We start from the raw sequence: 288,358 nt of genomic DNA, 5'->3' as shown, positions 1-288,358 counted from the left end.
AAATTGTCATTGAATAAACGTAGGTAACTTCAGTTTCATAAAATGTTATTAAAATGCTTAAAATACTTGTTTAATAATTGTGAAAAATTCTAAACTAAACTAAATTTTTAAATTTAAAAAGATTTGCTCCTCATCTTTCTTCGGAGCGTATCTCAAATAATCTCACAAATTTTAACTTAAATTTTTGTTATTAATGAAATTAAAAATTAATAACTTATTTTGTTAACAATTTACTTAAAGGATTTTATACTTTTTGTCGTAATTAGCTAAAAACATACCAAAACAATTTTATTTCTGGTTTGGAATTTTTTAAGAAATGGTCTGGAAAACCTGGAAAAGTCATGGAATTTTAAAATCGATGTCTTGTGGCAACCCTGAAATAAATAAGTAAATACACAAGTAAATAAATAAGTTCCATTACAACACAGACAGCGCAGCATCAGCGAGTGAGGTATTTACGTATATTTAAGAAAATTTCAACAGACACTACGTGCATCAACGAACCTTAAAAAATTCAACAATTTATATTATCAATCGTTTATTAAATCTATACATATATGTGATTTGTGTATATGTAGGAGTTTATATCTGCATATGAGCAGTATACATGTGTATGTAATTTATGTACATGTGTGAGTATACATGTACATGTGATTAGTGTATATGTGTGAGTATACATGTGTGGGTGTTATGCGCGCATGCTTGATATTCACAGAACACTACTCCGCATGCCTGATATTCATAGAACACTACTGCGCATTCCTCACATTGATAGAACACTACTGCGCATGCCTGATATTCATAGAACACTACTGCGCATGCCTGATATTTATAGAACACTACTGCGCATGCGTAATATTGACAGAACACTACTGCGCATGCCTGATATTCATAGAACACTACTGCGCATTCCTCACATTGATAGAACACTACTGCGCATGCCTGATATTCATAGAACACTACTGCGCATGCCTGATATTTATAGAACACTACTGCGCATGTGTAATATTGACAGAACACTACTGCGCATGCCTGATATTCATAGAACACTACTGTGCATTCCTCACATTGATAGAACACTACTGCGCATGCGTAATATTGATAGAACACTATTGCGCATGCGTAATATTGACAGAACACTACTGCGCATGCCTAATATTGACAGAACACTACTGCGCATGTGTAATATTGACAGAACACTACTGCGCATGTGTAATATTGACAGAACGCTACTGCGCATGTGTAACATTGACAGAACACTACTGCGCATGCGTAACATTGACAGAACACTACTGCGCATGCGTAACAGTGATAGAACACTACTGCGCATGCGTAACATTGACAGAACACTGCTGCGCATGCCTAATATTGATAGAACACTACTGCGCATGTGTAACATTGACAGAACACTACTGCGCATGCGTAACATTGACAGAACACTACTGCGCATGCCTGACATTGACAGAACACTACTGCGCATGCCTGACATTGATATAACACTACTGCGCATGCGTGATTTGTGAATATGTATACATTTGTGTTAATATTATTTTTAAAAGATATACATATATATACGACTAGGGTCGGTCGGTCGGTCGGTCGGTCGGTCGGTCGGTCGGTCGGTCGGTCGTTCTTCAACTTAATATAATAAGAGATAAATGATACTGTTTTTCACATGGGATTCGGTTTAGGATTTGACTGGGAAAAACATGTGGGATTTGATATGGTTTTATGCATAGATGAACTGTTCAAATTCCCCATGTCTATTCCTAACTAAAATCCTGTCTCAATTTCCCATATGGTTTGACATGGGAAACCACATGGTAAACCACGTGGTTTCCTTCATGGAAGTAGGGTTTTACATGGTTTTTGACATAGGATCCCATGTGGTTTCCCATGTGGTTTCCTATATGGGGATTTTCAATAGGGTGGAGTTTCAGTGTACCTCTGTAATAAGTAGTAATAAGCATAAATATTTGGTAATTATTGTAATAATAGTGTAATAACAATAGTCAATGGTACACTATTTAAACCAGTAAATACCCCCCCGAAACAATTTAAACAATATACAAAAAGTATTTATATTTTTAAAAAGCATTTATTATACATATTTGGCAATAAATATGTGTTTAAAATAATTAATTATTTGAAGTTTAATTTAATTAATAATAAAATGATTAATAATTAAGTATAAATAAGTTGAAAAAAACTAACACCTTAGGCAACTCAAGAAAGTTTTACCGAACTATTCCTGAAACATTATACCTATAGTGCCCATCAAGGAGGTATTCCAAATAAGCGTTAAAATTTTATTTTATTTATATTAAACGTTCAGTTTAATTTTTTTTAACTTTTACAGTACTAGCTTGTAAGGAATAAAGATATCACATTAAATTTTAAATATTATTACTGAAAAAATAATTTAAAAATTATTAAAAATTACGATTATACCACTATATCCCAACTTTATTGAAAAATTCGGTACAATATAAGGAACAAATTGTCTCCGTGTAGCCGATCTCGCTATAAGCGAATGCTTTGTATATAAACCAAACAAACATTTAATTTCTGTTAGTAATACCCGATCACTCGTTAAAAGAGATCTCGTATTGTAAGCGGTTTCTACTGTATTTAAAAAAATTAAACGAATATTATTTCTAAGAATTTTAAGATAAATGAGAAAATGTGTACAAATATATTGGAACCTAGAAACAGAAAGATCAAAGCACAGTCTACGGAGAAATATTTGCACATGCAGTATTCCACATTCGAGAACACACCTGTCACTGTTTTTGGCGAGCCGGAAGTTTTGTCAATGGTCGAGAACGACGACATGACTCCCTCGGGTGTAAAAGTCATCACTTGAGGCCGAAAAACATGGTAGAATACCGTTTGACAATGCGGCCTTTTGATTCTCATACGCATATAATTTAGACTTCACGACGAGGAGAATGAGTCAAAGGTAGAGAGAATCAAAGCGTCATGAGATCCTCTCATCTCCTTTCTTCCTCTTTTGTTTATTTTCCTTCATGCTTCTCTAATGTAGAAACTTTCACTCGCTCTTTCTCTCTTTCCCCTATTTCCTTGCGGATGAGCTTGAACGCGACTGACAAATAGCCGCAGATTCCACGGATCCACAAGGCGCGCAAAGTCAGGGGCTAATTAGTGGTTCATGGCACTGCGAAAAAAACACGTTTTAAGATAGTCCGATACGATGGGCGAAGGGAGGGCCGTATTTGAATATATAGGCGGAGGACAGTGAGCGATGTTGCACCTGTCGCAAAGAGTCATTCTATAATGGTTACTCTAAGAGAGAGAAGTTTGCGTCTGTAAAAATGTAATAATAAAATTTGTTTTCCAATTTTTTTTTCACTCATGTCCTTTACTTGGGTTCGTGTGAATTAGAGAATCACACCTCCTCTTATATTCCTTATTTACCTAATCTGGATGTTTCATACAGATTTTTGTGTCCTCTTTTAGAATATAGAAGAAAATTTCAACTTAAAAAAACTTAACATTATTTAAATGAAAAAAGACAAGAATAATTCTTGTCTTTTTCCACTAACAATTATTGTTAGTGTCGTTTTAGTAAAAAATCAGATTTTTTAATTAAAATGGATTTTAGATACCCAGCCCTGGTCAAATATTGGGATTACTGAATCCGAATCGAAAATTAAAATTTAAAAATTCCAAATGGTGCCCAAAAAATTTGTATTCAGTCAAATTAGTTAAATTTCAAATTTTTTCAGTCGCCGTTTTGAGTTTTGAAATTTTGACTACAGATTCGAATTTAGCGAACCCAAAAACTCCCAGGTAAACATTTATAGCTCGACGAGCTTAAGCTTTCAAATTTAATTATCGAGCGGAAGCAACATTTTTAAAAATCAATATAGGATGAAATTTCATATTCTTCATACCCCGAGTCGAATCATAATAGAATTAAAAGAGAATGTTGTTGTATGTAATTTTGTTTCTCTTTTGATTCTCATTTTAGTCGGAAATTTCACTCTTCTGCAGTTTAGAGAATCAAAAGAGAAACCAATTGATTCTCGATTGCTCCTCGAATGATTCTCTATTATTCTTAAGGGGACACCCAAGTCACCTAAAAACAATGCAAAAAGCGTCAACTTTCGGTACACTTTTCTCGAAAACTATTATTCCAATTGCGTTCGCCCTTTTTTCATTCGATTACAAATTTAATTAATTATATGAATAAGAAGTAATACGACGTTATCTCCAATAGAAACTTTTTTATGAATATTTATACCCAAAGCAAAATAAAAATCCCATTTTCTCTGATTCATTGACTCATATCTCCGTTTGAACAACTCAAAATGATGTTAAACTTCTTATTCGTATTCTTGGAACCATACTGAACAAAGTAAAAAAAAATTACAAATAGGTTTAGTAGATTCGGAGAAAAGTGTACCGAAAGTTAAAAAATTGGAAAAAAACATTTTTACAGGAGACACGAAAAAAGAAAAAATACTAAAAACTCATGGTATTCAGAATCATGTAATCAGATTTTTTCTACTTTTCAGAAAAGGTTTTAAAAAGTCTTGTTCTATTCCTAATTGAGTCTACTTTTAGAGAACCAAATTTTAAAAAATCGATTTTTTGTCATTTTTCCACTTTGGTGTCCCCTAACAATGCAACGGTTACGTATAGATTCACAATTTATTACAAGATACAGTCAGGTCTCCAAACAGTAACATTTGAAACTGCGACAAACTTGAAACTGTATGTCTGCGTACACGGAAAAAGTTTCGGCACGTCAGATGTACAGGTTGTGTCAAATTTTCTTCTACATTTATTTTGCACGCCATCTGTGCCAGTTTGGCGTATCTGACGTGCATTATGTACGTCTGATATCTCGAAATGGCAATAGAAGCGAATATTGAACAACTAGTACTCAGTCCAGTTCTTTCGAAAAATAAACCCCGTGCACATAAAGTAGATACCTACTCGAAAACCACAAGTTATTTTCTCTCTCTCACACTAATGGTCGTTCACTTATCTTACCGTTTCACTTACTCTTACTACTTTCAACTATTATGCAGTGCAGTTAAGTTAATTAAATTATTAAATATTGCTTTGAGAATAATTAATTATACATTTCATTTAAGGTCAATTCACTATTTTGTACACGGAAAAAAAAGAATAATCAAATTTACCATGAGGAGTGTCAAACTTGAAAAGGTTAAGAAAAAATTAATGTTTTTTATTTATTTATTATTAAATTCTAATAACCGTATCAAATTTAAACTAGTTGACAATATTATTTATTCAATATTATGAATATTGTTGACATCCATACTTACATCCCGTGCAGAAATTTTAATCCGGGCATTATTATAAGGTTCGGATAAGGTTGCCTTTTTATTGCTAGGGACCCTGTAGGGCAATCCTATCCCGCAGTAGCCTATCCGGGCCCTATTAGTAAACCTATTTTCACCCTAAATATATTTATAACCTAAAACAAATTATTAAAAAATACAATAATATTGTTATTAATTATTTAATGTTACATTTTATTTATCATTACTAATATTAAACACAGAACGCTTTAAATTAAGATAGAAAAATTTCGCACACACGTAGGACCGAACCCTAGACCTCGAGGACGTAAACCGAATACGCATACCGCATAGCCAGGCAAGCTGGGAAGAAACTTCTTGTATATTCCCTTTTGAATGAAGGGACGGTAACCGATTTTATTTTTTAAACCGGTTTTTCAAGAAATACCGGTTTTTTAAACGCAATACCAAATCTAACCGACTTGCGCATTATGCCTGCGCAAAAGTGACATAATGCCAGAACAGAAACAGATGATTGAGAAAGATTAATCTTTTTTGTTTTTATTAGACATACAGTGATTTTTTTTTACTTAACAGGTCTATTAAAAAATTTTGTTTTTGAATAACAACCTGATTTTTGTAATAAACCAAATTTTCTTAAACCAGTTTTCTTTTTCAACAAAATGGTTTTTGAAAAATCGTTTCTTAAATGCTCGAATTCAAAAAACGGTTTTTTTTAAAATACCGGTATTTTTAAAAAATCCAGTTTTTTGAATTCGAGCCGGTATTTAAAAAAACCGGTTTAAAAAAAATACCGGGTTAAAAAAAACCGGTTTAAAAAAAAATACCGGTATTTTTTTTAATACCAAAAACCGACTGAAGAACCGGTTTTTTCAAAAACCGAAAACCGGTTATTGATTTTTAATACCGCACAGGCCTAGTCACGTCCATGTGACTATATAATAACTAATGATTATTAACAATAAATTATTATATATTTATTTTAAATTTAATATATTTTTCTTAAATAATAATAAATATTTATAATAATTTATTGTTTAATAAATTATTTTATAATAGATACACGGAGAGAGGTTTTGTATTAACCCTCCTGCGTACCGTGACGAGTATACTCGTCCAAATTAAGTTGTTACCAAATGCGCGAGGACGAGTATACTCGTCCAAATATTTTTTCTCATAACTTTTAAACAAATTAACTTTAACACACGAGACAAAGTGCAAATTACAGTGTAAGGTTCATAGTTAATGATACATACATAATAAAGTCTGCAATTAATTGTAAAACTTGAAAAAAAATTGCATGTTTCTAGATGTTTTTGTAAAAAGTTAGTAAATAACAACATTATTTGTTTAAACAATTAAAGAATCGTTAAATTTATGAAAAATCTAAATGTAATATTACTCAGCTTAGTTAATTGCAAAATTAGAAAGAAGCTGCATGTTTCTAGATATTTTTTGTAAAAAGTTAGTACATAACAACAATTATTTGTTTAAACAATTAAAGAATTGTTAAATTTATGAAATATTCTTATATTGCCATTTTTAGATTTGAAAATCTGACCTGAGATTTGTAATCAGCGACCACGAAAACCTCTAGATACCAAGTTTTATTAAAATCAAACAATTTTTTTAAAATTCATCCACCATATTGGATCCACCATTTTTAATTTTTTTAATCTGACCTTAGATTTGTAATCAGCGACCTCAAAAACCCCCGATTATAAATTTTCAAGAAATTTGGATAAATTTTTGAAAAACTCATCTGCCATATTGGATTTTTTAAATATGACCTTAGATTCGTAATCAGCGACCTCAAAAACCCCTGATTATAAATTTTCAAGAAATTTGGATAAATTTTTGAAAAACTCATCCGCCATATTGGATCCGCCATTTTGGATTTTTTAAATATGACCTTAGATTCGTAATTAGCGACCTCAAAAACCCACGATTATAAATTTTTAAGAAATTTAGATGAATTTTTGAAAAACTCATCCGCCATATTGGATCCGCGATTTTGGATTTTATTAATCTGGCTTCAGATTCTTAATCAGCGACCCCAAAAACCCCTAGATACCAAGTTTCATTAAAATCAAACAATTTTTTTAAAATTCATCCGCCATATTGGATCCTCCATTATGAAAATTTTTAAATATGACCTTAGATTCGTAATCAGCGACCTCAAAAACTCCCGATTATAAATTTTCAAGAAATTTGGATAAATTTTTGAAAATTTCATCCGCCATATTGGATCAGCCATTTTGAATTTTTCTAATTTGACCTTATATTCGTAATCAGCGACCTCAAAAACCCCCGATTATAAATTTTCAAGAAATTTGGATGAATTTTTTAAAAACTTATCCGCCATATTGGATCCGCCATTTTGGATTTTTTTAATCTGGCTTCAGATTCTTAATCAGCAACTCCAAATACCCTTGAGATACCAAGTTTCATTAAAATTAAACAATTTTTTTAAGAGAAGTATGTATTTGCAACTTTTATTTTGTGACCTATCCTCTACTGTTTATAACAAATATTTAATACTTTGTTTATTAACAAATACTTTAATATTTGTTAAAATTGGCAATAGAATTTAATATATTCTTTTTCAATTCAGGGATATCGTGTTTTATATTAAAAATTAATATTTTGCAAATTAGTAGGCAGCCCTTAATATATTTTACAAAAATTAATAAAATTGTAATACAATGTAATAAAAGAATTATAATTTTTAAAAATGACTATATTAAAATCGCAGTCCGTGAAAGTATCGAAAGAATAAGAAAAATTGAAATTATTCTTTTAAATTTTAGAATAAAATACATATTTCAATCTTTAATATAGTCAATACTAAAAATTATGAGTGAGTCGAAAATGACAGAAAATAAAAAGACGTAAGAAGGAGGAGAATAGAATTATCGTTTCGAAAGTATTTCACACACACCAATGAGCTAACGCAAGCATCATACTATACATCATACTATACAAACACAAACAATATACAATTTCGGAGATCTATGTTAAAACCTATAAACGCATAGGGGAGACTGGGGTAAACCCGCGCTCAGGGTAAACCCGCTCACTAGCGATTTGACGCTATGAACTCAACTTAAGATGGAAATATTGGTACTGTGAATAGTACTTAACATTCAACTTATAGAAGGAGTTTACACCGTAAGCCTTAAATATAAGCCTCCGCGCGCATAAACGGATATACCTCCAGGAGCATATATTTGCGCCTGCGCGAACACGTGGTCAAGGCAAACTCTTTCACAACACAGCTGCAGGTAAACACTTTGCGCAGACGCAAGTATATCCTCATGGAGGCATATCCGTTTATGCTCGCGGAGGCTTATATTTAAGGCTTACGGTGTAAACTCCTTCATATTAACGAACTTTCGTTTAGTTTCATGAATTCAACATAGAATCAGAGACGATCAAATGTTTTTAGAGGTGTCAAAAAAAAACGTATTTTGGATTTTTAAGTTTTTCGATCATTATTTTTAAGTATTAATTTATCTGGCAAATTTTTTTTGTTGCCATTGGATGTCCTTCTTCGAAGTACATATATAGTTTTGTCTTATTTTAAAAAGATTTAATTAAATTTATTCTGAAATGTGAGGAATACACTCGGGGTAAAGCCGCTCACTTAGTTTTAAATTTAAAATTTAGAATAAAATAATTTCACGTATTATATTTCAGCAATAACACAATTTATGACTTATTAAAACCAAAATTGTAACTACATTTCACTTTCTCTTAATAAAATATAACACTATTTAAATCCATAGTTGTAATTCATGAAATCTATGTTCATTATTTATTAAACCAATTTGTTGTTTATAGAATTGTTTATATAACTCATAAATTATCAATAATAAATCATACTTAAGACGGGAATAAGACGAACTTTAATATTTAAAAAATAAAACTGTTCCGTCTTGAAAAGATAAAGTGAGCGGGTTTACCCTGGAAAATTGTGATTTTAAAATTTGGTATATGTTTATTAAAAAGTTTCTCTAAGTAAAACTAAAAAAGATAAATCAAAAACTCTTTTTTATTTTTTTTAGTAGAAATCATAAGCTTTCAAATGATATAAATTAACTTGGATTTAGAGAATAATTTCCTAGATTTTAGCCGATCTGAAAAAAAGTGAGCGGGTTTACCCCAGTCTCCCCTACATATAAACTTAACTGAAATACAAATAAACGCACGCACGCCGTACATTGCGAAATACAGTTCTGAACTTTCTTATATGTATACTAAACTCGAGAAATTTTCTGAACTTGTGAGAAAGTGATATTTTCTCAATATTTGGTTTAAAAAAGTTCTTAATTTATTTTACATTATAAAGTCCTAATTGTTTATAATAATTAATTAACAACATTTGAAAACATTAATTGATTGACTCATTAGTTAATTAAGGTTTTCAACTGTTAATTAATTATTATAAACAATTAGGTATTAATCCATTAATTCATTGTGGCAATTATATGATAATTTATTAAACAATAAATTATTATATTATCACACGGACGTGATTTAATTTATAATTCCAACATTTTTTAAAAGTAAATTTTGTTTTACTTTAAACAATAATTTAAAATAATTAATATAGTTAATAGTAATTAATAATAATTAATGACTGACAATGTAATATTTATTTATTATTTATTCAAGTCTTTTTAAATTTTATTTCGTAGAATAGATTTAGGGTACATGTAGGAACCCAATCAGGACAGTAAAAAGGGACCGTATTTTTTTGCCTGATTGTTAAAGTAGGATTTAGAAATTTAATTTTAAAAGATTAATTTTTAATACTTTAACTCACGTGTCCTTCGGACAAAAGAAATTGTAAAGGTAGTGGATTCCCCCTCTACTTAGTTATTGATTCAACTAAGTGTTGGTTTTTGTAAAATAATTATTTATCAAAAATCAATCTTACTTAGAAATTTAATATAAGATCGTATAAGATTTCTTTTTAAACTGTTTATATCATGAGGCGACAGGATGGCGGACGGCTATCAAATTTTGTAAACCATTTTTGAACAAAGACTATATTGCATTAGTATTAGGCATATATGAGTCAGTTTTGTCTGGTCCTTTGATTTTCATATTAGTCTTAACCGATCAAGCGTAGAGTAAATATTACATGCATCTTCCAAGTGCGAATTCAATAAAAGCAGAAATTAAGATATAATATTGTTTCTTATTTTATTTTATACCCATAATCCTAATACTAAGAGGTTGAGAACCCTACTCTTGAATAAAATGAGAAGATAGGAAAATTATTAGGATGTTTAAATTAAAATGCAATATTAAGATGAAATCAATTAATTGTATATTTTGCCCAAAAGTCCCTAATACAAATAATCTAATTTTTATGTGTATAAAAGAGAGTATTTTGTATATGTGTGGATTAAATTGTAGTGTGTGTTATGTGGTGTAAGATTTTTATACTCACTACTCAGTTATTCGATTTCCTTGAAATAATAATCCAAATGACACTTTCTAACTTTGTATATTTTAAGTTGCTTTTCCGAATAACTAAAGAAATACCCCATCTAGGTTCACTAGATTGATATTTCGTTTTGAACTTTAATATCCCTTTTATTGCACAAATTCAAGACTTAAACCCCGTAAATAAAGGCTGTCTTTAAAAAATATATTTAAATTGATACTCTTTTAATAAAATTACTTTTATTTTATTCTATCTGATACTAGGCTTTTTAATATTTTCTTTTAATTCCTTCACTTTATATTTTTTTCACAAATTCTTATATTTCTTTTTATTCACTTTGTTATTTTTTCAATTATTTCTTTTATTATTTTTCACTTATCACTTTTATTAATTATTTATATTCAATATAACTTTTAAATTCAACCTTTCTTTACTTTTTTAAATTATTTTATATTATTCTCAATTATAATTCACTTTACTGAATAAACTTTTATCAAACCCTTACAACTTTCTGAGAAAATACCTTGCTCAGGGATTCCAAATTTAACTTTGATCTTCACGATCAACACGGCCAATTGCCGGACTTAGAATTGCTTGGCCAAAACTGCCGGCTACAACTACAGGTGACTACGACCTGTACTAAACTGCCGGCCTAAACTGCCCGGGCTAACTGCCGGCTACAACGGCCTGGCTTAAACTGCCCAGATTTCCCAGTGTCAATTAATTTTATTGAAAGACGATTTAGTGGGGAAATCGTATGTTAAGTTTATTGCACTTGACTGTTGTCAAGCCAATTCTGCAAGCTTGCAGATTTAGGCAGTGGCACGATCCGAGTTCAGTGACTTAGATGCACCACTCCTTATATTGAGCAATTTACTTTTCATATTTTCTAACTATTCCTCAAAAGGGTCAATAAACTGTTTGTCCAAGAAAAGGAATTTGTTAAGAAATACCGTGTTTTATTCTTAGGTTTTTCACTTCAAATTGTAAAACTTAAAGGAATGTTAAATTCCATTAAATCTATTATTTATATAAAATTAGATTTTTATCCGATTAAAATACTTTAGATTAAAATATTCAAAAAGAAGAATGTCCCTTTCGTGAAATTACAAAGGGTTGTTTTTTGTGTAAATGTTTTTGTGATGTTTAACAAAATCTCATGTTGCGTGTAATTGTTTCATGTAATTTTAGTTTAAATATAATTAAAAAAGGTATTAACAATATAAAAAGTTACAAAGTTCGGCCTTAACACTGATAAATAAATAAGGCAACCTGAAAGGAAAATTATAGGGTCCTTATAAGGCTAGATTGGGAAATTCGTTAGTAAGGCAACCTTATAGGGACCTTATAGAAGCCGTAATATTAATAAGGAAATTTACGGCAGTTTCTACACGGAATTAATTACAAAGTAAAATCCAGGCATGATCTAATTGTCTAGTTGTTAATTGTAAGTATGAAGATGTGGGAAGAATAAAACTTGTGAATTAATGAATATGAATATATAAAAAGTGCATTTAACATATTTTTCTCTTTTTTAATGATTGGTTATTGTTTTTTTTATATAAAATTGACGAAGTGAATAAAAGGAAACACTCGTTTCGCGTCGCGTCGGCCATTTATTTTGACAGGTTCCGCGCCTGCGTTCCTTTATTGTGATAATTTCAAAGTAGAGGACTGAGTCCAGTTTCTCTACTATGCACACTGCAGCGCGCCTTATAATCTTCGCCTGTCTTTCAATGCTCTTTACAGTGACATTTGGAACTAAGGCCCTCTATACACTATACGCAATACCCTAAGATACTTGATGGATATGAATAAATGTACTTTTACTGGACTGAGTCCTGTTTTTTCAATATTGACTCCCAGTTTTTCAAACTCCATTTTTCTCCGTGTACCAATAATATTTATGGACATTTTTCATAGTTTATTATTTGTTTATGATAGAAACAAATAAAATTACCTTAAAATGAACTCTTTATTTGATTATAGGAAAAATGGCTATAAAATATGTCTATGAAAATATTATTGATAACATAATTTTAAAACGTTTAGAAAAGAATACCATTTCAATTATAAACAAATAAGCAATTCATTTGTTAACTTTATATTTGTTTATATCATAAACAAATAATAGACTATAAAAAATGTCCATAAATATTATTGGTAATATAATTTTAGAACGATTAGAAAAAATCCGGGCAAGTGCGAGTTGAACTCGTACTAAAACCGAGGGTTCCGTACCCTCGTTTAAAACTTCTACTTTTTTGCTGAAAAAAATATAAGGATCAACTCCAATATTTTTCGCTGTATTTTTTCTGTAATCTACAGATGAAAATAAATAAAAAATGCCCAACGCCAGTCCACCAGACAATAAGAATTGAGAGAACTAGCATAGGTATAATTATTATCAAAAATTGAAAAAAAATTTTAGGTTTTCGCTCAAAACGCAATGAAAATCAATTCTAATCATTTCCACTATATTTTTCCTGTAATCTACACGTGAAAATACAAAAGTGTACCAATTTTCATCTCTTTAGATAAAAAACTGTGAGCGCTAGAGTGAAATATACGCTTTTTTGACGAAATTTTTAAAAACTTTGAATTTTTCGCTGAAAAAAATATGAAGATCAAATCCAATCATGTTCGCTATATTTTTCCTGAAATATACACACGAAAATACATAAAATAAGCAAAACTGCAGTCCAATAGGCCAAGAATTGTAAAAACCAAGGGGGGGGGTACACACTTTTTTTAAAACGAAATTTTTTTTTAGTTTTTCACAAAAAAAAATATGAAGATGAACTCCAATAATTTTTTATGTATGTTTGTTGAAATCTGCACGAAAAAATGTATAACGCCATTCCTTTAGGTTAAGAATTGTGAGAACCAGCAAGGGTTAAAGAATTTTCGAGCTTGCAAAAAGAGATTTTTGTTTTTCGATGAAAACACCATGAAGATCAATTCTAATCACTTCCGCTATATTTTTCCTGTAATCTACGCGAAAAAATACATAAATATGCCCATTTTCAGATCTCTAGGTAAAAAACTGTGAGTGCCAGGGGGGAGGTACATGCATTTTTTTCGAATTTTTCAAAATTTGATGTTTTTTGCGGAAAACTCTATGAAGGTCAACTCCAATCACGTTCGCTATATTTTTTGTGTAATCTACGCGTGAAAATACATACGTGTACCAATTTTTATAGCTCTCTAGATGAAAAACTGTAAGCGCTAGGGGGGGGGGGTACATGATCATTTTCCGTAACCATTTTAATAGGGTTTCTACCGGGTACCGAACCCTAAGAAAGATACCATTTCGACTATAAACAAATGAACAATTTATTTGTTAAGTTAATTTGTTTATATCATTAATAAATAATATTTTTTGAACAATATTTATGTACAACTGTTAATAGTGACTAGACGCATCTGGACAATCTAACTGTATTCTATATGGGATTTATCTGGACGGTCTAATCTAGACTGTCTAACTGTATGCTATATGGGACTTCATTGGCATCACTAGAATTCAAAATTTTTTAAGTATACAATCAAAACTTTAGTGCCCGATTTGTCGGTCTTCTTTGAATTTATACATGCGCAATGGCTTGTCACTTCAAAATTGAATGGAATAATTTAGTCAATCTAAAGAATCGTTAAAAAATAAATATTGTAGGTTTATTTGAATTAGTATAAATAAAAATAAAATTTAAGTCTATACATTATAAATTATTTATGCAACACAGCACTGTAATACGCACTTTACGCCACCTGTTTTGCAGGTTGTAAGTTACTTATTATAGCCCGGTGCGAATAATGCTGGAGGGGAGTACACTTTATTTCGTGTTAGTTACATTATAGACCCTAGTTACATTATAGACCCAATAACCGGGTTATAATGTTACTATTTCTGTACAACAGTTGGATATAATGTAACTAATCTCCGCACAAAAAGTCTTTGCCCCTCAGAATTTGTTAACTTTGCAAGCTTATACCTCTTTTAAAAAATTTTTTTTAATTTTGGAATAAACAGTTAATAAAGCGTAGTTTATCTGTGCAAATAAATATATGCTATTCCTAAATGGAAAAAATTTTGTTCCTAATTTGTAATCAAATATGTATAAAAATGTCCCTTAAAAATGATACTTTATAAAATGTATGTACTTTCACTAGTCCTTGTGATGTTATTAACAATGGAAAAAATTTACAAAACGTATACCAGATTTGTTAATAATTAACCTTTATATAGAAGTTTCAAAAATCCTAAAATTATGTTAATTATCGTTGTAATGAGCCTTTTTATGCTAATGTCCTATCTGGCTTTAGAATGAAGATACAGCTTTGCGACAAATTGTAAAATATCCTGTACAACATTCAAAAATATTTAAGCTAAAAAGTTGTTAATTAATAATTTAAATTTTTAAGAAAAACGGCATTTTTTGGATTGAATATTAAATTGAAAAAAAATGTCAGAAAAAATTTAGTGCCACTTGCTGCTCGAAAACATGGCTCACCAGTAAACTACACCTGGGCTTTGGGAGTCAGGGATGTATAATGGAATATTGCAGTAGGTGAAGCCAATTTAACATAAAAATATTTACGACTATTCTGATTCTCCATGACACATCCCTGAGTTTAAAAACCTACAAAGGTTTGGTCTTGAAATTGACCGTAAGAAACTCTCCGGTCGGCAAGTTGCACTTGTCTATGCGACCCTTTTTTCTACGTTTTCTTTACTAAAAGTGAAATCGACACCTCATTAAAAACTTAAAATTTTCTAAAGGGATAAAGAGCACAATTTAAATTGCATTCAGATACAAGTCTTCAAATTTTGTTTAATTTTCCAAAATATACATTTTACAATTTATCGCAAAGCTGTATCTTTATTCTGAAGCCAGATAGCACATTAGCATAAAAATGCTTATTACAACGTTAATTAACATAATTTTAGGACTTTTTAACCTTCTTTATAAAGGTTAATTATTAACACATCTGCTATACGTTTTATAAATTTTTTTTCTATTGTTAATAACATCACAGGGACTAGTAAAAGTACATACATTTTATAAAGTATCATTTTTAAGGGACATTTTTATACATATTTGATTACAAATTAGGAACAAAATTTTTTCCATTTATGAATAGCATATATTTATTTGCACAGATAAACTACGCTTTATTAACTGTTTATTCCAAAATTAAAAAAAAAATTTTTTTAAAAGAGTTATAAGCTTGCAAAGTTAACAAATTCTGAGGGGCAAACATTTTTTGTGCGGACATTAGATGCTGTCAGACGCACAGTTCCCAGGGACTCTCACCAAATGCATGCGCATTCGCGCCCCTTTTCGGGGGGGCAATACACCCGGGCATTTTTATGATACAAACATTTTTTTAGTTGTCGCTATTGGTTCAATAACACCATAATATTGTTAATCTAATCCTTTTATTGGGTTAAAAATATACAAACGATAAATTGAAAAAAGAAAATTAGGTTTACATATTTTTTATATATTAAAATTAATTTTCATAGCCACAAATACTTCTATATAAATCTTTCTTTTTAACTTGACACACACTCACATACACATCTTTATAATTTTTTTATTTTTTTCAATCGAACAAATTTTCCCTAAACGGCTAAAACACACACACACACACAAACTTATTTTTTTTCGTCAGAAAAACACGGTAATACGCCATATCCCCGAGCGGTCACCCATCCAAGTAGAAACCGCGACCAAAGTTGCTTAACTTCCGTGATCCGCTTACTCTATAGTTATAAATACCGTGCTTGAGATTTTTCTCTTATATTAAGTAATAAGAGAATTTATATTTCAGGGAATTTATATTTAATCAGTAATTAAATAAATATGTTTTAATAATAAATAAATAATAATAATTATAATAATAATAAATAATTATTATTAATTATTATTTATTTATTATTATTTTTTTTAGCTTTCTGCTGGGTAGTTAACATAAACTTTACAACCGAATAAATTCAATTGGAAAGGTTATGAAGACATTAAAATCTTTTATAGAGAAACAATTTGTTACAAATTGAATCATACAGGACTCTGTCGATTGCCTTCTGATTTTAGACATCAAGGACTCACATCGACCATACCATGTTAAAAACCCAATAATATTAGACCTATTATTCACCTACGGAACTACCTATTGGCTTCAAACTTCGTAGATGGATGGTCCCGTTTAGTCGCTGATGCGACTCTTCCGTGCCGCTTTTGTTCTGGCCTTATTTCCTTCTTGTCCTTGACAAAGTCTTCTTGGCTTCCTCTAGGGGAGTTCTGAAGACCTTTCATCCTCCTGATCCGGCGACATGTTGGATACTCTCCTCCTCGCCGAACTTCGCCTTGCATAAGAAGCAGCATGGGCTCTTCTTACAATCTGCTGCCTTATGGCCAGCTTCTCCGCACTTGAAGCACGCAGCCGACCTATCTACTGCTTGGCAATCTCTGCCTATATGGCCATAGTCAAGGCACCTATGGCACCTTGTGACCGTAGTTCTTCTTCTGACCTGGCAGGACACGAACCCAATTTTAATGTGTCCTATTTTCTCCAGCTTATCTGCATCCTCTTGGCTGGTGACAACGACAGCGAGCTTTACTCCTCGCTTGTTTGGGCCAAGGACCGCCACCCTTCTGCTCCCTGCTGGCACCGTAGAGATTTGCTCCAGGGCATTCAAGACGTCTTCCTTTTCAGTAAGGGTATCCATATCGCGGATTTCCAACGTAGTTTGCCGGACCGCAATCTGCACCTTACCCAAATCGCCGATTACCTTTGTCACCTCCTCGGTGAACAGCTTCTTGTTTGAAGACCCTCCAATTTTAATAAGAAGGTCTCCCTTTTTAGTGGGTAAAGCTCCCACAACCCTTGTCTGGCTGGCCTCCAGGTCAGCCTCCCTTGGAACCTTCGCCAGCACTTCAGCGAAAGTTTTTCCTTCGGCCACTTTAACGATCACTGTGGCTCTTCCCTTCTTGACCTGGTCTGGCTTTGGAACCGTTTTGTTCCCCTTGCCTCCAGTCTTTTTTGGTTTCTCCTCCTTTTTCCTTTTTGGATCCTTCGCAGGCTCAGGATCACTTCTCTTCCGCTTCTGAGCATCTAAGACGACGTTTCTCAACACGATTACGTTACAACGACCTCTTCTAGCTCTGCGATCTTGTCTAGCTTCTTCAGACCAGGTCAAACCCTGGTAGAAACTCTCGTCCTTTTTCGCAGCTGCTGCGTGCTTCTCCTTTACATCCCTTATGAGCGATGTTAAGCTTCTGAGTCCATCCTTGATTGTCCTATTGACATTCTTCTGGACTTCACAGGACTTCAGCATCTTGCTGACCTCCTCCTCCATTTCTAGAATGCTCGCTGCGTCTTCCTCCCGCAGCTTAACGCATTCATCTCGATCTTGGTTGCAGCTTGCAATGTCCTTTGCCGAGACATTACTGAAGACAGAAATGCAGCTGGCTTGACTCGTCACGCTGCTCGTACTCCCTTGTCTCTCCGACCTGTCCACGATGATCTGTGGCACTACCAACGCGTTGTTGCCCTCCTGCATCCTTGGGCCACTGGCCACCGCCCTCACGCTCAAAAGCGCTTGACGATCGGAACCAGTGAGGGATTTAGCCGTAGCATTACCCCGCAGGTACTCTTCCTCGTTTTTACAATCGCTCATGATGGATGTTTCTTGTTTGCTGGTTTTGGTCCGCGTCGAGTATTTGATTTCCTCGATACCACCTATTTCTAGGAAGCTTACCTATCCGCCACCTGGCACGCGTCCGATAGAGGACCAGCAACCCCGCGCAAAAGAACAGCTCTAATGCGCCCCAGGTAGAACAAAAGTTCCAATTAGAACAAAAGTTCCAACCGGGCACGGATTATTTATTATTATTATTATTATTATTATTATTATTATTATTATTATTATTATTATTTTTTTTTTTGCTTAGGGAATTTTGGGAAATCTGCCTACAGATACCTTGGATTCCGCACTCCAAGGTTATGTGGGGTTGGTGTGATAAAACAAAAGGAAATATAAAAAAGAAAAATAAATATATAAAATAGTAAATTTAATAAACTGGCGACCTACTGCCAGCCCGACCCACTAAAACCCGTAACCCTTCTTCTGGAGCCCTTTACCCTCCCTCGGAACTGTCGTAAGACTTTAGCCTTCGAGGGTGGCGCTCCAACTCTGTCGCTAATGCGACTTTCTGCTTTTCTCTGCGGTTATCCTGCGTTAATAGTTAAAAATTTAAAACTATTTCAATATAAAGCGGAATTAACAGCACAACAATAATTAGAAATAACAAATGTGTAATTAAGTGTAAAAAGTCAGAAGATAAAATTATAAACGGATATATAAAAAAAAAGAAAAAATAAACGCGTATAAAATATTGAAAACACAAAACTGTACAAAGATGAATAAAAAAAACACAAACAATTAAAAAATGTATAAGGACAAATAAATCACAAAATAAATTAATAAAAAACAAACAAAACAAATTAAAAGCTGTTTAAATTACGCTTTTTTGGCGGCGGCCGTCGAGATCTTTTCTCGACATAACCGAGATTATGAAGTTCTCGACTTGCCGCCAATTCTCTTCTGACTGGGTCATCAGCGATACCATGTTCTCCGGTGTAACTTGACTGTTTACACCTTCGAACATGGCCCGCCTCTCCAAATCCCATTTCTTGCATGAGAAGAGGGTGTGCTCCGCGTTGTCCTCAGGGAACTGGCAATATGCACACACCTCGTTCTCGCGTAATTTAAAGCGACACAGGTACGAGTTAAAACACCCGTGACCTGTGAACGCCTGAGTCAAGTAATAGGAAACCTGACCGTGTTTCCTATTTATCCAGGTGGAGAGTGCCGGGATAAGGCGATAAGTCCATCGAACTTTTTCCTCACCATCCCATCTTTCCTGCCATCTTTCTATGAGCCTGTGCCTCGCTTCTTTGCGAATCAGGCCAATGCTTGGTCTTAACTCCTCATCCAAGGAACTTCTTTCTTTAGAAAAGAAAGTTCTTTAGAACAACGCGTCGTCCGCAAAGCCGATGATCATCGCACCTTCGGGCAGATCCATTCGCAGAAAATCATCGTAAGATACATTCCATACAAATGGACCCACCCTCGAGCCTTGAGGAGCCCCACGCTGCATCTCTTCCCTAAGAGTGCAGGTGTCTCCCTCATATATAACCCACCTGTCGCTAAGATAATTATCCATTATCCGCAACAAGTAGGGCGGCATGTTTTTCTTTTTCATCGACTCGATGAGATCTTTCCATCTTGCGGAATTAAACGCGTTGCGTATGTCAATTGCTACTAACGCGCAGAAGCTATTCTTTTTCCCAGGTCCCAATTTGTTTTTTCCTGCTTTGGCTATGTCCACAACTGCCTGGATGGCATCAACTGTGGACTTGCCTTTACGGAAACCAAATTGGTGATCGGATAGACTATTCTCTCCGGTCAAGTGGCTTTGCATTCTCTGCAGAACCATATCCTCTAGAAGTTTACCCATCGTATCCAACAGGCATATAGGCCTGTACGATGAAACCTTATCTAGAGGTTTTTCACCTTTCCTTAGGAGGACTAACCTCTGTCGCTTCCAGTCGCGGAAGAACTCTCCTCTCTCAAGGCAAAGATTGAAGCATCGAAGCAGAATCTGGGGTGAAGTGTCGATTACCAACTTTAGGATCTCGTTACTTATCCCATCGATTCCAGGCGCCTTGCCTGTTTTCAATCTTTTGCCTGCTTTTTGCAGTTCACTAAGTGTGAAGAGTTCTTCCTCTTCGACTTTGCAAAAACTCCAGTCCCTTCTAAGGTATTGTTCCGCAGGAGGAAACAAAGAACTTATTATCTTTCTGACCCAATCGGGATTGTCCAGGCCGGGGGTCTTTTGCCTCGTCACTATTTTCTTAGTCACGATTTTAAAAGCCAGACCCCATGGGTCCTTATCGACTTCCTCGATTAGGTCCTTCCAGCTACGGCGTCGCGACTTGCGGATCTCTTTCTTGAGGTCCTTTTTCGCCTCCTTGAAAGCCTCTTTCAGCAAGGGATCTCCCTTAGATCGGGTATATGTCCTTCTTGCTTTGAGGCATTCCTTTCTCAAGGAGGCCAGTTTTTCTGACCACCAGTGCAAGGATTTTTTCCTTGGAAAGGCGCCTTTGCGACGTGGCATCGACGCATTGCAAGCGGTGACGATTATATTTCGCACCGCTCGCACCTCTCCATTTAGACTTTTCGGCCTCCTCACCCAACCAGAATCCTCAATTAAAATAGATTCTTTTAGAGACCGGCCGAACTTCTCCTTGTTGATTTTCTTAATGTTCCACGAGAAGGTTTTGCGACTAGGAGCTTCCTGTCTTTTTCCTCCGCGTGTGTCTCCCATTGAGACTGAGAACTCAATGTACTGGTGGTCACTTGCTGTATATTCCTCAGAGACCCGCCAGTCGCTTATTCGGCTAAATATATTAGACGATGCGATCGTTAGATCTATAATCGATCCGATCGCACCTCGTCTAAACGTCCATGTTTTTCCCCGGTTTACAACTAATAAATCGTTCTTGGAGATCATTTCTATAATCAGAATTCCTCTCTTGTCGAGCCTCGTCTCACCCCACTCTGGCGACTTTGCATTAAAATCGCCAGTGATGATGACATCCAGCTTGGATTCTATGAGGCTCGATTCTAGGTCTACTATATTGGCTTCGAAGGTGGTCAGCGGGTCGTTGGGTGAGAAGTAGCAGCTATACATACGTATGTTAGCCACCTCTATCCACACAAACCCGCTGCTTGTCTCCAAGAACTTGTCAACCCGCAATTCTGGGTTGCACAGCTTGATGGCGGCTCTCTTCGCCTTATCCTGATACCAAGGTGCGAGGTCGCTTCCTTGATACTGCTCACTGCAGAACAGGATATCGACCTCATTTTCCTTAGCTGTTTGCATCAGGAGCACCTGTGCATCCTTACTTGTATGCAGGTTGACTTGAAGGAGCTTTAGGGATTATAATTATTATTACTATTATTATTATTATTATTTTTTTTTGCTTAGGGACTTTTGGGAAATCTGCCTACAGATACCTTGGATTCCGCACTCCAAGTTTATGTGGGGTTGGTATAATAAAAAAACAAAAGGAAATATAAAAAAAAAAGAAAAATAAATAAATGTTCTAATAAATTTAACATACTGGCGACCTACTACCAGCCCGACCCACTAAAACCCGTAACCCTTCTTTTGGAGCCCTTTACCCTCCCTCGGAACTGTCGTAAGACTTTAGCCTTCGAGGGTGGCGCTCCAACTCTGTCGCTAATGCGACTTTCTGCTTTTCTCTGCGGTCATCCTGCGTTAATAGTTAAAAATTCAAAACTATTTCAATATAAAAGCGGAATTAACAGAACAACAATAAAAAAGCAAATTCTAAAAAGTGTAAAAAGTCAAAAGATAAAATTACAAACGGATATATAAAAAAAATAAAAAATAAATGCGTATAAAATATTGAAAACATAAAACTGTACAAAGATGAATAAAAAACACAAACAATTAAAAAATGTATAAGGACAAATAAATCACAAAATAAATTAATAAAAAACAAACGTACAAAATTAAAAGCTGTTTAAATTACGCTTTTTGGCGGCCGTCGAGATCCTTCCTCGACATAACCGAGATTATGAAGTTCTCGACTTGCCGCCAATTCTCTTCCGACTGGGTCATCAGCGATACCATGTTCTCCGGTGTAACTTGACTATTTACACCTTCGAACATGGCCCGCCTCTCCAAGTCCCATTTCTTGCATGAGAAGAGGGTGTGCTCCGCGTTGTCCTCAGGGAACTGGCAATATGCACACACCTCGTCCTCGCGTAATTTAAAGCGACACAGGTACAAGTTAAAACACCCGTGACCTGTGAGCGCCTGAGTCATATAATAGGTAACCTGACCGTGTTTCCTATTTATCCAGGTGGCGAGTGTCGGGATAAGGCGATAAGTCCATCGACCTTTTTCCTCACCATCCCATCTTTCTTGCCATCTTTCTATGAGCCTGTGCCTTGCTTCTTTGCGGATCAGGCCCTTGCTTGGTCTTATTTCCTCATCTAAGGAACTTCTTTCTTTAGAAAAGAGAAACATTTCTTCCCTTTCCCTCGCCAAAAGATCTGCTGGCGGGACACTTGCAAGTGTCCCGCCTACGCTGGTGCTGCATAGATCATTTTAGCATGGGCGACTCTCGCCACCAGTCTCCGTTTTTGCTCACGGGGTCCGCCTACGTTTGGCATTAACCGTGAAAGATTAGCCGCACACTCGATCGCCTTATTTGACGCCGTAGCCATGTGGTGGTGGAAGTTTAACCTTCCATCCAACTCCACACCAAGGTATTTAATTTGATTACTCCACTTGACCTCGAATCCTTCTATCACGATTCGTGGCAGCTCATAACCACGTCTGTCTGTGACCAGCAGTGCCTCGGTCTTTTCCAGGGCCATTTCAAGACCTCTGGTATCCAGCCAGCTTTTTGCTAATCGCAGACATTCGTTCACCAATGTCCCAAGAGCCTCCTCACTCTCGGCAGTGCATACGAACAACGCGTTGTCCGCAAAGCCGATGATCATCGCACCTTCGGGCAGATCCATTCGCAGAAAATCATCGTAAGATACATTCCATACAAATGGACCCACCCTCGAGCCTTGAGGAGCCCCACGCTGCATCTCTTCCCTGAGAGTGCAGGTGTCTCCCTCATATATAACCCACCTGTCGCTAAGATAATTATCCATTATCCGCAACAAGTAGGGCGTCATGTTTTTCTTCTTCATCGACTCGATGAGATCTTTCCATCTTGCGGAATTAAACGCGTTGCGTATGTCAATTGCTACCAACGCGCAGAAACTCTTCTTTTTTCCAGGTCCCAACTTGTTTTTTCCTGCTTTAGCTATGTCCACAACTGCCTGGATGGCATCAACTGTGGACTTGCCTTTACGGAAACCAAATTGGTGATCGGATAGACTATTCTCTCCGGTCAAGTGGCTTTGCATTCTCTGCAGAACCATATCCTCTAGAAGTTTACCCATCGTATCTAGCAGGCATATAGGCCTGTATGATGAGACTTTATCTAGAGGTTTTTCGCCTTTCCTCAGGAGGACTAACCTCTGTCGCTTTCAGTCGCGGAAGAACTCTCCTCTCTCAAGGCAAAGATTGAAGCATCGAAGCAGAATCTGGGGTGAAGTGTCGATTACCAACTTTAGGATCTTGTTACTTATCCCATCGATTCCAGGCGCCTTGCCTGTTTTCAATCTTTTGCCTGCTTTGTGCAATTCGCTAAGTGTGAAGAGTTCTTCCTCTCCGGCTTTGCAAGAACTCCAGTCCCTTCTAAGGTATGGTTCTGCAGGAGGAAACAAAGAACTTATTATCTTTCTGACCCAATCGGGATTGTCCAGGCCGGGGGTCTTTTGCCTCGTCACTAATTTCTTAGTCACGATTTTAAAAGCCAGACCCCATGGGTCCTTATCGACTTCCTCGATTAGGTCCTTCCAGCAACGGCGTCGCGACTTGCGGATCTCTTTCTTGAGGTTCTTTTTCGCCTCCTTGAAAGCCTCTTTCAGCAAGGGATCTCCCTTAGATCGGGTATATGTCCGTCTTGCTTTGAGGCATTCCTTCCTCAAGGAGACTAGCTCCTCTGACCACCAGTGCAAGGATTTTCTTACGGGAATAGCGCCTTTGCGTGGCATTGACGCATTGCAAGCGGTGACTATCATGTTTCTCACCGCTCGCACCTTCCCATCCAGACTGCTCGGCCTCTTCACCCAGCCCAAGTATTATTATTATTATTATTATTATTATTATTATTATTATTATTATTATTATTATTATTATTTTTTTTTTTTTTTTTTTTTTGCTTAGGGAATTTTGGGAAATCTGTTTACAGATACCTTGGATTCCGCACTCCAAGGTTATGTGGGGTTGGTAAAATAAAAAAAAGGGAATTTAAAAAAAAGGATAAATAAATAAATGTTATAATAAATTTAATAAACTGGCGACCTACTACCAGCCCGACCCACTAAAACCCGTAACCCTTCTTTTGGAGCCCTTTACCCTCCCTCGGAACTGTCGTAAGACTTTAGCCTTCGAGGGAGGCGCTCCAACTCTATCGCTGCTGCGACTTTGTTCTGTGTCTGCGGTTCTCCTGCGTCAATAGTTAAAAAATTTAAAACTATTTCAATATAAAAGCGGAATTAACAGCACAACAACAATAAAAAACAAAAATTTTAAGAAGTTTAAAAAGTCAAAAGATAAAATTATAAACGGATATATAAAAAAAAATAAAAATAAACGCGTATAAAATATTGAAAACATAAAATTGTACAAAGATGAATAAAAAAAACAAAACAAATTAAAAAAAATGTATAGGGACAAATAAATCACAAAATAAATTAATAAAAAACAAACAAACAAATTAAAAGCTGTTTAAATTACGCTTTTTGGCGGCCGTCGAGATCCTTCCTCGACATAACCGAGATTATGAAGTTCTCGACTTGCCGCCAATTCTCTTCCGACTGGGTCATCAGCGATACCATATTCTCCGGTGTAACTTGACTGTTTACACCTTCGAACATGGCCCGCCTCTCCAAGTCCCATTTTTTGCATGAGAAGAGGGTGTGCTCCGCGTTGTCCTCAGGGAACTGGCAATATGCACACACCTCGTTCTCGCGTAATTTAAAGCGACACAGGTACGAGTTAAAACACCCGTGACCTGTGAGCGCCTGAGTCAAATAATAGGAAACCTGACCGTGTTTCCTATTTATCCAGGTGGCGAGTGCCGGGATAAGGCGATAGGTCCATCGACCTTTTCCCTCACCATCCCATCTTTCCTGCCATCTTTCTATGAGCCTGTGCCTCGCTTCTTTGCGGATCAGGCCCTTGCTTGGTCTTAATTCCTCATCCCAGGATTATTATTATTATTATTATTATTATTATTATTATTATTATTATTATTATTATTATTATTATTATTATTATTATTATTATTATTATTATTATTATTATTATTATTATTATTATTATTATTATTATTATTATTATTATTATTATTATTATTATTTTTTTTTTTTTTTTTTTTTTTTTTTTTTTTTTTTGCTTAGGGAATTTTGGGAAATCTGTTTACAGATACCTTGGATTCCGCACTCCAAGGTTATGTGGGGTTGGTAAAATAAAAAAAAAGGGAATTTAAAAAAAAGGATAAATAAATAAATGTTATAATAAATTTAATAAACTGGCGACCTACTACCAGCCCGACCCACTAAAACCCGTAACCCTTCTTTTGGAGCCCTTTACCCTCCCTCGGAACTGTCGTAAGACTTTAGCCTTCGAGGGAGGCGCTCCAACTCTATCGCTGCTGCGACTTTGTTCTGTGTCTGCGGTTCTCCTGCGTCAATAGTTAAAAAAATTTAAAACTATTTCAATATAAAAGCGGAATTAACAGCACAACAACAATAAAAAACAAAAATTTTAAGAAGTTTAAAAAGTCAAAAGATAAAATTATAAACGGATATATAAAAAAAAATAAAAATAAACGCGTATAAAATATTGAAAACATAAAATTGTACAAAGATGAATAAAAAAAACAAAACAAATTAAAAAAAATGTATAGGGACAAATAAATCACAAAATAAATTAATAAAAAACAAACAAACAAATTAAAAGCTGTTTAAATTACGCTTTTTGGCGGCCGTCGAGATCCTTCCTCGACATAACCGAGATTATGAAGTTCTCGACTTGCCGCCAATTCTCTTCCGACTGGGTCATCAGCGATACCATATTCTCCGGTGTAACTTGACTGTTTACACCTTCGAACATGGCCCGCCTCTCCAAGTCCCATTTTTTGCATGAGAAGAGGGTGTGCTCCGCGTTGTCCTCAGGGAACTGGCAATATGCACACACCTCGTTCTCGCGTAATTTAAAGCGACACAGGTACGAGTTAAAACACCCGTGACCTGTGAGCGCCTGAGTCAAATAATAGGAAACCTGACCGTGTTTCCTATTTATCCAGGTGGCGAGTGCCGGGATAAGGCGATAGGTCCATCGACCTTTTCCCTCACCATCCCATCTTTCCTGCCATCTTTCTATGAGCCTGTGCCTCGCTTCTTTGCGGATCAGGCCCTTGCTTGGTCTTAATTCCTCATCCCAGGAACTGCTTTCTTTAGAAAAGAGAAACATTTCTTCCCTTTCCCTCGCCAAGAGATCTGCTGGCGGGACACTTGCAAGGACCTGCACAGCACTCGTAGATACCGTCTTATATGCAGAGATGATACGCGTTGTTATCGATCTCTGCGCCGACAGTATCTTTTCACAGATGGTAACACATCTTTTACTCCTCAGGGATGGGGCCCACGCTGGTGCTGCATAGAGCATTTTAGCGTGGGCGACACTCGGCACCAGTCTTCTTTTTTGTTCACGGGGTCCGCCAACATTTGGCATTAACCGTGAAAGATTAGCCGCACACTCGATCGCCTTATTCGACGCCGTAGCCATGTGGTGGTGGAAGTTTAACCTTCCATCCAACTCCACACCAAGGTATTTAATTTGTTTACTCCACTTGACCTCGAATCCGTCTATCACGATTCGTGGGAGCTCATAACCACGTCTGTCTGTGACTAGCAGTGCCTCGGTCTTTTCCAGGGCCATTTCAAGACCTCTGGTATCCAGCCAGCTTTTTGCTAGTCGCAGACATTCGTTCACCAATGTCCCAAGAGCCTCCTCACTCTCGGCAGTGCACACGAACAACGCGTCGTCCGCAAAGCCGATGATCATCGCACCTTCGGGCAGATCCATTCGCAGAAAATCATCGTAAGATACATTCCATACAAATGGACCCACCCTCGAGCCTTGAGGAGCCCCACGCTGCATCTCTTCCCTGAGAGTGCAGGTGTCTCCCTCATATATAACCCACCTGTCGCTAAGATAATTATCCATTATCCGCAACAAGTAGGGCGGCATGTTTTTCTTTTCCATCGACTCGATGAGATCTTTCCATCTTGCGGAATTAAACGCGTTGCGTATGTCAATTGCTACCAACGCGCAGAAGCTCTTCTTTTTCCCAGGTCCCAATTTGTTTTTTCCTGCTTTGGCTATGTCCACAACTGCCTGGATGGCATCAACTGTGGACTTGCCTTTACGGAAACCAAATTGGTAATCGGATAGACGATTCTCTTCGGTCAAGTGGCCCTGCATTCTCTGGAGAACCATATCCTCTAGAAGTTTACCCATCGTATCTAGCAGGCATATAGGCCTGTACGATGAAACCTTATCTAGAGGTTTTTCACCTTTCCTTAGGAGGACTAACCTCTGTCGCTTCCAGTCGCGGAAGAACTCTCCTCTCTCAAGGCAAAGATTGAAGCATCGAAGCAGAATCTGGGGTGAAGTGTCGATTACCAACTTTAGGATCTCGTTACTTATCCCATCGATTCCAGGCGCCTTGCCTGTTTTTAATCTTTTGCCTGCTTTTTTCAGTTCACTAAGTGTGAAGAGTTCTTCCTCTTCGACTTTGCAAAAACTCCAGTCCCTTCTAAGGTATGGTTCTGCAGGAGGAAACAAAGAACTTATTATCTTTCTGACCCAATCGGGATTGTCCAGGCCGGGGGTCTTTTGCCTCGTCACTAATTTCTTAGTTACGATTTTAAAAGCCAGACCCCATGGGTCCTTATCGACCTCCTCGATTAGGTCCTTCCAGCTACGGCGTCGCGACTTGCGGATCTCTTTCTTGAGGTCCTTTTTCGCCTCCTTGAAAGCCTCTTTCATATAATTAATATATATATAATTAATTGGATTTCCTAGCCCAACGTTTGCGCATTGAGATATCGACTCGATATCTCTGTCCAGAATTTATCAGGGGCCTTACCAGTTTTTTCCAGTATGAATTTCCTCTCTAGAATCCAAGCAGGATCTAGGGAGATATTTCTAATCCGGATTTCCTCACAAGAATCTTGCCAGTTCTAGTCAGGCTTTCCTAGGCTAGATTCTCTGGCGTGGTTCTAGCTAGGGAAATTTCTACACGGGTTGTATGTTTTTTATTTTGATAATGTGATCCGCGATGAACAAAAATAAGCCTAACTTGATTAAAAAATATTAATATTTAAAAAAGTTACAAAAAGGGTTTTCTAAGTTAAACTTTAACTGCTGTTTATCTCGAAAACTTATTTTCGCACGTGAGGTCCCTTTTCATAGACCAGGTCACATATAAATATTTGCATCTAAGCGGATTATATTGTCTAAAAAAATCATTTGTGCAAAATTTAACTTTTTGCCCCAGTCTCCCCTATTTATGGCAGTACCATAAATATGTTTTTTCCATTGTATATGAATTTTCTCTAGAATTCGAATTCACTGGAGTACTCGAAATTATTCAAGCTTTTACACAGCTCGGCTCGAACTCGGCCCGAGCTTTTTGCACACCTCTAATTGTTGGTAAAACCGGCCTTTAGACTCTACTTTGACTCCAAAAATTGGTGGAAATTTAGGATTAATTTTTAATAACCCAGGTGAAACAGTTCCCGGGAATTAGACCGAGAAATTCCCGGGAGTCACTCTCGAGAAATTCTCGGGACTCTCCTGGGAATGTCTCGGGAATTTTTCGGGAGTGAAAAAAACAAAAGAAAAATTTTTTTTATTCATTTGTTTTTTTCACTTTCGGGAAATTTCCGAGAAATTCCTAGGAATTTTCCGGGAGAGAAAAAAAAACTTCCGGGAATTTCTCGGTCTAATTCCCGGGAACTTTTTCACGTTGGAATTGAATTACTACAAACGCGTAAAGTACTAGAAATCGACAAATACTGTTCGCTGAATATGAATTAGTTAAAAATAACTACCCAGGCGCGAAGTGACGCCGAGTTTAGGCTTTATAAAGATTGGCCGAGCATTGGTCAACATTGATTGAGCATTTGAGCATGAGTGAATCAGCGAGAGCAGGAATGATTGAAGCTTTAATGTAACACCGATTCCAGACTGCAGCGCGAGCCTTGATTCAGCATTGGACATCAATGCTCAATCAATGCTGCGGACGCCTAATGCAGGACTGAAACAAGACTGCTTCCACTGTTCCCAAATTTACTCGTTTCTCACGTTTATTCAATATAATGTGAATATATGAATTATTAATATAGGTAATAATAATAAATATTATTGTTATTATTTTAATTCATGTATATATATATATATATATATTTAATGGCAATAAGTTACTATTATAATAATTATATTACTTTCATATAAATAATATATTACTAACAATAAATGTCATTTGAAATAGTAATACTAAAAAAATAATTTTAGTAAAAAAATACAATTTTTCTGTTAATCGATACATTTTTTTCTTGATTTTTTAACAGACTTTTAAAATTATTTAGTATTTACAAACCATGTTCACATTTTTTATTCACAACACAACACACAATTTTATTATTTTATATGACGCTTAAAACAAAGCGATTCGGTCAATCTTGATACAATATTCAGTTTCTTTATTACGTGTGCAATGTACAATATTATCTATAAATATTTATAAATTATTAATTATTAAAATATTTTTTATGATAATTTTATAAGTTAAATTATATATATTATTTTTTTTCTTGTATAGTGTGAAATTATTATTTTCAAAGTTCAAGAGTTTCGTTTATCTGAAAAATTTTTAGTGAAAAAAATGTTCATTAGGTAGTAATAAATATTTATGCTTAGTAGTTTTACACTAGGATTAACTGTTTAGTAAATATTATCAAAAAACTATTTTTTGTCAAACGCGCGCGACTAAACACAAATAACCTTGAAACTCCAGCATTACCAACTCAACACATACGTTAAACTCTTGAGTTGGCAATGCTAATGTCTCCAGATTATTTGTATTTAGTCGCACGCGTTTGACAAAAAATAGTTTTTTGATAATATTTACTAAACAGTTGATCCTAGTGTACAACTACTAGGCATAAATATTTATTACACCCTAATAAACATTTTTTTCATTGAAAATTTTTCAGAAAAACGAAACTCTTGAACTTTGAAAACAATAATTTGACACTGTGCAAGAAAAAAATAATAATATATAATTATTAATAATAATTTTTAAATAGTATACAAAATTATCATAAAAAATATTTTAATATTAAATAATAATTTATAAATATTTATATCTAATATTGTTAAGTGCACACGGTAGTAAATAAACTATCAAGATTTATTCAAGCTTGAATAAAGATGGGATGTTCAAGCTTCACTCACAAAGATTGACCGAGTCTTGAATCGAGCATGGGACGAACATTGGTGTCCCATGCTGAACCAATATTGAGTGACAATGATATAAAGACTGCTTTAACTCTGGGTTACCCACGCTGGGCGTTCAAGACTCAGTCAAGTTTCAACCCATCGTCAGCACTGGTCTTTCGCGCCTGGGTAATTATTTTATAGTAAAATTTCAGTTACTCCACTGAAAAAAAAGTTCTGGTAGGATTTACTAGAAAACGTTTTTTTAACTAGAATTTCGTGTTAAATATTCCCTAACTAGAATTTTTCTTTTTAGGTTAACCCGAATTCTGGTTGTTTTAACTAGAATATCGTGTTAAATATATACCCTAACCAGAACTTTTTTTCAGTGTGATTAAAATAATAATATTTTCCTAATAAAGCAGTTAATGGTAGCTAATTTTTCCCAGCCAAATAAAATTTACGGCTATTTCTCGGTTGTTAGACACCCTGTTTTATTTATTTATTGGTTTATACACCCGTCTTAAGCCTAATCTTGGCTATACAACTGTTATTACAACCAAGAATTTTTAAACAAAATCTCTTTTTCGAGTTTTGACATTTCGACACAAACTGTCACTGAAAAACACGTATCTACGCGGAGAAAAATGGATATTTAAGGTAAATATTTAGATGTTAAAGTTTAATATTTTTATTCTTTAACATAGGGACAGCTATCTAGATATTAAAAGTGAATATCTGGATATTAAGCGTTAATATCTAGCATGTGATTTGAATATCTAGATATTAAAGTTTAATATTTTTGATGTTAAGAGTTAATAGGGTATGTCCGGGGGAGATGGCCATAGTTTTTTTAAAGTACTGTAAAAATTATAAAGCGATTTATGACTAAACTTTGATTGATAAATAAACATTGAACCCATAACTTTAAAAAAAGAAAATAAATAAAACAATTTTATTCCATAAAAAAGGATTTATAAATAATAAGTTATAGACTAATTCGAAAGAGAATTAGATAAACTTTCCATTAATTTTTTTATTTTTCAAAATTTCTCTTCATTTCGTTAATAAATTCCCGTTTGAAATGTAAAACTCACAATATCTCACAACATACCACCTTCAATTTTATAAAAACTTATGTGAAATGAAAGCTTACCTTTTCTAGTTCCCAGTCCCTTTATTTATTTTATTATGGACATTTTAGAGGTATTACACATAAAAATAAAATGTGTATTTTTGAAAAATTTGACACAAAGTATGAAGTGAAGTTCTACGATACATTTGATGTTCACATTTTTCTAAATGTGTAAAATTTTTCAAGAAAAAATATTTCATTTTTATGTGTAAACTAGAACTGAAAATTAGAAAGGGTAAGCTTTTTTTATACATAAGTTTAAATAAAATTAAAAGGGGGGTGTTTTGAGATACTAAGAGTTTTACATTTCAAACAATATTTTCTCTACGAAATTGAAATTTTACTTCTCAAAAAATATTATTCCTTAATGTATAGATACTTCAATACTATATACACTAATATATGAGGCATTCCATGTCAAGTGATCCAGGTGTCTTACGGTGTAATGCTTATTTCGATAATTTTTTACTCTTAAACTATTAAACATAAAAATTTGGCAAGGTACATTTTAGAAAGGTTTTTTCATGCTCTTTCGATTAAAAATAAGCATTTAAAAAAAAATTTTTTTTTGACCCAAAAAAATCAAAATTAAAAATAAATTTTAATTTTTTGGAAAAAAGGTCCCATTTTTTTTTTTTTTTTTTAAACGAAAGCTGAGGTTTTTTCCTAAAAGGACATATAAATGAAAAAGTGGGACAAGAATGTTTAAACATTGAAAAACAGTGGTTTCTACTCTCTAAACCCGGTTTTTAGCTCTGTTTACGAGAAAATTTATTTTTTCAATGTTTAAACATTCTTGTCCCACTTTTTCATTTATATGTCCTTTTAGGAAAAAACCTCAGCTTTCGTTTAAAAAAAAAAAAAAAAAAATGGGACCTTTTTTCCAAAAAATTTATTTTTAATTTTGATTTTTTTGGGTCAAAAAAAAATTTTTTTTTAAATGCTTATTTTCAATCGAAAGAGCATGAAAAAACCTTTCCAAAATGTACCTTGCCAAATTTTTATGTTTAATAGTTTAAGAGTAAAAAATTATCGAAATAAGCATTGAACTGAAAAACCCAAAAATTTAACCCCCTCCCCCTCGGAAAATATTGGACTAGGTAAAAAAATATTTTCACGAAAAATTACTATCTATTAGTACTACAAAAGCCCCAAGTTTTGCTACGATTGGAGAAAAATTTTTCTCCACCTGGATCACTTGACATGGAATGCCTCATATATGTCAAACGAAACAGAGCTGTAGCCAAAAATTGGCGCAATGAGAAAAATCGGTTAAGGGCTTAAAAAATTCGTACACTCGTCTACTTTCGAAAGCATGTGGGCGATCTTGAAAATCCAATATAGCGGCTTAATTATAAGCGAGCAAAGTCAACAAAATCATGAACCCACAAATAATATCATAAATAAAAATGACAAAATCCATGAAAAAAAATTGACCGAAACTTTTTTTACCTTTTTTGGGGTCGCTTAATACAAATCTTCAAGCAGATTTTGATTAGAGTCTGAAAATTCAAAATGGCGGAACCAAAATGGTGGCCAATTTTTAAAACTCTTTAAAATAGCTCAAAACTTGTTACTCGGGGGTTTTCGGGGTCGCTGATTACGAATATGACATCAGATTTCGAAAATTCAAAATGGCGGATCCAACATGGCCGACATTTTTTTTAATTCATGGTATTTGCTCAAAACTTGTTACTCGGAGGTTTTCGGGGTCGCTGATTACGAATATGACATCAGATTTCAAAAATTCAAAATGGCGGATCCAATATGGCCGACATTTTTTTGAAAAATTCATCGTATTCGATCAAAACTTGCTACTCGAGAATTTTCGGGGTCGCTGATTACGAATATGACATCATATTTCGAAAGTTCAAAATGGCGGATCCAATATGGCCAACATTTTTTTTTAAAAATTCATCGCATTCGATCAAAACTTGCTACTAGAGAGTTTTTGGGGTCGCCGAATACAAAAATGAAGTTTCTTTTATGTAATTAACGTCAATTTCTTAAATAATTGTACCGTCGGCATTGGCGTTACCCGATGTACACCGCGGGGAGGTTGCACGATCGGGTTTTGTATCAAGCAATGCACTCTGCCGGGATCAGAGGAAAAAAACACTATCGTCAATAACGAAAACAATTTTTGACATAACCAGAACAAAAAACTATCTCATATTACAATTAGTTATATACTGATGTATTTTTGCTCTAGATCTGTCAAATATTTTTGTTTGTTATATATGATAGTATTTTTTCGATTTTCTTTAGCACGGATTTATAATTGAACCAAATAAAACGATTAAAATATTACGATACTTAAACGCTACTAGAATTTGCTTCAGCTACTAGAAAGGACAGAACTTTAACTCTCTACAAACAGCATTTTTTTCATCTAAAAAAATATTAAATTAGAATACTGATTATATTGGTTCCGCTATTTTGAATTTTCGAAATATGATGTCATATTCGTAATCAGCGACCCCGAAAATTCTCGAGTAGCAAGTTTTGATCGAATACGATGAATTTTAAAAAAAAATGTCGGCCATATTGGATCCGCCATTTTGAATTTTCGAAATCTGATGTCATATTCGTAATCAGCGACCCCGAAAACCCCCGAGTAACAAGTTTTGAGCGAATACGGTGAATTAAAAAAAATTTCGGCCATGTTGGATCCGCCATTTTGAATTTTTAAAATCTGATGTCATATTCGTAATCAGCGACCCCGAAAACCCCCGAGTAACAAGTTTTGAGCTATTTTAAAGAGTTTTAAAAATTGGCCACTATTTTGGTTCCGCCATTTTGAATTTTCAGACTCTAATCAAAATCTGCTTGAAGATTTGTATTAAGCGACCCCAAAAACGTTAAAAAAAATTTCGGTCAATTTTTTTTCATGGATTTTGTCATTTTTATTTATGATATTATTTGTGGGTTCATGATTTTGTTGACTTTGCTCGCTTATAATTAAGCCGCCATATTGGATTTTCAAGATCGCCCACATGCTTTCGAAAGTAGACGAGTGTACGAATTTTTTAAGCCTTTAACTGATTTTTTTCATTGAGCCAATTTTTGGCTACAGCTCTGTTTCGTTTGACGTGGAACGTCCCATATATATATATATATATATATATATATATTATAAGATTTTAATTAAAAAGGAAGCAGTTCGGTTTAAATAAAGAGAATCAAATATAGTGTTAAGTCAAAATGTATTTTAGAAATACGTCTTTACAAAACGAGAGCCGGTAAGGGACTAAAAAAGATAGTGTCAAATTCACTATGGTCCACACGACTACATGAGCTGGGTCATATCGATATCATATAAACAAAGTTAAGAAGGTGCACGTGGCACATATATGAACATCTACATTACTATATATAGGGGAGAGTCTCCAGTTGTGAGACACCTCCAGTTGTGAGACAGTCAATTTTTTTTAACATGCAATATTAAAAAGCCGATTGGTTTATATAAAAACATTTCTTTTTATATAAGCCAACTTTTTCGTGTACACCGAAGCGGATATATAAACTGTTTTTGTTAAATACCAACACTGTGTGTGATAATCTACTAAAAAGCGTTTTTTCAAAAAATGCAAAGTACTTTTTTTCCAAGTTAATTAATTGGAAAAGGTAAATGTAATGCATTTTCTTTTAGTGTTTTCCTTATATTTTGTGATGCAATATTGCATTGTTCCAATCTACGGTTGAAAATAATTTAATTTTCCTTTTTCAAAATAGCGCCAATTTCTGGGTGTGAGACACAGAATATCTCCAGTTGTGAGACGGTGTTAACACCCATCTGGGCAACATAAAAAATACGACTTTGCAGGCATACTATTTAAATGTTGTTTTGATTTTTTTTTCTAGTATTTTTAGGCATGTCAAGTGGAAAAAAGTCAATTGATTCAGAAGAAATCAATTTTAATGCTCTTGTTGAAGCTATTAAATTGTGTTTATTTGATAGTCATATTTTGGCGAATAAATATTATTATTTAGTATATAATAATATATATTATTAATATATTTAATTATTTCTACTTAACATAACGTTTCATATCAAACTTATTAAATTTTAGCAATTTTTAATGAGTGTCTCACAACTGGAGACATTTTTTTTTTGACAAAAGCGATGTGCTCGGAAAATGTATCGTAAAATTTGTTGAGTTCATCGAAACACTATACTTTCTTTTAATAAAAGTTGCGTATTTCTGTTACCTTTCGAACGGTGTATTTTATTTACAATTTCGTTTACCCGTTTACAATTTACGGGTCAAAAATAAAACCCGTCTCACAACTGGAGACTCTCCCCTATATACTTAAATAATATTGAAATTATTTGGTATATTTCAATACTCCCACTCAAAATAATTGTAAAATATTTGCGATGTTTTACATTTAGACACTGAGGTACAAGACTGGTCCAGCATTTGCTGCGATGAATTAGGAAAACCTCAGATAAAACCTAATTAGACCAGAAAGAATCTTATTGATTTACAACATGATATTATTTTCTCAATGTGTACATATTGGTAGAGTAGTTTCTTTGGTGAAGATGATTCTCAGAATTCCAGGCTGAAGTTGATTTTAGTATTACGCTCACATCTTAAGCATCTTTCAGTCCTATTTTCTCACGGATTGATTGGAACTGTACAGCAGGCAAAGATTTCGTAAACGTGTCAGCCAATTGGTTACCTGTTGGAATATATTTCAAAATTACATCTTTTTGTTCTATTTTTTTCTCTAGAAAAATGGTATTTAACATCAATGTGTTTTGACCTTTTATGATCAGTGGGATTGTTGGCTAATGCAATGCAACCATTATTATCTTCAAAAATAATGATTGGTTTTAAAATTTGCAGTTTTGCACTTAATAAAAGTGTTTTTAGCCAACAAGCCTCTTTTATGCCCTCATAAAGAGCCATGTACTCAGCTTCCGTCGATGACGTAGCTACTGAGTTTTGTCTTTTACTATTCCAGCAAATAGTATTTTGGTCAAACAATTTGAATATATAACCTGTTGTACTTTTTCGGTCATTTTCATTGCTTGCCCGATCAGAGTCAACATAACCAATCAATACTTCTTTGTAATCGCTTTTCTTGTAAGTTAATTTGAGATTTAATGTCCCCTTAACATATCTAAGAACCCTTTTTAAACATTACCAAAGCTCTTTATTATTTTTATTCTGATACCGACTAAGTAAATTGATAGCTACGCATAAATCGGGACGTGTACACAACATTGCGTACATTAAACAACCGATAACATTTCTACATGGTGCCTCATGATAATCGTCTGAATTTAAATCTTTGTAATTTAATTTTGGTGGTAACGGAGTACTAATAGTATTACAATCTTTCATGTTAAATTTTTGCAAAACATTTTGCAAATATGCACTTTGATCTAAACTAATTGTATTTTCTTTCCGTTCAATTTGAATACCCAAGAAAAATTTAACTTCATTCAGGTCAACCATGGAAAAATGCTTCATTAAATATTGTTTAAAATTAATTATGGTCTTTTTGTCAAAAGTGCTAATTATGAGATCTTCAACATATAAGACTACATAAATATCTTTAGTAATGTGTCCTTTGTCAAGAATATACAAACAACGATCTACTGAGGAATTTTTAAAACCGTGTTCTTTTAAAACTTGGTCAAAGCGTTCAAACCAGCATCTCGCTGATTGTTTTAAGCCGTAAATTGCTTTATTTAATTTACATACGTTATTGTTATTATTTTTAACCCCTTCCGGAACACGCATATAAATTTTCTCTTTTAATGAACCATTAAGAAAAGCTGTTTTTACATCCATTTGGTGGATTAACAAATTGTATTGATTAGCGATAGCAATTAATACTCTGAAAGTTGTTATTCGTGCAACTGGTGCAAAAGTTTCATCGTAATCTTATAAATATTGTTGACTGAAACCTTTTGCAACTACCCTCGCTTTATATTTTGATGGGTTTCCATGACCATCATGTTTTAAAACAAATGTCCATCTACAATCAACTATATTTTTGTCGCTTGGACAGGGTACTAGGGTCCAAGTATTATTATGTAAAAGAGAATCAATTTCTTCCCTTATTGCCATCTCCCACTTAAGCCTGTCATCACGGTCTTTTATTTCATTATAGGAATTTGGAATGTCACAAGCAACTGACTGAGCGCACATGTAAATGCTTTCGGTAACATTATCGTTTTCTTGGTATGAAATAGGAGGCAAGTCCCTAATTCGTGCGCTTCGTCGCGGTTTGTTTGGGTTAGAGTCATTTTGAGAGTTTACATTAGAGTCTTGAGACTCATTAACTTTATCTGTTTCTATAACAGATTTGTTAATTTCACTCTCTTGTTTATTACTGATTTCAAATACATTATCAGTTTTCGTTCTTTTTGCGTCGAGATTTTCTGACTCAACCTCTTTATTATATAAGGGTGGTCGTGAAGATTTATAATTAATTTCATCGAAAATTACATCACGAGCAGTGATAAATTTATTTGTTTCCACATTTAGAACTTTATAGCCGCTTTGTTCATTACCCACGAGAATTCCTTTGAATGATTTTTATCAAACTTGGTTTTCATCGTTTTATTATGAACATAGACAGTACAACCAAACACTTTTAAATGTTTTAATTTTGGCAATTTATTGTGCCAAAGTTCATATGGTGTTTTGTTGTCTATTATGGCTTTTGTAGGGGTTAAGTTTAGAAGATACGTTGCAGTTAGTATTGCTTCTCCCCAGAGTTCTTTACCTAAATTTGCTCCGTGTATCATTGCACGGGCTTTTTCAGTCAATGACCTATTTAGGCGCTCCGCAACAGAATTCTGTTTTAGAGTATGTGGTACAGTTAAATGATATTGTATTCCCTTATTAACGCAAAATGATTTGAACTCGTTAGATAAATATTCCCTTCCATTATCGCAATATAAATGAGCGATTTTGAGATTAAAATGTGCTTCACATTTAGCTACAAAATCTTGAAATGCATTAAAAACTTCCGATTTATAAGAAAGTAAATAAACGACCGTGTAATGAGTAAATTCATCGAGAAATGTCACGAAATAATTTTTGTCATTTATAGTTTGGGGGGACCGCAAACATCTGTGTGAATCACAAATAATGGTCTTTTGACATGAGTCCTATCTCTACTTTTTGAAAAAGGGAGACGTGCTTGTTTTCCGTACACACAAGCTTCGCATATTTCTTCTGTGGGATTTATAGAATTTAATTGATGGCAATCGGAAAGTAAATTGTTCTTTTTAATCTCTAAAAATTTGGACTTATTTATATGGCCTAAACGTGCATGCCATAATTTGTATGTGTTTAATTGTGTATTTTTATCGATATTTACTTGATTGCACATATTTTTATTTATAATAAAATCGACACATATTAAATGATTTTTGGACTCACCCTTTAGAATCGTCTTACCATCTCTTTCAATAGTTACTTTTCCGTTTTCACAAAAAGTAACACGCATTCCAGCTTCCTGGATTTTACGTACAGAGAGTAAATTGTACGGAACTTCAGGTGCATACAAGACGTCCTTGAGTTGTCCTTTAAATCCCAGAGATGTTAAAATGTCAATTGTCCCTCGTTTTGAAGCTGTGATTGATGCCTCCTTTTTGGCGATTGAGATTTTTAACGGTTCAGCCAAGTCCATGATGTTAGAAAACACGTCCAATTGGTTTACAATGTGATCAGTAGCACCTGAATCTAACAAAAATGTCATTTTGTTTGAGTCACTTGTAGCTGCATTCAAAATGTTTTCGGTATCACTCATAAACGCGAAACTTCTATCACTATCATTTATGTGCACAGTTTGTATTGTTCGCGGACGTTCTTCTTCTTGTTGATAATTCTTCTTGTAATAAAAACAATCCTTTTTCTCATGGTTTCTTCTCCCACAATGGTCGCATTTTTTGTTATTTTTATTATAACTGTTTTGTTTTCCGTTTGAATGGTTTTGATTGTGTTCCCGATGATAATTTGGTTTGCCCTTGAAATTTGATTTGGAGTTTTTCCATTTTCTTTGGTTTCCAGTCGATGGTTTACGGTTTTTATCTTCCTGTTGAGTTACTGCTTGTAGGACCTTTCCACTTGTTTCACCACTTTCATTTTTTAATTTTATTTCATAGTCAAGGAGTCGAGTTTTCACAAATGCCAGAGATAAATTTTCATATGAGAGAGTTTGAATTGCGGTAACAACAGAATCGTATGAGTTTGGTAGTGTGAGTAACAATCTCGCGATTTTGCTTGTCTCATTTAAAATTGCTTCTGCTGCTAACAATTCAACGATCATTTCATCGAATTCAACGAAATGTTTTGCTAATGATGAGTCCCCTTTGTGTTTGAAACTTAAAAGTTTCTTTTCGACTGCCAATTGAGTGGCCAAACTTTTTCTTTCGTAGATCTCGTCAAGTTTCTTAAAAATTTGACGAGCGGTATCTTGTTCCGTAGCGAAACCAATCATTGAGTCGCTAAGGTGTTGAATAATCGAACCTTTAGCGATACGCTCTCGTTTTTGCCATTCATCAGATGTTTCAATAGGTTTGTTGTCATCGAGGACCTGCAAGGCATCCTCTTCATCTATCAAAGCCCGCAGACGAAATTTCCATATACTGTATTTTTCACCATTGAAAAGTTTAATATTTCGTTTAGTTTTTATCGTTTCTGCACTCATTGTTCTTTGAGTAACTTTACACTAAAATACACTAACACTATGATTGTCTTTAAAAATAAAATTGTCACTTAAAACACTAAAATACCCAAAAGCACTTATCGTCACTAATTATGTGCCTGGGCCCATAACCTATTAGATTTTAATTAAAAAGGAAGCAGTTCGGTTTAAATAAAGAGAATCAAATATAGTGCTAAGTCAAAATGTATTTTAGAAATACGTCTTTACAAAACGAGAGCCGGTAAGGGACTAAAAAAGATAGTGTCAAATTCACTATGGTCCACACGACTACATGAGCTGGGTCATATCGATATCATATAAACAAAGTTAAGAAGGTGCACGTGGCACATATATGAACATCTACATTACTATATATATAGTTAAATAATATTGAAATTATTTTGTATATTTCAATATATATATATATATATATATATATATATATTAATTAAAATATTAATATAATTAATAAATAATATTAATAATATAATATAAAAATAATTAATTAATTAATAATTATTATTATTATATTATTTTATTATTTTATTATATTAATATAATTAATATTATTATTAATTATATTTATTATATATATATATATATATATATATATATTGAAATATACAAAATAATTATATATATACTATAAATGAACCCTATGCTTTTTCTTTTTTTTATGCTTATTCTTTTTCTTTTTTTCTTTTTCTTATTTTATAATCGTGTGCATAAATGTGTTCTCTACATTATTCAATAGTTAAAACCTTTAAATAAAATTTTTTTCAGTTTTGGCCAGGTTTTTTGCCTTGATATGATACAACGATTGCTTTACGCGTCGTGGCTATGTGACGGTCCTTGATAAAAATGAATGAATCAGAAGAGTCTTGACACAATTTAAAATTTTGAAATACATAAACTAAAACAAATACGTATAATTTCACCCATATTAAAGTAAAATAATATCATTTGATTCTTTCCTTTTGAAGTGAAATTAACATTTAGAGAAATTTAGAAATGGAAAAAGAAATGGGTGTGAAAAATGAATAGGCTGCGTCGCGATTAAAGTGAGACAGATTTGTATCGTTTTGCGTTGTGCCACGTGGGAGATAATTTTGACAAATATACAAGGGAGTGAAACAACCAAGCATGCGTGTCTCCTGTGAGCTCCGCCTATCGTGTTTGTCTCGCAATGGTGCGTAAGGTCACATTTCAAGTACTCAAACATTGGTACACCATCAGGCAAAAATCTTTTTCATGTTTCATACTCATAACGAATAATAAATGTGATACACCCACCTAATCTTTTCATTACATTACAAACTAAAATTTTTTATCAATAAAACTTTTCGGGAAATATTTTCAAGTTTCTTTTATATTTATTACGTCTTATAGAAATAACATTTTTATCAATAGTGAATAAAATATTTTGAAATTCATTCACCCAAAAATAAGAATGATGAATCAAAAGAAAAAAAGAGGTAAAATAAATTGTAAAACTGTCATTTAAAAGATTAAGGTGAAAAGGAAACTAAAAACTGATTCCGATCGAAGAATGTGTTTTTTAAATCTGAATCCTCACTTTTTTTATATTTATAGTAGTGCGACACTCCTTGTGACAAAGTAAACGGAGACATTTTTTCTGAATGTTTGGTTGTCGCCAAGCATTCGCAGGGCATCGATCATCTTTGTTATCGAAATCTCGATCCCAGAACGACAACGACGACATCAATGGAGATGATCATGAGAACCCTCAGTAAATTTTTGATCACGCCTGATTGGTTATAAAAATAAGTGGTCGATGTATTAAATCAGAATACTCTATAAGTACGCACATCTTGCCTTCTTTAACGTTCCACAAAAAATGGTCATACATCAAACGAATTAATCTGTCGATCGTCACCAAAAATGTATGTATAGATACATTTCCCCTCTTAAATTATGGGCCTCCTAAGCACCATGTAATACAATATTTTTATATTACAATTGTAATATTATAAGGTAATACTTATTACATGTTGAACTTAGTATCTAAGTTAGTAAGTTGGTTAGTAACTAAGTTAATTAGTTAGTTAGTAATCCGTTGACTTGGTTTTGATTTGAAATTTAATTTCATTTATATTATAGTAAAAAAAACACAAAAAGTGATTATTTTAATCTTTTTCGGTGTTACTTTAATCTGTAACGCTTTTTAATACCTCACAATTTACTGTGTTATTATCGTAGCAAAGTAAATATTATATTATTAATTATTATATATAGCCATTTAAATATTTGCATGTATACAATAGTAAAAATAGTTATTTATGATACAAGTGCGTAAAGTGAGTGATTATACGAGAGTGACATTTGTAGCACGAGCCTAAAGGCGAGTACAACATTTTTTGCAACACTCACTTCCCCCTCACCTAATTTTGCAACAGAATGATAAATATTTGTGCAATATTTCTATATAAATGTAGTAGCTATGGGGGGAATTGTAGTTGTTCATTTGTATATCCATATATATATATTTTATTTATATATTCTTCGTATATAAATAAATAAAAATAAAAAGCATATAGGGTAAACTAGACAGTAGTCGGCCACCTCTAAGTTTTGAATAACTACAAATCCATATTATGAGATAAACAAATTTTTCTTTTGCTAAACCTTGGTAGTATTATTGTTAATAACCCTATACATTTGCAATCGAAAAAAATATTGTTTTTAAAGGTTTTTGAGCCGGTAGGCGACTACTGTCTGGTTTACCCTATGTGACCCTATGTCACTTATTTAAACTTATTGTTGCTATTTAGAAAACTTAGATTATTTTTTCTATGTTTAGGGAGTTTATTATTAATTTTTATAAACAGTTATTAAAAATTTTTTTCATTACTTGTATGTTTTTTATTTTGATACTGTGATCCATGGTGAAGAAAATAAGCCTAACTTTATTAAAAAATATTAATATTTAAAAAAGTTACAAGGGTTTTTCTAAGTTAAACTTTAACTGCTGTTTTTTCGAAAACTTGTTTTCGCACGTAAGGTCCCTTGTCACTGTCCAGGTCACATATATATTCATTTATAAATACATAATCATTAAAAAGACACAACAGTGCGTAAAGTAAATTTCAGTAAAAGTATACTACTGGCGGTAATTGTGCGACCCCTACATTTTTATGACTATTCAATATCTTTTAACTTGGAAAATATAATAACTAAACATTTTTTATTTTTATTTTCAATAAACGCGTACCTATAAAATTCTGAAAAAACTGACACCTTAACAACAACAAAATTTTAATTTTTCAATAAGATATTTAACAGAAACTACATTTTCAGTGTTTTGACTACTTTTTTATATCTTCCGAAGAAAATAAATTTTCACTTCGCAGTGAACACGTACTATAAATGTTCTAGAATATAAAAAGAACACAGTTCTAGAACACACAGAAAAAATTGGACTCATTTTTGTTGCAACTCAAAATGAGTTTATGTTAAATGGCATAGAACGTAGCGCCACCTAGGAGATTCATTTTTCTTGCAGCTCATAATGAGTCACTTTTCTGACTCATTTTGAGTTCAGTTTTTCTCTGTGTTCTCTACGATTTTTTATAAAACTCACTGTTTATACTTATCCAAAATCTTCAACTCCCTCCCCCTACATTTTTTTATAAAATTTCATAATTACTTGGTGGTTTTAAGTACTGATTCATAGTTCTAAATACTGTGAAAATATTAGCCCGATCTAACAACTTGCAATTTTGACATTATGGTACACTTGAGAAAATTTGCCCCTTATATATTACATACACATTTTGAGATTCAAATTTGTTTAAAAACAAATTTGTAATTGCAAAACTTGATTTTTAAACCTTCCTTTTTTACTAAAAAATTAACAAAAAAATATAAGAATGCGAAAATTCACGCTTAAGAACGTTTGGTGCACATCTCAGGCGTGTTTACGCGAGATCGAAATCTGTGCACCTCGAGACAAAAAATTCGATATTTCGGTTAGTTTTAAAGTCTCCAGGGATTTTTTTTTGCAAAAAATTCTGGAGAAGATAACGAATCCAAATATTATAGTTACAAAAAAATCTAAGGGGTGCTTATGCCCGAAAAAATGAAATCAAAATTTTTTTTGACTTTTTTTCCGGGCAAATTTTGGATTTTTTTTCTTTAATATTGCACTTTAAATTGTTAGATAATCAACTATTATTACCTAAAATATAAACAAAATCTAAGTAAATGGATAAAAGTTATTCGTTTTTCAAAAAAATGTGCTTTAATGTTTCATGCCCGGTAAAATCCACAATTTTGAAAATTTTGAAAAATCTTTTTTTCCTAAAATCTTCTGTCATAAAACACTACCTTTATACCAAGTTTCACAAAAATTGAAAGACCCATGACCAACTTTGATTTTTTTGAGAAAATTTGACCCATCTATCTAAACTTTCTGCCAAGGAAAGTGACAGCCGCAAACTCCATTAAATGCGATGAATATAGTCGTTCAGTGCATTAGAAGTGCGTTATGGTTTGCGTACTAGCTACTTCACATGCAAGCATTATGCTTTTGTTAGCGATGAGCATAGTGTAAAAACGTGTCATCATTTTTGTTCTTTATCCCGGCAAAGTCTCTTAAAATAAAGAAACTTTCATTTCTTCTTTATTTGTGTTAATTTCTTTTAATATTTTTCCATTTTTAGCGGATTTTTCAAGGGTGCCCACAACCGGGTGCAAAAATTTTTTTGTCAAAAAATTTCCATTTCACTAAATTTTTAATAAAACTTTTTTATTTAAAGGAATAAATTTAATTCCTTCACTCACAGTCACCTTAGACCTCTAGCTTTAAATTCGTACACATATATTTGTATAATATGCACATGGACAAATGTTATGAGGCAAAAACAAAAGGGTGCCAACAACCGGAACACCTCCCTTACTAGTATCTAGTAATATTTTCACGGAGTATTTCAAAAATATTTAAATTATTTATATTTTTTATTTTTAATTAAAGATTTTTGAACCCTTTTAATAAAATAATTTTAATTAATTGAGTTTTTGCATAAATTGAACAAAAATTTATGGTTATATCAGTGAGTATATGTACTTTCGAATGAAAAAATTAAATTTTAAAAAATTATTTTTTTTTATTGTTTAATAATTTTTTTATAAACAAATGCAGTTTCAAGTGCTTTCTACACGCGATTAAAAAAAATTTTTTTTTGCTAAATGTTCTTTAGAATGTAGGTAAACAAGAACTGAAAAGAAATCTTAGTGCAAATGAAAAGCTTTTTCATAATTTGACTATTTGTCGAGCGCTGCATACTGCGCGCAAGCACCGCACAGTAGAATTCGTTTACAACTTACTGTTAAAAAATGTCTACAGCCTACAATTTTTAACCGATTTGAGTGTTCTTTGTTTTACGTTAAAGGAGAGTAAATCCTTAAGACATCCCTCGAGGCCGATGCTTCAGATGTTAATTGTTTATAATTTTTTGTTTTTAACAAATTAATACAATTTTTTAATAAAGGACGTTTATTTTCTTATTCCGTTATTGCACATGATCTAAATCAGCTCTTTACTTTCTGTACTTTCTGTTTAAAAGTAACTTATTTAAATTGTTATAAACAATATTAACCCCTTGGCTGTCAACGAGATTTCCACTGTTTGGGCCAAAAGTGTGTTGAAAAATTTTTTAATGGATTTTTATGAAACTTGGTACCCTAAGGTTTCTGGGGTAAATTAAAGGTAAATTAAAGGTAAATTAGGGAATTTAGATTTCAAAGAATACAATACTAAATTTAATTCATCTAAAAAATTTTCTAAAATCATAGAAGGTGGAATATAAATTAGACCAAGGATAAAAGAACGCAGTGCTAAAGATAATTTAACAAAAATATAATTAGGATTTGTTAATAAATGAACTGGTTTATATAAAAGGTTGTTACATGCCAAAATAAGGCCTCCTTTAGCTCTTCCATACAAAGCCGATTTTGTAGCTGGTGAAACAATTGATTTCAATCCCAAATTAGCACCGAACTCCAACTGGTGATTGACGGACCAAGTCTCCATAATGCAAACTATATCGGAAGCTGACACATACTTTGAGATGTCTGTAAAGTTCCTAGCACCATTGCAATTCCAAAATATTATTTTTGGAGACGGAGACGTAGCTCCTACATAATTTTTTAAACATTAGCATAACCAACAAAAAATGTTTAAAAACCCACATAACATTAACCTCGACAAAACGTGATAAAAAAACCTAACACTATCTACAGTAAAAACCTAAAAAAATCCCTGGTAGTAACCTACGTTTTAAGTACCTTAGCTTTAACCATGGATTCTGTCCTTAAAAAATTGTCGGAAATTTTCTCCTGGCACATATGAGGCATTTTACGTGAAATGTCCTAAGTTGAAATTTCAACTTCTTGAAAAAAATTGAAACTCGAGGAATTTGTTGTTCTATCAAGTAGAAATGTGACCCAAAAAATATTTTTGATTTTTTCGAAAAATTGGAGGGGGTAGAGGGGGGTCAATTTGACCAATTTTGACAACACCGGCTACTTTGTGAATTTTTTCTGAACATACTTGTAATGGGAAAATTTTTTTAGAATATGTTTCTGAAAGGTTTTTTCGTCCTCTTTCCAATGGTGTATTTTATTTTTTAATATTTTCAAAATTTACCCTAATTTTTGATAATTAATATTTAATTTTCAATTTCCAAAAAATCGGTCCGTTTTTTTTAAAAATAAATTATTGCAAACGAAAGCTGAGGTTTTTTCCTATCGGCATGTAAATTTTCAGAATGCCCTTTTTTTGTTTTTGAGTTATTAAATTTCAAAGCATAAATTGCGTCCCGGGCGCCTCGTCTCACGCCGATTGCCACGCGGCTCAGTGCAACCGCGACGCAGCGCGTCGCAATTTATTCTTTGCAATTTAATAACTCAAAAACAAAAAAGGGCATTCTGAAAATTTACATGCCGATAGGAAAAAACCTCAGCTTTCGTTTGCAATAATTTATTTGAAAAAAAAACGGACCGATTTTTGGGAAATTGAAAATTAAATATTAATTATCAAAAATTAGGGTAAATTTTAAAATATTAAAAAATAAAATACACCATTGGAAAGAGGACGAAAAAACCTTTCAGAAGCATATTCTAAAAAATTTTTCCCATTACAAGTATGTTCAGAAAAAATTCACAAAGTAGCCGGTGTTAGCAAAATTGGTCAAATTGACCCCCCTCTACCCCCTCCAAATTTTCGAAAAAATCAAAAATATTTTTTGGGGCACATTTCTACTTAATAGAACAACAAATTCCCTAAGTTTCAATTTTTTTCAAGAAGTTGAAATTTCAACTTAGGACATTTCACGTAAAATGCCTCATATGGGTGATGCTTCTGAGAGGAACCAGTTTACGTGTCTCCAACATGAGGTTTATTATTTATTAATTTTTTATTAATATTCTATCAAGTTTGAATTTTTTGAAAAATTTATTTATAAACCACAAAGATTATCATTACATTACATTATCTTCTAATGCTTATATTTAAAGTTCTTTCTTGTTAAAAAACATAATTAATTTTGTCTTCGAGTTTTGGTTAAATGGCATGTACACTACCGTCGGGAATTATCGGTACGACTGCACACGCACGGCCCAAAAACATACCAATCTTTAAGGCACGATTTTTTTGTAAATACAAATGTCAGAAAATTAACAAATATACCATTCAAAAGATTATTAAATTCTACGATTAATGGTACATAACTGAAAATTTTAATAGTTTATACAAAGATTGCAGCAATCGACACAAAACAATTTAAAAAATAAAATTTTTTGGAAATTTTTTCAACCCCTGCACATTTTTTAAAAATTGTAGAAAAATTTTGAAACTTATATAAGTGTGATCATTCAAATTTCATCTTTAGTTTAAGACCAAAAGAGTTTAAAAATCTTTTTCGGTTCGTAAGATATCATTATAAACGTCCGAACATGTTTTTTGACAAATGCATTGAATTAGTCGATTTTGAACGGTTTTTGGCTGAAAATGCTCGTCCATTTATAATGATATCTCGCTAACCGATTAAGATTTTTGAATTCTTTTGGTCTTAAATTAAAGATGGGACTTGAATGATCACACCTATACAAGTTTCAATTTTTTTCTGCAATTTTTGAAAAATGTGCAGGGGTTGAAAAAATTTCCAAAAAAATTTTATTTTTAAAATTATTTTGTCAAATTTGCCAATTGCTGCAATCTTTGTATAAATTATTAAAATTTTCAGTTATGTACCATTAATCGTAGAATTTAATAATCTTTCGAGTGGTATATTTGTTAATTTTCTGACATTTGTATTTACAAAAAAATCGTGCCTTAAAGATTGGTATGTTTTTGGGCCGAGCGCGTACAGCCGTACCGATAATTCCCGACGGTAGTGTATATATATTTTATAATTATATTTTAACGTAATTATATGATTTCCACATATTTATAATATGAAATTAGAGTTCAGAATCTAACGTTTATTTTCCACTTATATTTGTTTAAAACATAGTAAGATAAAAGAGTTATTGAAATTATTAATTAAAATAGTATGATCATTTAAAATTCTAATTAATTTTCGAAGCCTCGTTTTCTAAATAATAGCTTCATATTTTTTAACGTTTTAAACATAATATGTATAGCTATGTAAAAATATTTGAATACTAAAACTAGAAATATTGTTTACAAAAATTGTAATATTTTTAAAATTAGAAAAAAAGAGAATTTTATCATTAAATTATTAATTTATCTTTGAAACCTTTTTTATATTTAACAGGCGTTTTGTTTTGTTTTTAATTTTCTCATCATTGTTTTTAAATATTTAACCGTCAGATTAAATTATTTATTTAATAAAAATAAAACATACAAGCAAGAAGTGTAATAAATTAAAACATCAATTTATTATTTAATATAAAATATTCCTACAGAGTTTCTTTAACAAAATCATTAATTTAAAAGTTTTAATTAATTATACTTAACATCTTATCTTATATTATATTAAAATGTTTCCTTCGTCCACAAAATTATTCGTTCAACGTTTTCAGCAATATGTACACTAAAAAAAATATATATATATATATATATATATATATATATATATAATAATGTAATATATATATAATAATATAATATATATATAAAATTTATACCCCTCCAAGCTTCCATTAATTAATATATAAATATAATATATTTTTGTCCTAAAAAATCGAAAAATTAGGTATAAATAGAGAAAAAAAATGGCAAAATTAGAGTTATCAATTGACCAAGGATTTTATTTTTGGCAATGGCTCCTAGTGAGTCTCCTAACATTCCTACACAATTTCAAAAGAATCGCTGCCCGGAAACTCTCAGTTTTTTGCCCTAAAAAATCGAAAATGGTTTCTTTTTTGTTATGAAATCACCACGAATTCTAACACAAAACTTTCAAATTTTTCTATTTCCGACAGTAATAATTGTTTTTAAATAACTTCATTCTTAAAAAACAATCATGCAATTATTGTTATTTATAAATTATTTATTGAATAATTTTATTTAAATATTTAAATATTAATTGCCATTTAACCCTTTAACGCCCAAATGGACAAAATTTTGACATGAAGTTTGAGGACTTATTTCGGTACTTAAAAATTAATAGAAAAATTCACGAATCATCATTTCTTATGTTGTCATATGCGCTCTATCGAATGGCGTTAAAAAGAAAGTCAAAAATTTATAAACAAAAAAGTTATTAATGTTTTTTATAAAAGAAGTCCGATTTTTTTCCAATTTTTGTTTAATTTTCAATTTTTTCTACTATGAAATAGCAGAAAAATAATTCCAAATGTTACAAATAACGTGACATAGATATATAACCTAGAATATAGGACTATAGAGAAAATTAAAAATTAAAATGGCGGCTCAAAAATGGAGTTTGAAGTTCAATTTTTTTTCAAAATTTGATTCGAAAGTACGAAATTGTTAAAAGTGTTTAGATCAGCTTGAAATTTGTTACTCGGGGGTTTTAGGGGTCGCTGATTATGAATCTGAAGTCTAATTTTAAAAATTCAAAATGGCGGATCCAATATGGCGGACAATTTTTTGAAAAACTTATTAAATTTGCTTGAAACTTGTTACTCGGGGGTTTTAGGGGTCGCTGATCATGAATCTGAAATCCAATTTTCAGAATTCAAAATGGCGGATCCAATATGGCCGCCAAATTTTTAAAAACTCATTAGATTAGCTTAAAATTTGTTACCCGGGGGTTTTAGGGGTCGCTGATCACGAATCTGGAGTCCAATTTTTAAAATCTAAAATGGCGGATCCAATATGGCCGCTAAATTTTTAACAACTGATTAGATTAACTTGAAATTTGTTACCAGGGGGTTTTAGGGGTCGCTGATTACGAATCTGGAGTCAAATTTTCAAAATTTAAAATGGTGGATCCAACATGGCGGACAATTTTTCTAAAAAATCATTAGATTCGCTTGAAACTTGTTACTCGAGGGTTTTTGGTTTCGCTGATTACGAATGTAATGTCCAATTTTTAAAATTGAACATGGCCGCTCCTATATGACAGACGAATTTTCAGTTGAAATTCGATAATCACGTTCTTTAGCTATTAAAATACTTAAAATATTTTTAATGTTTTCCAACTTTCACCACGTGGAGGTAAACGTGAACTGGAAAGTCTTTTTTTTAATTTTTAATTTTTTTTTACTTTTTATGTTTTTTTTCTTTTTTTATTTTTTATGTATTTTTTTTCTTTTTATTTGTTATTAAAATTTTTAAATTTAAAGGTCAAAAAATGGAAATGTATATGTTTTATATTAATCATTACTTATTTCAAGGTCAAATTGAAAAAAACAATTTTTTTATCTCCAGCTTGCAGCTCTTGTAAAACCTTTCAAAAATCATTATTCACAGTTTTAATTTGATTAGTTTTACTTATCAATATGTTAAATCAAAAAAAATATATTTTAAAAGAAGACATAATTTATTTTAAAAATAAAAAAAAGACTTTTAAGTTCACGTTTACCTCCACGTGGTCAAAGTTGGAAAACATTAAAAATATTTTAACTATTTTAATGCCTAAAGAACGTGATTATCGAATTTCAACTAAAAATTTGTCTGTCATATTGGAGCAGCCATGATTAATTTTAAAAATTGGACATTATAATTGTAATCAGCGACCCCAAAAACCCTCGAGTAATAAGTTTCAAGCAAATCTAATGATTTTTTAGAAAAATTGTCCGCCATATTGGATCCGCCATTTCGAATTTTGAAAATTGGACTCCAGATTCGTAATCAGCGACCCCTAAAACCTCCGAGTAACAAATTTCAAGTTAATCTAATCAGTTGTTGAAAATTTGGCGGCCATATTGGATCCGCCATTTTGAATTTTGAAAATTGGATTTCAGATTCATGATCAGCGACCCCTAAAACCCCCGAGTTACAAGTTTTAAGCAAATTTAATAAGTTTTTTAAAAAATTGTCAGCCATATTAGATCCGCCATTTTGAATTTTTAAAATTAGACTTCAGATTCGTGATCAGCGACCCCTAAAACCCCCGAGTAACAAATTTCAAGCTGATCTAAACACTTTTAACAATTTCGTACTTTCGAATCAAATTTTGAAAAAAAATTGAACTTCAAACTCCATTTTTGAGCCGCCATTTTAATTTTTAATTTTCTCTATTATTTTTCTTATGTTAACGAGTTTAAAGTCATGTAAAGCTCTACTTGATTATTGATAACTAGATTATTGTTCATGTAATTGTTAATAACAATGGTAATTGTTAAATTCAAAATAATTTTTACCAAAATCGACATATATTACTTAAATAAACATAAATTTGTGTGAAAAAAAAAATTTTGGCATCTTTCTGCACCCAACCGACGAAATATTGATAATTTTAACTAATTTTAAGAAGAATTTGAACTATTAACATTTTGAAAAAATCTAAGTTTTCTAAAGTTTCCAATTACATTCATTTAAAATTGAAAGTTTATGAAATTTCAAATTAAAGCCTTTTGAAGTTCATCTATTTTTGAAAATTGTAAACCCAATTCTTTTAAATGGCAATTAATATTTAAATATTTAAATAAAATTATTCAATAAATAATTTATAAATAACAATAATTGCATGATTGTTTTTTAAGAATGAAGTTATTTAAAAACAATTATTACTGTCGGAAATAGAAAAATTTGAAAGTTTTGTGTTAGAATTCGTGGTGATTTCATAACAAAAAAGAAACCATTTTCGATTTTTTAGGGCAAAAAACTGAGAGTTTCCGGGCAGCGATTCTTTTGAAATTGTGTAGGAATGTTAGGAGACTCACTAGGAGCACAATTACCGCCGGTAGTGTAACTTTTACGCACTGTTAGAAAAAGTGACACTTTACGCACAGTTTTCCGTGCGTAAAATTCAACTTTAGAGGTCAGTATTGCAAAAAATCCCTTTTTGCAACACTAACCTGTAAAATTGAATTTTACACACAGAAAACTGTGTGTAAAGTACTTCTTTTTATAGCGGTGTGTAAAGTGTTACTTTACACACCGCTAGCAGTGTGTAAAGTGAATTTCAGTGTGTAAAGTGATTTTCAGTGCGTAAAAAGGTTACTTTACGCATTCTTGTGACTGTTTGATGAGAAACAATGGAATAATGCTTTTAATTAACAATTTACAATCACATTTTTTTATTTTAGCTTCTAGAAAAATTCATTTAACAGTTCCCCACTACACCTAAAGTTACAGTAATATTGGCAATATTGCTGCAAGTTTAGTTGTTGTAGTGTTGCAAAAAATTTCGTATGGCACTCGTGCGTAAATCAGATTATACTTGTGTGACTTGCAGCACTCGCCTTCGGCTCGAGCTGCAAACGTCACACTCGTATAATCAACGATTTTACGCACTTGTATCATAAATAACTATTTTCATCCGTCGAATTGAGAAACGAGTGAAAAATCGATTTTTGATGTAATGGAAAGATTATAAATGCTTTGAAGTAAAAGTAATCGTGTTACAGCCAAATGTATATATAACTGCGGAGACTGGAATGATGCACACACGTGGCTGTGGATTTCTTGGGGTGGGTTATGTCATTAAGCCGCCATGGTTCGCCGAACCCTTCGGATACGTTCGATCAGTTCAAGTGACATATCGCATATGACGATGCACCTGTACTAATGGGGTACCATAAACGTGAACGACACGCGAAAATACACCAGAAACACATGTACAAGTAGGATACTCTGGTTGCTAACGAGGGTCGTTTCTATATGTGTGTGTGTGTGTGTGTATGTATTAAAGTTACCAATTATCAAGCTATGAATCTTTTTGCAGAATCTACTGGCAATTAATTTGAATTCGCCTTCTCGCGAACCAAACCTGCCCCTAGAAATATTTAAACCGTTCATTCACATCAACGATGCGGAAATAGTTATCACATCACAGAATATCCCCTGTGGACTATGATTTTACAGGTGGTTAATGTGAAGGGTGACAACCCCTGTGTATGAGTCTCTAAATCTGAATTAGTAGGAAAATGTTATATAATTTTTCTACTTATAAAATTAGGGGAGCAAATGGACAGTTGATATAATTTGTACAACGAAAGTAAACATTTTTTTGTAGAGTAAAGAGGCAGTTGTAATCAGAGAAGTTTTTTAATTTATGAACTTTATATCAGCAGTAAATGTCCATAGATGTCAGACTATTGTTTTAATTTATACCTATGGAGAAAACTGGAGGGTCAAGATAATGATGTTCAACCTAACTCTCACACTGAGAGAAATGGATAGTCAGATTTTGATGTTAAAAAGATGATGTTACACGATACTATCATTATGCTACTGCCAACCATCACAGATGCTAAAAAAAATATAGTTATGCTACCCCTTACTACCAAGATGTTACTCCTGATGATATTGATGGTAACGGTGACTATCTAGATAGCTGTCTGTATACGTAGCATTAAAGATGGTCACCCTAACCACAATTATGTTACCCACTACTATAAATTTCTCTCTGTGCATGTTAGTTTAGTAGTCCCTCCTCTGAATTTATTTTGTTAGTCAAGAGAACTCTCCTTGTATGTTTTGTTCAACTATCTTAGATGGATAAAACTTGCTCGAGAAAAGTGAACGTATGTTTCAATTGAATTGTTTCATTTAGAATTGAGGTTAGGTTATCAAGTATATTTCTCCCTCCAAGTTAGTGAAATTATCCCTCGAGATGAACTTTTTCCCCTCATGATTGTTTGGTTATCCCTCCAAGGAGGGAAAAGTTAATTAACTTGAGGGATAACTAACCTCAATTCTAGATACATTATAAATGTAGTAACGTATAGCTTCTTTCATGCGTTCTGTTGAAACGTGAATAGTATGTCGTATTATTTAGAGTGTTGTCCTATAGTTTACCCTCAATTATTTTTAATTTGACACTAGATAATATGTGTTTCACGTATTCAGAGTGTGAATACATATTCACAGACAGAAGTGTGATTTTATTTATAAGGATATATAATATTTTTATAATAAACAAGGGGGCTTCGCGCGCCAACCCCCTATCTCTTTTTTATATTTATTTTAATTTTTATAAATTACAAATCTAGTTTTCTCATTTTGAATGCATCATAATAAGTTGCAATAAATGATAAAAGGAAATATTGAAAGAGGAATTTTAAATTTTTAATTGGGTTAGTACCGTAAACTGGGGCTAAATATTGCCTTAATTTTTTGTTTCTTTTCTTGATCTTGGCGAGCCTATTGAAAGGTTAAATAATTGTCTTTATCAAAGCTGAAATTTTAAGCAAAAAAGACAAAAAAGACGCATTTTTTCAAAATTACAAAATGGGGCTATTAGGAACAAGACAGTAAAACCATTGGAAAACGTATTTAAAGTTAAAGAAGTTATTTTTTATTGCTCGAAAGTAAACACAGAGTATAAAACAAATGTAAAAACAAAACTAAAAGAGCGAATATGTGTTTTAAACGTTGCTGGTATCATCAGTTGATATCGATGATGGAATCACTGGTCGTTTTTTGCAACTTGTCGGTCCCAACACTCTTTTACAATTTCGAACCATCTTTGAACACTAAAAACCAAATTAGGTGATAAGAAACAAAAGAAATTACGAAAAACTTACGTTTTGACAACACACTTTAACAATTCGGAAAAAATAATTGTGTTCCTTATATACCCGCCGTTTGTGAATTTTGGTTTTTGTTTCTAAAATCTTACTGTAAATACAAGATAAACATATTTATTATACTTAGGAACTCAATAAATTTTCCCATAAGAAAGAGAGAGACCAAATTTTTTGAAACTACTTTATTTTCCCTGTCAGTAGTAGAACTAAATTTTAGACAGTCGAAATTTTTTAATGAAAAACGAGCTATTAAATCGAATCTAGCAAGTTTACTGAATGGCATTTTCTAAAACCGGAAATCGTAGATCTAGTTTTAAACTCTTAGAAAAAGCCTTTCCTCCCATTTCCCTCTCTCCATGCGAAATTCTACATTTAAAGTAGGTTTACTTACACTGATCATAATTGGACTCCGACTTTACACTAAAGAGATTAAAACGATGTTGCTTTAATCTCTCAAAGTGTGAATGATTGGATTTCATTGATTTAAAGTTTTTAATCCAATAAAATGAGAGTATTCACTCTTCATAAGATTAAAAACTGTATAGTTTTCAGTAACCATTCAAATTAACAGCATGTGATTGTTTTCACTGAAAAAGGAGGTATGCCTTAGTTTGAGACGTTTTTGGTGTCTAAGGCACTAAAAACGTCTCAAACCAAGACATACCTCCTTTTGCAGTGTTCTCAATGATAATTTTTTCGACCATTTTTCTCTTTAAATATTTAATAAATTGAGCTGAAATTTTGTACACGTAGAAAAATAAATAGTAATAATTATACTATTTTCGTTGAAAAATTACTACTTTCAACTTTCAAGTAGTAATTTTTACTCAAAAAAATAGTAATCCGTACCCACACAATGACGCGCCTCACACCGACCGACGGGTGAAACGAATGCCAGCGCGCCTGCGCGTCTGTCCACGTCGTGACAAAAAAATGCTGGTGTAGAGAGCTATATTGTCTCGTTTTATTTTAATAAATTAAAATAAAATAATCAGTGCGTTCAAAAATATTTTTTCAAGTAATTAAATTAAAAATTAATTTTCGACACTTTTTTCACAGATACGCAATTAACTCAACGGCAAATTAGAGAAATCGATGATTGAAAATTCTGCTTCGCACGGTCCGACTCTTTTTGTAATATCAGCCGTGTCATGCAAAACAGAGGTAAGTTTCTCTGCGAACTTCGAAGTTTCTCCCCCTTTCTTCACCATAGTTTCGTAGTTGTCCTTTGACAACAGTTCAATTCGCATCGAACTATGGAAGCTTGTTTGAGATTTAGCCATTTTTATCGATTATATTTTCACATAAAGAAAATGGCGTCGTTCACGTTGTTAAGAAAACAAAGTTTTTTGATAGTCAGGCTATTTTAATTCAATAAGGAACGAATGAGTATAATTATCCAAAGTTCACAATAATTTCACTTGATCATAACAGTCAATCACGAGTACGCGAAAGAAAAAGAATCGAGTGAACATGAAAAGAAAGTGATAGCGTCCGTTTCGAACAAAGATGTCGGTTTTCGTTAATTAAGATTATTCTCTATTTATACCTCATGGGGCCATAACCTGTTAGAGTTAGCGACTTGGGTAATACGAGTAACGACAATTTAATTTAGAAACGAAACGAGTCAACTTTTATTTAAATCGAATTAATTAATACATCAAAAACATGATCTTTACTGACGAAAGGATATTCGTCAACTGAACAATACAGAAGTTACATTAGAATGTTTGTGTTTGTCTGTGTGTGAATGAAGTGTGCCATCTGTACTAATGAAATAGAAATCATTGTAAAAGGCACGAATTGTCAATTTCTAACAGTAGGTCTCAGGATTCTGAGCCAAAATTCTGACTGCCTCTGTGGTTCTGAGTTTGGAGGGCGCTCTATAATTGAGCCACAATAAAGACTTGAGCCACATGATCAAGCTATAATCAAGTCTTGAGCCATAATCATGTTCAAAATTGAAAAAAATAAACTTTGTGAAAAAATTAATAGATTCTTTTTAAATTAAAAAAAATTGTTGAACAAATTCAATTATTTTCCGAAATTTGTACAGTAGAGCCCGGTTAAGGGCATCCGGGAAAAATTGACCCCAAAAGTGTTTCCCTGCGTGTCGTCTCATTCCTAAATAATTAGAGATATTTAGTTCCGATTTATCATGATAATTATGGGAATTCATGATGATAAAGAATATTCTCGAAAATTGCAAGTAGTTTTTGATATAAATATTGAAAAACGATATTACAAAAGTTGTATTTTTGGCATTTTTGGCGAAAGTGAGAGACAATATGGCGGCGAGCACACACACAAGTGGATCTATGTATCAGTGGTCAAGGAGGTGGCGCCAATTCTCGGAAGTGGTCGCGACTTGAACTAAGGAAATGTATTAATCTCAAATTACTCCACTTTCAATCATTAATAAAATAATTTCCTCGCAAAATTATTGCAAAAACGGAGAGGACCGCTCCTCAGAGACTCTTCCTCTATCACTCTTCCAAATATGAACCTGAAATATTTTATCCTTTCAAAATAAGACGTCTATACCAAACCGTCTATAACCCCTTCTTTTCGTATATTTAAACAATTTTTTTCAATAATTATTTATCAAAATTTTTCTAAATTCCAAGAGCAGCGCGGATCCCAGAGCATTTCTCTATATTTACCAAAAAATTCCGACTCAAAATATTCTTTTCTTTTTAAATGAGACGTCTATCACGAAACCATTATTTTTTCCCGGGTGCCCTTAATACGATTCTGTAGGGACCGCACTAAAAATGCGTCTTATGCGAGAAAACGTATTAGGCGCCCAGTGGGCAAAAAACCATCATTGTTTTAAAAACGTTCTAAAAAAGTTTTTGGAACGTTTTTAAAACAATGATGGTTTTTTGCCCACTGGACGGGATATAAAATATATGTCTGTAATTGCAGGGACTACCATAAATGAGCGTCTTAAGCGGGAAATCGCATTAAACGGGATCGTATTAACCGGGTTCTACTGTATTTATATAGAAACTAAATTAATCTTATAAAAATTTTAATTTATTGATTAAAATTATTATTTACTTATTATTTCTTAAAATCAAAATAATTTATTTCTAGTACTTCGTGAGGCAGCAATGAATTCGCAATTAGTTTCGTGAAAATATTCTGTAAGAAGAAAAATTTTATGAAAATCATGGGAGTAATTCAACTATCGTGACTTGAAGAAAGAATGAATTATTATTCAGGAATTTGAATTAACATCAAAATAATGTGAACATTATTTGTATAATACAAGAATACAAAATTTTAAGAATGTATTTCAAGCAATACCATCCACAAGAAAGGAAGTTGATATGAGAAAAGACATTCAAGAAGCAATTATATAATCAATACAAATGCAAAATATTATATAAAGAAAATATTGGAACGAATAAGAAAGGTGACATTCTTAAAAAACTTAAGCAGGAGTATGTTCCAAAATTCAACAATTTAATAGGTGGAAATTTTGAAAAATTGAATAATGCTGCTTTAAAACTTGTCTATCTTGACAAGAAAGTATTTGAGGCATTTCACATCATAAATATCACGATTTGCAAAGGGTGTGTCGATTTTCACAAAACTTCGTTAGATTATAGTTCTATATAAGAGACTTCTTTCCCCCAAATTTAAAACAAAAGTATTCAAAATTGTTAAAGATACGCCATTTTGAATTTTAATATTAATTTTATAAAATTTTGAATATCTCGGAATATTATTTATGGATTTTTATTAAATTTACACATTTTTCAGGTAAAAGTATGTACTTTAAAATGCAAATAAAGTTAATAAAAAAAATTGAAAATTTTTTTTGTTTATTCACTCCTCTCTGAGAAAAATGTTATTAACATATTTGGATTCCTTTGAATTCACCTTTAATTTCATAAAAAAAATTGATGGAGACTCAACTGGTTCTAGAGATATTAAAGTTTTTGTAAAAAAAAGCGTCGCCGCGCCATAGCACCATACTGCACAAGTCGCGTAGTACGTTACCGCATAGCCGTGCATTGCTGCTGCAACTATGACTATTTTTTACAAAAACTTTAATATCTCCGGACCCAGTTGAGTCTCCATCAATTCTTTTTATGAAATTAAAGGTGAATTCATAAGGAATCCAAATATGTTAATAACATTTTTCTCAGAGAGAAGTAAATAAACAAAAAATTGTTTTAAAAAAAATATTTAATTTTTTTATTTAAAAATTATTTTTTTTTATTTACTTTATTTGCATTTTAAAGTACATACACTGAGAGAAGTCCGAGGCGTAATAGTTCCCGCTAGACGTCGCTATGCGCTACTCTGCTTGTCGCGTTTGAGTTGTTTCGAATCTGGTGCTGAGACGCCCCGAATCCAGTCAAACATTGTTCTCGCATGTGAGAGAACAACTGGTGGCAAAAACTGAAAGTTCTGCGTAATCTCGCTTCGGGATGTTCCACGTTTCGCATCGGGGCTTGAGACGTTACGATTCAAGGGTTCACATAAAAAAATTCAAATGTACCACTCAAGGCTCGCATGGGACGTATTAGTTCCCGGACTTCTCTCAGTGTACTTTTACCTGAAAAATGTGTAAATGTCATAAAAATCCATAAATAATATTCCGAGATATTCAAAATTTTATTAAATTAATATTAAAATTCAAAATGGCGTATCTTCAACAATTTTGAATTTTTTTGAAAAAATTTGGGGGAAAGAAGTCTCTTATAATTATAGAACTATAATCCCACGAAGTTTTGCGAAAATCGGCATACCCTTTGCAAATCGTGATGTTTCTTACGTGAAATGCCTATTTGATAAATTCTTAAATAATAAGGAACGAAAGAAAAAAGAAGCTTTCAACATTTTACAACGTAAAGTTGTTTATAATGTATCAAAACAAAACAGCTGAAATAGGGGGAAAAAGGACTGCAAACTATCAGCTAGAAAAATAGTACTGCAAGATTTATGTAAATCAATAGACTCAACTAAAATTAAAAGAAAAGAATCAACGTAGTAACGTCAATGACGACGATGATGATGAAAAAGAATAAAAGAAAGAAACTATTATTCGAAGACTACTTGACAATCTTTTTATTGACAAGGCTGCGATAACGAAATTTTGAATGGTATGAACACCGAAAAAGAACAAACATTTCACAATAGATGCGGAGAGATGTGCATATGTCGCTAAAAAGTGGTTAAAAGACTTATCGAAAAGCAATCTAAATATTCAAATTTATGAATTGTTTATATTTTTGTAGATGAGCACAGAACCACCAAACTATGCGGCACATGCAATTATTCATAAAGACAAGCTTTTTCATTGGTATATAAATGGGCAATTGGTAAAATGAGGGATTGGTCGCCTTCCGCTGATAATTAAGAACTTAACTCTCATGTTTAAGCGTTAATGGCTTGAAAATGATATAGGAGATGTATCTATCTCTACAATAGATCATCTCACTAGACGGAGGGTTAATGCCCATTTACATGGGCCCATGCTGCTATAAGAGCAGCTAACTCTCTTAAAAATCACCGAAAGATTGAAAATTATATAGTTTCAATCTTATAAAATGTGAATACACTCATTTGCTTGGCTTGATTAAAAACTTTAAACTAATGAAATTCAATCATTCATGGTTTATGAGATTGAAACAACATCGTTTCAATCTATTTGGTGTAAAACGTTGGAGTCCGATTTTTAACAGTTTATACGGTAAACTAATAAGATCGCTTTGTACAAAGTCTTTCGTGGGAAAACGGATAATGTGCACCAGGAGAGCAAGGAGCAAATTGTACAACATAAATATCGCATGTACAAGAAAATAGTAAGGAATATTCTTGTGAAACATTACTTGAGAATCTCCGTGAAACATTCTTTAGAAGATACGTACACACAAACACAATCCTCGTTACAGACGTTTGCGATTCAGCGTCAATGGAATCTGCTGTAGAATGCAATGAATGATTTTATACACAACTTGAATAGCTTGTTTGGCATACCACCCGCTCGACAAAAAAATCAATTTTTTTCTCATTTTTAGCATAGAATTTTTCACCCTTATTTATGTAATGTTTAATCGCTGCTGTCCTCTTTATGTATAAAATAAAGTTTAGAGAAAAAATTACCAAGTTAGATATTTTGTTGCATTGTAATTTTTAAAAAAATTAAAAAATTTTCTTCTAGTAAGGTTCTAGTGACGAGCTAGAAAGACCGTCTACTCGCTAACGGGGCGCTGAAAGAACTGTCTGATCATGGCGCTAATCAGATCACTGACGGTCGATCCACGAGTTTGGTCCAGACTGGGCGAGCTAATGAGGTCTTATTAGCAGTGCCAAAACATAGAACATTTTTAGGACATTTTTGCCAAGCTCCAGAGGACATTCGCAAAAAGACAAATTATTATCTTAAATGCCGTCTTTCGAACAAGTGTGCCCACTGGGATGTTTGGGATACAATTCACTTTATTAGAAAAAAGTGATATATATAATTTTCTCAAAAGAATATTTAAATACTCAATTGATATTTTTAGTATTTTTTTTTTATTTATTCAGTACACTTGTTTATGACCTATAGTGGTTGTTACAAGCGAGGATTCGCAATGAAAAACAAAATAAACGTATATAAAGAAAAAAAAACGAAAATTGCAGCATAGTCAATCCTACACCAAAGTAAATACAGGAATAAAACGAGCTAAAAATGCATTCAGGGAGCTGAGAACGGAACGCTACAATCTTGAAGTTCTTTTCTCTCAGACACATGTTTCAAAATTCGTCGCAACATATAAACGAAAGAGTTAATAATTTTGACGTTAGGCGAAGACAGAACCCTAAACCATTCTTCCATTCTATCCACGGAACAAGAAATCTGGGGAAAGTACTCATCACATAAATTCTCACAAGCCGGACAATACATTAAATAATGAAATAGACTCTCTCTCTCTCGCGACTACACAAAAGACAAAAATTTTCTTCCTGAAAGGAGTAAGAGAAAAATCTACTGTGAATTTTTGTAATATACTTATTTAATAAACGCGTCTGCGCAAAAATTCTTTTTTGCTCTAATGATAATTGAGTAAGAAGATAAAATTGAGTGCCCTCCTGTAGAGGAATATTAGTGTAAAGTAACAAACTTTTGGATTTAGCAAGGCAACTGCGGTCCGCGGTATTGCAAGCTTCTCTGCACTTCACCAGGATAGGAGTCCTAAGACGCTCTACCGTCTCCAGGGACAGGGCTCACCACTCTTCCAGTAACCCATATGGGGCAAACAGATAGTCTCTCAATTGCGTCATCCAATTAAAACGGTAATCCGGAGATGTTCTCGCCATAGCCCTCAGTCTCTCAAAACATAATCTAGGATATCTAGAATCGTCCATGTGAGCGATTCTCGAGATCCAGTTCAATATGAGTTTTAAAACCTTGTGGGCAAGACTCATTGATCCCGTCTCCAGTCTTACCGCCCAATTGGGCGTGTTATTTGGTAACGTTAAGAGTCTTTTTAGAAACGAGGTTTGCACCCTATCGACATTATTGATGTGGGCGAGACCCCATACCTGTATCCCGTAAAAAAGCGTGCTCACCGCCAGACTTTCAAAAAGTTTGGAGTAAGATCTCCAAGATCCCTTCCCTAGAGAGTACGCAATTTGGAGAATACTTCCAACACCAGAGTTAGCAGAACTAATAGCCCTTGTCGCAGCGGGGGCAAAGGAGCACGAACTTGTAAAGGGGATCCCCAAGTACTCGTACTCATCTTCGCTGTAAAACAGATATCTTAATATTTTTTATCTCGCAATAATTATTTTTTATAATTGCAGAACAAAAAAACGGTAAAAATTTTAATAAAATTGAAAAAAATTTGTTTGGAAAAGAATTTTTCTTGCTATTATTATATAAAATTTTTATTGAATTGACAATTTATAATAATTATTTTTGTAGTGTAAATACATTTTTTACATCACAGTTTTTTAAGGATATCAAATTAATAACTAACATACAGAAAAAATGATTGGAGTTGATCCTCATATTTTTTTTGAGGAAAACTAGAAATTTTTTTTTATTTAGAAAAAAGTGTGTACCTTTCCCTTGTTTTTCACAATTCTTGACCAAGTGGACTGCAGTTTTTCTTTTTTGATGTATTTCCATGTGTAGATTTCAGGAAAAATATAGCGAACGTGATTGGATTTGATTTTTATATTTTTTTCAGCGGAAAACTAAAATTTTTTTCAAATTTTTGATAATAATTATACTTATGCTACTTCTTACAATATTCTTAATCTAGTGTACTGGCGTTGGGCATTTTTATTTATTTTCACATGTAAATTATAGAAAATATACGGTCAAAAGGATTGGATTTGATCTTTAAATTTTTTCCGCGAAAAACTAGAAATTTTTTACAATTTAGTAAACAAAAAGATTTTCATATTTCTCTCCAATGATTTTGAAGAAACATCTTCGAGGAAATGTTGAAGATGTTGTTGCGTACATTATTAATCCAGGACGGTATTAATTCAATATTTAGTAAATTCTTATCCGCAATTATTTAATAAATTAATTTTATCGATTTTTGGAAGACATATAAGGGGGCGTTCAAAACGTATACGTAACGCTTTTTTTGGAAATTTGGACATCCTCCCCCATGTAACGCAATGTTGTATACATTAGCGCCATTCTTTCTGTTGACTGTAACAAATAGCTTTGACCCCCCTCCCCCAAAAAGGGGGGAGTCTAAGTCAAACTCTTAGTCAAACTCTTAGACTTGACTTAGACTTGACTTACACTTGACTTAGACTTGACTAAGACTTGACATGCGACAAAGACTTTACTAAGACTTGACTATGACCTGACTAAGAGTTGACTAAGACTCGCTTTGACTTTCTTTGAAAAATCGTTGACTTGCTTTGATATGATGTCAAATTTCATTTGTATTAAAAACTAATACTAAAATGGATTATTTTATATTTTTTGGTGTGAATTTTTAATTAAATTATGACATCCTTTGACGTTTTACAATTACCTACAAACCGTTAATAAAAATCACCTGAAAAATTGCAATTAAATATTTATTTTGGGCCTTCATGTTTTATTGTTTTTACAAGGATTTTCAAGAATAAATTATGGGAAATATTTTTTTAATTATTGTGTGGAATTGGTGCTTTGACTCCAAAACGAAATTTTGCATCAAATTAAAATGAATAAATAATGCAAAGCTTTTTATAAAATCAGGCATTTGGGGAATTGTGGGCCACTTTTTTTAGGGAAGTACTTATTGCTTGTTTTTGGCGATTTAATTGCACAATGCAAGTACATATTATTAAAATCACTCATAGCTATAATACGAACTATATCTTTAACAAGGCTGGACAAAGAAAACCGTAAATCACAACCCAAAAAGTCCGCTAAACCGGCGTTGGAGTGTAATTTCGAAGTTATTTTATTTGAAAAAATTAAAATCTGCAAAAGGTGTCCAAGAGCTCATCGAGTGCTTTTAGCGCTATCAATTTTTTTTTATCGTAGCAGCTTAACCCGTCGACTGCTGGAGTTATGAGTTCACAAGAGAAGATGGCGGTGTGGTGATAGTGTTGTGCAAATAATGTTTTAAATTACATGTACGTAAACGTCATTTTTGCATATAATTCGGCCTATATATATGTACAACAGGCGAGATTGTTTTGCCTTTAAATGAAAGAAAATTGAATCGTAATATATTCTAAAAAGCAGTATTATACTTCTCATTCTATAATGTTTAAAGTTCTAACTTTATAAAAGTTAAAATTTTATTTTATAAACGTTTGAATGTTTCATTGTTTTATTTAATCATATGATAAATCTTAAGTAAAAGACTTGTTTCTGTCATCATGAATAAATAAATATTTAAGGAAATACATTTTATTACATGCTTTTTTGAAATATAGTACCAAAAAAAAACATTTTTGCAGACTAGACAAATACTGAAAAACATAATGTATTTTTTAAAAAATTATTGAAACATCTGCTATTTTTTTATTTTAGTCAATTTTTCATTACTGGTGGTGGATTTCTATGCAAGACACCTTCCTTTTTAAAAAGCAGTTTAGATTTTTTGTTTCCGATTTGTCAATCTTGAGATAAACTGTCCGCAATTGGACAACTAACTTTTTGGAGTTTCGATCTGGATGCTGTCTGCAGATTATGATATTACATAAAAATTAAAAACAAACCATTATTTTTATTCTCCAAATATGTACTAATATAGGCAAAAAAGTTTTTTTCATATTTATAATAAAAGACCTAAGAAAAAAATTTTTTAAATTTGGTCTTTTAAGAGCCTTCTAAAGTGTAGTAGTACCTTAATTTAAAAATTAACCTTAAGTAGGGTGTTGTGGGGTGATGTGCAACACCGGCGATTTCTGATTTACAGTTCGATATTGAACAGAACCAAGTATTGCCATTTGTTTGTGTCCTCAGTAACTTATTCTTTTTGATATATAACTCACGAGACAGCTAGCAGCCAGGTTTGCTGTACGTAAGTTGAGTTAGATTTCTCGAGCAGGAAATATTTTTCCCGCTTTACATTTCTAGTCGTTTCGAGAAGGGTTTTAATTTATTTTACAAATAAAAATGTGTTTATTGTTGGTTTTTTAAGTGTTTTTAAATATCTGTTTATATTTTGTGTTTCCATTGCATTGTATTGCGTACAAATCATTTTTCGCAAAATATAATATTTCGGGTGATGTGCAACACTTTTTTATTTTTTATACTTTACGTGCAATAACTGCGATTCATAAGATAAATACAAAATTCTGAGTTATTTCCCTTTAATTATAGTCCTTATTCAATTATGAATAAATAAAAAAATAAACAAAAAAATTATTTTTTTCTTTGGTGAAATCTCCACTTTTCAGAGGTCAACTATACCTTAGTAAATTTTTTTTTAAATACAATTTTTTAAATAATTAAAGAGATTATCATCGATATTTATATGCATTACATACCTGAATATATCCGCTTATTTTTACACTTATGGGTTGCAGCTAGTTTTACTAACTAGTTCCCGACTAGATATTTTAGACTTTGTCGGTATATTACAAAAGTTGTTTCTGTTTAAAAATGGAGGGGGCTGAACTGTTATTCTGTAACTCATCGAATTGTCCCAAAAATTTTTTTTTTTTCAAAGTGGCTTGCAGTGTGCACGATAAAACGGGAACAAGTAAACTGAAATCAAAATCAATGAAAATTTTGTTAGTGTACTATGTCACCTCGTTTGTGAAGGAAGGAATTTTAATTTTGATTTCAGTTGAGTTGTTTCCGTCTTATCGTGCACACCGCAAGCCGCTTTTAAAAAAGCTACACGGAGAAACTTTTAATACCACTAATTCTTAAAACTGGTGAGACATTTTAGTATGTTAGGTTAGATTCAAGGGAAAAACGACATAGGTTATAGAAATTGCTATTGAGACTATCAAAAACACTCATTCAGTATATATTTTACAGTTCTTCATAAGGAAACTAACGAAAATTAGTATGTTGTTTTAGAAAGAAAATAATAATTTTTGCAAAGTTGGGAAGCCATGAATTAAAAAGAAACACAACAAATTAATTGTCTATAGATACTCATAGAGACGATAGTGATACTTAGATCTGATGGTAGATGGCATTAGTGTATGTCACTGTAACTGTAGGTAAATATATTTAACACGACGTAAGAACCTAACCTATATTATTAACGCACACACGCACACGCAAGTAAAGACACGACGATTGGTCACGGAAACCGAAAGATCGCACGATTCGTTAGAAGTACACAGCTGAATCGTCCTTATATATTAAACGAGTGGAAAAATATGTGCCTTCGAGAGAGAGCATTTTTTAAAATAACTTACTAATCAAATTATGTAAATAAGTAAAAGTCGTGAAAAAAATTATGTTATATTGAGGAACAGTTCTTGAATTTAATTTGGCATGAGGAGACATTCACGTTTATTAATAAAAGGTTTTTTCTTTCATACACGTGTGAATTTCAACTTCTTCTTCTTTAGAATTTCAACTTCGAAAACATTAGGGTTAGTTCGCGACGTCAGGTGATGGACTCGGTGATGCTCGGGTGAAATCGGTTAAGTCCGCCCGCAGTCCTTCCAAAATTGGTATGTTACGTTAGAATGTCTCTTATATATTCTATCTATATGTGTAAAAAAGGTTAGAATTACCGTATTATTTCACAAACAAAAACTAGCATTTTATTCTTTTCTAAAGAAAAATAAGACTATTTCTAATGCAGATAGTAATTTTTGTACACCGAAGGTTGCTTAATATATAACGAACTTATCATATTTTCGTATTAATGTTGAAATTATTAGCACAACGCACGAAAAATCCTCACATTCTAACGTACTTTTAGAATAAACATAACCAAATATATTTAATATTATAAGAAAAAGTTTCTCCGTGTACAGTTTGCAGAAATATTAATATTTTTTGAGTTTCTAAAAGTGCACGGGTAAACGGTCGCAACGATAACTTTCTTCAGTATTGTCTGAATTAAAAAAATCAAACGTAGTTTTACTCAGTAGGCTTACTGTTATCGTGTGAACCTCAATAAACAATTTATCTTAATAAATAACAAAATGGCGGACTGTTAAAAAAAATTTCAGAAATCGCTTGTTTTTTCGTAAGTAATTGTTTAAAAAAAATAGGAAAATGTTTATGTAAAATCATGACCGAGGTTCGCACGATAGCCACTCATGTGTAGAATAATGCCTCCAAATTGCAGACCGATCGGTTAAAAAGATTTTGAGTAATCCTTGTCACCAGTTAGAAAAAAGTGGTTTTGAGAAAGACGCGTTTAAAGATTTGGTAGCTGTAGCTCGCGCCCGTGCACTGTTTAATTCTACGCGCTGTAACTTTGTTAGTTTTTCCAATATCTGTCTAAAACTTTTACACGATATTTCTACGATATTGTACTTTCGAAACATACAAAAAAAAGTCGATTTTTTCAAACCGTCACATAGGAAAAGTGCCTTAATGAAAAGTCTAATAATTATGAAAATCACTCATTTTTTGCTGTCAAAAAGGTATATAACCTCTTCACTGTCACTGACCTCTGTAGAGGCACAAAAATGTCGTGCCCTGTATTTCCATGACCCCTATAGGGGCATCGACAAGAAACATTTAAAAGTTATAACGAATCTGTCTGAAAATGCCTACTCGGGGGTTTTCGGGGTCGTTGAATCCAAATCCGTGGTCAAAAATCCAAAATGTCAACCAAAAAAAATTTTGAATTCGTTAAGTTTAAAATTTTTTGGTCACCATTTTAAAGCCGCCATTTCGAATTTTCAATTTTCGACAACGGATGTGGATTTAGACCACGGAAATTTTTTTGAACATTTATGACACAAAAACTTCATTTTCTCTGGACTGTGAAGGGGTTAATATTAGATACTTAAAAAATATTAAAGAAAAGCAAATTAAGAATGTCTGAGAACAAAATAATTTATCTATATGACACCAGAGATAAAGATCTATTTGTAAGTTGAGGCGAAAGTTGCAATCAAACGACATTGATTGAAGATTTGAAATTTTTAGGTACATGAAAACTACATTGAATCCCATGATAAATGTTCAAAATACAACTAGAAAAAGAGAATTCCATTCCGGGAGAGATGGCCAAATATCTAAATAGCGTTTGGCTAGCGTTTGTCTAGACCGTCCGTATTCGGACAGGCTATTGCCTGTCTATCCAGCGGCTGACAGTTGACAGTTTCCAGCATTACATTCTTGGGCAGCCGCTGACCAGTGTTTCAGGCCAGCCACTAGACTGGAAAATAGATGGTCTGGTCTGAATCAGGCCAGCTCCAGAAGATTTTTATGCACGGATTATGTTGACTTTGGAATGATTGGCAATACTTGTTTGACAACTTGAACATGTGAATTTTTTAATTTCTCATTTTTTTGGAAAATTAAACATAATTTTTCAGCCATCAATTTGATTGCAAATCTACTAATCCGTTTCTATTATTGTATTTACAGTGTTTATTATTAAGTTGAAAATAAATTTTGTTTTTTTATTCATAGAAAAAGTGAACAAAAATGGAAACAAAAACTATGAAGAAAAATTCTTAAACAAAAAAGAGCGATAAAATGGAAAGGAATTAAATAAAAGCTGAGAGAATTTTCAAGAAAAAAACTGGGTTTCTTTATTTCTTCAAGTGCCTCCTTCGACAACATATTTCCATAATAGATATATTATACTATACTGTACAACATACTTCAGTCAGAGAGCTTAGAAATTTTTTACATCGCAATATGGTTGACAATTGTAAACAGTTTATTATTTAATCACACGACGAAAATATAATTTATATTTCACTTTTTTCAAAAATTTATTCGCACTATGTATTTATATATGTATATATATATATATAATATTAAAATAGTTTCCAAGCTATTGACGAGCCTTTAATTGCGCTTTTTCCCCAAAATTATTCACTCCTCTGAAGCAACCATACACCCGAGCCAATAAATATTTATCCTCAATCTTACAAATTTCTCTAATTATACGTTTTTCTCTTCAATCGAAGGATTCACTTCAATGAATTAAGAAAAAAATTTTGCGATAAAACGACGATTCTACAATAAATACACTGGAAGATTTTTCCTTTTTTGTCACTCGTTAATTTTCTTTTTTACAGTACAAGACAAGAAAAAAAGAAATCGCCGTAAAATTACAATTATCTCGATTTCTTATATTCTACTATCAAGTAACTTAAAATTGAAAATCGCATTTAAACTTTTTACATAACGCGCTCAAAAAAAGAGGAGAGCGCAATAAATATTCACAAAAAAAAATGCTCACGTTCTTCAGTCTTCTAGCCCTTAAAACCTCGAAACCACCGCTTTTTTCATATATATATATATTTATTTATATATTTATATTTATAGGTATTATATATCCATTTCATTCTACTAACATTAATTTATAAATAATTTAGACCGGTGAACAATTTTTTTCGAAAAAACATTATAGTAATAACTATAGAATTATTAGCACTAATAATCAATCACAATTTTCCTATTATATTCTCATTAAAAAGAGCTACTTGTATATTTAATTTTTCTTTTGTAAAAATCTAAAAGATGTTCATCTCATAAATATTCGCTACTTTTTGACTTTTTTTATTTCAAAGACTTTCTAATTTAGATATCATTATAGAAAGTATTTTGAAATTGGACAGGGGGAAACTTTTTTCTTTATTCATGAAACGCGCAGTGATTTCAAGGACTGATCTAGGATATTCGCCCGGATAATACATGTTCGTCACGACGACATTTAAACCAAAGAGGAAGAGAGAAAGAAAGAAATGGAACGTCACTTTACGAGACGAGAGACGTCCAATTACTGCCTACTACCTCGTGATATTCACTTTCACTCCTTCCGTTTCTTGCAGGCGCTCTATAAAATTTGTACAAGAATCTCTCTCTCTTTCTCCGTTAGCGATGAGGTTGATAAAGTGGATGGGGGGAGTGAGGAGAAAGGGGTGAGACTTTATCGTTGGCTTGTATTGAATTTCCGGGATCACGCACAGTCCAGTGAGGCTAGTGACGCTGGACTATGTGGTCCGCCTAGAATAAATGGAGGACTCATTGGAGGACCACCACTTCCTGTACTATTGCCGTAGAGTTCTAAATCACCAAGGGAACCGCCATCAACACCGCTTCCACACTTGTCCGATTTGCCCTCCTGTTTCAACACCATGCGTCGCCATTTCGCACGCGCATTCTGGAACCACACCTGCAAAACAAAAGACGGGAAATCATCGATTAGATAGAATATTATTGTAATATGATGGATTTCCGGTTATATTTTTTGTCTCTATTCACAGCGTTTTAAAAAATTATTGACACTTGAAAATTAGGGGTTGATTTTCACTTCCTTCTTATGTATATGTGCTTATTGATGACGAGGCGGAAAATTGTTTTCTCTAAGGGTCAAACTTGTTCCTAAACTAATAGAAACAAATGTCACGGGATAATAATGGGTGATTAGCTTATTTAAGTGGAACGAAATTTTGGTTTAATTTATGTTCTTTGAGGAAAGAGAAATTCTATATTGAGAAAATTGAAAGCCTTGATTTGGTGCGTTCGAAATAGTAAAAATGGACTTATCCACTTTTGTCCGCTTACTCCTCATATACATATATACTTTCGAGTCAGTTATTTCGTGCATATATTTCGAGAAATTTAAACAAATGCAATTTGACACATAACCAAAGTTAATTTTAAAATAGAAAAAATATATACTGAATTACTTACATCCGAATACTTTTTTGGACTGAGAAGTCTCATTATTAATTAAAGTAAATTATAAATAAAGAATTTAATTATTTTGGGCATTTCTTTAATTAAACTAAAATTTTAAATTTTATTGGTTAAGTACAGATATTTTTAAATTAATATAATTCTTTATTAACAATTTTTTTTCTTAATGTAACAGTGATTATGTGGAAATTTATTGATTTATCATTCTCGGAAAATGCAAAGTAAAATACCCTACAAAATAGTTATAATAGTTTAATAGTTAAAGAAAAGTTTTTAACCAAAAAAGTTGAGAAAATGTCATTTTATAGAATTTTTGGTTACCTATAATATCAAAATTTATGATGGAATTAGGTTTAAAAATAGGTCAATCGAAGCGTTTTTTAATGCTCTACTAGTTGGTAATGATACTTTTAAAGTTACTTTACATTTTTCTACCAAATTTTCAAAAAAGTCTTATTTTAAAAATTTTTAGATTTTTAAAAGTTTAATATGTCTGGTTTATATGGGCAAAAAATGTTCAGTAAGGGCTCAAAAGATGCGTCTAAAAACCCCTACAGAATTAGAGAAAAACATTTATACGTGTTCTAACATTTTCTTTAAGTTATGGGCAAAAAACGATTTTTTGAAAGATTAAAAATCAAAAAAAATATAGTTAAACTTTATGAATCAGGATAAAAATACTCTTATATTATTTCCACACGTGAAATCTACAATTTAAAAAAAAATCCATTCCTAAAGCTCTTCATAATCTCGAGATATTTTTGAAAATGTAATGTTAACATACACACACACATACGGAATGACATTTTTAAAAAATGTAATTTTTGAACTCCTGAGGTTAAATAGTATAAAGATATGTCAAAAAATTGAACTGGAAAACTTTTGGTATTACAATATTTCTTTTATAAGGAAGCAATATTTTAAAAAATGGATTTATCAACTTTTGTCCGCTTGCTCCTCATATTACATCGACAACTATTGAATTAGTAGCATCCTAAATGAGTATACGTATATGTGACCTGGACAGTGAAAAGGAACCTTACGTGCGAAAACAAGTTTTCGAGAAAACAGCAGTTAAAGTTTAACTTAGAAAAACCCTTGTAACTTTTTTAAATATTAATATTTTTTAATTAATTTATGCTTATTTTCTTCACCGTGAATCACAGTATCTAAATAAATAACATATCACGGAGAAAATTTGTTCCTTACATTTTACCGAATTTTTCAATAAAGTTGGGATATAGTAGCATAATCGTAATTTTTAATAATTTTTATATTATTTTTTTGGTAACAATATTTAAAATCTAATGTGATATCTTTATTCCTGAAGAACTAGTACTGTAAAAGTTGAAAAAAAATTGAAACTTAACGTTTAATGTAAATTAAATAAATACCTCCTTGATGGGCACTAACGTTTCAGGAATAGTTCGGTAAAACTTTCTTGACTTGCCCAAAGTGTTAGTTTTCAGGAATAGTTCGGTAAAACTTCCTTGACTTGCCTAAAGTTTTAGTTTTCTGGATTGAAATACTTTATTTCAAGTGTCCCGCAGCCAAATGAAAGACTTTCACACTAATAGTTGATTTTTCCAACTTATTTAGACTTAATTAATAATCATTTTATTATTATTTAAATTAAAATTCAATTAATTAATTATTTTAAACACTTATTAATTGCCAAATATGTAATAAATGCTTTTAAATCATGTAAAAAGAAAATATAAAATGGCAATAACATACTTATTTTTTCAACATATAATTTATTCATTTTAATTAAATATGAATAATAGTTAGTAAGTAAGCAAGCAATCAAGAAAGCAAGTAAGTAAGCAAGTAAACATAAGTAAGTAAGCAAAAAGGAAATAAATAAGTAAGCAATTAAAGATATAAGTAAGCATGTAAGTAAGTAAATAAGTAGGTAAGCAAGTAAGCAAAAAGGAAATAACTTGCTTGCTTACTAGCTTACTTTCTTATTTGCATACTTACTTGCTTATTTCTTTCTTGCTTACTTTGCTTACTTGCTTACCTACTTATTTGCTTGCTTCCTAATTTCCTTCTTGCTTACTTGCTTGTTTTCTTTCTGCTTACTTACTTCCTTATATGCTTACTTGCTTACTTTCTTATTTCCTCCTTGCTTACTTTGCTTACTTGCTTATTTCCTCCTTTCTTACTTTGCTTACTTGCTTATTTCCTTCTTGATTACTTACTTTCTTATTTGCTTACTTTCTTACTTGCTTATTTCCTTCTTGCTTACTTTATTCCTTATTTGCTTACTTGCTTATTTCCTTTTCGCTTTTTAATACCTCACAATTATTATTTAATATTTCAGAAAGATTAATTTTCTAATTATTAATTTAATAATTTCCAACTTGCACTTTTAATATGTATATTTTTAATTTTAAACACAAAAATTTGAGAATAATAAGGATTTTCATAAATTATTGTTTTATTCTATTAAATACAAATTTAAACATTTTTCTTTATAATAATAAAAACATAATTTAAAAATATTTCATAAATTGACCTTGAATATAGTTAGAAATGATTCATTAATATAAATAATTTTTAATTTTGTACAACGATAGTTTATTAATTTGAATCTTTCTCACAAGCGGTGAAATAAAATTGAGATTAATATATAAGGACAGTTGAAACTTTCTGAAGCAATAATGTAAAGCGTGCGATGTATGTATTAGTGTATGCGTTTAGAATGTACTGTAGGCAGGTGTATCAATTAGTATTTGTTCGTAAACAATTGTAGGGGGTTTAGGTAGTGATTAAAGTAGGTAAATTGAGAGTTACGGCATTATTAATATAGATCTACTGAAGTAACATTATTTTTTATTTTTGTTCTTCAAGTTTTACCGAACTTTCAGTAAATTGCAACTCGTCAGTTTTACCGAAGACTTTATCTTACGTTTTACCGAACTATTCAATAAATATGAATGTAGCGAGCACTTGGCTTACGTTTTACTGAACTGTAACTGAAGCGCTAATACATGTATCGTGAGCTTTATGATTTTTACATTATTTTTCAATGCAATTTCTTTTACAGTCTAGTTCTTGAAAAATTACTGTTTTGACACTTCATCCCAGTTTTACCGAACTAAATTCAGTAAAATTTCAGGAATAAATTTGCTCCGTGTACAAGTAATGAAAAATTTTTTTTAATAATTGTTTATATAAATTAATAACAAACTCCCCAAATATAGAAAAAATAATCTAAGTTTTCTAACTTGCAACAATAAGTATAAATAAGTGACACATGTTTGTAAGGGTTTTCGAGGCCGCTGATTACGAATATGATGTTAAATTGAGAATTTGACAGTTGACAGCTGTCAACTTCTCTAAAAAGTGATCGTTTTTTGTAAAAAAGACAGTAATAAGGTTTTTGAGGTCGCTGATTACGAATATGATATCAAATTTGAATTTTAACTGTTGACAGTTGTAAAAGAAACTGTCAACTTTTCTAAATAATAAAAAATTATCGTCTTCGTTATTTAATTTGTATAATAACGAAAAATCAGTTTTTTCGTATTTTTACTCTTGTTTCTTTTAACTTAAAATTTTTTTTTTCAAACTTCCAATCAACTTATGATTTTTTGGTTTTCACCATCTTAAAGAGCGTTTCAAACCCTATCCGAATCAACAAAAAAGTAAAAAATGATTTTTTGACACGTAAGGTCCCTTTTCATAGACCAGGTCACATATATACAATTGAGTCAACAGAAGAACACTGAATTACCCAGGCAGAAATTTCCGTAAACAACCGTAGTTGACGTCCGATCCACTACTAATGCAATACTGTTTGTCACTACTGACTTTCCGTGTAACTTGTACTATTAGGAACTCCGGCATTTTACTGGCTCAGTACGTGCAATGCGTTAGTGAAAAAGTTGCTATTATGACTGTTTTGCGGTTAAGCTACTAATACAGCCGTTAATATGTTTATCAAATACTATATCATAATTACAAAATACAAATACTTGTACTATAACTTTAATCTACTCTTTAATAACATACTATTCAATTATTTTAATGTGTTAATGTTTTTCTAATCCCACCATAGTATAGAATTTAGGTTATCTGTACATTTAATTCGGTAGAAAATTTTTACTACCTATTACTTTTTCCGATAAATTATTATTCAATAAATATACGAATTACAAAATAAATGGATTAACACGAATTCATATGAAAAAAAGTAAAACAGAACAGAATTTGTCTATTTCTAATTTTTCTTTACAAATGTTAGATGTTGAAATTGTAGGAAACGTTTAAGGGTTATGTTTCTTCAGCATTGCTTTACTACTGGTCTGAACAGAAAATCTCTGTACTAACCCATTACTGATTTTCAGTACTAAGCCCAAGCCAGAGGCGTTGCGTTACCTGCCGATGTTGGACACGTTGTGTGCCAGTATTAAAGTCAGTACTGGTTGGCATTTTTCCGTACTGAACCAGTTGCGTCGAAAAACATTGAGTGAGAAGTAAATTTAATTACAACATACAACAATCGAGGACAGGGGGTGAAAGACAGTCAATTTGAATCAATAAATTATAAAATCAATGAAAAACAGCGTGTTAAAGAATTACATTGAATAACTTGAATTTTGTTGTCATATATTTTGAGTCAATAGTGTTGTGCACTACGTTTTCTCTAACGCCTTGCGAGGAAAGTTTCGTATAATTTTAATTTAACGTGTGCTTATGTTTAATATAATAAAAGACGAATGTTTTGAGTAGGGAAGAAGTTAGACACAAAATATATCTCGGTCAAAGAACAAGAAAAAAACTAGATCATGATTTACTTTCGCCACGCCAAATTTACTTTCACCACGCTAAATTTACTTTCGCCACGCCAAATTTTAATTTCGCCACGCTCTTCAGAGGAGTTGAGAAAAGTTCTACTTTCGCTACACTTTTCTAACAAGAAAAGTACTCCTTTTAGAGCAGGCGTTGGAGAAATACATTTTCCCTTGTCTTTACTAAAAATTTGTCAAGAATGTGATCGTTTGTTTTAGAATGACATAAACAAAGGTTGTCGAAGATTTTCTAGGCATTGCAGCGAATTTTGAGCCAAGTACGTGAAATTTAAAAGCACCTATTACCCCACGCTCCCCTAACCCTTAACATCTAAAATCTTAAACTGTTATATCTGGATATTCAAATCAGATGCTACGGACATCAAGTTTCTAGATAGTTTTACTATATCAGAACAATATAGTAAAATATTATAAAGCTATAACACGGGCTCTAGTATAAATTTCATTTTTAGAAACTTGTTTAATACTTCTATATTGATTTATGGTAAATATATTTGTAAAAATTAATAATAATAATAATTAATAACATATGTACAATATAATTATATAACAATATTAACAAAGTTTATAATTATAATATATAAACTATTATTAATTTTTAACAATATTAAAGATTTTAAAAGGTGCAATAATTTCATTGAATTTAAAAAAAAATTTCGATTATTCGCTTTCTTCTTTTATACCATATTTTATTTTTAACAAGTCCAGTTATTTATTTGTTATTATTTTAAATTCTAATTAAGAATTTCAACCTATATTACACTTCACATTATTAACATAAATCACTTAAATTAAGACGGAAAAATATCGCACGCACGGGGGTTCGAACCCTAGACCTTTGGGACGCAATACGAATACACATACCACACAGCCACGCTGACTTGGAAGATGTGTTGCTTAAAATACCTTTTCAGTTTCGAGACTGCAATTTTTGCCTTTATTTATAATAAATTGTTTGTAAATGGTATATTTAAATCTATATACTTAATAACATTATTAATTACAATATGTAAATAATAATAATAATATTATAAACATAAAGAAATTACTTGCAGATTATGATTGTGAAGTTTCACTAGGCAGAATTGATCTAGATCTACAATATGAAGTAGTTAATGTAGTGAAACTATACAAATTCTAGACCGTATCCCAATGTAAAGCAGTTGTTGTAGTGAAACTATACAGATTCTAGAACGTATTCCAATGTAAAGCAGTTAATGTAGTGAAACTATACAGAATCTAGACCATTTCGGTATAGTTTTACGTGACTAGCTTTACGAGATGTTTGCGATACAGTTTCTATCTCGTATATAGTTTCACCAGACACTTTTCTGCACGGGGTAATTTAATGAAGAGTGTCCAATTTCTACTAACATTAGAAAATGTTTAATAATCTAAAAATCCCTATACAAGAGATCCTTTAATGTTCCTCTACAGAAACTCTGATGACAGAGGGAACCTTTACAATATCCTATTCATAGGATCGTGTCAGGATCCCCTGCAGGATATTGCGAAACAAGGATTGTATATAGATTCCAGTGCAGGAACATTGATAGCTAACACAGGAATACTTGCATGTTTGTAAATTGTAGGTACTTGTTTGTAAAGGATCCAGTAAGGAATCCGTATATGATCTTACACGGTTTTTTCAATGACGATGATGAAGAAGATGAAGAGGAGCATGACCCTTAAAGTCGAATCTATTAACGCATGCTGAAGACAATAGGGGATGAGAGTTGATTTTTCCTCCGCGACGAAGTGTAGGATTCATGTTAAAGAAGACAATGCCGGGAGTCAGGGAACCGAAAGGAGCGAGGTCGCACACTGTCTCTCTATATATAAGTATCGAACGTCAGGGACAATGGTGTATTGCGTCAAGAGCTCGAGGCGTTCTGCGACGATAAATAAAAGATGGTAATACATTGAATCGTGCGGGGTCGCCATTTTGAAGATAGTCTCCTCCCTCGCAGACTCCCAAGAGAACGACAAAGAGAGAAAAAAATGAAATAAAGAAGGAGAGAGTGAATCGGGAGTTCCCCTCGAATAAACGAACTAAGGAAGAGAAAGAGAGAGAAGGAACGAACAAACGAACCAACTCCCGTGCTGCCGGAGAGAGTATTCGCGCGTCTCGCGATCAATATCAACCAAGATGGCGCGCTCAAGAACCTCTTTCATACACTGCGCCAAATATAATAGTCGTCTTTTTCCTTTCTCTCTCCCAGTCCATTCTGCTATATACATATAACTCCATATACCAACCCCTTGAGGTTTTCTCGGTTTAGAATCTCTATAACCGTCCCTTCTCTTCTGTTTCCATACTCGTTCCTGAGGCTCCAGAATCTCTTCGGGAGGCACCGAGATATTGTGAATAATACCCAGAGCTTGGATAATGGGAAAGAAAAAGAAAAAAGTTTTATATAGGCTACTTTGGTCTCCCTACCAAAAGAAGTAAAAGACTTTCAACTTTCTCAAATGTGATAATAATATGTAATATGGTAGAAAAAAGATTACTGTCTTTGATGAATTCTTACATTTTCCCAAGGTGCTTTTTTATTTCACAGATTTATTCTATAGTCTAGAGAAATAAGTTATAGTTTATAAGTTTATTTATTATGAATTAGCAATTTGTATCAGGTCTAAATTTTACAGTAATTCTTTATTTGAACTGGTGTTCTCATAAGATGTCGAAATAATTTTAAAAAAGATCTTTAGATTGAGTCCGGGGGAGACGGTCAATTCAAATATTGACACTGACATCTATTTGTAAGTTGTGGCAAAATTTATAATCAGGTGAGAAAATATTAAAATGTAACATACATATTAGGGTGACCGTGTTTTGCAAAAGTTGGAATTTCTTAGGTCGCCGGGCTGAATTTGCTTTAGAAGGTGAAAAAAATGAGCTGTGCACAAGAACAGCCTAATCGAACAATATTAACCCTTGTCACCGAAGGGTTAAAGCATAAAGCATATCGTCAAAGCAAAAGATTAACAAAAAAATATATTATCAATACAAAAAGTAAAAAAGTTCACTTAATCCTATGTTAAACTCCATTTAAACTTTAACACTTCGGTGGCACAGGTTAATATTGTTCGATTGGGCTGTTCTTGTGCACAGCTCACTTTTTCACATTCTAAATCAAATTTAGCTCGGCGACCTAAAAAATTCCAACTTTTGGAAAATAACGGTCACCCTAATATATACATATAAAGGTTTGTCAAAAATAATATGTTGCTATTAATTAATAATTGTAGTAATTGAGGCTACAAATATCTTATAAAAGCATATATAATTTAAAATCAATGCTATAATACATATCCCTTTTTAAGAACTGAAGTCTCTCATTCAGTAAGACCACTTTTTCGGTTAATTTTTAGAAAACCTTTTAACGGACGAAAAATTTTATTAGAATTTCACATACAATAAATAATCATGTTACGCTGGTGTCGAATGTTTATTTTTATCCCTGTCACGATAAAAGAGTATAGATATTTAAAATCACATTGAAAAAAGAAAAAGTAAAAAGGCGAAAAGAATACGAAATACTCGCGTATATACATAAAAAAGTGCTGTACATACGTCTTTCTACTCAAATCTTTTGATATTAAAAGAAAAAAAAATTATAATTCATTTGATATGCGGAGAAAATTTTCATATATATATATACAGCACATTTTATTTACACCAACACGTATAAATGAATGCAGTGCTTGAGACTCTCTTTTCAAGTCACTAGAGCATGTGGTATATAATAACCAAAAGGACACTTAATGCAATCATAAAAAGGCGAAAAATTTTCTAGATATAAAGAATAAAATTTGCAAGAAAAAATAAACAAGAAGTTTGAAATATTTTTGAAAAATATTTTCCTTTATTAATTTTATCTTCTTTTCTTTCTTTCTAATATTAAGTAGAAGTCCTTATATGAAAAGGGACCACTTTGACGGTTCTAGATTCCGAGATAATCGCAATTTACCATAAATATATTTTTTTCAGTGAATCTTTTACAAATTAAGTGATAACTTGGAGGTTAAAATATTTTCGTCTTACTTAATTTTAAATCTTTAAATTAATTTCAAACATTAACTGTTTATATTTATTCTAAATGACCCTACTGTAATATTTATTACCATTATTTTTTATCTCCTATTTTCGTTAATAATTTAACATATGTATGTATTAAATTTATATTTATTAGATTTACATATTTTTTATCTAAAAAAAATTGCATTCTTGTAAGGAATCAAACTATGGATTTTTGTTATCCCAAATCGAGAAATAATCACTTCACTACACTGCTCTACGACATGAAAAATTTCAAAATTAATTGTTCTCATATAATATATACAAGTCAGGATAAAACAATAATTTACTTTTCTTCAGAAAATTTTAATTAAAAACACAAATAAACATTTTTTGTTTGCCTCAATAATATTTTAGTTAATAAACAAACAAATCATTATTTGTCTCGTACAAACTATTTGGTTGAATTAAATTTTTTTAGGCCAAAATGATTTACCAATGTTTTGTGCTCTATGACAATGGGTCAGTAGCTTTATGAAATAAATAGCACAGAATATGATTTATTAGTGGCAATTTATGTATAGCGAGGATGTAGGTGTACACCTTATACTTCGGCGAACAATTCTGAAGACACTTGAGATTTGCCTTCTGTCAGATTGACGATGCAGCTTCTCTTATATATATATATATATTAGTGTGTCGACGGAAATATCGCGCTGCGGCGCTTTTAACCCAACAGCCGTAACGCGGTTCAGAGCGCCACTAATTGGGAGAAGAATATACACACTTCGGGGTCGCGCCCGTGAATATTTTTATCCAGTCGCCTCTTCCAAAAGGAAAAGAAAATGTTTTGAAAAGAAAAACATCGAGGTAACGTTCGCGCGGTCTATCTTCCTGACTCTAGTTTCTTTCTTTTTTCATTATTTTCTTTTTCTCTCTCATCATTACCGTTTAAGTGACGCGCAACCAGCCAATTTATCACCAGAAAAATTTCAATGCCACTGCAACCCTTCTTAGCCAAAACTAGTTTAATAATGTTTAACCCTCACATACAAAGAGCAACAATAATTAGACTATTTTTTAAACAGAAAAAATTTTTTCCTTCTGAAAAAATATATTTTAAAAGTAGGCATAGGTAATAAAAAATTTTCGAAATATTTAATTTTTTAATTACAAAAATTAATTATATTATTTTGATTTCATTATATTTTTTTCATTATGACGTAATTAAAGTTTGATTTTGAAAATCTGAAAGAAAAAATCTGACTTTTATTTCAATCAAAATGTTTACAATCTATCCACTGATGAATAATACCGTGCAATTAAAATTTTATCTTGTAATAAATTAATTAACAAGATCTCTAATAAACATTAAATCATTAGAGTTATAAAGCAATAATATTCTTCAACTGGAGACTAATTTCAATATTGCAACATATTTTATATACACAACGCACGAATATAAATATATATATTAGTTACCTCAATTGCAATGCTGGTAATAAAAATAATTATTTAATTTCTTTTACAATATTCAAATGAAATGTAAATAGCAATCGATTATAAATAATATCAAATAATTCATCTCAAAGTTGTTTTAAATAATTAATATTTAGCATAAATTATCATAATATTCGAAACCATTAATATTTTTTTCCTTTTCCATATTTTATATTAAAATGAAAACTAAATATTAATTAATTTTTTTAAATGCAAGAATAAATAATCTAAGAATAGAATAAGTTAATAAAAATGATATTTTAAATTAAATGTATATCTTCCTGCAACTTGGATTTATATAATATTTAGAAGAAGAAACGATATTTAAAATACAATTCGAAAGAGAACCTGAGAAATTTTCTAGAAATTATCTTAAAATTCCGATTATACACGGAAAAACCTTTAAGCAGTCTGCTCACCCGAAACTTATGCGTCAGCGCCACCACTAAACTTGTTCATCTGCACTCCCAAACTGGGTGACCAACGTACCCAGTTGTAATTTTCTAAACTTTTTGGGAAGTTTGTCTATCGAAAACGGTAATGCTACGCGCCCAGTGGCGGGCGATCAGACTTTCCATGCAGTGAGAAGCGAAATTTTGTGACAGTGGGAAGACAGACTTCTCAAAGGTTTTTCCGTGTAATCGAAAAAGAATCGGAAGATCCTGAAAGTTCAATTGACTTTCGACGGAGAATATATTTGGAATTCCATTCGAAGTTGTTGCATATTTCTCAGTCAATTTTTACTATAACCTTACTATATTCTAAGGTAATGTTTACAACATCCGAAATATATACTTTTTATGAACGGGAGGCATCGAAATATTGGATCTGTTGATAAATAAGCAAAGTTTATAAATCAATATTGTAAAACGGCCAGAAGAAATCGGGGAAAAAGTATTATGTTAAAAGTAAACTTATGACTTGCTCCCGTCTATTATTTTCATGTGTATTTTTTTCTTTTTGTGCCTATACATTGTGCGCTCTACGGTGTACTCGCATAACTTTGGATTAAGTTATGAGGTCCCCGGCATTTCAGACCAAGTTTTATAATTGAGTCTCCTACTCCGCTACATTTCTAGCTCATAAATTGTATTTTGCGGTGTAAATTATAACTCCGCTATATAAGATCTAAGCCGCGTATAGTTAATAAGTCATGCCTATAATCAAGTCATATATCGTCGAGCGTACATATTTTATACGTACACATATATGCTCTTAAAAGTATTGCTCGATACGGAATCAGTCGATGAAAGGTACCTTGACAGCAGTTGAAATGTCACCTCGATTATATGGGTGACAAGAAAACAAAAAAGAAAGAAACGACAATTATTTTTTAACAGTAAAACGGTACCCAGGTCAAAAATTTACATGGAATATTTGAAAAATTTGTAGTTTCATTAAAACAAAACGAAAATACGTTTTCTATTTTGGGTTTTGCTGCTGTTTTTCAACACTTTCTAATAGTGTGAACAAATGTAGAGAAAAAAAATTGTTTGAACTTGAAAAATTAAATTAAAAAATAAAATTTCATTTTTTTATCAAATGGACAGTTTTTATTTTTAAAACAAATTTTTATCATAAAGGTGAGGTTTTTTCCTAAAAAAATGTATAGGTCAAAACGTGGGACAAGAACTTTTAACTGGTCAAATTAAGCATTTACAACTGCACTGCACCGGCCCACAGTGGAATTTTTTTTACAATTTCCTATTAAAAAATGTCTATAGCTTACAATTTTTAACCGATTTGAGTGTTCTTTGTCTTAAATTAAAGGGGAATAAATTCTTAAGACATCCTTCGAGGCCGATTTTGGGGATTTTAATTATTTATAATTTTTTTTAAATCAAAGTTAACAAATTAATACACTTTTTTAAAAAAGGACGTTTATTTTCTTATTCCGTTAATGCACATGATCTAAATCAATTTAAATTTATCCAATATGACCACCAGATAATTAATAAAGCATAAAATAATTTATTTTAATTGTTACAAACAATATACAGCCCAACAACGCGCAGGGGCGGTGGATTGCAGAAGTAAATGTTTATTTTGACCAGTTAAAAGTTCTTGTCCCACGTTTTGACCTATACATTTTTTTAGGAAAAAACCTTCTCTTTATGATAAAATTTTATTTAAAAAAATAAAAACTGTCCATTTGATGAAAAAATGAAATTTTATTTTTTAATTTAATTTTTCAAGGTCAAAATTTTTTTTCTCTACATTTGTTTACAATATTAGAAAGTGTTGAAAAACAGCAGAAAAACCCAAAATAGAAAATGTATTTTCGTTTTGTTTTAAAGAAACTACAAATTTTTCAAATATTCCATGTTAGACCAAAAATTTAAACTTTTACCCCCTCCAGTTTTTATATTTGTTTAAATAAATTAATAATATTTGGTATTTTTAATTGTATCGAATAGGACTACTGTTTGTGCAAACTTTTAACCCGATCCCAAACATTTAAAATTTGGACCTGGGTCACTTGACGTGGAACCCGTCATATATATATATATAAATATATATATATATATATATATATATATATATATATATACATATATATATATATATATATCATAATCAATTTACAAATAAGAGAAATAAATGTACATATAATATTTGTGAAAAAGGATGCTCACCTGTAATACCCTCTTTGGCAAGCCTGTTTTCTGTGAAAGCTGTTTCAAATCTTTTGCATCGGGATTGTGATTGATAGCAAAATAACTTTTCATCGTTCGAAGTTGATGATGCTTAAAACTCGTTCTCATTCGCTTCGTGCGACTATTTGAACCTGGCATTCCTGGAGTTCCGGGCCCACCCCTTCCGAAAGGCATGTCTATGTAATCCGAATTGAGATCTGCAAACAAAAAAGAAAAGGTTGTTTTCATTAAAAGGATGATGATAATGATAATACTTCCTCTCACAAGGATTTTTGTTCAAGTTTTCAAGAAGTCGTACATGAATTAACTAAATTAATTCTTCATTGACAGTAATTTTTTCTAAAAATGTAAATATTTGTATATTAAAAGAAATTCCACAATGCTCCATATACGTTCGCATTTATCATTCCTTTTTTTCATCAGCAAGATCGTTTCCTCTTTCTACACTGAAAAAAAAAACTAGTAGATTTGACTACTTTTTAACTACTCTACGTAATTCAATAGGTCCTCAACTGAATTCAAATAGTTGTACTAACTGTCATAAAAGCAGTTAAGACAACTAAGAATGTAGTTGGTTGAATGTGATTTAGTAGTTTATTTGACTAACTTTAAAGTAATTATAACAACTAAGATTTTGGTAGTAGATTTTACTACTTAAAGTAATTCGATAGGCTTTAACGACATTTTTGTTGTAGAATTAACTATTATTTTGTTTTTAAATCTACTACTTTAAGTAGTAGGTTTTACTACCTAAAGTAATTCGATAGGCTTTAACGACATTTTTGTTGTAGAATTAACTATTATTTTGTTTTTAAATCTACTACTTTAAGTAGTAGGTTTTACTACCTAAAGTAATTCGATAGGCTTTAACGACATTTCTGTTGTAGAATTAACTATTAAAAGTAGTTAATGATCTGTTTTATAAAGTAAAAATTAACATCTTTTTGTTTTTGTCAGCAACTACTTAAAAGTAGTAGAATTATTTATTATTATTTATTAATTATTATTATTACTGAAATTCATTTTTCATCTCCTCTAGCATTCCTATTGGTCACATATACTTTATAATTTTCAACACTTATGTACATAATGGAGAAAAATCCTCAAACGCCGGGGATTGAACGCACGACCCTAACATTCGCAAACCGATAACCTAACCACCTAACCACGCTCGCACGCTACGATGGTCTGCATGAAACCTGATGACATTCTTGACATAGATCAACCGACAACTGTAGTTCATTTTACAATGTAATGTAGTAGTATTTACTACTTTTACTAGTTCTTTTTATCTTCTTTAAATTCTTATTTCTGAACTTTGCTTTATTTAAAAATGCTGTTCAATCCTTTCTAATTACTTTAAGTAGTACAATCTACTACTCAATGTAGTAAAACTTAAGTTCAAAAAGTTAAAATTATCTATTATTTTCTCACCAAAACTACTGCATTGTGTAGTAGATTTTGCTACTTAGAGTGGTTCGATAGGCTTCAACAATATTATTCATTTATTTTTATTACTCTAATGTTGAAGTCAAATCAACTACTATAACTACATAAAAGTTGTAAAGTCTATTACACGAAAAAGGTTTGACTAATAAAAAAATTAGTTCCCTCTACTACTTCACGATAGTCAGTTGTGCAAGTCACGTGTTGTTTCAAATTCAACCGTATAAATTCTTTAATTCAACAATTTGGTGTTAACTATATTAAAGTAGTAAAATTTACTAGTTAAGAAAGTGTTACGTTACTTACAAAAGTAGTCCCTTTTACTACTTTCTATTTATTACTATAAAATTGTTAAATTTACTACTTATGAAATGTTGAGTAAACTATTATCTTAGTTGTTCTTACTTCAGCACTGTAGTCAATTCTACAACTTACCTGTTGTTAAAATTTAACTACATATATTAGTAGAATCAACTACTATTTATCAACTACATAAAAATAGTTAAATTAACTACGCAAACCGGGTTAGACTAACTAAAAAAGTAGTTGTTTTTACTACTTTTCACTTAACTACCCAAAGGTAGTTGAATTTGTCAGCCTAATTTTTTTCAGTGTACATTTATTGAAAATGTAGCTTAATGCTACATCGCGGACCAGATTCGAATCCGATTCGCGCGGTGATTTATGAATGGCGTGGGCGTCGAGCGTTTGCCACTGAACCCCGATAAAATTTGTCCCAACGACATAAATTCACGAATCCTGATGCAACAAAGCGTTCTTGTTGTGCGTGGGTTGAAAGTTTCGTGAACCAAAAACTTGATGTAGACCAGAAACCGTGGGAAAACAATGACTGACCCTTCGTTCGAAATATGTTTTTCGGTTACATCCTCACCAAATTCTTATGCCATCATCGTTTTTAATCTTCCCCTCCTTACTCTCTCGAACACTTTTTTCTTTCTCTTCGTCTGAGACACATTTACCCATATGAGCGAGAAAGGCTTGCGTGTCTCGAAAAAAAACCGAAAGGTGTGATGGAGTCACTGATAATTTTCAGAATCATGAACAGGGTGCTTAAAACAAGAAATGACTGAAATGATGTCCCACACACAAATTATTGTTTCGAAACGGATTCTCCATGTTATTAACGACAGGTTCATTATAATGACCCTACAATGCGATGAATGGTTTATGATAAAAATAAATAAAGATTGAACGATGATAATAAAGTTGACATTCGATGTTTTCATTCCAGTTTTTCTAGCCTGTAGTTCTTATTCTTAGGTTTAGTTTGGTAACCACTGTCAGCAATCTAAAATGTCTGATTTCTTCACAGTGAGATCAGCTTGTACACAAAAGATTTTGTCCACAGTTGGCAGTAGTCTCTGCTACTGTGAGGCGATTGGCCATTTCAAACTGCTATAAATGCTTATAGCAAACGAGGTTGTGATATTTGTGATGATGAATTTTCCTTCCAATTGCTGTTTTAATTGATTACGAAAATATAAGGTCAATGTATTGCTTAATGCAATAAGATAAGTTTCTACATTATTAGCACACTGTTTGTATCATGGCCCATTAGCCCGTTGCTAACGAAGTGAGGTAATAGCATTTACGGAAGAACACATGGACTATACGCGATCAATTACAACTCTATATGCACCAACTGCTTTTTCCATGTGTGCTTCTTCGATCAAAAGTTGTATACATAAATGACAAATACACTACCGACTGTACTTGAACTGCAAATTGATTTAAAATTGATAACTATTGACAGTAATCGAAACTAACAAAGAACTATTTTGCTATATGATAATCAACATGAGTAAAAATTTAAATAAATTCACTGTTATAGCAAACCTGTTTAATCTCACTGCAAACTTATTAGCTGTCCCTATTTCAACTAACCAAGTTAGTTATAGTCTCTATGTGTGTAGTTTTCAGAAAATATTTTTCTATTAGTATACTATTTACGGTAAGTACTGTATCAATGGCATAGTTCCCATAAAGTATTAATGCACAGAAAAAAGAAAATCTTAATTTAAGATTAATCCTAAGTTCAACACATTGAGAGAAATGGATGGTAAGATTTTGATGGTTAAAAGTAGATGTTATTCGATACCATCATTATGCTATTGGGTACTATAAAAGATGTTACAAAAATATTGTTATGTTACCCTCTATAGAGGTAACATAACAACTATCTAGATTCTATAGAATCTAGATAGTTGTCTGTATTTGTAGCATTAAAGATGCTATCCCCGAACAATTATCATTGGATGCCTATAAAATGTTAGATCTTAATTTAAGATTTCCTTTCTGCCCTAAAATAAAATTTTCTTTTCATATTTTATAGGTAAACACAACTGATGAAAGTTTCCAGAAAGTATTAGGAAATTATTATTATTATTATTATTATTATTATTAATTATTATTTAATATAATTAAACGTAAATACTATCAACGGTATAAGCAACATTTGACGGTAAATACAATACAATTGTCAATAATAGATATTATCGACGGTATGGTTACTGTGTCACAGGTCTCCTCAGAGGTGGGCAGGTTATTCTAAAATGTAACGCTACACACTTGGTAAGGAGTTGTTCCAAATGACTTCCAGATTCCATCAAACCGATAAATCGTACCTGATCCTCTTTTCGAATTATCTCTTTTGCAGATAGTCGGAAACTTAAAAATGTATTATCTTAATGTGGAAGCTTTGATTCAGAAGACTACTGATTTTTCGTTATTAAAATTTTTTTAGACAAAGATTTTATAGATAATTATGTTCATGATTTTAAGAAAAACCATCTTTGGGAATCAGTCTTCAGTAATAAAGGCGCACAAAGGCCATCTGTTTCTTAAAAAATCATAAAATTAATAATATGGAAAAAATTTCTAATCTCCCCATCTTGCCCCACCGGCGCGGTACTACAAAAGCAACCTATTTCTGTCGACAAATTTTACAAGTAAAGGTTGCATCTTCATCTTCGTCATCGACACCAGCACAATTGCACAAAGCCCATTGGCCGCAGACAGAACAAGCAGCCCAGCCTTCATTTGAGTCTAAATAATAACCATTACAATTTATAGAGACAAGGTGTATTTTCCACTTTACAATCGCTAATTATTGATTTAACCTGACAAGCTCTTTTCTTTTTGGTCACTATTATTTTATTCAGTCTTGATTTAAGTAGTTTTCTTAACTTCCCTTATTTCTCTTTTCTTTTGCTTCATTTGTGTACCCCGTCTTGCCCCACTCTCCCCTATAAGTCCCAAGAATCACTTTTTAGTTTTTGTAAATACAACTGTTTTAAAAAATGATTGGATTGGTTTAAAATTTGTTACTCAGGGATTTCAGGGTCGCTGATTGTGAATATGATGTCAAAATGAAAAAATCTGTGGACAAATTCCTAATCAGCGACCCCGACACCCTGCGAGTAACGAGTTTCAGGCAAATTGAATCGATTTTTAAAAGTCGATCGCCATATTGGATCCAACATTTTGAGTTTTGAAAATATGACGTCATATTCGTAATCAGCGATCCCGAAAACCCCCGAGTAACAAATTCTTAGCGAATCCAATCATTTTTTGAAATAGTTGTATTTAGGTCAATTTGTATGCAGACAAATGTTGAAACATCAATTTTGACAGTTAATTTAGCTTGTTGTTGTCAATATCGCTATACTTTCGTAAAGTAGAGGGTTCAAGCTTTAATTTAACTCATATGACAAGTCTCTAGCACGTCGGATTTACCCAGTAGAAATTTTCAAAAATTCAAAAAAAAAGAAATGATTTCTGGGTATTTTACCCCCAATTTTCTCAAAATCCTGACGTGATGGGAGGTTTTTGTTAAATGTTAATTCGGATTTAGAGCACCAAAAGCTACGGTAAATGACTTCTCGATCTCAGAGAACGGAAATTTTTATTTTTTTGCAGGCTTCTGAAATTGTATACATACATATATATATATATATATATATATATATATATATATATATATATATATATATATATATATATATATATATATATATATTCATATATGTAGCACTTTAACATGTGTCAGACGTGTCCAAATTCAAAAAATCAAAAAGTTTTTTGAAGAAGAGACAATCCGGAACCATAATTATCTATAAAATCTTTGTCTAAAAAATTTTTAGTAACGAAAAATCAGCAGTCTTCTGAATCAAAGCTTCCACATTAAGATAATAAATTTTTCAAGTTTCCGACTATCTGTATAAGAGATAATTCGAAAAGAGGATCAGGTACGATTTATCGGTTTGAAAATTTGGAATCTGGAAGTCATTTAGAACAACTCCCCACCAAGTTATGCCCACCTCTGAGCAGACCTGTGGTGTATAATTATATACTATTAATGACTCCTGCTATTTATTATCCGTATATACATTATTGTCGTTTAGCATTACTACAGTCCCTATATATATTAGTTCAAAAATATTAATACTTCTGAAAATCTTCCCTGAACTTCTAGTATATATATACTGCCAAGAGATCAATGTAAATAATTTCAGTCCAGAAACAAACTGAAATTCCTGATGTTTAATACAAAGTCACGAAACAAATCAACACCAAGATTCTAATATGTATATGGGCAATTCCACGTGAGATTTAGGTCGACCTCTTAAAATCGGCAAAAAATATTTTTTTTTCTGTTCTGTATCGAAAAAAACAGATACGTATTTTTTTATTTTTGTTTAATTGTCCAAATTTTCGAGTTATGAATTTTCGAAATTTTGGACTTTTAATTGTAGACCGAAAAAGTCCGCTTATAAGTCCGAAAATATTGAATTTAGGAAAAAGTTGTCAAAGTATGAAAGTTTAAGTTTTCTCTTGACTTTTCGGAAATGTAAACAAAAAAAAATTTTTTTTAAATTTTTTATTAAAAAAATTTTTTTTTTATAAACAAATTAATTTTTTTTTAACTTTGGGCCGGATTTTTTTCTATTTTTTTAAAATTTATTTATACCTTATAATATAGAGAAGATTTTCCAAAATGTCCCGAAATGGGCCTGATGTGTTAAATGAGTTTTAAAACATTTTCAAAAATCACTTGCAAGCATCACAGTGGGATTTTTTTACAATTAACATTTTAAAACTGTCTACAGCGTATAATTTTTAATCTATTTAAGTGTTTTTTGTTCTAAATCGAAGGATCTACGCTGTAGACAGTTTTAAAAAGTCAATTGTAAAAAAAATTCCACTGTGATGCTTGCAAGTGATTTTTGAAAATGTTTTAAAACTCATTTAACACATCAGGCCCATTTCGGGACATTTTGGAAAATCTTTTCTATATTATTAGGTATAAATAAATTCAAAAAAAAATAAAAAAAATCCGGCCCAAAGTTAAAAAATATTAATTGGGTTATAAAAAAAATTTTTTTAAATAAAAAATTAAAAGAAAAATTTTTTGTTAACATTTCTTAAAAGTCGAAAGAAAACTAAAACTTTCATTCTTTGACAACTTTTTCCTAAACTCAATATTTTCGGACTTATAAGCTACTGAATATAGGTCTACAATTAAAAGTCCAAAATTTCGAAAATTCATAACTCGAAAATTGGGACAATTAAACAAAAATAAAAAAATACGTATCTGTTTTTTTTCAATACAGAATAGAAAAAAAATATTTTTGGCCGATTTTAAGAGGTCGACTTAAATCTCACGTGGAATTGCCCATATATATCTTTCAGAATTTACTGCACAATTACCCGTTGAAATAAAATTAAATCATTTATTTATATACATACATATAAATACATGCGCATAAGGGGATACGGATCCCCAAGTGTTTATTGCGATAAGCAAGTACTCTATTAATGAAACAAATAAGTAATTTCAGTGATAACCCAGATGAACCGGTCCGAATTTTTCGCCAAGAATTTTTAGTCTCGTCAACTATTATATATAATATATACATGTGAAACCAGTTTTAGATTATAAATATGTATAGTACTTAGATTTCTTTACTTTGCGCGACTGGTTTTCTTTTCATAAGCAAAAAATAAATTATTATAATTAAACATAAATATGAACGCGAAATTGAAATTTTTATTGCTCATGAAATAATTAGCAAAACCAAGATTCTTTTTGATGATTTCGATAGATTTGACAGACGAGTTGTGGTCTACAGATACATTGATTCAAAGAATATTAATGAAAGAGATATTGTTAATTAACCCTCCTGCGTACCTATTTTCACCCATAAAATTGTTTCCAAATGCACAAATTTTTCACACTGTTGGATTTTTCTACAAATTGGTACCTAGGGGTTTTTGGGGTCGCTGATTACGAATCTGAGGTCAGATTTAAAAAATTAAAAATGGCGGATCCAATATGACGGATGAATTTTTAAAAAATTCATCCAAATTTCTTGGAAATTTATAATCGGGGTTTTTTGAGGTCGCTGATTACGAATTTAAGGTCAAATTAGAAAAATACAAAATGGCGGATCCAATATGGCGGACGAATTTTTAAAAAATTGTTTGGTTTTTTTAAAAAATTTTAATGAAACTTGGTGTCTAGGGTTTTTTGAGGTCACTTATTACGAAACTGAGATCAGATTTTAAAAATACAGAAGATCAGAGCCAATATCGCCGCCAGTTTTAAAAATATTTTAGATTTGTTATAGATATGTTGGTATTTTACAAGTCCTTCATAAACTACGTCTCTGTTATATGAAACAATGTGCATTTTTTAGACTTCCTAAGTTGAGTAGTACTACATAATAATGTTTTATAAATTTAACAATTAAACACATATTTAAACAAATAATTATAGATGTTGATTAACTCCTTGCACAAAAGACTTAGAAACATGCTTTTTCCAAATTTTAAAAGTTAGCAAGATCAGTATTATTGTAAGATTCATGTTTGTTAATTGCAAAATTGGAGGTATTTTATTCAACTTAGTTAATTGCAAAATTAGAAAAAATTGCATGCTTTTAGATGTTTTTTGTAAAAAGTTAGTAAATAACAACATTATTTGTTTAAACAATTAAAGAATCGTTCAATTTATGAAGAATCTTCATGTAATATTACTCAGCTTAGTTAATTGTAAAATTAGAAAAAAAATTGCATGTTTCTAGATGTTCCTTTCTTAAAAAAGACATGGAGTGGAAAGGTCGAATGTATCGAAAAGTATCGAAGTAAAGAATGGGCAATGACTATGTAAAATTTTAATAGAAGGGTGTTTTTAAAATTGTTTGTACATGAGAAGGTGGCGCTGCAGTCGTATGTTATTTAAAAAGAGCGCGAATATATAAATTTTATTTTTGTTAAGAGAAAGTACTTATAATAAATCTTATTTTGCATTGTCAAACAAAACGTTAACATTTCAAATATAAATAAGCAAATTATTAACTGAAAAAATTTGAATATTATTATTAATGAAATAATGGACTTGGACATTGGACATATAAAAACTAGCACCGTAGACAGCCGCTTGCGGCCGTCGGAGGAGCTAGTTTTGTAAAAAGTTAGTAAATAACAACATTATTTGTTTAAACAATTAAAGAATCGTTAAATTTATGAAAAGTCTAAATGTAATATTACTCAGCTTAGTTAATTGCAAAATTAGAGAAAAGCTGCATGTTTCTAGATATTTTTTATAAAAAGTTAGTACATAACAACAATTATTTGTTTAAACAATTAAAGAATTGTTAAATTTATAAAACATTCTTATATTGCCATTTTGAGTTTCGAAAATCTGACCTCAGATTTGTAATCAGCGACCACGAAAACCTCTAGATACCAAGTTTTATTAAAATAAAACAATTTTTTAAAAATTCATCCACCATATTGGATCCGCCATTTTTAATTTTTTTAATCTGACCTTAGATTCGTAATCAGCGACCTCAAAAACCCCCGATTATAAATTTTCAAGAAATTTGGATAAATTTTTGAAAAACTCATCTGCCATATTGGATCCGCTATTTGGATTTTTTAAATATGACCTTAGATTCGTAATCAGCGACCTCAAAAACCCCTGATTAACGAAAGCTGAGGTTTTTTCCTAAAAGGACATATATATGCAAAAGTGAAACTAGAATGTTTAAACACTGAAAAAAAGAGATTTCTACCAAATGGAGCCAAAAACCGGGGTTTGAGCACTCCGGTCAGTAGAAATCACTTTTTTTCAATGTTTAAACATTCTAGTCCCACTTTTGCATATAAATGTCCTTTTAGGAAAAAACCTCAGCTTTCGTTTTAAAAAAAAAAACCTTCCCCCCCAAAAATTAAAATTTATTTTTAATTTTGATTTTTTTAGGTCAAAAAAAAACTTTTTTTCAAAATACTTATTTCCAATCGAAAGAGCATGAAAAAACCTTTCGAAACTGTACTCGGCCAAATTTTTATGTTTAATTGTTTAAGAGTAAAAAATTATCAAAATAAGCATTGCACCGTAAAACACCTTGATCACTTGACGTGGAATCCTCATATACAAAGTGTAAATCAATTTATTGCTTTTTTATTTTGACACAATTATTTGTATTTAAAACACTGAAAAAACATAGGTTCACTTTTTATATTAATATTTATTTGATTATATAATATTTCTTTTATATAAATAATAATATAATAAATTTATTATAAATATATTTATTATAAATTTTATTATAAATGAATTAAATTAATTATTATGCAATTATTTATTATTAAGCATGTTATAAATTCTTGTAAACCACTGTTGCATTTATCAAAAGTTTGAACTCTTCCTCTCTAAAAGCATATATATATATATATATATATATATATATAGCGCGCAGGGGGGCGAAGCCCCCCTAGTATATATATATATATATATATATATATATATATATATATACTAGGGGGGCTTCGCCCCCCTGCGCGCTTCGCGCGCCAACCCCCTAACTATTTTTAATATTTATTTTAATTTTTAAAATCATGTTATCTTAATATGATGGCATAGTAATGAGTTAGAGTAAATTATAACAGGAGATATTAAAAAAGATAACTAATAGAGAATTCTACTTTACGGAAGTGATTATAGTGTCAACTTTTTCAAGTTTGACACTCCTCATAGTAAATTTGATAATTCTTTTTTCTCAGTGTCAAAAGTATTATTGGGCCCCTTTTTACTTGCAGTTGACATAAATGTTGACGTAATGTAAGGGCCATTAGGGGCTGTCCATAAATTACGTAAGTCATTTTTTGGGTAAATTTGACCCCCTTTCTCCCTCGTAAGATATTTTACATACTTTAGCGCCATTTTTCCTATTGTTCGCAAGATCTTGCTGAACCCCCTCCCCCCTAAATGTTTTATGTAATTTATGGACGGACTAAAGATTTCGACGTAAAATAATAGACGTTTGTGGGCTTCATTTTTACCCGTAGGTCAAAACTAAACTTAAAATTGACCTAAATTTTGAGGAAACACTAGGTCGGAAGGAATTTTCTTGTCAATTTTTGACGTGTAGGTCAAAACTGACCTTAAAATTGACCTAAATTTTAAGAAAATATCAGATCAGAGGGAGATTTCTGGTCAAATTTTAACTTGTAGGAAAAAACTTCCATTAAAATTAAAGTACATTTTGAGGACAGAAAAATAATTTTAACAGAATTTTTAAAAAAAATATGTCAATTTATAACATCTTTCATTGATTGAAACTTAATATTGAAATTTAGGTCAAACTTCTTTTAACCAATAGGTCGAAAATTCCGTCAAAGTTTAATATAAGGGTACGACTTTTTAAAAAATCCTAATTAATTTGCTTTTTTCATGTATAGGCTAAAAAATATGTCAAATTTGACCTAAATTTTAAGGAAAGGTCAGGTCAGAGGAAGTTTTTTCGACAATTTTTGCGGTGTAGATGAAAACTGACCTTAAAATTGACCTAATTTTTGAGGGCAGAGGGAATTGTTCGTCAATTTTTTCCGTTAAGGTCCCTTAAAATTGAACTAAATTTTGAAAGCAGAGCGATAAGTTTGTCAATTTTTAACTTTAAGTCATAACTACTCTTAAAATTGACTTAAATTTTGAGGGCAGAGGGGTTAGTTTGTTAGTTTTTTACCTGTAGGTTGAATCTGCCCCTAAAATTGACCTAAATTTTGAGTAATTTTGACCTGTAGGTTAAAACTGCCCTTAAATTGACCTGAATTTAGGTCAAATATAACTTGTTTCTGACGATGGACCTACCTTGACAGTGGGCTAACCTTGACTATGTTTTCCCTACTATAAGGGTCCCTTAAAACTTTCTGAAACACCGGCGGCGGCGATATGATTTTATATTAATAGGGATATATATATATACTGAAACCCCACTTATTTAAAGTCTCGTTTACTTAAAGTTGCGTTTATTTGAACCCGTTTTTGCATGATCCTAAAGTTCTGAACGTTTAAATGAACGAAATTTATTTTCTTCTTCTACAAATTAAATTTTTATTATAATATTTTGTGTCACTATGAATAAAATTAATTATAAAGATTCTAAATATAAAATTTATGCTTTTAATCTGTATTGCAATCAGTAATTTATGAAAATATTTTTAATAAAAAGTATTTCGTTCATTTGAACGTTCAAAACTTGTGGATCGTGTTTTTGCTTCAATTATTTTTAGTTAGAATCAGCCCTAACCTCACTTATTTTAGCTCATGCGCAGTACGTGACCAATGGAAAGATACTTACATTCCCATTGGTTGAGTTCAAACCAAACCAACTAATCATGTCAATTTATCGAATTACGTCACCAACATAGGTTATGTCAAGCAAAATACAAATAAACACGACACACAGTGGTCTGAGAGCGGATTCTAGCTGGCCAAATGTCAGAAAATCGAAGTATTCAAATATTTTTTGTTGTTGTGATTTTATGATTTATGATATCTATTTTGTTTGATTAAGAGTATTTCATCCATTAAAAATTTTTTTTATTGCTGTATCGCAGGTTTAACCTTGTCAGTTTCGCGTCTAGTTGATTTTGACGTAAATCTCACACCTTGAATTATTTGCGGCAAGTTACCTTATAAATGTTATTATTTAAATAATGTTCAAATGAATTTTGCAAGTTGGTTTTACTGGCTGTTAGGTATTGTAATACATATCCCTCTATTTCTAATTCTGGTATTAAAAAAGCACCAATGAAGGTAAGTATTTACAGTATTTGTATATTACAAAATTTAAGATACTATAACTCAAGCCTGCTGACCTCTGCCGAGATATTATTTATTGAGAAATATTCATGAAGACGTCAACTTTTAGAAGACGTAAAAGATTCTTGCCAGTTTTTGAAATATCTGTCTTTAAATCGACTAGCGCGACATATTAGAGAGAACGGAGAAGCGCGACACAGCATCCATAGTGGATCCACCATTTTGAATGATTAAAAACTGACTTTATATTATTAATTTTTATTAATTTTTATTATTATTAATTTTTTTTTTAATATTACTTTATTTTATTTTTCTATTATCAGCGACCCCGAAAACCCATATACAATGTTTTAATAGAATTCACTACATTTTTAACATCCATGTCCGCCATCCCACATAGCACCATAGTATGAGGTAAGGTTATGTTGAGTACTAATCGTAAGGCACATAAGGTTACACAATATTGCTGCGGTAGACCTGAGGTGAACTAAAAACTTCCGCCATGGAGGTAAGGTTACATGTTAGGGTGTGGTGAGTATATATGATAAGGCCATGGTAACCTTACACGTTAAGGTTAAGGTAACCTTACACGTTAAGGTTGATGTAACCTTACACGTTAAGGTTGAGGTAACGTTACATGTTAAGGTTGAGGTAAGGTTACATGTCAAGGTTGAGGTAAGGTAATTATTAAGTTGTAAGGTTGAGGTAAGGTTGTGATAAATTTACCAGTTATGGAAAATATTGAAAAAATAATTAATAAATAAATATTCAATTAAAAAGTTAGTTTGTTGCTCTTCTCTATTTTGGAAACCTGACATGAAGCAGAAAATTTTAAAAACAAATTTGGGGGGACTGGGATTCGAACCCGGGATCGACGCGCATAAACCTATCATTCTAACTAACTGAGCTAAGTAGAGAACTGGCAGAAGGAAAATTAATGTTGCCTTTAAGGTGAACCAAGAAGATGATTAACTCCTTAAAGGCAATATTAATTTTCCTTCTACCAGTTCTCTACTTAGCTCAGTTAGTTAGAATGATAGGTTTATGCGCGTCGATCCCGGGTTCAAATCCCAGTCCCCCCAAATTTGTTTTTAAAATTTTCTGCTTCATGTCAGGTTTCCAAAATAGAGAAGAGCAACAAACTAACTTTTTAATTGAATATTTATTTATTAATTATTTTTTCAATATTTTCCATAACTGGTAAATTTATCACAACCTTACCTCAACCTTACAACTTAATAATTACCTTACCTCAACCTTGACATGTAACCTTACCTCAACCTTAACATGTAACGTTACCTCAACCTTAACGTGTAAGGTTACATCAACCTTAACGTGTAAGGTTACCTTAACCTTAACGTGTAAGGTTACCATGGCCTTATCATATATACTCACCACACCCTAACATGTAACCTTACCTCCATGGCGGAAGTTTTTAGTTCACCTCAGGTCTACCGCAGCAATATTGTGTAACCTTATGTGCCTTACGATTAGTACTCAACATAACCTTACCTCATACTATTGTGCTATGTGGGATATTGGATCCGCCATTTTGAATTTTTAAAAACTGACCTCAGATTCGTAATCAGCAACCTAAAAAACCTCCGAGTAACTAATTTTAAGTAAATTCATCCAAGAAATTTTAAGAAAAAAGTTTTGTCCACCTAGATTCGAGTTTCAGACCACTGTGCGACACTTTGTGTCGAATTGCGTGGGCCATGTTCAAATAAGTGGGGTTTCAGTGTACTTTTTCAATGTCCTGAATTTTTAGAAATAATTATAATAAAAAAGTTATTAAAATATGAAAATAAATAATTTTACAATACCATAAATTCATATTTAATTACCCAAGTGAGAAATACAACTTGGCTATATAAAGTTATAGATATTTTTTAAAAAGTGTAGGATAAAATTGAAACGATTTCGGAATATTTCGAAAACTCAGAAAATTTCGAAAAGTGTAAAATATTTTACATATTATTGATTTCAAATTTTTTCTTTATAATTATGAATTATTGCAAAATTGTTTAGAAAATTTTTTAATTTTAACAAGTAGACCATTAATTTTAGTCTGTTTTATTTATTATTATTGCATCTGAGCAATTCCACGTAAGATTTTAGTCGACCTCTTAAAATCGGCCAAAAATTTTTTTTTCTATTCTGTATCGAAAAAAACAGATACGTATTTTTTTTACAATTGACTTTTTAAAACTGTCTACAGCGTAGATCCTTTGATTTAGAACAAAAAACACTTAAATAGATTAAAAATTATACGCTGTAGACAGTTTTAAAATGTTAATTGGGGGTCAAGATGGGGTAGGAGAGAGTGGGGCAAGACGGGGTTCACAAATTGAGCGAAAGAAAAGAGAAATAAGAGAAGTTAAGAAAACTACTTAAATCAAGACTGAATAAAATAAAAGTGGCCAAAAAGAAAAAAGTTTGTCAGCTTAAGTCATCAATTAACGATGGTAAAGTGGAAAATACACCTTGTCTCTATTGTAATGGTTATTATTTAGACTCAAATGAAGGCTGGGCTGCTTGTTCTGTCTGCGGCTAATGGGCTTTGAGCAGTTGTGCCGGTGTCGATGTCAAAGATAAAAATGCAACCTTTACTTGTAAAATTTGTCAACAGAAATAGGTTGTTTTTTTTAGTATACCATCTTACCCCTACGGGTACCCCATCTTACTCGCCGGTGGGGTCGTAAGATGGGGAGATTTGCAATTTTTTCAATATTATTAATTATAAGCTTTTTTAAGAAACAGATGGCCTTTGTACGCCTTTTTTACGAAAGACTGATTCCCAAAGATGGTAATTAGAAAAAAATAATAAAGTATATATTCGATAATTTTCGTTTTTTTTTGCGCTTTAAGCCTTAAGTACCCCGTCTTGCCCCACTCTTCCATATAGAGAAGATTTTCCAAAAAGTCCTGAAATGGGCCTGATGTGTTTAAATGAGTTTTAAAACATTTTCAAAAATCACTTGCAAGCATCCACGGTGGTCTTCAAGCACTTTTAGGTTTACCTAAAATGAGTCAAAATTGTGCTAACGCAGTTTTATCTGGAATCGGCCCAAGATTCCAAATTTTCATTTCCGAAAATCGTAGCTGATTCTTTTTTAAAAAAAAACACACATATATATATATATATATATATATATATATATATATATATATATTACTAGGGGGGCTTTGACCCCCTATTTCTATTTTTATATTTATTTTAATTTTAATTTTTATAAATTTAAAATAATGTTTTCTTATATGAATGCATTATAATAAATTACATACAACCCCCTATCTGTATTTTTTATATTTATTTTAATTTTTATAAGTTTTAAATAATGTTTTTTTAATATGAATGCATCATAATAAATTACAATAAGTATATGACAAAGTACACATGGATTTTGAAGTAATGGAACAATCGTTATTGACCTTTTTTTAACCTTATGTGAAAAATTAGATTAAATTTTGACTTATATTTTGACTCTTTTTAATTTTAAAGTTATGTTTGCTTTCCCACCTATTATTTTGACCTAATTTTGACGTTTTATTTTTACATTTTTACATTTTATTTTATTTATTATTATTATTTATTTTATTTTTATTTATTTTTATTTTATTTTTATTTTTATTTTTATTTTTATTTTTTTTTACATTTTTTTTTTTTTATTTTAACATCTTTTATTGATTGGAACATACTTTTAAAATTTAGGTCAAACTTCTTTTAACCTATAGGTAAAAAATTTCGTCAAATTTTAATATAAGGTAACGACCTCTTGAAGAATCCTAATTAATTTGCTTTTTTGATATGTAGGTTAAAAAATATGTCAAATTTGACCTAAATTTTAAAGACCCTTTTAACTGCTTAAATTTTGGGCCCTTAAAATTGACCTACATTTTGAGGGCAGAGGGAATTGTTTTTCAATTTTTCACCTGTAGGTTAAAACTGTCCTTCAAATTGACATAAATTTTAAGAGAAGAGGGAGTAGTTTGTCAATTTTTGATCTGCAGGTTAAATCTGCCTTTAAAATTAACCTAAATTTTGCGATCAAAGGGAATTGTTTGTCAATTTTTGACCTGTAGATTAAAACTGCCCTTAAAATTGACCTACATTTTAAGGTCAGAGAGAATTGTTTGTGAATTTTTGACGTTTAGGTCAAAACTGCCCTTAAAATTGACCTACATTTTGAGGGCAGAGGGAATTATTTGTCAATTTTTACCTGAAGATTAAAACTGTCCTTCAAATTGACATAAATTTTAAGGGCAGAGGGAGTAGTTTGTCAATTTTTGACCTGCAGGTTAAATCTGCCTTTAAAATTAACCTACATTTTGCGATCAGAGGGAATTGTTTGTCAATTTTTGACCTGTAGATTAAAACTGCCTTTAAAATTAACCTAAATTTTGCGATCAGAGGGAATTGTTTGTCAATTTTTGACCTGTAGATTAAAACTGCCCTTAAAATTGAACTACATTTTGAGGTCAGAGAGAATTGTTTGTGAATTTTTGACGTTTAGGTCAAAACTGCCCTTAAAATTGACCTAAATTTTGAGGGCAGAGGGAATTATTTGTCAATTTTTACCTGAAGATTAAAACTGTCCTTCAAATTGACATAAATTTTAAGGGCAGAGGGATTAGTTTGTCAATTTTTGACCTGTAGGTTAAATCTGCCTTTAAAATGGACCTAAATTTTGAGGGTAGAGGGAATTGTTTGTCAATTTTTGACCTGTAGGTTAAAACTGCCCTTAAATTTGACCTAAATTTTGAGGGCAGAGCGATAAGTTTATCAATTTTTGACTTTTAAGTCAAAACTACCCTTAAAATTGACTTAAATTTTGAGGGCATATTGGTTAGTATGTCAATTTTTTACCTGTAGGTTAAATCTGCCTTTAAAATTGATTTAAATTTTGAAGGCTGAGGGATTAGTTTGTCAATTTTTGACCTGTAGGTTAAAACTGCCCTTAAAATTAACCTCAATTTAGGTCAAATGTAACTTGTTTCTGACTATGGGCCTACCTTAACAGTGGGCCAACCTTGACTATGTTTCCTCTACTATAAAAGGCCCTTAGAAATCCTGACTCTGCGGCGGCTGCGAAATGTTTTTAATATATAATAGGATTTTAGTCAACCTCTTAAAATCGGCCAAAAATATTTTTTTCTATTCTGTATCGAAAAAAACAGATACGTATTTTTTCATTTTTGTTTAATTGTCCAAATTTTCGAGTTATGAATTTTCGAAATTTTGGACTTGTAATAATTGTAGACCCATATTCAGTAGCTTATAAATCCGAAAATATTGAGTTTAAGAAAAAGTTGTCAAAGAACGAAAGTTTTAGTTTTCTTTCGACTTTTAAGAAATGTAAACAAAAAATTTTTTTAAATTTTTTAAAACATTTTTTTATAAACAAATTAATTTTTTTAACTTTAGGCCGGATTTTTTTTATTTTTTTTTTAAATTTATTTGTTCCTCATAATATTGAGAAGATTTTTCAAAAAATCCCAAAATGGCCTTGATGTGTTAAATAAGTTTTAAAACATTTTTAAAAATCACTTGCAAGCATCACAGAGGGATTATTTTACAATTAACTTTTAAAAATGTCTACAGCGTAGACTCTTTAATTTAAGACAAAGAACACTCAAATAGATATAACATTATACGCTGTAGACATTCTTAAAAGTTAATTTTAAAATAATCTCTCTGTGATGCTTGCAAGTGATTTTTGAAAATGTTTTAAAACTCATTTAACACATCAGGCCCATTTCGGGACTTTTTGGAAAATCTTCTCTATATTATGAGGTATAAATAAATTTAAAATTTTTTTTTAAAAATCCGGCCCAAAGTTAAAAAAAAAAATTTGTTTATAAAAAAAAAATTTTTTTGTTTTCATTTCTTAAAAGTCGAAAGAAAACTAAATCAAATTTTTTTTAAATATTTTTTTTCTTTCAGTGCTCGTTGAAATGAGCTACCATGATTTTTTTCAAATTTTTTTATAAAGCGATTTAAAACATACAGATTTTTGAACAATTACGTTTTTTACGTAAATTTTTTTTTGAAATGTTTATAACTCTGATATTTTTGTTTTCACACAAAGTTTTTAATAAAAATATGGAAAAAAAATTTTTTATGAAATTTACGATAAGATTTTAAAAATTTTTTTAAAAATTTTATTTTTAACAATGTATGTATCGATCAATTTTTTTCAAAATTTTTTGTAAGAAACTAAATTAACAATTTTTAAGCCTTGTCTGATTGTGGGCAAACGATGGCATCTATTTATTTTGAAATTTTTAATTTTTATATAACGCATCTGCCAAATGCCTAACTTGCCTTTGACCAAATCACACAAATTTTTCACAGCAAAACTGTTTTCGGACTGAGTCCTTCCGAACTTAACCTTCTTACTGTGTAAAATTGTGTTTTGATCAATTGGCAAGTTAGGCATTTGGCTACCTACCGTTTTCGCTGCGTATATAAAAATTAAAAATTTCAAAATAAATAGATCCCATCGTTTGCCCACAATGAGACATGGCTTAAAAATTTTTAATTTAGTACTTGTTTCTTACAAAAATTTTGAAAAAAATGATCGATACATACATTGTTAAAAATAAAAATTTTAAAATCTTATCATAAATTTTATAAAAAAATTTTTTTTTCATATTTTTATTAATTTTTAAAAATCTGTACATATCTCATAAATCGCTTTATGAAAAAATTTGAAAAAAAATCATGGTAGCTCATTTCAACGAGCACTGAAAGAAAAAAAGTATTAAAAAAAAATTTGACATGCAAGAGCACAATGATTTCAGACTTGGCGTGGAATACCCCACATGCATCTCTAAGTATTTCACTAATTCAGATTTAGAGACATTTTGTGAGTACTGATGAGTAATAAAGAAAACAGGGAAAGAAAAAATTCTCACCTAGACTAGCAGTCATAGCGTCAAGATCCTTGGGCTTCCTTTTTCTGGGTCTTCCCTTCTGTCTGGGAGGTGGAACATTGGTGCCGGAGCCGTTGAAATAGGAGGGCACCTTGGGGGGTGAGCCAGCCTCGGGACATGATGGTGTTGTCGATTGTAGATGTACGGGACTCACGTGTGTATGCTGATGTTGATGCATCGTATTATGTGAATGTGGACCATGTGGATGATGATGCAAAAATTCAGGCGAGGGAAACGATTGACCCGGATAATGTGGTCCCGGGGGATAAACAGGAACCGGTGGACTTTGTGATGGATGCATTTCTGCTCCCATTTCATAATGATGTCTACACAAAACAACTCCATCTCTCATTCCAAAATGGTCCCCCTTTGTCAAGGGCACACCGCAAGCGGCACACGAAAAACATCTCACATGAAACACCAATTCACGGGCTCTCATCACCAATTCAGAGGCAAGTATCGCCGCATGACATCTTGCACATCGTTTCATGCTGCCAAATATTCTGTAACAGAATTATCATAATATTTTTTATTATTATTCATTGTTTTCAAGAATGTATCAAATTGATACCAAAATTTTTATCAAATTTGTTCCAAATATTGGTATTGATTCATTTCAATGTCATACTTTCTATTTAACAGTGTTGTAGTTATTAGTTTCATTGTTTTAAATTATTATTATAAAAAGTATTAATATCAACATTGTTATTAAAAGTGAATTACTTTAATTGATATATAAAGACATTTTCATTTTCCGAATGGTGGGCAACAAAGCAAGTGTTAAATTTCTTAAGGAGGATGCTATTGATAGAAATGCAGTTTGAAGAAGTCCAAGTACGTTGACGATAAAAAAGGGAGAATCAAGGTTAGAGGGGGAAAAATAGCGATGCACCGGGCAGAATGACATCGCTACTGCATTAGCACCCGAGAGTCTCCATTACGAACACAAGCTGCATATCTGTTCGATATCTTCTTTAGCTACCAGACAACCTGCCTGATTATCTTTACCTCCAAATATATTACATCTAGAAACGGTCTTCTCTTTGCAGTCATATACCGAGGAAGAACTAGATAAAGATGTGTCCAATTTTATATAATGAACCTTTCCATGGTTGTTTTCTCGGAAAAACGTATAGGTATATATACGTGATTTTGTTAATGCGAAACGGTTATCGTTTTACTCTCGAAAATATCAGTCACGTTTCTTTGCTCAAAAAAAATTATTGACAATCTTTCATCATTCCCTTCAGGCTTAGTTTCATTTTGCTTCTTCATGAGGAAGCTTTGCATTTGTGACGATTTTCAATTTTTCAAAAGAAGGTTATATGGACTCATTTTCATCTAGAATACGTGAATATGAACCTGTGAAGAAATTTTATTATGGCCCTAATCGGGACCAGATCAGGAGCGGGACTCTGAGTTAGCGCGCAATATAATAGCGCCACTATAATAGCGCTCACTATAATAATGCCATAGCGCCACTAAAATAGTGCTCACTATAATAGCGCCACTATAATAGCGCTCACTATAATAGTGCCATAGCGCCGCTATAATAGTGCTCACTATAATAGCGCCACTATAATAGTGCTCACTATAATAGCGCCACTATAATATTGCTCACTATAATAGCGCTCACGAAAATAGTGCCATAGCGCCACTATAATAGTGCTCACTATAATAGCGCTCACTATAGTGAGCACTATTATAGCGGCGCTATGGCACTATTATAGTGAGCGCTATTATAGTGAGCACTATTATAGTGGCGCTATGGCACTATTATAGTGAGCGCTATTATAGTGGCGCTATTATAGTGAGCACTATTATAGTGGCGCTATGGCACTATTATAGTGAGCGCTATTATAGTGAGCACTATTATAGCGGCGCTATGGCACTATTATAGTGAGCGCTATTATTGTGGCGCTATTATAGTGAGCACTATTATAGTGGCGCTATGGCACTATTATAGTGAGCGCTATTATAGTGGCGCTATGGCACTATTATAGTGAGCACTGTTATAGCGGCGCTATGGCACTATTATAGTGAGCGCTATTATTGTGGCGCTATTATAGTGAGCACTATTATAGTGGCGCTATGGCACTATTATAGTGAGCGCTATTATAGTGGCGCTATTATAGTGAGCACTATTATAGTGGCGCTATGGCACTATTATAGTGAGCGCTATTATTGTGGCGCTATTATAGTGAGCACTATTATAGTGGCGCTATGGCACTATTATAGTGAGCGCTATTATAGTGAGCACTATTATAGTGGCGCTATGGCACTATTATAGTGAGCGCTATTATAGTGGCGCTATTATAGTGAGCACTATTATAGTGGCGCTATGGCACTATTATAGTGAGCGCTATTATAGTGGCGCTATTATAGTGAGCACTATTATAGTGGCGCTATGGCACTATTATAGTGAGCGCTATTATAGTGAGCACTATTATAGTGGCGCTATGGCACTATTATAGTGAGCGCTATTATTGTGGCGCTATTATAGTGAGCACTATTATAGTGGCGCTATGGCACTATTATAGTGAGCGCTATTATAGTGGCGCTATTATAGTGAGCACTATTATAGTGGCGCTATGGCACTATTATAGTGAGCGCTATTATAGTGAGCACTATTATAGCGGCGCTATGGCACTATTATAGTGAGCGCTATTATTGTGACGCTATTATAGTGAGCACTATTATAGTGGCGCTATGGCACTATTATAGTGAGCGCTATTATAGTGAGCACTATTATAGCGGCGCTATGGCACTATTATAGTGAGCGCTATTATTGTGGCGCTATTATAGTGAGCACTATTATAGTGGCGCTATGGCACTATTATAGTGAGCGCTATTATAGTGGCGCTATTATAGTGAGCACTATTATAGTGGCGCTATGGCACTATTATAGTGAGCGCTATTATAGTGGCGCTATGGCACTATTATAGTGAGCGCTATTATAGTGGCGCTATGGCACTATTATAGTGAGCACTGTTATAGCGGCGCTATGGCACTATTATAGTGAGCGCTATTATTGTGGCGCTATTATAGTGAGCACTATTATAGTGGCGCTATGGCACTATTATAGTGAGCGCTATTATAGTGGCGCTATTATAGTGAGCACTATTATAGTGGCGCTATGGCACTATTATAGTGAGCGCTATTATTGTGGCGCTATTATAGTGAGCACTATTATAGTGGCGCTATGGCACTATTATAGTGAGCGCTATTATAGTGAGCACTATTATAGTGGCGCTATGGCACTATTATAGTGAGCGCTATTATAGTGGCGCTATTATAGTGAGCACTATTATAGTGGCGCTATGGCACTATTATAGTGAGCGCTATTATAGTGGCGCTATTATAGTGAGCACTATTATAGTGGCGCTATGGCACTATTATAGTGAGCGCTATTATAGTGAGCACTATTATAGTGGCGCTATGGCACTATTATAGTGAGCGCTATTATTGTGGCGCTATTATAGTGAGCACTATTATAGTGGCGCTATGGCACTATTATAGTGAGCGCTATTATAGTGGCGCTATTATAGTGAGCACTATTATAGTGGCGCTATGGCACTATTATAGTGAGCGCTATTATAGTGAGCACTATTATAGCGGCGCTATGGCACTATTATAGTGAGCGCTATTATTGTGACGCTATTATAGTGAGCACTATTATAGTGGCGCTATGGCACTATTATAGTGAGCGCTATTATAGTGAGCACTATTATAGCGGCGCTATGGCACTATTATAGTGAGCGCTATTATTGTGGCGCTATTATAGTGAGCACTATTATAGTGGCGCTATGGCACTATTATAGTGAGCGCTATTATAGTGGCGCTATTATAGTGAGCACTATTATAGTGGCGCTATGGCACTATTATAGTGAGCGCTATTATAGTGGCGCTATGGCACTATTATAGTGAGCGCTATTATAGTGGCGCTATTATAGTGGCGCTATGTCGCTATTATAGTGGCGCTATTATAGTGAGCACTATTAAAGTGGAGCTATGGCACTATTATAGTGAGCGCTATTACACGGAGAGAAATTTGAACCGTAAAAGACAGTGTCTAATTCAGAAGGTTAAAAGAGGGGGAAAGTTCACGGTAAATCTGAGTGATTTCACCGAGTTTTTCCATTCACGAATTGCAAGTGGTAGTGACAGTAACCGTCAGAGAGCGCTACATCTTGTAGAAAATTATGATGAGTTTCCATTCGTCGCCTAAGACTCTGATCACTACCGTGATTTTACGTTCAACCTTCTCTCCGTGTATAGTGGCGCTATTATAGTGCGCGCTAACTCAAAGTCCCGCTCCAGGCATCCCTATTAGGGTAAGTCCGTGGGAGATGACCAATTCAAATATTTTACAGAATTTGTAAAAAAAACTATAACTTATTATGGGTTGTTCCTCAACCTTTTGTGACTAATAATAAATGTAAACAATAAATTGTTGAAGAATAATGAAAATGTACATGTCATATCCTTTTTCATTCTTTTTACATGGGTCTAAAATAATTTGAGAAATTCAGATTTCTTATTGTTAAATTGTTACTTTTTAACATAATTTTTAATTTTATGTTTTATTATAAGTAAATTTTATTGTACATTTTATTGAGTATTATATAACCCACGCTTTGATATAAATAAAAAATGAAAGGAAATAGTATATTTCGTAACGAGTGCGAGCAGTTGCCTACAGTTTGTTTAAAAAAAAGCGCTCATTCAAAAATTGGCAACTGTTCACACAAGTTACGAACGATATTTTTCATAACGAGGTGCAAAAAAGTGCCCTTTATAACACCGCGTCATAAAAAATTATTTTACTTATTTAATATTTTGATGTTTACTTTTATCAGGTATTGAATGATACATGATTATGAGATGGCTATTAATGACTTTTATTTTAATTTTTTTATATTAATTTTAGATGCTTAAGAAATATTAAAGAAAAACAAATTTAAAAAAGTATGATAACAAAATATTAATATAATTGACACCAGAGATGGAGATCTATTTGCAGGTTGAGGCTAAAGTTAAGTAAAACGACATTGATTGAAGATATTGGATTCAGTGCAGTATTTTAAATGTTTGGCTAATATACATAAAAACTGCAATGAATTCCATGATAAATATTCAAAATGCAACCAGGAAAAGAGAAAATTAATGTGAACGATTAAAAATTAAGCTTGAGTTAAAAGACAAAAGTCATAAGTATTGGCCATTTCTCCTGCATATAGGTACATGTGGCCATCTTTCCCGGATATTCCGGGAGAGATGGCCAAATGCACTTTTTAAAAATTGTAAATTTTAAGATTGTTATTTTTCGTTATTTGAAAGTTAAGCGTTCAATGTTTAATTATTAATAAAAGTTTAGACAAAAATCTAATAATAATAATCTAATAATGTTTAGTACTTTAAAAAAATAATGGCCATCTACTTACCCTATAGAAATTTTAATTAATTCTTGTCAAAATTATTTTCCTGTCACGAAAACGAATTAATTTATGTATATAAAATACACATTTTGTCAATATTTATATTATTAATAACTATTTTTACATTGAACAAAAAATTCAATTTTAGAATTTTTGAAAAGTTTATCTAATCATTTTAAAATAATCAATTCTACCATGAAAAATGAAGCAATTGGCATATAAAAAGTTTAAATTTCATTAAATATTTGTAAAACAATTTAAAAATTATAATCATGTCATGATTATAACCATATGAGCCTTTTTTGCTTTCTCAAGAAAAAATTTGTTTTTCATGAGGAAGCTAAATATGATCATGAAATGAACAACTTGTTTAACTTTTTGTTATGACAACGTGAAAACAATTGGGCGATTTTTAAAATTAAGTCCATTTTCAAATATTTTGGGATAATATTTTTGAAAATGTTTTAATTTTTAAAAAAATTGATATCTTCTTCGACAAAATAAGACAATTGTTTAGAAAAAAAATTGAGATATTTAATTCTTTCAAAACAGGACAGTTTTAATAAACATGGTTTTTAAAGTTTGTGAATGAATGATTGGGACAGTTTTGAAATTTTCTATACCAATTTTAAAAAGTGCTATATAACAACTTTTAAAACACGATACAGTTTATTGATTTAAAAAATTTGCTACTACTTTAGAAATACTGGTACAATAGTAAAGAAAATGCTAAAATTACTAAGTAGTTTATGAACAGTTTTCGTAGCAATGAAATATACTTGCAAGTATATTTCATTGCTACAAAAATCATTGCTCAATTGTGTCATGACACAATTGAGAAAAAAATTTGGCACAATTTTCACAAAATTGGAACAATTTTTGAATAACAAAAGCAATAATATAGATTGAAACTCGAAACAGAGAGATTTTCTCAGTGATTTTTGGCCCATGAAATATAAAATATATTTATAGTAGTAGAGTTTATAAGATGAAGGCAAGTCTCGAACCGTGACAGAAACGACTTGGCGTAGATACAGGAAAAGTATGCAAGTGGCACCACTACCACCGGGTGTCCCGGTAAAGCCGCCGTCTGCTGACTAATGCGACGAGAGCACGGCATCGTAAAATGCATTCAGTGTTCTGTATCGAGCGACAAAAGTACATCTCTTTCGCAACTGATACTACTATATCGATGTGAGTTTGCGATTGCTGTATATATCCAGTTCGATATACACAAGTCTCACGCTTCGTCTTCGAAAGGTGCCACCACTTACATACAAACAATCAAACATCCATACCATCGAATACACATTTATTCCTTCTTGCGTACGTAAAGGCAAAATTCAAATGTACTTTGACAGTAGCATTAAAGAACAAGAAACATAACTTGTTCCATTGCACTCGCAGTAATAATTTATCCCACAAAGGCGCAAGGAGAGATCCCAACTTGTTTTCGCCTTACAAATTGAGAAATAGGTATGCAAACAGAGCGCAAGGAGGACACACTCTCGATAAGAATAATTTATCGTTTTTAATAAATAAATAACAATTTTCGATAAAAGAAAACTGATGACACAATTCAAAATATCGACTACACTCGTTTAACCACAGTTTCAAGGAGGAAATGAAGGGAAAAAATAATAAAAACCACGTGCTCTAGGTGAGTGTGCGAACTCTCCGCAAGTGGTCCACAATTCCGCATTTTTATACATAAAAGATTTCCGACTCTTTGTGGAGGCAGTGTTTAGGCAACGTGCTACTACTATATCGGCTTTTGTCACACGGCTTATAATGCACATTGTAATAATAATGTAACGCATATGGTGCATCTTGTAAAACTCTGCGGGTTGCCTGTAAACGTGAAACGTGAATGAGGTTACTCCCGGTTGCAAACTCATTCATTGATGAGAAAAATTTCTCCATCTCTCTCTTTTTTCTTCTTTCACTCTTTCTTTCTTTCTTTCTTTCTTTCTTCATTCTCTCTTTCCTTCTACCATTCAATCATTTTTCTTTTATTTTCTGACATTTTCTATTTTTTCTGACGTAATTTCTATCTCTCTATCATTGTCTCTCACTATATATGTTTTCCTTTAATTATCCTTTCTTTGTTCCTATCATTTTCTCTTTCACTGTTAACTACAGAAAGCATCAAATTGCAAAGAACTTATTTATTCCAATATTTGAAAAAATAATAATTTGATCCAAATTTTGTTATCAATTTGATAACTTCGAAGAAACAGTGAAAGAAAATAAATATTTAGAGATGAAAGGGAAGGGGAGAAATTTGGAAAAAAATGAAAGACAAAAAAGTAAAAGAGAGAGAAAAAATATTTAGAGAAAAAGAAATAGAAACAAGTTGTCCTCATGACCATTTAGCTTCCTCGCTATGATAAGCAAATAAATGTTCACGATATGAATAAAACGTTAACTTGCCTTACGAGTTTTTTGTAAAATTTTAACTTTATATAGGCCAATCGCTTCATTTTTCATTGTAAAATAATTATTTCAAATGTTAAAATAAGTTTTCAAAAAATTGAAAATTTCACTTTTCCGCTAAAAATTAAAATTGCTATTAATTTTATAAATATTAGTAAAATGTACAAAGTATATAGAAATAGTAGAAAAAAATTCAAGAGAAAAAATGTAAAAGAAAAGAAAAGGAAAGTAGAGAGAAAAAGAGAGAATGTGTAAAAAAATACGGCAAGAAATATTGATTCTCGTTTGTTTAGTATAAATTCAAATACAGTTTTACCCCCGGGTTTTTATAATATATTATACCCTCGTCTATATAAGGACCAGTCGATTGCACAACACAATTCTAACAAGATCCGATTAGGGCAAAAAAAATATATGCGGTCCTCCCCGCTGAGTGTTAGTTCACACATTCAAATAGGATCAGCCAATGACAATATGTTTCGAGTCAAGAGAGACGCCGTCAAAAAGTTTCCCGCATTTCTAATCTCATCCCAAAGATTATTACCCCTAAATCCTCTTGACATTTCTTTTTCATTTTTTTATTTGGAATAAATAGTTTTACACTTGAACATGTAGTCGATTATTTTTCAAATTATTTAATTCTCATTCCCCACATATTTCCTCAGTTTTTTCTATTTTCATCCCTAAAAGTTTTTTTTGTACACATTCGTAATCGATTTTTTCATACATATAACCAGCGATCTTTTTTCATACATCCTAAACAGATTTTTTTCATACATCTCTAACAGATTCTTTTGTACGTCTCTCAAATACTTTTTTAATTCAATTTTTTTTTAAATTTCTTTGGGTTTGGTTGGTATAAACTGTTGTGGAGATTTTTTTCTAAAATTGCAAGGGAGGAATGTTTTCTTTTAAACGAGAGCTTGACGAATCATCTGTTCCTTTGTTCGGGATTATAAAGACTGAAAGAGAGGAAAATGATTGGGCATTGTTTAGAAAAATGTAGTAAACCACTGACCCGCGCCAAGTAACTTACACTTCTATCTGGATATTGTCTGGCTAGAAACATCTCAATCTCCTCACAGCAGGTGAGAGACAGACGGAATGACTCCCTAGGTCAAAAGAATTTTTAACAGGAGTAGTGAACATTAGTAGTAGCATTTATCTAATGACAGATGACTTTATTTTCACTTCTCTCTCTCTCTCTCTGGAAAAGTATATATATGACAACAGGTAGAATTCTTTAAATCTTATTTTCTAAACTGTTATTGTCTTTAACATCGTTTCTAAATTTTATTTCTACAAGTGAATATTTACATAAATTGTGATTCTACTTTCATCTCAAATTTTATCAATCTATCATAATTTTAGTACAAAAGTAAAAATTCAAAGTGAAGTGATTCTTTTTGAGATTTTTTAAAACTATTTTGAGGAATTTAAATAAAAATTATAAAAATTATTTTTTTTAATTTTATTACATCTATTTAATTATTAGGTACTTAAATACATAATTTACTTAAAATTTCGCTAATATCTATCGAAATTGTGTAACAAATGATCACTAAACAAAAGAATTGAGTTCATGTTAGAATCAAATTTTACAAAAAAATGTTGAATTTTGATAAAATAATTCACGTACTTGAAACCCATATTTTCTTAAAATTGATATTACTAAATAAAGGTTTCCTCTATAACTTCAATTATTTTACGTTCATTAGAAAGAGAAATAAAAATAATGGTTTGTTTTCTAAAAAAGTAATCATATTATTTCTTAAAAATTTTGAAATCAGAATGTATTTTTTACTACTTAACGTTAAATTTTTCAGGTATATATCAAATTATATACATATATATACACGGAGAAAATTTGTTTCCTACATTTTACCGAATTTTTCAATAAAGTTGGGATATAGTAGCATAATCGTAATTTTTAATAATTTTTATATTATTTTTTTGGTAACAATATTTAAAATTTAATGTGATATCTTTATTCCTTAAGAACTAGTACTGTAAAAGTTTAAAAAAAATTGAAACTGAACGTTTAATGTAAATTAAATAAATACCTCCTTGATGGGCACTAACGTTTTAGGAATAGTTCGGTAAAACTTTCTTGACTTGCCCAAAGTGTTAGTTTTCAGGAATAGTTCGGTAAAACTTCCTTGACATGCCTAAAGTTTTAGTTTTCTGGATTGAAATACTTTATTTCAAGTGTCCCGCAGTCAAATGAAAGACTTTCACACTAATAGTTGATTTTTCCAACTTATTTATACTTAATTAATAATCATTTTATTATTATTTAAATTAAAATTCCATTAATTAATTATTTTAAACACTTATTAATTGACAAATATGTAATAAATGCTTTTAAATCATGTAAAAAGAAAATATAAAATGGCAATAACATACTTATTTTTTAAACATATAATTTATTCATTTTAATTAAATATGAATAATAGTAAGTAAGTAAGCAAGCAATCAAGAAAGCAAGTAAGTAAGCAAGTAAACATAAGTAAGTAAGCAAAAAGGAAGTAAATAAGTAAGCAATTAAACATATAAGTAAGTATGTAAGTAAATAAGTAGGTAAGCAAGTAAGCAAAAAGGAAATAACTTGCTTGCTTATTAGCTTACTTTCTTATTTGCATACTTACTTACTTATTTCTTTCTTGCTTACTTTGCTTACTTGCTTACCTACTTATTTGCTTACTTCCTAATTTCCTTCTTGCTTACTTGCTTGTTTCCTTTTTGCTTACTTACTTCCTTATATGCTTGCTTGCTTACTTTGCTTACTTGCTTATTTCCTCCTTGCTTATACTTACTTTCTTATTTGCTTACTTTCTTACTTGCTTATTTCCTTCTTGCTTACTTTATTCCTTATTTGCTTACTTGCTTATTTCCTTTTTGCTTTTTAATACCTCACAATTATTATTTAATATTTCAGAAAGATTAATTTTCTATTAATTAATTTAATAATTTCCAACTTGCACTTTTAATATGTATATTTTTAATTTTAAACACAAAAATTTGAGAATAATAAGGATTTTCATAAATTATTGTTTTATTCCATTAAATACAAATTTAAACATTTTTCTTTATAATAATAAAAACATAATTTAAAAATATTTCATAAATTGACCTTGAATATAGTTAGAAATGATTCATTAATATAAATAATTTTTAATTTTGTACAACGATAGTTTATTAATTTGAATCTTTCTCACAAGCGGTGAAATAAAATTGAGATTAATATATAAGGACAGTTGAAAGTTTCTGAAGCAATAATGTAAAGCGTGCGATGTATGTATTAGTGTATGCGTTTAGAATGTACTGTAGGCAGGTGTATCAATTAGTATTTGTTCGTAAACAATTGTAGGGGGTTTAGGTAGTGATTAAAGTAGGTAAATTGAGAGTTACGGCAGTATTAATATAGATCTACTGAAGTAACATTATTTTTTATTTTTGTTCTTCAAGTTTTACCGAACTTTCAGTAAATTGCAACTCGTCAGTTTTACCGAAGACTTTATCTTACGTTTTACCGAACTATTCAATAAATATGAATGTAGCGAGCACTTGGCTTACGTTATACCGAACTGTAAGTGAAGCGCTAATACATGTATCGTGAGCTTTATGATTTTTACATTATTTTTCAATGCAATTTCTTTTACAGTCTAGTTCTTGAAAAATTACTGTTTTGACACTTCATCCCAGTTTTACCGAACTAAATTCAGTAAAATTTCAGGAATAAATTTTCTCCGTGTACTCTTAAAGTATAATTTATTTATCTCTACAACAATTTTGGTACAGAAAGTTTATCAACTGTTTGAGAAAAAATAAAGTTGTTAAATTTTTTGATTGTTTGAAAAAGTGTCATAACTTATTCTTTAAAACTAATATTTTTGAATTCAATATGGCTTTAATATACCAAGTTTCATTTCTAACGGTTTAACCGTTTTTCCTGATGAAGCGACAAATTATACAAGAAAAAATTAATTTTGAGCAATTTACACCCCCACAGCACAGAAATTTTCCTAAAACTTGATTAAATATTTACGTTGTTATTACATTTAAGGATATAAGAAAAACTATCCTAAAATTCTATCTAGGTATACAATTGATTTGAAAATCTTAAAGGCAATTCCCGTAGTAAAATAGTATATTGTGCAACAAGTACAGAAAGAAGCTGTTTTCCGACGAGTGCAAAGTTTGCTGTCCCGAGCGAAGCGAGGGCAGCAATTTGCACGAAGTCGAAAAATCTTCTTTCGTACGTGTTGCACACAGTACTTTGTGCAACATCTTTTGGTTTTGATAAAAAAAGCTGTTTGGAAACGCTAGTTGACGCCAACATATGTAGTGTTTAGCAGGGTTTGAAACGTATGTTACCGCACGTATTATACGTGGTTTTCTACGCGTATATTACTGTAAAAAACAGGTATTCTACAAATAGAAAACAAATACCTATGTATATCACCAAAAAAACCCAAAAGCCGCACTAGTGCAGCAAAGTACTGTTTTGCGCCTACTTGACAGGCATGCAAAGTATTACTTTCCTTACAGGTGTTGCACAAAAAATTTTACGTTGATTACAGAAATATTTTCACAATGACAAGAATAAAAATTACAACACTGTCTCTAGTGCAACGGAAAATAAGCATTTTTTCAAATGAAGATATTCTTGTGAAGTAATTCTGAGAGATATAGTCTTTTGAAAAAGATGTGTACCACTCCTACTAAGTATGTATATATATATATATATATATATATATATATATATATCAGAGGTGTACGACACACGAGAGGTTTTAACATCTCACCAAACAGTTGAAATATGATACTTTTGTGGGAATGGTTTATGTGGTGACACCCGCGATTTCTCGGTGGACATACGACGCGAACATGACCTTGCAAACCCTACGAAGCAGGACCCCTGCCGTGATACGCCGAATCCTCTTATACACCCAAAAAGGGCCCAAGATGCTTAGAAAACCGCAATCTCCAAGAAGAAGAAGGAAAAAAAATAAAGAAGCCCCTCTTAAAACTTAAAATCCAACAATTCTTGTAAAAACACTTCCACAATAAATAATACAGGTGTCATTTTTGTCCCTCCATCAAAAGACACCAATTCACAATGGCTCATCTCGACAAATTTCTTTACCAAAATATAAACATCGTTGAAATATTAAGTTCTTGTTAAGAGGATATATGATAATACATTTGTTCACGAGAGAAGTTTTATGACAAAAATTTGGATTATTTCCAGGGTAGAAATTTTGGTCGAAGTATTTATATTAAGAATTAATTTTCATTAATTTTCATTTATTTAATATTGTTTTTTTATTATATTTTCTTTATTTTGTGAAATTTCACTAATCCTATTTTATTATATATTTAATTTATTTTCGTGCAGAAATAAACGTTAAGATGCTATCCGAATTGGCAGTGGATTTTTCCTTATTTTATTGTACTAATATTATGACATATTTATTTTCAGGTGGTAACTTCACAATTTTATTAGCAATTGGGTATAAGTCATTTATTAACAACATATTACAACTGAATTTTATTCCATGTTTTTAGAAAAAATAATTTTTATAACCTTTGTCCCTTCTAAAAAGTAATAAAAACTTAAAGTATTGAAAATAATCAAAAACTTCAAAGCCAATCTCTAATTAAAGATTTTTAATTTAGAAATTAGAAGTATAGAATCAGATATAATTAAATTAAATTGACTAGAATTTAAATATAAATGCAAATGGTTTTAGCTAATAATATGGTTTCTTATCCACGTATTTAAAGAAAAAACCAAAATAAATCGTACTAAAGCAAAAGGAATTTAAATTATCTTAAAAAAACCTAAAACTAAAGAACGTCCCAAGGTAAACTCCAATTGCCGTGCAAAACGTGTCGATACGAATATATTTTTTCTTCTATTTTTCGGATTATCGGGGAGAATCACCCATATATATTTTATCAGTAATGCACTTAGCGAGAGTACTTAACAGAAGCAAGAAACACGTTTTCTCCATAATACACATCTGATGGTCAGTTGTCACCTGCTCTTATTTTTTTCTTTTTTGTAAAATATAGTAGTCATTCACAACAGCTGTTTATATTAACGAAAAGTAAACTTTCTGCGTAAATTACTGAAGCACATTGTCGTTAATAAGTTGGATGAAATCCAGAGGCGCATGAAAAGTCTCCAATTTTTATTTTCCGAATCTTTATTTTATCGAAATTCTTTTTATCTAATAAGAATTAATTATAATTTCTTTTAATCGAAAGAATAATTGTCAAAAACATTATTTTTTTGAATGACTAATTAACAGAATGTTTAATACTGCGAAAGAAAATTTTTTATAATCTTCAAATAACTGAATTATCATTTCTAAAAATTATTATTTTTTATATTTCTTATTTACACTAATATTTTCATTTTCGAAATGTCAATTTTGATAAATATTATTTTACAAATTCGTTAATAATTATAATAATTATATTCCCGAATTATTATTCAATATAATTCAAATATTACCGAATTACCAATTCTTAAAAAATTTATTGTTCCTAATAATATTTCTTTATAATGTGTAAATGTTCTAAATTCTAAAGTCTCTAAATTTTTTTTTTCGAAATATCATTTGTTATAAAACTTTTTTCTTATAAATGTTTTTCAAAATAATTTTAACTTTTTCAAATTAACATTACTCATAATTTTCTTTACTTCTAATCATTCTTCTTTATAATTAGTATATTTTCTAATATGTATTTCTTCTAACTATATAACTTTACCGAATTGTCACTTCTCATAATTATTATTATATCGAAATATTATTTTTCAAAATTTTTGTAATATCTAATAATTTTTTATACAAATTTTTTTATTGTATAATAACCAGTTTTTATAATTTTATTTTATTCGAATAATTATTTCGTATAATTTTTTTCTTACCGAAATTATATTTTAAATAATTTTTTTATCGATTTTTTATTTTTCCTAATATTCATGTTTCCAAATAATTCTTTTTCATAATTTTTATATTTCCTAATTCGTATTTCACATAACATATATTTTTTCTAAGATTTAAATTCTCTAATTTATTATTTTCCTAACCTATAAATGTCATAATAAGAATTGCACCGAATAGTTATTTCACCTACAGAACATACGGTTTCGACGTTTCCCATCTCTGAGGAATATGGCGCCAAATTTGAAAAAAGTTTATTATTTTATTATTTAAAAATTATTAATTATTACAAATATTGTTTAAACCAATTAACTACGCTAAATATCATTCGGTAAGAAAAAAATTATACGAAATAATTATTCGAATAAAATAAAATTATAAAAACTGGTTATTATACAATAAAAAAATTTGTATAAAAAATTATTAGATATTACAAAAATTTTGAAAAATAATATTTCGATATAATAATAATTATGAGAAGTGACAATTCGGTAAAGTTATATAGTTAGAAGAAATACATATTAGAAAATATACTAATTATAAAGAAGAATGATTAGAAGTAAAGAAAATTATGAGTAATGTTAATTTGAAAAAGTTAAAATTATTTTGAAAAACATTTATAAGAAAAAAGTTTTATAACAAATGATATTTCGAAAAAAAAAATTTAGAGACTTTAGAATTTAGAACATTTACACATTATAAAGAAATATTATTAGGAACAATAAATTTTTTAAGAATTGGTAATTCGGTAATATTTGAATTATATTGAATAATAATTCGGGAATATAATTATTATAATTATTAACGAATTTGTAAAATAATATTTATCAAAATTGACATTTCGAAAATGAAAATATTAGTGTAAATAAGAAATATAAAAAATAATAATTTTTAGAAATGATAATTCAGTTATTTGAAGATTATAAAAAATTTTCTTTCGCAGTATTAAACATTCTGTTAATTAGTCATTCAAAAAAATAATGTTTTTGACAATTATTCTTTCGATTAAAAGAAATTATAATTAATTCTTATTAGATAAAAAGAATTTCGATAAAATAAAGATTCGGAAAATAAAAATTGGAGACTTTTCATGCGCCTCTGAAATCCACTATTATACTCTCACCCATGTGCGCTCTGTCGCTGTTTCAAAATACGCATACAAGTTTAGATATATATGTCGTAGTCATAATATGAAAAACCGCACTTCATGAAATGCCTAGACGTTTTATGAAGTGCAGCCACATTGTGATAAAAATATTTACTTCACAATGTGTCCAACATTTTTGTACATTTCATGAAGTGCTATACAGCCAATTATGCATTTTGTGAAACTAAATAAAATTACACAATACGTCCAAATATAAAATGCATTTCATGAAATGCCCAAGTCGTTGAATGCCGATAATGAATATGACAATTGTAAACCAAAAATTCAATAAATAAACTTATATTTTACTTATTTCTGCATTTCAGACTATTATGACATAGTACCTTAATTTCAAATTTTAAAATTTATTTTAATTTTTTTAATATAAAAATTTTTTAATTTATTTCAATTTTCTTAATTATAAAAAATTAAATTTCTATTAATTATATTTAAATGATGATGGCTTTACAGATTACTTACAATTTCTTCAACGACTTGGGCATTTCATGAAATGCATTTTATATTTGGACGTATTGTGTAATTTTATTTAGTTTCACAAAATGCATAATTGGCTGTAGCACTTCATGAAATGTCCAAAAATGTTGGACACATTGTGAAGTAAATATTTTTTTCACAATGTGGCTGCACTTCATGAAACGTCTAGGCATTTCATGAAGTGCGGTTTTTCACAATGTGGCTACGACATATACATTTCAAATGTTATATATATATATATATATATATAACTATATATATATATATATGTATATATATATATATATATATATATATACAATATATATGACTCCTGGCGTTAAAATCACTCTAGTGTACACCATCATCGTGTTTAATTGCACACCGAAGTTGAGTCTCGGGTGGTTTGTCGCGAATTAAACCCAAGAGACTTCCTGGAGTTCATCGTGATGATGCACTGGTGCCAATGGTCACGCATCATGAAGATGGCGTGCTCGCGATTCACAGAACGATGCACGCAACTCTCAAACAGTCTCGCGACCCAACTCCTTCAGTTATATATATATATCTATATACATACTTGTGAATGAAATTCTCCACAGTATGAAGAGAGATGGAGAGAAAAACCGAGAGCTGCAAAATTTCTTTTTAAAGCATGATGATTAAGAAACATAAGGAAATTTTATCCAGTTTAGGAAAAAACAGTTTCTCTATAAGCTTTTTGAGAGAACTTTCTGGACTATCACAACAAAAATATTTAAATATCTTACTGTGGAAAATAAAAGGAAAAGAATATGAAACTTCTTATTAGAAAAATGAATAAAATGTAAAAAGTTAGGATAGAATTGAAGAGTATTGAGAATTTTTCAAAATAAGAGAGAATTCTTCTTTAGGGAAAATTAGTTATTTAAATTATTATTTCCAGTTGAAGACATATCGCGTGCTTCTTCCTTCGATGATTTCCACCATTTCCTCGTAAATTACTAACTGATAGATCTCTGGTTATCTAATGCAGAGTTTCTATATCGTCTACTACTTAGTTGATGTGATCACTGACATGAAAAGACCATTTTTTACCGCATATAAAAGTAGAAACCGCACATACTTTCCACCACTTTATTATTCTCAGTAAAAATAAAACCGAAACATTAATACAATATTATAAATATACTCTGCGCTAACAATTGAAAGTCAACAAAATATTTACGAAACAATTTATTATTTCATTTCTATTACACATACTTTTTCTACAAAGAAATATTTTTCAAAAAATTTCAAACTTTGTAATTAACAAAATATTTTTTTCATTTTTATAAATATTTTCAAAAACTGCTGATTGCAGTAAACAGTAAAATAATTAAAAATTCAACAATTCAATTAAGTAAAAATTCAAAATTTTTAAATTAATAAAGTACCCAGATTAACGTTTTATCTAAAGAAATAACAGAGATTGATGAAAGAAAAAATTTTAAGGATTTTAATTACACCGAAAGGAGTTCTCTATAAATTTAAAGCACGTCATTAGATACCTCGTTTCTTTTGAAATTTTTTTTGTGGGTGGTAGAAAACGGGAGGTTCTTTAAGGATTATATAAAATAGGCAATGAATCTTTGTTGATCCGGATAAGCGGGCGCGCGTGAGTCCGCGGATTGTGTGTGATCACAGGAAGCAGAAAGCACCTTAAATTAACGTCTCGCAAAGGAAACAGCTAGTGATAATTGAGCCATATAACCCTCGTACGGTGAACATACAAATATTTCAACGCCCGGGAGCTCTCTCATAATTTAAAGCTCACAATTAAGATGCGTCGCGAGCAGCATCCACCTCTTGGGATGATGATGCATGCAACTGCGTATATACATACACATGCATATACTGCACACACATTCCTTTTATGATATAAACGCGCGATTTCCTTGATATTTTTTACATAATATATTTTCAACTTTTATCCTTCTCTTTTATCTACACCCAGATAGCCAAGCGTACTGATTCCCTAGTAGAAATTTGTCATAGTATCTTTAAGGGCACTGGACAGTTCCACTGGAAAATTTCGAGGCACTTTACAGTTAAACTGGCTAAAAACTATAAAGTGATGTCACGCTAATTTCTTCAAGTTATTGTCCAGTCAAATTTTACAGTTTCTGATCATCAGTCCTGTAGAAAAACTATACAAAATAATTCACTTGGAAATGTCAAAACTTTCTTTATATTGACGTTACGTATTAAACACGTACAAATTTGAAAATATAACGTTAAATTTTTTTGTCAACAAATTAAATAAATTAAAATTTTACGAAACTATATTTTTACTGTTGGTGTATCTATTGTTCCGTATAATAAATGATTTATAATAAATTATCTGTAAAATTATTTTTAAATAACTACATAATTAAAAAAAAATATAAAAATTACTGATTCTTGAACACATGTCATTTTTTTACATTAAACAACATTCACTTTTTCCTTTAATTAAGCACAACACTGAAATAAATATTATTATTTTATCACACTACAAACTTATAAGTAAACCCTAATATGAAGAATTAATTCAGTTCAAACGAAAAATATCTAGCGGTTTCGGGGAGCGAACTCGGGTCACACTGGGACGAAATACCTAAACGCACGCTTTACGCATCACGGCCGTTCTAGTCGATGGACGATTCCGGAAAAATAAGAACCATACTCTACCGGCAGGTAAAGCAGTTCCCTTTTTCATCTTTTCTAGCTCAACTGGCGAATTACTGGACAGCTACTGCATAACACTCTAAAGTTGAACTTATTGATTATTACTGTATAGAAGTTCTGTCTGTCCAGTTATTCTCATGGTACTGTCTAGGCGTTCCGTGAAATTATGTTTCAAAGTTTGTCGTGGCGTTAGCGCTACCGTCAGTCCAGCAACTGAACAGTGTTGTGTAGACATTTTCCATAAATACATCAGAGTATACACTGAAAGAAATAATTCGCGGGTGTAACTAGAATTATGTCTATTTTTTCCGTAAGGAATTAGTAATAAATTGTTACTGTCTACTGTCATTAATTATAGACAGTTCTGTTATTCAGATCGGAGAGCTATACATATGTCAACGTCAATTCATCAATGTAAAACATAACCTCACTTTATTGGACCAATTCTAACTTTTTGTATGTAACAGGTTTGTTAAATTAATATTTATACATATAATAAGAGTATATAATCTTGAAAAGAAATTGTCTTCTGAATTTAAAAAATTAGTTATTTTAATTAACTCAATTAATTGAAGCGAATTTTAAAAAAATTTTTTTTTTCTAAAGGAATTGTCATTAAAAATAAATTTTGATTGAAAAGAAATTTTTATTATTAAATCAAAATTTTAATATTAAATAATTTAAAAAATTTGTTATTTAGTTGTCAACAGTAAAATAAAAGAACAAAATTAAAATTATAAAAACTATAAACTGTAAAACCAAAAGATTTATTTTATAGAAAATATTTCGAAAATGTCAATACACAACTGTTTAGTTACTGAAACTGGCGGTAGCGCTAACGCCACGACAAACTTTGGAACATCATTTCTCGGAACGCCTCGACAGTGCCATGAAAATAACTGTACAGGACTTCTATGCAGTAATAATCAAGTTCAACTTTATATTTTCTTTAACAGTGTTATGCAGTAGCTGTCTAGTAATTCGCCAGTTAAGCTAGATTAAACTTCCATGACTAAAACTGTACAGTAACTTGAATAAATCTAGTCATGCCACGACAAATTTCTACTAGGGTTGGCATTTTCCAGTACGGCGTACTGAGATTATGCTCGTATTGTACCAGTACGAAATAATTAAGTATGTACGTATTGGTACGGTACCAGTATAACGACGGTACTCTCTAAATCTGAACCAGCGAAATTTCACTGATTCTCAGCGATAAGTATGCGTATTATTTAGTGAAATTTCACTAATTCACAGCGCATATACGCTAATTGAAATAGTGACATACTTATCGCTGATTCAGATTTAGAGAGTATGTCGTACGACTAAAATTATAAAATATAAGTACTCCATAAAAGTATGAGGCTAGTATAATACCATTACGTTGTACTGTCATTATTATGAAAATACAGCATATTCAAACGATACAAGTAGGTACCATATACCGGTACACCGTACTCTGCGTGGTGAAGCGAACATAATGTCAATGACATATGCCTCCAGTGCCTATGGTGCAATGATTTTTTGTGGAAAAGCTAACTTTTAGGATGCAATACAAAAGTTTTAATCTTTGTAACATGTGTCTTTATATTTAAATTAGAAATCAGTGGTTTAGTTTCTATTAATCTACATGTAATATGTGTATGCTAATAATCTCTATAGTGGTTCTGCTTTGTCATAATGCTTACTTTTATCCTTAGCGTACTATTCTAATTACTACAACAATGGAAAACTTCTGAATATTAAATTGTTTTGTGCTTTACACTTGAGAAAAATTGTTTAATTCAAGAGTTACAGTAAAATATATAGAAATCGTAATATTTTTTTATAATTTTTCTTATAGATTACATAAACATGTATCATCATTAAAAGTTAGAACGTCCAAATGATTTTCCTTAGGTACATTAAAGCACTTTAGTTTATAAATGGTCATTATTCATAATTATTTTAAGGGCATCCGGGAAATAATACTGGTTTCGTGATAGACGTCTCATTTAAAAAGAAAAGAATATTTTGAGTCGGGAATTTTTGGTAAATATAGAGAAATGCTCTGGGACCAGCGGTCCTCTCGGAATTTAAAAAAATTTTAATAAATAATAATTATTGAAAAAAATTGTTTAAATATACGGAAAAAAGGGGTTTTGAACGGTTCAGTATAGACGTCTCATTTTGAGAGGATAAAATCTTTCGGGTTCATATTTGGAGGGGTGCTAGAGGAAGACTCTCCGAGGAGCGGCCCTCTCCGTTTTTGCAATAATTTTGCGAGGAAATTATTTTATTAACGATTGAAAGTGGAGTAATTTGAGGTTAATACATTTCTCTCAGTTCAAGTCGCGACCACTTCCGAGAATTGGCGCCACCTCCTTGACCACTGACACATAGATCCACTTGTCTGTGTGCTCGCCGCCATATTGTATCTCACTTTCGCCAAAAATCCAACTTTTGTAATTTCGTTTTTCAATATTTATTTCAAAAATTACTTGCAAATTTCGAGAATATTCTTTATCATCATGAATTCCCCTAATTATCATGATAAATCCGAACTAAATATCTTTCATTATTTAGGAGTGAGACGACACGCGGGAAAACACTTTTTCGGCTCAATTTCTCCCGGATGCCCTTAAGGAATGTTTAAAAATTAACAAAGCAAAACCACTACAGAGTTATTTACTTAAAATACTTCAAAACTCTGATTATTCTAATATATAAGTAAATGTATGGTTACAAGTTACATGTTTTATATAATATCTTTGGGTACAAAAAAAGAACTCTTTTACTAAAAATAAATTACTTCAAAATTAAATTTATCTTAGTAATGATTCTTTCAGAAAATTTATCATCAAATAATAAATTAAAATAGTTAATACTTAATACAGACTATAAAGCACAAGAGAAGGAGGGATATAAAATGCTTTACACGCGGTACTAGTATAGTACCAATACAGTAACCGAACGATAAACTAAATTACAAAAATCTGGGCATATATGGGTGATTAAAATTAAAATGACATTTTTGATCCTACTAACTTTGATTTTTCGATGTTGAATTTTGAACTTAACGATACTCTATTTTGGTTGACTAGAATATATGATGGACAAAAATAATAGTGGTCGAGCAGGTAAAAGCAAATTTTAATTTTCACCAGGTGAAAAACGATAGGCAAACTGTAAAAAATAATTGAAAATTTTCAATATAAGTGTATGGATTATTTCTCTTACTCTGTATGGGAATATGCTTTTCCATACACTGGTATGGAAAAATTTCAAGACACTTTGGAAATATAGTAAAATTCCAATTTTTAGTATGGAAAAATTACAATTAAGAAAAATTGAGTATGGAAATTTATTTTTTAGTACAGCGTATTAGTATCGTACTCATATTGTACTAGCACGAAATAATAAGATATGTACATACCAGTAAGATACTAGTATAATAACGGTATGTCATACGGATAGAATTATGAAATTGCCAAAGTACTCCGTACGAGTATAACACTAAGTACAATACCAGTACGCCGAACTAATTGGGATTTTAGGTTATCAATTTACAATGCTTTTCCGCCATTATCTGTACGATATACCAGTACAGTACCTGGTACAGTTCGAAGGTACATGGCTGGTACAGTAATAGTACGCTGGTTATCTGGGAAGTATAAAAAAATTACAAGACGTTATAGAATATTTCCCGTCATATAGTAAACTTCAAAACTTTAATACCTCATTCTAAAATCACTATAAACTAAAAATTATAAAATTTTGTTGAACTAATATACATTTAAAATAGAAAATTAATATTTTTTAATAATAAATGTATTTTAATTAAACATTTTTCAAATCTACCATGTATAGAATTCAGGTTAAGTTTTGAATCTTTTACAATTATAATTTTTAAATTATAATTTACATCTATAATTTTTCATGTTTAATTTACAATTATAATTTTTCAATTATAGTTTATAATTACAATTATAATTTTTCAATTATAGTTTACAATTACAATTATAATTTACAATTATAATTTTTCAATTATAATTTACAGTTATTATTTTTTAATTATAATTTACAATTATAATTTTTCAATTATAATTTATAAATATAATTTAGAATTTTAATTTTCCAATTGTAATATCCAATTATAATTTACAATTATAATTTTTCAACTATAATTTACAATTATAATTTACAATTAAAATATTTAAAAAATGTTTCAAAATATTTGTGTTCTGACAAAAATCTATGTGTAAGTTATTTGAAATATTTTTTCGTATTGAAAAGTTCGTCACATCTGGCTTGACTTAAGATGACCATCCAATAGGATCACTTTTTTTGCTAAGGGTCTTATTTTAAGAGCTCTTCGCTCTAAGTTTTCTTTTAGGCGTCAGTTGTCTTCTAGCATTCACTAGAAACGAACTAGAAACGTATGTTGAAAAAACCTTAGAGTTTTTTTAAAATAATTTTCAGTGTGAAATAACTAAATAATAATTCGATTATCAGGTAAGTTTTCGACATAATTTTTATATTATATAATATAAGTGAAATTAATTTTTTTATATTATATTTTTGAAAGTTTACAAATTTGTTTTTTTTATTCCAGAAAGCATAAAAGATTTTATGTTCATATCGGATTGGTTATCAAAAGCAAATTTTATTAAACAGGGAATAAAAAGTATGTTATAAATTTACATGTAAACAAATTATAAATAATTAACATTTTACTCTTCAGGTCTTAATATGATATTTATCTATTTTTTAGATTAAAAAAAATAAACTACATTATATATTATATGCAGAAGGAAAAACAAAAAAACCTAAGGGGATAATGTTGTTAGTTTATAATATGAACATAATGTTTAATTTGTTAACATATGGCACAACATCATATATTATAACTATAACTTATTGTAAGTTAATAAACATTTCATTAATTATGAACTGTTGTTTTTTAATAAAAAAATGGTAGTGTTAAAAATTATATACATCCAATCAAATATATATGGTTTTAAAAATAAGTAAATTGTAAAAAAAATAAAGTATATACTAAAAAAATTTCAGTTTGTATCTATTGAATTCTTTATAGACAAGTATATTGGAAAATTACTATTGAATAAACTGAAATTACCATTTTATATATAACTTTTTCCATACTAATGAAATGGAAAAATTATAGTTTACTAAACCAAAAGTACTATAGGATATACAAATTTTTCCATATAATTGTGAGGAAAAATTACTTTTAACAATATTAATATTACCAAACAGTGGTTGGTTTTTTTCCCATACAAGTGTATGGAAAAATTGCATTTAACAATATTAATATTACCATACAGTGTTTGGTTTTTTTCCCATACAAGTGTATGGAAAAAAATCAAAACTGGTATAGGTTAATTACGTCCAATACATGTATGGGAAAATTACCACAAAAATTTTTTACAATGCAGAAATGATAAGAAATTTTATGTTTTCGTTTATTCTTTTCTCAAATAAATTCTTACAACTTTAAAAAGTTAAAATTTTTCAAATTACAAAAATAAATGTTTCAACATAACTTAAAAACTATTTGTAATGAGTTCTGCCATAAATTATATACTTTTGAAGACCAAAAAAACATATAAATATTTAGGGACACCACTGACATTTTTGAAAGATTTCACTGATAATTTTTTTTGAATAGTGAGAATAAAATCAGCTTATAAATTACAATCCAGTATCAAATCTTCATTAACTGCATATAAGGAGTAAATTTAACACAAATTTATTAAAAATAAAATAATAAGATGCAAGAAACAGAATTTTGAGGGGACACCACTGACAAGGGACACCACTGACATTTTGCTTCATTTCTAAATTTCGAAAAAGAAAGACTTTATTTTTAAGTTAAAGTCGGTGGGGTTTTTAAAGTACGTGTAATAACTGAAAACGAGATACAATAATATTTAAAAAATATTAATATTATGAACAATATTTTTCAAAGGGGACACCACTGACATGGTGTGCTCGACAAACTGATACTTGCTTTCTGCCACCAACCGTACAAGTTATAGATGTGATAGAATGATGTAATGTTTTTTCTTTAAGAAGCTATACATATCACCAAATACTATTAACGCTTAATAAGGCAATTATCTGCACTAGGTTATTTAAGTATCAGGTATGATATTCAAAATTTTCGATAATTACTTAAAAATATGAAACTTACAGACAGGCGATTTTGATTTTTTTTCTAGCACTGGATCAAAATTATTCTGTTAGCATAATTACTATATAAAAATATAGACTCTTATCTGTACAACATAATTTTTCTGGTACTAACAATGTGAGAATCAAAATTTTTATTATTAGGTAAAGTTCTGATTTCTTAAGTGCGGACAAAGGACACCACTGACATTTTGCTTCTAATTCTTCTGCCAAATTTTTTAGAGAATCTCTAGCGACTAAAAATTATTAATTTAATTAGAAGGAGTGATTAAGAAAATTAATTGACTTACAAAACTTTTATATATGAACTAGTATTCCAAATTTTTGGTCAGGACATGAAAATGACATTTTAATTTTAATCACCCATATAAGCACATTGAAAAAATCTTTAAGTCTCTTTACTTGAGACAATTATTATTTTAAACACCTAACGGCTTTTTTAAATTTTTACTTACTTGTAGAAGTATTCGTTATAAATTAAAATAACTTGCAATGCAGGAATATTTTTTCAAAATGTTTTACAAAGGATTACTTGGCTTAATTGAAGAATGGATTATTTTAATCCTTTTTTAGAATAACTCATAAATATAGACCTTTGATTAAGACTCAGAAAATTGTGACTTTCAGAATTACAAGTTTAAGTGTAATCCTGTTAAAGTGGAATAATATGCATGAAAATCTTCTCTGTGTATATAGTATAATAATAAGTGTGAGGAAGAAATGAATGTGCAACATTTTAGATCCTACCGAGTAGAAAATGGCCCAAGAGGGTAATATAATACTGCAAAAGGCAGAGGCATACATCATCGGTAGCGACTCTGTTGTCGCAGTATTTCTCTTAGAGATATACACCCTGTTTCCCTGAGTTGGCAGTTGCCTTGATGCACGCACGCTTTCTTTGCTCTTGTCACATACCTCGGCGAGACTTTTATCAGAAAGAAATGAAGGAGTCTACAGAGGCACTTGCTCTTACATATCCGTGTACCGACACAGCATCTCATTTTATTTAATAAAAATAATTTTCAGCAGACTTGATTTTTACTATCGCCATATATAATAGAGGAAAAATAATTTAATCGATTCTAGAGAATATGACAATCTTCATAGGAGCATAATAATTTGTAGATATTTCTTTCTAACGGAAGGAAGAGAAAGAAGTTTAAGTTTATATTGTTAATGATTCAAGTAAAAATGGTGTGGAATATAGATAGGCACAAAACTTGAACGACGGAAGATTGGTTGTGTATCATTGGCGAGATATATAGTAGATCTCGTGAGATAGGAGTCGATCGTATTTGTATCAGCCTCACCTGCACACGCGATACTCCATGTATCATCGAGGTTTAAGTGGAAGACATAGGAATGATAGCGAACCGCCCGTGATCCTCGGCCGCAACCACTATCAGATTCGTCCGACAATGGCGCCCCGCTATGAGTCGCACTGCGTTTATTACCCCAGAGAGTCGCTTATGTTTATACATATACTAACCGTTCTTGACCTATCAAGGTCGTCGGCATTCATATTTACCTCTAGTAATATACTCCCAACAAACATCATCCTCTTATATTAATCTTTATGTATTATGCTTCTTCGCCTATGTCATGATTTATGAACACAACTTTCCTTTTCTAAGTCATTTAATCAGTGATGACAAATAGGTGTGGACACTTCATCTATATATATACGCGCACAGTTTGCTCCATTCATTTCTCGAACATCATCTTTTTTCTCATCGGATAATAAATTAGATTTAGTGTATCTTTTGGGCTATACCTGTTAATATGTTCTGTTTAAAAAAAGACAAAAAATTAGGAGACGTTTTGAATTCGTTATTGCATGTGGATTTTTAGTAACATTTGTCAGCAATCTATATATGAAGTTGGCACAAGAATTTTTTAGTTTATTAGTATAATTTAACAGAAAAAATATTTTTCTAAGCAAACGTTTATAAACACCTATATGAAAATATTTTTATGAAGCTTTTCTATTCGCCATTTCTATAATAGAAAATACATTTTTAAATGCACATCCAGATAAATAATAATTAAAGGAATATTATATAATACACAGTAAAAAGAAAATCTTATTTTAAGGCACGAAAGCTGCCTTAAATTAAGATGCAACATTTTTAAGACAGTCAATGTTGAATTTACGCCCGTTTTTCGTATCCTTTAACATTATAGCAGACAGTGTTGAATTTAAGGCAGCTCTTAACTTAAGATTTACTTTTTACTGTGTAATTGGGATCATCTGAAAGTTTATCCCCGGCAGCTTCATGGAGTTTTTTTTATGATAACCTTGTATGCAGAGAGGAGGGAACCGTCGCTTCAAACTGCTGTCTGTTAAGTATATTTATATTTACACGTGACTATTTCATTTAATTTGTCTAATATATTTTATATAAATTTAATTTTGATATTTGTAATTGATCAATTGAGGCCTTGGATCCAATAACTCGCCCGACGCTCGAAGGCACGCGCTAATACCAGTCGGGTGGCAGTGAGTGGCCCAGAGGCGCTCACTGCTCACTGACTGGCAGTTGCGCGTTCCTCCGAGCGTCGGGCGAGTTATTGGATCCAAGGCCTCAATTTTTGTGTTTTGTGTATAAAATAGTTTGTTACACTCTTTAAATTCAGAAAGTATGATTTGAAATTAAACAATTGCATTAAGTAAGTAAGGTATCTTTCATGGCTGAAAATAAGACTTTCTTTTTATTGTGTGATACCATAAAGTTTTAAATTAATACCAAAAGTAACAAACTATTATCCAAAAATTTGGGTCAATTGGATACCGTAAACTGGGGCTATTAGGAACAGATTTCAACTTTAAAGTCTTGCAATTTTTTTGTGTATTGAAATATTGCCTTAATTTTTTGTTTCTTTTCTTGATCTTGGCGAGCACATTGAAGGGTTAAGTAATTGCCTTGATTTAATGAACAGATTTTGATAAAACTTGATGTGCAGCTAGATAAAGTTAATATAAAGGCGTATGCGTAGTTAAATTTTTGAGACCTCTAGGTCTATGAAAAAAGTTATAAACATTTTTGATTTTCAACATTTAACATTGAGTCTTATGGGAATTGTGTATAGTTTTTCATATATATTTACATACTGGGTAAGAATTCCTGAAGTGGGCAACGGATTTTCCAAGGTTTGCAATTTCTATAATAAACTTAATAAAAATAAAGTACTAATAGAGGGACAAAAAGTCACCAAGTTTTATATAAAAATATTCATTTGTTTATTTTTTATAAACAATTTAATTTTAATGTAACATTTTTTTTAAACATTTATATCTCAGAACTGGATTATTGGATTTTGATGAAAATTTTTGGGCACAATTACTGAAGATTTGAGCTTTTTAAGAAAAATTATTTCAATGTTGAAAAAAATTATTTATTGTAAAAAATAATTGTTAATAATAAACAAATGAATAATTAATTGTGTTCTGGACCTTTTTCGTAAAATTTTTTTTAGAACCTTAAACTATATAAATCAAGGATTAAATAACTGAAAAAAGGTTGGTAGGTCGAAATAGTTTATTAACTGTGAATTTTTTTGTGAGCGCGGTCGCGTTGTTCCATGTGTCGCGGCTTGACGTGGAGCTCCATAATTTCATTGCACACTCACCACGAACACCAAGTATTCTTAAAAACTGAAATACAGAATAAGTATCTAAAATTTAAGATTATTAGTAGAATTATTTTACCACATTATTGTTTATATTAGTCACAATAATATGTAAAAATAATTTTTTTATTCAGGTATTTTTAAGAAATGTAATTTATTTTCAATTAAATAAATATTACTTTAATAGTGTTTAACTAGTATTTTTGTTTTAATTTTCGACTAAATTTTATTTATTTGGTTTATACACCCGTCTTAAGCTTATCTAGCTATACAAGTGTGTTTACATTTTCTCTTACATAATATTTCTTATATGCATTTTCCTAATACTAAGTTTTGCGCCTACAGAGCGACTTGAAAATTAGGAGTACTCGCCAGTGGAGAGGGAAACTGTAGAAAACCTCTCCTGAGTACAACCGGTTTATTGACAGACGCGTTCTAATGGTGTGTACTGGACAATAATCGACGGTGCACATCATTATACCTCGACGTCAAACCTCCCGCTCAGATTGTCTCACGTGCCGGAAAAATACCAAGCCAAGTGGGCGCGAACCAAGGGTACTATACCCTTGGTCCTTAAACGACCGCCAAGCGAGGCATCTATCCGACTGAGCTAATCTGTCGGTAATTTTCGACTAAATTTGTAAGTAAATAAAAAAATTTTTTGTTAAATAAGTAAAAAGTTCACAGTAAAAAAATTTTCTTTAGATTAAAATTTTTGTTATGGATTTTTATTGAAACTGGTAAAATTTCGTCTAAAGCAGAGAATTCAAATTTCCTTGTGTTAGATTAATAAGACAAATTATACAATATTTTTTGAACAAAAAGTTAAAATTGAAAACTTTCCAAGTGTAAAATATTGTCTTCTGAGTAATAAACAGTTCTTTGTCTTTAAATTATCGCTAATGATATTAAAAAAATAAATCTAACATAAGCAAATTTGAAATCTTTGCTTTAGACGAAATTTTACCAGTTTCAATAAAATTCCATAACAAAAATTTTAATTTTTACTTTTAAGAAAAACATTTTTTATTTACTTACAAATTTAGTCGAAAATTAAAACAAAAATACTAGTTAAACACTATTAAAGTAATATTTATTTAATTGAAAATAAATTACATTTCTTAAAAATACCTGAATAAAAAAATTATTTTTACATATTATTGTGACTAATATAAACAATAATGTGGTAAAATAATTCTACTAATAATCTTAAATTTTAGATACTTATTCTGTATTTCAGTTTTTAAGAATACTTGGTGTTCGTGGTGAGTGTGCAATGAAATTATGGAGCTCCACGTCAAGCCGCGACACATGGAACAACGCGACCGCGCTCACAAAAAAATTCACAGTTAATAAACTATTTCGACCTACCAACTTTTTCTTTCAGTTATTTAATCCTTGATTTATATAGTTTAAGGTTCTAAAAAAAATTTTACGAAAAAGGTCCAGAACACAATTAATTATTCATTTGTTTATTATTAACAATTATTTTTTACAATAAATAATTTTTTTCAACATTGAAATAATTTTTCTTAAAAAACTCAAATCTTCATTAATTGTGTCCAAAATGTTTTATTAAAATCCGATAATCCACTCAAGTAGAAATGTCCGGAGTTAGGACGGAGTTAAACACCGGCATGGTACTAACTCAGTACTGACCGTCGGTATTGACTTTCGGAACCCGATCAGTACTGGGAGTATACTGACTCCAAAACCGAATCAGTAATACGTCGGAGTTAAAAAAGTATTAAAATCAGTACTGGCAGAAAACTGGCATAACACCAAATCAGTACTGCGAAGGAGTTAAAGAACAAACAAAATTTGTTATAACGGCATTAAACCGGCCACTATTAATAACAACATCGTTTGATTTATTAACTATTAAAATATTTTCCAAGATTTTTAAAAACCTTATTCATCAACAATAACATTAAACACTTAATTAATATATTATTATTTAATAGGTATATCATAATAATAATAAATTATTATTTATTAATTATTTTTACTATTATGTATTATTAATAACAAATTTTTTTTATTTTTTAAAAATGTATAAATATATATTTTTTATTATTATTTTAATAAACAATTAAATTATAAATAATAAATAATTAAATAATTTAAAAATAATAAATAAATAATAATTAATAAATAATTAAATCAATAATTTTTATCATATTTTTATGCTATACCTATTAATTAATATATAACGTCTTGTTAAAATGTATATAAATATATAAAACATATATATTTATAATAATTTTTCTTTAAATAAACATAATATAGGGGAGACTGGGGTAAACCCGCTCACTAGCGATTTTACGCTATAAACTCAACTTAAGATGGAGATATTGGTACTGTGAATAGTACTTAACATTCAACTTATATTAACGAACTTTCGTTTAGTTTCATGAATTCAACATAGAATCAGAGACGATCAAATGTTTTTAGAGGTATCAGAAAAAAAACGTATTTTGGATTCTTAAGTTTTTCGATCATTATTTTTGAGTCTTAATTTATCTGGCAAATTTTTTTTGTTGCTATTGGATGTCTTCTTCGAAGTACATATATAGTTTTGTCTTATTTTAAAAAGATTTAATTAAATTTATTCTGAAATGTGAGAAATACACTCGGGGTAAAGTCGCTCACGTGAAGTCGGGGTAAAGCTGCTCACTTAATTTTAAATTTAAAATTTAGAATAAAATAATTCCACGTATTATATTTCAACAATAACACAATTTATGACTTATTAAAACCAAAATTGTAACTACATTTCACTTTCTCTTAATAAAATATAACACTATTTAAATCCATAGTTGTAATTCATGAAATCTATGTTCATTATTTATTAAACCAATTTGTTGTTTATAGAAATGTTTATATTACTCATAAATTATCAATAATAAATCATACTTAAGACGGGAATAAGACGAACTTTAATATTTAAAAAATAAAACTGTTCCGTCTTGAAAAGATAAAGTGAGCGGGTTTACCCTGGAAAATTGTGATTTCGAAATTTGGTATATGTTTATTAAAAAGTTTCTCTAAGTAAAACTAAAAAAGATAAATCAAAAACTCTTTTTTATTTTTTCAGTAGAAATCATAAGCTTTCAAATGATATAAATTAACTTGGATTTAGAGAATGATTTCCTAGATTTTATCCGATCTGAAAAAAAGTGAGCGGGTTTACCCCAGTCTCCCCTACAGTGAATTCATTACACAGGTCAACAAAAAAAGACTTACTTTTTTTTTATGAGATAGCGGAATGTTTTCCTATGTATTTTTGGACGCTGAACACGATCCCGACTTCCAAAATTGCTTATCACGTCAGGATTTTGAGAAAAGTGGGGGTAAAGACCCCAAAAACGCTTTTTTGAGGAATTTCAACATTTATTTTCTCTTTAACCTGACGTGCTAGAGACTTCCACAAGGTCTTAAATTAAAGCTTGTAATGTGCACTAAAAGACCAATATCCATAAATTAAAAAAAAATTAAAATTTTTTTCAAAAAATGGGATTGAAGACACCAAAAATTTGTGTTTTTGGATTGCTTTAATAGACTTTTTGCAATTGCTTGGATTCGCATGAAAATGGTTACTTGGGGTTTTTGGGGTCTCTGATTACGAATCCGATATTAGTTTGCAAAAATTAAAAATGGCGGATTCGTAATCAGCGACCTCAAAAACCCTGAAATAACAATTTTCAAGCGAATCCAAGCAATTCTTAATTCTTACATCTGCCATCTTGGTTTCGCCGTTTAAAATTTTTGCAAACAAATATTGGATTCGTAATCAGCGACCCCAAAAACCCTAAGTACCCATTTTCAAGCGAATCCAAGCGATTGCAAGAAGTCTATTAAAACAATCCAAAAACACAAATTTTTGGTGTCTTCAACCCCATTTTTTGAAAAAAATTTTAATTTTTTTTTTAATTTATGGATATTGGTCTTTTAGTGCACATTACAAGCTTTAATTTAAGACCTTGTGGAAGTCTCTAGCACGTCAGGTTAAAGAGAAAAGAAATGTTGAAAATCCTCAAAAAAGCGTTTTTGGGGTCTTTACCCCCACTTTTCTCAAAATCCTGACGTGATGGGCAAATTTGGAAGTCGGGATCGTGTTCAGCGTCCAAAAATACATAGGAAACCATTCCGCTATCTCATAAAAAAAAAGTAAGTCTTTTTTTGTTGACCTGTGATTATTATAGCACTGTATATATCCTTCCCATAATTCAAAAGGAAGTTTAAGTAAAATCACTTCCAAACTTGCGTGGATGTGCGGTTAGTGTATTCGACTTGCATCCTCGAGGTCTAGGGTTCGATCCCCCGTGCGTGCGATATTTTTCCGTCTTAGTTCTAAGTGTTTAGTATATAATTATCAACAGTGTTACATAAAATATAAATTTAAATAATTATAAACAATAATAATAATAATTTAGAAATTTATTAAAATAAATAAAATTGTATAAATTAATGAAAAACAAAGAAATAGTATATTGTGCAACGAGTGGAGAAAAAGGGCAATTTCTCCCGAGCTAAAGTTTGCTGCTCGAGCGTAGCGAGTGCAGCAATCAAGCGAGCTAAAATCGTTTTTCTTCACGAATTGTACACGATACTTTGTCCAACAACTGCAAAACTTATTTTATTTAACTCAATTTTTATTTATAAGATTTTTGTGGTTATAACAATGTTTATAATTAATATTTCAAAATGTGTAACTCACTAATGTATTACATTTTTAATAATTCAAAGCGAAAAAACTCTTTATGATTTGGTTATTGTTACGTAAGAACATAATTTACGTAATTCAAGAACATAATTTACGTAAATTACGTAAGAATATATTTTACGTACTTTACGTAAGAACATAACTTACGTAAATTACGCAAGAACATAACTTACGTATTTTACGTAAGAACATAACTTACGTATTTGGGTATGTTACGTTACTTACGTAAATTGCGTACCTTGTGTAAACTATGTAAGTCATACCCTTAGTTTAGTTACGTAAGTTACATTAATATTAACAATTTAAAAGGAAAACACAAATAATTCTATTTTTCTTCCAGTCATTAAACTCATTTCTCCACTGGCCAACCACCAGTGGAGGAAAGTAGCACTTTCCTCCACTGGTGCCTAGCGTACAATAGTTCAATTCCACTGCAGGCGTTGGACAAAAATTTTTTTTTAACTTATTTAAATAAAAGCAATTTTGCTAATTATTTACATTTTTATTGTTACTCACAAAAGTTTATTTACTACAAAAATATTAATAATTATTATTAGTATTCAATAAATTACTTCCTTTTCATTAATAATCAAATAACAAATTAATATAAGCTTCTAAAGGTAAATTTTGTTTTAGAGAAGGCGTTACAGCATTTTCCAAATTTGTTAAATTTTACCTGCGAATCAGTAATTAGGCGGTGTTCTGCCAGTGATATTTTAATACTGACTTAGTACTGACTGCCGGTAAAAAATCAGTACTGGACAGCGTTACCAACCAGGGATTTCCCAGTACTGATTTAGTACTGGAGTTAGTACTGCTATACTGGCAGTCAGTACTGGGTCAGTACTATGCCAGTATTACATTTCTACTTGGGCAGTTCTGAGATATAAATGTTTAAAAAAAATTTTAAATTAAAATTAAATTGTTTATAAATAATAAACAAATTAATATTTTTAAATAAAACTTGGTGACTGTTTGTCCCTCTATTAGTACTTTATTTTTATAAAGTTTATTATAGAAATTGAAAACCTTGGAAAATCCGTTGCCCACTTCAGGAATTCTTACCCTACTTCAAAGTATTAAATGAACAGATATAAATCTAAATTTTTTAAATGCTCAACAGATATGCAATAATTACATATCTGTTAAAACAATTGTCAATAGGTACCTGTGAGATTTACAATAAATCAATTTGTAAACAAAAGGGCCTAGCGGAGTAAGCATGCAAAATCTGCCCCAGCTCAAAAAACTTTGAAATTCTTGTTACATGTTGGCAACATTAAGATAAAATTTTTTACCAAATATTTTTTCAAAAAATGTATTTTTTTAAGAGTTATGGAGGGGGAAAGAAAAATCAAAAATTTGTTTTTTCTCGAAAACCACTGGATCGATTTTAATGAAATTTATATGTATTTTATAAATTCATAAGAGGAATTAAAAAAAAAAATTTCCAAAAATTTTGACCGAAAAAAACTCAAAAAAACCCCAAAAAAAATTTTTTTAATTTTCAAAAAAAAATTTTTTGGTCTTATTTTAGAGATACTACTTTGGAATTTGTACAGAAAATTCTCCTAAATGTGTACTTTTAAGAAATATTTTTGTCGATTTTTTTAATTGGGTACCACATAGTTAAAAAAATTAAAATCCTAGGTGGCGCATCATTCCGGCTGAAGCACAATGTACCAAGTCATTTTGAATTTTGAAAATTTAATATTACATTCGTACTGAGTGACCCCAGAAACGCATAATTACTAAATTTCAAGGAAATTTAAAAATAATCAGTTACTGGATACATTGTGCTTCAGCCGGAATGATGCGCCACCTAGGGTTTTTTTTGGGTTTTTTTCAGTCAAAATTTTTTGAATTTTTTTTTTAAATTCCTCTTAATTATTTATAAAACACATATAAATTTCATTAAAATCGATCCAGTGGTTTTCGAGAAAAAACAAATTTTTGATTTTTCTTCCCCCCTCCATAACTCTTACAAAAATACATTTTTTGAAAAAATATTTGGTGAAAAATTTTATCTTAACGTTGCCAAAATGTAACAAGAATTTCAAATTTTTTTGAGCGGGGGCAGATTTTGCATGCTTACTCCGCTAGGCCCTTTACTTTTCATCTGATAATATAAACAACACTTATAACGTTTGGCAACGTTGCATGCACTATACATAATAAATTTGAGCTCGAAATTTAAATGATAATTTTCATCACAGGTTAGAAATAATTCGGCGTTGCTAAACGTTTTACGTTACCAAGTGTGTTGCGTTTGTATTAACAATCGCAATGTTTTATTAAATTATAAAATTTGTTTTAACATAAAATGGGAAAAACCCAAGTTCAAAAACATTCTCTTTCATATAACAAAAAAAGGATATATTGTGTATTGAAAATTTTCGAGTTGTGACACGTTTTACAAAATTTTACAATTCTGATCCTTAGTTATTATCTTCAAATTGAATGGTGCAAAAAACAACATTGTAAATCTCGACCTTTTTTACACAGGAAAAAAAAAGTCTGACTCCGTTTACACCTTAAATTCAGCCCATGTATTTCACATAAGTTTGTCCTTGTTTAATGGGGCTGACTCCGTTTACACCTTAAATTCAGCCTCGAAAACAGGCTAAAAGTAAAACTTTTTTTTTAGTGTGTAATAGCACATCTATACATATTGAAAACTATCTCCGCCCTCATTATAGTAAACCATCCCCACTAACTAACTACAAAAATCCACTTTTTGTGTGTTGCAAAAATCTAGAGTCAGTTACTGTCTAACCCTCCAACTAGCAAAAACCAAAATTCTATGTAACAACTTATAATTCTAAGTCTTTTTAATAAACGTATTAATATTTACTATTATAATAAAAATATAAATTCAAGTGTTTATTTATTTTTCATTACCAATTTCTTCTTTTACTCTAAATAATTTTGTATTAAACTAAATGCAAATCGAAACAAAGTAAGTCAAATCATTAAATATTTCTCACTATTTTGACTAGCTGCGACATAAGCGATAGAACTTCCTTAATAAGTTATTTCTATTTAATTTCCGTAAAAGTACATTTTACTGAAATAATGAATTACTGCGGTAGAAAAATATTAATTCGTATTCCACGAAAAATTAACAAACAATTTTCACTGCTGACACAAAGAAAAAATAAAAAATCTAACTAATTTATCAGTATGAATGAAAATTAAATTTTTATTGTCGATTGATAATTTCAATTGATCGAAATAGATGAATCGAATATTTATGTATTCAATGATAAATTATATATATATATATATATATATCATATAAAATTTTGTTCTGTGTTTGTAATATTTATACACCAAAAAGGAAAAGCGATAATGTGAAATTTACACCTGTTTCGAGTGACGATGATTAATTCCAAAGATGGAGTTTTAAAATGTTTAGGACACATTTTATTTTTCTTCTTTACATATATAAAACATTATATATATATATATATATATATATATATATATATATATATATATATATACTGCGTTCCACGAGAGAATGCTTTCTGACGCGCAGTTTTTTTTTTCTTAAAGGGTGGAGAAAAATTTAAAAATGGTGTTTTCTGAAAATTCTGTAACCAATGAAAATCATGCCTGCTAACTGAACACCTACATTTCAAACCTCTGAAGATCAATTCTTTCCCGACACGTGTTCTAGCAACCCACTCTCTAAATTTGAATCAGCGAATAGTCGCTGATTCACCAGCCCAGAGTATGCAGCTGATGAAACAGCGTATATACGCTGGAAAATCAGTGCATATACGCTGTTTTATCAGTGTATATACGCTATTTCATCAGCTGCATACTCTGGGCTGGTGAATCAGCGACTTTTCGCTGATTCAAATTTAGAGAGCATGTTTATGACGGTCCTCATAAAAGAAAAAAATAGAGGCTATAAAATATTCAAAATATTTAAATATTACAATTAATGAATTTCCATTAACAAATTTGGAATCTATCAGTTTTGCTGATTCCATTGATATTTAATTTTTGTTTCTAAACATAAAATTAAAAATTTTTTATTTTAAATTATATTACAAATGAGAACTCCAAATTTTTTTCAAAATATTTTTTTAAAATTTATTAATCATTTAAAATATATTAGATTGAACTATGTGATTTCGACAGTGAAATTAGCTCTCAATAAAAATTGTTAAGATTTATTACTTTGCAGATCGACAATAGAAAATATTCAATTTCATAGTTGAAAAAAAAATTATATATCATTTGAATCGGCAGAATTAATAGATTACAAATATATTATTAAAAATTTATTAATTGTAATATTTAAACATTTTTAATATTTTATTGCCTCTATTTTTTTCATTTATTACCACTGTCATAAACGTGGGAATAAGAGACATGTGTCGGCCGAGAGTTAAACTTGAGTCGGGGGATTTAAATTATGGAAAAAGGCTTAGCCACAATTTTTTTTTTGGAAAATGGGCCGTCTAAATTTCAAAATTTAGCGAATAGTGACAATTTCTCTAATATCTGCGCGAAGTGGACGAAAACTCGTCCTTTTACGACAGCATTCTCTCGTGGAACAGGGTATATATATATATATATATATATATATACTAGGGGGGCTTCGCCCCCCTGCGCGCTTCGCGCGCCAACCCCCTATCTCTATTTTTCTATTAATTTTAATTTTTATAAATTTAAAGTAACTTTTTCTTAATATCAATGCATCTTAATAAATTGCATACAATACATGACAAAATACGCATAGATTTTGACGTAATGTAATAATCGTTATGGACCTTTTTTATATATATGTCAAAAATTAGATTAAACTTTGACATATATTTTGACCCATTTTAACCTATAGGTTAAAAAGGCGTCAAATTTTAAATAGATTTTGACGTATCATAGATACGTTTATTGTCCTTTATTGTCCCTTTTTAAGTTGTAGTTAAATAAAAGTCAAATTACACATAGATTAAGACGTAACTAAATGAGGAAGTAAAAATAAAACGTCAAAATTAGGTCAAAATGATAGGTGTAAGAGCAAACACAATTTTAAAATTACCTTACATTGTTAGGTAAGATGCCAAACTTCACCTCATCATTAAAACTGCCCTCAAAATTGACCTAAATTTTGAGGGTAGCGGAAATTGTTTGTCAAACTTTAACGTCTAGGTCAAAACTGCCCTCAAAATTGACCTTAATTTTAAGGGTAGCGGGAATTCTTTGTCAAATTTTGACGTCTGGGTCAAAACTGCCCTCAAAATTGACCTAAATTTTGAGGGTAGTGGAAATTGTTTGTCAATTTTTGATGGGTAGGTCAAAATCGCCCTTAAAATTGACCTAAATTTTGAGGGTAGCGGAAATTGTTTGTCTAGGTCAAAACTGCCCTCAAAATTGACCTAAATTTTGAGGGTAGCAGAAATTCTTTGTCAAATTTTGACGCCTAGGTCAAAACTGCCCTCAAAATTGACCTATATTAACGTAATGTGAGGCCTTTATTTATCCTCTTTTTGACCTACAGGTAAAAAAATATGTCAAATTAGACATAGATTTTGACGTAATGTGAGGCCGTTATTTATCCTCTTTTTGACCTATAGGTCAAAAAATAGGTCAATTTTGACATAAGTTTTGACGGCCCCTTTGGGCTAGGGCGCCCTTACAGAATCTTGAAACAGCGGCGGCGGCGGCGATATCTTTTTGTAATATAGGTAGATATATATATATATATATATATATATATATATATATATATATATATATATATATATATATATATATATATATATATATATATATATATGTGTGTGTGTGTGTGTGTGTCCGAATCACGTAGGACGACGCAACGCGTACGCACTCACTGCCTCACTGGACATGCGTAATTTATCGAGCACTTTTTTTTAGATGGCAAATGTGGTACCGTTCTTTGTGAAGAGGAGATATATACACACATTCATTGCACATCATGGATGACGCCATTTTTTGATGCTAACGTTTGTCAGAAAAACGACAATACACGATTTATCATAAAATCGTCTCATCTTGTGACTTCCGTGTCATGTTTAATTGAAATACTTTTAAAGGTTTTATCATTTTAATTAATTTTCTTCTCATACATATTTCATTCATATAGTGGTTCACTGTTTTTTATCAGAGAAATTACAATTTCGTGCAATTTAGCTTATAAGAATTTAGGCGAAAATATTATTATACTTGAGGATGATTAATTGGCATGGTATATATTATTTCTATTCGTGAAATCGGTTCGAATTATCAGGAGAAGCAGATTTTGCTATATAGCGAAATCTATCAAAGACTAATTCTCAGACTACTTGGAATTATATACGCGACCTATTAGTGCGCTGCATGTATTTACTTCCCAAACCATGTTTCGATAAATCCACGCGCAACGTACTTTGATGTGTATATACACGCATTATTTGATCCTTCGTTAACAAGCAACGAGATGTGCAAAAGTTTGTAACAGAAAAACATGATGTTAATAAATGAAAAAAGTTATTGAAGTTTCATTTTTTTCCTTGATATGTATTGAATTTTTAACTGAAGCTTGATGAAAATTTAACTTTAAAATTAAAGGTATTTCCTTGATAAGTGTAATATCTAATTAAAATCTGATTCCCCAGATTGAAAAAATATGGTATGGTTTGGTTAGTATGGTATTCAGTATTGCTGTTTTTCAAATACAGTATTTGTGATCTTCACATAGGTACATATATATACTGTCTCTCACATATAATATATTGCTATAAGTAGTCTACACTGCACGGAGAAAAAAGGCGTAGTGAGTCTTACTAAACAGAAATAGTTAAAGAGGAATGGTCGGGCTAACTGAGTAACCGCTTCCTGCAACTATAAGAATAGTCAAATTTACTATTCCGACTAGTTAGAGAATCTACGCTGCTTAGTGAACGTTAGAAAAGTTTGTCTTACTACGCAGATAGTTTCACATACTAAATAGCATAGTATTTTGGAAGCATAGTACCAGAAACTACTTCGTTTAGTAAGTCTTACAAATTACTAGGTTATAGTGACTTATCCCAATTAGTAATTGAATTTACATCTAAATGAAGGGTTAATATTGCCATTTTAATTAACCCTCCTGCGTACCGTGACAAGTATACTCGTCCAAACTAAGTTGTTACCAAATGCGCGAGGACGAGTATACTCGTCCAAATATTTTTTCTCATAACTTTTAAACAAATTATTAACTTTAACACACAAGACAAAGTGCAACTTACAGTGTAAGGTTCATATAGTTAATGATACATACATAATAAAGTCTCCAATTAAAGTATTTGTTAATAAACAAAGTATTAAATATTTGTTATAAACAGTACAGGATAGGTAACAAAATAAAAGTTGCAAATACATACTTCTCTTAAAAAAATTGTTTGATTTTAATGAAACTTGGTATCTCAAGGGTATTTGGAGTTGCTGATTAAGAATCTAAGGTCATATTTAAAAAATCCAAAATGGCGGATCTAATATGGCGGATGAGTTTTTCAAAAATTTATCCAAATTTCTTGAAAATTTATAATCAGGAGTTTTTGAGGTCGCTGATTACGAATCTAAGGTCATATTTAAAAAATCCAAATAGCGGATCCAATATGGCAGATGAGTTTTTCAAAAATTTATTAAAATTTCTTGAAAATTTATAATCGGGGATTTTTGAGGTCGCTGATTACAAATCTAAGGTCAGATTAAAAAAATTAAATATGGCGGATCCAATATGGTGGATGAATTTTAAAAAAATTGTTTGATTTTAATAAAACTTGGTATCTAGAGGTTTTCGTGGTCGCTGATTACAAATCTGAGGTCAGATTTTCAAAACTCAAAATAGCAATATAAGAATATTTTATAAATTTAACACTGAGAAAAATGGATATTAAGGCTTACTATCTAGATATTACCATTCAATATCTATGAAAGTGAACTATAAGACAAGTATCTTGGATATTTAATTTCACTATCTAAATATATTGGACAGAATATATTAACCTATAATATCCAGGATGTTAAAATTCAATATCTATATGAAAGTGAACTGTAAGACAAGTATCTTGGATATTTAATTTTACTATCTAAGATATACGCAAACGTCATTTCAAATTATAGGTTAAATGTACCTTATTTTTAAATCTTGCTGTAAAATAACAACATTTGGTTTCTGAAAACCACGAAGTAGAGCTCAAAACTTGACAAAAATTCTTAAACATATAATCAAATTCCTAAAAATTTAAAATTTGACAAACAGCGCATATAATTTACTATTCATTATTACCAAATAATTACATTATTAGTGCATTAATAATTATTAATTTATTCTATAATATAATTACAGATATAATACATAATTTGTTAATTAATATTTATAAATGATAATAATAATAATAGAATTATAGCAATTTTTTAATTTTTATAAATAATCAGGGTCCTAATTTAAAACAAAAATCCTGATCTTTTTCCGGTTATTTTTCTTGATAAGACTGCGGGAAAAATTATTATTTTTCCCAGTCATTGCAAGAAAAATTTAAAAAAACACATGAACCCGTGTAGAAATTGCCCTACTAGGGCCATAGTAAGGAATGAAACGCCGCGCTCGATCAGGGCCAGATCGGGGTGACAAGAAAATGTGGATTTCCTGATCAGGGCCACATCGGGCGCGGCGTTTCATTCCCTAATAGGTCGGCCCTATCCGGCCCTGATCAGGGCCCCAGCGAAATTTCTACACGGGAAATTGTAGTCAATATTTATTAATTCGTATGTCATATAAATTTGAATTATATACTCGCGACATTACTACTAAAGAATATTATAACATGTTTTTTTAGATTTATTATGGGCATGTGGGAAAAACCACATACAAGTTGGGTCTATGTGTCAGTGGTCAAGGAGGTGGCGCCAATTCTAGTGGCCGCGGTAAACTAATGAAACTCAAATTACTCCACTTTAAAACTTTAATAAAATAATTTCCTTGCAAAATTATTGTAATTTTGTTAAATTTTTTGCTTAATTTTGTTAATGAACTTAAAAAATATTAATTTTTGCTGGCAGTTATTATATTTGTATATTAAATTGCTTTCTCATAGAGAAAGTAGTATTTATTTATTATTAAATTTAAAAACAACTTTTATTCGGCACAAATACGAAGATACGCTATGAGTGAAATATATATCTTTTTCCTGGGTTTGCTTGAAACTACAATTGATTAAAACTATCACAAATGTTAGATGTACATCATATTGATAACTGCTATTCATTTGTTAAAATTATCATTGATTACCATTTATTAGCTAAACGTACCATTGATTAAATATACCAAGACGTTTTTGAAATTCTAATAGGTTATAATGTTACATCGGTTACCTTTCCATTGGTCCACGTACACCAATATATGTATATTAGTTAAACCACGATGAATATATATATATAGGGAATTAAATCCTAATTTGTTTTATTTAAATAGAGAAGAATTGTTTGTGCTACCGTTTGACAAGTCAGGCTCATTTTAAAATGTTTTAGAGCGCTTCCCCGAGCGCGCACAAACTAAGAGATCATTGATTGGCGACTGGTCGCGACCGTATTGCAAGAGGAACGAACGTTTAAGCATTCAATTAAGATAAATCGGGATAAGCATGCATTCGAAGTAAGTGCAGCCAATATGTGCAACAAGTGATTCAGAAGTAAAACACACATTGCTGTGCAACCTTCTTGCGTGTATGTAGTCGATATGCAAACATGTATAAAGTCGGTACAATTCTTTTATCGATAATGGGATATCTATCCTTCACAGAGGGAAGAGGGCTAATGTAAAATACATTATGAAGGAGTTTACACCGTAAGCCTTAAATATAAGCCTCCGCGCGCATAAACGGATATACCTCCAGGAGCATATATTTGCGCCTGCGCGAACACGTGGTCAAGGCAAACTCTTTCACAACACAGCTGCAGGTAAACACTTTGCGCAGACGCAAGTATATCCTCATGGAGGCATATCCGTTTATGCTCGCGGAGGCTTATATTTAAGGCTTACGGTGTAAACTCCTTCATAGTAATTTATGTAATATAAATATTAACTTAAGCTATTTTCGTTTGTTGCCCATGTTTTCTTGTAAATCCAACCCATACAGAAAAATATGTCATGCAATTTTACAAAAAAAGTGTTGTAATTTACGTAGCGTTTTTTTGCAAAGCCACAAATAAAACATTAAACCGAGAATGTCAAATTGTTTTGAACTTTTCAGGTAACCTAAGCAAATTAACAAAAACTTGGTTAGTTTGAATTTTTAACCCCTTCTCTGTGAGGAGAATAATCTTAAATGTGGGTCCAGAATGTTAAGGGCATGTAAGAAATATTCATCGAAAAAAGTAATTTCCCACGTGTCGTCTATAACTCCTAAATAATTTGAGGTATCTCGTTTGGATTTATCAGGATAATTATGTGTCAGTGGTTAAGAAGGTATGGTGCCAATTCGAGCTAGTGGCCGCGGCTGAACTAAGAAAACTACTCCACTTTCAATCGTTAATAAAATAATTTCCTCGCAAAATTATTGCAAAGTCACCCCTCCAAATATGAACCTGAAATATTTTATCCTCTCAGAATGAATCGTCAATTCTAAACCGATCAAAACCCACTTTTCCGAATGTTTAAACAATTTTCTCAGTCATTATTTATCAAAATTTTGCAAAATTCCGAGAAGGGCGCGGGTCCCAGAGCGTTTCTCTATTTTTTCCAAAAAACCCCGCAACTCAAAATATTCTTTTCTTTTTAAATGAGACGTTGATCACGAAACCATTATTCCTCCTACCTGCCCTTAAAGAAATTGTTAGACAGACAAAATTTTTGAAAAAGTACTCTAGGGTTTTCGGGGTCTCTAATTGCGAAATTATGGTGGACACACCTTGCTCACTGTTTGTTATTTTGTTATGAATATGTCGTGGCCACTTAGACGAATCCGACATTAAGCTAAGTGTCCAGACAGTTAGCTAACTGCTGACAGTTAGACGAATACACGTCGATATCGTCTAATTGTCTAAGAAGTAAGCTAAATGTCCGACACTTAGCTTACTGTCCACCGCCATTTGGACATTTAGAGTAAAATAGCTAAATGAATAAATTCATTTCATCTATACCAAAATAATTTATTTAATGCGGCCAATAAAAAAACAAATTTTACATTTATTATTAGTCAGCTTAATATCCACCGCCATTTCATCATTTACAGTAAAATATTTCTCAATGAAAAAAAAAATTATTTATTGTGATAACAAAAAAAATTAACAAATTATTTATTTTTGCACGGATTGGCATGGTCAAATCAAACGATTGCTTACAATCACGTTTAACTTTTCGGCAATTAAAACTTATAATTAAATAATATTATAGAAGTATTACAAATTAATTTACATTAAATATAATAATTATAAAATAATTATTTCGATGCCACCATGCCAATCCGTGCAAAAATAAATAATTTGTTAATTTTTTTTGTTATCACAATAAATAATTTTTTTTTCATTGAGAAATATTTTACTGTAAATGACGAAATGGCGGTGGATATTAAGCTGACTAATAATAAATGTAAAATTTGTTTTTTTATTGGCCGCATTAAATAAATTATTTTGGTATAGATGAAATGAATTTATTCATTTAGCTATTTTACTCTAAATGTCCAAATGGCGGTGGACAGTAAGCTAAGTGTCGGACATTTAGCTTACTGCTTAGACAAATAGACGATATCGACGCCCGTGTAGAAAAATTTCGGGGCAGTCTGGAGTCCAGAGATTGACCCAACTAGACGCATCTGGACGGTCTAATCTGGACGGTCTAACTGTGTGCTATATGGGATTTTTCTGGACGGTCTAATTTAGACTTTCTAACTGTATGCTATATGGGATTTTTCTGGACGGTCTAATTTAGACTGTCTAATTGTATGCTATATGGGACTTCATTGGCATCACTAGAATTCAAAATTTTTAAAGTACAAATCAAAGTACAATCAAGACTTTAGTGCCCGATTTGTCGGTCTTCTTTGAATTTATACATGGATTGTCACTTGAAAATTCAATGGAATAATTTAGTCAATCTAAAGAATCGTCCAAAAATAAATATTGTAGGTTTATATGAATTATTATAAATAAAATTTTCAATGAGTTTAATTAAAAATTCTAAAGATCTTAGATTTTTGAAAAATGCCTAATAATTCAAATTCTCCTGAAATTAGATAAATTTTTGAACATATTGTATTTGATTAATTATTAAAAATAATTTATCTGTAGAAGAATTTTAGTTAAAAACACTATAAACAATTGAGTGTTGGAGAAGTTACAGATTATTGTAGAAATTTAATTATTTTCAAAAGTAACAAAATTCTACACAGAAATTCAATTATGTTCAAAAATTTGTTTAATAATTCTCATCAAAATTTCAATTATCTTTATAAATAATAAAATCGTTCTCTGAAATTCAATTATTTTCCAAATTTTTAACAAGATTCTTGGCAAAATAAAATGTAAGCAAAAATTTAATTACTTTCATAAATAAAAAACCTTTCACAAAAATTCAATAAGGATTTACAAATTTTTTATAAGTTTCTTCTCAATAATTCAATTATTTTTATAAATAATAAAATTCTCAAAATTTTTTTATTATTCAAAATTTCTTAGTTAATCTCAGAATTTCTTAATTATTTTTAATACAATTTTAATCGAATTCTTCGAAAAGTGTTTAATTATACTTAAGAATTCTATTGAAATTCGCCATAAGAATTCAATTATTTAAAAATTTTTTGATAAAACTGAAAGTAATTCATTAAAAAATGGTTAATGATTATAATTGTAGTAAGAATTATTTATTTAAATATTCATATATAATAATTAAAATAATTCGGATTATTATGTGTAATAATTTTAGTCATAGTTCTCACTTCGTCCTTATAAGCAACAAAATATATGACACTGGCATTGATATAGTAAATTAGGAGAGTTCACACCCAGACTTCAGTGGCCGTGCGGTTTAAATGCTTCGAGTCGGGTCGTCAAGGGTGGGGGGCGTGAGTTCGATCCCACATGCGAGCGGATATTTTTCATTGCAAGTGTTATATAAAATAATAAAATTACTATATTTAATCTGTATAAGTGTTATAAATTAAAATTGTAAACATGTTTGTAAATAATGTTAAAGGCCTGTTAAAGAATGAATTTAAAAAATGTACCAATTAACGCAGATTGTTTTTTTATTAAAATTATCTTTCAATATTACTCTTTTAAATAATATTTACTGCTAGTGCAGTATATTATTTATTTAAAAATAATATAATTATTATAATAAAAGTTATTGTCATTAAATACATATACACACATATATATGAATAACAATAATATTTATTTATTATTAATAATTCATATTTTCACATTACATTGAATAAACGTGAGAACCGAGTAAATTTGGGTAAATTATTTAAAATTAAAAAACTGAAATATTGAAATCGAACCTAAAATTTTAAATATTAGCACTGCTCATTAGCCCTGATTAGCACGTCCAGTCTGGACCAACGCGTGGTTCGATCGTCACTGGTCTGATTAGCCCATGGTCAGACAGTCTTTTCAGCGCCCAGTTAGAGAATAGACTGTCTTTCTGGCACCGCACTAGAACCCAACAATTTTTCTACACGGGCGTGTATTCGTCTAACTGTCTGGACACTTAGCTTAATGTCGGATTCGTCTAAGTGGCCACGACATATATATGTTTGTTTGTATGTATTGTACTTATAAAGAAAAAAAATGGAGCGATGCAGGAAACTCGGCGCGCGTTTTACAAAATAACGATCTCCTTTACGCGCAAGCAATTTTTATGACGGAACCACTCGGGCGACCAGAAAAGACACGCAAAGTGACGGAGACATGCCGCATGTATATATCGGTTTTGTAGGAGACGTGTTAATTCCAGGGACTCAAAAACCCGTGATCTTTGAGCATGACGCTCATATACATACATATATATATATTTACATCTGTATACAAAATCTAAAAAAGAGAGAGAAAGAGAAAACACATTTGTAATTATATTAAATTGCAATTAGAAAAAATATGTCTTAAGGGGAAAGAATAAGATAAGAACGTGGATTTTCTTTTTGTTATCTTTTGTAAATTATAATTTTAGATGTGATCTTGCATGTTGAATTCACTGAATTTAATAGTGCTGGACATGTACAATGATATGTGTAATGATACGAGAGACGCATTATTTTTTTTCTAAAACTTTTCATGTAAACTTGAATTTTTTCTATTTTTAGTCACATTAAATTTTTGATAATTATTAAAATAATATTTTGATAACTTTAAAGCATTTTACAGTAAATTTTTGAATTTTAATAAAGTTATTTAATAAACATTTCTTTACCTTTTTAATAATATTTCAGTAACTTTAATAAATTTATACAATATCTTCCGTGTATTCTGCGTCGCTATTTGTTAGACTCAATTTTGTAATATAGCCATACTAGCTTCTTATTAATATTATAATTCAATGTTGCAGTACACGGAAAAAAAAAGTTCCCAGATATTTCAGGAATTATTTCCTAACTCTTGGATACGTGGTAACAGCTCTGAACTAGCGTCGAACATTCAATGGTAATCAATGAATGTTTGAAAGAAATTCGGGAACTGTATTAGAAAACGCTGTAAATAGTCCAATAGTCTTTTTTTCATTTCTTTCTCATGTAAAGTCCATGGCACTGGCCGCAACTGTTTCTGAAATTTTCGGGAACTCGTCAAGGAATCTTGGTGCGCAGAAACTGTGCGCACCAGTCTCAACGTCAGTAAGACTTGCGTGCCTTATATATTTATTTAATGCTGAGGTATTTAACGCTCCTGTTTAGCTCACATGGATAAGACGCCGGACTTCTATTCCTCGGGTACGCGAGTTCTGTTCCAGCCGCCGTCGATTTTTCTCTCATATGGTTTTTTCTATTTTAGAAACTTAATAAAAAATAAAAATTGTATGTGATCTTCAAGGATAAATGTGTGTGTGTGTGCGGACGTGTCAAGGAGGGGAAGTGGGAGGGGGGAAGCAGAATCCATTTTTTCTTGCATTCGCCTAACTTTTCGATTTTCTTGAACAGTTCCCGACTTTTTCAAGAACAGTTTGCCGAGAAGTGGTGAAATAGTTATAATTTGTAGAGAAATAGTAAATGACATATTTAAACGAGGCAACCTTTAGTTCTCTGTGAACTACCCGCCGTATCCAAGAGTTAAGAACGAAGTTCCCGAATAATCTTCGAACTTTTTTTTTCCGTGTATGCAACTTTTAGTTCTTAAGAATACTCTTTGTACGAGAGGGCAAGTCTTGTATAGCTTGAAATAAATAAATAATATCTATTATCTAATAATAATATTTTTTCCAGAACGGGATGTAGAAATTATTATTGAACAATAATTAATATTATTGTAATAAAAATGATTATAATTATTAATATTATAATAGTTATTAAGTACCTACCTAATAAAGATGATTTAAATTGAAAATTATTATTATTGAACCAAAATTGTCTCAAGATTCCTATACTAATTTTCATACACGGAAAAAAAAGTACGTGAATTTTTCATTGACTCGGTACTTGACTTTTGGATACGACACAAAATACTAAAAACAGTCTAGTATTTTTGCATGAGAGTTTCAAAAGCAGTCAATGAAAATTTCTAGTACCTTGCTTGAGAATTTCATTGACTTTCAAAAAAACTGTAAAATAAAAAAATAATTTCCACTTGTTCACAGAGTTTTTCTGAAATTCACTCATTCATTCACATATTTGGATAATTAATCACACAAACAAAGAACAATTATTATTGTATCACTTTTCGACGTTCATCAACACTTATAAACTAACCTATAACACACACATATATTCGCGTATAACTTAAATATAAACACACACTTAACACTTAAAAGTACGTATCGAATTGTTCTTATATACCACATGGTGAAATTTTTCACGACTTCTGAGACATGCTATTTCACTGAAAACTGAGACTTATATAACATTCTGTTTTGTGAGAAACACAAAATAAAAAATATTTTTTTGAAAGTCAATTCTTGAAGACAAATATATATTAACACTATTTGTTTTTCATAAAATAATAGTATATTCACATCTCAAATTAACACAAGTGGAAACAGACGATCAGCTGGCATTTACCTTGGGTAGAAACGCGCAACGCACACTGCGCATGCTCTACAGAATTTTCAAGCGCAGTCAACTAATTTTTCACGTACTTTATAAAACTGAACAAATGACTTTTCGTTAAAATTTAAAAAACACTGTTGCCCATACTAGTACTAGAATAATTCTAGGACTTTCTTATATTTTCTAATAAAAAGTATATGGAACAGCCTTGTATTTTGTGTCCTATCCAAAAGTCAAGCACTTTCAAGGAAGGATTCACGTACTTTTTTTTCCGTGTATGGCCCTTACCATATAACAATTAAAAATCTTTTTTTAATCTTCGCCTTAGACGTTTTAGAGAAAATGTATAATATATTAGGGAAAAATTTGCAATTTACAGAAATTTCCTTTTGCGGGTAGACACGTAACTTTTATTGAGTCGTAACTTCCACGACATGCAATAAGATATGAAGCAAGGAGCTGTGTTGTTTTAGTGTGTTGTACTCATGTAGATTTCACTCATTTAACGAACGCTCACGCGATGTCCCTATATATACCTATAATAACAGACGAACAAGTTACTATAAAGACAGACACATGCAAAGGTGTAGCAAAGAAGCAAAAATTAAAAGACTTTAGATAAAAATTGTGTCATGTACATATCCGTAATTTTTTTTAATCCTCAAATTTCGCTTGAAACTTAAATGAAAATTGAAAACTGAAGCCGTACGAGAAAATTGAATTAAAAGATGAATAAACATTTTCGAAATGGAAAGATCTAGAATAAAATAATTTGCAAATATATTTATATTTCTTTTTTGTTTTTCAAATTAAGAGCTTAATTGTCTGAAAGTATAACTGATGAATAATAAAAGGACTCTCGATAGTTTGTTATAATGAATGAATGAATGAATGTGTGCGTGAGAGTATATATCTTTATAAGGTGTCTCTCAGATATCTGTGTATACTGATCTTTGACTTCTAGTTAGTGTGTCTCAAGCTCATCTATTCTTTTCTCGCTCTCACGACAAGTGTCTTCATTATCGACTGAATCCTTCATCTTTATCTTAAATGTCCCTCTATTCGATCTAGAAAACTTTCAATATAATTATATTCATCCCCTCCTATGCTAAAAATTTTCAACGCTCTTGCTAAAACCCTATTTCAAGTAGAGCTCTAGCCAGTAAATAGGAAAACTGTAAAGCTCTTGCCAAGGCTCTGAAAAGGGGAATAGAAAAACTGTCGAGGCCCTTGCTATATAATTAATATAAGCCTCTATTAGTTGAAACTACAATAATATCTGAAACTTTCAATCACCAAAATTACAATTGGTTGAAACTCCCAATGATTTAGACTAGAATTGATTGAAACTATCACTAATAAAAAATTATCAGTGATTAAAACGAAAGTACTATAAAGTGGAATTAATATAACAAATTAACAAAGCATTATCAGAACATAAGAGAACTGGCTAGACCATTATTGAAATTCCCTATTTTAATTTCTGTCGGTGATTTTTAATTATCCAAGAAAAATACACTTCACCAACCAACTGCAAAGTTGAAAAATAAAAAAATCAATTTTACGCAATTTAGTGTAAGCTTTCCACGATGGTATGAGCAGTTCTTACGTTTATGACAATTTAACGATATTATATATTTATATGTATAAAGTTCAAGTCTCTTGCAAGTTTAAAATTTAATAAAAACTGTCATGTTTCGTTTCTGACATGCGATTAAGATATGCGACAATAAAGATACAAGGAATAATAATATTTTGAAAATGCAAAGCAAAATAAAAATTAAATCTCTTGAATAACAGTCATACATTTTCATCATGTTATTTACAGTTTTCAATTTTCCTCACTCACTTTTTTATAATTCATTTTTACATATTTGGAAAAAAGTATTGCAGATTATTAAACATAAATTTTTACTTTTCATACAAAATAAAAATTTTAATTGTTTATGATATTAAAATTAAATTTTTTGCTTTTTTTACTAGGATTTAAGGTTTACTTAAATTACTTCCCACATAGCACAATAGTATGAGGTAAGGTTATGTTGAATACTAATCGTAAGGCACATAAGGTTACACGATATTGCTGTGGTAGACCTAAGGTGAACTAAAAACTTCCGCCATGGAGGTGAGGTTACATGTTAGGGTGTGGTGACTATATATGATAAGGCCATGGTAACCTTACACGTTAAGGTTGAGGTAACGTTACATGTTAAGGTTGAGGTAAGGTTACATGTTAAGGTTGAGGTAACGTTACATGTTAAGGTTGAGGTAAGGTTACATGTCAAGGCTGAGGTAAGGTAATTATTAAGTTGTAAGGTTGAGGTAAGGTTAAGGTAAGGTTGTGATAAGTTTACCAGTTATGGAAAATATTGAAAAAATAATTAATAAATAAATATTCAATTAAAATGTTAAGTTTGTTGCTCTTCTCTATTTTGGAAACCTGACATGAAGCAGAAAATTTTGAAAACAAATTTGGGAGGACTGGGATTCGAACCCGGGATCGACGCGCATAAACCTATCATTCTAACTAACTGAGCTAAGTAGAGAACTGGCAGAAGGAAAATTAATGTTGCCTTTAAGGAGTTAATCATCTTCTTGGTTCACCTTAAAGGCAACATTAATTTTCCTTCTGCCAGTTCTCTACTTAGCTCAGTTAGTTAGAATGATAGGTTTATGCGCGCCGATCCCGGGTTCGAATCCCAGTCCCCCAAATTTGTTTTCAAAATTTTCTGCTTCATGTCAGGTTTCCAAAATAGAGAAGAGCAACACACTTAACATTTTAATTGAATATTTATTTATTAATTATTTTTTCAATATTTTCTATAACTGGTAAACTTATCACAACCTTACCTCAACCTTACAACTTAATAATTACCTTACCTCAGCCTTGACATGTAACCTTACCTCAACCTTAACATGTAACGTTACCTCAACCTTAACATGTAACCTTACATCAACCTTAACATGTAACGTTACCTCAACCTTAACGTGTAAGGTTACCATGGCCTTATCATATATAGTCACCACACCCTAACATGTAACCTTACCTCCATGGCGGAAGTTTTTAGTTCACCTCAGGTCTACCACAGCAATATCGTGTAACCTTATGAGCCTTACGATTAGTACTCAACATAACCTTACCTCATACTATTGTGCTATGTGGGTTGTATTTAAGGTTTTGCTTTTAAATTAAAAAATAGAAAATAGTTACTTGTACTATAACTTTTGTTTTGACCACTCATCAGATTCATACTTAATGATGAATTATTTTTAGAATATTGATAGAATTGGTATCATTTATAGCAAATTTTAACTATTTCAGTTAGCAAATAAAAATTATTTGATACAGATAAAAATATATAAATAAATGTTGGAATACAACGATAATTATTAATATCAATGTTAGAAATGAATCTTGAAGGAAAATTGTGTGGAAAGGGAAACCAGGTAAATGAATTACCTGAGTCCCACTTAGGGTTGCAATTTTTCGTTAGTCGTACAAAAACGGTCCTGCGGTAAATACATAAAGTTGTACGGTTCAAAATAAAGTAAAGCCTAAAGAATCTATGAAACTTATGTTAAATACTAAATTATTAATTGTTCAATAAAGTCTCAATATATGTATCTTAATTCTTTTCTTTTGTCTCACACGTGTAATATTCCTACATATTTCCTGTAAGTTCCAACAATAAAATATAAAAATAAACAATATAAAAAATTTTGATAAACAAATATTATTTGAAACGAATAAAATTTTTAAATAATGGGTACAATTTAAATATTATTTGATGCAGATAAAAATTATTTTTTACAAACTAAAATTATTCAATATAACTATAAGTCATCGTTCACCTCAAGTACAATGTACACAGGAAAAAAAAAGTCTGACTCCGTTTACACCTTAAATTCAGCCCATGTATTTCACATAAGTCTGTCCTTGTTTAACGGGGCTGACTCCGTTTACACCTTAAATTCAGCCTCAAAAATAGGCTGAAAGTAAAACTTTTTTTTTAGTGTGTACTTATGTTTAAAAACCATTTTGGAAGTTACCTATCTTCCACGTTTGTTTTAGAAATCACGTAAGTTAGAGGATTGTTTTGGAAACTACCTATCTTTCCCGTTCCGAGCAGAAACTACGTATCTCACTGATAGTCGCTTTAAAACCTACTAATGTACTAAATAATATTATAATAATTTTATAAAAAAAATTAAATTATTATTAAAAACATACAGTTTAGTGCATCAACTTACAAAAAAATTCACTTCTCAGCAAAAACATTAACTTTAAAATATTAGTAATAATAATCAAAATTAGAGCTTCTAAAGCGACTCACAGTGGGCCAGGGTCGTCGAATTTTTGCCAAAAATACAATTTTTCAACTTTCAAATATGCACAAAAGAATTTATGCACAGTATTTAATAGTAAATAAGGAATTTATTGCATAAAGGATTTGTTAAATAATAAAAAATTGTGTCTTCTAGAACTATTTAAAGTTTAACATTTGAGATAAAATAATAAAATGTTTATGATTGAAATTCTTAGGGGAATGTAGTCAAGGTTGGTCTACTGTCTAGGTAGGCCACTCGCATTTTTTTGTCAAGTTCACTAGCGCCACCTACGCGCATATTTGTCGAAGCTTGTCTTAGTGAAACCTAACTTTTTGTTCAATTACATTTTCGGAAAATCAAAAATTGTGTTTTCTGTGACGTCGGTACAAAAAAAGCTCAAAAAAAGTTTTGTGCATAATGTGAAAAACCATTAATAAGAGATAAAAAACAAATTGAATCGTCAAGGCAAGTATGCAGAAAATTTGTGGGACTCATGGTTGAAAGGAAAACAAAGTAAAAAATCGAATCCCGAAACGTATTTCTTTATGGTTACAACAATTCGGTAATGTTACTTACTGTCAAGGTCGGCCACTATGTGTTTAAAATGCGCAAAGATGAGGACGAGCTACTTCATTTGCAAAAACTGCAATTCTGTATAACTCATAATATAATTGATCATCTTATTAATATTTTTATTTAATTTTATTAATATTTTAGTGCAAAATTTTTTTTTTATTTATATTTATTTTTTTATATTGTTTATTTTTATTATTTTGTTATTTCATTAAGTTACAAACTGTAAACAATAAAGAATCAATTTTCCGTTACTCCAAACATGTTATTTTATTTTTTAAAGATTAATGCCCTTTGAATTTTAAACATGGCCGACCTTGACTGTAATGGCCAACCTGGACTACAAATTTTTTTTTTTTTAAATCTTTATAACTTTTTCATTTTTAAACCTGTCAATTTACTTTGTACAGAAAAAATGTTCCTATTAAACAGGACTTTCCAACCATATACTTCAATTGTCCAAATTCATTTTTAAAAAAAAGTTATAAACAAAAGTCAAAAAGGTGGCCGACCTAGACTATGTTCCCCTAATATATATAGAAATAAATTAATTATTTTTGTATAAGTACTTTTTTTCCATTCAACCGATATATTGAAGTAAAAAAACCAATAGTTATTTTAAAAAAATAAAATTTATTAAAATGTAGTTCCATTGAAGTTAACAAATAGTGGATTTTTCAATAGAGTGCCGACTTTCAGTTAGTCGAGCTCCTCCGAGCCGCATAATATTTGGAAAAACAAGTTATAGAACGATTACTTAGCATGTCTACTTTGACGCTAATATGTGCCATTTTGCGCCTTTTATATTTTTTCAACATAACAAGAATATTGCAATAAACATATAAAGACAATTTTTAAAATTAATCAATTATGATGAACAGTGGTATTTTGTATTTAACAGTTTTTTGTGTCGCTGATTGCGAATCTGATGTCAGATTTCAAAATTCAAAATGGCGGATCCAATATGGCGGACATAAAAATTTTAAAATCAATAGATTTGAATTAAGCATAGGTATCTATGTGTTTTTTGCATAGAGTTTTTAGAATAAAGTGCGCGAGTTATACCTTTTACCGTGAGAGGCATTCTTAGGCGCATAGAAAGAGACAAAAGCATAAAAGTAGACCCCTTATCTTACCTTGTTTAATGGCGCATGTGCAAGGATAAAAGTTTTTGGTTAGGTTTTTGTCTAAAAAGATCGCATGAAAAATCGTTTTAAATATAGGTATAGTAATTGAAAATTTTAATTTTTAGTTGCTTATTTCGATGAGTTTAAATTAAAAGCAGGTAAACTTAACATAAAATACCATTTTTCGTGCTAAAAATGTTTTTAAATTATTTATTTGTCACGTAAATAAAAGAAAAATATAATTGTCAGCAAGCTGTTTCACTATCACGCATCCGTTATTAGAGAAAGAAAGAAAAGTGGTCTACTTTTCGTATGGCTGTCTCCGTCTATGCGCCTAAGAAACATTTTGGTCGCTTGCGCACTCTATTCTAATAACTCTATGATTTTTTGGGTCGCTGATTACGAATCTGATGTCAGATTTCAAAAAATCAAAATGGCGGTCATAAAAAATTTTAAATTAATCAATTTTAATGAAACATATAGGTATGTAGAGGTTTTTCGGGTTGCTGATTACGAATCTGTTGTCAGATTTTAAAAATGAAAAAATGAGCACTGTGTTTCTGAAATCAGATTTAGATATGAAATGGAGTGTTTATCCGATCCATGGAAACAAAAGCAGATTCTCCAATAGGACTACATGCGCACCTGATATACCCACGCGATAAACTATATACCTATATAAGTAAACATCAGGTCTCGAAAAAAAACTAAAAAAATTTTTAAAATCTAAAAAAAATACAAAATGGGATCTTTACCTGTAACCTCCTCGTGGTAGATCCTGGAAACTACAGTAGTTTCTGTTTTTGTAGGCTTATAACAGGAAAAAATTTTTTATTTTCTGAATTGTATAGACACTAGTTTTGTAATCACCAAACTTAAAAACTCCCAAGCCAAAAAGTTGTAGGCAAATCTCACCCAATCTAAAATCCACTTGAATTCTTACATCTGATTCGTAATCAGTGACCTAAAAACCCCTAGATACTTATGCTTCATTAAAATTGATTCATATAAAAAAATTTATGTCCGCCATATTGGGTCCGCCATTTTGAATTTTTGAAATCTGACTTCAGATTTGTAATCAGCGACCCCAAAAACTGTAGGTAGCATACTTGTTATTCGTAAATATCTAGTTCTTTTTTAAATAATGATTTTTGGCCAAAAATCGACGATCCTGGCCCACTGTGCGACTATCAGAGATACGTAGTTTTTGCTCGGAACGGGAAAGATAGGTAGTTTCCAAAACAATCCTTTAACTTACATGATTTCTAAAACCAACGTAGAAGATAAGTAACTTCCAAAATGGTTTTTAAACATAAGTACATTGTACTTGGGGTAAATGAAGTGATTATAAGCAGATAAAACTTATTTGTTGTAAAATAAAAATTATTTAATACAAATAGATAAACAGATTTCTTAATAAGAAAAATAAAAATTCTTCGATACAAATAAAAATGATTTAACACAAACAATTATTATAAAAATAAATAGACTTATATACAGTAGAACCTCGATAAGTCGAAGTTGAAGGTAAACGCTGAAAACTTCGAGTTAAAGAGGTTTCGACTTATAGAGGGTACCGAGTTATAGAGGTTTCTGAAAATATAATTCGACATATAGAGGTTTTTACATACTGTATATTTATACACAATAGAAAAGTTTCTATACTTCATTTGTTATCATATTATTATTAACATTATTATTAATAATAATAATAATTTTAAATTCAATACAGGAACCACTGTTTGATAACGATTGTATTGTATTAGCTTCGAGATATATAGATGTCGCGAAAAACGAAACCTTCAAGTTATAGAGGTTTAAAAGGGCCATATGTACTAACTTCGAGATATAGAGGTTGTAAAACTGAACTTCGAGTTAAAGAGGTTGAAATACATGGAAAAGTTTTTGAAGGGAAATTAAAATTACTTCGAGTTATAGAGGTTGCAAAGTTCGAGTTACAGAGGTTTTTGGGCTTCTAGGGAAGGAAATGTACATTTTCTTCGACTTATAGAGGTTTTCGACTTATCGTGGTTCGACTTATCGAGGTTCTACTGTAATACAATCCTCAAAAAATTGATTGTCTAAACCAAATAAATTTCACTTCCAATCTGTTTACAAATCCAAAACTTTATTTTCCTTCAATTGCAATTAAATAATAATTAAAGCAAACCAATATAATCTACTCCATGAATATGGCAAAAACCACTAATTTTTAATGTCACCACTTGAAACTGTTTATTTTCATCTTATAGAAGTATAAGCAAAAAACTAGGAAAAAGAATTTTTTAAAAAAAACCTTGCCTTTCTAAACAGCCAAATACCGTTCTGTCTTATTCTAACTTTTTCTCAACTATAGAAAGTTGCATCATCACCAATCTCATAATGGTTTGCAGTCGATAAATTTTCACTGTTATTCCAGTTTGATATTTTTTTCCCTTTTTTCCCTCTAAACACTACACTCCAACTTTGGCGAGAAAATAACCATGTTTCAAGTGTCTTTCTCTCTATCTCTCATCGATTCGGGCATCTCTCGATCCACACAAACCGTGTCGATTCGATTGACATCAATAACGAGACTTGCATTGCTAAAAACTCACACATGAGTGACAAAAAAGGTGTATTTGTGTCTACACTTTCGTAAAACTGGAATACGTATAAATATATATAGGAAATTCTTTTATACGTATTTATAAACATATATATGCGAGACGAACGAGTCCTTAATTGGAATTGAAAACGGCATCTTGGCGAGCGAGGCGTGCGGAAAGGATTGATCTTGGTGAGGACGTATGTCTGCATGTATATATAAAGAGAACTGCGCGTGCATGTATATCTGCAAAGGTATAGGTATCATCCGTCGCTCGTGAAGTGTAGATCGGCGGTGATTTACTTATCAAGAATCGACGCTTCGCCGGAGGTAAATGGCCGAGTCGTGACCATTAGTCCATGGACGAAGCTAGTCTATATACAAAACGGAAGATCCGTGTGTAAAGGATCTAAAAAGGTGGGGAAGAAAGGGTTAAGGGAATACGCTAAAATACCACTGTGTGGGGCCTTCTTTCCTCACTTTCCGGTCATCCTCTCCCTCCGCCCTTTTTGATTCACCAAATAACGACCTTCCCTAGTAGAAATTTGTCATAGTATCTTTAAGGGCACTGGACAGTTCCACTGGAAAATTTCGAGGCACTTTACAGTTAAACTGGCTAAAAACTATAAAGTGATGTCACGCTAATTTCTTCAAGTTATTGTCCAGTCAAATTTTACAGTTTCTGATCATCAGTCCTGTAGAAAAACTATACAAAATAATTCACTTGGAAATGTCAAAACTTTCTTTATATTGACGTTACGTATTAAACACGTACAAATTTGAAAATATAACGTTAAATTTTTTTGTCAACAAATTAAATAAATTAAAATTTTACGAAACTATATTTTTACTGTTGGTGTATCTATTGTTCCGTATAATAAATGATTTATAATAAATTATCTGTAAAATTATTTTTAAATAACTACATAATTAAAAAAAAATATAAAAATTACTGATTCTTGAACACATGTCATTTTTTTACATTAAACAACATTCACTTTTTCCTTTAATTAAGCACAACACTGAAATAAATATTATTATTTTATCACACTACAAACTTATAAGTAAACCCTAATATGAAGAATTAATTCAGTTCAAACGAAAAATATCTAGCGGTTTCGGGGAGCGAACTCGGGTCACACTGGGACGAAATACCTAAACGCACGCTTTACGCATCACGGCCGTTCTAGTCGATGGACGATTCCGGAAAAATAAGAACCATATTCTACCGGCAGGTAAAGCAGTTCCCTTTTTCATCTTTTCTAGCTCAACTGGCGAATTACTGGACAGCTACTGCATAACACTCTAAAGTTGAACTTATTGATTATTACTGTATAGAAGTTCTGTCTGTCCAGTTATTCTCATGGTACTGTCTAGGCGTTCCGTGAAATTATGTTTCAAAGTTTGTCGTGGCGTTAGCGCTACCGTCAGTCCAGCAACTGAACAGTGTTGTGTAGACATTTTCCATAAATACATCAGAGTATACACTGAAAGAAATAATTCGCGGGTGTAACTAGAATTATGTCTATTTTTTCCGTAAGGAATTAGTAATAAATTGTTACTGTCTACTGTCATTAATTATAGACAGTTCTGTTATTCAGATCGGAGAGCTATACATATGTCAACGTCAATTCATCAATGTAAAACATAACCTCACTTTATTGGACCAATTCTAACTTTTTGTATGTAACAGGTTTGTTAAATTAATATTTATACATATAATAAGAGTATATAATCTTGAAAAGAAATTGTCTTCTGAATTTAAAAAATTAGTTATTTTAATTAACTCAATTAATTGAAGCGAATTTTAAAAAAATTTTTTTTTTCTAAAGGAATTGTCATTAAAAATAAATTTTGATTGAAAAGAAATTTTTATTATTAAATCAAAATTTTAATATTAAATAATTTAAAAAATTTGTTATTTAGTTGTCAACAGTAAAATAAAAGAACAAAATTAAAATTATAAAAACTATAAACTGTAAAACCAAAAGATTTATTTTATAGAAAATATTTCGAAAATGTCAATACACAACTGTTTAGTTACTGAAACTGGCGGTAGCGCTAACGCCACGACAAACTTTGGAACATCATTTCTCGGAACGCCTCGACAGTGCCATGAAAATAACTGTACAGGACTTCTATGCAGTAATAATCAAGTTCAACTTTATATTTTCTTTAACAGTGTTATGCAGTAGCTGTCTAGTAATTCGCCAGTTAAGCTAGATTAAACTTCCATGACTAAAACTGTACAGTAACTTGAATAAATCTAGTCATGCCACGACAAATTTCTACTAGGGTTATTATATCATGAAAATACAAAAAAAATTATAACATCGCGAAGTAATGCGGTAGGCATAATACATAATACATAAAAACTAGAAACTGAACTAAAAAGTTTATTGTAATCTTAAGGGGGATAAGGTATTCAAAATTCTTGTTTGCAATTTTTTAATCTTTTTAAATGAAATTTACGGAGTTAAGAGCTGTATTTGAGCGTCTGTTGGTCCATGCTTCTAGATTCATGTTTTTTTAATTAGATAATCATCTTAATTTGTTTATTTTTAAATTTGCAATATTTTTTGATACACCATTTGAAAGAGCGATTCCTGACCCATAAGAAATGTCTATTGCCAATTTTTTAAAATTGCGTTTTAACGTTTAAAAACAATGCCAAACTTCCAGTATTGTGCATTTGATTCTTATAAAGGTTGAAGTGTTTTTCTAAAACTTGTTTTTGACTGCGTACACCATAACTCAAAATTTACTGGACCAATCGTTCTGACATTTGGTACAGTACTTCTTCACATAATTCCTCAGGTATCCCTAGAATCTTTGTAAAAAAAATCTGTCCGCGCAAGCGCGGGGGCTCGCTTCGCTCGTAAGTTTCAGCGCGCCTCGGGGCGCGCGAATATTGATCGTCGCGCTCCGTTTGATGTTGCGCGCTTCGCGCGCAAATGGCTCGCGGTGGTCTGCAGTTGTTGTGCATTATTTGTGTTTTTGTTATTATTTCCTATTATATGTTTAATAGTACATTTTTTTTCTTAAAGTTACTACGACTTTAAGGATTACATTCTCATCACATGTTTTTGTTTGCTGATGATTGCAAGATTAAGTGGATTAAAATGTATATTTTTGGTAGAGATGTGCAAAAAGCTCGAAATGTCGATCCGAGCCAAGTCCAAGCCGGCTCGATGTATCAAGTACTCGACATTTTCGAGTACTTGAGTGACTTCAAGAACACGAAAAATTCGAGTTCTCGGGTAAATTCGAGGACTCGATTAAATTTGAGCACTAGAGTGAATTCGAGTACTCGAAACTATTCGAGCTTTTTACACAGCTCGGCTCGGCTCGAACTGATTAGGCACGGCTCGGCTCGAAAAGCTCGATCAAGCTTCAAGCTTTTTGCACAACTCTAATTTTTGGTCTTGATGATTAAACTTGTAAAGTTATTTTTAATTATACTAACTCTCTTAGCAGAAACATGATTTGCAGAAGCAGCTAAAATATTTTTAAAGTATTATTATCAAGTTGTTGATAAAAACGGATTTTTATAAAAGTTATAACATTTTACAAAATCAATAACAAATTCTTTAACACAGTTAAGGGAGCGTTCACAAATGATGTCACGCAATTTTTCGGGATTTTAGACACCCCCTACCCTGTCAAGCAATTTCATGCAATCAAATAAACACAATTTAATAGCTTGAACAAGAGCATTAAAATTGATTTCTTCTGAATCAATTGACTTTTTTCCACTTGACATACCCAAAAATACTAGAAAAAAAATCAAAACAACATTTAAATAGTATGCCTGCAAAGTCGTATTTTTTATGCTGCCCAGATGGGTGTTGACACCGTCTCACAACTGGTGATATGCTGTGTCTCACACCCAGAAATTGGCGCTATTTTGAAAAAGGAAAATTAAATTATTTTCAACCGTAGATTGGAACAATACAATATTGCATCACAAAATATAAGGAAAACACTAAAAGCAAATGCATTACATTTACCTTTTCCAATTAATTAACTTGGAAAAAAAGTACTTTGTATTTATTGAAAAAACGCTTTTTAGTCGATTATCACGCACAGTGTTGGTATTTAACAAAAACAGTTTATATATCCGCTTCGGCGTACACGAAAAAGTTGGCTTATATAAAAAGAAATGTTTTTATATAAACCAATCGGCTTTTTAATATTGCATGTTAAAAAAAATTGACTGTCTCACAACTGGAGGTGTCTCACAACTGGAGACTCTCCCCTATATATATATATATAGAGTGGTTTTTCGAGAAATTGATAGTTTTATGTCTATAAATATGTTTCTTGGGTGTATTTGGGTGAGATTATGTGAAAATCATTGAACTTACTTTTATTTCTTTGAAAAAATGTTGTTTTTTGCGTTGTTTTGGGATTTTTGAGTTTTTTTGACCATTTAAAAGCTTATAACTCTGAAATTTGACTTTTTGACAAAAAAAGTTGTAGAGAAAAGTTGTTTGTATTTTTCTAATCTAAAATAATATAAAGTTGAAAATTTGAAAAAATTGAATTTTCAAAATTTTGAAATTACTGTAGTTTTTGTAATTTTTGACGAAAATGTCTGGCTAACGAACTTAGCCTTCATTTTTACACCAACTTTAAGTGAGTTAAATTTAAAAACGATCCGATAAGATTTACAAAAGTTATTGTGTCAACAACATTTTGGTCTACAGACGGACATACATACATACAGACACCATCGCCAAAACGTCGAGATTTCATGAAATTAGCGAAAGTCAATTTTCGAACAAAACTAATACTTTCTCATATGATGAGAATGTAGAAATGATTAATTTTACAATAACAAATTAGCCGACTTTTTATAGAGAAAATCGATTTTTTGGTCGATTTCAAGTGCTACGAAAAATTGAAAAATAAAAATTCTCTCAGGGTTACCTCAAGAAACATCTCCTTTACTAAATACATTTTGATTTTGATTTGTTTTAAATAATTCTGTTGCCAGTTACAGTGTACACCGCAAATCAACTCTTTTGAAGGTGCCTGAAGAAATCCACGTTCACTCATCTCAATTATCAATAATTTGGCATTAAAAATGTGGAAAATTATTGTTCAAATGGATAAAAAATTTGTATTGATTTCAACATCTACGGACCCAAGGCCACAATTTGTTTAACATCAGTATTCGTTTAAAATTTATTTTAAATTAAAGTATTAAAACTTATTCATATTATTAGAGAGTTAGTTTAAACAAATTTAGTAAAATTGTTTAATAAATTTTGGCTTATTTTTTCCTTCATCAATTAATGTAAAAAATTATTTTTTGTGAAAAAAAATATTATTTATAATGATAAGAAATTATAGGAAAAGATGTTATTTGTTTTTTAAAAAATCAATCCACATTTATTCAAACGATTATTTATGTCAAATGTTAAGCTTTTCGTCCATCGACGATGGACCTCTTCAGACAATATATGGAAACTGCAAATTATTATTTAACATAAGTTAACGGTTCATAAAAATAAGATAAGAAATTATATTTATCAGTAAAAAATTAAGTAAAATTCAAAAACTCAAATAATATTCAAATTTGACTGATTGAATATTCTTGTAAAGAAAATATAACATAACTTTTAATTTGAGTTTCTGTACATTTTAATATTTCCTCTGTATATTCCAGTGCAGTATTGAAACAATATTACTGCAATTTTTTATCCCTTTAAGGACTAGTGATGCTTTTAAGGAATATGAAAATTTTGTTGTTAACTCGTGCATAACTTTCCTGATTTCTAAAACTAAATATCGAAACAGTATTTTTTTTTTCTAGTAAATTTCCTATTCCAAATCTTGCTCTTCAAATATAAAACCCTAATAATTTTCCCTGAAAAGCTTGTTTAAAAATAAAAATAGCGATTTTTTAAGAAAAAATTTGGTTCTCAAAAGGTTAAGAATAACTGTTTTCCTCTTTATTTTAATTTTTATTATTATTATTATTATTATTTTTTTTTTTTTTTTTTTTTTGCTTAGGGACTTTTGGGAAATCTGCCTACAGATACCTTGGATTCCGCACTCCAAGGTTATGTGGGGTTGGTAAAATAAATAAAAAAGGGAATATTAAAAAAAAAAAGATAAATAAATAAATGTTATAATAAATTTAATAAACTGGCGACCCACTACCAGCCCGACCCACCGAAACCCGTAACCCTTCTTTTGGAGCCCTTTACCCTCCCTCGGAACTGTCGTAAGACTTTAGCCTTCGAGGGTGGCGCTCCAACTCTGTCGCTAATGCGACTTTCTGCTTTTCTCTGCGGTCATCCTGCGTTAATAGTTAAAAATTTAAAACTATTTCAATATAAAAGCGGAATTAACAGCACAACAATAATTATTTTGTATTTATTTATTATTATATTACTTCCTCATAGAGGAAGTATTGTAATACCAAAAATTTTCGAGTTCGATTTTTTGATATATATTTATGTTATTTGACCTCAGGAGTTCAAAAATGACATTTTTAAAAAATGTCATTCCGTATGTGTGTGTGTGTGTGTGTGTAAACATCACATTTTCATAAATATCTCGAAATCATCAAGAGCTTTTGGGTTGAATTTTTTTTTAAATTGTAGATCTCACCTGCGGACACAAAATGAGAGTACTTTCTGATAGATTAATAAAGTTGAAATAAATTTTTTTTGGAATTTTAATTTTGCAAAAAAAAGTTTTTTGCCCATAACTTTAAAAAAATGTTAGGACACCTATAAATTTATTTTTTTCCATAATTTTGTAGAGTTTTTTTAGACGCATCTTTTGAGTCCTAATTGAACTTTTTTCGTCCATATTAACCTGAGTTATTAAACTTTTAAAAATCAAAAATTTTGGAAAATAAGACTTTTTTGAAAATTTTGTTGAAAACGTAGAAGTAACATTAAAATTATCGTTATCAACTTGTAGAGCATTAAAAAACGCTTCGATTGACCTATTTTTGAACCTAATTCGATAATAAATTTCTAAATTATTGATATTTTAAAAACCAAAAATTGTGAAAAATGACATTTTCTCAACTTTTTTGTTTGAAAATTTTTGTTTAACTATTAAATTATTGTAACTATCTTGTAGGGTATTTAAAAATAAATTGATTGACCCGAAATTCAATCACTTTTACCATATTTATAAAAAGTTATTCATATATTTCTATTATTTTTATCTCTATGAGGAAGTAAAGTGTTCATGAAATGAGCACCAAAATTAGACAAAATCATAATATACAACTTGGCAGCGGTTTTTCTTACTCTCTTAATTTAAAAATAGGCTGTAGAAGTTTCAACGTTATATTTAGTTACAGTATTTACCTTTTAAATTCTTATTTACCCAATTATATGTAGGGAATCCATTCTTTATTTGACAATATAAATTATTCCACGAAGTGCTATTGTACTAGAAAACTAAATATTTTGCAAAGCATACTGGAAAGAAATAAAATTTGTGTAAACAGGTTAAAATTAAACGTCTCGATGCAAGAATCAGACGCAGTCTATTTAATTTCAAACGTCTATGTCTGGTTTTTGCATCAAGGGGTTCAATTGAGAATAAACATAATTTGATGAAAAATTCTTTTTATTGAATATACGTACAATATTGTTTGGAGTCATTAATTACAAATTTTTAACTGAATTAAATCTTCATTTGCAAAAAAGGTAAAATATTTTCAATAGAATTTTTTATTCTTCAAGATAAATATTTTTTAAAGCCTTTAAAAATATTTATATTAAAACAAAAGAAAATGAGAACAGAAAAGTAGAATTATTTACAAAACTATAAAGATTTATTTAAATGAATAAAAAATCAAAACAAAGTAAAATTAAAATAACTAAAATGAAAATGAAAATTAAAAAAACATAAAAAATATAATTTTCTAAACATTCAGAAAAACTTTAAGAAGTTGAAAATTTTAGCAAATTCATAAAGCGAAATTTTTCTCACTTTCGAAATAAGAGGAAAATAAAAGGAAAATAGAGATACAATCAACCGAAAGGGATTTTCGAAAGATTATACTATACAAAAAGGGTGATTAGCATCAGTATAACTTTGTGTTTTTCACACACAGACAATAAGGATCTCTCTTTTTCTTTCTCGACTAGATCACTTTTCACCCAAAACAGAATGATTATCTACTTGAAAAATAACAATTGTTGTTGTTCGCGTCGAAGAAAACACTTGAAAATATAGAAATACACAAAAAAGATTGAGAAACGATAAAACGAAGAAGCTAATATAAAAATAGGAGGATTATTATACATTATTGCCGATAATCATAAAAGCCTAGAAATATTGTTTTGGTGTCAACGGGGCACGAAAAGCTCAACTTGAAATCGTGTCACAGTTTAAAGGAGGCGGCAATTCCTTTAATCAGGATTTGTAGCTTACGACGAGCGGAACATGGCAAGACAGGTGATTTCCGCGTATTTCTACTAGTGCGGGACAATTGTTTCCAGGAATGGAATTTACTGCAGGTTGAACGTGAGAGAATTCTTATTAAGCCGCAAAAGCAGTAGCGAGCATTGGTACAAAACAAAACTCAAGTGTATATATATATATACAATAATAAACACAAATAGTAGTCACTACATGTAATACACGTATGGGAATTTTACTCGATCAAAAGAACACTGGAGGGAATTTGAACGACAGACACTCTCGGTCTCGGAAAAACTCTCTTATTACGAATATAAACAGACACAAAGGAGGTCTACAATTTAAATTACAATAACGCGCAATTTTTTCTCATTTTTTTCTATATTCCGTATATACCATATAAAACAAGAATCGCGGGAAGATGAAAGACGAATTAGACATCAGAAGTCGTCTTCTGACAATTTTTTTCTTTTTTTGTAATTTTTCTTATATTTCCAACGTGACTTGTTCTTTTCAATTACTTCACTTTTTTCCATTCAACACTTCGTAATTTTTTTAGTATTTTTAATTGCGATTTAATTATTTATGATTTCCTTCAAGTTTGCAGTCATAATTTTTTAGAAAATTTTTGTTTATCTTTGAAAATTAAATTAACATTTTCGTAGGAATTAAAAAGTTTATCATTTTAGAATACGGGCGACAGTGGTTTTCTGTCGAACATTGTATATACACAAAATAAAAACATTGCGATTCAATCTTACAAGTTTCTTTTTCAATAACAGGAAATTCGATATTTCTGTTATTAAATAAAATGAGATGTACCTTGAATATAGAAAAATAAATTCCAATACGGAGGACAGATTTCATAATATCAATTTGAATCAATTTGAGAAGATTATAAGTATATAGTTGGAGACCTACATAAAATTATGAGGTATTACCTGTCCGGAAAATACGCCAGTGGATATTTAATAATTTAAAAAAAATATGTTTCAAGGCCAAATAAAACAAAAGAATCTAGAGTTTGAATGGATATCATATATTTTTCTTATATCATGAACTTTTTTTGCAACTGCATGTCTCTAATATCCTCTAAAAGCAGTAGGCATGCAAAAAAAAATATTTCATGGTAAAAAATAAATTATTTTACCGCTTTTGATAATTATTATAAACGTTAATATTATTATGAAACACTTCATCTCTTTAAAATAAATAACAAAAAGTTTATTTTTATAAATATTTAATTATTTCACGTATAAATGGTCCCCAGTATTTCTTAAAGCAAGCAGACCCATAAAATAATTAATTTCAAAAGTACAATTTATTTAACTTTAATTGTCAATTGAAATCATCTCATGTAGAAGAATTTCCGAAAGATTTCCAGAAATCACATGCGGAAAATTTTCATAAAATTCCAGAAATCCTTTCTGCATCAAAATCACTAAATTTTTTATTTTTATTTATCAATATTCAAAGCTTATTAATCAATATAGTTAATTTGTAATGGTAATTATTTAATTATTTTAATAAATCTAATCATAATTTCTCCAGAAGGTACCTATATTCTTGAGAATATAACTGTATTTTAAATTACCGAGAATTTTACCACTTCATAGAAAATAAATTCTGTAATCATTAGCCCAGAAGTAAAATAAGACTCATGCCCCATAATTCAGGTACTGCCTCATTGTGATTTTCCTCTTATAAATTAAACGAAGACTTGAAGAAAAATTTGCAGGTACATATCAAGATTAAAATAAGTATTTAAGTAAATAAATAATATGTATCTATATATGTATATAGTATGTATGTACCTACTGGAGCATTTCACGTCAGAAATATCACGATTTGCAAAAGGTTGACCGATTTTCACGAAACTTGGTGGGATCATAGTTCTATATAAGAGACTTATAATTTCCTCAAATTATTTTTAAAGAAATTATGAGTAGATATTGTGGTAGCAGTTGTAGTATTATATTAAAGTATCGGAATAGAAATTGTCAAATGTGACATTGAATAACATTGTAATCGTTTGAATCACGTTCCATTATTCACGCGCGCGGAAAATTGTAACGCGACATTGAAACGAATATCGCGCGGTAAATAAAATGGTAACGAGAGAGAAAAGAAGGAGTGGGAATCTAAAACTAAATAAATGTCAAACAACCGTGTATACATGTCGTCGTTCACAGACACCACCACGATTTGTATATGCATGTGCTCGAGACTCTCTATTACCTTCCCAATTAGATAAGACACACTTCACTTTATTCAACCATATAGCGAATATTTATGTACCCAGAACTTTTCTATTCCTATGTAAACTAAAATTAAACATTCACCGCAACATTTTATTGCTTACAAGTATATATTTTGTACTATTCGCTTCTTTTCAAAAGAAGTTAAATTCTTTTTATTTTCCTGCAATTAAACAATCAAAATATAAATGACGGGTTCCACGTCAAGTGACCCAGGTCAAAAATTTACATGGAATATTTGAAAAATTTGTAGTTTCTTTAAAACAAAACGAAAATACGTTTTCTATTTTGGGTTTTGCTGCTGTTTTTCAACACTTTCTAATAGTGTGAACAAATGTAGAGAAAAAAAATTGTTTGAACTTGAAAAATTAAATTAAAAAATAAAATTTCCTTTTTTTATCAAATGGGCAGTTTTTATTTTTTTTTTTTAAATTTTATCATAAAGGTGAGGTTTTCTCCTAAAAAAATGTATAGGTCAAAACGTGGGACAAGAACTTTTAACTGGTCAAATTAAGCATTTACAACTGCACTGCACCGGCCCACAGTGGAATTTTTTTTACAATTTCCTATTAAAAAATGTCTATAGCTTACAATTTTTAACCGATTTGAGTGTTCTTTGTCTTAAATTAAAGGGGAATAAATTCTTAAGACATCCTTCGAGGCCGATTTTGGGGATTTTAATTATTTATAATTTTTTTTAAATCAAAGTTAACAAATTAATACACTTTTTTAAAAAAGGACGTTTATTTTCTTATTCCGTTAATGCACATGATCTAAATAAATTTAAATTTATCCAATATGACCACCAGATAATTAATAAAGCATAAAATAATTTATTTTAATTGTTATAAACAATATACAGCCCAACAACGCGCAGGGGCGGTGGATTGCAGAAGTAAATGTTTATTTTGACCAGTTAAAAGTTCTTGTCCCACGTTTTGACCTATACATTTTTTTTAGGAAAAAACCTCACCTTTATGATAAAATTTTTTTTAAAAAAATAAAAACTGTCCATTTGATGAAAAAATGAAATTTTATTTTTTAATTTAATTTTTCAAGTTCAAACAATTTTTTTTCTCTACATTTGTTCACACTATTAGAAAGTGTTGAAAAACAGCAGCAAAACCCAAAATAGAAAACGTATTTTCGTTTTGTTTTAAAGAAACTACAAATTTTTCAAATATTCCATGTTAGACCAAAAATTTAAACTTTTACCCCCTCCAGTTTTTATATTTGTTTAAATAAATTAATAATATTTGGTATTTTTAATTGTATCGAATAGGACTACTGTTTGTGCAAACTTTTAACCCGATCCCAAACATTTAAAATTTGGACCTGGGTCACTTGACGTGGAACCCGTCAAATCCACTTTGCTCTAATTGTCAATTCAGAAGCGATTTTACAAATTGCATGATGAAGTATTTTCCTTTTTTTTAATCAAGATATATTCTTTCGATATCTCGAGAAAAGACCTAAGAATGAATTAATCATTTCTTCTGTTCGGTTTCTAGATTCTCCTAAATAGCTCTCGTGTGGAGAGAATAGCATTGTTGAAAATACAATAGTTTAAGAAAAGTAAAAGAAAAGACTCACCGATAGTAGTCTTTCTTGCAATAGATGTTTCCGTCTCGACTGAAACACGTGACCTCGCCATCCAAACCCTGTCGACAATGGGAACACTGAAGGCATGAGGCATGCCATCTTCTATCCACGGCTTGGAGATAAAATCTGTCAGATATCCTTAGTCCACAGCCGGCACAAACAACACCCGACATGTCTTCCGGTTGTGACGGAGGCGTCGGTGGTGGTTCAATTTTTGGCACTGCTTGTAGGTGATGATCTGTTGACTGTTGATCCTGCTGATGGACGGAGTGATGAAAATGATGATGGTGCGATTGCGGTGGCATTGTAAGGTCACTGGCGGGCTCATAATTTCCACTACTTCTGTACTCTGTCGTACCTGCAATTATTGAAAAAAGTTTGTCAAATCAGTTTTTAGAAAATTCAATAATTTCACTTCAAATATTAGAAAAAATTTAAACTTGCTATTGAAAAACAGTGGACATGTAAACAACTACTTTTAGTTTCATGAGCTTCTCAACTGTTCTCTAAATTTGAATTAGTAAAAATGTTTACTAATTTGAATTAGTAACTGACATTTTGCTTTTAAATTAGTAAATTTTACGAACAAATAGTATGATTTCTACTTATTTATTAGTAAAACTTACTAATTCAAAAGCAAAAAGTGAATCATTAATTTAAATTAGTAAACATTTTTACTAATTCAAATTTAGAGAATAAAGATGGTTGCATTTAACTTAATTTCAACTTTTAGGAGACTTTCCGTGCCGTGGGATATTTCTTGATTGTTTCCCAAAAAAATGATAAGAAAAAAATGACGAAGAAGAAATATAATAATAAAATATAACAAAAATTCATAGTAGTTAATTTATTTCAAAGTGTTAAGATAAGTTTTTAAAACCTTCAAATTGAAATTTTTTGTTCAATATAAAAATGGCTATAAACTATATATATATATATATATATATATATATATATTATAAAAAAGATATCGCCGCCGCCGTCGCTGTTTCAAGATTCTGTAAAGGCGCCCTATCCCAAAAGGGCGTCAAAACTTATGTCAAAATTGACCTTTTTTTTGACCTATAGGTCAAAAAAAAAAAAATATATATATATATATATATATATATATATATATTGGTGAAATGTATACTTTATATACATTAATCGATTCGTTTGTATGCCAGGAATATAATTTTGACAAGAATAAGCAAATTTTAGAACAATCTGTCAAAAAGGTGTGTGAGATAATTTGTACACAATATTTTGTTACATACACATACATACATCTAGATGTATCCATATAACCTTCATTTGAAAAATTAAAAACCGTCATGAGAAAGCGAAAGAACAAAATTAGCAAGATATGAAAAAATAGCAAGAAAAAAAAGAAATAACAGAAGTAATAAAAAGGAAAGGAGTGATAATAACATCAAGAAGATGAAACAACAAAAGCATAACAAAAAGTAGAAGTAATACCAAGAATATCAAAACAAATAATGACAAAAATAAATTTAGAAAATCAAATGTAAAAGAAACAAAAAAGGAATAACAAGAACAACAAGAATTTGGAAAATATGTAATAATAATAATACCTCCGGGCGAACCGTAGTCCCTGGAATCGTAGGGAGTGGTGGAATCGTAACAATTATTATTGGTCCCACAATGTGTTTGATGTAGGGTCGTCCTCGAATGGGGCCCATGATGATGAGCCGACGGCGGAGGTTGCTGAGGTGGTGGACTGGACGGAAGCGTTGTGGGTCTCGCAGCGTCTCCCATAGACGCTGGTAAGCACGGACTCAAATCTCGGGCCTGATCAACAGCTCCCGGCCCCACCCCCGTACTCCCTACTGGACCACCTTGACACCCCAAACCCAAGCCGCTGCCACGCTCCTGCGAATTCGCCGGCTGCTGAAAGCAAAAATTTTCCCTAATTTATACTTTATTTCACCTAATTTTAGTATTTTTAATATTTTTATAGTATTTTGTCAGTTTTAGTATTATAATTCTTCCAGTATATTTTACTACCTTGAATATTTTTGTACTAACCTAAATATGGTTATTTGACTTCATATTTTGTATATTTACCAACTATAGTTTCGAACTCTTTAGAGTTTCTTATCATCATGGTTATAATTTATAACTAGTAAAATATATAAGAAGATTTCGGAAGGAAATGTATTTGAATAAGACTAGTGATAAAATTAAGCTAAATGTACTTAATACAATTAAAATTTTTTATTTAACTTTTTTATATTAGTTTAAAATAAAGAACAACATTTTTAAAAAACAGCCTAAAATGTATTTCAGATGAACAACGATATACTGTTCAAAATTTTTTTAATGAAAATGAACATTAAAAATCATTATATTGCAAAAATAGGAAAATTTTTATTTTTATGTTTTATATTTTCTAATAAAAAAATTATCGGCAGAAGTAATAATTATTCTGATCAAGGGTATCATTTCTCATATTGTTACAAAAGGACATTATATATATTTCGCGAGTCAGTCAAGTTTCGCGAAAGTCAATAAATAACTTAGGTATTTATGCAGTCTTATAAACCGCACGAAGCATCATCACTTCAAACGCAATACATGCCTTTTATGTCTTTTCAACTTTAGCACAAGGAAATGGCGTAATTAATTTTTTTTACAATTATACTTATTTTATTCACTTAAAATTTTCATTTATTTTTCTTATTCTGTCACTCAGATTTTTTGAAAGCAATTTTAATTTTCAAATTCATCAATAATTATTATTATGAAATATTACTGATTATTATTGTTCGTCTAAAGTAAATTTTTCATTATCATTTCATGACTTTAAAACGCTTTACAATTACCTATAAAACGAAAACAAAAGTCACCTAAAAAATTGCATTAAAATATTTATTTTGGGTCTTCATGTTTTTATTTTTTTAACAAAGATTTTCAAGAATTAATTATGGGTAAGACTCCGTCAGAAAAGTTACAATTTGCATGGGGTCTTCGGATTATTCTGTAATTTGGTGAAGTTGTTATATTTGATAACAAAAATAAGTGTACCAAAGGATTTAAAAAAATTTTTAAAATTGTAAAAGTTACGCCATTTTGAATTTTTATATAAGATTTTTTTTAAATGTGAATATTTCCGATACAATTTAACGGATTTTAATAAAATTTAAATATGTTATACTTAAAATCATGTCCTTTCAGAATTTTTTAAAAGAAAAAAAAATTTTTGTTTTTTTCAAAAAAAAGTAAAAAAAATTTTTTGAATCGATTTATTAAGCACGGGGCCGATTTTTGAATATTTTTCGATCTATAATAAAATATTCCTTATAATTTCACCTTTTATTTAAAAAAAAGAAAACGATGGAGACTTTAATAGTTTTCAAGATATTGCAATTTTTGTGGAAGCGCGACCACGTTTCAGTGCCAGCGCAGTATCTTTTACGGACGCTACACAGTGGGATTTTTTACACTTTACTCTTCAAAATTGTCTAGAGCCTACAAATTTTATTGGATTTTGATGTTCTTGGTCTTAAATGAAAGGGGATAAAATTTCTAAGAGTTCCCTTCAAACCGATTTTTGAATTTTTAATTGTTTATTTATTTTTTTGTTACTCAAAGTTAACAATTTACAATATTTTGTAAAAAATACTGTTTATTTTTTATTTTTCTATTGCACAAGATCGAAATCAATTTAAATTAGTTTAGTCTGACCACCTGACAAATAATAATGGATAATTATTTGAATTTAAAAATATTTATTTTTTATTTATTTATTTAAATTTTATTTATTTAAATTGTTAAAAAAAACAATTTAAATTAACAAATAGATAACTTTGGTCTTTTTTTTAAAATGTTTTTTTGTAGACAAATTTATGTTTATTTAAGTAATGTATGTCTATTTTGTAAAAAAATGATTTTAAAGTTAACAAAATCATCTTTGTTATTAATAATTATATATAACCAATAATCTATTTTCTTTTGCATTCATAAACATTTTCGTCATCTTTTAACCTTTAAATATTTATATCATATGTAGATTCTTTTAAAAACTTAAAAAATTTATTAGCTTAAACAATTACATTTGTTATAAAGAAATTATTAACTTTATAAACAAATAAATGGCTTATTTCTGCAAAGAAATAGAACCTTTTTGAACGAGTTTACCATTTTAAAGCTCTACTTAAATATTGATAACTTGAGTATTGTTAATATCAATGATTATTATTAACTTTAAAATCATTTTTTTTACAACGTAAACATGAATTACTTAAATAAACATAAATTTGTCTAAAAAAACAATTTTTTTTAAAAAGACCAATGTTATCTATTTGTTAATTAAAATTGTTTTAAAATCAATAAGTACATTTTTTAAGTTTTTGAAAGAATGTACATATAATATAAACATTTTAAGTTTAAAAAATGCTGGAAATGTTTATAAATGCAAAAGAAAATAGATTATTGGTTATATAATTATTAAGGTACTATACTACACTTTAGAAGGCTCTCAAAAGACCAAATTTAAAATTTTTTTTTCTTAGGTCTTTTATTATAAATATTTAAAAAAACTTTTTTGCCTATATTAGTACATATTTGGAGAATAAAAATAATGGTTTGTTTTTAATTTTTATTTAATATCATAATCTGCAGACAGCATCCAGATCGAAACTCCAAAAAGTTAGTTGTCCAATTGCGGACAGTTTATCTCAAGATTGACAAATCGGAAACAAAGAATCTAAACTGCTTTTTAAAAAGGAAGGTGTCTTGCATAGAAATCCACCACCATTAATGAAAAATGGACTGAAATAAAAAAATAGCAGATGCTTCAATAATTTTTGTCAAAATACACTATGTTTTTCAGTATTTTTCTAGTCTGCAAAAATGTTTTTTTAAAATTTTTTGACCATTTTCTGGTGAATTCTCACACAGGACATGCTAACAAACAAAACGAGTTATTATTTATTAAAATCGGTTCAGTAGATTCAGAGATAAACTGTCCGCAATTTGAGAAAACGTTATTTTGAGAAAAACGCGTTTAAACCTTATATGTATCGTTAGAGGCCATCCATAAATTACCTAAAATTCTTTTGCAAATTAAAAGCTGGACCCAACCATCTTCTTAAAGACTTACTTAATTTGTCAATGACTTTTTACATTAATTGAATATTTTTTGAAAAATTTACCATTATTTTTACAATTGGTTATGAATACTTTAGGAGGTGTTTTCTGAAGTCATAAGGAGTTAAAAAATACAATAAAAAAAATAAAAATTTTTTAAATTCTAAAGTGTAGTAGTACCTTAATAACAATGATGATTTTGTTAACTTAAAAATCATTTTTTTACAAAATAGACATACATTACTTAAATACCCAAGTGCGAAATGCCGAGACTGCAAAAACGGCCAATCATTGGTGCAGTAATGTCTGCCGAGAATTGGCAGTAGTTACTGGGCCATTATTGGTGTTCAAAACGTCCCATTACTGGGCCAATGATGGCGCCGATGGTCAGAATTTCAAATTTTTTAAGACTGGGCCAGCTCTCGGCCCAATAATGGCACATTCATGGCAAAGTTGATCAATCTTTAATTTGCAATGGGAAAATAAAAAATAAACAGTATTTTTTACAAAAATATTGTAAATTGTTTACTTTGAGTAACAAAAAAATAAATAAACAATTAAAAATTTAAAAGTCGGTTTAAAGGGAACTCTTAGAAATTTTATCCTCTTTTATTTAAGACCAAGAACATCAAAATCCAATAAAATTTGTAGGCTCTAGACAATTTTGAAGAGTAAAGTGTAAAAAATCCCACTGTGAGGCGTCCCGGGTAAAAGATACTGCGCTGGCACTGAAACGTGGTCGCGCTTCCACAAAAATTGCAATATCTTAAAAACTATTAAAGTCTCCATCGTTTTCTTTTTTTTTAAATGAAAGGTGAAATTATAAGGAATATTTTATTATAGATCGAAAAATGTTCAAAAATCGGTCCCGTGCTTAATAAATCGATTCAAAAAATTTTTTTTTTACTTTTTTTTTGAAAAAAACAAAAAAATTTTTTTTCTTTTGAAAAATTCTGAAAGGACATGATTTTAAGTATTACATATTTAAATTTTATTAAAATCTGTTAAATTGTTTCGGAAATATTCACATTTAAAAAAAATCTTATAAAAAAATTCAAAATGACGTAACTTTTACAATTTTGAAAATTTTTAAAAATCCTTTGGTACACTTACTTTTGTTATCAAATATTGTACTTCACAAAATTGCAGAATAATCCGTAGACCCCATTCAAATTGTAACTTTTCTGACGGATTCTTACCCTTATGATAAATATTTTTTTAATTATTGTGTGGTATTGGTACTTTGACTCCAAAAAGAAATTTTGCATCAAATTGAAAAGAATAAATAATACAAAAGCTTTTTGTAAAATGAAGCATTTGGGGAATTGTGGGCCACTTCTTTAGGGAAGTATATTTATTGCTTGATTTTGGCCATTTAATTGCACAATGCAAGTACATATTATTAAAATCATTCATAGCTATAGTAATTTAACAAAAACAATTCGATTCATTACGATTCATGCGATAAAGCTGTTCACTTAAAAATTTGTAATTAATGGAGCCTATTTTACTTGTCCAAATTGTGATTCCGATTAATTTCATTTTCTTACACTGAAAAAAAAAAGTATTGAACCAAGAAAATTTTTCTTGGTTGAAGCAAATCGTGGGATTGAATACGGCCAAGACTATTAAAGTATTGATTCAAGAAAACGATTTTCTTGACATAGGATATTTGGGACAAGAACATATATTCTTGATCCAAGAAAATATGGAATTTGACCAAGAAGTTAGTCTTCTTATACGAAGTATGAAATGTATTAAATGAATAAAATATTTTCTTGTTCTAAGAATATAGGGGAGAGTCTCCAGTTGTGAGACGGGTTTTATTTTTGACCCGTAAATTGTAAACGGGTAAACGAAATTGTAAATAAAATACACCGTTCGAAAGGTAACAGAAATACGCAACTTTTATTAAAAGAAAGTATAGTGTTTCGATGAACTCAAAAAATGTTACGATACATTTTCCGAGCACATCGCTTTTAAAAAAAAAAAAAAATGTCTCCAGTTGTGAGACACTCATTAAAAATTGCTAAAATTTAATAAGTTTGACATAAAACGTTATGTTTAGTAGAAATAATTAAATATATTAATAATATATATTATTATATACTAAATAATAATATTTATTCGCCAAAATATGACTATCAAATAAACACAATTTAATAGCTTCAACAAGAGCATTAAAATTGATTTCTTCTGAATCAATTTACTTTTTTCCACTTGACATGCCCAAAAATACTAGAAAAAAAATCAAAACAACATTTAAATAGTATGCCTGCAAAGTCGTATTTTTTATGCTGCCCAGATGGGTGTTGACACCGTCTCACAACTGGTGATATGCTGTGTCTCACACCCAGAAATTGGCGCTATTTTAAAAAAGGAAAATTAAATTATTTTCAACCGTAGCTTGGAACAATGCAATATTGCATCACAAAATATAAGGAAAACACTAAAAGAAAATGCATTACATTTACCTTTTCCAATTAATTAACTTGGAAAAAAAGTACTTTGCATTTATTGAAAAAACGCTTTTTAGTCGATTATCACACACAGTGTTGGTATTTAACAAAAACAGTTTATATATCCGCTTCGGCGTACACGAAAAAGTTGGCTCATATAAAAAGAAATGTTTTTATATAAACCAATCGGCTTTTTAATATTGCATGTTAAAAAAAATTGACTGTCTCACAACTGGAGGTGTCTCACAACTGGAGACTCTCCCCTATATAGATAATTGAATTATTTTATTTGATTCATTCAATTTTTTGTAACATTCGTTCAAGTAATTCAAGATTTAAATAAAGAAAACATTTATTTTGTGAGAGAACGCAGATATTCTTGATCCAAGAAAATATGGAATTCGATCAAGAAATTAAGTAGCATGTAAGAAATGCAGAATATATTAATTCAAAATCATTTATGTATCAAATCAAGAAAGTATGTTCTCTGTCCAAGAAAATATTTTCTTGATTTGAGAAAATTTATAGATTTCAATCAAAAAAATACTTTCTCAATACAAGTAAATTATTTACTTAAATTACCCCCCCCCCCCTTACCCCCATCCTATCTTTTCTAATACTTAGGTCAAACATTTTTATTATTTAATTAATTAACATTTATATTTTTTATTTAAATAATTGTTATTTTACATATATATTTACATTTAATTATTACTTAACACAAATACAACAAATATACCTTGAAAGAAAATTTTCCACGGTTGGAGGAATTGAACTCGGGTTGCACGCACCAGAAGCCGTCACGCTACCACTATGCCATCCTAGCCTCAATGGACAGTTTTCAAAAACTGATATTTAAGTTGCATATACATTTGAAGAAAAATATTTTCTTGGATCAAGAACACTGGCATTGTGTTAAGTAAAAAAAGTTTCAAAGCAAATAAATAAAATGATTCGATTCAAGAAACATGAATTCTCCACACAATACTTTATTATTTCGCTTAAGAACATGATATTCTAGATTCAATACTTTTTGGTACTTCGGAAAAGTAAAATATTTGGTTGAAATAATTACATATTGAGTTCTGCCAAATACTAAGTTGTTAATTCAAGAATTCTGTTCAATGCTAATAATTACTTGACACAAGAAAATGAATTTCTTTCTTCAAATAAATATGGGATTAATTGAATATAATTTTTAATCAACTTGAAACAAATATTTACTTATATTAACCTTCGTATTTTCTTGAATCAGGATTATATGAGCGTTGAATTAAGTAAAACAGTTCGTTTGAAACAGTAAGATATTTACTTATGTCAAACCCATATTTTCTTATTTCAATAACTTTGATCAATGCTCAAAATTACTTGACACAAGAAAATAAATTTCTTCCAATAAGAAAATATGGGTTTGTTTCAAATAAATCAGGTCAAGAAAATGCATTTACTTGATTCAATGAACTTTTTTTTCCAGTGTAGTTTTTCTTTTCTAGTTTTAAACTAAATATTTCTAACTACTTAATAAATATATTTGATCGCTATTTTTGATTTTGAAATTAATTTAGGCAGTGGCCCACAATTCCCCAACATTTTCAAAAATCATAAAATTGCACTTTTTGGTAAAACATAAATTTCTTTAAAAGTGATAATTTTGGGAAACTGGACTATGATATACATCCTGACACGAAAAATTTGAAAAAAATAATTTTGTGTGTAAGATATTCAGCTAAAAAAAGTGTGGCCTACAATTCCCCAATCTCCCTTACATCAATAAAAATTAAAGCAAAAAACAATTTTTTTTTTGTTAAAAGTCAGTTTTTGGATCTTAATATAATTCTTGTTTTGAAGTTTAGGCCAAAGAATCCAAATTTTTCATTAACAAATTTTGAAGACTATTTTTAAGTTAGTCAACATTATTTATTATTATTTATTTATTTGTTAAAGGATTACATATCCATACAAAGGAGTTTGATATTACATTTTTTTTTATTCTCTAATATATATATATATATATATATATATATATATATCAATATTCTATTTGTGTGAAGATCAATATTTTTAAAAATATGTACAATTTGAGATCTCTTTGATAAAATTTACAGCTCTTTTAATTTCCAAAGGGATTCTACCATTTAATAGTTTCAACCAAGCATCTTTATTCAATTCTTCTTCTGCAACACATTTAAAATATTTCCTCCTGATATCAACCACTGAGCTTTACAATTTATAAACAGATGATATTCATCAAAAATTGGTCCTTGTTCTTCACAGTTACATTTGCATTCCTTTGAAAACTTAAAACAATTTTTTTCACGTCTGGGTGATCCAAACCAAAAAAACAAAATATGGTTGTCATATACATAGTATTGAATCTCGTCTGACGAAGGATTTTGTCGATATCTTTTTTTATTTAACCCATTAACGCCTGGAACCTCTGAAAATTTGTGTTTAATTATAGATTTAATTTCATATACTGAAAATAATACTCCCTGCAAGTAACTGAAGTGTTTCTTTATGTTTTCGGGGTCGCTGAACAAGATTCTGACCTTAGATTTTAAATTTATCGCAAAGAAAATTAAATATAGCGAATTGTGTGCATCAGATTGCAAAAAAATAAAAAAAAATTTTTTTTAAATAATTATTTCTTACTGAAAATACTTGTTTCACACGAATACAAGTGTCACAATTTGGCACAAACTTACTAAACTTTCAAAATATGCAAAAGCGGAAATTAAAAAACAAAATGGAGCTAATTTGAGGAAAAAATTATTCAATTCTTTTTATGGTGCACCCATATTTACCATGGCTATGAAATCTAACAGAACTTAGTGTTTATATGTTTTTGAAGTCGCTCATGACGAATATATAATCGGATTTTCAAAATTCAAAATGGCGGATCCAATATGTCCGACAAATTTTTCTAAAATTTACTCGATTCGCTTAATTTTTGTTACTCAGGGGTTTTTGAGGTCGCAGATTATGAATCTGCTATCAGATTTACAAAATTCAAAATGTCGGATACAATATGGCCGACAAATTTTTTTAAAATTTACTCGATTCGCTTGAATTTGAGGCGCATGAAAAGTCTCCAATTTTTATTTTCCGAATCTTTATTTTATCTAATAAGAATTAATTATAATTTCTTTTAATCGAAAGAATAATTGTCAAAAACATTATTTTTTTGAATGACTAATTAACAGAATGTTTAATACTGCGAAAGAAAATTTTTTATAATCTTCAAATAACTGAATTATCATTTCTAAAAATTATTATTTTTTATATTTCTTATTTACACTAATATTTTTATTTTCGAAATGTCAATTTTGATAAATATTATTTTATAGATTTGTTAATAATTATAATAATTATATGCCCGAATTATTATTCAATATAATTCAAATATTACCGAATTACCAATTCTTAAAAAATTTATTGTTCCTAATAATATTTTTTTATAATGTGTAAATGTTCTAAATTCTAAAGTCTCTAAATTCTATTTTATCGAAATATCATTTGTTATAAAACTTTTTTCTTATAAATGTTTTTCAAAATAATTTTAACTTTTTCGAATTAACATTACTCATAATTTTCTTAACTTCTAATCATTCTTCTTTATAATTACTATATTTTCTAACATGTATTTCTTCTATCTATAACTTTACCGAATTGTCACTTCTCATAATTATTATTATATCGAAATATTATTTTTCAAAATTTTTGTAATATCTGATAATTTTTTATACTAATTTTTTTATTGTATAATAACCAGTTTTTATAATTTTATTTTATTCGAATAATTATTATTTCGTATAATTTTTTTCTTACTGAAATTATATTTTAAATAATTTTGTTTAATCGATTTTTTATTTTTCCTAATATTCATTTTTTCAAATAATTCATAATCTTATTATGACATTTATATAGGTTAGGAAAATAATAAATTAGAGAATTTAAATCTCAGAAAAAATATATGTTATGTGAAATACGAATTAGGAAATATAAAAATTATGAAAAAGAATTATTTGGAAAAATGAATATTAGGAAAAATAAAAAATCGATTAAACAAAATTATTTAAAATATAATTTCAGTAAGAAAAAAATTATACGAAATAATAATTATTCGAATAAAATAAAATTATAAAAACTGGTTATTATACAATAAAAAAATTAGTATAAAAAATTATCAGATATTACAAAAATTTTGAAAAATAATATTTCGATATAATAATAATTATGAGAAGTGACAATTCGGTAAAGTTATAGTTAGAAGAAATACATGTTAGAAAATATAGAAATTATAAAGAAGAATGATTAGAAGTAAAGAAAATTATGAGTTATGTTAATTCGAAAAAGTTAAAATTATTTTGAAAAACATTTATAAGAAAAAAGTTTTATAACAAATGATATTTCGATAAAATAAAATTTAGAGACTTTAGAATTTAGAACATTTACACATTATAAAAAAATATTATTAGGAACAATAAATTTTTTAAGAATTGGTAATTCGGTAATATTTGAATTATATTGAATAATAATTCGGGCATATAATTATTATAATTATTAACAAATCTATAAAATAATATTTATCAAAATTGACATTTCGAAAATAAAAATATTAGTGTAAATAAGAAATATAAAAAATAATAATTTTTAGAAATGATAATTCAGTTATTTGAAGATTATAAAAAATTTTCTTTCGCAGTATTAAACATTCTGTTAATTAGTCATTCAAAAAAATAATGTTTTTGACAACACAGGCACACAAAAAAAATAAAAAAGTCAAAACCCAGAGGTCACACCCCCCTATCCCCATGTTTTTGGGGTCGCTGAAACCGAATAAGACCATGAAAATTTTTTTTCATCGGCCATTTTCCCGCTACCACCCCCTTACACCTGCTCCCGGGGGTGGAATTTCAGTTTTAAAAAAAGTAGAGTAGGGTTTCTATTCCTATGTTTTTTGGGTCGCTAAAACCAAAAAAGACTACCAAAAACAAATTCTTCCCTCCCTTAATCCCCTACAACCCCCTTAACACCCGAAAGGTGGGGGGTCCAAATTCGAATTTTCACGAAAAGTCGATTACGGTGTCAAAACCTACGTTTTTTGGGTCGCCGAAACCAAAAAAGACTACCAAAATCAAATCCTTTCCACCCCGATCCCCTACAACCCCCTGCAATAATTTTTGATAATTAATATTTAATTTTCAATCTCCCAAAAATCGGTTCGTTTTATTTGAAAAAAATTATTACAGGGGGTTGTAGGGGATCGGGGTGGAAAGGATTTGATTTAGGGAATCTTTTTTGGTTTCAGCGACCCAAAAAACGTAGGTTTAGACATCGTAATCGACTTTTCGTGAAAATTCGAATTTCGACCACCCACCTTTCGGGTGTTAAGGGGGTTGTAGGGGGTTAATGGAGGGAAGAATTTGTTTTTGGTAGTCTTTTTTGGTTTTAGCGACCCAAAAAACATAGGAATAGACACCCAACTCCACTTTTTTTTAAACTGAAATTCCAACCCCCGGGAGCAGGTGTAAGGGGGTGGTAGCGGGAAAATGGACGATGAAAAAAAATTTTCATGGTCATATTCGGTTTCAGCGACCCCAAAAACATGGGGAAAGGGGGGTGTAACCTCTGGGTTTTGACTTTTTTATTTTTTTGTGTGCCTGTGCAATTATTCTTTCGATTAAAAGAAATTATAATTAATTCTTATTAGATAAAAAGAATTTCGATAAAATAAAGATTCGGAAAATAAAAATTGGAGACTTTTCATGCGCCTCGGGGAGAGATGTCCCTGGGAAGACTTGTCCTCTGGGAGGAGCTGTCCATGGGAAGACTTGTCCCATGGGGAGTTATTTTTCTGTGGAGACTTGTCCGGGGGAGACTTTCTGGGTGTGACTTGTCCCAACCCCTTCCAAGATATGTATAGGAATCAACTATTTCAATTTCCTCTTTGACATATTTCAACTGGGGGTATTTTTTTTATGACCCTTCCCTCCCTTCTGGAAGATCACTATCTTCTTTTTGTTAACATTAATTTTCAATTCGTTTTCTTGACAATATTCTTTTAAAATTTTAATTATCTTAATCATTAGAACTATGTTATCAGATAAGATAGCGATGTCGTCGGCATAAGCTTCTATTAAAATTTCTTTTGATTGATTTATCGAAACTCCTCTTATTCCTTTATTAATGAAATATTCTTCCAGGTCATTAGTCAACATTATTTATTATATTAATAAAATTGTCTCGACGTTTCGATGGTAGCCACCATCCTTTTTAAGAGAAAACATTCTAAAAAATTATATTTAATTATAAAAATTATAAGTTATTAATTATTACAAAAATTATAAATTACAATAATTGAAAAAAATTTTTTTTCTAAACAGAAACGTGAGAATACATACGTGGTAAAGCATGTTTAATTTGTTTTAGGAGTTGGGAAACAACTCCTTACCACCACCATTATACATATTTAAATAAATAAAATTAAAATAATAAAAAGTTATGATTAATCAATTCATAACCGTTTTTTTGATAAAGTCTTTCAGAGTGAAGTTAGTAGATGATTAACATAGATTATGAATTTATGAGAGATTCTTGGTTATGTTATATATAGTGAAGCTTGGTTCATAGATGTTTTGGAGGTTAGACTTAAATAAAATTCAAGTTTTGCTGAATTTGAATTTAATTTATAATTAATTAATTTTAAGTTAAATTATTAAGAAAACCCTGATAAATTTTACTTATATTTTAAATATCACTTTTAAAATTTATTGAATTTTTGTTTTTTATAAAATAAATTAATTCTATTAAATTTTTGTTTTTTATGATATAAATAAATTTTATTCAAAAACAATTTTTTAAAAACGAATTAATATAATAAAACTTTTTTCAAATAGATAAGAAAATTCCCGATATTTCCTGGTCGAATTAAATTCCCGGCTATTTCTCGGTTTTCCTTCGCGGTTGATAGACCCTCTGTTAAATGTCCTTTCTTAAAAAAGACATGGAGTGGAAAGGTCGAATGTATCGAAAAGTATCGAAGTAAAGAATGGGCAATGAGAATGTAAAATCTTAATAGAAGGGTGTTTTTAAAATTGTTTGTACATGTGAAGGGGGCGCTGTAGTCGTATGTTATTTAAAAAGAGCGCGAATATATAAATTTTATTTTTGTTAAGAGAAAGTACACATAATAAATCTTATTTTGCATTGTCAAAAAAAAACGTCAACATTTCAAATATAAATAAGCAAATTATTAACTGAAAAACTTTGAATATTATTATTAATAAAATAATGGACTTGGACAATGGACATATAAAAACTAGCACCGTAGACGGCCGCTTGCGGCCGTCGGAGGAGCTAGTATTAGTAGAAACTATAAACACGTTTTCGATTCCCACATGGGAATATATTTCTTTAAGAAAAAATCCCATGTAAAATCTATTTTTATTTTTCAAGTAGGTATAATTTTTTCATATCCCTATCGAAAATTTCCACATGGCATTTTACATTTTACCCGTTTTTGCTTAATGCCCGGATAGAATTTTGGAAAGCAACAACATACCCCAAACATTTCTAAAATTCAAGAAGAAAAATTTTAATTCATAAATAGGAATTTGTTATTTATTTTCAAAATTATTTCTAAAACATTTATAGAATTTAAAAATAAGAAAATTTTTATTTATAAATCCCAATTTGCTCTAATGGCGTCTTAAGGACTTTCTATGTCCCAGTGCCTGCTGAAGTCAAATTTCAGTTTTATTTATATATACTTTTACTGTACCCTTTATATTAAACATATATATTTTATGTAAAGATTTAAAATGTAGTTTTTGTTGAGAATCCACATTTATTTAATTTTAAATGTTAATTTATTTTATTTTCTATGTTAAATATGACAATACATACTATGAAATTTTCAAACATAAAACCTTGAAATATCAATATAGAAATTGTTTGCAAACTCACGTTCATTGATTTTAGAAAATTTGTAATAGACATCAAATTCATGACTCTAAACTTGTTTATAAAATAAATGTAATGAATGTAATTTAAAAAAATTTACCGATATCAATACCAACTTCATAAAAAGTTAAACAATATTAAAAAAAAAAAAAATTAGGAATTAAAAATTTTGTCGAAAATCAAAAATATGATTTTGGCTTAAAAATTTGGATTTATTATTTATATTTCATTTTTATAGTGAAAATTAGTAGTATTTATATTAAAAAGTAGCTATAAAAAGTGGCACATCAATTTGCCAAAAAATTAAAAAATTTTCATTTTTTCAATTTTGTGAAAAAAGCTATAACTTTTGTTCAGCTTAATATTTTTCAATCAAATATGGCTAGGATTTTAAGTTAGACTATAATACCTATAAGAGTCTGTAAAATTTCCTTTTAATCGGTCAAGTAGTCTTTGTGTTTATCCCGGACAAAATATTGCGGACATACATACATACATAATTTTTTTTATTGTCATTTATGGAATTCTTACTACTCGAATAGAAAAACTAAACATGAATTAGTGATTAAATTAATTAAAAATATTATTACTTAATCTTAAATTATTTTAATCGAAAGTATAAAACTGAAACGGACGTTAAATATCTGTCTCGTAAAAATAGAAGTTTGTCAGAAAGTGTCCAAAGAGGTATATATCGATAACAAAAATGATAACAGTTACCAAGCTGGCGAAATTATATGACTTCACTGGCTTTTTTTCAATTTATTTTAATTCTTTCCTATTAAATAATAATTTTTAAAGAAATTTTTGTGAAAGTTTAAACTTTAAAACAGTTTTTTTTCTACATTTAAGAAAGATACATTTTTTATTTTCACTTTACGAAAAAGTAGCGTAAATTAAAAATTAACGGCATACTTTTTTAAAAATATTTCTTTTTTTCATGCCTCAGTGTAAAAAGGAAAAGAAATTTTTTAAGGGAGAAAGAAAGAGATTAAAAAGAGACAAGACACTATTGAGGATGCATTGAAAGAAGCAAAAACAAATGACAAGTTAAAGAATCGAGAAGGAAAAGAAGGATAAGTGACATCTGGGCTACAGAGGTTTGACAGCGGCACATTGGACGCTGATGGATGTTGTGAGCGTAAACAACGTAACGATAGCAATTCTCAAGCTGCGGTGACGAAGACGACGTTGCTGTTGTATATTAGAGAGAGCGCATGCGTCCTCCACCCTATATAAGGCGGCTCATGTCGACCAATCGGAGTCACTGAAGAGCCGTGTTTCAGCTGTCAACACGCACACCGCACGCATTCGCAAAACATAAATTATTATCGTCCCTTTTCCTCAAGTAGTATATATATATATATATATATATATAAATTCCCGCTAGAAAACCAACCCGTGTAGAAATTTCCCCATTTGTCCCTATCTCTAGTAGGGACCTCGCTAGATTCTGACTAGAATCTCTAGTCTAGAAAAACTAGTCGGGCTTCAATCAAATTCTAGTTAGATAATTCAGACTGGAAAAAACTCACTAGGACCTTATCGATTTCAAACTAGACAAACTAGTGTACAAGTATGACATACATAAATTATCTTTCTATAGATATAAATAATTCAGATTAATAGATAGAAAAACTTACTAGCATTATTTATTAAAAAATTTTGCATATTATTTAATTATTTAATTTTTTAACATTTTTTAAACAAAAATCTTTTATATTTTAGTTAAATACACCAAATGCGCCACCATACCTTACAACTTTCAAAAATAAAAAAAATCAGTTTTTTGAGCCAAGAGCTGTAAAATTTCACTGAATTTAAATTTTAACAGCCGCTTCTGACAGAAATATGCTTAATAGATGCCAGCAACTGCCTGCTTTTGAAATTTTGAAAAATATTGTTTTGAGAGAGAGAGAGAGAGAGAGAGAGAGAGAGAGAGAGAGAGAGAGAGAGAGAGAGAGAGAGAGAGAGACGCAAAAAAGAAAGTGTCCGCCACCATACCTTACACTCCCCTAGCATATTTTAAATTATGCCAAGAGTGCACAAATTGAGGCTTATACTTTGCACGCAGTTTAACCCTCAGGGTACTGACTATAAAAATGTAACGTTCCGTACTGACATGGGTTAGCGTAACCCAGCAACTTTGATCGGCTGTATCTTGGGCTGTAATTGATGAATTTAAACTCTTTTTTTTGTAATCTGTTTACAATTTCCACAGGAATATGCCGGATTTGTCGGATTAGTGATATTTTTTTATTTATAAAAGTTATTGTCAAAAATACAAATGGTTTTCAAAAAATTTTCATGAAAAAAAATATTTTTTTCAAAAGCTCGTATTTTTATGAAAAAAAAGATAAAATCATTTCATATAGGTGTTTTGGAAAGGTGAAAAGTTGATCTTTAAGATAGCGTCAGCCGTTTTTTAATTAATCTTAAAAAGTATATTTTTTTTTAGATTTGAAAATGCTCTATTTTTGACATGTAAAAAAAAGTCAAACGATAAATTCATTAAAAATATCGCGAAAATTTACAAACCCAAATTCACCAAATTTACAAAATCCTTCCGCTTTACACTTTATGAACTTTTAAATGTAATTTATGAATAATTTTCAATTAATTTAATGAGATTTTACATTTCACAAAAACATGGATTTTATAACATAGCGTACTGACTGGGTGTAATTCACCCGAATACAAATTTCAATAATTCGCAGCTTGAACAGCAAGTGCCGACCGGCTCTGCCAAATCAGCTACTTTCGGTTCTAATCTCAAAGTTTTTTCCCCCCCCCCCCCGGTCCGAGCCGCCTCCATCGATTTGTTTAGAAATGGCGCAACTTTCAAAATTCGCCTGGGTTACGCTAACCCAGTCAGTACCCTGAGGGTTAAGAAAAGTCACTTTTTAGACATAGTTTCCCAGCCTTCGCTTTACTAAAATTTAACTTAAAAATTACTGTTGCAAAAGTTGAACTCAAACGTTCATTTATTCAAAAAATAGGAAATCGAAATTTCTATTGAAACATTAAAATCCCCTTAAACAGGAAATGCACCTTTTCTATATACCCACTCAATAAATAAATGATCCTCCATAAAGACATTTCATGGGAAATATAATACATAAACTTCGTCACTATAACAACTTTTTATTTGTTCCAGTTCTTGTTTTATATACATATATAGCTTTTATACATTAGAGATAAAAATGTCATTAGAAGACTAATGATGGAAACTATATATGTTCAATCGAAAAGTGAGTGTCCTATTTGCCAGAGATGAATTTCCCGAAAGGATATATAAAACTTGATCTGGACTTTTTTTGGAATGAAAAATTTAAATTTAATCCCATCGCGAAATTTATCTCGTGTGAGGACATTTCCCACGAAAGCTGTATTATCCATATAGTAACGGTCCAACTATTCTCTCTTCCATATCAAAGTTCCCTTTTGCCATCTTGCATTAAATGGACCATCTCGTGAAGGTATCATAGCTTCGGTGAGCGACTTTCACCTCTCTTTCTGTTGCGAACTTGCACAAGACTCCGCCTTTTTCATTTTCATGAACGTGAGGTAAATAACGAGTGTGGAATCCGCTGAGACGAATGTCGGCCGCACAGTGAGGCGCATAGAATGTCGCCTGAAATGTCACTCTCTCGCAGAGTTCTATGTTTATGTGCGTATAAAACTGCATACAAAGTCACACACACGTTCCGTTTCCTTGATAAAATTGGCAACTGGTAACGTAACCTGCTGCTACTGCTGTTGCCGTATATCGGCGCCGAATGGCGCATACACAGAATACAGAACGTCCGCAGGTCGCGCTTACCGACCAATCGCGAAAGACTGATGCCGATTCTGATCATTTATACGACGAATAATGCCAGCGGGCCGGTGTACCTTTGACTCAAGTCGAGATCGTATGGGGGTATGAAGAAAAACACCACGTTTATACTTTTCGAATTGAAGAAAAAAAACAGACATTTTTTCTTTTTATGTGTACAAATATTCTTTTCTTTCTAAAAAGAGATTCTCTTCTTTTGTTCTCTAAAGAAGCGATTTTCTTTTAATTTTATTTTTCAGAGAGTAGAAAAAGTAGAAGAAAAATTATGAACATCAGTAAAACAAAAAGTAGAATTATAATAAAATGAATATGAAAGTAAAAAAAAAGAAGCAACATCAGAAACAGAAGTAGTAGTAGAGGACTAGAAGTAAAGCTATAAAATAATAAATCGGAGTAGAAGAAGAAACAGCAGAAGTAGAAGGAAAAGAACCCGTGTGAAAATTGAAAAAAGAATTTAGTAAGGCATTGAATAGGAATATCAGGTGATGATGTGCGGCAAAATAGAGAGGTTCTAACGGGATTGCCCTGCCAGTGCCTGAGTAGAAAATCAGAATGTAGGAATTTAATTATAGACATTCTAGTCAGGGCCTGATTCAAATATTTAATAGGAACATAAATAGATCCAGTTAGATTTCTCGATTTAGAAAAAGAGGGCATTCTAGTCAGTGTCCGATTATCACCTATATATCTAGACATTACTGGTGTGGTTGGCCTCACGAATTTCTCATCAGCGCCCCTCTTTAAATAAGGCGACGTCTGGAAATTTCCACACGGGAAGTAAAAGAAACGCATATGAAGTAAGAGTAGAAAATTAAATAAAGGATGTACAAGGAGAACCAGAACTATAGAATTAGAAGTTAAACAAGAAATAGAAGGAAAAGAAAAAAGATAAAATAAAAATTAAAAGAAGCAAAAACAGAAAAAGGAAAGTTATAATTAAGAAACTGAAATAACGATTAAGATTAAGATGACGATAAAGGTGATAATTAAGATAATGCTATAAATTTTGCAAAAATTTAAATCCAGTATAGAATAATTTTATTTCTTTCAGTTACGATCCAGAGTCTTAATAAGTATTATATATAGTATCAAGTTCTATGATAATTAGTTTTCAGAAGCTGTTTTTGGACTGCACGGAGAAACCTTTGGGTCGTCTGCTCACCCGAGACTTGTGTGTCAGCGCCACCACAAAACTTGTTCATCTGCTCTCCCAATACCCAATAATGGGAAATTGCCAATGCTCACCATTGGCTAAATAATGGACCAATATTGGCTGCCAACAGCTTTTTCTTGGTCAAACATTAACTTGCTAGTGAGTGAAAGAAGCTCTGGCGCACCCTGGTGCTCGATTTTGAAATGTCCCGCGCTGCTTCAAAGTATATGCTCGAAATTACTTTGGATAAGTGCCACCAGGGTGCGCCAAAGTTTCTTCCTCTCGTTAGCAAGTTGCTTCAACAGTTCTATTATATAAGAAGAGACGCTTGCATTCTCAAACTTAGACAAATTTTGACTTTGTCTGATTTTTATCACATTCTGTTTTTAACAGAGTGTTCTAATTAAATTAATTATTTTTTTTCTTTAAATTAGTAATTAAATTTTTTTTTTTTTAAATTTTTGATATATGTTGGTATTTGTAAAATATTGATTTCGAACGTTGGTTCAGTATTGGTAACCAATAAATAGCCAACCCAGGAGGAAAAGTCGGACGAATGCAACCGGCGCGGAACAGATTATAGGCTCCGACTTTTGGATCCGCCTTTCTACTTTCGTCAGTACTGGCGCGGTACTGGATTTGTTCCGCCTGCAGATTTCATTCTTCTACGCGCGTCGGAAGAATGACGGATGTTAGGTCTGTACTGGCTCGGTGCTGGGGCGGATCCGACTGCGGATCTCGTCATTTATTGTTATAGTTTACATTATCAGTATAATCATAAATTTATTTTATTCTATAATTAATTATTACAATAACTAATTGCATTTATTATAATATTATTATTAGTTAACCAATAAATAAATTAATAGTATTCATGCAAAGGAAGAATATAAGAAACTTAATTTTTTCATTATATATATAAAAATCCAACTTTATTAATGTGCAATTAAATAAATAATTTTTAATAAATAATATATTAATTTGAAAGAAGTAAAATATATTTAACTTGAAAGAAAATGTGATCAATATATTATAATGCCTACAATAAATAACATATTAAATACAATATATAAAAAAGAGATTATTATTAATTAATTTATTATTAATTAATTAATAATCTATTTTTAATTTAAACAATATATTAAGTCATTATTTATTGACACTTTTCTGCAAATTAAATAATTAAAAAATGCGTTGTGCATTAAAATTTTATTCAATTTAATACTATTACTTATATGTTATAAATTGTTTTGCAGTGAAGTTATGTTCATATTATTCGATATATTATGTAATAAAATATTAAAAAACATAATAATAAAAATATAACATTTTTTTTAAACGAAATATTGAAATATTCATAAATACACATTCAGTAAAGTATTGAAAATATACCGGTATAACATCAGTCCGTATTTGAAAATTGTTTATTGCCGCGTAGTAATTTTACAATTTTCATTTTAGCTAGTGAGACTTGAAAGCATTTAAGATTTGAGAGTTCCATGCGAGCGTAGCATAGTGGTTAGCGTGCGTGATTTCGGTGCGTAAATATTCGGTTAGGCGTAGGTTCGTACCCCCAAGCGTTAGGATTTCTCAAATGTGTATGTAATAAAAAATTGCGTTTAAGTGTATAAAGAAATAAAAAAATGTGTAAAGTGAACTATCAATGAATTGTTATCAGTATTTATCTTTTGCAATTAATTATTATTTTTTTATTGATATTTGTTGAAATTATTATTTTGATCCGAGCCGGTTGTCAGGCGGTAGAATGCCAGCATTGCCAGCGCACATCTGGCTAGGAAATGAAAGATCCGCAGTCGGTACAGTGCCGGGTCCCAGCCGGTTGAATTATACACGGAACGGCTCTTCGCGGCCGGTTACCGGGCGGTAGAATGCCAGTTCCGAGACGGATGGCCAGCCAGCTCCTGGCCAAGTCATCTTTTGGTAGAATACCAGTTCTCGGGCGGTAGGCAGGCGGTTCCCAGCCAGAACCACTACTCCGGCGTCGGTACAGGCGAGGATCCGCGCCGGTTGCAAATTTCCCACTGGGAAGCATTAATTAAATTTTAAAGCATTGGTAATTAATTGGTCATTAATATTGGTCCAATCTTTGTTGCCAATGAATATCCAAGGCTTGGAAAGTCCGGCATTTGCCTTGGCAGCCAATAGTGATCCAATATTGGCTGCCAATGCTTGTCAAAGTCGTGATCATCCCAAGACTCTGGCAATAGTGGCCCAATATTGGTTGCTATTATTGCACCATCATTGGTACTGTTGGCTCCCAATATAGGACCATTATTGCGCCAATGGTTAATTTCCCATTGGGTACTGGGTAATTCACATTCCCAGTTGTCATTTTTTAAACTTTTGGGAAGTTCATCCATCGAGACCATAGTAACGCCACGCACCCAGTTGCAGACGATCAGACTTCCCATACATGGGACAATGAAGGAGTCACAAGTATTGCAGAGAAGGATAAGAAACAAAGTAAAGGAAATTAATGCAGAGCAAAGTCGATAGATAAGTAAAAGAAAAGGAAAGTAAAAAGGAAGAAAAACGAAATTGAGAAAGAAACAACAAGAGAGGAAGAAAAGTTTCACGTGTGTCGTACGTCGATCGTAAAAAATGGTTTTTGCATTAAAGACGAGAGATGTGAAAACTAAGATCAAAAGAGAGAGAGAGAGAGAGAGAGAGAGAGAGAGAGAGAGAGAGAGAGAGAGAGAGAGAGAGAGAGAGAGAGAGAGAGAGAGAGAGAGAGAGAGAGAGAGAGAGAGAGAGAGAGAGAGAGAGAGAGAGAGAGAGAGAGAGAGAGAGAGAGAGAGAGAGAGAGAGAGAGTGGACCCGGTTTGACACTGACATAAAATTGTGGCGACGGCGTGAGAGCAAAACTCGAAACTGTTATGCTATATCAGCTTCCTTGGTTAGGCACCGCGCGATATAGATAACAAACAGCTTTGGTTGTTCTCCCGGCACAAATGGATATGCTGGACCCTTTTCTCGCTTATATTCTCTATAGAAACAAACGCGTAGGCGACACTCTCAACACCGCAAAGCGATATAATGTTATCTACTTTTCTACTCCCTGTATTGTATAATACATTATACATCAACATCCACTAACTTAAATTACTACTGCCACTGTATACACAATACTCTGATGTACAATGTACTAAATAATTTACAGTTTTTACTTTTATTTCTATTTTTGATTCTTCTTTATTTTCTGCGCCTACTTTTATCATCGTCGATAATGTTAAATTTACAAGAAAATAAAAGGACGCTGGAATAGAAAAAGTAGGGGAGAGTAGGCTACATTGAACCAGCGTCAATTTTCTGAGAAATGACTGAGTGAAATTTTTTCTTATTTAATATATAAGTTAGTTTTACTGAAACAAACTATGTCCAAAAATTTCGGGCACGTAGGTTTATTATTTACAAAGAAAAACTAAAAAAACTGTTTTTCACGTACAAAACAAAAAATTTGGTGGAATTATAATGACGTTTTTTTATTGAAATAGGAAGTTTTAAAAATTAGTAAACTTGCGATTTATTTCGCTTAGGGTGTCAACTTCAATATTCCGATGTGATAAAGAACTTTAAATCTTACACAAATTTATTATAAACAATTTTTGTTGTGAATGTCATGTGAATACAGTGAGTGCGGCATCATTGAACCACCCGAAAAAGCAAAGAATTTTCAATTTTAAGAGTTGTAAAATTGTCTGCTCTACTAATTAGTAAGAAAAATACTGGAAGACATGCTTTCATCACAATTGTGAACGAGATAAACTCAAACTGTCACTTTACCTACCTAACCTGACATTAAAATACATTAATCTCCTATATTAACAAGTAATAACAATTAAATAACAATTTTCTATTTTTTTGAGTGGAAAATAAGATTTTTTACAATGTGTAAGTGGAAATATTATTTTTGAAGTAAATTGTAGTGTTTTATTAGAGGTGGTTCAATGTAGACACACATCCTTCAAAATAAGAAAAGTGTGACTTGTTAGAAAAAAATTAAATTTAATTATTTAATCATAATAATTTGTGTTTGTAACGTGTGTATTAACTAAAGGAGTACTTCAGCTTAATTTTGATACAAAAACCTGATCGAAATTAGTAAAATTTTATTAGTTCTTGGACTTTATAAAATACCCGGTTCAATGTAGCCTACCCTCCCCTACTAGAAGCATGGGGTCAATCATGTAATTTGATTTGACTTTGACCGGCATTCAATTTTTTCGTCAAATATATAAGTTTTTAGTGACAGTTCGTTTATTATTTTGACGTTTTTCGTGTTGTGGCAGAAAATTTCATCGAGTGTCGAATGAAACCTTCGTGAAATTTGCTGCCACGACATGAAAAACGTCAAAATAATACGAACTGTCACTAAAAACCCACATGTCTGACGAAAAAAATTGAATGCTGGTCAAAGTCAAATTACATAATTGACCCCAGGATCAGGAATATAAATAAAAGGAGAAGAATTCAAAACAGGAGTAAGTGAAGAAGAAGAAATATGAAAGCAAAGAAAGAAGAATAACATGAAGTAGAAAATAAATCTGACAAATTTTTATAGAAAAAATAAAAGTAAAACAACCTAACGTAAAAGTAAAACAAATAGAAAAAAATACGTAAAATAGTAGTAACTTCTGCTTCTTACAGAATAGATTTAGAAGTATAGAAATAGAATCAGAAACAAAATTGTAAGTAAACATTTAAAACAAGTGGATTTTAAGAATAGAAATTCCTAAAAGTGGAAACATTTTAGGAACAGAAGTAAAACAGTAAAATAAATAAGTAAAAAAAAGTATCAGTAAAAGCAGGAGCGTAAGAACTTTCTTAACAAAAAAATTTGTCAATTCATAAAACATATACAACACTTTAAACTTAAAATTTATCAAAAAAATTTTATTAATTGGATCCCAATTGCGATGAGTGCATATGCATACTCTTGTGCATATGCACAAGAGAATAGAAGTTGGTTTTAAAAATGAGCGCACAAAGTTTTTGAATATTTACAAACACGTAATAATCGCATATTTATCTACGAGATTGTGCCAAAGTCACAAAATGTGCACACATGGAAGAATCAACACATAAGATGGTGGCTCTTTGACTCCTCGAATGTCCCTGAAAATACGGGTGCATATTTGTACAAAGACAAGATCGCACGTTTACCACATCAGAGCACTAAATATGCCGCAAGAGAGTAAACCGCAATAGCGATCGATTAACAACGTTGGTTGCCCACAGTATTTACTTTGGTTACATTGTTACACATTAACACATGTATAAAGTTAAATACTACAGTATACATTCAAAAAAGCTACAAGTGTTTTTCTCATGTTCAAAAAGCCACAATCTTTTATCGGCACTTAAAGAAAGCGATGAGCCGGAAATTTACTTTATTTAAATTTACTAAATTAAATTTACTTTATTGACACTCACACATAATTCAATTCTTCAAATAGTCCTTGAATTCCAAGAAGAAACGAAATAAGAAACTTCTTTGCCAAAAATTTTACATTTTTTATTTATTGTTACGAAACTTATACCATATGTGCCAAAACGAAATTAGCAAAAAGAAGAAAAAATTCATTGCCAATATTCTGCTTTTGAGGATTCAAAGAAATTTTGCTGAAACACTTTTTGATTTTAATCTTGTTATTTATTAATCTACAAATTAACCTTCTCGATTTTAAAGATATTTGTGAACGCGATCTAGCGAAGTTCATCTGTACTCTCTACAACTAACTTAATCACTTTGGACTAATAAAATAGGACCAATTCCTTCATTAAATATAAATTAGTGAGACGATGCCCTTTTATGATGTATTCTTGCAGTCGGATGGCCCCTTTGGTGATGCTACCGGTTAAACTTATAAGAATTTCCGTCTTCTCGAAATATGAAGAGAAAAGAAGGAATGTGACAGAGCAGGCCGAATTCAGTCGTCGTTTCGGGGTTTTATGCGAATGATAAGTCATTCGCGTTTCACGACCCGTCAACGGAACTGATAATAGGCTATGCTCTTACGTGCCAGCCGAGGACACGGAAAGGTAAATTCTCTTTTTTGTTTTACATCAATTTTCTATTTTTTCCTTTTTCTTTAATGAGTTTTTGTATAATATTTTATTTTTCTTTTGGTTTGTTATAAAAAGTGTGGCCGTTTAAAATTACCTTTCAACTATCGATTCACGGAAACTTATTTGAACAATGGCTTTACAATAAAATATATTCTTGGAGAAATGACCGGTGACATTGCTGGAGGTGTTTCCCGATTGCTGTGCAGGAAATTCCAGGATATTAACGAATTTGAGCCGAAACGAGATTCGTCGAGGCGCATGAAAAGTGTCCAATTTTTATTTTCCGAATCTTTATTTAATCGAAATTCTTTTTATCTAATAAGAATTAATTATAATTTCTTTTAATCGAAAGAATAATTGTCAAAAACATTATTTTTTTGAATGACTAATTAACAGAATGTTTAATACTGCGAAAGAAAATTTTTTATAATCTTCAAATAACTGAATTATCATTTCTAAAAATTATTATTTTTTATATTTCTTATTTACACTAATATTTTCATTTTCGAAATGTCAATTTTGATAAATATTATTTTACAAATTCGTTAATAATTATAATAATTATATTCCCGAATTATTATTCAATATAATTCAAATATTACCGAATTACCAATTCTTAAAAAATTTATTGTTCCTAATAATATTTTTTTATAATGCGTAAATGTTCTAAATTCTAAAGTCTCTAAATTTTATTTTTTCGAAATATCATTTGTTATAAAACTTTTTTCTTATAAATGTTTTTCAAAATAATTTTAACTTTTTCGAATTAACATTACTCATAATTTTCTTTACTTCTAATCATTCTTCTTTATAATTTCTATATTTTCTAACATGTATTTCTCCTAACTATAACTTTACCGAATTGTCACTTCTATCATAATTATTATTATATCGAAATATTATTTTTCAAAATTTTTGTAATATCTAATAATTTTTTATACTAATTTTTTTATTGTATAATAACCAGTTTTTATAATTTTATTTTATTCGAATAATTATTTCGTAAAATTTTTTTCTTACCGAAATTATATTTTAAATAATTTTGTTTAATCGATTTTTTATTTTTCCTAATATTCATTTTTCCAAATAATTCTTTTTCATAATTTTTATATTTCCTAATTCGTATTTCACATAACATATATTTTTTCTAAGATTTAAATTCTCTAATTTATTATTTTCCTAACCTATAAATGTCATAATAAGAATTGCATCGAATAGTTATTTCACCTACAGAAAATACGGTTTCGACGTTTCCCATCTCTGAACAATATGGCGCCAAATTTGAAAAAAGTTTATTATTTTATTATATAACATATATTAATTATTACAAATATTGTTTAAAACAATCTCCCTAATGATATTTAGCGTAGTTAATTGGTTTAAACAATATTTGTAATAATTAATAATTTTTAAATAATAAAATAATAAACTTTTTTCAAATTTGGCGCCATATTCTTCAGAGATGGGAAACGTCGAAACCGTATATTCTGTAGGTGAAATAACTACCCACATAGCACAATAGTATGAGGTAAGGTTATGTTGAATACTAATCGTAAGGCACATAAGGTTACACGATATTGCTGTGGTAGACCTAAGGTGAACTAAAAACTTCCGCCATGGAGGTGAGGTTACATGTTAGGGTGTGGTGACTATATATGATAAGGCCATGGTAACCTTACACGTTAAGGTTGAGGTAACGTTACATGTTAAGGTTGAGGTAAGGTTACATGTTAAGGTTGAGGTAACGTTACATGTTAAGGTTGAGGTAAGGTTACATGTCAAGGCTGAGGTAAGGTAATTATTAAGTTGTAAGGTTGAGGTAAGGTTAAGGTAAGGTTGTGATAAGTTTACCAGTTATGGAAAATATTGAAAAAATAATTAATAAATAAATATTCAATTAAAATGTTAAGTTTGTTGCTCTTCTCTATTTTGGAAACCTGACATGAAGCAGAAAATTTTGAAAACAAATTTGGGAGGACTGGGATTCGAACCCGGGATCGACGCGCATAAACCTATCATTCTAACTAACTGAGCTAAGTAGAGAACTGGCAGAAGGAAAATTAATGTTGCCTTTAAGGAGTTAATCATCTTCTTGGTTCACCTTAAAGGCAACATTAATTTTCCTTCTGCCAGTTCTCTACTTAGCTCAGTTAGTTAGAATGATAGGTTTATGCGCGCCGATCCCGGGTTCGAATCCCAGTCCCCCAAATTTGTTTTCAAAATTTTCTGCTTCATGTCAGGTTTCCAAAATAGAGAAGAGCAACACACTTAACATTTTAATTGAATATTTATTTATTAATTATTTTTTCAATATTTTCTATAACTGGTAAACTTATCACAACCTTACCTCAACCTTACAACTTAATAATTACCTTACCTCAGCCTTGACATGTAACCTTACCTCAACCTTAACATGTAACGTTACCTCAACCTTAACATGTAACCTTACATCAACCTTAACATGTAACGTTACCTCAACCTTAACGTGTAAGGTTACCATGGCCTTATCATATATAGTCACCACACCCTAACATGTAACCTTACCTCCATGGCGGAAGTTTTTAGTTCACCTCAGGTCTACCACAGCAATATCGTGTAACCTTATGAGCCTTACGATTAGTACTCAACATAACCTTACCTCATACTATTGTGCTATGTGGGTATTCGGTGCAATTCTTATTATGACATTTATAGGTTAGGAAAATAATAAATTAGATAATTTGAATCTTAGAAAAATTGTATGTTATGTAAAATAGTGTTCTAAGTCGGTTATATTACCCAGAGAATATTACCGAGAACGTGAATATTACCGAGAATATAACCGACGATTAAATTCTCTGAGAATTTAAGAGCATGTAACATAACCTCACTTTTGTCATTACACTGTGGTAAATTCGATTGTCCGACGTTGTGTTTTTATTTAGTAGTTGTTATTTTGTTTATTAAAGTGGCTATATATTTAAAGATTTAAAAAATGACAAAACCAAAGAGTGTAAAATGGAAATATTTTAAAAGCAATGAATACAAAAACAATTAAATTCTTCTGTAAATTTTGTTAACAAGAATATGCCAAAAATGATATGGGTGATTCTCCTGAAAGGGACCACTTCACGTGTCTCCAACATGAGGTTCATTATTTAAATTAATTTTTCATTAATATTTTATCAAGTTTAAATTTTTTGAAAAATTTATTTATAATCTACGAAGATTTATCTATCTTTACATAATCTTCTATTGCTTATATTTAAAGTTCTTCCTATTTAAAAAACATATTTAATTTTGTTATCGAATTTTGGTTAAACAGAATGTATATTTTATAATTATATTTTAACGTAATTAAATAATTTCAACATATTTATGATATATATCAAATTAAAGTTCAGAATATAACGATTATTTTTTACGTACATTTACTTTAAATAAGATAAAAAAAGTTATTAAAATTATTAATTAAAATAGTATTATCAATGAGAGTAAAAATTAAATTCATCTCCGAAGCCTCGTTTTCTATATAATAACATCATATTTTTCAACGTTTTAAACACAATATGTAGTCTATGTGAAAATATTTGATGACTAAAACCAAAAATATTGTTTAAAAAATTGTAATATTTTTTAAATTAGAAAAAACGAGAATTTTTTCATTACCCATTATCAATTCATCTCCGAAGCCTTTTTTTATATTTGATAGGCGTTTTCTTTTGTTTTTAATTTTTTAATCATTGTTTTGAAATATTTAACCCTCAAATTAAATTATTAATTTAATAAAAATAAAATATACAAGCAAAAAGTGCAATAAATTAAAACATAACAATTTATTATTTAAAAAAAAATATTCCTACCGAGTTTTTTTTACAAAATAATTAAATTAAAAGTTATAATTAATTATACTTAACCTCTAGAACACATGATAATAAAATGTTCCTGGAGGTCTTATTTCTCAAAATTAATTTTGCGCAACTTATATTTTTATCTTTAAACATTTTCTACACTTATTTATGAAAAAAAGTAACAAAAAAAGAATAATTTGATTTTTTGGAAATTCAACCAAAAAAGGGTCCCTTTCAGGAGAATCACCCATATATATTAAAGGTACTTGCACAGCTCTACTGACTGCAGGTTGTCATGGTAACACTTAAGAGTAAGAGAGTCAGAAAATTCAAATTAAATGGTTTTTCTCTCTTACTCTCGCAGTAGAGCTGACAGAGAGCCTTGATTCACAAATAATTTCAAAATATTTATTTAAAAATTTTTTAAATTCATTGTATATAATGTTAAATATAATCCTTATTCTTTATTTATATATATTTAAAACTATCTAAACTTTTATTCATACTAAGTTACGCATATTTTATAAACCTTATAAATGTAAATGACATTAAATTTATAACTTAAAAAATATGTGGTTTTACTTTTTTTATTTACATATATAACTTAAAGAATTCTTTTAGATAAAAGTAATCATCGCAATTGTACTGAACACGGAAAGAAAAGGTCTGGAAGAGATATCCATAAAAATATTGTTGAGCAGAATATTGTTGTGTTATCCAATTCAATGGAAGAGACAACTTTCAGAATGGAAGCACATTCCATATTCAATGGATGAGGGAACCATATTATATTGTTGAATCAAATATGGATGTGACATCCATAGGCATGGTTGGGCATACAATTCATGCTATGGATTTTCACATATGGCTGCCTCATCCATATAAACTTTGGTTAGGAGATCCATAGTTAGTTCAAAATTTCCGCTCAATTCATTATCATGGCATCCATTTAAAAATGGTCGTCTCAATTTGTCCGTCGCGTCGGTTTCTTGTCACGTCTATATAATCACGTTGTGAGTTTATTGTGTATAAATAGTGTTATAATTGTTCATTATTTATTATCGTTATTGTCTATTAGTGTTTATGTAAATTCATTTTCATGAAATATGTGTAGAGTATATAAGGAATATTATATGCTCAAATATTGTAGTTGTGTGTATAGTGTAGTGGATAGCGTTAGTGTTTAGTATGCGTTAGGTCTAGGGTTCGTGTCTCCCCATCGGTTAATAATTTATTTCGTAAATATGCGGTTATTCAATAAGTGGTGTGTATTAATTAACAAAAATGTGTATAAAATATCTCAAGTGACATTGAATTTAATTAAATGAGTGATTCCAATTTTTTTTCCCATTTCCATTACTATGGATCACCCAACCATAGATCTTTTGCTGCTTCAACAATTTACAGCCAGCCATAGAATATGGATGCAGCAACCTTAACTATGGATATCCCGTATTTTTCAATATAATATGGCTGTGATATCCATGTATCTGGATGTGTCAACTATTCCTTTTTCTCCGTGAAATATATGTATTTATATTAATAAAAATAATAAATATACATTATTTAAATAAATAAACTTAAATTCTCAATATTCTCTTAAATTCTCTTAAAAAAATTAAATTACCGTAATTTCCTTAGGGAAATTACCCCAACTTAAATTCTCGAGAATTTAAGAACACTAATGTAAAATACGAATTAGGAAATATAAAAATTATCAAAAAGAATTATTTGGAAAAATGAATATTAGGAAAAATAAAAAATCGATTAAACAAAATTATTTAAAATATAATTTCGGTAAGAAAAAAATTATACGAAATAATTATTCGAATAAAATAAAATTATAAAAACTGGTTATTATACAATAAAAAAATTTGTATAAAAAATTATCAGATATTACAAAAATTTTGAAAAATAATATTTCGATATAATAATAATTATGAGAAGTGACAATTCGTTAAAGTTATAGTTAGAAGAAATACATGTTAAAAAATATAGTAATTATAAAGAAGAATGATTAGAAGTAAAGAAAATTATGAGTAATGTTAATTCGAAAAAGTTAAAATTATTTTGAAAAACATTTATAAGAAAAAAGTTTTATAACAAATTATATTTCGAAAAAATAAAATTTAGAGACTTTAGAATTTAGAACATTTACACATTATAAAAAAATATTATTAGGAACAATAAATTTTTTAAGAATTGGTAATTCGGTAATATTTGAATTATATTGAATAATAATTCGGGAATATAATTATTATAATTATTAACGAATTTGTAAAATAATATTTTTCAAAATTGACATTTCGAAAATGAAAATATTAGTGTAAATAAGAAATATAAAAAATAATAATTTTTAGAAATGATAATTCAGTTACTTGAAGATTATAAAAAATTTTCTTTCGCAGTATTAAACATTCTGTTAATTAGTCATTCAAAAAAATAATGTTTTTGACAATTATTCTTTCGATTAAAAGAAATTATAATTAATTCTTATTAGATAAAAAGAATTTCGATAAAATAAAGATTCGGGAAATAAAAATTGGAGACTTTTCATGCGCCTCATTGTGTGTTGTTTTCTGTTTAGTATTTATTCAGAAATTTTGTGTATATATATCGATTTTTATATCATTGGAAATAATTTGCTCGGCGCAGAGACCACCGATTATTATCTTCAAGTTTTTATTTATTATTAAAATTCGATCCTTATAATTTATGTTATATGAAATTTGATCTCCCAGTAAACGAAAACAAATTGAAATGAATTAAAAAGAATTCACAAAGAGCTTTCGTGAATCCCGCTTTGTGACAAATACGAATTGGAGCCATGATGCAATTTTCCCGAATTTGTGAAACTGTATTGAACTTCCGAACCTTCTATCCGTACCAATTCACTGGACAAGTTTTGAGCCTTTATTTTTTTTCAATTCCTTAGCACGAATTCAATGCATTCCTTGGCCATTTCTTTCGAATGCGAATTCGTTTGGACAAATTGGTACATATTGAATTAAATTCAATTGAATATACAAAGAGCTTAAGTGAATCCCGCTTTGTGACAAATACGAATTGGAGCCTACCAAAAATGTTAATTCGTTTCAATTCATTTGAATTAGTTTTTTTTTACTGGGCTATTCGGTATTTTACTTATATGAAAATTAATAAACGGACGGAGATAAACTTGTACTTTTTCCTAATTATTTATATGAACTTTTATTAATCTTTTATTGTATATTCTGTTAAATAGTAATAACGTAGAGTGTTTTCAGGACCTTAATTTTTGTCAAATAAAATTGTTTATATTGTGGCCTTGGGTCTAAAATATTTAAAAAAGTTGTTAAAAATCACCAATTTTATTACTTTATTTCATCGAATGCATTTTCACTGTGAACACAGCTCATCAGGACTACAGAAAAAATATAAAAAAGTTGTGTAAATAGAAAATACGAATTCAAGAGCAACATTGTGTGTGGATTAGACTTACCACATTGTTCAATGATACAAATTTATAAAAATTTAAAAAAAAAAAAAATTTAAATTAGGAAAGTTTTTTTAAGGCCAACATAACCTCAAAGTCGAGACCTGTCAAAAAATGGAATAAAGTTTGTTTGGATTTTATTTTATACTAAGAATTCATTTTCGTAAATTGTATTTTTATTAAAATTTAAGTGTGGTGATTTGTTTAAATTAATGAATCGTTACATTAGTAAATGTTTTGACTAATACTTAGTCAAAAACTACTAAATGACTTAGTAAACGTTACTGATTGAAATACTAACACTAAACTGCAAAAAATTTATTTTTGGAAATTAGTATGAATGTCCATTGATTAAAATCCAGATTAGATATATGAAGGGTGGCATGACAAAAGGGGTCAAGCAACAATTTTTCGAAATTGAGATTTTTTCATAAAAAAATCAAGTAAATTCATTTGCACAGTTCTGATGTAAAAGTATTTTTTTGTAAATTGTTTTTTAAACTCGTTTTTAATAAAAATAAGAATGAAAAATAGCCTATATTTTTACTTGCAATGCAATTCGGTTAAAAACAAAAGAAATTAATATTATTATGAATAGGTTAATATGGTTAAAAATATCGCTTTCTTTTTGATATAATTTAATATATATTAAATTTCGCTGAATTTTTTTTTTGTCTATATTTAGAAATAGTTTTATTCTTTACCTAATTTTCAATAATTTAAATATTATTCTTCTGTTAATTTTTAAATATTCTTGTTTGTAGTTTGCTTTTGAAAATTTATGTACTGTTTACTTTCAAAAGTTAACATTTAATTAACAATTTTCTTGAAAACAAACAGTTTTTTTGAAGCAAACTTTTTTGCATTCAATTCGTTAATTCAATATTAAAAAACTAATTTTTCAGTTTTTCTTTAAACTGTATATTTTTTTAACAATTAATTTTATAAGAAAATATGCACATTTGACGTAACCCCAAAATGGTCCACTTTTACTTATTTTTCTCTCTAATATGTAGGTTTATCTTCATAAATTGTATTTCTACTGGTAAAGCGAAATAATATCTCTAAACTGTTTTTTTAGATCTTTCTTTAATGATCAGAAAAATTTTCAAATGTGTTATTTTCGATTCCTGTAAAAACATGAAATTGTTGCTTGACCCCTTTTGTCATGCCACCCTTCATATGTAAACCTCGAACAAGTATTAAAAAATTTACATTTTTGGGTCACCTTGATTGACCTTTAGTTGAAGGTGGAATTGAAGTTTAAATGAACAAAAATTTAGAAATGATTTAATTACAATAATAAAATAATTGTAAACGTGAGTAAATTCCAATAGTTATTCTCAATTCCAGCAAATAGTATAAAAGCCGTATACGTGTGTGTGCGAGACACTTTTTCTTTAATTCGCCTTAAATAACAGATAATGACAGATCGTCATTGATTATTTCCTTTTTCCCTTCGCGTTGAGGAGCAATTAGGCGTAAATTGCGTAAACGCAGTTGAGTACGATTTAATTATAGTTAGTCTGCGATGCGATCCGTGAGTATATGAGCTTCAAGAGAAGCCTCTGCATAGACGGGGTACATGTGGCGCCTGAACAGACAAAAAAATAAAAGAGACAAAAGCGAACAAAAAAATAAAAATAAAAATTTTTAAAGACGTGTGGTTCCCACCGACAAAACTTGCGATGAGATGCGCGTCTTTAAGAATAAGAGGGAGGAGGGGGGCGTGGAGGAACATTAAAGATGTATAAATTTTAAAGAATCACGCTTTACTTATTTCAAGGCCAAGGACAGAGAGGCTTTCTACTCTCGACACCTTTTCAGAAGTCCTCCAGGACTATATATTAGTACCGTTTTTTGATGTCCATGAATGAACTTTTTCTTATTGGGAATCAAAAATTCACTGCTTACGAGAGAGTCACTCGAGACAATGGTGATAGACGCTAATCATACTTTTATATGTGCTGAGATAATAGTGCGTACATTCAGAGATACAAAACAGAGACAAGTTTTTTTTTCATCTTCCATCAACCTTAGATATTAAGGAACAGGTTCTGAAGTTGCTGTTATGTTAATATATATTTCATCATGAATATGAAATATCAGGATCATCGTGTATTGATAATAATGGTGAATAGTTGTGAATTTGATAATCGCATATATTTTTCATCGCGTTCAATTCAATAAACTAATAATTCCTCGTTATGCGTTTTGCTTCGCCGAAAAAACCATATTCTAAAAACAATATATACATAAATCTTGGCTCCTATTTAAGTATATTTTCCATGTATTTTATTCTTAAAGTTAGAATGTAATAAACTGCTTAAATAAGAAACAATTCTTAAATTCAGAATATCGTTTTTTCGGTGTTGTTCCCCACAGGGTTAAACATTCTTTCAATTTCAAAATTCAAACCTTGTAATATGTGACTGTCCACGAGAAAACAGGGCTTAGCTCCCAAACGTGAATTTCACAGGGCGAGCGATTGAAGTACTACGATTGAAGTTAACTACGCTTGACATACCCATCTTTAAAACGATATATTGTCGAAAGTAGTTGATATTTTTAACTTTTGACTTTTGCATCTGAAAAAGCAACATAAAATCTGTCGATTACCATAAAAAACTCAAATTGATTTTTTGGACCTAAGCCGTGTTTTGTCGTGGACAGTCGACGATTGAAGTTAACTACGCTTGACATACCCAGCTTTAAAACGATATATTGTTGAAAATAATTGATATTTTTAACTTTTGACTTTTGCATTTGAAAAAGCAACATAAAATCTGTCGATTACCATAAAAAACTCAAAATTTATTTTTTGGACCTAAGCCCTGTTTTCTCGTGGACAGTCACATATATACAATTTAATAAATAAAAGAATAACACATATCTGTTATTATAATAAAACATTATTACCTCGATTATCCCTAAATTCTGCTTACGTTTTTTTAAATGCAATAAAGTAATTATTGTATAATTAAAAGTTTCTCCGTGTACCTAAAACTATTAATATTAATTAACTAAGAATAATTAATAACCTATAATTAACATTATTAGTTATTGTTGTGAGAGAGAGGGGGGGGGAATTGTGTAATGATAATTTCCTAATGATATCTTAAAAGTCTGAATCGCTGTCATGATAAATTAATCTTGCCTTATTTTATAAATAATAAAATACTACTTTAGCTTCCCACTCTCTTCAGCTGTTTGTCTCTTTCTCTCTCCCTCATTATTATGGGCAGTCTCAATTAGAATAAACATACATGCACAGTGAACATTCCTTCTTTACACTGCAATCGTTCTGCCAATGAATATTAACGAACTTGTTTGATGTCTTACAATTTTATTGCTACTGTTTTTAATCAGAAACAGACCATAAAGTACGGCTATACCCAAACTGTTTTTTTTTCATCATCATAAGAAATTTTTTCTTTATGATTATGCGCGTAGTCCAATCATAAAACTCTCACAAGAATTATTATAAATTTCAGAAAGGAAAAAAAATATTTTTATTAATAAAATGTATAGGGAAAAATGGAGAAAGTATAATATTTCGTTATTATTATAATCATGTTTCGGGTGAATGAACGTTTGGAACAATGTTTTTCAGAACATATATTTTACACATGTTGTGAGATATGTAACTCATATATGCGTAATTTTTATACTTTGTTTGAAACATATAAATTAATACACACATGTGTACATTATTGATTATTATTTTTTCGAGAGTCTTAACGGTAGATAAAAATATGAAGATTTTTTTTATTTTGAAAAAAGAGTATTTATCTCTACTTTTCCGCTGTCATATAACTAAGCAACTGTTGCCAAACGACTCGTGTAAAATTGTTGAATAATACTTGTAATATATATATATATATATGTTAAGGAACGCGAACGCTTTCAAGTTGCGGAACGTTAATAAGTAATATGGCATTAGAGTATTAGCTCAATTATTGCAATATATCCAACGCGTTCCATTGCAATGCTGATTAATTTCCACTGTTAATAAATAAACCGAGACTATATTTATAATGTTTTACAACAAATTCTCCATGCTACCATCAAGTATAAATAAAGAAAGTTCGAATAATATAGTCTTCTATATAATATTAATGTCGCAATTAAAAAAACTATAAATATTCAAATTTTTGCACAGTGAAAATGACATTCTTTATATTATTTTCAAGTTGTGTAAATAATACCTGGCTGAAATTACTACTAAACAATTTCTTATATATTAAATTTGAAAGAAGTTAACAATTTTTCATTTATAATTACTGTGTCTGAATATGCAATCGCATGCATCGACATATTAGTGTCAAGAATATTGGGGGGGGGGGGAAGATTTTAAGGACTGGAAAAGCGATCAAATTGATACAAAAAACGTATAAAAATGGTTGCGATACAACGTTTTGATGGTATATAGTGGTCTTAATTTGAGAATCTTAAAAAGTCTATATGCACCAATTTATGGCTTTGTTTATTAATTATTTAAATGGTTAGTTTGGTTAAGATGGTAAGATATAGGGACAATTATATTTGTTGTGATATACCGAAGTCATCATATAGTTACCATCCCGAGCAAGAATTGCCCTAACTGGGCCCGACCCCTCATGAAACATGGCGTCCGAGCGGGACCCAACCTGGGAGCTCGGAAAATCTCAGGCTTTTTGTGTCATATGGCCCCAGTCGGTTTTATTGTTTCACGCCGGTCTGGACCCGTCAGGGTACTGTCAAAATTTCTCCACGGGATCAATTAACATAAACTAAAATTATAGAAAGTGAATTTATCATTCGGCAGTTAAATATTAAGAAGAAAGAAGCTATCAATTATCAGAATCAAATTTTTACTAAATAAATTAAATATCTTAAATAAATCTCTATAAGCTCTTAGATTTCATATGTATCGACAGCACAGCTGCCCGAATACAGAAACCTGCTTAATCTGAAAAATATTTTCGAAATTAATTAATAATTTCAAAATTATCAAAGAATCCAGAAAAAGCGGTAGCATGGTGGGATACGAGCCCACGACCTTTCTATTGCCGGTAGACTGCTCTGACCACTGAGGTCGTGGGCTCGTATCCCACCAAGCTACCGTTTTTTTCTGGATTCTTTGATAATTTTAAAATTATTAATTAATTTCGAAAATATTTTTCAGATTAAGCAGGTTTCTGTATTCGGGCAGCTGTGCTGTCGATACATATGAAATCTAAGAGCTTATAGAGATTTATTTAAGATATTTAATTTATTTAGTAAAAATTTGATTCGGATAATTAATAGCTTCTGTCTTCTTAATAACCTAAAATTATCATATTGATAATCATAATTTACCGACAGATTAGCTCAGTCGGATAGATGCCTCGCTTGGCGGTCGTTTAAGGACCTAGGGTAAGTACCCTTGGTTCGCGCCCATTTGGCTTGGTATTTTTCCGGCACGTGAGATAATCTGAGCGGGAGGTTTGACGTCGAGGTATAATGATGTGCACCGTCGATTATTGTCCGGTACACACCATTAGAACGCGACTGTCGATAAACCGGTTGTACTCAGGAGAGGTTTTCTACAGTTTCCCTCTTCTCTGGCGAAAAAACCCATTAGACGGGTGGTCCAGGCAAATGCGAGTACTCCTAATTTTCAAGTCGCTCTGTAGGCGCAAAATTTAGTATTAAGGAAATGTCTATAAGAAATATTGTAAGAACGAAATTTGTAAAGAGACACTTGTATAGCCAAGTATGTAAGGCTGAAGACAGGTGTATAAACAAAATAAATAAAATAATCATAATTATCAAAATATCAGCAATCAATTATTATTCAACCAATTATTATGATTGAAGTTGTAGATTAGCGCGACTATCTATTGATTGATTGTTGGATTATTGAAATTCAAGTTATCAATTCTTTAACTTCCAGTTAATTAAAGTCATCAATTACTCCAACTAATACTATATTGATTTAATAATGACTCTAACTACTCATAATTGAAGCTATCAATTGGCTTTACCATATTAAAGAATTGAAGTTATCAGTTATTTCGAGTACCATCATCATTTTAAGTTAAAATTTACTGGACTAAACTAAACTAAACTCGGACTAAAATTTTTTGTAAAATTAAAAACATTTATGAAAAAACATAGTTCACAACGAACTAAAAAAATACTTTCAACCATTTTTCGAAAATTTAAATTTTTATAACTTTTTTTACAACATCAAATTTTTGCATTATTTAAAAAAATTAATAATTGAAAATTATTTTTTTAGAAATTAATAGGGACTTTTTTGGTAGTTAATTAATATGCACTCTTTTAAATAAAAATAATAGTAAAAAAAATTTCAAAAATTTTTAATTTTGAATAACAATTATAAACAATATGTAGTTTTGATACTTTCTAAAGCAAGAATTTTATTGAAAATACATAACATACCTTGGATTCTTATCATTATACTCCCGAAAAAGAATTTTTGTATTTTTAATTATAACAAGAGATTTTGAATTTTTTGTTGCATCTTGCACCGACCGCCACAGAGCAGAGGTTTATGAAATCGATAAACTGAGTTCAAAAAAGCAAAGAGCACGTAAATCTTAACCGATTTTTATTTTCTTTTTTTATGAAACACTCGTTATTAAATTCCTAAGAGAAAAAGTTCTGATTTTTTATGTCAAGCAACCTTTGAAGATATTAAAAACATATAATTCTTTTTGAATTTTCTATTTTCTGCTTATAAACTTTAAAATCAACCACAAATATTAATACTAAACTTTAAATTTTTTCCATTTCTGACAATAAATTGATCTTTATAGGATCTGAAATTAATTTTATTTTAAATAAGTTAATTCTTGAAGAAGTTTCATAAAATTGTTATTTATAAAATACTCGGAGAATCATTTTACTTAAAAATTGAAAAAAATGGGATTTTAGAATAGTTGAGTTCACATGCAACTTCATATATGTTATAGAATTTCAAAAGGTTTTAAATCGTATCCCCTGAAAATTTTCTCGAAAGACGCAAATAGTAAAATTCAGAAGGACCATCAATGACATAAATTTATCTTAAGATTTTGCTATATGATCAACAATTTAAAAACTTTTTTCTTTCTTCAAATAATTAAAACTTATATGGCAGATTGATAAAAAGTTAAGTGTTAAAACATTTTAGTTTTTCCATGAATAGGTAGAGATTTTAAATTGATGAAAATTTTTGTGATCTTATATTTCACATTAAACTACAATAATTTTAATTTTATAACTAAAATTTACAGAGTAATTCCATAAAATATAGATGTAATATTAGTATATTTTGTGGAATAACAACTTATTCAAGTGCTATTTTTCGTATTTTTCTAAACGTACACTATGTGTTTAACGATAATTTTCGAGTCTTGAATCTTATGTCTTGGTCTTGATAGTTACTGTCTCGTCTCGTCTTGAATAGACAAGACGAGAAAAAAGTTCATCTTGGTCTTGGTCTTATTGACGATGATTGTCTCGACTCATCTCCAAAAACTCGAGTCTTGCGGCATCACTATTTATAATATAATATTTATTTTTATCGCTTAAAGAAAAAAATTAATATAAAACAATCAAAAAAACATTATTCATCAAACTCAGTTAAAAATAGTATATTACATTATAAGGGCAGAAAGTTCGAAATTCCTGCACTGCGCGAAATGATGCCCGAGGCGAAGCCGAGGGCATTATCGCGTAGTTTAGGGCCTTCGAATTTCTGCCCGTGTAATGAATACTATTTTTCTTTATTGAAGCGGTTACTTCATGTATTTGTCGATTATTAATTATATTTATAATAGGGAGCTCCTGGATGATACTGACTGTCTAACATTTCTGCAATTTGGTAATTTCCGTGTTCTCTAGGAGTGGGGAATTGATTAATTTGGGTTTGATTGTCGATTTAGGAAAATTCATTTTTATTCGAGTTTTGCCTTTTGTCGACCACACCAGAAAAATGGTCATGCTCTCACGTGCCGGCCGAGGACACGGAAAGGTGCATTATTTAATTATCAAGTGTTTTATGTTTAATTTCTTTGAGTTGCGTTTATAAATTTTGTTTATTTTCTTTTATTTAAAGTATGGCCGTTATAATAGTCCCGAATTTTAATTAATTATCATCCATCATCTCTATCTTGGATTTCACAACATTCATCCAGGACTCCCATCGCAGGAGGAAAACTTTAGTACATTCCTGGAATATGGATAATTTTGGTAACTCCACACAAAATTGTTTGAGAGATGAGTACCATTATTTTTTAATATATATATATTTATTGTTTATTTAATTTTCGGGATTTATGTAATGTATTGTTATTGAGAGCAAATTTAAATTTTTAGATAAAAGGTTGACTCGAATCATTTTGTTTTTATATTTGTATGCTTTATTTTATGTGAGATTTCATTGAAATATTTATTGTATATAATAATTATATTTATCTATTTATGTATGTATGTTTTGTGTATATGTGACTGAGACGCGTCTCCAAAATTAATTTTAGAGAAAGAATAAGTTTTTGACTTTAGATAAATATTAATAAATTGTTAAATGTTATATAAATTAATCTTGCTATTTTTATTTATGTAATTTTGCGTTAATCTGTGTTATATAAAGTGTTTATATGGGTAATTAATTTAATTGATCTTTAATTTAAATTGATTGTTTTTGTAATTTTACTGTTTTAAATATTTTCTCAAATATTGAGTTAAAATATTTGTTACATTTGGCGCCCGAACAGGGACCGACGCGTGCCCACATTTTTTGTTGAATTTTGAAATGTATAATTGAATTTAAATTTTTAAAATATTCTGTTATATGAAAATAATTAGGAAAAAATATTGTTGGATATTTAATTGAGAGTTCAAACTTGTTAAAGTTTCGAAATAAGTTAAGAACTCTGTTTATGAATTGTTTGTTGTCGAAATGAATTGTATGTATTGTATTTGAGTGTATTGTAATTTTTGTTGTTTATTGAATGCTTAGCGATTGTAATTGATTTATAATGAGTTCCCAACAATTAACTGAAGAAATTCTTAAATTGAGAGAAATAATTGACGAACAAAATTTGGAATTGACAAAATTTAAAGAAATTATAAATAATTGTAACAGAGAAGCTGTAGACTGTTTAATTCGATCGTTGGCAGAAAATGTTAAATTGATAAATGGTCATTTAGATCCACCAAAGTTTATCGAGGAATCTCAAAATCCTAGAATTTTCTTAAATGATTTGCAAAGATTTTTTAAAATGAACTTTATAAAAGATGAAAATAAATTAGATTGTTTAGATAATGCTTTCTACGGTAAGGCAAAAGCATGGTTTGAAATATATAAAAATTCTTTTGTTTGTTTTAATGATTTTCAAGATAAATTTTTGCAGGAATTTTTCTCTTTGCCTGTTAGAGTCAGAATGAAGTTGGAATGGTTTAACAGACGTTTTGATTCTGGGATAGATACCTTAAATTCTTATTTTTGGAAACAGTTAAGAGAATCACAGTATATCGAGCCTGAGAGGGATTTATACGAGACGCATTACATGATTATTCAGCAGTTGCCTGGTCGTGTACGCGAAATTATGGCGACAGCTGATTGGTCTGATGGTAACAGGATTTCTCAAATATTATTGAAATTAGATTTAATTTACAGTGAGGATAATATTTTTGAAAGTAATGATGTTGAATTGAAAAATAACGAACTTGAATATACTTCATCTTGGTGTAATTCTCAGTCTTTGTCGTGTGATGTGTCTTTGCCCCCTCCATGTTACGGTGTATTGTCGAGTCGGATTGATTTCATGAATTTGAATACTGTGGATCCTGCTTTAAAGAGTTTAGATGATTCTATGTTTAAATATAATTTTTATACTGATCATAAATCTTGTATAGAGTCAATAAATGGTGATGGAGGTGTGAATAGTATGCAGTTGGGTGAGGGGGTTTCAGCAAATTTGAACGAAGGCGAATTAAATTTGACTACCCAGTGTTTGAAACGAAATAAATTATTTGATAAATGCTTGACTGGTCAAACTGTTTCTAGTAAAAACATCACAATAAGATACCCATTGCATGTGAAATCAAAAAAGATATTTAAAACTGATATTAAATTATTAATGGAATTTATTTATCTAAATAATAATTATTATGATGATTATGTTCATGGAAAGAAATCAAGAGTTAAATTAGAATTGAATCGTGAGTTAAGGAAGAGGAAGCCTCCTGACAAATGCATTACTGTTTAGCGCTATTACTATTGTTGATAAATTTTGAGGGTTTTGTTTATTATCGTTATCGTGTCTTTCTTGAAAGTAAATATTACTATATGAATTTGAAAAATGAGTTGATCATCTTTTTTGGATTCATGGTAATTAAATATGAATTCTATGATTTTTGTTTTTTTATCGAAATAAAAAATGAAATCATGATTCCTTTCAAGTGATGGTTAAAAAAGATTTCTGTTGATAAATTGCTTGGATTTGATCAATTTATTTAAAAAGATTTGACTGATCTGTGATCGAATTGGGTAGACTCTAGTTTTGTTTTTGAATTGACGAAATTTATAGTTCAATCGCTAATGATGAATTATGTATTATGATCTATTATGTTTTGAGTATGTGCGTAATGTGTGCAAAAAAAAAAAAATTGTTAGAATGTTTAATGCCTATGAAATTTTGGGAAAATATCCTAGGCAAGGGGGGCAATGAAGCGGTTACTTCATGTATTTGTCGATTATTAATTATATTTATAATAGGGAGCTCCTGGATGATACTGACTGTCTAACATTTCTGCAATTTGGTAATTTCCGTGTTCTCTAGGAGTGGGGAATTGATTAATTTGGGTTTGATTGTCGATTTAGGAAAATTCATTTTTATTCGAGTTTTGCCTTTTGTCGACCACACCAGAAAAATGGTCATGCTCTCACGTGCCGGCCGAGGACACGGAAAGGTGCATTATTTAATTATCAAGTGTTTTATGTTTAATTTCTTTGAGTTGCGTTTATAAATTTTGTTTATTTTCTTTTATTTAAAGTATGGCCGTTATAATAGTCCCGAATTTTAATTAATTATCATCCATCATCTCTATCTTGGATTTCACAACATTCATCCAGGACTCCCATCGCAGGAGGAAAACTTTAGTACATTCCTGGAATATGGATAATTTTGGTAACTCCACACAAAATTGTTTGAGAGATGAGTACCATTATTTTTTAATATATATATATTTATTGTTTATTTAATTTTCGGGATTTATGTAATGTATTGTTATTGAGAGCAAATTTAAATTTTTAGATAAAAGGTTGACTCGAATCATTTTGTTTTTATATTTGTATGCTTTATTTTATGTGAGATTTCATTGAAATATTTATTGTATATAATAATTATATTTATCTATTTATGTATGTATGTTTTGTGTATATGTGACTGAGACGCGTCTCCAAAATTAATTTTAGAGAAAGAATAAGTTTTTGACTTTAGATAAATATTAATAAATTGTTAAATGTTATATAAATTAATCTTGCTATTTTTATTTATGTAATTTTGCGTTAATCTGTGTTATATAAAGTGTTTATATGGGTAATTAATTTAATTGATCTTTAATTTAAATTGATTGTTTTTGTAATTTTACTGTTTTAAATATTTTCTCAAATATTGAGTTAAAATATTTGTTACATTATATACGGTCAAAAGTACGCTGGGTAATTTATTTTTTAAGAAAATTGCAATCGAGTTTCATTTGACAGCCGGCCATCTTTATTTACTTTTGCTCCTCGCTTCAAAGCCTCTAGCGGACACAATCTGGCATGCACTGTATAGCCTATATGAAAAAAATTCTAAGCTTTGTTCTGAGTCCACATTTTGGAGAAGTTCGTAGTATTATTTATGACAGGGTTAAGATTTTGTCGAAAAAAATTGGGTTTTCGCAACCGTTTTACACTTGTTCTCAAGAAAAAAAAACTGTCCAAATAAATGTTGAAAAATGTAATTAATAGAAGAATTTCGTTTTTCTTAATCAGCTAAGATAATAAAAAGATTAATTATTTACAACTTCCAATTTGATTTATTTCAATTAGACTATTAGAACTGGAGATAACATTGTCTCCTATTATTGTTAATAAATACAATAATAATTAAGATTTTTTAATAATTATAAAGCAAATTCGTTTGGACAGATTCAGTTAATAAATAGTTCTTTTTTTGAATAATCGCTTCCGTGTAAAATCTTGTACCAAAGTCGACCATTTTTAAAAATGTCGAAAAATGGGGTACACTGTTATGTAATTCTGCACCTGTACGGTGCAAAAATTTTTTTCCAATATTGGCCTTTCGTATACAAACATATAAGATTCCACGCTTTCCAAAAATATTTCTCATTTTTTTCAAATAATTTTTTAACAGAGATATTTCAAGTCAAATTCGAACATTTTTCAGGGGCCTATCATTTTCTCGCGGATAGTATAGTTATTTTTACATTTTTTCTACTCTTTTAAATGTAATTTGGTTATATTAAAATGATTTTGTGTAAGAAAGGATTACTTTGTTGTAAAAATTAACAATATGAGGTATCTGTTAATTAAAATTAATTAAATAAAATTTAAATATTTTATTTCATTATTTCTATTTCAGAAGTTTAAGTTATAAATCAGTTTATCTATTATTAATTATATAGTTACCAGTTAGTTCGATTACCAATATATTCGAAGTTATTGTAATCTCTTTGAATAATCGTAATTGAAGTTATCAATTCTTCAATCTATCATTAATTGACAATTATTTTAAGTATCATCAATTGAAGTTGTTAAATACTTTGGCAATTATCATTTAATGATTTTTTTGTAGTGGCCAATTATAAAACTCCACCATTAGTTAAATAATATTTTACAGAAATTGTACATATTCAAAAGAAAGAAACTGTAGTTTACAGAAACTCCAATTACTGAAAGTTTTATATTTGCCACTGACTTTAAACTAAACCTAGGTTCTTTTGTTTTCATCACCAATGCATATAGAACTACAAGGACAAAGTTGAAAGTGTTACAAAAATAATATAAAAATTTTAGGAAATTCGATAAATAGTTTATAAGCTCCAAGAAGAGAATATAGGGTAACTGTACCAATTGTCGAGGGTTTTAGGCAACATGTGACTTTGACATTTTTTTTCTCGGAAGTAAATGCACTTTAAAATTTGATTTTTGTATATTTGGACGAAGGATCTAATAATGTTTAATATTCATATTTATTTTTTTAATATAAACTAAATTGTTAAGCAAAAAATATATTCAAAAGTCAATCGAGCAAAAGCACCATTTTTCGATGGTCTTGTGCTAATTTCTCGAGGGTCTGTTCCAATTGTCGAGGGTATGACATTTTTAAACATATAACCCAATATAACCTAACAATTAACCTGTACAGATATTAGAAAATCGAGTAGATATTTATTTTTTCGATAAAAATATTATAGAACATTACCAGAAAACAAATATATTTATTTAACTATAATTGAATAATTTATAATATCGATATAAAACATTTTTATAGTAGATGATACAGGACAGAAAATTATTTAACTGTTTTTTAAACTTTTATAAATATAAGTTAATTAAATTGAATCAATTTTGTTAATCAGACATTAATTGAAAAAATAAATTAATTTAAGTCACATTAAATTTGTAAACGAATAAAATAAACTTTTATTACAAACTGTAAATATAATGGTTAATTATAATTAAACTATAGTACAAAATTTTTTAGTTTTGAATACTGCATTTTTTTATTAATTTTTTTTCGGTCTTCCTCGTTTTTTTGGTTGATTATTTTCTGTTGGTTGTAAATTTTTGGAGCATTTTTTTTCTTTTTCTCTGTACCTATAAATGTTTGGCATTTATGTTTGACGTTTAGTAAATAAACACTTAACCATCGATAAATGGTGCATCAGCGAAAAAAGTGACTACACCAATTTTCGAGTCATTACCTCGAAAAATGGAACTCTCAAAAAAAAGGAACCAAATACCGATGATTTGCTTTTAAAAAATATTAAATATTTTTTTTAACAAAAAAACATGCATACAAAATTAATTTAGTTCGTGTACAAAATTATAATAATAATTTTGTACACAAAAAGTCATTATAAATACGTTTAATTTGCATTTCTAAAAATCTGTTTTAATCAACCTGAAGTATTAAGAAAATGGAGATTCGTGTAAATTTCACAGCAGTGAATTATTTTATAATATTAATTAAATAATGATTTTTTTTTTAAATTGTAAAACAATCAATCTTCAAGAATGCTAATTAAGATTTCTTTTTTTTAACTTTATAAGCAATTCTTTTTTTCTCTCCATACGGAAATTGATTAGACGCAATTATGTGTTTAATTATTCATTTAATTAAATTCTTTGGGAAAAAACGTGATACCTGATTTAATTATTTATTTATTAATCAATAAATCATAATTCATATAAAAAGTCGATTTTCTCGTGCCAAATTAGTCAATTGTGTTAAGTAAATAATAATTGATATAGTCACAGTAAACTGTGAGGTATTAAAAAGCGTTGAAAATTAAATTAATACCATAAAAGATTACTTTTAACAAAAAATGTAAGTATATAAGGAACAATTTTCAGAAACATTTAAAGAGAAGTTTCATATTGGCGGGGCCCTAAATGTGGAAAATATAGTTTAAAGTGAGAAACTTAAAAATAAGGATAGTTTGTTGAATATTTTTAAATAATTGTTTGATGTAAAAGTCTTTACTTATTAAATTTGTATACTCAACATTATGGGCGAGGGGGAATTTACTCAGGGAGTCAAGTGTACACTCTCCTGGTAATACTCGCGGTAATACTTGGTAATACCTAATAATACTTTGTAATGCCTGGTCATACGTACATTCTTTAAAAAATTTATTAGCATAAACAATTACATTTGTTATAAACAAATTATTTACTTATTAAACAAATAAATGGCTTATTTCTGCAAAAAGAAAAACTGTTTTTCTTGTTTTTACGAGTTTAAAGTCATGTAAAGCTCTACTTGATTATTGGTAACTAGATAATTGTTCATGTAATTATTGTTAATAACAATGGTAATTATTAAATTCAAAATAATTTTTTACCAAAATAGACATAAATTACTTAAACAAACATTTTGTTTGCAAAAAAAAACAATTGCTTTATGAACAATGACCAAAGTTATCTATTTGTTAATTAGCATTGTTTTCAACAATTTAAATAAATTGCATTATCCATTATTATTTATCTGGTACACATACTAGACTAATTTAAATTGATTTCGATCATGTGCAATGGAAAAATAAAAAAATAAACATGATTTTTTCTAAAAATATTGTAAATTGTTAACATTGAGTAACAGAAAAATATAAACAAATAAAAATTCAAAAATCGGTTTAGAGGAATCTATTATAAATGGTATCTCCTTTAATTTAAGTTTCATACTCGGAGACGTTTAAGGAATATAATACAATTTTAATTTTTTTGTTAGGACGTGAAGAACATATTTCTTTATTAACATTTTATAAACAAATAATATAAAAAATTTAAGAAATTTAAAAAAAATATATTCAAATAGTGTAATTCAAGACGAGAAAAACACATATTTTGATTTTTAAATCCGTCAATTGGAACTCGAGAAAAAGAATTTTTAATTTAGTAGTACTAAAAATCTCAATTGTATAATAACTTTTACAAAATTTTTTTTGGCCTAATATTTTTAGGGATTATTCGTAACCACATTAAGAGTAAAACAAATATATTTTGGTTCAAAAAGAAAAATTTTTAGATTTATCCGTTTGGGAAATTCTGACCCTTAAAAGAAAATTCAAACCAATTGAAATGATATTTTTTTTATTTACGTTTTAAAAAAGAGAAAATTCTGAATTAAATTATTATTGTCTTTTGTATGTATAAAATATTTAATTATTTATTTCTCTGTGTTTCATTGTAGTTTTTATTTTAAATAAGATTTTTTAATAATTTTGTTGTAAATTCTACGTATAAGAAAGTGAAATTCAACGTGTTACATTGTTGATAATAAAGCTTAAAACTCAGTAATATGATGTGAGTAATAAATAATAATACAGCAAAAATATTAATATTTGAATGCGGAAATATTTTGGAAATAATAGGTAATACTTGGTAATAAGTGGTAATAGTTGGTAACACTTGGTAATACTTAGTAATACTCGGTAATATTTGGTAATACTTGGTAATAATGATAATAAGTGGAACAGGGAGTCAAGTGTACACTATTTTTACTAGTAAATTCCCCCTCGATTATGGGTGACTAAAAAAATGCGTAGAAAAGAAAAACAAATTTATTTTATTCCAGGGAACGATTCAAAACTTGAATTTGAATTAATTTATAACATATGTATTTTTTATTGTGACAGCCCATTTGAGCCCTTCCTTTACCCTATCGGGTTGGTCATAATGTCATTTTAGGTAGGGGAACATAGTCGAGGTCGGCCCACTTTTTGACTTTTGTTTATAACTTTTTTTAAAAAATGAATTTAGACAATTGAAGTATATGGTTGGAAAGTCCTGTTTAATAGGAACATCTTTTCTGTACAAAGTAAATTGATTGTTTTTAAAATAAAAAGTAATAAAGATTTAAAAAAAAAATTTGTAGTCCAGGTTGGTCCTTATAGTCAAGGTCGGCCATGTTTAAAATTCAAAGGGCATTAATCGTTAAAAAATAAAATAACATGTTTGGAGATACGGAAAATTTATTCTTTATTGTTTACAGTTTGTAACTTAATGAAATAACAAAATAATAAAAATAAACAATATAAAAAAATAAAAAAAAATTTTGCACTGGAATATTAATAAAATTAAATAAAAATATTAATAAGATGATCAATTATATTATGAGTTGTACAGAATTGCAGTTTTTGCAAATGAAGTAGCTCGTACTCATCTTTGCGCTTTTTAAACACACTTTGTGTTTAAAATGCCACTTTGGCCGACCTTGACAGAAAATAACATTACCGAATTGTTGTAACCAAAAAGAAATACGTTTCGGGATTCGATTTTTCACTCTGATTTTCTTTCAACCAAGAGTCCTACAAAATTTTTGCATGCTTGCCTTGACGATTCTTTTTTTTTTATTTTTTATTAATGATTTTTCACATGATGCACAAAACTTTTTTTGAGCTTTTTTTGTACCGAACCGACGTCACAGAAAACACAATTTTCGATTCTCCGAAAATGTAATTAAACAAAAAGTTCGGTTTAACTAAGACAAGCTTCGACAAGCATGCGTGTAGGTGGCGCTAGTGAACTTGACAAAAAAACGCGAATGGCCTACCTAGACAGTGGTCCAACCTCGACTATACTCCCCTACTACTACACTTTAGAAGGCTCCTAGAAAAACAAATTAAAAAAAAAATTTTCTTAGGTCTTATATTATAAATATGAAAGAAACTTTTTTGCCTATATATTAGTACATATTTGGAGAATAAAAATAATGGTTTGTTTTTAATTTTTATTTAATATCATAATCTGCAGACAGCATCCAGATCGAAACTCCAAAAAGTTAATTATCCAATTGCGGACAGTTTATCTCAAGATTGACAAATCGGAAACAAAAAATCCAAACTGCTTTTTAAAAAGGAAGGTGTCTTGCATAGAAATCCACCACCAATAATGAAAAATCGACTAAAATAAAAAATAGCAGATGTTTCAATAATTTTTTTAAAAATACACTATGTTTTTCAGTATTTTTCTAGTCTGCAAAAATTTTAACTAAAATTCTTCTATAGATAAATTATTTTTAATAATTAACCAAATACAATATGTTAAAAAATTTATATAATTTCAGGAGAATTTTAATTATTAGACATTTTTCAAAAATCTAAGTTCTTTAAACTTTTTAATTAAATTCATTGAAAATTCAAACTTTATAAAATTTCAAATCGAAGCCTTTTGAAGTTACCCAAGTGCGAAATTAAAAACGGCCCAAAACTGGCCCAGTGACGGCATAGTCAGTGCCTACTCTTGGCAGACAATAGTGGCCCGACTGTCGGGAGGTTAACCGCGGTAGGCCGTCGGCAGCCAATTATCGGCCGATTCTCGGTAAACATTAATGGCCCATTATTGGCTGCCATTACACTGCAAAAACTGGTATCTCACTCGTGTCTTAAAATGAGTTGCTTTAAGTGTTTAAACCATTGAGATACAAAATCTGTTTTATATTGAGACATTTAATTTTATCTCGTGTCTCATTTTAAGACATTAAAGGTAACTCAATGCGTATAAGACACGTAAAACGTCTTCTTAGTGTGAGACGGATACTCGAAACACATTTCGTGTCTCAAAATGCATTGCTAAATGTGTAAGACACTTTGAAACGTCTTAAAATGAGACACATATCTGTTTCAAATATGTGGACTAAGACATCTTATGTGTTTCAAATATGGGACAAAACGTCTCAAAATGAGACACTTGTTTTTGCAGTGTACTCCCCAGTGTTGAAAAAATTTTTAAAAACAATATTTTTTATTTAATTAACTAATTAATTCATAATATTTATACAATTTATTTCCCTAAATTAAACCCAAACTTACAAATATTTGAAAAATTCTTCCCACTCGCGGGAATCGATACCTGAACCTGATGCACCACAGCCTAACACTCTGACCACTCTGCTACTCTGACGTGAAGTCAAGCAAAAGGGTTCTTATAAGCTACACTATCACTGGCCGATACTGTTAATATTGGCAATTATAATTTGCCATCATAGATACAAAATGATAGACATTAATGTGCCATTCCTGGGCCAAGCTACGTCCCAATTCTGGCAATTATAATTTGCCATCAAAGACACAAAATTTTTGGCATTAAAGTGACACTAATGTGCCATTAAAAAGCCGATCTTTGTCACATCACTGGCAATTGAATATTGCCATTAAAGATTGATCAACTTTGCCGTGAATGTGCCATTATTAGGCCGAGAGCTGGCCCAGTCTTAAAAAATTTGAAAATCTGACCATCGGCGCCATCATTGGCCCATCAATGTGACGTTTTGAACACCAGTAATGGCCCAGTAACTACTGACAATTCTCGGCAGACATTACTGGACCAATTACTGACATTACTGGCCGTTTTTGCAGTCTTGCCACGGAAAAACTGCTATGGTTGTGGCAACTACAATTTAAATGTTGCAAGAGACAGTGTTGTAATAACCATAAGTGTTGTTGTCTTAAATATTTTTTTTGTTTTCCCAAGAAAATTATGTTGTTGTGGGAACAACATGGTTCTAGTTGAAGTGATGTAGTTGCAATAACTATATAGTATTTGTACCCTAACCACAGCTATGGTTACAGCAGCATTGATATGATGTTGTTGTGGCTGTGTTTATTAACTTTGAAACCTCAAGTATATACAACACTATCATTGTTGCTATGTCAACCATATTGTAATTAACGACAACTACTTTATCTGATTGTCTAAGAAATTCTAAAGATTTTAATACAGAAAAAAAACGATATTCTAAATTTAAGAATATAATCTTGACTCCTATTAAAGTATATTTTCTATGTGTTTTATTCTTAAAGTTAGAATATAATACTATTAAAATAGAAAAAGTTTCTTGAAATAAGAAAATTTTTTATTTTAAGAATATTATATTTCTTACTTTAAGAATAAATACATGAAAAATATACTTACATAGGAGCTAAGATTATATCCTTAAACCTAGAATATAGTTTTTTCAATGTAGCAATACTATAGTATAGACCGATTCTGACAACAACATTATGAGTTACCTCAACCATATAAAATGATTCTAACAACAACACTATTCAGTTGCTACAACAACAAAATGTGATTTGGAGAACAAACTGTTTAGTTGCCTCAACCACTCAGAACGACACTGACAACTACACTCTGCTGTTGGGTCAACCACACAAAACGATTTTGATAGCAAGACTGTGTGGTTGTCCCAACAACACGACTTGATTCGAACAACTACATTGGTGCATAAAGTTCAATGTTGTTGTGACAACCACAAATGTAGTTGTCCCGTATTTTACAATTTATTGTGGTTGTGGCAACCATATTTATGGATACCACAAACATAGAGTTTTTTCCGTGAGCATTTCGCACTTGGGTATTTATGAAAATTGTAAACGTAACTCTAAGTCTAATGAAATTCAATTTTGAAATTTCTAAGTAAAATTGTTCATGAAATAATTTTAATGTATAGACTTAAATCTTATTTTTATTTATAATAATTCATATAAACCTACAATATTTATTTTTGACCGATTCTTTAGATTGACTAAATTATTCCATTTCTTTTTGAAGTGACAACCCATTGCGCATGTATAAATTCAAAGAAGACCGACATATCGGACACTAAAGTCTTGATTGTACTTAAAAAATTTTGAATTCTAGTGATGCCAATGAAGTCCCATATAGCATACAGTTAGACAGTCTAGTTTAGACCGTCCAGTCAAATCCCATATAGAATACAGTTAGACCGTCCAGATGGGTCTAGTTGGGTCAATCACTGGACTCCAGACTGACCCGAAATTTTTCTACACAGGAATTTAGAAATAAAACAATACTAATAATAATAAAATAAAAATACATAACCATCTACTGAAAATTATCAACTAAATTTAATTGATTTTTAAAAAATCGTTTCTTATTGGATTCCCCATTTTGAATTTTTGAAATTTGACACCAAAAACTCCTAAATACCAAGTTTTACTTAAATATATTGATTTTTTAGATTTCATGTCCCCCGAGTAACAATAGTTTCGAGCAAATATTTTAACTTTTCGAATTTTATTATGGCAAAATCCCTTATATTATGTTTTTTAAATGTTCATAGATTATATTAATCTCTGTTCAAGCCTATAAATGAATTGCTTTGGAATATTCAGAAACAAAGTAAATCTCCTTATGAGGAAGCAAAATATTCATGAAATGAACCCAAAACTTAACTCGTTTATTTTTATTATTATTTGTTATTATTATATCCTTATTATTTATTGATATTGTTATTGTTACTGTGATACTTTCTATAATTATTCCCTTTTTTAAGAATCTCAAAAAAATGGAAACGTATTTATTTTTACTTTTATTTGAAATCAATTAAGTAATAAAAATAATTTTTTTCAAAAAAATTTTCAATTCAACTTTTTGTTACTGAAATATATTATTGTACGACATAAAATTATCATTATGCGAATAATTTTATGCTTAAAAAGAATTTATCGTTAATATTCTTAGTAAATATTATAGTGGTTTACATTGAAATATCTATACATATATATCAGAAAGAGATTTTCGATTAAAATGATAAGAATGCAAAAAAGTGTGCGTGATATATTACGTTATTGCAAGATATTTATACATAGATGTTATGTCTAGGAAAAGTATGGACATGTGTCGATCTATGAAAAATTATTTATTAATATATATATATATATATATGTCGTAGGCAACTAGAAGAATCCGGCATTAAGCTTAATTCCTAGGCAATAAGCTTACTGCCGGCAATTAGACGAATACACGACAAAATCGTTCAGATTTGTCTATTTGCCTAGGCAGTAAGCTTAATGCCCGGCAGTAAGCTTATTGCCCGATGAAGATTCGGCAATTAGACGAATCACATTAGAATCCATTTGCAGTGCACAAACGTCCTATAAAAAATTAATTAAAAACAATAATAATGATAATAATAATAATAATGATAATAATATTCCTTGACTCATATAAATAATTCTCGACTAAAATAAATATTGCTTGAGTCAAATAAACATTTCTTAACTGAAATAAATCATTCTGGACAGAATTAAATATTTCTTGGGTAAAAAAAATATTTCTTGAGTCTAATAAACATTTCTTGGATCAATTAAATAATTCTGGACAGAATTAAATATTTTTTGAGTAAAAAAATATTTCCTGAGTCAAATAAATAATTTATATTTTCCTAAGAAATATTTTTTTTCATCCAAGAATTATTTCTTTTTGAGTCAAAAAATATTTATTAGACTCAAGAAATATTTCTCAATGATAACAAATATTTATAAGAGTCAAGAAGCATTTATTTGAGTCAAGAAATATTTATTTAAATCAAACAATCTCTATTTGACTCAATAAATATTTATTTCACTAAAGGAATATTTTAGTCAAAAATTGTTTGATAGACTTAAACAAAATTTATTTTAGTCGAGAAATATTTTTCTTTATGCAAAAGTAAAAAAATTATTTATTTGACTCAGGAGATATTTTTTTTACTCAAGAAATATTTAATTCTGTCCAGAATTATTTAATTGATCCAAGAAATGTTTATTAGACTCAAGAAATATTTTTTTTACCCAAGAAATATTTAATTCTGTCCAGAATGATTTATTATTATTATTATTATTATTATTATTATTGTTTTTAATTAATTTTGTATAGGACGTTTGTGCACTGCAAATGGATTCTAATGTGATTCGTCTAATTGCCGAATCTTCATCGGGCAATAAGCTTACTGCCGGGCATTAAGCTTACTGCCTAGGCAAATACACGGAGAAAAATAAATAGTAATAATTATACTATTTTCGACGAAAAATTACTACTTTTAAGTAGTAATTTTGAAACTGCTCGAAAAATAGTAACTTTTGCTTCGTATTCAAACGATTTTTACTTTTTTGAAAAAGTATAATTTACTTCAAGGAATCTAAATTTTATTAAAAGCCGAGTAATATTTAAAATTTCCCTAGCAATTAATACTCTGAGCGAAGCAACTTTTATTACGAATCAGAGCAATTATTACTATTTCGGTAAAGATTTTTACTCGTAAAAGTAGTAATCCGTACCCACACAATGACGCGCCTCACACCGACGGGCGAAATGAATGCCGGCGCGCCTGCGCGTCTGTCCACGCCGTGACGAAAAAAAATGCTGATGTAGAGAGCTATATTGTCTCGTTTTATTTTAATAAATTAAAATAAAATAATCAGTGCGTTCAAAAAATATTTTTTCAAGTAATTAACACTGTGCATGTGTATTATTATTCATTATTCATAAGTTTTACTTTTTTTTCACATTCATACTTACAATTAACAACTTAACATATCGGAAAATCTTAACATCTATACAGTTTCGAACCCTACCTAACTTATATCTAACGCAACCTAAAATCGCACGCATTTATACTAAGCCTCTCGGCTACGCAATCGCTATGGAGAAAATTTCGTGTTACCCGCATATATCTCTTTTCGATAAAGTGAATCATAAATTATATTTATTTAGATAAGTTACTGAATTAAAATATAAACATTTATGATAATAATAATAATAAACAGTATTATTAATTTAAAATTACTTATTTAAATTATTAGATTATAATGTTAATGATTTTATTTCTTTATATATTTTTTATTAATTAATTAGTAATTCATTAAAAATTAATTAACTAATTATTAAGTGATTATACATGAATTGCATACTTTGGAAATTAATAAATAATTAAAATGCATATAGGAATTAAAAATTAAATAAGTTAACTAAACATTTTTCTTTGTTTATAAGTTTATTGAAAATATTGTTGTTGTATAACAAAAAGTACACTTAATGAGTATTATATTGCACATTTGCGACATAATCAATATAAGATATATACAAACTATAAAATACAAAATAGAAAATGTTAAATTAAAACCATTTTTTGGCAATGTACTCTTGACTATTTCCAAGGCGTGTCATGTACGTGATTTTTGCTTGAGATAAACAAAATTGTCCAAATAACTGACCCGTGCTACACGTGCTTCTTGTAACCTAGAAATGTTGGATCACTTTGACGTCAGGTTACGGTCGCTGCGCATGACAGTAGTGACGTGATCACACACATAGGTGTGTAACAGTAGTGGTACGGATTACTACTTTTACGAGTAAAAAGTTTGTTCTGCAATAGTAAAAGTTGCTTCTTGCAGAAGCAATCTTTATTTTCCGCAGTATTAATTATTAGAATTTCTACAAGTAATATTTACAACATATCGAATGTAAAAAGTAACACAAAATTTAATAAAATTTACAATGACGATGTAAAAATTAAAATTCTTAAAGCAATTTTTAAACGTGACTACTGTAATAATTACTATTAGTAATTTTTACTACCAAAAATAGTAATTTTTACTTCATGCGAAGTACATTTTACTATGAATAGTAATTTTTAATATAAAAGTAGAATTATTACTATTCCATAGGAACGTTTACTAGAAACTCAGCACCATTTTTCTCCGTGTAGACAAATCTGAACGATTTTGTCGTGTATTCGTCTAATTGCCGGCAGTAAGCTTATTGCCTAGGAATTAAGCTTAATGCCGGATTCTTCTAGTTGCCTACGACATATATATATATATATATATATATATATATATATATATATATATATATATATATATTTATATATATGACGGGTTCCACGTCAAGTGACCCAGGTCAAAAATTTACATGGAATATTTGAAAAATTTGTAGTTTCTGTAAAACAAAACGAAAATACGTTTTCTATTTTGGGTTTTGCTGCTGTTTTTCAACACTTTCTAATAGTGTGAACAAATGTAGAGAAAAAAAATTGTTTGACCTTGAAAAATTAAATTAAAAAATAAAATTTCATTTTTTTATCAAATGGGCAGTTTTTATTTTTTTTAAAAAAATTTTATCATAAAGGTGAGGTTTTTTCCTAAAAAAAATGTATAGGTCAAAACGTGGGACACGAACTTTTAACTGGTCAAATTAAGCATTTACTTCTGCCGTGCACCGTCCCACAGTGGAATTTTTTTTACAATTTACTATTAAAAAATGTCTATAGCTTACAATTTTTAACCGATTTGAGTGTTCTTTGTCTTAAATTAAAGAGGAATAAATTCTTAAGACATCCTTCGAGGCCGATTTTAGAGATTATAATTATTTATAATTTTTTTTAAATCAAAGTTAACAAATTAATACACTTTTTTAAAAAAGGAGGTTTATTTTCTTATTCCGTTGATGCACATGATCTAAATAAATTTAAATTCATCGAATATGACCACCAGATAATTAATAAAGCATAAAATAATCTATTTCAATTGTTATAAACAATATATAGCCCAACAACGAGCAGGGGCGGTGGATTGCAGAAGTAAATGTTTATTTTGACCAGTTAAAAGTTCTTGTCCCACGTTTTGACCTATACATTTTTTTTAGGAAAAAACCTCACCTTTATGATAAAAATTTTTTTTTAAAAATAAAAACTGTCCATTTGATGAAAAAATGAAATTTTATTTTTTAATTTAATTTTTCAAGGTCAAACATTTTTTTTCTCTACATTTGTTTACACCATTAGAAAGTGTTGAAAAACAGCAGCAAAACCCAAAATAGAAAACGTATTTTCGTTTTGTTTTAAAGAAACTATAAATTTTTCAAATATTCCATGTTAGACCAAAAATTTAAACTTTGACCCCCTCCAGTTTTTATATTTGTTTAAATAAATTAATAATATTTGGTATTTTTAATTGTATCTAATAGGACTACTGTTTCTGCAAAATTTTTACCCGATCCCAAATATTTAAAATTTTGACCTGGGTCACTTAACGTGGAACCCGTCATATATATATATATATATATATTATATATATATATATATATATATATATATATATATATATATATATATATATATATATATATTATATTTTAAAACTGTTTATACGTTCATTGAATAATAAAAAAATGAACAAAAAAATTGTCGACCAATGCTATTTACTCAAATATACGCGCGGAGTCACGACGCAACGTCGTTGTCGTCGTCGTCGTCGTCGCTGTATATGAATATCTTCGTCGCAACGCTAATAAATTACACTTGGAACAGAGCATCACTATCGCTAGCAGACACGTCGTGGCAAGATGCCCTTATCTCGACAAACTTAAAATAATCATTCTACTTTGGAACATGTTTTGCGAAAGTTCAAGGCATCCCTATATCCTGGGAGAGACTAATCGACGCCAAATCGACGCTGCTATCCTCTATGCGCAATCAGCGCACAAAATATTCGCTAAAATTATTTCAATTCTTTATGATTTTTCGATTATTATTAGTTTTTCACATTGTATATTCTATATTTGTATAATTGTTACTATTATCATATTATTATCTTAATCTTTTATTTATTTATTATTATTTTAACTATTATTATTTTAATATTAATCTTTTATAACTCTTATTATCACACGATGATATTTATTATAGATGCTCATTTTACTTTGCTTGCAAAATGTATAATAAATTTTAATCGCAAAAGTCTTACATATTAACACTTTATAGACGAGGATGCTGGACTTCAAACATCGTATACGATGTTTAACCGTAATTGAAAAATTGATTCAATTAAAAGAAATTAAAAATAATAAAAATGTCCAGAATTTACGTACATACTTAGAATTGTTTCTAAAATCAAAATAAACTGATGCTGAAGAATTTCGCACTCATATATAAGTCATATTTCAAGTATATTATAAATTATTGAGAAAAGAGTTTATTTTCGTTTTTTTGCAGTTTTATTATAAAGATTGCAATTTTATATACTCTAAACTGAGAAGTAGCAGGTGGATCCTGGAGAAACATCGCAGCGACTTGTATCAAATGAAGCTTTTGGTCAAACATGAAAAATGTCTCCTCTGCGCTCACATTATAGTCTTTTCTTTCGATTATATTAAAAGACAAGTTTTTTTGACGTTTCTCTTTATAAGAGTATATCTGCGCGCGAGATTAAATAAAGAAGTCACGATGAACAGGCTATTTACAAGTGCAGAATATATTTAAAACTTCATACACAATTGGAAAGTTTTGTTTTTCTTGTAGAAGCAGAGGATTTATAGTGTGCATCAATTTCGACTAATCGAACGAGTTTCCAACAACATTTCCAGAAACGTCAAAAAATAATTTACAATTATAATTAATCCGCAAAACATTTCTATGTATAAATATATATTACCTACCTATATTGCAAACAGCGAAGAATTAAAGAAATCGAAATAAAAAGCAAAAATTTCCAGGGGTATTGGAATTCAAAGAGAATAGAAAAATAATAACAAACTTTATCAAAAGTTTGACGCTTCGAACTGTCAGACGCTAGATAGACAGGCAATTCAGATGAACTGACCAGGCGCTAGTCAGACATTAATGGATTGCCAGATGGAAAGTAGTAGCCCTCTGACAACCCGTTAGCAAAAAGAATACTAATATGAAAACACACAAGACAAATCAGATCAATATAATAATGATAACAATATACACCCATGTAGGAAAATCTTCTGGAGCGTCAAGAGTCAAGTCTGGCGAAAGCTATAGAAAGTATTTAGCATCGCTAGTCTGAAAGGTCTAGCTTGGGGTCCAGTTCTGCAGTTGCGCTCAGCTACTGATTCAGCCATAGGTTGCGTCGCTAGTCTGGAAGTCTAGCCCGACTCAACTCTGGATTTCGACAGAAGGTATAAATTTAACTTCAAAAAGGAAAAGATTTTGATTCATAAATTAAAATTTGTTATTTATTTTCCAATTCATTTCTAAAATATTTTTAAAATTCAAAACAAAAGATTTTTATTCATAAATCTGAATTCGCCTTAATGACACCCTAATTCGCCCCAGTCCTTGTTGAGGTCAAATTTTAATTTTACTGATACTGTTACGTTAAATATAACAGTAGGTACTATCTATAATTTTCAAAATTAAGACCTTAAAATATCAAAATAAAATATTCTTTGCAAACTAACGATAATTGCTTTTAGAAAATTATTATAAAGACATAAAATTTATCACTCTAAACTTGTTAATAAAATTAATATGTTAGACTAGCAGAAAAATCTAATATAAATTCACTTTAATATGTTCTCTTCTTATTAATGAATTCACAGTTTTCTTGAAAGTATCAAACTGATACCCAATTGGATCAAAATGATATCAAAACTTTATAGATTAAATTATTATTTGATCCACTTTTTGGTATCAATTAGTTACAATTTAACACTTTTAAGTTAACAGTGTTTGTAATAATGCAATTGTTTACGTGGTAAGTGTCATTAAACACTATTAAAGCAAACTTACTGTGTGAATATTTGTTTGTGTGTGTATGTTTAATGTCTTATGGAATTTGGGGTTGACCTGTGCAATTTGGGGCTTTAATAATTTTTCTAGATAAATATTTAATAACAACGAAATAAGTAATCCCTCTTATTGTTACTTCTAAAAAAAGAAGTTTATTTACAAAAGTTAACTAAAAAGTAAAAAAACAAAATGTACACGGAGAGAAGAGTTGCAGTAAATGTGACAGAACGCGTTTAGTAAATCATTTAGTGCACCGGTTAGTGGCGCCAACTGTATGTTTAGTATAATACACTACGACACCTCTCTGTTTAGTAGAATATACTGTTTGCTCAGTGTATCTTACTATCTTACTAAACAGTGCAGTAGATGGCACTGTCTGTACCGTCAGTCCAAACCTAACGATTCTGTTTAGTAGATTTAACTGCCATGTCAGTAGAATCTACTACGCCCTTCTCTCCGTGTATTTATTGAAAACATCTATTAATTAAATATTTGAGGCATTCCATTTCAAAACGAAACCCTACATAAACATAATTGCCAATGTAATACAATGATTTAATGAAAATTTCTTTCATTCAGTATGGAACCAAATTGCTTTTTAAATTAGCGATTTCGAAAGTAGAATTTCTGAACTTTCTGATAAAAAATAATATATTTTTTTAATTTAAATAGACAATTGGGTTTAAAAGTCCAACATTGAAATATCTCAAAACACGTTACCTCCAATTTTAATAAAACTTATATCAAACAAAAGCTTGAATATTCTACTTTTTATTTATCAAATGATAATAATAGACATTTTAGTGGATTTCAAAGTTTAACTTTTATTTACATTCGCAATTGTCGGTTTGAAATGGAATGCATCATATACTATTATAATTAGCATATACATGTATATATAATTACTCTATATGTACGCGTTGAGATTTTGATTTAATTTAGTGCAAATATATAACCTTGGTTGGTATGTATATATAAAATGTATATATATTATGAAGAATCGAGAAGAAAAAATTATATACGTAATTTACGGATAGGTCCATATAATCGTATTATAATAATTTCTCTTCAGTCATTATATATGTACATATATATTTCCTTTGCACTGACTATATATAATATGTTCTTTTATCAGTCGAATATTAGATATTGGCATATGCCGATTCTCCAAAGTTCAGTGAGCAACCTTTGCACTTGACTGATTAGTTTATGTTGCCATATATTTCATCATATTTCGCGCATCTAACTTTATGTGTATATATAAATAAATTGTCGAGAGGTAACGCATAATAACGTTTCGGAAAATAAATCCGCGACATTAATTCTTACACTTTTTTTTATTAATAAAATATCAAATGAATTATTCTTATGTAATAGAAAATAAATTATTATGGTTTATACAATGGTATAACAAATTGGAGTTCGAGGGGTTGAAATTATGTTCTCTTTAAATATAAATTAAATAGTATAAAAAATAAAAGTAAGAATATTTGCTTAATTACTAAAAAAATTATAAGATATAGATAGAAAAGGTGGTTGTAGCTTAAAGCTCATTTCTTATTCAATAGAAGATATAGTCCCAAAGTGTTTGTTTAATTCATTTACGTAATGAATGTTGTTGAATTAGTCAAAAATGACTAATTTAGATTTTGAGAGAAAATATATGTTATAAAATATATAACTTCTGTGGAGAGGAAAATGAAGTCTTGACAGGAGATATATACTCCCCGAGTCTGTGTGGATGACTCTTATCTAAACGGCTTGTGGCGACTATTCTTACACGGCCTTGCATTACCTTGCAATTAGGACAAATAAGTCGATCGAGTTCGCCTGGTTTTATAGATCTTGAAATTAAATGATTTCTTTATAGACGCACCGACTTTAAAGGAAGAAAGAAAAAGAAAATAATTACTTTGAAACCTATGAGAAACTCGAGTGTGTTACGCGTAATTTTTAACGGTTATAAAAATGCTAATCTATTAGAGATGCAACATAAATTGATATTAACAAATTTTTTCTAACACACGCACGGAAAGTACATCAGTTCTTACCTGTGCAGAGGGTGGAAAGTATGTCTTTTCCGACGAGAGGGAGGGAATGTTACTTTACTTCCCTCTGACGTCATAACGGGGAGAGAAAAGTATACTCTACCTCCCCATGACGTCATAGCGGGGAGAAAAAAGTACTTTACCTCCCTGTCGTCCAAAATCACATGTAATATATTTTAATAACAATGTAAAGATAAAATGTATCTTTATTTACGACTAAATATATGTTTTATTGGAAATTGTTAAAATTGTTAAATTGTTTTTTTTGTTTAAGGGGACACCTAAGTGGAAAAATGCCAAAAAATCGATTTTTTTTATTTGATTTTCTAAAAGTAGACTCAATTAGGAATAGAACAAGACTTTTTAAAACCTTTTCTGAAGAGTTGAAAAAATCTGATTACATGATTCTGAATACCATGAGTTTTTATTTTTTTTTCTTTTTTCGTGTCTCCTGTAAAAATTTTTTTTTTCCAATTTTTAAACTTTCGGTAAACTTTTCTCCGAATCTACTAAACCGATTTGTAATTTTTTTTTTACTTTGTTCAGTAAGGTTCCAAAAAAACGAATAAGAAGTTTAACATCATTTTGAGTTGTACAAACGGAGATATGAGTCAATGAATCAGAGAAAATGGGATTTTTATTTTGCTTTTGGTATAAATATCCATAAAAAAGTTTCTATTGAAGATAACGTCGTATAACTTCTTATTCATATAATTGATTATATTTGTAATCGAATGAAAAAAGGGCGAACGCAATTGAAATATATAGTTTTCGAGAAAAGTGTACCGAAAGTTGACTCTTTTTGCATTGTTTTTAGGTGACTTAGGTGTCCTCTTAAAATTGTTTTAATTGTTAAATTGTTAAAATTGTTAAATTGTTGTTTTTGTTTGTTTTTTCATTTGTTTAAATTGTTAAATTGTTGTTTATTGTTATTGTTAAAATTGTTAATTTTTAACCCTTAAACCGCACCCTTGGTGTGCGACACCCATATTCTAGCTTTTTACTCTAATATTTCGGTTAAGTTCGTAAAAATTGAACATGTGTCGTTATTGGACGATACATTTTGTACTTAACTTTATGTTCCGTGAGGGACATTAGTCTTCCAAGTGTCTTTGTGTATTTGATAACTTTATGAAGTTGTCGGCGAAAAATTTCTGCTTGTTTGACACCCAGTTTTTGGTTTAAGGTAATTTCAGTAGTTTTAAAAAACAATTTTTTAATTATTAAAATTAAATAAATCATTATGAAACCTATTTTCCTTCAAAATAGATGTAATGAGCTATACAAGATAATTTTTCCGAAAGATAATATCCTATTCCAGCTTGGAGAACACACTTAAAAGTCCCCGGGTGTCGCACACCCAGTGTGCGGTTTAAGGATGGATTCGGCAGTGTGCGGTTTAAGGGTTAATAATTAACCATTTTAAAAAATTATACTATTATTATAATAAACTTTCGGTTGAAAACACTATTGTCGTTAAAATTTTTTACTCTCTAAATTTGAATCAGCGAAAAGTCGCTGATTCACCAGCCCAGAGTATGCAGCTGATGAAACAGGCGTATATACGCTGGAAAATCAGTGCATATACGCTATTTCATCAGCTGCATACTCTGGGCTGGTGAATCAGCGACTTTTCGCTGATTCAAATTTAGAGAGTATGAAGTGGTTGTACTTTCCCTTTACGTGTGTTAGAAAAAATAGTATGTGCACCACGGAAGGAAAATGATTTCCACGAGTGTGTTTACAGTTCTCGTCTTCGCTCGCACCACTCGCCTTCGCCTCGTGTGCTCGCTACGCCTCGAACTGCAAAATCCACACTCGTGGAAATCTTCTATTTTCCTCCCTAGATGCACAATCGAGTGCACAATATACTATTGTACAGAATATATATTCATACTATAGAATCAGGGTGTTCATCAAGGATTAACAAAAAAAATTTCCTGACTTTTTACTAAATTTATTTCTGCTTCCGAGGCATGAAAATTATAATTTAATTTAAATATACCGATATTTTTAGAAAATTCTTGGAAAAAACAGAATAACTGCTTTCCCTCACTGAGAAACCTTTGGGACTGTAGCGGAACAACGTATGTGACAGCAGCTCCACTATGGTTTTGGTGCGCTGGGGTACAATTTTGGGCGCGTGACAGTCTAAAATGTTGATGAGCAGCTCACCGAAGTAGTGGGGATGCCGTCTTTCGTTTGCAGCTGAACAACTTTTGGAGTGTCACGCGCCCAAAATTGTACCACAGAAACCCAAAAGTATAGTCTTGTAGCGTTCCACCAAAATGGTCAGTAGCAGCCTATCGAAAGTCTGCTGCTGACCCAAAGGTCTCTCAGTGCTGCCGGATCCTTTTGCGATTTTTTTAAGTTTCATCAAATCTTTGATGCCCACTCGTAAAATTGGACAAAGTTTAATGAAAATTTGTTCTAGTACAACTTTAAACAGATCAATTAAAATATTATAAAAACATGCCTTTTGTCTACTCAATTATTAAATGATAAATACATGTAATTTTTTTATAAAATTCCTTAAACATTTTTTAAGCTTATATAAATGTAATAAAATTCAAACTAAAAAAATTAAAATCCTATGTTTCTAATAATTGTTACTATTGATCCGAAAAATTTATTGAAAACATACAAATGTTGATAATTAAAGGAAAACCAATTTTTAATAGAATTTATAAGTATATCATTTTTTCTGAAAAAAATTCAAAGTACCCGATTCTGCGTAATCGGAAGGGCAAGAGTTTACCAAAAGAAGTGAAGTTTCTGAAAAATTAATTTAAAAAAATACTATTTTTATTATGAAAACCATACATTAAATATTTTAACTTCAAAACTTAAGTAACTTTAATCAATTTATTTTTGTCAAACAAAAGTGGCAAATAAACTTCAGTTCACCAATTCAATATATTGTAAAAAAATGGTTCGATATTATAATTTAAAACTTTTTATCAACACAAAGTTTAAATAATTTAATTAAATTTACATGAACTTACAAAATGATAGTGATTTCTTGGAAAAATTACATTATTTACCAGTTTAAACTTTAGCTGAATAGAGGCACGTCTTCATATTGATCAATTTGTATCAATTTGGAAAAGACATTATTTACTCTAGGTATATGATTAATTTTGAGTGGTTATCACAAACATGGGAACATTTACAACCAAAATCATCTGTCAAAACATTAATTGCAGAAAAACAAAAGACGACACTTTCTTATCACGGAATTGAAAATTATTATTAAATAGCAAAATCCTACGCGCGCGATGCGCGCGTGAATGATTTAAAGAATTATCACGGTAGCAATTTACCTGCCTGTCTTACCACAGAAAAAGTACATACGGGAAAATGTTCATGATTAATAAAATGAAGAATATATTTCAGAACTATGGATACGGAAAAATTTTTGAAAATCCTACAAAACCGTAGGTTGAAAATGTACGGAAAAAATTTTTCAGGGAAAGTTCTCGAACTGTACCTGAACACCTGAACAGTGAGAAAAGAACATGAGAAAAGTTGAGGTCTAATCCTGCATTATACACTAAAGAAATTCTTGAACTTTTCAGGAATCTACTGTGTAGAGCAGGAGAAATTCTCGAAGTTCACGGCAGATTTTTGAAAAATTCAGGGACATCTTTAGTGTAATGCAGAATTAGACCTTAACTTTTTCTCATATCCACCGTTCAGGTACAGTTCGGGAACTTTGACTGAAAAAATGTTTTCCGTGTGCTAAGAGTTTTCGATAAAAATTATAATGAATTTAATGGAAACTTTCTGAACTTTAGATAGAATAATTGTTGAACTACTCAACAATCGAAAAATTTCAAATTGTCTCTCAGTTTTCTCTTTTTTACTAATTAATATTGGTATATATTGTAATTTTTTGTAACTTCTCTAAAAAATTTTCCGTATTCACCATTTCAGAATAAATTCTCGATTTTTGTGAGACAACATTTTTCTGTGTTTCTTTTACAAATTGAAACATATCGATTATTATAATATCGATATGTTTAAAATTCTTTTAAAGAATTTTATTTAAATTTTTTGAAAATAATCAGGGGAAGTTAGTCACCATAATTATAATTTTATTTTTTAAAATTTCTTCACAATATATTCAATTATTTTCATAAATAGTAAAACTCATTGCAGAATTTCAATTATTTTTAAGACAATTTTAATCAAATTCCTGGAAAAATGTAATTATTCTTAAAAATTTTATTAAAATTCGTCGAAAGAATTCAATTATTTCTAGAAACAGTAAAAAATTTTTCTCAAGAATTTAATTATTTCTGTAAGTTGCAAAATTCTTTAGATTTACTAAATTCTTTTGAATACTATATTTTTAAAAAGAATCCTTTACTAGAATTCGCAGCTATTTTCATAAATTTCTATAAAATTCTAAAAAACAACTCAATTATTTTCAAATGCAATAAAATTCTTCGCAGAAATTCAATTATATTTAAAAATTTGTTTAAATTCTTATCAAAATTTTAATTATTTTTATAAATAATTAAATTGTTCTATACAATTCATTTTTTCAAAAATTTTAATAAAATTCTACGCAAACATTCAATTATACTTTCATAAATAATAACATTCTTTGGAAGTATTCAATTACTTTCATAAATAGTAAAATTCTTTGCAGAAATTCAATTATTATCAATTACATTTTAATAAAATTAAATAATCAAATGTTCAATTTAAATTATTAAAAAAACATTATTTTCAAAAAATTTTAAGAAACTCGCCAAAAGATTTATTTAAACCGGGAACAAAAAAATTATTATTACAAATTTTTAATTCCTTAAATTGTTAATATTTAGGGACGTATGACTCTCCCCAAATTTAACTCTATATAATTGTTATTTCATGGAATTTTAAACTTTATAATTATTATTTACTCAAAAGGTAGATATCTAAAATTTAATGCTAACATTATTGCTTAGTTTTTAATTTATGTCACTGAATACGTAATTCGTAGAATCTATAAATTAATGAAAATCTATTGTTGATTATATGCAATAGAGATTATAAAAAATTATATCTTCCATTAAATTAAAATTATGTAAAATATTATTTCGCGTATATTTAAATTTATGTTATTTGAAAAATATCCTATAAAACCATCATTATTTCAAATAAATAAAAAGAATTCATAAAAATTATGAGAAATAAATATTATATTTTTAACGATTGTATTTAAAAATTAAAATTTAAAAAATTGTAATAATGTTGTCATTAAATTATAGCCACTCACCTTAAGAGTAATTGGTGTTTATAAATTTAAAAATTCTAAATAACAATTATAATTGTATAAAGTAGAATTTGGAGGAAGTCATGCGCCCCTAATTTTTAACCACAAAAATAGAAACAACACTTTAAAACATATCTGTCATCAAAACATTAATTATTATATATAGAAAAACAAAAGACGACACTTTTTGTTCACGGAATAGCAAATTATTATTATGTATTAAATTAAATTTTTTTTGTATTATTTTTGTTAGTTTTATATAGTAATCAGTACGAATAGGCATTGTCCGTATATTTTTGAAAATAAATAAATCAATTATTATGTATGTATAATAGTATTTTAATTTATAAAGTTACTATATGTATATCGTGATGATATTCGATGAATATCTTAGGATTAATGAACGGATATTCTATGGATAACCTAGGGATGTCTTAGAATATCTTAGGGATATCCTAAGAATATTTTGTAATATCTCGGGATATACTAGGGGTATGTTTTGGGTGTCCAGAGAATAACTTATGGATATCCTTAGATATCCTGAGGATGTGCATGCCGCCGGTCTCTAGGATATCCTTATATTATCAGTTGGATATCTCTAAGACATCCCTAGGATATCCACGGGATATTTCCATAATATCCTAGGATATCTAGTGCTATGAGGGGCCTGGCCAAAAAAATTCCCTTACTTCCCTGACCGCTGGACAACCTCTGTAGAAGCTTATACAAAAACAAAACTAACTCATTTCTTATAGGTATATTGAAAAAAAAATTTCTGATTAGGGTATATTTAACACGATATTCTAGTTAAAACAACCAGAAATATTTTTAAAAAATATAGAAAAAGAATTATATATCCTTTCTTTAACAGGTATAGCAAAGTATACTTCTCTATATTTCTTGTATAATATATAATGACAATTACATTTATTTTTCATTCATTTCTCAGAAAGTAATCTGTAATAATTGAAAAAGTATTCTCTGAATTTAAATCAGTATAACTACTGCTAAATCAGTGGTTTATAGATATATCACTGGTTCAAATTAAGAAAAGATTACATCAACCTTAGAAATATCTGCGCTTCTGAGTCAACAGCAATAACTGGTTCTGTCAAAATCATAGAAATTATTGATTAAGATGCAAAAGCCATAGAATTTGTAGCATATTTTGCGATATTCTGTAGTACTATACAAAATGTTAAAGTAAATTTGTATACTAATAAAACTTTTATATTCTAAAACTATAACTCTAATATTCTGTAAGGTAGTAAAATCTAATTTCGAAAGTAAATCTGTATGCTAATAAAATCTATGTCTCAAAATTAAATACACGCAGCAAATAAAATATCTTCTTTTATTGAATCAATTAACCATTACCGCATTTTATTGATAAAAAATATAGAATAAAAGTATACAATATTACAATAAAGATATAATTATTATCATGGGATAACATATATAATAACACATGTGCTTCTGAACTACCAGCACATGGAGAGAGAATATATATTAAATTTTGTAAAAGTATTTTTCATATTGGCGAAAAAGTGCGACAAAGTGAAATTTTGATATAAAAAATGGCTGATAAAACCATTATGCATAAACTAAATCTAATACTAAATTAGCCTTTGACTCCAACCCAAAACAGAACAGTTTTTATGTCAATTAGTCATCACCATCATTAGAATCATCCTCATTATCATCATCATGATAAATGCAGAACGTATTTAGAAAATTAGGAACAGAGAATAATGTCCAAAAAATATACAGGTTTAGTGTAAAGATTAGAATGATTCTAGAATTATCAATTATTGAACACTAATCCAATTGGTGAAATTAGTGAATTACTAATTCGGCGATATTTAAAAAATTAGTGAACACTGATTCGATAATTGTTGAAAAATTATAGAACACTGATTTATTTGGTAAGTTGATAAATTAATAATTAGATGCTAGTCTATAAATCATTGGACACAGATTCAATAATAGTTATAGAATCATAATTATTATCATTTTCTTTGAGTCGTTAATGAGATCAGAAAACGAGACATTATCTATGAAATACTTGAGAAAATGATGCCAGATGACACTCACCCAGTGCATGCCGGTGGTAGGAGGGGCGCGCTCCTCATACACTCCCATCAGGGTGGCTGCTGTCGCGGGGTGGTTCCCGCTGAAGGTGCGAGAAGAGGTCGAGGCAGCTAGGGTGGGACCTGGGGACCTGGATGCCGGTAACGCGGAGATGGCGTCCGCCGCGCAACCTACGTGTCGCCCTTTGCCCTCTTCTTCCTCTCAATCCTCTCTCCTCCCTTATCTTTCCTTTTTCTCTCAGCCAACAATATATACACACCCTTTAAATCCAATTTCACAATTTACACTCTTCCCTACACTTTTATATTTCTACTACTCATCACTATCATCAGTTCCTATTCACCGTCTTCTCAAAAAACATTCAGTTTTACATCAGGCACTTATCACTCAACATTTCTTTCCTCCTCTCAAAATTGCTCAATCGATTTCTTCTCCAAAATCAAATTTTGCTTCTGAATTTCCCCTTGACGATAGTTGTTTTCTATCAGGGATCGAATTCAATAATGATTAAACTTGTTCAGTAGCCGGATCGATAATTGCTAATAAATCAATCCTGATTTCTAATCAGTATTTCTTCATTAATCAATGCTTTGAATGACCATTCTATCAGTACATTTTTCTATTGATAAATATGATCATTACTGACAATGGGCAAGATTGGAGATAAAATAATATGGAGAATTGAGCAATTAACTTGGAAGTGAAATTGCATTTGATGAAAGAGTACATACTCGATCAGTGTCATACAATTTAGATTTGATTCGTGAAAGGATTAAGTTTGACCAGAATGCAAGTGATCAAGAATCAAGCATTCAACACACTTTAAACTTAATACTGACCACACACATTTCGAACAAAAACTAGTATGAAAACCACTTGCTGTGACTCCCTTCAACAAGATTCGCAGATTCCTAAGGATGAACATTTATTTACACCGACAATCTGCAATCAAGAGTTTTTGAATTAACTTTTGGAAACATGGAAGATTGTCATATTTTTTATCACTTTCTAAATGACGTTTCAGTCATAAAGGAAACTTTTTGTATTTCGAGAAGTTTGGATCACTGATTAACAGTAATAAAAGCACTCATTTTTTTATAAGAAACAAAAAAAATTTCCCCGACGGACATTGGAAGCACAACACTGAAAAAGCCAAGTTGTCACCGCACTGAGTTTCACGCGCGTTTTATCTTTTTTAAATCATTGCAACCTGCTTGTAAGAGGACAATGTGTCTACAGGTTAAAATTGAATCCTGACCGGCACGCAGGACAACGAACGGATTAAGCGGAACGACGGAACGAGTGGAACAAGGCGCATGTGCTCCACCTTTGCTTTTTGTCACGTACACGCTCTGCGTCGTACAGACTCAGCTCGGATCACGAAGCGGAGTGAGGGAACGACAGGACGAGTATAGTTTGTTGGCTGGGAATAGCGCCACAAGCGGCGAATGATGAAGTAGAGAGAAATGAGGTGGTAACTTCAATGGAACTGCCCACATAGCCCTCACTCGGGTAACCGTGTTCCTGATAAGCTCCACCTACTTCTGAGCTGTGGAACCTGCCCATTAAAAAGAGGTATTCTAGGTTCCCCTTTATTGTGTGTGCTCCCGTCAGCAACCTTCTACCTCTACCACGCAACCTTCGACTATCTCACCAATATTCAACTCCAATTTTGCTCTCATCGCTCCGACGGACAACTTACGATGATGGATTGGAATGGTTTCATTTTTCTTATTTCTGCACTTCCCGCAAGACATCTTCACTTTGGGATGATAAAACATTACTTTTAGGGAAGAAAACGTTTCGGTTAAAGTTATTTTTTGACCAGATTTCTTGTTTCAAAGAATTAAACATGTTTCGGATAAAATATAAGTTTAGATTTACAAACAATTTTTTCAATGACATATGTAGTTTCATTTTTATCAGGTCCAAAATTCATCTGCGCATGCAGACGCTACAAAATTCAGATTCGATTAAATTTACTTCCGTTAGAACGAAATCTAATTTCTTTTGTGATTTTGGATTTGTAATTATATGACATGAAAAAATGTATCTGCAAACGACCCGTGCAGAAAATGCCCCACTTTGCCCTATTTAAAACAGGGTTCTGGTCGGGGCCTCGACAGTTTTCCCTATTAAATTTTTTTTTTTTTAATAAAGTTTTTAGAATTCCATTTTGTTGTAGAAGCTATTAACAATGAAAGGCAATCATTATTTTAGTTATTTAATAATTTTTTTATTTTAGGGGTTTGACTAGGATTCCTGGCCAAAACCCCAAGTGAGGTGTTCACTAGATATTAAATAGGGCTCTGATCAGGGCCTCGACAGTTTTCCTCGTTTGAATAAAGTGTAAATGAATTAAGTTTTTTAAATTAGTTCCCATAATAAAATTATAAACAATTGAAGAAATTAATTAAACAGAGTAATTATACTAAATTTTTAAGAATTTTTTTATCTTATGGGTTTGACCAGAAATTCTGGCCAAAACCCTAAGTGGGGTGTTCACTAGATATGAAATATGGCTCTGATCAGGGCCTCGACAGTTTTCCTCGTTTTAAAAGCATGTAAATAAATTTAATTTTTTAAAATTAACTTTTTTAAAACAGTTATTTAAGTTAAAAAAGCGTGTTCCTTTAAAACACTTTACAAAATAATTATGGTAATATATTTAAAAAACGAAAATACATATAATTTTTTTTCTTTAAGTACAATATTATAATAAAGTTTATTTATTAATAATAACAACTAAATTATAAATAACGAATAATAATAGTTATTAAATAATTAATTATTATACATTTATTTAAAAATAAAAATTATGAATTTAAAAAATAATAATTAATAAACAATTATTAATAAATTATACTTAATGAATTTTAATAATTATTAATTTATAGGATGAATTTATCATTTGGTTTGTATACCCGTGCAGAAATCGCCACTTTTGTTCCCGATTACCGCCCTGGCCCCGGTCGGGTTTTCATGATCTGGCCCCGACTTCGTGGCCCCGACCAGGACCAGGCCGGGCTTGCCCAAGGATCTACAAACAGCGCACAATGGGATTTTTTTTAAAATTTACTTTTCAAAACTGTCTACAGCCTACAATTTTTAACCAGTTTCAGTATTCTTTATTTTAAATTAAAGGCGAATAAATTCTTAAGACATCCCTCAAGGCCAATTTTTTAGTTCTTAATTGTTTATAATTTTTATTTTCAATCAAAGTTAACAAATTAATACAATTTTTCAAAAAAGGAGGCTTATTTTCTTATTCCGTTGCTGCATATGATCTGAATCAGTTCAAATTAATACAATATGACCACCGAGATCTCTGACCACCACATCACAATCAATAAAATAGAAATCAATTTATATCAATTGTTATAAACAATATTAATTAACAAATAGTTAACTTTGATTTCTCTCCACTAAAAAATGTTTTTTTTTCACCTTTTCTTTTTAATTTAAGTTCATTTAAAGAATATTTGTCCTTTTTGATTATTAAATAAGTTATTTAAATTGTTATAAACAATATTAAATAACAAATAATTATGTAACTTATGTTCCTGTCCACAAAAAAAATTTTTTTTCACGTCTACTTTTTAATTTAAGTTAATTTTAAAAATATGTGTCCTTTTTGTTTAAAAAATAACTTATTTAAATTGTTACAAATAATATTAATTAACAAATAGTTCATTTTTGTTCCTTTCCACAAAAAATTTTTTTTTCACGTTTACTTTTTTATTTAGATAATGTTAAAAGACCACGGATATATAATATTAAATATTTAAATATAAGTTATATTATAAGCAAAAATTTAAATGAACCTAAGTAAAAAAGAAAATTTGTAACAAAAATTTTTTGTTGGACAGGATCATAAGTTAACTATTTGTTAATTAATATTGTTTATAACAATTTAAATAAGTTATTTTTTAATCATAAAGGAAAAATATTATACAAATAAACTAAAATTAAAAAGAAAATGTGAAAAAAAATTTTTTTATTGGAGAGGAATCAAAGTTAACTATTTGTTAATTAATGTTGTTTATAATAATTGAAATATATTACTTTATGGATTTTTAATTGTCTGCTGGTAATATTGGATTAATTTGAACTGATTTAGAGCATGTGCAGTAACGGAATAAGAAAATAAACGTCCGTTTTTAAAAAATTGTGTTAATTTGTTAACTTTGATTGAAATTTGAAAATAAAAATTTTAAACAATTAAAAACTCAAAAATTGGCATCGAGGGATGTCTTAAGAATTTATTCTCCTTTAATTTAAAACAATAGGACAAACGCACCAATTGTCGAGGGTGAACCATTTGTCGATGTTATCATGAAGATAACCAAAAATATTGCCTAAAATGTTTAATTTATTTGTGGTTATAATATTAACATATTATTTTTGACATTTATAACTCTTAAAAACTCTTATTTATTTTTCACCCTTAAATTGAAATTCCATGTTTAAGGCAAAAAAATAAATTACTATTAATTAATAATTTTTAGTATTATTGTGAATTATTAATAATAAAAAATTTTTTATTATTTTAAAAAATAGTTAAATTATAAATAATAGAGAATAAATAATTAAATTAATAATTTTTACCATATTTTTATGATAAACATATTAATTTATATATATATATATATATATATATATATATATATATATATATATATAACATACATTTTTAATAATTTTTCTATAAATAAATATGATACAGTCAATTTATTATGATAACACTGTATATAACGGTCCCATGATTCAAAAGGAAGTTTAAGCGAGGTCGCTTCCAAGCTTGCGTGGCTATGCGGTATGTCTATTCGACTTGCGTCCTCGAGGTCTAGGGTTCGATCCCCCGTGCGTGCGATATTTTTCCGTCTTAGTTTTAAGTGTTTTGTGTATAATTCTTAATAATGTTACATAAAGTATAGGTTTAAATAATTATTAACAATAATAATAATAATAAATTAGGCATTAATTTAAATAAGGATAGTCTGTCTAAATTAATGAAAGAAAATAAGAAAAATATTTTTTTTAAAACTTAGTTCAATAAAAGCAATTGTAATAATTATTTACATTTTTAATGACACTCATAAAATTTTATTTACTACAAAAATATTAATAATAATTATTAATATTGAAGTAAATACTCCCCATGCTTTAATAATCAAATAACGAGCTTTAATATAATAAAATGCAGTCAGTATTAGATTTCTACCTAGGTAGCGAAAAGATCGGGGGAAATTCCATGGCCCCGACAGGGCGGCCAGATCGGGCAAAGTGCCATGGCCCCGGTCGGTTTTAGTGTTTCAACCAGGCCGGGGCCAGGTCGGGTTGTCAGATCGGGGCCCGGTTTGTCCCGATCTGGCCCCGACCTGGCCCCGGTCAAAATTTCTGCACGGGTATATATATATATATATATATATATATATATATATATATATATATATATATATATTATTTTAATAATAATAATTATTTTATATTATATTAGCTTAAAGTGAGAAAATTATTCGGAGAGATTGTTAAATTTAACACCTTCAATATTTAATAACTATTTTTTAAACATAATTAATAAATTTGAATAAAATATTTATTAAATAAATATTAATAATTACTTATACATTTGAAATCAAAAATTATAACCTTTATTAATATTATAAAATTAAGGAGGCAGAAAGGAGCGACAACCTCCAAAAGAAAAATGAATTAATCATAAAACCAAAAATTATATTTTTCAAAAATTTTTAAGTTTTTCTATTCTTAAAATTATATTATTTTTATCATTTTCACTTTTAAAATAGTCAAAATATGACTATAATACCTTATTATGTTATGTATAAATATGTTGTATATATAATGAATATGTTCATTATGTTTCTAATATAATAATATTTTTAATTACAGTAATTTTATTGTAATTTCTTTTGAATAAAATTAGCCTTACAAAATAGGGCAATTTTAAGAAAAACTGACGAGGCCCTGACCAGTTTTTCCCTAAGTAGGGCATTGGTCGGGAACAGCGTCACACACTAGTCGGGCACTGGTCAGTTTCTCTACCCAGAGCCACACCAGAGATCGGGAAAACTGTCCAGTACCCTATCAGGCCCACATTTTAATTTCTGCACGGGGAATTTAGTTTCGTACGAATCTGAAACGAAAGAAGGCGAACAAGCAATTTATTTTTTGTGTTGACCCAAAACAGAAGTCATTTAGCGACGATGTCAGTAGCTTCTAGGTGGGCCTCAGTAGGGATGGCCAAGGTGGGCGATTCTAGGCATGTAACGGTGAATCCAGCCATAAAAGTTTCACCCATTTGAGAGTTAAAACGAAGATATAGTTATAATTTACACAGCAAAAATAGCAAGTTATAAAATTAACTCTCTTTTGGAGTTGATTTTTAACTCGCAAAATTTTACTCCCAACTCCCGTGACCATCAACTTTCTAAATTTTTTACAGTGTAGGAAAAACCTAGATGGGGCCCAGGTGGGCAATACATAGAGGGATTAATATGTGACACGGACAGTTAAAAGGGACCTATACAGTCCGAAAAAAAGTTTTTGAGAAAAACGACTTCGAAAGTTTACCAAGTTGGTTTTTTGCACGGTTTTTTGTCAAAGTACCCCTAGTAGAAATTTGTCATGGAGCCATGTACTTCTAGAAATTATAGTTCTAAGTTTGTCGTGTCGATGACACTGCAATAATGTCTAATATCTAGACAACTCGACTGATTATTTGCTATTTTTATAGAGATAAATTTGCGTTCTTATTCTTTCCAATATTTTTAAACTTTTCATTTTAATTTGTTATTAATTAAAATATATTAATTAATTTATTATTATAAATTAATAATATTAATTAATAAAATTAATTAATAAATATTTACAATCATTTATAATAAATATAAAAATAATAAAATTAGTTAAAAATTAATTTTTTTAAATTCCATTTTAGTTTAATTATAATTTCCTATATTATTTAAAAATTTAATGAATTTATTATTATTAATTAATAAGCAATTAATCATATTAAATAATAAAATTAATTAATAAATATTTATAATAATTTATAATAAATTAATAAAAATAATTAAAAATTTAATTACAGTAATCAATTTGTTTATTAATTGTTAACGTTGCAAATTAAATTATTAAAAAGTTATAATAATTAAAAAATCATCCAAAATGTTTTAATACATAGAAAATATTAAAAGTATATACCAATGCTTAACCCAGGTGCGATTTTTTGGTCGGCCCATAGTTGGGCCAACTTATACAAGGTTGGTCCAACTTCTTGTGCCAGAGGTTGGGCCAACCATACAGATGATAACGGCGGCCGTCTAATGGCAACGATGGTTGGCCCGACTACTCATAAGGAAGTTGGCCCAACTTACAATGCATATGTTGTGCCAACTATACATTTCAATGGTTGGTCCAAAGACTGACGCCAAAGTTGGCACAACTTTAGATGCGTAAGTTGGGCCAACCACAATTTTCAAAGTTTGGCCAACTTCAACAGCCAAAGGTAAAAAATTATTAAAAAACTAAATTATTTAAACAATTAACACGTTATTAGTATCGGGAACATCAGACATAACCTTCACCTATTATTATTAAACACAATCTCATACATACATTTTCGAAAATATCTAACGCTCGCTGGGATCGAACCCCTAACCTAACGCACCGAAGACTTATATACTGACCACTACGCTACGCTCACATGGGAGTGCATAACGCAAAATGTATATTAAAGCTGCAACAGTCGGGCCAACCGTGGCCCAGAGTTCGGCCAACCAATAAAAATCAAGTCAATTAAACTGCGTTTCACAGAGTTTTGCCAACCGTTGGGCCAACCGTGGCCCAGAGTTTGGCCGACCAAGAAAGTTTAAGTCATTTAAACTGCATTTGACATAGTTTTGCCAACCGTCGGGCCAACCGTGGCCCAGAGTTCGGCCGACCAAAATAATGTAAGTCAAATAAACTGCGTTTCACAAAGTTTTGCCAACCGTTGGGCCAACCGTGGCCCAGAGTTTGGCCGACCAAGAAAGTTTAAGTCAATGAAACTGCGTTTCTAGAATTTTGCCAACCGTTGGGCCAACCGTGGCTTAGAGTTCGGCCGACCAAAAAACTATAAGTCAATTATACTGCTTTTCTTGAGTTTTGCCAACCGTCGGGCCAACCGTGGCCCAGAGTTGGGCCAACCGAAACTGAAAGTCTTTTAAACTACGTTTGGATGAGTTGTGCCAACCTTTGTCGCCAAAGTTGTCCCGACGGTTGGTTAAACTCTGCATTTAATGGTTGGCTTGCAAAGTCGGGCCAACTGTGGTCACTAGTACTTGCCAAAGTTGGGCAAACTCTGGCAACCAAAACTTCGGTTGCCAAAGTTAGGCCAACCTTGGGCCAACCTTCAAACTCTGGCGGCCAACCTAAATTCGCACCTGGGAAAATCTCTAGTTACGGCACTGAACTGAAACATATGTGCAGCGGTTATTAATTCTCAGTATCCATTGCGTTGAACGGCCGAGTGCGTTAAGCGGTGCGACTTTAGTCCAGCGGGACCCGGGTTCGCTCCCCGTTACCCCCCAAGATTTTTTCGGTGAAATTGCGTTATCGTTTTAAGGTTTATATAGATTATAATTGTTTATACTAATAAAAAATATTTGTTTCAGTGTTATTGTTAATAATAGTGCATTAAAAAAATGAAAGTTGTTTGAAAACAGTAAATATTTAGGATACAGTGAGTTCTCGCGAGTCGTTCAACTCACGAGTCGTTCAAACTCGCCAGTCGTTCAACAGCTGATCAGTGTCCGATTCACGAGTCGTTCAATTTCTAGCATGCGCGCGCCGGTCTCAGTGCTGTGTAATTTAAACGGACCAAATTCATTGAATATTGTGTCTTTCGAGGCGATAAATATGTTTCACACATCCCTGAAATCGCCTTGGAGGCGTGGCTTATGCGTTGAACGACTCGTGAGTTTTATGATCTTGAAAATTTTCGAGAATTGAACGACTCGCGAGAACTCACTGTATTCGAATTTAGAATTTTTTTTAATTGAATTAAAAATCAAAAAGTAATGTAGAAAATTACATGTAATAATTTACTATTTAAATTATTTTTATATAATAATTCAACTAATTAATTAAAAATTATAAAATATTATATAATTTTAAAAGAATTAATTTGTCTAGTTTTTCTACAGAACCGTTGACCAGAATTTATAAAGTTGGGCTAGATAATAACTTGATGAAGAAAGCGTGACACTCCATTCGAGTTATTAGCCAGTTGGCTTGTAAAGTAACTAGACAATTTCAAGCGCGACTGGGCAGTTCCTTTATAATAACTAGGACAAATTTCTACTAGGGACCTACCTAAGTTTGAAGTGAAATTGTGAGGAAACTAATGCAGCTAGAAAGCTGCTGTTTAATGCGTTGGAAAGAGTGGACCGTTTATTACTATAAGAATCAATAAAAAAGTAAAAATCGATTTTTTCGACTCTTAGGTCCCTTTTAGCTTCCCTGTCACATATATATCCCAATATTTATAAATTAAAAGTTATAAAAAAATTATATATTTGTTAATTAAATTATTTAACAATATATATATATAATCATTATAAATTTCATACTTATATATATATATTTGTATATATATTTATATATATATATATATATATATATATATATATATATATATATCCCTATTAATATAAAATCATATCGCCGCCGCTGTTTCAGAAAGTTTTAAGGGACCCTTATAGTAGGGGGAACATAGTCAAGGTTGGCCCACTGTCAAGGTAGGTCCATCGTCAGAAACAAGTTATATTTGACCTAAATTCAGGTCTATTTAAGGGCAGTTTTAACCTACAGGCCAAAATTACTCAAAATTTAGGTCAATTTTAAGGGCAGATTCAACCTACAGGTAAAAAACTAACAAACTAACCCCTCTGCCCTCAAAATTTAAGTCAATTTTAAGAGTAGTTATGACTTAAAGTTAAAAATTGACAAACTTATCGCTCTGCTTTCAAAATTTGGTTCAATTTTAAGGGCAGTTTTGAGCTAAGCGTTAAAAATTGCGTTTTACTCTGCCCGTAAAATTTATGTCAATTTTAAGGGCAGATTTAACCTACAGGTAAAAAATTGACAAACAATTCCCTCTGCCCTCAAAATTTAGGTCAATTTTAAGGGCAGTTTTGACCTAAACGTCAAAAATTCACAAATAATTCCCTCTGACCTCAAAATGTAGGTCAATTTTAAGGGCAGTTTTAATCTACAGGTCAAAAATGAACAAACAATTCCCTCTGCTCTCAAAATTTAGGTTAATTTGAAGGGCAGTTTTAACCTACAGGTAAAAAATTGACAAACAATTCCCTTTACCTTCAAACTGTAGGTCAATTTTAAGGGCAATTTTGACCTTAACGGAAAAAATTGACGAACAATTCCCTTTGCCCTCAAAAATTAGGTCAATTTTAAGGTCAGTTTTCATCTACACCGCAAAAATTGTCGAAAAACTTCCTCTGCCCTGACCTTTCCTTAAAATTTAGGTCAAATTTGACATATTTTTTAGCCTATACATGAAAAAAGCAAATTAATTAGGATTTTTTAAAAAGTCGTACCCTTGTATTAAAGTTTGACGGAATTTTCGACCTATTGGTTAAAAGAAGTTTGACCTAAATTTCAATATTAAGTTTCAATCAATAAAAAATGTTATAAATTGACATATTTTTTTTTTAAATTCTATTAAAATTATTTTTCTGTCCTCAAAATGTACTTTAATTTTAATGGCAGTTTTTTCCTACAAGTTAAAATTTGACCAGAAATCTCCCTCTGATCTGATATTTTCTTAAAATTTAGGTCAATTTTAAGGTCAGTTTTGACCTACACGTCAAAAATTGACAAGAAAATTCCTTCTGACCTACTGTTTCCTCAAAATTTAGGTCAATTTTAAGTTTAGTTTTGACCTACGGGTAAAAATGAAGCCCACAAACGTCTATTATTTTACGTCGAAATCTTTAGTCCGTCCATAAATTACATAAGACATTTAGGGGGGAGGGGGGTCAGCAAGATCTTGCGAACAATAGGAAAAATGGCGCTAAAGTATGTAAAATATCTTACGAGGGAGAAAGGGGGTCAAATTTACCCAAAAAATGACTTACGTAATTTATGGACAGCCCCTAATGGCCCTTACATTACGTCAACATTTATGTCAACTGCAAGTAAAAAGGGGCCCAATAATACTTTTGACACTGAGAAAAAAGAATTATCAAATTTACTATGAGGAGTGTCAAACTTGAAAAAGTTGACACTATAATCACTTCCGTAAAGTAGAATTCTCTATTAGTTATCTTTCTTAATATCTCCTGTTATAATTTACTCTAACTCATTACTATGCCATCAAATTAAGATAACATGATTTTAAAAATTAAAATAAATATTAAAAATAGTTAGGGGGTTGGCGCGCGAAGTGCGCAGGGGGGCGAAGCCCCCCTAGTATATATATATATATATACGTAATGCAATGCAGAAAAATCAGATTAAACTAAATTACCTAATAAGAAATCGATTACTGGGGCAGTACTGGTACCCGCAGTATATATATATATATATATATATATATATATATATATATATATATATATATATATATATATAGATGTCTTAACTTTGGGATGATAACATTTTGCTAATACTAATTGACAGAGTTAATACAGTACTGGCAACCAATACTGATACAGTATTCAATATTTGTAATATTGAACACCTTCTTCGAAAAAATTCGAAATAGATTTCGAAATTATTGTTTCGAAAAATTTCTAACCTTTGCAAAATAAAACTGGCGAACAGTTTTTCGAAAAATTTCGAAAAAAATTTTTGCAGTGTGATGTTCACCACTGGCTTATAGTACTCCACGGAGAAAAATGGAAAAATGATTTATCCCAGGTAGAAATTCCAACTCTATAATGACCAGTCACTGGGAAGTTTTTCTAGATTCTAACCAGTGATTGACCAGAAAATCTGGCAAGTGATTGATTAGAAATGTAACGCGCTGCTTTAGCAGTCACTGGTTAGATTATCTTGCCAGTGACTGGCAAGTAACTGACCAGTAACTGGACAGTTTTCTGATCAAAATCTAGAATAAAATATAATTTTTTCCGGCTCTTTTTATTTTGTTTATAATTACATATTTATTTATATTTTTGTGTTTATTTAAATATTTAAGACTAATGAACAATTACTCTACCAATAACACTTAAATCTAAGAATGAAAAATTCGCACGCATGGGGGATCGAACCCTAGACCCTGGAAACATAACGCATGTGCGTTACCACACAGCCACATGGTAACTTATCATAACTATACAAATTTAAGAACTGAAGTTCTATTCCGATTGTGACCAGAATTTCTAGCCAGTGACTTGTCAGAAGTAATGATCAGAAATCATGACCATATAAACTGTTTAGTCACTTGTCAGAGACTTGACGGCTTATCTTGTCAAAATTTAGAAAAATGCAAACTTTGGTAATGTGACAGAGAAACGATCATAACTTTTATATAAAGTTACTTTAGACTTTTCTGTTTTTGAACGTATAGAACGTAAAAATTATTTTTAATGTTTAATTACAAATGATTGACTAAGAGTATTTTTATGGGACTGGTGCTTTGTTTTTTTCCTTAGTAACTGGTCAGTTCCTGTGTCCGCAGTTTCTTTTTTTAATAGTGTCAAGATTTTCTGGCTAAAGATTCGGAAAAATCTAGAATAATTCTTTTAATAAGATTCGGCAAGTTTTTCTGATCAGTGGTGGACCAGTTTTTCTAGGTGGAATCTTAAATAATTTTTTAAATCAGTGAGTGGCCAGTGTCTGAAAAGAAATTCTTATCTCTATTATGATCAGATTTTCTAGGTCAGTGACTTGACAAAAGTACTGTTCACAAAGGGGAATTGTTTTTATCCAGTAAAACTGGCCAGTCACTTATTCAGGACTGGCCAGATTGTCTTGGCAAGTCAAACTCGCTCTCGACTCTACAGCTACTGGAAGAAAACAAGTAATACTTGACAAATTTCTACCTGGGTATGCAGTCAGTGTAGTACTCCTTTATCGAATAATATGTGACAGGTACACACTATAGTATTAGAAGTTTCATAGCTGAACAGTTTGGGACTCAACACAAGTTATCCTATTCATCAGCTTAAACAAGACTGTTTATATAGTCTAAGAGGGAATAAGAGTATAAAAAATTGGAATGAGAAATTACTTTCTCATGTAATTGTTAAAAGAACGCGGCAGTGTACAAAACACAAGTCAATAATAGAAGCGAATATTGAACAAATAGTACTCAGTCCAGTTCTTTCGAAAAATGAACGCCGTGCACATAAAGTAGATACCTACTCGAAAACCACAAGTTATTCTCTCTCTCTCACACTAATGGTCGTTCACTTATCTTACCGTTTCACTTACTCTTACTACTCTCAACTATTATGCAGTGCAGTTAAGTTCATTAAATTATTAAATATTGCTGTGAGAATAATTAATTATACATTTCATTCAAGGTCAATTCACTATTTTGTACACGAAAAAAAAAGAATAATCAAATTTACCATGAGGACTGTCAAACTTAAAAAAGGTTTTAAGGTTATTAAGAAAAAATTAATGTTTTTTATTTATTTATTATTAAATTCTAATAACCGTATCAAATTTAATCTAGTTGACAATATTATTTATTCAATATTATGAATATTGTTGACATCCATACTTACATTAATTACAAAGTAAAATCGACGCATATTTTTATTTATTTCATTGGTAAGGGATGTTTCTTAAATAGGAAATTTCCCCCATCGATTGCGTAGCCGAGAGGCTTAATGTAAAAGCGTGCGATTTATAATTATGCGTATATTTAGTTGTATGGTTAGGTAGATGTTCAATCCCGTATGATTGTAAGATTTTCCGATGCATTTAGTTGTTAATTGTAAGTATGAAGATGTGGGAAGAATAAAACTTGTGAATTAATGAATATGAATATATAAAGAGTGCATTTAACATATTTTTCTTTTTTTTTTAATGATTGGTTATTGTTTTTTTAATATAAAATTGACGAAGTGAATAAAAGGAAACACTCGTTTCGCGTCGCGTCGGCCATTTATTTTGACAGGTTCCGCGCCTGCGTTCCTTTATTGTGAAAATTTCGAAGTAGGGGACTGAGTCCAGTTTTTCTACTATATGCACACTGCAGCGCGCCTTATAATCTTCGCCTGTGTTTCAATGCTCTTTACAGTGACATTTGGAACTAATGCCCTCTATACACTATACGCAACACCCTAAGATGCTTGATGGAAATGAATTAATGTACTTTTACTGGACTGAGTCCAGTTTTTTCAATATTGACTCCCAGTTTTTCAAACTCTATTTTTCTCAGTGTCAGACGATTGTTCGGCGTGGTCTAGCCGAGCCTCAACAATTACTGCTGGCACAGTACAGAATTTTTGTTTCGCCAAAGCTTGGACAAGCCACGGCGGCAAGTGCTGGCTGAGTATAGAAAAATTGTTCACAACGCTCTTTGCCAACATTGCTTTTTTGACATAAACTTGAAAAAAATTATAAAAAAAGTTTAGGAATGTTTATAAATATAAATTTATTGAAAAAAATTAATATTTTACTTTTCAGTTGTTCATTTTTTATTTTTATTAAATTTAATAATAATAATTTAACATAATTGTCTAATTTTGTAAATAATAAATTATTTAAACAAATTAAAATTATAAACAAAATTTAAACTTTAATCTCAATAATAATTTGGTTCCTATTAAAATACTATTATACTTCTTACTATAAATAAAAAATTATTAAAAAATTACCACGTAATTTAAGATTTACGTAAAATGTTAAATGCAATAAGTAAAGTAATTTAATTTAATTATTAAAAATTTAGTTTAATTTCTTTTATTTCAATTTATTATTTCTAACCCCAGGCGGAAATTTCCAACCGGTGCGGATCCTAGCCCGTACTGACGCCGGTGTAACTGTACTGGCTCGGAACCGCCTGCCAACCGAATGTGAACGGGCATTCTACCGAATAGTGACTAGGCCAGGAGCGCGCTGGCAACCGGCTCGGAACTGGCATTCTATCGCCCGGTGACCGGCCGGGAGAAGCCGTTCCGTGCATAATTCAACCGGCTGGGACCTGGCACTCTACCGACCGCGGATTTTTCATTTAATAGCCAGCTAAGCGCTGGCATTCTACCGACTGACTACCGGGTCGGATCCAAATGATAATTTCAACAAATATCAATAAAAAAAATAATAATTAATTGCAAAAGATAAATACTGATGACAATTAATTGACAGTTCACTTTACACATTTTTTAAATTTTTTTATACACTTAAACGCAATTTTTTATTACATACACATTTGAAAAATTTTAACGCTTGGGGGTACGAACCTTACGCCTAACCGAATATTTACGCACCGAATTCAAGCACGCTAACCACTATGCTACGCTCGCATGGGACTCTCAAATCTTTAATACTCTCAAGTGTCACTAGCTCAAATAAAACTTGCAGAATTACTACGCGTCAATAATACCGCGCTATATTTTCAATACTTTATTGAATGTATATTTAGGACTATTTCAATATTTCGTTAAAAAAGAAACTTATGTTATATTTTTATTATTATATAATACATATATTGAAAAATTGTTTCTCAATATAATAATATTCAACGTAATAATATTTATTATTGAGATATTATTAATTAATTTTATATATTATTAATTAAGATTAATATTATTGAGAATTAATAATAAATTATTAATATTAATTAATAATATATCAATAACAATATATTTAATATTATTAAGATAATATTAATTAATATTAATATTAATATTGATAATTTATTATTAATTTTCAATAATATTAATGTTAATTAATAATATATAATATTAATTAGTAACAAATTTTTTTAATTATTTAATTTTCAAATAAGTCTAAATAAATAATTACTTAATATATTGATTAGATTCATTTATTAATAATTATTTTCTAAAATAATGCAATTACTTGTAATAATTATTTATAATTTATAATGTGACAATAAATGACGAGATCCGCAGTCGGATCCGCCCCAGTACCGAGCCATTAAAGACTTAACATATCCGTCATTCTTCCGACGCCGCAGAAGAATAAGATCCGCCGGCGGAAGAAATCCAGTTCCGAGCCAGTACTGACAATAGTGGGAAGACAATTTTTTTCCACTTCATTTACTATATCCATTGTTAGTCTCCATCTTTAACACAATTTCTTTAAGAAGAGAAATATTTTATGAATAATAATAATTATTTATTAATATTATTTACCATTTTGTTGTTAAATTATTTATAATTATTAATTTACGACTAATAAATAACAATTCGGCATTTATTGCGGCAATATTCTCAGCCAGCACTGGTCCACTGCTGCGCCAGCGCTGTCTGGCCGCAGCACTAGCAGGCAGTACTTCGCCAGCGTTAGACAGCGTTATCATCTTAGAGTTATGCCAGTGCTGTCTGTCAGCATAGCTGTCAGTACTGCTAGTGCTGGCGCAGTACTCCGCCAGTTGTAAATTTCCCATTGGGTTATACTAGAGTGTTTCTATTAAATTTCTATCTCTGTCAGTTATGAAATATTAAAATTATTCATTAATTAGTAGGGGAGGATGGGGCAAGGATAGTTAGGTAAGACCTTTTCGGATCTAGCGGCCAAACTTGATTATGTATCTGCAAATGAAAAGTATTTTTGGAAAGCCTGGTTATTTGGCTATAATTTTGCTGTACATTATTTTACTGTAGACTCAAATCCCTACGAGATATGAATGAAAAAGTAAACAAAAATTTTTAACTATCCTTGCCCCAGTACCGGGGCAAGGATAGTTAAAAGAATTCGAATGCCAAAAATGTTATAGAAAATCAGTAAATTTTTGTTTTTTTTATTTTACTGGTTTTAGACTATTCAATATTGATATCCCAAGTATTAAAAATATGTATGGAACATTTTCTGAATTGCAATTATTATATTAAAATTCATCTGAACTAGAATCAGAAGTTTAAACAATTTTTTTCAGACGACCACCAATTTCTTGGTCATAAGCTTCGTTTTCCGTATATAATTACGCACCATTATGTATATCAACCTAAAAAGAACAATTAAACACTTTTTTAAAATTTTCAATGGTATTAACACGCTTTTACCGTGCCGTATTATCTCTAACTATCCTTGCCCCATGAGTCCATATTTCAGTTTTTTCTAAATTTTAAGGAACGACGTGAATTAATTTGAAAATAAATACGATATTCGTGTTCAGCAGAAAATTCCACTCCGGAAAACATTTTACGTAAAAAATATTCTGAAATTCTAATGTAGAAAACAATATGATAAACATTACGTTGACATTTTAGCAAAACAGACTTTTTTCAAAAATAATCTCCCAACTTCGCAAATGGCGACAGATTGACTTGCAATTTTTACAATCATCTTTTGGTGTTAAAACGCGAATATACTATGAATTACGCGATTTCTGAGCAAGCCGTCTAAGCATAACAGCAACTAACTATCCTTGCCCCTTAACTATCCTTGCCCCATCCTCCCCTACCATTTTTTTCAATTATTAAAAATTGTATGTTTATTAATAAATTTAATTTATTAAAAACTTTTTTATTTTTTATTTTACATTCTTTTAGTTTTTAAAAAAATTATTTATTATTTCTTATTGTAAATTATGAATAGGGCAGCTCCATACGAAAAGCAAATGGTGGATCACCGATTTTTCTTAAAGTTTGTAATTTTGTAGTACTTGGGGTACTAAATAACTGTGCCAAACAGTTTTGCAAAAAAAAAATTTTTTTGCAAGATATTTAGATTTGAAAAATCGGAAACTGAAAAAAATGACTTTTTTTGAGAATTTTTATTTCGAAAACTATTGATTCTACAAGAAAAAGTCATTTGTTCAAAATTGTAGAGAAAATGTCAATTTTTTATAATATTAAAAAAAAGTTTAAAAAAATTAATTTTTCAATAATTTGTTTAAACAATAATTTTTTATTGTTAAAAAAAAGAGCAAAGGACATCATGGAATTTTCTAGAAAAATTATTTTCTCAAAATTTGAACCTTCCTTAATAAGTGGTTAAATTTTTAAAGAAGTGCTTTTTGATGTTTTTGAGAAAAAAATTTTTGAAGTTTGCGCTACGAGTTTTTGTGCGTTGCGCTAACTAAGCAGCGCCTATATCAGTGTATTTTAAAAGATGATAAGACCTTTACTGCTCGCCCCTAATACATTTATTAATTATATACGTATATATTATTATTATAAACAGTTTAATAATATATTTTTAACTTTTTTATAAACATTATTTTCCTTTTTTAATCCATTAATGCCCATGGGCACAGGAACGCAGATATAAAAAGTAACTATTGAGATCCTGGCATAGGGTCTAATGATAATTTTTGACGTTAATAGTTTAAAAAAAAAATTTTTTTAAACAATTTGTTATAAACAAATGAAAAAAGATTAATTTTCATAAAAAAAAAACTGATAGCGACATTCGATTCGACGCAAAAAATACTACGAGAACGTATATTACATAATTTTTAAAAAAAGACATACTATTATTGTAAAAATGTTATAAACAATTAGCCTGCATTTATACTGTATGAGATAGAAGGATCGTTTTTCAGGTAAAAATTTTGTTTAAAAAATTTTTAACGTCAAAAACTCTCCTTATTAAACTAATTTTGTTTAAAAAAATTTTTAACTTCAAAAACAATCATTCTATCTAATACAGTATAAATGCAGGCTAATTGTTTATATAATTTTGACAACCATAATGTCTTTTTTTAAAAATTATGTAATATACGTTCTCGTAGTAGTTTTTTGCGTCGAATCGAATGGCGCTATCAATTTTTAAAGAAAATCAATTTTTTTCATTTGTTTATAACAAATTGTTACAAAAAAATTTTTTTTTTTAAATTTTTAACGTCAAAAATTATCATTAGACCCAATACCAGGATCTCAATAGTTACTTTTTATATGTGCGTTCCTGTGCCCATGCGCATTAATGGATTAAAAAAGGAAAATAATGTTTATAAAAAAGTTAAAAATGTTAATAAAAAAAGAACAAACTTTGGTTAATTCATTAGCACTCGCGGGTGAAAAGTAAAATGTGTACGGACTCTCTCACACGGAAAACTTGGAAATATCTTTAAAAACCGTACAGCGATTTTCTAAGTGACAAATAATGTAAAAGAGCATGAATGCCCCATAAGACACAACCAAGGAGGCCAGTACGAAGCAATTCACGGCTCCCCTCAACCCGTACAAGAACTTGACGATTAAATCCTTCGGATCCCGTGAAGGGATCTTGAAGAGTTTGTTTTTTGTGAAATAGGGGAGAATTGGATCTGGGAAGTTTTCCCCGATCCCGTGGAGGTATCTTGGAAAAACAACTAGGGATAAGAAAAGAAGGCCTTACAGGTGTAGTAGATACGTGTAAGTGTGTACTTGATCCCAATAAATGGTATCATAGGTGGTGAGCGAAGGAAAGTATTCTTTTTGTTTTTTTCTCCGGTCCCGAGAAGGTACCTTGAGAAGTGTTGGGGGAAGAGAAAAGAGGAAACTAAACCCCTTCAGATCCCGGGCCAGGTATCTTAATCAGACCGAAAAGTTGTTAGACTAAAGGTTTTCCCGGGTCCCGACACTGGGACCTTAGAATTAAGGTAATGGAAGAACTCGATCTTCCTGGTTCCCGTCAGAGGTAACTTGGAAAGATCGAGCGGAGGAAAGAAGGAAGACGGTCTTTGTTAGATCCCTGGGAGGTATCTTGAAGTGATTCGGTGAATGATCCGGTTTCGACAGGTCCCAAGATGACGTCCAGATTCCTCGCCGAGTCTAGACTGCGCGGATAAAACGATTTAGGTACTATTTTTTGAAAAGGCGGTGGAAACCCACCGAAAGAACTAAACAAAGGAAACCTTTTAAATTTTTACTTTTATTGAGAACACATTAAGAATTTCTGCTTTATAAAAATGGGGGAGAACGAGGCGCGAGTCAGAGAGATGTTTGCCGGTCGGCAGCTCCGTGAATAGTGAACTTTCAGTCGTCGGTCTCGAGCTCGGTCGTTCGTACGAATGGGGACACCGCGAGTGGGGCGAGGCATTATGATTGGCTAGCGGAAGGACACGCGCGCGAGCACACTTCGGCATACACGTACCTTTCGTTGGTGAGGCCCTCGACCACTGATAGAATGTTTTGAAAATAAAGTTATTTTTTGTTGTACAACAAATCCTGGGGGTCTATCTTGGTCGAAGGCGTCGCCAGTGTAAAAAAAATAGTTTTATAATGACTCCACACACAACCTCACTCTCTATAACGTAGCTCTGCTTTAAAAAAAATTGAATCCATTTTACATTGATTTCGTAAACTCGAATTATTTGTACAGAATACATTCACGGTGTTAAAAATACAATAATGTGAACATTTGAAAATAAGAATTGCCTACTGTCCGTAGGTAAACGAAATAAACGAATTAGAACAATCTTTCTAAGATACTCAGTTGCTGGTACAATTAAACTTTATGTTGATGAGAAACAACAAAACCGCACACCTTTTTTTTTTTTTTTGTACACAAGTAACGAGGATAAAAAATATAATCTAAAGAGTCTCACAAGCATTACAAATGTCACTCCTCACATGTGTCTTTGGTTTAACAACCCAAATATTTAGTTGCAAAAAAAAAAAAAAAAAAATTCTTCTTATGTCATGAAAACAAACTAAAAAAAAAAATAAAAAATATAATAATTAAACGGAGAAAAAAAAAAAAGAAAAATTAGATACTTAAAACAAAACGCGGCGCGCAGTTGTCGCGGGTGTTAGAGCTGATTCTCCCGAAGGTCGATACCTTTTGGGAGTTTTGTAGGTGCTTGGTCGCGCTCCTGGTCTTGTCGGACTCGGCCAATAACTCTTCCTCTTCTCGGAACTTAAGGGTCTCTGCTTAGATTTTTTTTCCTTTTTCTTCTTCTTAGGATCTGCGGCTTTCTCCTTGGGTGTTTTGATTTTTTTTTTCTTTTCCTTTGGTGATTGACGTGGAGAAAAAGATTTCCTAGTCAGATGTTTTTCCGGTGACCTTTTTCGTGGGGGCTTTGGCCGTTTCAAGCTTTCAGGATCTCCGTGGGCTTCTTTTATCTGGGCCTTCTCCCATGCTCTTCGAACTTCCTGCTTAGCCGAAAGTGTTTTTTCTTTCGGACTACATCGAGCTAGGGTCAACCGCAAACTGCCCTTTTCCTTTTCCGACTTGATTTTCCATCTCGAGTCGTTTTGTGAGTGGGAGGAACGTTGAGACTGTGGTGGTTTTTTGGTTTGGGGGTGACTCGGATCACCTGATTGGAAGAAAACGAGTTTAGGCGGGGAGATTTTTACCGGCGAAGTGTGAAGTTCGAGGATATCCATGTCCTCCTCCTCCAAAGTCGACTCCTTTGTCGCTGTTACCCCTTTCACACCCAGGCATAACTGGACGGTTAAAAAAACGTAAGTGTAACGTTATGCATAGTTTTCGGGGTCGCTGATTACGAATCTGATATCAGAATTATAAAATTTTTTAAATTCAAAATGGCGTATCCAATATGGCAATCAACTTTTTTACAGATTGATCGGATTGGCTTGGAAATTGTTACTCGGGAGTTTTTGAGGTCGCTGATTACGAATATGACATCATTTTTTAAAAATTCAAAATGGCGGATCCAAGATGGCGGGCGATTTTTTTAATCGTTTAGTTTTACCAGAAACTTGTTACTCGGGGGTTTTCAGGGTCGCTGAATACGATTCCGGTGTTATATTTTTAAAATTCAAAATGGCGGATCCAATATGGCGGACGTTATTTTTAAAATCGTTTTGTTTCACCAGAAACTTGTTACTCGGGGGTTTTCGGGGTCGCTGATTACAAATCCAGTTAGAGTAGAAAGAAACAAGTCCATCTACTGACAGAAATAAAAATAGCCGATGGTATAGCTCGGTTGGTGGAATCCCGTTGCTTGCGATCACAGAGGTTAAGCCACTTTGAGTGCGGTTAGTACTTGGATGGGTGACCCTCTGTGAATCGCTACAGTTTCGGTGTTTTTCACTGATGAGATATATCAAACGGGAGGTTTGATGCCGAGGTTATGTTTGTGCATTTGTGATGGCTATCCAAATGTACATTTATGACTCGACATCAATAAACCGATTGTACTCGGGAAATAGGTTTTCTGCAATTTTCCTCTCCCCTGGTTGAATGTCCAGGCGAATGCGAGTACTCCTAACCTAAGTCGGCTGCAGCCGCAAAAGTAGGGACATGGAGGAAGAGTTTGTGAGTTAGAAGAGTTTAGTATAGTGATGTTGAGGAGATTGTAAAGGCCCGAAAGGGCATACAATGAAATCATACTTTACTTTTTACTGCGAGAAATAAATAAATAAATACACAATCGCAATTAACTATAATAATCTTCGTATTCTTTCATTCAGTCTGTCCAGAGCGTGTACATTCTGTCCGCAGTGAGAGAGAAAGGTTGATAGAGAGAAAGAGAGGAAAGTATCGCCTGTCCTTTTAGTTTAGAGTAGGAGCGAAAGAGAAGCGAATATTATTATTATATCTATATATATTAAGTTAGTCTTTCCTTATATATTCTGTTCACAGTGAGAGAGAAAGAGAAGGAGGGAGGTATTGTCTCTTCTTTTAGTTTAGAGTAGGAGCGAAAGAGAGACAAATAGTTAAGAAAGTAATGCCCACTTTTTGGGTTTAGAAGAAGGTATCATGTTTTCTCCATTTTCCGTGTCAGGTAGAAAGAGAGGAACAGAATTTGACAGGGAAAGGAAAAGTGGGGAATTTTACTTTCAAGCCAAAATACGAAATGAACGTCTTATTTCCTTATTGGCTAATTATTTTTCTTTTTTCACTCACAGATAGATTAAGGAGTAAAAGAAAGGGAGATCGAGAACGAGGTATGAGTGAGAGGTATAAATTTTATCGTTGTTCCACAAACCAAATGGACAATTTTTCATCAATTTTTGACTCCCACCCCGCCTCCAGTTGTGAACAATCGCAAATATTTTAAAAAACTAATTCGTATAATTATTTAAGATTCAATTATCTTCGAACAATGGGTAAGGCTTTCTGAAGTGTACCGATGGTTTTTTAAGCCTGTTACGCGCTGTAAAAAAGACATGGAGCGTGCAGTTTCGCGGGCGGTTGCACTGCCGCGTTACATGCGTTGAGTCAGTTTCAATTTGTTAGTTAATGCTTTATTTATTAAGCATTTGATACATAATTTCGAAAATTTTAATTAAAATTAAATTCAAAATGGCGGATCCAATATGGCGCTTAACAAAAATATAGCTTTATTTTGTAAATAAAATGCAGGCCCAGAAATTTTTTTTGTAATAGTTCCACATTTCACGTAGAATAAAATGCTGTAAAGAAAATTTAATGAATTATCTCATTTACTTTTAAAATATAGTGTTTCAATGAAATTAAAATACCCTTCGCAAATCATAAGTACGCTTCAGAAAGCCTTACCTCAATGTAAATAAAAATTTATGAATATTTACTTTTTGGACTCATTGAATTTTTTGAGAAATTATGGTCCTGTTCATAATTAAAATTCTACAAAAATTTGATCATTTTTATTAATATTTTTTAATAAAAATTCTATTATTTGTAAAAGATTTTACCAAATTTTAAATGTTTTCTTTAAAAGAGTTTTTGTATAATTAAAAAAAAATTATTAATTTTTTGATGAATGTCAATTAAAAATTTAAACATAAATTTTTATTCCAAACTTTTAAAAATAATTCTAAAATATTATTTTTGTATGTATTTAGATTTTTGGAAATATAAATTAAAAATACTGAAAATATTGAATTTTTAAAAATTAGAACCTAATTTTCATGTTTAAATTGGCCTTTAAAGACTTTTTATTCTTTAAGGGGACATTCCAGTTCAAAATGTCAAAAAAATATATTTTTTTTGTTTTTATTTTTGGATTTTTTATAGTGTCAAGAATACTCTCCTAAAATAATATTGCAATGTTCGAAGTAAAACAAAAGTTATACATCCTTATTCTTTGCCATGTCAAAGATGTTTTTGTATGCGGATAAGCAATCGAGTGATTTAAATGTTTTCTCATTTGCATTTTTTGAAAAAGACAAACAAAAATGTATTTGGTGTTGCTGATCACAAATTAGATATCAAATTTTCAAAATTAAAAATGGCGGATCCAACATGGATCAAAAAAAATTTTTTTTTTTAATTTTTTTTTCGTCCACCATATTGTATCCGCCATTTTTAATTTTAAAAAAATTATGTCATATTCGTAGTCAGCGACCTTAAAACCCCCTGTAACGATTTTCAAGCAAATCCAATGATTTTAAAAAAAGAATGCCCGCCATATTGGATCCGCCATTTTGAATTTTAAAAATCTGATTCAATATTCGTAGTTAGCGACCTCGAAAACCCCCGAGTAACGATTTTCAAGCAAATCCGATGATTTTTTTAAAAAAATTTTAAAACTTATGAACAAAAACTTAAAATGCGTTTTTCTCAAAATGTCTTTTTTTGATCTGGTAAGAGTGATATCTCGAGTTTTTCTGAAGCGATTTTAAAAAATCAAACGGCCTTTGATTCAGCGTCATCATGCCTATAAGTAGAACCTTAAAAACTGGAAAATTTCTAAATCTCTTTATTTTATAAGAGAAATTCTAAATAAAAACACCTTTTTTTGCATATTTTAGAGAAAAACTACTCTAAAAAAACGGGGGGAAGAAAATTCCACTTTTTTGAGTTTCCACACCTAAATAAATATCTAACGAAGAGAATGTCACTTCGTTTTTGGTTTTATGTGTTATAGAAAGTTTGGAATCGATCTTACCACCGAGAATGGGCATTTTCGAAAATGGCGTATATCGCCGCCATTTTGAAATAAAAATGAAATTTTTTTTTACAAATTCTTAATTAAATTATTCTTTACATGTAAAAGAAATTTTTTAAATAAATGTCATAGTTATTTTAATAATAAATTCTAAAAAGCCTTCTTTTTGCCTGTTTTGAACAGTCATTTATTTGTTCGACCGTATGAAAATGGCGATTTTTTTTCCGAGGGCAAAAAAACAGTTGGTCCCATACTTTTTTTGCCCAAGGTAAAAAAGGCCGCCATTTTCATACAAGTCGAACAAGTGAATGACTTTTACTCCCTGTCGTCTGCTATCTGAAATCGACACTTTTGTGCATTAGAAACAAAAAATATCGTATGTAATACGGGAATAAAGGCAGCCAATTTAATCACGATGATTTTGTGACACAAGTGGAGGTCTCGGGGCGCCCTTGACCTCGACTCGTGTCACAAAAATCACCGTAAACAAATGGCTGCCTTTATACCCTTGTTGCTTAATATAATATTTTTACAAGATTAATGACTAGGTACAATTTTATTGTGTCATTTGAAGAAAAAGAATACACGGAGAAAAATGGAAAAATGATTTATGCAGTCAGTGTAGTACTCCTTTATAGAATAATATGTGACAGGTACACACTATAGTATTAGAAGTTTCATAGCTGAACACTTTGGGACTCAACACAAGTTATCCCATTCATCAGCTTAAACAAGACTGTTTATATAGTCTAAGAGGGAATAATGATGTTTCTTAAATAGGAAATTTCCCCCATCGATTGCGTAGCCGAGAGGCTTAATGTAAAAGCGTGCGATTTATAATTATGCGTATATTTAGTTGTATGGTTAGGTAGGTGTTCAATCCCGTAGGATTGTAAGATTTTCCGATGCATTTAGTTGTTAATTGTAAGTATGAAGATGTGGGAAGAATAAAACTTGTGAATTAATGAATATGAATATATAAAGAGTGCATTTAACATATTTTTCTTTTTTTTAATGATTGGTTACTGTTTTTTTTATACAAAATTGAATTTGAATTTTCATACGAACGAATAGAGTGGGGAGTTAAACTATCACACTCACTCTCACTGCCCCACTCTAGTAAGCGGCCCGGTAAACTTTTGACCAGAGCCAACTCCGTGACTAATACCTTAAAAACGTCATTTTTCAAAAATCTGTATCTTCTAAACCGCTTTATGAAAAAAATTTGAAAAAAATCAAGGTAGCTCATTTCAAAGAGTACTAAAAGAAAAAAAATGTTAAAAAACAAATTTAAGATGCAAAAGCAAAATAATTTCCGATTTGGCCTGGAATGCCCCATACATTAATCGATTTGTTTTCATGTCAGGAATGTAATTTTGACAAGAATTAATGAAAATATTAATAGATAAAAAAGTTATTTATAAAAATACAAAAATCATCGATTTTTTTCAAAAATTCAAAAATTGCTAAAAAATATTTGTTTCGATATTTTTGAAGATCCTTTTGTCTGATTTTAGGTGTTTGTGACCGTAATACTCCTGAGTATTGATTTACCTTCCAAATTTTATCAAAATAAATTAATAAAAAATAAAAAAAAATTTTTAAACTTAAGTTTGAGTGCGGACTATCTAAAAGTTAATATTAAGAGCTCAAATTTTTAGGGAATTTTTTTTTATTAATTTGGAAGCATTTAAGCCCCTGGGAGCAAAGAAATTCGAAAAAAACCTTTTTAAGGACCACCCTAATATTGACTCCCAGTTTTTCAAACTCTATTTTTCTCAGTGTAGATATTAATCTTATTTAAAATTTTTTGACAGTCTTTATTATGAAAAAATTGATACAATATCCAAATTTTCATTTCGACAATTACACCTCCATTTTTAAAATAAGGATTTTTTTTGCAAATGACCGACAAAATGGGCCCTTTTAATTTTTCTAAAGAACCAATGAAATCTATCAGTTTAATTATCGATAAATTAATGAAAACCGCAAATTCCTGGTAATGAGAAAATTATAAAAAAAAGTTTAATTTACTCAAAATAAAAAAACCTTTTCATTTTTACAACTCTTTTTTAGTTCATTTATTTTATATTTTGACTGACTCGATTATAAGATTGCAACCTTTTTTTTTATATTAAGATACTAGTGCACCAATAGAACCTTTTGCGACAACGTCATCGAATTACGAAAAAGTAGCCATGGTTCCTCGAAACGTCCAGAAAAGAAGAAAGAAAGTGCAAGAAAATTTGATATCTGCATTGCAAGTCTTAACTACCAAGACAGAAAATCTGGTATTTCAATAATTATGGAAAAAATTACTATTTACATAAAGAGAATAATTTAAAAAGGGAACCATTCAAATTTTAACTTATTGAAATTATTACTGTTTGCCCCGTACGCTCATTTTGAGTATAAATGTTAGTTTAAAAATAAGGTATACTACACATGGTTGTTTTGAAATTCTAAACAAAAGTTTTGACAATCTCGCCATTTCGGAGATATTGACATCTGGACGGTTTGTCCCACTCTCCCCAAATATTATATTATTTTAATGATTAACCCATTAACGCCTGAAATAAGAAAATTCTTTGCGCAAATTCAACCTATACTTTTATGAATAAAACGGATTATATTTTATACCGCAAGTATGTTTCTTATAGGTATTAAGTGTGCTCTTTTCGATTCCGGTGTGAAAAAAAAGAATTTCGTTTAAAACAAAAATTAAATATAGCGGTTTTCATTTTAAAAACAGAAAAGAAATTTCATTTTTTCAAGTTTGGTTATTTTTTTACCCATTTACCCATCCAAATATTTGGATTCAGTAACCTCAAAAACATATAATTAAATTCGCCTAAGTTTTCCTACTCGAAGGCTTTTGGGGTCGCTGATTACTAATATAATGTTATTTTTAAGAAATTCAAGATAGAGGATTTAATATATAGAACAAAATTTTTTAAAATTTATGCAATAAACCTTAATTTTGTCACTCGGGAATTTTTGTGGTTGCTGATTACGAATTTAATTTTAGTTTCCCATAAATAAAAATGGCGGATCTAATATGGAACAGAATGTTTACTTTATGCAATTAATCTTAATTTTGTCACTCGTTGGGTTTTAGGGTCGCTGATTACGAATGCGATGTTTGTTTTCAAAATTTCAAATGACTAATATAATATGGGAAAGAGAAGTTAAAAAAAAATTTCTATACACGCTCGCTGGTCGTGAATCGACGCAAGTGCTAAACTAATTGTCAGTGAGCGCTCCTATGACATTTACAGCTAACTGACTGGTATTAGAACTCTCGAGTAACAAAATTAAGGTCAATTGCATAAATCTTAAAGAAAATTCTGCCATATTGAATACACCATTTTAAATTTATGAAAACTTACATCAAATTCGTATTCAGCGTCCCTAAAAGCCACCGAGTGACAAAATTAAGGTCAATTGCATAAAGTAAAAATTTGTGTTCCATATTGGATGGGGGGAGGGTCAAAAATTAATAAAAAATTATTCTCGTGGTTTATGGACGGCTTATACCTCGACTTATATCATGACTATTAATAAATCTCGGTGTCAATGTTTTGACAAAGAAGGAAGAATACTTCAATAAAATAATTCTGCTAATGTATAATTAATATATATAAAGTTTTTCTATCGCTTGACTGAACTAATCAAAACAAAAACCATTATTTTGTAATTTGACTTGCTTGGTACTTTGAAACGTCTGGCAACACAGCATTTCTTTAGTCGTGTTGCAAATGCTTGGTATGACTTGTTTACATTTAGTTTTGAGTAGAAAATTGTGTGCAATGTTTCCAGATGTTTAAACAGCTGTTCAATATACTGTATAAAACATGAAATTTTTTTACAAATTAATTTATTGCAACTCTTACAGGTACCTAATGACACTTTTTAAACAGATATTTAACCATTATATATCTGTCTCGTATTAAAAAATGTTTTATTAATTTCTTAATTTTAAGTACTTTGTGGTGAGTAAATATGTTTGAAAATGTACTCAATTTCCACAAAACTCAATGTTAAAAGTTAAAAACAAAGACGCTTATAACTTTTTTCACAAGTACCCACAGGTCTAAAAAATTTAATTACATTTTTTAAAAACTTTTATCTAACAGTGGTACAAATTTCAACAAATTGGTAATGTTAATTCTATTTGCGAAAAAACCTTTCTATTATCTTGAGAAAATCAGTAATTACCTTAACGTTTTATAAACATTTTACAATATAGCTCAGTGTGTTAAATTTAATTTTTGGTTTTCGTGTTTTATGTTTTTTCAATTCTTCAAAAAAAAATTGTAATTTTTTTCCAATATTTTAGAAAAAGAAAAAAACGGATCATAAGGTCTTACATTTTTATATACACACAATAAAATAAGGTCTTGAGTATCAAAAGACAGAAACAGAAATATCGCGCGCGCTTTAGCGCGCGTAGCTCTGCTAGTTTTAAAATAAACAACAAATTCGTGATCAGAGACCATAAAAACCCTTCAGTGACAAGTTTCCCTCTAATCCAAACAATTTTTACATTTGTCGTCCACCGTATAGGATCCGCCATTTTGAATTTTAAAAAATTAACACTTAGTTCGTAATCAGCGACTCAGAAAACCCCCGAGTAACAAGTTTCAGGTGAAATTAAAATGTTTAAAAAAATTGTCCGCCATCTTGGATCCGCCATTTTGAATTTTAAAAATATAACACTGGATTTGTAATCAGCGACCCCGAAAACCCCCGAGTAACAAGTTTCTGGTGAAACTAAACGATTTTAAAAATGAAGCCCGCCATATTGGATCTGCCATTTTGAATTTTAAAAATATAACACCGGATTCGTATTCGGCGACCCCGAAAACCCCCGAGTAACAATTTTCAGGTGAAATTAAAATGTTTAAAAATAATCGTCCGCCATCTTGGATCCGCCATTTTCAATTTTAAAAAATTGATATTATATTCGTAATTAGCGATCCTAAAAACCCCCGATTAGCAAGTTTCATGCCAATCCGTTTAATTTTTACATTTGTCGTCCGCCATATTAGATCCGCCATTTTGAATTTTGAAAAACTAGCACCGGATTCGTAATCAGCGACCCCGAAAACCCCCGAGTAACAATTTTTAAGCGATTTTAAAATATTTTAAAAATTCATGATTTTTAACAATAATTTATGAATTTTTTTAAACAATAGGAATTTTTTAACATGATCTAGGTTACTTATTTTTAAAGCCCTATTCTTCCTGAAGAGAACGCACTAAATTAGACTCAAAAATATTAAGTTTCTTCAAAGATATTGAGGTTTTTGTAGGTGGGACGTATATGTCCCATGGGCGTGAAAGGGTTAATGAACAATTTTTGTAAACTTATTTTGTCTTTGGCATATTTCTTCTGCATTTAGTTCTCCTTCTTTTGACACCACAAAAAAGTTTTTGTTGACCTTATATCACAGAATCGCACAATACTCAAATATACGTTCGTATACCTAACTGCCACTCATATGAAAAGATGGCTGACACTTAGTAGCAAGAATTTACGTACAAAGATAGATGGCGCTATTGTGATAAAATGAAATAAACGCGGTGGCTCAACCCTAAACCCTGTCCAACTCTGACAACTCTCCCCTAAGCTTAATCCCAATATACAGAAAATATCTACTGCTTTGATTCAAAAATATTATTTGTTTGAATAATTATGTTTAATTCAAACATATTTTCTGTTTTTATTTGATCACAAATTATGTTTAAAATTTTTATGTTTAAATCAAACTTAAAAGTTGATTATAACAAATTTAAAATCAACCATAACTTATGTTTGAATCAAACTTAAAAGTTGATTATAACTAATTTAAAATCAACCATAACTTACGTTTGAATTAAATATATTATTTCTTTAAATGAACCAAAAAATATGTTTCAATTAAACTTAAATATGTTTGACTGTTTAGCAAAGATATTTTCAGTTTGACCCGTATAGAAATTGACATTATAGCCCCTGACAATAATAGGGCGCTTATGTAGCCCGTAACAGTTTTTCTCAACAAAAAATTATATCGTGTTTCCTGTCCGGTCCTAATACGGCCCGATTAATGAGACCGAATTACAGATTTTCGTATACAATGTGGCACGCGAAGTAAATCCCTTATAAGGGTCCCAGACAGAGCAAATATGGCCTCTAACATTAACCCCTTTGCAGTCAAGACCAAAATCTCATAAGTGGGCTCAAAATGTCGACAACTTTTTAGAAAACTAAAATTTGCGCAAACGAGCATACTATTGTATTTGAACTTGCTGATTACGAATCCGATATCAGATTTTAATAATTCAAAATGGCGGATCCAATATGGCGGACATTTAAAAAAATTCATCGGAATCATTTGAAATTTGTTACTAGAGGCTTTTCGCTGATTACGAAAAACATTTTAAACGATAAAAAATACCAAATTTCCCCCCGCAGTCAGCTGGTATTTTCTACGTTACTTACAACCCCAGAGTCTACCACGGGGAGAAATGCGGTCGGATTTTACACTCCTTTATTTATCTTTTTTAAATATTTTTTTTGTTTGTTCTTATATTGGATTCGTCATTTTTTACATTTAAATCTACGGCATCAATAATGATATAAAAAAAGACTAGTTCTTATATTAGAACCGCCATTTTTAGAACCGATATTACATTTTTAATCTACGACATCAATAAACCCCAAGTAACAAGTTTTAAGTAAATCTGATAAATTTTTTAAAATGGCGCCCGCCATATTGGATCCGCCATTTCGAAATTTTTAAATCTGATATCGGATTCGTAATCAGCGACCCCGAAAACCCCTGGGTAACAAGTTTCAAGTGAATCCGAGGAATTTTTGTAAATGGCGCCCGCCATATTAAAAACGCCACATTCAATTTTAAAAATCTGATGCTAGATTCGTTATAAGCGGCCCCGAAAACCCCTGAGTAAAAAGTTTCAAGTGAATCTGATGAATTTTTATAAATGTCGTCCGCCATATTGGATCCGCCATTTTGAAATTTTTAAATCTGATATCGGATTCGTAATCAGAGACCCCGAAAACCTCTGAGTAATAAGTTTTTAAGTGAATCCGATGAATCTGCTTACGTCTATACACGTAATCGACAGTTTGAGCCCACCTGCACCATAACATGGCTGTTTTTGGCACTCGCCCCGAGTTAACTCCGGGTTAATGGTGATTGGTTAGACCAACAGATTGTTTTTGATGATTGGATAATAGTTAACTCGGGGTTAACCCTGGGTGAGAGCCGAAAACAGCCCATGTATACACGTCATAGACTGCAAAGGGGTTAAATGTTTAATTAATTTATTATTATTTTTTCTATTATTATACAGTTAATTTATTAGTTTCATTTTATTATTATTATTTTATTAGACTATTATATTATTATTACATTGTATTATTATAGAATTATTATATAATTATTAATTAATTATTATTATTATTATATAATTATTTTATTAGTTTTATTTTATTATACTACCTATATATTATTATATTTTTTTATTTTATTAAACTATTATATTATTATATTATTAAACTATTATATTATTATTACATTGTATTATTATAGAATTATTATATAATTATTAATTTATTATTATTATTATTATTATTATTATTATTTATAAATTAAACAATTAAAAAAAACTGCTAAAAAAATTAGTTATTGAAAATTAATAGTTAATGTGAACATGAATGTCCTCAACTATTAAGAAAATCATCGTAGCGTGCGAGCGTGATTAGGTGGTTAGGTTATCGGTTTGCGAAGGTTATGGTCGTGTGTTCAATTCCCGGCGTTTGGGAATTTTTTCTGTTAGGTATATTTACATATAAATATATAAGGTATATAAAAACAAAAGTAGGTAGGGGAAAAGATTAAAAATAGAAATTAAACAATTATAAAACATAAATAAATAGTTTTTTTTTACTAGTATAAATAATTAATTTAATTGTATTTTACAGTTGTTTCAACTACGTTTTTTATTGGCGCCTCCTGTAATTATGATAATTATTTACTCATCCTTTTAATTATTTACGCTTCCTGGAACTACAAGAAATAGTTAAAAAATAGTAAAAACCAGGTTTTCTGTATGTAGACGGTTATTATAATTAGTAGGGCTTTAATAGGGGTACTTGTTTGGGGCCACATTAATTTTCCACTTACGGCTGCCATAACATTTTGCGTATCGAAACTGGTAGGGTCCCTAGCAATTTGCCCTATTTGGCCCCTAATATTAAAAGGGTAAACGTCTACGGTCCCTAACAGTGCCACATTGCTATTTCTACACGGGGATTTAAACAAAATAGGTTTGAATCAAATAATTCGTTTTCTCAGTGGATAGTTGTAATAAATTTGGTGATTAGTTTTTTAAAACTATTTTTTATTCAATTAATTTCAAATTTGCAACAATGTTTTAAAAACCCTTTTTAAAAATTGTTTAGTTGTGTTGAAAGAAATTTGAAGATGTTGATTTACATTCGCATTTTTCAATTGGCTATAATATTTATCTTTACATGTATTATTGCAAATTACAATACTAAACCCTCTTGAGAGTGTCAGCATGAGTATGGATCATTTACAAAATGTCGGTGAATTTTGCATTTGCTATAGGCTTAAAGTGCCCTTGAGTTATTATTCTATCAATGGCTTTTCAACTAATGTTGCTTTACACCTATATATGTATATACTTTTTCGAGACTCTCGACATAATATAATAGTCTGGATATAGGATTAACTACTCGCAATATCCTCTCTCTCTCTCTCTCTCTCTCTCTCTCTCTCTCTCTCTCTCTCTCTCTCTCTCTCTCTCTCTCTCTCTCTCTCTCTCTCTCTCTCTCTCTCTCTCTCTTTCTTTCTTTCTTTCTTTTGGGTGAAAGCCGAAAGATACACAATAATTGAAAGACTCAACAAGTCATTGTCTCCGTTGATTTTTAAAGCACCATCATGATCAATAGATTTAAAATTCAGGTCCAAATTTCACGCCTAAGAAAATATTTATTTCTGAAAGAAGTGCGTCGACGCCCTTTTTAAACGAGGAACTAACGACGGTTGTGCGTCTTTTCGTAATCATAGGGCAGAGTCCTTTTTCTTCTTTTTTTAAATTCTCCCTTTGTTTTTTCTAGATTTTGAAAATTCAAAGATCGATAAGACAAGAATATATTCTATTGTGGTTTAGAGGTGAGGAGAGCCGGAGGTTATTTTTCCCGACTAGTGGTATTCTTCTTTTTGTACATCATCTTTTTTTAACAGTTTTACACTTTGTGGAAGGAAATTTCTTTTTTACTAAGAATTTTCTTTCTCTTTGGTATATAAAAAGGACACTTCTCATATATTGATTTCACTTGACACGATTTTCTCGAGTTTCTGCGATATATATATATATATATATATATATAGTAGACAGTTGCTTGAGTTATTTATCGCACGTAGGCAAATGAAGATATATCGCAGTGAGATCTTTTTAACGACTGCGGGTCTCTTGAAACACTAATGAAATATTACCAACCGTATCGCGTATGTTATATAGGAAGAAAACACACACACCTATATATATGAATGAGGAACAAAGAGAGCGAGATTTGCGGCCAAGAAAATTTAGAGATTTCTACATAATGAAACGAACATCTTGCATATGGGCAATTCCACGTGAGATTTAAGTCGACCTCTTAAAATCGGCCAAAAATATTTTTTTCTATTCTGTATCGAAAAAAAACAGATACGTATTTTTTTATTTTTGTTTAATTGTCCAAATTTTCGAGTTATGAATTTTCGAAATTTTGGACTTTTATTTGCAGACCTATATTCAGTAGCTTATAAGTCCGAAAATATTGATTTTAGAAAAAGGTGGCAAAGAATGAAAGTTTTAGTTTTCTTTCGACTTTTAAGAAATGTAAACAAAAAATTTTTTTTTTAATTTTTTATTAAAAAAATTTTTTTTTATAAACAAATTAATTTTTTTAACTTTGGGCCGGATTTTAAAAAAATTTTTTTAAATTTATTTATACCTTATAATATAGAGAAGATTTTCCGAAATGTCCCGAAATGGGCCTGATGTGTTAAATGAGTTTTAAAACATTTTCAAAAATCACTTGCAAGCATCATAGTGGGATTTTCTTTACAATTAACTTTTTAAAACTGTCTACAGCGTAGATCCTTCGATTTAAAACAAAAAACACTCAAATAGGTTAAAAATTATACGCTGTAGACAGTTTAAAAAATTTTTGTTCAATAAAAAATTAAAAAAAAAATTTTTTTGTTTACATTTCCTAAAAGTTAAAAGAAAACTAAAACTTTCATTCTTTGACAACTTTTTCCTAAACTTAATATTTTCGGACTTATAAGCTACTGAATATAGGTCTACAATTAAAAGTCCAAAATTTCGAAAATTCATAACTCGAAAATTTGGACAATTAAACAATAATAAAAAAATACGTATCTGTTTTTTTACAATACAGAACAGAAAAAAAATATTTTTGGCCGATTTTAAGAGGTCGACTTAAATCTCATGTGGAATTGTCTATATATAGTTTTGCATTGTCTCGGGCTTGTATCAGTTGAGGCTAATTCGAATTGTTACAAAATTTTTGTACTTGACTAAATATTTATTTATTCGAACTAACATTACCAATTATTATTTATTTATCAAAAATTTAATCCATATATTAGTCACAATAACATTTAACCGACTTGTCACTTATCCGAACCATCACTTATAACCAAATTACCCAAATTACAATAAAGCCACAGTTTATTATAGGTTTTTTACCTTTAATCTTAGATATCAGTTTTAAAATCTCAAGCACGTTTCATCTATACATGTTACTACCTTTTCGAGCAATTTTTATTTTAATTTTAAAAAACTATCGTCAGTTAAATCAGTGTTGTCCAATTTCTGTATTATATACAAATATTGGTGCCATAAATAAGAAGTTGAACTATCTCATAATTTACATGTTCTTTTCAACAAATATACATACCTGAACGCATATTTATTTATTGCAAATTAGCTCCTCTTCATTTATAAATATAATATAAATTGAAATCGGGAAAGGAAAAGAGATGCAGCTGTGTATTTTGTGTGTCATCTAATTTATGGCATTGGGGATACATTTTAAGATACTGACACTACTTGTTATACGTATATGTATATATACTATAAGAATGACATGAAGAAGAGTGTAAGCAAGAGGGAAGAAGGGAAAAGGAGAAAGAACAGAGTGAACACGAGAGACAAGCATTCTTTATATGCCTTATCGGTCTTATCAAGTGGCCGGTAGTGATGTGACCCAAGAGAAAGGGGGGTCGTCCCCGTTGTAATTTACGAGTGCCATTGCAAACGAACATGGAGGTCTAGACGTGAAGTAAACTTTGCCTTTCTTTTCTTCTTTTCTTTTTCCCTTTTCCTCCTCTTTCTCTCAATTCGTGAATCCTAACATTGCCCTGTAAAAAAAAAGTATTGGGAGGTACGGGATTCCGTATTGCAAGTGCCAACCTGCCAATGCGGTATTCGCGAATTACCGCATTGGGTGTCGTGGTGAATACGGAAATCAAGGGGTCCCAATGCGGTGCCAGTTTTAAGCTTTAAAAAAACGAAAATACGTGACAGGAGGAAATAATTAGTGTCAGTGGAGAAATATGCGAGTTAAAGGAATGAGAAAATAATAATAGTGAGTGTGAAAATGAAATTTTAAGAAAAAAAGGTAAGTTGAACTGTCAAATATGGGCCCAATGCGGCATAGGCTGATTTCAATGCGCCACAGCAAAAGCAACTTTGACTGGTTTGAATGGCGTGAAATAGGTAAACAAACATTTTCTAACACATTTGTCTCCGTACACAGACACTTTTCACTAAATCTGCCAACGTACAATTGGTAAGCATCTTCTAAATTACAATAATCGAAAATATTGTTTAGATTCATGCAGAAACGTGGTTATAAAATAAAAAATTGGAAAGTAATGTAATGCAAATCATATGTCAGCTGGGCCACTGTGTTCGCTCGATTCGCTCTGCTTGCTTCTGCCCTCTACTGGCGACTTGCACTATGTACCGATTGTGTACCGCATTGAAAGCAGCCTACGCCGCATTGGACTCATATTTGACAGTTCAACTTACCTTTTTTTCTTAAAGTTTCATTTTTACACTCACTATTATTATTTTCTCATTCCTTTAACTCGCATATTTCTCCACTGACACTAATTATTTCCTCCTGTCACGTATTTTCGTTTTTTTAAAGCTTAAAACTTGCACCGCATTGGGACCCCTTGATTTCCGTATTCACCAGGACACCCAATGCGGTAATTCGCGAATACTGCATTGGCAGGTTGGCACTTGCAATACGGAATCCCATACCTCCCAATACTTTTTTTTTACAGGGTGAGTTAGACTCTTGCAATAATTGATTATAACCAGGGAGTATGACTAAGGAGATTGAACTGACTATATGTAAAATCTATCAGAAATGAAACTCTCTGTTGCAGAAAAGATATACTCCAGAATGAAAGACTGTATCTAACGCGAGCATGCGCAGTATTAAAATTTCAAGTGTTTTATGTAAACTGTAAAAAATTTCAAACTGAAACTTACAAACGAATTGTAAGGAATCAAGCCTCTTTTTGCAAATTAACAATGCTGAACGATGTAAGAAACCTAAATGTTAAAGATAAAGTTATATATATATATAAAGAAACAGCGCAACAAAACATTTGTACGGAAACTAACATTATACTGGCGCTGTGCCGTGTATATCCAGCCATGACCTGGTACATGAGTAACGTCAAAACTCAAATCGGCTGGTGGTAATCACAAGAAATTTGGGCATGCGCAACAAAACTGCTTGTGTATTATACAAACTTAACTGTTTGTTGAAACTACAAAATCAGTTTGCATATGCCGCAAGAGAAAAAAAAAGTTGTAGTACATTCTATACTTTATGCTTTCAGTAAGCGAAAGTGTAGTAATAACGACTAAATATAAAGTCACATTCACAACACATAATAGTATATTATGCATCAAGGGAGGTAAGTCCGAGTTCTTCTATATTTGCGATGCACGTAATCGAGGTTACCTCCCATGTTGCATACTTTGATTTATGCAACAAAGGCGTGTATTATTGTCACTCTATACTACCTGTGCCGACGCATGCTAAGTTCCCCCATATAATCCAGCTGGTAAATAAAGTCTCCATTATTGCCCTAGGGTAATAATGAGTACTTTATTGACGTGCCAGAGGGCAATAATAGACACTTTATTTACCGCTGGGTTATAAGGGGGAGCTTAGTATGCGCCTGTACAGGTAGATAAAGTAACCATATTACTCCTGAGTTGCATAATAAAACGTTTCGTTCTTTACATTTTATTAAACAGAGAAGTTTGAGAGACTTTCTATAATGAATGAGTATAAGAAGAAGTATGTACAAGAATCTCATTTGGCAGTGCTTAACTGTGTAAAATCGCTATTCACGCATAGTACTTGGATTGCACTTATTCGTTTCCTGATAATAGCGCCCCTACAGGAGAAAATATATACCCTCCATACTCACGATGCTTTTTCCGGCTGTTTTCGGCACTCGCCCGAGTTAACCCTTTAACGCTCAAATGGACAAAATTTTGGCATGAAGTTTGAGGACTTATTTCGATACTTAAAAATCAATAGAAAAATTCACGAATCATCATTTCTTATGTTTTCATATGCGCTCTACTGAATGGCGTTAAAAAAAAGTCAAAAATTTATAAACAAAAAAGTTATTTATGTTTTTTATAAAAAGAGTCCGATTTTTTTCAATTTTTGTGTTTAATTTTCAATTTTTTCTACTATGAAATAGCGAAAAAATAATTCCAAATGTTACAAATAACGTGACATAGATATATAACCTAGAAGATAGGACTACACAGTGCAACACATAAAATGTGCACTAAGTTTTGACTTCAGTTTCTGAAAGTACTTATCGAAACTAGCAAAAACCTATTTCAGTTTTGCTATATTAGCTCGGATTAAAATTTTATCGACATTTGAATTTTCACATTTTTCAGTTTTCTGATACAGGCTGATGGAAACACTGGCTATAAAAAGTTTATTAAAAAAATTCGCAATGGTCAAAATTTGAAAAGCAATAATCCCTCTTTAATTAGAGAGAAAGAAAAAAAAATTTGGTCGAAAATTGTTCCAGTTACGAATTTTTTTAGGCTTTTTTACATTTTTTGGTTTTATGAAACGGGCGGGTGAGAAAGCTGGCTATTAAAAGATTATAAAAAAAAATTCGCAGTGGTAATCATTTGAAGAGCAATAATTCCTCTTTAATTTCTGACTTTGAAAAAAAAATTGGTCAAAAACTGTTGGAGTTATGAATTTTTTTTTACTTTTTCACATTTTTCGGTTTTTTGATAAAGCGGGTGGAAACGCTGGCTATTAAAAGTTTATAAAAAAAATTTGCAATGGTCACCATTTGAAGAGCAGTAATTCCTCCCTAGTTTCTGCCATTGAAAAAAAAATTTGGTCAAAAATTGTTCGAGTTATGAATTTTTTTCGTACTTTTTCAAATTTTTTTGTTTTTGATCTGGGCGGGTGAGAACGCTGGTTATTAAATTTTTCTTTTTTAAAAACGCAATGGTAACATTTTGCAGAGCAATAATTCCTCTTTAATTTCTGTCAAAGAAAAAAAATTTGGTCAAAAATTGTTCTAATTATGGTTTTTTTTTACTTTTTCACATTTTTCGGTTTTTTGATACGGCGGGTGGGAACGCTGGCTATTAGAAATGAATTAAAAAAATTCACAACGGTCAAATTTTAAAATGCAATAATCTTTCTTTAATTTCTGATAAAAGAATAAAAATTGGTAGAAAATTATTCGTGTTATTTATTTATTTCTGTACATTTGTATACCCGCGGTCCTGTGCAACCGAGGGTTTTGATTTTTTTTGACTTTTTTTGAAACCAAATATTTCGAATCAAATATTTTATCTTGGGCAGAAATTAAATAGGGATTATTGCTCTTTAAATTGTACCCCTTACGAATTCTTTTTATAAATTTTTAATATTCAGTATTCCCACTTCCGTTATCAGAAAACCGAAAATTAAAAAAAAGTAAAAAGAAATTCATAACTTGAACAATTTTTGACCAAATTTTTTTTCTTGGGCAGAAATTAAAGACGGATTAATGCTCTTCAAATTGTGATCATTCGAAATTTTTTTATAAATTTTTAATAGCCTGCGTTCCCACCCGCCTGATCAAAAAATTAAAAAATGTGAAAAAGTCAAAAAAAAATTAATAAGTGGAACAATTTTTGACCAAATTTTGTTTTCTCTATCAGAATTTAAAGAGCGATTATTGCATTTCAAATTATGACAATTGGGAATTTTGTGTAATAAACTTTTAATAGATAGCGTTCCCACCCTCTCGTATTAGAAAAACCGAAAAATTTGAAAAATTACAAAAAAAATTCATAACTCAAATAATTTTTGACCAAATTTTTTTTTAATGTCAGAAATTAAAGAGGAATTATTGCTCTTCAAATGGTGACCACTGCCAAATTTTTTTTAATAATCTTTTAATAGCCAGCTTTCTCACCCGCCCTTTTCATAAAACCAAAAAATGTAAAAAAGCCAAAAAAAAATTCGTAACTGGAACAATTTTCGACCAAATTTTTTTTCTTTCTCTGTAATTAAAGAGGGATTATTGCTTTTCAAATTTTGACCATTGCGAATTTTTTTAATAAACTTTTAATAGCCAGTGTTCCCATCCGCCCGTATCAGAAAACTGAAAAATGTGAAAATTCAAAAAAAGATTCAAATGTCGATAAAATTCAAATCCGAGCTAATCTAGCAAAACTGAAATAGGTTTTTGCTAGTTTTGATAAGTACTTTCAGAAACTGTAGTCAAAACTTAGTGCACATTCGATGACCTCAAAAATGTTGCACTGTGCTATAGAGAAAATTAAAAATTAAAATGGCGGCTCAAAAATGGAGTTTGAAGTTCAATTTTTTTTCAAAATTTGATTCGAAAGTACGAAATTGTTAAAAGTGTTTAAATCAGCTTAAAATTTGTTACTCAGGGGTTGTAGGGGTCGCTGATCACGAATCTAAAGTCCAATTTTAAAAATTCAAAATTGCGGATCCAATATGGCGGACAATTTTTTTAAAAACTCATTAAATTTGCTTAAAATTTGTTACTCGGGGGTTTTAGGGGTCGCTGATCACGAAACTAAAGTCTACTTTTTAAAATTCAAAATGGCGGATCCAATATGGCAGATAATTTTTTTAAAAACTCATTAAATTTGCTTGAAACTTGTTACTCGGGGGTTTTAGGGGTCGCTGATCACGAATCTGAAGTCCAATTTTAAAAATTCAAAATGGCGGATCCAATATAGACGACAAATTTTCAAAAACTGATTAGATCAGCTTGAAATTTGTCACTCGGGGGTTTTAGGGGTCGCTGATCACAAA

The 288,358-nt window shown here is 30.3% G+C and overlaps 2 protein-coding genes across 3 annotated transcripts; both read right to left on the bottom strand.

The window, feature by feature from the left end:
- Positions 1-70,121: 70,121 nt before the first annotated feature.
- LOC122504319 (protein apterous-like) lies at positions 70,122-248,374 on the bottom strand. Of its 2 annotated transcripts, none has more exons than XM_043615377.1 (6): positions 246,954-248,374; positions 177,125-177,440; positions 175,542-175,908; positions 104,765-105,285; positions 85,246-85,463; positions 70,122-71,741 (listed from the first exon to the last, which is right to left on the bottom strand). In XM_043615377.1, exons 1-6 carry the CDS (start codon positions 246,999-247,001, stop codon positions 71,526-71,528), a joined length of 1,686 nt encoding a protein of 561 aa, XP_043471312.1. In that variant the 5' UTR covers positions 247,002-248,374; the 3' UTR covers positions 70,122-71,525. The 2 variants fall into 2 exon arrangements, with proteins under 2 accessions (XP_043471312.1, XP_043471313.1); XM_043615378.1 differs by having other exon boundaries at positions 177,125-177,437.
- Positions 248,375-267,823: 19,449 nt separating this feature from the next.
- On the bottom strand, positions 267,824-268,435 carry LOC122504324 (protein PXR1). Its single transcript, XM_043615385.1, has one exon. It carries the CDS (start codon positions 268,433-268,435, stop codon positions 267,824-267,826), a length of 612 nt encoding a protein of 203 aa, XP_043471320.1.
- Between the last annotated feature and the right edge of the window lie 19,923 nt (positions 268,436-288,358).

The sequence above is a fragment of the Leptopilina heterotoma genome, unplaced genomic scaffold, assembly GCF_015476425.1.
Source record: "Leptopilina heterotoma isolate Lh14 unplaced genomic scaffold, ASM1547642v1 Lhet_29, whole genome shotgun sequence".
In the NCBI taxonomy this organism is placed as follows: domain Eukaryota; kingdom Metazoa; phylum Arthropoda; class Insecta; order Hymenoptera; family Figitidae; genus Leptopilina; species Leptopilina heterotoma.
The sequence above is the reverse complement of the archived record's forward strand: the minus strand, read 5'-3'. Positions and strand labels throughout refer to the sequence as shown.

Excerpts from the sequence above, each read along its gene's own strand:
- LOC122504319 (XM_043615377.1), bottom strand. The coding sequence starts at position 247,001 with ATGGGAGTGTATGAGGAGCGCGCCCCTCCTACCACCGGCATGCACTGG. Across the intron at positions 105,286-175,541 it reads TGCAAGAAAGACTACTATCG|AATATTTGGCAGCATGAAAC; the intron begins GTGAGTCTTTTC and ends ATTCTGTTACAG. Across the intron at positions 71,742-85,245 it reads TGCCAAAGAGGGTATTACAG|GTGTGGTTCCAGAATGCGCG; the intron begins GTGAGCATCCTT and ends TTTGTTTTGCAG.
- LOC122504324 (XM_043615385.1), bottom strand. The coding sequence starts at position 268,435 with ATGGATATCCTCGAACTTCACACTTCGCCGGTAAAAATCTCCCCGCCT.